The following is a 288358-nucleotide window of genomic DNA, read 5'->3' on the forward strand; positions in this document are numbered from 1 at the left end:
ACCCATAGAGAGAAGATAAAATATGATCACTAACACATCCAGTCCAAATCTCTTGGAGCTCTGTGGAAAGGCTGCCACTGATTTTGATGGGATTTGGATGTAATTCTGTCATTCAACACAGGTGCTTTCATTCAGGACATTTTGGTTCTCTCAGTGTCAGAAAAAAATGCAGCCCACATTATCATCAGGAGAAACCAGAAAAGCATGGTACTTGTCAAAATTAAGCTAGAAAATCTTTTAGAAAGAGTTGTGTTACCGCCAAATGAGTCCTTCTTTGCTGGTGGTGAACACTAGTTCAAGTGCTAGTTTAAATTGGAAAAGGGTTTTCAGCACAGCTGGAAAAAGCATGGGGAGATTTTGTGAAGCTGGAGGTTTCTACTTTTGTCCTTCCATGAGTGGCACTTTGTTTAACATATGAATTCTGGGGCACTCATTGATGACAATCATCACTAACCAGTGGTTCCACTTCCTAAAGTGTAGGGAATAAAAATACATAATTGCATTTTGCAATGGTCAGTGCATTAACAAAAGAGGTCCCTATTTCAGTGATTTCTATAACTACCAATAAAATGACCCAAATTGCTCTTTCTCAGACACACCAGCTATAAAACTGAATTCACTTCACAATGCTGAGATCCATGGGCTAAGTTCTTCTTGATGCATGACAAACAGGGCCATAAAAATTTTAAATCATATTTCTGATTGTTAGAGACTTGGAAAAGACATAAAGAAAAATATCACTTTCCATTACTTGAAGTATTTGAATTTCACCTTCTGACTGGAACAGAAGCTGGGGAGGGAGGTTGTAGAACCTTTGAGGCAAGGCTAGAAGCAGCTGTTTAAATCAGATAGTCATACCAATCCACTCTGACCATAATGACATTGGACAGTAGATCAATGGTTGAGCATAACTTTGCCACTCTATATAGAGCCTGTTGATAATATTTTGTTTCACAAAGTTTGTGTCACAAAAGAGTCTGAAAATGAAAGCAAAATTCCTTGTGGAGAAAAGTCAATATCAATGATTCTTTCCACTAAGCAGAAGGAAGGACCCCACAGACTCTTGTCGGACAGGATTCAGCTGGAATATTTGTGGTTTTCAAGGGCTTGTCCTCAGCCCCCAGCAGGACAGATCCTTGTACCCCAGCCATCAGTCCCCACAGTCCATTGGGGCCTTACAGCCTGGGGAATAAAGGGGGAATAAAGGGGATCCCTGGAGGAGCAGCTCTGGTGTCAGGGCTCACCTGGGCCACCCAGGACAGTCTGTCAGCCCAGTGCAATGCCAGCTCCTGTGGCACTGACACTGCCCGTTCCCTCCTCCTCCCCCTTTCCAGCTGCGTGCCAGACACTCCCTGACTCCGGCTGGCCACTGAGCCATTCTTTCTCTGGGAGTTCAGGTTGGCTGAGTGAAACCCAATCTCCTGTCCTCAGGATAAACACTGAAAAATTATGGAGCCTTGCAATTTTGCCAGTTACTCTGAAACTGCCCCTAGGAAAGGGTAGCAAAAGCCAAAAGCAAATCTGTATAGCCAGTTCAAGGAGAGCAGCTCTGCTGTCTGTGGAAACAGTTGGACAGAAATGAAGGAAACGAAGCGTGCCTCACACGTGACCGCTCCGTTGGCACGGGCCAGCTGAGGAGGGGCCAGCCACTGTCAGCCCTTCTGTTGAGGACACTTTCATCCAACCTGGTGTCCTCCATTTGTACTCCTAGAAAAGGGTGGGGTTGGAGGGCATCCTAGTTTCTTTCACAACCCAGCTCCACACCTGAGCATAGTCAAATTCTGAACTCTCCCTGCTTTTTTGTTCATTAACTCGAACAGAAACATCTCTACCTCCCTCACATAAAGTCTTTGCCTGTTACACCTACTTTGCACAGGCAATTCCACTCTCAACTGGTCACTGCTGACCAGAAACAACCATGCCCAGAATAAACCTTAGCAGAGTATTCATAATTACAGAGCTTATCATAATTACTTTTGCAGGGATGTTATGCAAGGGTAGGAATAAACTTTTTCACATGTAAAATTTTAGTTCTGCATTTACATCCACCTTGTTAATCATGTTTAATAGGATGTCACAACGGGACAGATACATGCAGTGTATTACCATCGGTCAGTTTAGATAGAATGGTAACCAGGTCTGAGAAGGGAATGAATTTGGGATCCTCACATCATCCTTTCTCCTACAAGCTTGACTTTAAAGGTTCACTTGGAAGATAATCAGCTGGATAGCAGGATGGCAGTTAAATTTTCTGGACTCTGAAAGCAGACACTCACAGGCTGGGTTTCCCTGGAAGCACCTGTCAGACCACACATGGCTGCAAGAGATGCAGCTGACTCAAGGCACACAAGGCAGCAAATCTGCAGCCAACCTGTCTGAAGCAGTTGAGGGAAGAAAAACTTTCAGTCATCCAGGCTGGAAAATTACAGTGTTTGGTTTTCACAAGGTACAGTAACACCTACATTGTTTGCCACTGAAAAATTATATTTACGGTCTGTTGAGATGAAATAATGTACTTTAATCCATGAAATTCAGAAAAGCTGAAATGTTACTTTTTAAATAGCATTCTCTGTTGCCTGAAAGTTTTTACTGCAGACTGTAAGACACAGCAGTAAATGCAGTCCCTCTTCGGAGCCTGAAAGCTGAAGTGGCAGTGCTGACATATGAAATAGTGAATAATACAATTAAAGAAGTCTGCTTTCCTTCTAATATGAGCTGGGAGATGTCAGTGCTAGTACTCTTCAGAGTAATAACATTGTGCATTATTAAAGACAAGATCTCAACAGCTGTTTAATGTTAATATAAGACACCTAAACACATTCTGAGAGGCTCCATGTCAGTCCAATATAGGCACTGCAATTTTAACTTACTAACTTATCTTGCATTCTAAAAGTTTATTTCCTGTTTTGTCAGAAATCATTAATCTTTAAAAAAAAATCTGAATGTTCAGAAAAGAACTCCTAAAATCTACCCACAGTTCTCCATATCCCTATTTGAAGAAAGTTACTCCAGAGTCAGCCAAACCTCTGCCCCCTCCTAGGGCCTTGGTATTCATGCCTCGTCTCCATTTTGCCTTGAGTAGAATTCCACTGCTCCTCTTTTCCAAGACCGAGCAATACTGGCAGCAGCTGTGGTTCCTAAAGAGCCTCATGCAGGATCTGAGTTTAAATTCTAGCTGTTCACACACTGTGTGCTAGCATATGCTATAAGCAACTATAAATTGTGTACAGATGTGTTCCAGAGTTCCAGTGAAGCCAAGCTAACAACACTGAATAACAGCTCGTGTGCTTTGTAATTATACATAATGCATTTGCTGTCATATAACAGAGTCCATCTCTGTGTCAGGATTTATCCACTAGCTTAGGAAGCAAGGATTAAGAATTATAGTGTAATTTTTTAAGCAAGATTTTTAATGCAAGATATGCAAACCAAAGAGAGATGACCAATTTCTGGGGAACATTTCATGTAAGAGATTCTGATTAAATGAGCACAAAAGCCAGGGCTTAAAGTAAAATGTTTAGAACACTCTTGAGGGTCTAAAGACAAAAACCATTTACATATAAGTGAAAACAAAAAGGACGCAAACATTGGCCCAGCTGGAAAAGCAAAGTGACAAAAAGCAGGAAACAGAGGGAAGCACAGTAAAGGAATGGTGTGGGGCAGGGGAAGGAGGAGGGCAGGCTGCTGTCAGAAGATGACTCTAATGACCAGGAAGAGCAGGGCTGAAGGGAGATGAGCATCCTTAAAGCACCCTGTACATATCCTCTGCTGTACTCTCATGCAAAACTGACTCTTTTCTTAGAGAGAAGATTTTTCTCTGTAAATTAGAGTTTGAGCAATAAATGTTGGGAATATTGACCATCTTTGTTGCATGGAAAGGGAAGCCCATCATTGCTCACATACCAGATGTGCCCTTTCCATGAGTCCAAAAGCAGCACTGCTTTTCTTCTCTTCTGACCAGTGGCAAACACCAAAAAAATACACAAACCTGACTAGAATAATCCTTTTCTTTAAGCTGTGTATTCAAATCAGTAGAGGGAAAAGAAAGGTCTGAACATGGTATCAAAATGTGAGCATAGGTTAGCTAGCAGCTGGCAGAAGATCAGACTTTTGTGGCCTGCCCCAGTTAGAGCCCTCGGGAAAAGCATCTCAGTATGTGTTTTAAGCTAATCTAGATCAAGCTCTGGTCCTACTGTCCTGCCCATTTCCAGCTTTTTATGCCCTTCCCTGTGACTTTAGCACAAGCACTTATTGGAGTACATAGTGAGGTGGTTCACAGGGCTGGAAAAACTGAAAGCTTATGAAATGTAATAATTAGCTTTCAGCAGGGTAAGTTCCCTGGATGGGATCCACATGAAATCAGAGATGCCAGGGCTAATGCAAGAGTGGGGATAGAGGTGTGCAGCTTTGGTCCACAGGGAATGTGAAGGTTACAGTTACCCAGTCCTAGATTGCCTTGAGCTGCTGAGGCAGCACACCCTGATGCCTCTCGAAAATATCACCAGCTTCTTTGCAACCCCATAGATAAAATTCTGCCTCTTTGGCTAATAGAGAGACACACCTTCTCTTACAAACTAAGATGTTTTGTGGTTCCTCTACCCCAGGTTGCTTTCCTGATTGAAAGAGGGCTTGTAGGTTTAATGAGAGTACTCTCCAATAGACAGTAGCAGCAATCATTAGTGAACAGCATCAGGTCCGACAGAGGCACAGCTTTCAAGATTCATCCTGTGTTTGAAGGTGATTTGCTACATCAAAGCTGAGAAACTATATTAATAAGGCAAAGGGAAAAAACTCTGGAACTTTGATTATATCTTGCTTTTTTGTTATTGAGCTTACCTTTCGGTATAGCTCTTTCTTCTTGTATTACACATTCCAGTGCATTTCTCCATATGCAGAGTATTTGCATCATTTGGCAAAGAACATGAAAACCTAAATGATGATCAGACTGTGCTGGAAAGGGTCTGTTAACAGAAAACACAGGCAGTTAAATCACATCATATTAAATCAACAACATTCTTATCCCTGAAGCATGGCATCTTATTATTTATGGACTATTTATTCTTGACTCCTTGGTCTCCTTATATCTCATGAGCCTGATTAGCTGCGTATTTGATGGTTTCATTTCCTCCTTTCTGAAATTCCTTGGATTAATCCATGGCAGGTCATTTTGCTAACCTACTTTGTCCACACTTGTGATACTGCTTGGTACCCTCAGAGTCTACCTTACAACGTTGATATAGCTTAACAATGGCTGGTCTCCAGCCCTTCTCTGCCACAAACAAAAAGATGAATACTCCTGTCCCTTATCTGGGAGGGACAGAGGCAGCTCTACTTCCTAGCTCAATTTTAACTGCATATTTCTGAAAGACTAAGTGCTATATACAAATTCAAAGTGAATCTTTTGAAAACATATCTATGGAAAACATGTAAAAGCACAGAACTGACACTAGAAAGGACTGCGGCTCAAACAATCTCAGCTAACATTAGATTGTCTGCCTACAGACAATCAATCACCAACATAGATTTCTGCTGTTTTATTGTCTTACTGTCTTTTATTGTGCTAGATGCTATATTATTTCTTTGAGTCTTCTCTTAAGGCAGACTATATTTGACCACTTCATACAGCAATGGTTGCTGATTTTCTGGAAGAGCTGGTCTGAATTACATACATTATGTCACACATTGATGATGGTAGGAGGCAGCAAACCCTGATACCACTTTCTAGCCAGGATAAACTGCAATAGAAAACTTGGTGACAAGTTACACTGGAGGAATTTTTGCAAGGGATGACATTTCATCTGAGTCCTGAACTTACCTTAAGCATGTCCCATGTTGGGCAGTGGAGCTCAGTGGAAATGGTGCAGGACTTCACAAAGGGCCTGCCACCAGCTGTCAGACCAGAGTCATTGTGGCAGACCTGGTGTCAAGTACACAGCATCCAGGGTGACTTGGTAAGAAAGAAAAATATAATAAGAAATAAAATATGAAGGTAGTGTTTTGTGCATGTAGATTAACCCTGGTCTCAACAACAACTAAACAGGCCTTGTTACTGGCTCTAGGTGCTTTAATACTTTTTGTAGAATAGCAGCACAAGAGGAGTTGTTCCATCCCAAAGGGTGTTTGTTGCTACATCAAAGAGCAGCTAACTACATTGTTAGGACTTCAGCTGTTTAGACTTAGCATGCTCCACTGCATTCCCAGCCCAGCATTCCCTACTTAACAGATAAGGAATTAGTTTGATGATTAAATTATTTCCATCAAATGCTCCCCCTTTCAGCTATGTTAGTTGTCCTTTGTTGCTTTATTGACCCCGTTTTCCAGGCCATTGAATTTCCAAACAGCAGTCCTCAGAATTATCCCATTGGGGAAACAGTTTTCAGATTTTAATTTATCTGGGGCCTTACTGGTATCTGGTTGCATTTCTTCACCTGTTAGCTTGCTTCAGGAGGTTTTACATGCCTTTGCTGCAGTTTTAATTGATTGCTTTGGTTTATTAGGAGAAGCCCAGATGCAAAGAGCAGTGCCCAAGTACTCACCCACATTGTGCTGCCACACAATGTAGCAGCTCCAGAGCTCCCAGACTTCAGAGGCAGGGAGAGAACTGCTTGGAAATTTTGCTATAGGGGATAATTTTGTTGCCTAATGACAAGTGAGTTCAAACTGGAGAAGGTGAAATAAGTGCCATAGCTGAACTTTCAGAGGTCAGTCTTGTCTCAAGACATGGTCTCCCCACTGGAGCAGGAAAACAGAGTTGTCTTGTGCAAAAAAGGAGGCAGGAGCATAACTCTGCTTTTCTCCTTCATGATATCACAGGCCAATATCTGTCCTTGTAACAAAGAAACTATAGACACTTTAACTGAGATTCATCCCTACACGATGCATCTGCTCATTTTGTCTCCTTCCATTTCAATATTGAACCAAGCTGCAGAGACGAATTCTGGCCCCATGGTATTACTCAAGGTGAACAGCTGAAGCATTCAGATAGTCATCTTCTGAATTAGCTTGCAGAGGCTAAGTAGCTAGATTAAAAGAACACAGGTGGGAGAGCGATAAATCCCGTGATCAGAGGCATTTACAACGAGCTATGAGACTCTGCTTTGTGCTGTTTGTTGCTTTAGGCTGGGGTTTTTAAATCCCAGTCTTTGTTGTTTTCCCAGCTTTGTTTGCTCAAGGCAAAGTGATTGTTGAATACCTCACACAGAGACCCCTGGTTCTGACTGGGACAGCCTGTAATATAAAACTTTAATGAGACACAGTACCAGGATGGAGAGATATGTCATTCCAGCCTCACTGCTGCTGGTATTTCACTAATTTTACCATATGGTCCATGTCTGCAGTATGCTATTTTCCTATAGATTCAGCCTATATACCAAAGTATACCAAGACTTACACTAAAGGTCACATTTTGCTAGATTTTTTCCCCTGAAGATGCGTCCTGTCGGATCTGACCAGCCCCCCAAAAAGCCACAGAAACCAGACACATGATTTTCCTGGCTCCAAAGGCAGCATCATGGCCGGTTAAGCAAATTCCTTTTGACTGGCCTGACTGAAGGGAAGCGAGTAATTTCTGAAGCGTGGCTTGTAATGCAGCTATCCCTGTCTGGCACAAGCTCCTGGACCACGGCTGCTTTTGCAATTGCCGTGTTCTAGCTGGAGATGTGATTGCTGAAGCCCGCTGCCGTGTCTCACAAAGAAAGGGTTACTGCTGCGGAGCCGAGCGCGGCTCAGGCGCTGCAATTGTAGGATTGATGCGCCCTCCCGTGTACCAGCGCTGAAGTGTTTGCTCAGCCACAGCCTTCGGACATCAAGGAAACCCTCTGGAGATTTGGGGTTGTTTGGTTTTTGGTTTTTTGGGGGTTTTTTTTGGGTTTTTTTTTGGTTTTTTTTGGTTTTTTTTATTTCATCAAATAGCAACTCTGCAATACCTGTCATTCAATCTGCCAGATCTTATTGATAAAAAATTAATTTCGAAAAAACAGAGAAGCTTTGACTTGCTAAACAGCAATAATAATAGGGCTAAGTCCTTCCCCACATAGCTTTTTTTTTGTTTATGCAGAGAACCCAAGTCAGAAAAATCAAGAATACATCCACCAAGAAATTTTGCTACTCCCAAAGAGGATCTAATAAGACTTCACATATCCACCTTTCATAAAATCAGTAAGATTTCTGTCAAATAGAGAAGGGTAAAGAAAGAAGTATTTCAAGGTGACAGTCCCTTTGCATGAACTTCTTTGAAGGAGTGTAGCACCAGCTGTACATTTTAATTTCAGGGAACCACAGCAGAGCTTAGGTAGAACCACTGAGAAATCTTTAAGGTTTTACTTACTTTGATTTTGACACCATCATTGCTCCACTGATTCACCACAAAATATCAGATGAAAATAGCAGCCATCAATATCCATGGACAACTATGGAAATTATTGTGTTTTTCAAGAGTCTGTGTTTCTTCCTAAAGTATGAGAGCATATTATTAAATTGTAAGGTATCCACATTACAAAACTGTAATACAAGAATCCCCAACCTGCCCAAGAAATGTTCTTCATTAGCAAGGAAAAGGTCCTGAAGATAAATCTGTTTCAAGTAGCAGAAGAGTTATGTCAGATATTCTTTGTCACAGCATATATTGCAGTTGAGATGGCCACAATACACAGAGTACCACCATACCATTTCAGAAAGCTTCAACCCATGCAGAGCAACACCATATCACTTCAGAAGGCTGCAAGCATCTGCCCTTCTTGCTCTTTAGCCCAACATTTATTCCCCTCATGTTGATGCACTGCCCTGTGTGCCCTCTGCTCCCTTTGGTGTTGGTCAGTGCCCTGGGCACTCCCTGGCTCATTGCTGTCAGTGCTGCTCACAGCTGTGCCCGCTGGGGATGGGCTCAGCCACAGCCCCATCCCAATCACCACCAACTGCGTGCCTACAATTCTTTGTATTTTCCCTCAGCAGTGGCATGGAGCAGGAAAGGGAGGCATTGCTATTGCCCATTTTCATGTAGCTGACTGATGCATCTCAGTTCTTGGCACATGGCCTCAGTGACTGGGGGCAGGACAGAGGTTGGAGGCTGTCTCCCTGTCTTTGTCTCTTTGTGGTCCCTGGAAGCAACTTAAAGGGATCCTCTGAGCAATGTAGGGCAGTAAATTGGCGTTTAAAGGTGGTACTGTGAATAATACCTGTTGGGTGACAACATAGCTGCTTCAAAAATATGCTTTGCCTTTCTTCTTTCTTTATCCTGCTGTCCAAGACAATCAAATGGTCAGCATCTTTATTTGGTTAGAGATGTATTGGACTGCTTTCCTTTCAACAGGTTATCCAGTCCGATTAAATCTTGTCTATTTTTTTTCCTTTTTTCTTCTACAGAAAATAGTGGTATTTCTGTCCTTGGATCTTTTTCAGGCTATTTCTTTTCATCTCCTATTGTAGTTAGGGAAATTCCAGATGCATTTTTCTTCTATTGATCTATTTTGCCCAGTCACCATAAATTTCAATGTTCTTCCTCTGCTGCATTTGTTCCATCAGTTGTCTTAACTGGCAGTTTCTTTAATAGTCCTTGTTCACATATGAGATTTTCATAGCTTTGAGCTACTTCATTTCTCTAGAGAGAAAATTAATTTGCACTTTAAACATAAGCAACACTTCGTCCCCATTCAGGCTGCTCTTACACTGTGGGCTGCCTCAGATCTATCAGGTTTGTTGTTGGTTTTTTGCCTGAATTTGTTTCTTTCCTTTAATAAAAAAGAATGTTGTAACTGGAACCTGGTTTCAGGTCCTGAAATGACACTCAGGCCAACCAAGAAAAGAAACCTACCAATTATTTCTGATGCTTAAATCACTTCCTTTCCAATAATCCAGAAGTTGATGCTGTATCATTTTCTCCTTCTGTAACTCCTGTTAGTGTGCCTTAAAAGACAGTTGGGGAAAAAAAAAAGCTTGTAATGATTATAAAAAAGTGGAGATTGATGTTTGTGCCATTACTAAATTCTAAAATACATTTGATGCATACAATATAAAGTTACCACATAATATGACAGATTAGGAAGATTTTTCTACAGTTCTAACACCTAGGGCCCAAAACTGGATTTGACAAAAAACTCAACAGTACACACAAATGTTTTGCAGAGTTGAAACTCTGTTGAACTGAGTTTAAAACCTAGCTGGTAGTGTTTACTAGTCTCCAAGAGGTTGTCCAAAATACATGCTGGCCCTCAGGACCCCCAAAACTATCCTATATTGGTTTGAAACCAATTTCTACTTGTTGGGGCTGTATCAATCCATAGATATAATTTACAGGTAGCTTGCATGAGTTCCATGATATGTTACCAATTATGGCATCCATGCCCTCTAACCACCATTTTCCTCCAACCATTTCTGATATCTCTGAAGTTAGAGGAAAGTTGCTTTGTCCTGCCAGTTAGAAAGAAGTCTAACAAAATCTACATCAAGGGCCCAGAGCAGTTTAGGGAACTGAAGCAATAATTCAGAATGAAAAGAGACATCTTCACAATGTTCCTGCTCAATAAAACTTGATGTATTTTTCCCTAGCTCTGCTTGATAATTTGAAATTAGGAGAGTACCTGTGCTGTCTTACAGAAAATTTCAACATCAATACTTTACAGGAGCATCGTATAAAATACAATCAGTGTATGCAAGTACCAAGACAAAAGATTGATGCTATTAATTTAGTTGTGGAACAACAACTTAAAGGGGACTGGTTGGGCTCTGATACAGAGATGGGTTTCTAAACTAAGGAGGGGACTACATGGAAACCTGACATTTCTGAAGCCCTCTGTATCAAAGCTTTCCTTTTTTCCTGGCATAGTTAAAAAACCCTACCCCACTCATGAAACTGAATGCAAGGTTTAAAAGAGCTCTGAGAACTAGCCTAATCTCTAATATGCAGACACTGTATGTCACCTCCCATCACATGCAGGTACTTCTCAGATTGCTGTTTGATTTATTCTAAACTTCAGCAACAGCCTCCAATTTTCCATTGCTAATACTGTTGCTTGATATCAGTGTACTTCAGCAATGGTTTCACAACACTGAAGTTACTTTGTTTATCCCACGGGTTGATAACATGCTACAGGTGGGGAGGTTGTTAATTTTTGTTTTAATAAAGAACACAGGACACAATCAGGCCATTTTATCGCTAACATACTGTGTTCCCAAGAAACATGCAGGTATATGAAGCGAATGCATTGCACACTAATTTGTGGTTTGGAAATCTGGTCAGCTAAGCAGGGCCTCCTCTGGACACTTGTCAAGTCCTTGGTCCCTGTCAGATATCACCATTCCAGCCAATGCTCCCTGTAGTGCTCCACACACTCCGTTCTCTGAGGTAGGATCTTTATCTTCCTTACTGTCTGGAAAACAGACTATACAGTTTGGATGCTACTTAAATGGGAAGAGTAAACCCGACCATTACTATTACTTTTGGTTAGACAGAATGGGAATTTGTGTCCTATACATTTTAGTTAGCAGCCTATAACATTTATTTACATAACAGGCGGTAGGAGGAAGATCACAGTGCAAAGATTCCATTTTAAAATGAAGTAATTTGTCAACATTTGTTTTTCCACTCATTTCAATTTGCATGCAAGGATACTAAGTTTTATCTCTGGCGGTGCTACAGGGCTATAGTTTATTCACAGCAGGAGAGAGAGCAAATATAAACAGCAAACTAATGGGCTGAGCCACCATCTAGCTGGAGCTGAAGCTTACCTTCAGTTGATGTCACAGTACAGTAGCTGCAGCAAACAAGTCAATGTGAGCTGCAGATTATAACTTATTTGAGAATATAAGTTATGAGAATGAATATAAGATTTGAAATTCAAGTGTGCATTTTAAGAATGTATCTGAGGCAGCTGGTGATTCTTTCTAATTTATGTACAGCAATGCTATTTCAAACTGCAATTGTAGCAGCCACTTCAAAATACCAAAGTGGCAATTATTGACATCTATCTATAGATGTCCATTATTTGTCCTCTGAGCTCCTTTAGAGCCAGTGGAGACAGAAATCTTTTTGGGTGTCACTCATTTAGAATCACAGAATCACAGAATGGTTTGGGATGGAAGGGACCTTCAAGATCATCTAGTTCCAAGCTCTCTGCCATGGGCAGGGACACCTTCCACTAGACTGGGTTGTTCAGTGCCCCATTCCACCCAGCCTCGAGCACTTCCAAGGAGGAAACCTCCAGAGCTTCTCTGACCAAACTGTTCCAGTGCCTCACCAGCCTCACAGTGAAGAACTTCTTCCATATATCTAACCCAAATTTCCCCTTTCAGTTTGAACCCATTACTCCTGGTCCTGTCACACAGTTCCTGATGGAGAGTCCCTCTCCATTTTCCCCCTTCAGATACTGGAAGGTTGCTGTGAGGTCTCCACACAACCTTCTCCATGCTGAACAGCCCCAGCTCTCTTAGTCTGTCTTCATAGTGGAGGTGCTCTAGTCCCCCTATAAATTTCATGTTCCTGCTCTGGATTTGCTCCACAAGTTCCATGTTCTTCATCTGCTGATGTTCTTCATCTTCATCAGTTCTTCCCAGGCAGGGCTGCACTCACAGGCAGGGGTGGTGGCACCTTGAAGGGCCCGAGCTCAGCTCAGCTGGGGCCTGGTGCAAATAACACCAAGGCTGGGGGGTCAGTCCTGAACAGGTAATTCATGTTAAGAGCAGGACTTCAAGAGCCTTGTGGGTCCCTTCCAAGTCAGAACATTCTGTGGTTTGGAAATAAAGACCTGATTCTCTCTCCTGGCTATGAAAGGAATGTGACTGAACTCAAATGTAGATGTCTCTCCATTTCTGACATACCGGGGAGAGAGTAACTTCCATAAATAAGCAAAGTTACTACTTATCCAACACTAAATCTTTTGTCCATTGACATACCCCTGTCAAGACAAATATTTTGTGATTACTTCATTTGGTGGGGAATGCTTCTTGGATTTGGGAATCCTTTGCTGGCTACAAGTATCAATTTAACTTAAATTGCTATGAAAATTGAATAATATTATATATGCATATTGTATATAAAACATATTGTTTTCAGAGCATTTACATAATGAATACAACTTTCCAAAACTGAAGAGGTGTCCTTGGATGAAGAAAGATGGACTTTTCCTTATTCCTTTCATAGATAACAGAGACATCATTATCCAGTGTGATTTGAATTATCTGGATTAGCTATTATAGCCCAGAGGATGACTGCACATGCAACAGACTGGCCCTTACTATCAAAACATTCACATAAAGATTCTTTACTGAGAATGTGATGGCTGCTTCACCTGAATGTGAAGAAGTCTGATGCCCTGTATTTGATGACAGTGATGGAGAGAAAAGTACTCCTTTTTAAAATTTATAAAGAATTTTTCACTGATGCAATAATAGTAAAATATCTGGGGAAAAAAATATAACACTGAAAATTTTCTTTACTGATATGCCAACTTTATTCATTTCTGCATGCAAAGGCTGAATTATTTATTTGCATGAGGCAATTCATTCTATACAGTTGCAGCAAATACTTGCTGATGTCTTAGGAAAAGTTTTTACTTGATCACATAAGTATAGGACTAAATTTCTTTTTCCAGATATATAGTTTATTGTTAGCTACAGTCTGAAAGTGCTTCTACAAACACAGCTTTGAGCGGGAGCTACAGACTTCTTTTTTGATGACATGAGATGAAAAATTACCAAGTCTCTTTGCTGTTTGAATGGGATTTTATGAGTGAGATAGCCATCTAACTATTGATAAGCCTGGGTATCTCATTGCCTCCTGTGAGCTGTCATGACAGATACATATTTTGTATTTCTGCTGCTGCTAAAAGAGTGAACAGAACTGATGAAATGGGCTGGTAGCAGGAACTGTTCACTGGAAATCTCAGATCTTTCTGGAGGAAGATGGAAATATATATGAAAATACATAAGCTGAATTTCAAAAAAAGCTCTATGTGAGAGATTGCATCCTTAATTTAAGGATGAAGTGGCCTAAATACCCCAAGAGGCACAATTTCTCCTTTCTGGAAATCAGAAATTATTGGGAATAAAACTCCTCTATTCTCCCTGAAGGTTTTGTTGTTTTTTTCTTCTACTGCTGTAAATTTCAGAATGCTCTTCCCATGAGGAGGATTTCTGAGAAGGCACAAGTAAGCTATGGTTGGATAAGAAATTTCTGAAAAAAGTTCTGGAGTAAAGTATCCCCAAATCCAGATCTCACAGAAATGAAATCTTAGTTCTGAAGGATACATAACAGGATAATTAGAGAAGTATACTAAATCTTGATTTATTTGATAACAAAAACTGAGCACTTCTGTCCATATTGGTTGCAATTTCAGACTTTAATTTTCTTTAATGTGGAAGTTTGATTACAAGAACAAACATGGGAGCCCAGTTCAACCATTTACTATGCACATTAATTCTCCTTTGGAGAAGTTTTGGAAGCTTGTAGGAAATTGTAGGAAATTCTTGTGGCCAGAAAAAGCCCAATTTTCAGAGCACCTGTCTCTGAGAGACTTTCTCTAGCATCACATCTCTCAGCCTCTCATTTCTGGCACAGGCATTGACTGTCCTGTGGGCTCCACACAGAAGAATTTGAAGCATTAAAAGAGTCTCTGACACAGTGCCACAGCAATTTAATTATTTTCTCTCATGCTGCCTCAGCTACACTAAGCTTAAGGAATTAGATGGGATGCAAGATTTTAGCTTTAACTTATAAAAATGCAAATGATCTGGAATTAAATTGCTCAGGAACTTGACTCCCTATCACACAGTGATAAGAAGCACTCGAGCTGCAGTTCTTTCCCATGGCACAGAATTCTGCCTGAGTGATTGCTGGACTGGGAGCCTTTCCACCTCACATCCTCCTCCAATCTCCAAAGAATTTAATGTGCTACAAAGTACTTATCTCCACTCTGTTTTCAAGGAGGAACTGACCTGAAGTACAGATCAGATTTACAGAAAGTCCCTTCTGTTGTACTTCACATTTATATCCATGGAAAGTCCTCCATCTGCCCAGACACTTTTCCATGACTCCTTTTGCACAAGAAAAATCAACAAACAAATACCAGCACATACTTGTGACCCTCTGGGCCTTTACTCCACCTTCTTGATCTCTTCTGCTTTTGAAAAAGCAATTTGAAAGACCTCCCATTGCTGATTTTATGCAGGATCTTTAGAGGATTATAGCAGATAAAGAAACACAAATTTACTGAAGGTGAGAAACCAGCATAATTACAATTCATTGTCATTCAGGCACCTAACAGACAGACTGCCTCTGCATCCCTGTCTCCACACCCATGAATCTGGTGGGGAGTTTGAAAGACAGAAGTTACTGTCCTTGCCTTCTCTGTATATTTTCTCACCAGATACACAGGATTATTGGAAGTCTCCCAGTAACTTTCCTGACATAAGGGACTTGAGCTACATATATGATATCTCTCCTTGATGGTTAATCTGCCTAAATCATCTTAATTTCCAGATCTTATTGACTCTATCAGGTGTTTATTGTTTCCTCACTATGAGCTGAAGTTTCCCCTTCTCCTTTACTCCCAGAGCCATACAGAATTCTGTGCTTCCTCTGTGTGCCTTGCCCTGATTGGCTTCACCTTCAGTTTGATTCTGCTGTGGTGTCAAATCCATCTTCCAGAAAATGCTCCATACCCTCTATGTACATGATCTATGCACAGGCACACCCTTGGAACTTGCCTGTATGACCAACTTGCAGAACCTACAAGGTACCTGGGCAGAGAGTGGCAGAAATGTAACTGGGAACTGAGGTTCTGTTAACCCATCTCCTCTTGTGATAAAGGCTTTTGAGGCTGTAAAACAGAAACACACCGAATCCATGCTCTGGCGTAGGGTGCAATGTGTTCAAAGAAAAAAAATAAACATAAGCTTTCCACTCTATGTAGCACTTCATAAATATGTGTTTATTTCCTCATCTTTCACCAGTTTTACAGTTTTAACCAGTGCCTCAGGGGTAATGTTCGTCAGAAGCATACAATGGAACTTCAGATAGTTCTACTCTGTAGTTAAGAAATGAAAAAAATTAACTGGCCTTTCCATACGGAACTGCGCCAAATAATAATGAAACTAAACTTTTATAGCATATTACAGAGTTACCTAAGATTTCAACTTACATTTCTATCTTACTCATGTACTGTATTTACACAGTTAACTAATTTATTATTTACATTTTTCAAATTCTGTAGTCATAAATCTTTTTTATATTGTACATTCTAGTTTAAACTTTTATTACAGAAATTATTTAACACACATTTCAGACACTGCAATTTAAATATTTCACATGAGTTCTAGGAAATGACTGCCTGGTTTCACTAGTGACATGTCAAGATGCCTCCTTCATAAGAAAATACATATTACAAAGGAATTTTATCATATTCAGAATCTTGAAATTTGAGAAAACTAAGTACATGGGATGTAACCATGATAATGCTATTTCCTTTTCTATGCAATATTTTTTTTTGGAATGACATTTTACCTGAGATGTAAAATTGTTAAATGTGTGGGCTTTTGATAAAAATTTGAAATTTTACATAAATGTTGGCCTTCTATTTACTGAGAACTACTCCTATCTGCATAGATATATAAATGCTATTTATATATCTATATCGTATTTTCCAAAAAATTCTATATCTACATAAATAAACATTGGTATTATATTAGGAAACTTCCCACTATCCTTAAAAAGCAATGTGCTCAAGTACAATATTCAACTTCTGACACAGACACAATAGTAAATGTGACCTCTAATGGTAATACTTCCTTTCAAGGGAAGTGAGAGGTACCTGTTGAATTTGGAAGACATGACAGACAACTAATGTGGACCCAATGAAGGGAATTTTATATATCCAGTCCCAAAAATGTTGTGCAGGAGCATCTGACACAGCAGACAACTTTGGGTCACTTTTCCATGTTACATGTAACTACCTAAATAATGTCTTAATAGAAAAAAGTTAATTATAGAAAATCTTACACCAGTTAATGCTGTGTTGTCTTCTCTCGTTACAATAATATGCATTTTTATTACCAAATGATTGCAGATACCAAGTTTAAAGCAAATGGTCATGGATTTCATGTTTCTTTTATTCTGTTATTGGTAGACACTGTTAGGCACAATATGACATTCCTTGTAAACATAAATTCTGATACATTAGACCACAAACTGAGGTTACAGAAAGCAGTACACAGACATGTGAGAAGCACAGATCCACTACACATTCCAGGCACAAATGCAGCCACCTGGGAGGCCTGACCCTGTATCCATCACAACTCAAACACCCAGCTGACACCAGTGGAAAACAAATGCATCCCAGTTGCCAAACCAGGTTTTTGAAATAATTCTCTTTTTATCTTCTACCAAAGATTTCATATACTTTTAAAATATAGATGGTCTCATAATAACGTGGTGGTAAAAATGTATTTTACTTTATTTACCCTGAAACACCTAATTATTATGAAGTCTGTGTAAAGAACTAAGGCCCCTAAAGCAAGTAATGTAACTAATACATTTAGAAAGCTCTCTTCAAAATATGTATCTACATATTTTTAAGAAGTTGAAAATAATCTTTCAATAACAAGTCATAAGAGAAAAATCTCTTGAAGGTTTTTTATTTCCCAAACTTAAAAGTGCACTACACTTCCTGTGCAACACTGTGCCACTCAAGAACCAAACTGAGGAATAGGAAGTCTGAACTTTTAAGTGTATTGCTTATTGCAACTCCCACCCTTCATAACCTGCATGTGTATGGTAGGCACAAATTAATATGAGTTATGGGTTATTTACATCCAACAGAGCAAACTTAGAATTCTTAGCAGAAAATATTTCTTGAAAGAAAACAGTGCACTTGAATTATGTAAGTTTTAAGAAATTATTCAGTATTCCATGGTTATATGAAGAAACATTAATTTTAGTCTATAAACTCATAGAGCATTTTTGTTCTGCTAATGACCCATGAGCAATCTGAGTATACAGTTACTGCTATTGTTATTGGGAGCTAGCTCTCTTCCTCTGAATAATCAGGAAAAGGGTATTAAATTATTTAACAAAAAAGCTTTGGAAAGATATATTAATTTTCCTTTTCTAATCGCTAGAAATGGAGAATAAGGCAACAACTGAGATAAAAATATATCTTGCTTAGTAAACCAAGCTTCTTAATACATTTCTTAAAAGTGAAATTTCATGCTGAAAAATTGCAAGGCCTTAAAAGAGAAACTTTAATTACTTTGACAAGACCATGCCTTCTGTTTAATTCACTATTTTAAAGCACTCCAGAATATATTGAGAGGGACTTATTTCAGTGTAATAGATGAGTTTTCAGCTTTAAGTAACTCCTTTTTATGGCTAAAAAGCTTCTATAGCATCCTTCAAGACTGAATAATGTTTAGAAAAACGCCACCAATTTCCATTACGACCTTCTATATTCTTATATTATAGAAGTAATCTAACCTAATTCCATGGGAAAACAACAGATGGTGTGCTAATATCAGTGTCTTTTGAGCTATAACCAGACCCCAAAACACAGGCCTTGCTGTCTCATGTGGTCTGTATGATCACAGAGAAGTTCTTTTTCGCCACTCAAAGTAGATTTCACCAACCAAATCTGGCTGATAAATTCATGGCAGGTGACACTGAAGTAATGACAAAATAATTCCGTAAGTAGTTTTAAGTCTAAAGTACAATTGAAAAATTGCTCCACATAAATAAGAGAGACAACTATTCTATTTAGACAAGGGGAAAAAAGAAGAAAATAACAAGACTTCTGAAATCATTTTTCATGCTGAGCAAAAAAATTCACTTTTAAGTTCATTCGGTGCTCGATATCCTGCTTTGTCCACTTCTTTGGTATTCTGTTCTCATTCTGCAAATTCCAACAGAATTTTAATGGTCATCTTACTTCAAACGAAAGAGCAAGGAGCTGAAAGCATAACCAGAACAACAGATGCCATAATACTGCAGAACACGTTGCTTCTAATGATTTCTGTCTCTTTATATTCACTTCTTGTAATGATTGGGGGCGTCCGCAAATGCAAACTTCAGTCTGTAGGCCTCTGCTAGGAGCACACTGATGTCTTCATTTCCCCAATGTACTGTGGGCAAATTCTGTAAAAATATCAGTAACTCCTAATTGAAAAGGAAAAAAAAAAAAAAAAAGAAGTAAGTATATTTTTTCAAATAGCAGGGTAATAACTACATATTACTTATACAATGACCATTTATAAACGACCACTCATGTACCACCTCTGCATCCTAAACAAATCTGAGATCAAATTAGGTTTAGGGATTTTTACATAGATACTTGCTATTCAACCTTTCAGTTCAGAAACTTGCTATTAATTGTAGCTGAAATATGGTCATTTGATAGATAATTTTTTTTTTGAGAAAAACAATCTCTGTTGCTGCCTACCCAGATTATTTTTTGTGCTCCAGGGCATGAAGTTATACAACTGGATAAATTTTCAAAATTATGGATAATTGCTAAGCCTGGGAGTCTCTCACACCAATGCAAAGATAAACTACTTCACTACTTATACATGAAGAATTATGAAATAAATTATTACTTCAGTCAGTTGCAGTCAATTCCCACCTCGATTCTTAGCCCAGGTTTCCCACTCCCTGCTCGTTTCTGATCCCAAAACATTTTCCTGTGGGTAGCTTTACCTCTCTCTCATTTTAGGTTTAGGTGAAATTCACTTCCAAGAAGTCTAAGCCCAGGAACAGAGGTAACAAGAAGCTCACTGGCACACAGTGCCTCCCTGTTCAGTTCTGATGAAAATGCATCAAAATCCACCATGATCCTCAGCAGCACAAAGCCTCAAATCCTCCTCTGTAGGCTGAGACCTGCCAGCTCTGAGAGGACTCTTTGGAGGATCAGCTACCACAAATTGTCTCCTGACAATTCACGCGAATGACAATTTTTATAAGGCTCCTAATTTGACTAAACTCTGGAAGTTAGTTTGCTCTTTAAAGAAAAAAACCTGGTGACCCCTAAGGTCAGAAACCCTCAAATGTGATGCAAAAGCCACCCTAGGCCAAATTTTAAGTTCATGTTTGAAAATTTTCATAGAGCAGATCACCTGTCTGTTTTAATTGTGTTGATAAACTGGGGCAAAACAGCAAAAGAGAAGTTTTGTATGAGTCACAACAAAATAAACACGGACTTTTACGATGGGAGGTATAAGGTAATCTTAGGAATAAGCGAAGTTGTTAAGCCTGCTTGTATCTTCTAGGTGCTCTATTTTTGCAGAAAAAATGCAGACAATTTGTGCACATTTGTATACATGCATATGTATTTGTGAGGATGTGTATAAGTATATTTTTATGTGAGTACATCTGTTCAGGTTTATTCTGAAGATCAGGAATAAGTGAACTGGAATGCAATTAAAACCACAGCCATTATCTTGTTATAAATCAGAATCCTGCAGTAGCATGTATAAGTACCCAGGGAAATTATTCTTCTTCATAAGAATCATATTTTCCTTGCTCCCCCTGCTCCCTTTTAAGCACCTTCTTTCATAGAAGATGGCTGTAGAAGCCCTTAACAAGGATTCACTGATTTTAAGAAAAGTCAGGAGCAGAATTAACATTAAATTATTTCTTTGTGTTTGTGAGAAAATTATTTTGACTTCATCTATTTCACAGTCTTGCTATACTGGTTCTTGTAATATGAAAAGAGAAAGGATAGAAGTTGAGCAGTACTGTATATTTAATTATGAATACTAAGCAGTAATACAACAGAGTTAGCATGAGAATGTCTCTATTACACTTGAGAGAACACATTTTTAATAAAGTATTGTACAATTGTCAAAATCCCACTCTTCTAAAAAATTTCAATGTACTTATTTGACAGTTATATTGATAATTGTAATTAATTAATTAGCAGTAGAGTGTAGGAAGGTTGTGTGGAGGGATCATAAATGCCTTGTTCCATGAAAGTTCTTTTCTCCTTTTAGAAAACTTTCAAGCAGCCCTAAGACACAGCAATTAATTCAGTGAGTTTTGTGAAATTACCTCTTTTACTCTTTGCAATCTCAAGACTTTTCTCGGTCAGACTACTGGTGCAAATGATTCACATTGCTGGAGCAGAGTTTTGGTTTTCTTTGGGCTTTGGTTTTCTTTGGGCTTTGGAACATCCAAAGACTATATCAATATATATATACCACAACATCCATGCTATATGAAATTTAACATATAGCTCAAATCTGAAATAGGCCTTTGGAACATCCAAAGACTATAGCTTCAACATCCATGCTATATGAAATCTAACCTATAGCTCAAATCTGAAATAGGACTGTTAGTGATGAACTAGTTTAATACTTCAACCAATAATTTCAAATTTGATAATAGTTTTCATCTTAATTAAATGGCAGATTAATGCATTAACTGTCTCCAAGTCCACTTCTGTTTGAGTGGGGATTTTGCCACTGTTACCAGGGGAGAAACCAAAGTCTAAGACTGATACTGACTAGTGAATATGTGTTACAAATCCATGTAAAATAACTGGCCAAAGACATACTACTTGTATGACCATCTAAAGATAAAGCTTATCTTCCTGTGATCTATGACAGAGCTTCAAAACTTGCTCAGATAGAAATAAAGCTTACATCTTTTTAAAAATAAAGTTGGCAAAAGCCTCACTAAAAAAAAATGTTATTTTATTTAAATTGGAAAATTTTATTTTTCTTTGACTGCTAAAGAAAATCATGCTGCCTTTATTGCTGCATATGGAGAATTCTTTGGAAATAAGGAAACTGCTATAAAGAAACTATCAAAACCCCCCAAACAAAGTCTTTGGATGTGAAGAACTGTACAAATACACTGCTTAATATTTAAAAGATCACAATGACAAGTTGGTCTAAAACTGCTCAATTCAGCATTTTACAGTTAAAAAAACAGAAAAAAGAGCAAGAATTACTACAAGTGACTCAAGCTTAATAATTTATTTTTAATTATCATTATTTTTTTTGCCAACAGATAAACAGCTAAGCAGCATGTACAAATAAGGCATGCATACTAACTTCTTAGATTCATTTTCTTATCCACATAAAACTACAAGGCACTCTTTGAAATATGACGACTCATAATGTGAATTAACATTTACCATTAAAAACTTGTAGATGATAAATTGCCTGGTCTATTTCGGATGAAAACTGAGTCTAAAAATCAATCTTTGTAAAATATTCCTGGAAGAGTTTTGTTTTCTGCTTAATTTAAATGGTATTGTGATGACACCTGGCTGAAGAATCAGGGCAGCCTGATCATCATCATCAGAGCTGGGGTTTCTAAAATCCCAGGCCAATGTTTGTTTATATTTTGGCTTTACCAACAAAAAATATGCTCAAAATTATGTCCTTTGAATTTGGCAAATAGATTGCCCTGTTTTCCTGGACTCTTACTGAGAGGGGGAGCTGTATTAATGCCTTGAACTGGGGGCCCATCTGCAAGGCCCAGCCTGCCAGTACAGCTTCAGCTCCGTCTGTGGTGTCTGCCCTCTCAAACCACACCAGGGAAAGGCATCTCCATCCTCCCTCCCTCCCTCCTTGCCAGCCAAGCAGAGGAGGATATCAAGGTACCACTTGCATTTGCTCCTGCCCCTCATCAAGCACAAAAAGGGAAGAGATTTTAGGCACAGTGTTACTCTTATATTTAGGGGCTGCAGCTGATGTTACCCAGGGCAGTGTGAGGAAAATGGCATTTGTTAGCAGGGAGAAGAGAAGGCTAAGGCAGCAACTAAGAGCAGCTCCACACAGAGGGGGCTGGAAAGAAAAGAGGTGCCAAGAGGCAATAGGAACGAGCTGAAGCTAGCTTGTCACACCAAAACAATCCTTTGCAATGAGGGTGCTTGAGCAGCTTGCCAGGGAAACTGCAAATCTGTCCGCTGGGATTTTCACAGCTCTCCTGGCACACCCTGAGCAGGCTGCTCAAGCTCCAATGCTAGCCTGGCTTGCAGCAACAACACGCACTAAGGAGCTCCCTTCCACAGTGAAATTTGCCAGTGTTTTATTTTGTAAAGGACTTGGGCTTAAATAGAAAAGAAATCCCAAAGTTAAAAAAAAAAAAAAAAAAAAAAAAAAAAAAAAAAAAAAGCTGACAAGTAGAAGCTTGTATTTTTCATTTGTAATTAAAGGATATAGGGGGCTGGTGCAGCAGAGTTGCTGGGTCAGACTATGAATAAATTAAAAACCTATAAATCAAACTGACTTTTAAGTATGGCAAAAGATCTGAATGTAAACTATATACTAGCCTTTGTAAGGGATTTCTGGTTTACAGTGGCTTATTTAACCCACAATTCTGAAATAATTCTTCAGTACATTTGAAATTCAATATTTTTGTTACCAAACAAAAACCTTATTTTTTATAGAATTCCACTCATCATATTTCCACAATTTTAACTACATTTGGATTTACATGATACATTACAGATGTGCATTTGTAAAATATGCTACATGTAAAATAGCATGCTACTATATATAAAGTATTTTTAAACACTTAGAAGTTGATATATAGAGTGCAGTTTTAAAGTAAATGCACTTTTAAAATCTAATTTTTCTAAGATAATTACATTTTTCTAAGATAATTACATGTATTCTAGAACTACTGTCTTCACCTTTTAGTCAAGACAAGACAGTGATAAATGTGCTGGAAGTGCTGTGGTATAAAAACCCCTCTGGATGTATGAAGAGTAAAAGTATGAGGTCTGTGTTTTACACACCACAACAGCAAGAGCAATACTCTTACTGTTAAGCAATGGCTGTTGTCAGACACAAAATTATTCTTGAGGGAAAAAAATGTTATCCCAGAAGATCCAGTACACATATCTAAAATAAAATACCAGACTACCAGACAGACAGCTCAAAAAAGGTGATTTCCAAAGCTTCTATTCCTCAGTTTCCTCTAAAATCAAAAAGGTCAAGGTCTCCTCCTTGTAGACTAGATCAAAACTGAATATTAATAAAACTTCACAAAATACATTTATAATAATTATTACAAAGTTATCAGCCTCTTTGTCCTCATTGAGATTTTAACCCAATGAAAACTCAGCATATTAAAACAATTTTTAAAAATCCCAAACCCAGAGCAAAGAAAGTAAATTTTATCGTGTTTTGGAATCTGGTTCATTACCAACTCTCCTTACAGTATGACGTCTGCTGTAATCCTGTTAGAAATAAAATTTTTAGCATAAGATTGGCCAATAATACTGTTTTTTTTTGGCAATGGCTATCTGTAGTTGTTACGCTATTTACTATCACCCCTACTCTGACTCCGTATGAGGATCTTGAAGGAAGGAACATAAAAAGCAGTTCCAGGAAACATGTTGATAGTTTATAAAACATAAAAATGTTATTCTAATGAGTAGAACACTAAGGTATCTTCTGTGCTAATCAAAGCAGTATATTTAATTTGAAAATACAGAGGTTTTGTCTGTGTGAATTATTGACAAAGTTCAATTGCAAGGTTGTTTTGTTTGCTTGTTTGTTTGTTTTAAGAAACTTAACAGGACATAAAAACCAGCAATAGTGTTTTCATTTTAGATAATATAAAATGGCAGTAACTAAGGTTAAAATCAAACTTGAACATACTGAGGACATTACAGAGTTAGCTTTTAGTGTCAAAACTGAGAACGCATCTATTAATTTAACAAATAAAGGCACACCTAAAATGCAGTACTTTTCTATGAGAGTTGTTAATCCTTCCTGCTGTTAACTGCAATGCAATTACAGCCTGAGCACTCCTGGTCTGCCACACCTCTATTTTATACTCATAGGCAGAACCTACAGTCTTGCTATACTTTGTGATCATAAACTTTACAATATTCTGCTTTAGGTTTGTATATAAGTAACATAGAGGTAAATTAAATTTATATATAATCTTCAATGATTTGATAAAAAAATGTTAACAACTATAATTTTAATAAGAGCTGTATGTTTTACACATTATGAACACATATAAAACACTGCAAAATTTATGATGGCAATTTGATTAAATGGCCCCTTCATTTGTACATTCCAAAGCTGTACTTGAAATCCCAGAATATGGCACCTACTTTTAAAGAACTAATGAAGTAAAATTCTACTAAAAATTTATTTAGAGTAATTATTGACACAACCTAAGGAGGAAACCAATTATTGCCAGTGAAAAAAAAAAGGCTCATTTATCTTTTTAGATAATTGTCACAGACATATTTTATGAAAAATTCTTTTCTTAGGATTTTTTCTCCTGAGAAGCTGAGAGGCCTCAAGAACAAAATGTAAACAATGGTTATCTGCTGCTGTGGAATGCAACAGGTGCATCTGTGATTGGCCCATCTTGGTTGTTTCTGATTAATGGCCAGTCACAGTGAGTGGGCTCAGACAGAGAGTCCAAGCCACAAGCCTTTGTTATCATTCCTTTTTTTTCTATTCTTAGCTAGCCTTTTTTCTTCTATTCTTTCAGTATAGTTTTAATGTAATATATATAATAAAATAATAAATCAAGCCTTCTGAAACATGGAGTCAGATCGTCGTCTCTTCCCTCATCCTAAGACCCGTGTGAACACAGTCACAGCTAATAGAAAAGAGAAATAAACCTTATGCATGTATTAAAAGAAATCTAAATTTTTTTTATGGTTTTAATGGAAATTGCATAATGTTGGACTAGAGATAGAGCTGGATGATTCATACATGTGTTTGCAACCAGATGTAACCACTAAACAGGCAAAAAATTTCCTTAATATAGGGATTATTTAACTCCTGTTTCCTTTACAACATTCTTTTCCACTTGATTGCATTTGGGATTGCCAATTGTGAAAGGAAAGGATGGCTAGTGCCAAGTGGGCATCCCCTGTGTGGGATCCCCTCAGCCCCCTTCCCTGCACTGGGAGCAGACAGACAGATGTGCCTCACACCCTGCAAGAGCTGCAGGAGCCAGGCTGGCACCGTGCTGTGCCATGTTAACCTCTAATCCTCTTCCCAGACATTTAGGATGAGGGATACCTGCTGCTTTGGGACTCAGCCAGGCTCAGTACAAATCCTCCCCTGCCAGCCTGCTATCAAAGCAGTGACTGCAGTGCCCAGTGACATGCAAGCACAGGTCCAGCACACTCTGCAGAGCCTGGGTGACCTTGTTCAGCTGCCTCAGTGCCACTTTCCCTTCTCTCTGCCCCTTGCTGTTGATATGATAGTGCACCAAATGAATTCAGCTCTAGCTCTGAGACAAGTTCTCTTTTCTTTCTTGAGTGCTGTTTCTTGCAATATGCTCAGCAATATTCCCTATGCTGCTGCCACTTCTACCTTCTCCAGATGTCCTAACCTGCTACACAGAGTTGCAAATAATGAGCTCTATTTCTGGAGTGCTGTGCTTCTTATTAATTACCTGTGTCTTGGACTCAGAGAAAACATTTCTTTCCTTTTGGGCCCAGCTGGAATTGAGAATGCTAAGATTTCAAAATCTAATATTAAAGAGATAGCAGGAATAGGTCACCTACTGCAGCTTTAGAAATATTTGCTGCAGATATGGGTTAAGAGGCATAAGCGGACCTGGATTGTCACAGACATCTTTTCATGAAAATCCTTTCCTTAGGATTTTTTCCTGCTGAGAAGCTGAGGCTTCAGGAACAAAATGTAAACAATGGTTATCTGCTGCTGTGGAGTGCAACAGGTGCATCTGTGATTGGCCCATCTTGGATGTTTGTAATTAATGGTCTGAGGCAGCTGCCTTTGTTATCATTCTTTTTTTTCTATTCTTAGCCAGCCTTCTGAGGAGAACTTTTCCTTCTATTCTTTTAGTGCCGTTTTAATGTAATATATATATATCATAAAATAATAAATCAAGCCTTCTGAACATGGAGTCAACATTCTCGTCTCTCCTTTCACCTGAAACCCCTGTGACCACCATCACACCAGATCCTCCAGTGGTACAGCTGAGTGCCTGTGCTGCTCCCTAAGCATGGAAAGCACACAGCAGCAATGGCTCAGGTAGCACAGAACAGTCCCTTTTGGATCCTGGAGCCAAAAATGCCTTCCTGGTTCCTTCAAATACTATGGATGAACCAAAACTTTGATAAGAACAAGGTGGGGCAACACTGGTTTATCTATGCTAAGTGGTAGGAGCATTGAAGTCTGCACTTGACACAGTCTGAAAGATTTAAGAGACATATTCTTGGCCAGTCATAAACCAGTCTCACTCAAAAACTTTCACCTGAAATATGACAATTTAGAGAAAAGAAACAAGAGTTAAAAAACCCCAACTCAAACATTTGTTGAAATACTGTAACATTGACCTTCCTAAATTCAATGCTAAATTTGATCTTTTCTTGTACATTCCTTTATTGTGCATTAGTTACATTATGCTCCAAGAATTCCTTGAAATTAATATTAATTCTTTCAATCAGTCTTATACATCTTAATTGTGACCTTTTTTCACACACCATGACATGCCAATCAACAGACTATGGCACACAGAACTCAAAACAGTAGGAATAATTTTTTCTCTACAAAAATTATATTCAGAATTCCAACCAGACTTGTTGCATCTTAAAATGAATATTTTTTAAAAACCTAAAAATGTTAAAGGTTAATTTCTTCTGCTATCAGCTTACATTCAGGATCTCAAGGACAGTGGCTCTCAACAAGGATACATTTTTTTAATCCTTTGATTCAAATACAGTATAAATATATATAGATAAATATATATATTCTTTGGTTCAAATATACATTTTAATTCTTCATTTCAACTGATCAATCTGCCATTATCTTATTAAAACATAAAGAAGTATGCTATTCTCATAATTAATTTCATATTCCTAATAAGAATTTCACAGAAACACACCTTAACATGCTGAAAATGAAAGCTTATGAAAAGTTGATGGTTTTATCATTTCCTTTTCATCTTTTCCTTTTCATGACTACTGAAAAAGATTCCAGGACTCAGCACACTAAACTAGCAATTAAAGTCCTGTTTCATCTGGTATGGATCTCTTACACAAGTCATTAGCAACCTTAATCACTAATCATGAAATATGTGGTTCTAAAGGACTCTGTCAGAGAAGCTGTGCTTAGCTTCAGCTCACTTAGCTGAAGAGATTTACATCTTCATTTCCAAGAGTATTGGTTTAAAAGTACATTAAAGGACCACATCTCAGCTGGTATTATAGGTAGTCTTATAAAATAAAAACCAAACCCACAAGTAATCTCCATCCCTAAGACAAGAATAAAATTTGAATGCTAGACCTTTTTCTCAATTGAACTTACTATCCACACATTATCATCTCAAGTTTGTAAGACAAGGTTAAGGAGTTAGAATCAAAGCAGGCATTGGCACAGAACCTAAGGGATTTAAGGTCCCTTCCATCCCAAAACCTTCTATGATTCTATGATACTCGAAGACTGATTTAAATTCAAACTTAAATTGGGCAGTCAAACAAAACCAGTCCTGGTTTCTTTCTCACATTTAAACTAGAGAAAACAGAACTTCTATTTTACATATCTCAAATGGAAACTGAGTATCTCAGGAAGCTTCACACTTGTCTCCAGGAAATAGAGCTGACAGTTCCAATTGCTAGAGCTCAGAACAGAACAGTCCTGAACCACTCTGATTATATTTTTTGCCATATTGTTTCAGAAAATACTGTTATATTGATGGTATTTGGAGATATGTGTACTTCTTATGTACCAAAATACAAATCATAACAAATAAATAATAACAAGCCCAAGTATGTCATTTACCACTAGTTCCATCCAAAACACAACAAATAAAGGAGAACAGATGCAAATACCCAGAATATAAAAAGTCATGATGACCAGTGGTCATTCTATAAAAAGAACATCCAAAGAAAATCCCTCCAAACACAGAATGTACTGTACCAATTAAGGCTGCAGCAATTATGGCAGAATTTAATTTCTGAAATGACTTACCAATAAGTTACTACTCTCTATTTTTTTCTGTAGTCAAGATCAAAATATTTCTATAGCAGATCCCAAGAGAAAATTTACAATTCTATCTTTCCATAAAGTCCATATGCTAACCACTCTTCTTGGTTTGGTTTTCCTGACCATAATTTGGCAATGAATTTTAAGTAGAACAATTCTACAGCTACAAATTCACACATATTTCATTTCCTTCTCTACAATGACTTAGATTTTAACACTGTAGTATGTATAGCTAAAAGCTCAGCCAAAAATAAAGAAAATCATAAAATACCAAGTGAAGCACAGGAGAAAAGTGCATTAAAATTGTATGTGTTTCTAACCAAAAGTAATGTTTATGTTTTGACAAAATGCTGTAAATGGTTCTGAGTAAAATCTCATCTAGTTTTAGAGAAAACATATATTAAGGATGACTGATGCAAAATTACCTGTTTTATATAACTTCAGTAGTATTGCCTGAGATATGTAACTTTTACACCCAATAAATATGTCACAGTGCAGAGCCTACTTAAACCAGTGTAATTTTAGAAGTAAAACAAGTAGTCCTAAACACAGCTCAAATGGAATATTGTCAGTATCCATGGGGATATAGGGCTGAAAGGCCAGTTCCATTTCATTGCTCAATCACTACCAAATGAAGCCACATTTTGGTCTTTTGTTCTGAATAACAATCATTCCCCACTTGCCATGACAAAGCCCATAAAGCATTTGTGCACCTCTAAGACAGCAGTACAGAGAACCAATGACTTGCCAGTGGAAGAGACCTTCATGAAGATATCACTGTTCGAGGAAACAACCTGCCCCATCTGATAACTGAAAATTTCCCAGTTAACTTGAGAAGCCTCACAAAAATCAATAAGAAGTAATCTGAAAATCCCTTCATCTCTGAGGAAAATGCCACTGTTCAAATTAAGAAATCAATTAAGCTTCCTTGGAGAGCATAGCACGCAGGCACAAGAACACAACACAGGGGATCACTCAAGCTGCACAGGTTTTCCCAATGTACAAAAAACAACAACATCTCCTCAAATTTCTATATATTCCTTGATGCCTTAAGAAAAAAAAATGAATGCTTCAATCAGAGAGAAATTCCAAAAGTGCATCCATAGACAACAGACTGAAGCATCAATTCAAATTCACACAATGTAATACAATTGTACACTATAAGCTAAAGAACTAAAATATACTAAACCAATAAATACCACATGAGAAACACAATTAATAACTGAGATTGTGTTCAAGACACCTTCAGTTTTTTTGGGGACAAGAAAAATCCCAAACCAGGATGAATCTTCCTGTACCACACAATAACATAAATTTATCAAGCTTCGTTAGAAAATATATGCTGCTGTTTATGCCCTGATATTTCACAGAGCAGATGCTTCACTTTATCTAATAGTTTGTAAATCAAAGTGAAATAATTTATATACTTTTGATCTTTCAGCAAAGTTACATTATGACTTAAATCTTCATCCCTTATATAAAGCAATCTAAAGGCATTCTAGAAGATGATCATATTCTCTATCAAGGTTTGCTTCACAAGGTTAAACAAGCAACATTCTTCTAATACTCTCTGCTAAGGTCAGTTCTTCATTTCCCAGTCTACTGTTGTTTAACATAACTCTAAAGAAATTACATGAAACCCAAATAAATAATTCTCATGCAAGTGCCAGAGAAATGAAAATTTTAAAAACAATTAATATATTACTGGAACCACGGAAAAATAATAACTCTAAATGGAGTACTTGGAAGCCCTAAGGTACATACAAATATCCTAAGGCCCTGGACTTCTAAGACAATTAAAATACCATCACACTTTCTTTATATAATATTTAATTGCCTTTCTTACACATCACTATACTGATAAAAACAGATATCTACAACTCAAATTCAGCTAGCCAGAATTTGAGATTAAATTTCTTTATAAGATTACAAATGCCTCAAGTTTCATGAAAAATATGTGTTCGTAAATCTAAAGCTGAATGAAGGGCTCCAATGCAAAAGCAGTACATTTCTTTATTTATCTACAAAAGAACAGCCTCCAGACAAACATGAGAGAGCTGAATGTCTTTTCAGTACAGTGGGTGACAATGGGCTGGGTTAATCTTTTCAGACTGCTCATTTTTAAGATTTCCAAGATGAAAGTCATAAAAACTCTGAGGCCATGACTACCTCTTGGTAATCCTGGTCCACACATATAAGGAAATAAACAAGTTTACACTCAAACTTTAAAGGAATCTGCACACTGAAAGCAGTGGCCTATGTCATGGTATCAATACCCAAAGAGCAATTTGGCCAAGGAACTCTGAAAACCATCAGTTGCACAGCAGCTCCAGAATGGTCATCAAAGATCAAACAGGTCGAAGTCCTTAATTTCCCACTATGTAAGGAGAAATATTACTAAAGTCAGAGAGAATCAAAATGGAGAGAAAACCACTGTTTTCATAACAATTATTTGAGCATGTGACAACTAGTATTACATAAACTGAATATGAGTAATACTTTGCTGTATTTCTCCCAGGTGCTAGGTTCTTATACCCACTTGGTTTTATAAAAATTCCAATTACATTAAGAAGAACGTTGTGGCCTTCAAAGATTCAAAGAAAAGCCTCCAGAAAAATCTATCTGAAATGGTTATCCAAAGAATCAAAACCACACATAAACCAAATAAGTTTTAAGGGCAGCATTATACCTAAATTCATTCTCTTTGGATAACTGGATTTGTGACAACATTATTTCTTTTACAAAACCATACCGTGTGAATAAAATGTCATTTTGTTTAAATAAATAAACATGACCAAGAAGTGTTTCAGGGTCTGGCAAATAACCATTCTAACAGCTCTAATGGATAAACATTTCAGTGATGCATTGTGTAGTATAACATGTTTGATGGGCTGGTCACCGACAGTAACGCATCTCTCATCTGTCTCTGCTTCTTTAGCAGGCAGATGAGAGGAGCAATTCCTGTATTTATCACAATAATCTCCTAGAAAGGACACTATAGCACAGCTTGGAAGATGTGACCTTTTCTCACAGAAGAGAATAAAGGCATCAACTACATGAAATACAACTTTCAGAGGTGCATTGCTGCTGGCAATTTCGGGCTGCTTTAATGGGCTTGCCCGCGAGCTGGCACTGCCACAGCAGTTCTGTGCCATGCTCTGTCCTCTTTTCTCAGGGGTGGCAATATTTAAGAAAGGATGTGGTAGAGAACAACAGCTATTAAGGAATTCAGATGCCCCTTTTTAACCTGCTGACCTATGGGGATCAGCGCCTGAAACTAAGCAAGATGTGTGAGAATTGCAAGGAAAAAAAATTAACACAAAGCCTTAGTGAACTAGCTCCCGAGGACTGGATGGAGCCACTGCTATTCATTCAGCTAACAGTAAGCAAATGCTACTGTGAAGAAAACAAATTAAGATGGGATAAATGAGAGCTCTTCATATATTTGTAAAGGGATGTCTAATGCAAAAAACACTACAGAGAGCAAAGAAGTTGTGCAAAGATTTTACTCTTTAAGGCAGCTGAAAGATCTAACCAGGAGGCTACAATAGTAAAAGTAAATCTGCCATAATGACATTTCTGGAAAAAATCTAATTCTGATTTGTTTACAAGGATGAAAAAACAATACGCATTTCAATTCTTGTTATTTTTACTGTCTTGCAGTTGTGAAGAGACAATTTTGTTGTAAGACAGCAAAATCTACATGCACAAGCATTAAGGAAACCATAGGAGAGAACAGAAAATTGAAAGAAAGAAAATTAATCCTCCTGCATCTTCTTGTCTCAAAGAAAAGCATATGTGACTTCATCCTATTACTAAGCTCATACTCCAAAAGCTTCTGGTTTCTCTTTGTTCTCTTATCAGTAGTTTTGATTGAGTTTGGTTGTCAAGTGTACAGGCTCCTGTGATTTTAGTCTTCTCCAGGGTTACACACTGATAAGGCCAATAATTGACATTGTTATGCAGCAGGTTCTGCTGAACAAATAAACATGGAAAGAAAACAGTTTTCTTTGTAGAGAGATGTCTCCAGTGACAGCTGTGAATTACTAACTAAATGGAAGTCCTGCCAGTGCATTTAGTTTAGCAGGTCACTTAAATTGCTCAGGATGAACAGGAGTTCTTCCTTTGTTCAAGAAAAATCCTTTTTATATTGAAATGGGGAAAATGCAGACATCCCTTTGTGGTATTTACTGAAAATAAATTTTAAAAAATTGGTTGGTGAGAGAAATATAGGATACAGGAATCAGAAATTGCTTTTTCTTGAAACTTACAGGACAGTAAAATCAGATTTTCATTCTGTGGAAGATTTGATTTAAAACTTGGACAGTAACAGCAGCACTCTGAAGTAGAAGCCATAAAGCAGGTTTACTGGAAATCCCTTCAGATTACACACACCCAGCATCACATCTTTCCTTTCCTGCAGCAGGAATCAGACCAAACACAACTCTTGCCAACACGTGCAGATGAAGGGGACCCCAGTTCTGCATCCCAGCCTCCAAACCACATTGCTCAGTCCCTAAGGAGTTTAGTCCCAGCATCCTTAGAGGCACAGAGGTCTGAACAGAAAATATGCATCTATTTCTTTTTTCTTCATGTTGCCTTCCAGGACAAGGAAGGACATAACTTAGAGGCAGAACAAAATCAACTTACTTCTAGAGTTAAATAACGTTATTGGATACGATGACAAAAAATAAAAACAATAAGGAAAAAACAGTGATTACTCAACAATTATTGAACCTTTTTTAACCAAAATAGTGCTTTTCCTCTGCAACTAGGTTTTATGGAGAATCTCAGTTTTAGACATATTCACCCCTGCAATATGGTTCTAACACTATTTGTTCTCAGTTGGTAATGATAACTAAAAATTACTAGAGTCCAAAATGTTTAAAGGTATTTGTAGACAAAAACATTATACATGTTTTAGACTGACAATTCAAAATTATCTTCTAAGGCCAGTTCATTATCTAACTGTTTCAACAACTGTGAGAGCTTCAGAAGCTTTTTTGTACCTACACATGCTAGCAACCATGTATGTCAGTGGGAGTATTACTTGACAGGTATAGAGCAAGCATAAATTTGGGGCTGGTTTCTAGAGTCATAGATGAGATCATTACTTATCCTGGTCTGACCTCCTGTGTGGATAACAGGAACTAAACCTAAACATATGGTTAGTGGTTGTTTTTTTTTTAATTTCAGGAAAAGAGTTATAGAAATTCATTATTAGTTAATGTCTTGGATTTTTTTTCTATATCAAATTTCTCATATATGAATCAATTCACCTCTTGGTTTTCTTTTTGACAAATTAAGTATGTCAAATACTTCAGTTATGCTCTCTGAGCCCTCTCTATGAGAACTGGATGCAATATTGACAAAGACAGAAAACCACCAAAAGGCAAAACAAGCTCTTAGGTTCATTAATTCAAGGATCCAGTCACTCCCATGTGCCACAGCATCATTCTGGGAGCTCATTAGGAGAGATGGTGGCATCGCCCACCCGTCTGAAGCCACATGTCACAGGGTACAGTCTCACACTCAGGAGGTATGACCTATTCTAATTTACTTTATTTGCAGATTTTTTTCATTTGACTGTATCAAAATGCAGCTCACCTGAAGAGTTCAACTGAACAAGTGATTCAGGATTCGTTTATGTAACTGCTCTGTGCTCCCCACTTTGTCAGAATGGTGAACCTGTGTCATCTGCAGATTTCTATTATCAGCTATTTTGTTAATGGAAATGCTGAATAGCCTGACTCCCACTAAAGAAGCCTCCACTGGAAGATGATTAACAAAAAAAATTATTTAGGACATTGTATTATATTTTTGTTGATTCTGTTAAATGCTATTTAAGTGTACAGAATAAAGCAGACCACAGAATAAAGTAGACCAAATTATTATGTTGCACTTTTGCATCATCAATGTAGATTCACTTTTCAGAATTAAAGATAGAAATAAAGCTGTTAAGAATGACCCGGGGGAAAAAAATGTTTCATTTGTTCTTCTTAACTGATAGTAAGAAAACTGGCTAAGTAAATATGAACAAATAATAATTATTAGAGATAATAAGTAAAGATGATAGAATACTTGTAATCAAAACTATATCTTTATTATTTTCCTGATCACAGTATTTTCTTCCCACTGTGCCTTCTGAGATAGATAAAAATTGCTGCACATAAAGGAAGCACTTACATGTTACAAGATTTCCATTAAAATCCATACAGAAAAATTGACTTCTAGCTCTTTTTGCAGACAATATTAGTAACTCATTACTATTGTTAGCTGGACACACTGTGGTCACTAGAAAACCACTCATTACAATATTATCCTCTGATATGTTGGAGTTTCACTATTTAAAGTCTTCCTGAAAATTAGGAAAAGCTTTGGTTAGCCTACTGTAAAATGAACAAGCCCATCAACTGGAAGAGCTCTGATACCTGTGTAGATATATTAACAAAAACTGCTGAGTATTCAAAATCTACATGAAGGCAAAAATAAATATCCAAAACTATCCAAACAGCTAAAAATATCCAAAATAATTGTAATTTCTTTCTAAAAAGTAAATGTAAATAAAGGTAATAAAATGGCAAATTATTTCATTGCAGTTCCACATTCATGACCTAGAGTGTATTGCTTATTGGTGAGTGATCATGTTGCCACAAGGGAAATGATAACACACTCAGCAAGACTGAAACAGGACTGAAGTATGAAATAGCATCCTTGCAGCCCCAGCAAAGCACAAAGTCAGACTACTTATGGTGACTGGAACCATTCCAAGCCTAAAGCTACCCCATTTATTTTCTAACACTGTGTTGAGAGAGCAAAATTGCAGTACGGATTTGGAAAGCCCCAACAGTCCACTGCTGACTCATGCAGTTGAATCATGCTGTTCCTACATCACACTTGTGCTGTTATCACACCACTTCCTGATGGGAGACTTCACTGTGGCCAGAGCCAGAGCAGATGATGAACTACATGTCAAGAGGAAACATCAGCTCCTTACCTGTATTAAAATACACAATCTGAATACCAGGTGGAATTAATTCCAGTGATTAAGAACCATTCCCAGTTAAAGACACAGTCACACAGAACCCCACTTCAATGATTATACAAACAGCCGTGTCTTGCCAAATGAAAGATTTAGCTGTTTAATTACATGAGAACAGCTTATTTACACTGAGGCTTTAACAAGAGTTTTTGTTTTTCTTTGATCCAAAGAGTCCTTCTTTAGCTCTGTGTGTTCTTTGTATCTTCAGCAATAGTGTGGTTTGGATTTTTCTAAGGTTTCTTACAGGGCGTCTTCACCAACTATAACAAATAACCTGAACAAAATTCCTGAGAACCCAAACAGCAAGAAAATGCCCTGGCTTACTGACAAGATTTTATCTGAAAAGTCAGATTTGGAAAGTGCTATAGAAATACTGTCTATTGACCACCTGCAACCTCCAATCAAAAATTCACCTTTTAATTTTTAATTTCTTTGATCAAATCTTCAAATAAGCTCAATCATTCCTCTGGAGTATAATTTTGGGTACTGAGTTTCTTTTGCTGAATACCTGAACTTCAGCTGCTCTGAATTTTCCATTTTTTTTTTAATTTTATGATATTCAATTAATTACTTAAAATACTTTTAGATATTTTCATCTTTCTGTAAGTAAAATCTAAATTTATTCTGTTTCTAATTCTCTCCCCACTATGATTGTAGAAATGGGCATTATATAAAACAAATGTTAATCCACCTTCCAATTTTATGTTTCCAGCATAAATCATTTTGTTTTGGTCAACTTTCTGAATTCTGTTAATCTTCACCACAGCAATTTTAGCTGAATTAGCTTCAGTATAATTTGTTGACACACTTGACAGTCTGGCATTGCTTTTCTACAGCAAATATCCACTATTATGTAGCTATTTTTATCCTAAGGCTCAAATTGTTAAGACAGGCAACTTTACTGAAGTTAAAATATGATAATTCTGCAATTAAGACTAACCTAATGTTTTGTATGAGAAAGAATAAGTAATTATGATTAAACCATTCAAGATACAGCATGACTAATGTAGCAAAAATGAAATCTGGACTGACAAGAACAACCAATATAATTTAGAAGAAATTTAGAAAAAAAGATCCCCTCCAGTACCCAGAAGTGTGCTATTCTATCAGGTGAAAATTCAAACATCATGGAAAGTTACACATTATGTGCTGTCCCAATGCACAAATCATAGCTGGAATGTATATAAATGAGCCCATGAAAAAGCTCAAACAGTTGGTTTTTTACCAGGTAGCACAGACAGATTCTTCTGGTTTGGATGGCTTTGGCTGGGCTTGTGGGGGCCTCTTTCCTCATTTGCTTGTTTTTTTTAACATAAAGGGACATCCAATATCTTTGATGCTTTGCCAGACTGAGAACTTCTGGTGATAATTTTATTTTCTATTGGTAGAATGCCTTCTCTGGTTTTGGTACCAAGACTGGCTAAGAAGAGCATGTCCAGAACAAAACAGCACTTTTTAAAAACACCAGAATATGGATGCAAAAGCCTCAGCTCAGCTTTTCCATATGATTTTCTGTCAGGATTTTATGCAGTATTAACAATGATACATGTAAGTCATAAATATAAAACAGAAAGACTAAAACCTTTGCATCTTGGTAAAATGCTCTGCAAATTATATTTGAATTGCTCTGCATATTTGCAAAACACTTTTTGTTTTGAAGCCTATTTACTGAACTTATATTCTATTGATTCTCAGTGTGCCCCAGTGAATATGCTTTGAAAAGAGGTATGATTGTATTTATGTAGCAGCAACGTGCCTCTGGATCCCTGAGAGCCCACTCAAAATATTCAAAATCCTATGCCTTTTTTTTTAGCTCTGTGATCAATTTAACTCTTCAACAGCAGCATTTACTAAAAATGGTGAATTCAATTTGTCAAATAACTCAACTGAAGCCAAAATCAAATTATTATTCTGGTTCACTTAAAGCCATCCAAAGACCTAGAGGGTTATCAAGAAACTACTTTATGGAGAAGAGAACAAAAATCAATCTGTATTCTTGCATCCTTCCCAAAGGGTTATTAGCCCAGCAATATTCATTGCCCATTCATTCTGTGTGAATACTTGTAACAATATTCTTTTTTTCTTGAATAAGTAAAATAGAGTCCTGTTTCAATTATGACATGCACAATGTGATTTTTAGATGTAATCACAATCGCTTAACCTAAAGGTTATTAGAAAATTGTGCCAAAGCCATAAAGATTTAGAAAAAGTTATTTATATAAGCTTACTGAAAAAAGGCCAGATCTGTTATAAACTGTCAAGAGTCCTCTGCCCCTAAACAGATATTTTCCCTCTTCATATATAATAGTCTTTTAAAGAGTTGGAGGAGAAAAAAAGTTTCCTTCCAACTTCATTTTAACCTACAGATTTATGAATTCTAGGATAACATTACATTTTCATAAATTTGAATTCACTGTGCTCTTTGCACATTAGAAGAATTAATGATAAGTGTCCTTCTGAACAGCTTTTCAACCTCTATCTTCTGCAGTTAAATATAACAAAACTGTGGTTCCCCTGTATCACAGAAAAAAAAATGGTACTAAGGTTTTGGACAGTTTATTTGTTTGGGTTTTTTCCTAAAAAAACCTATCCTCACCCTGTGCAATACTCTGATAATGTGAAGAAACATAAAAACCATATGGGTGTCATCAGTTGTAAGACTACATTACAGGCCTGTTAAAAAAACAAACAAACAAACAAACAAAAATAAAATTTACAATCCACATTATACACAGCATTGTAAAATCATTTTCTGATCTTGCAATGTCCAAGTACCGTTTAAGTACTTGCACAGTAAAATCCACAGTAGAAAATCCAAACCACACTATTCCTGAAGATACAAAGAACACACAAAGCTAAAGAACTCTTTGGATCAAAGAAAAATAAAAACTCTTGTTAAAGTCTCAATGTAAATAAGCTGTTCTCATGTAATGAACAGCTAAATCTTTCATTTGGAAAAACATGGCTGTATAATTCTATAATCACTGAAATATGGTTCTGCGTGACTATATCTGAAACTTGTAATGGTTCTTAATCACTGGTATTAATTTCATCTGATACTTATTTTCTTCATGTATTTTAATGCAGGCAAGCAAGTGTGAAACTCCAAGTGCTGCTCTTCAGCTCAGGAAAAAGTTGTTATCCATCCTTACATATCTTATGCATGAATGCTTTATGACCTCATCAGAATATCTGAATCCAAACACTGGCTTCTGTAACACTGTTCATAAAAAAACCTCCCTTAAAATAGCAATGATTGCACTACATTCTGTCCAGACCAGTCTCATTCACTCTAAAAGCTGCATTTGCTGTTCATTCTTGTTGCTACATCTGGGCCTTTTTATTAGGTGGCAGTTAATTCTGCAAGGACAACCTTCAAGAAAAACAATCTCATAAGAGACATAAAGCCATATTAACATTATCCTACAATCAAAAACATCATTAACAAAACAATAAAGAAAAAAGCATTTAATCTAGCACAAATTTCACTAAGCAATTTCCATTAAAAATTGAGAATTAATTCCTGAGGAAAACAGGAAAAGCTGACCAATTACATTATAAGGTTAATGGGATCAGTCTAATCACATTCAAAACACGCAATTTTCAGGGAGCAAAATGAAATAAAGATTTTGGTAAACTGCAGAGCTTTGAAGACACTATGTATTCAGCTTCACAAGATTAAAGAACTGAGATCCTAGAGCTTTTATGGTACCCAGAGTCCACGACAGAAATTATTACTATGCCATTGTTACTGCAATGATCTCTGAAGTTCTACATCCAGGAAAATCTCCATGTCTCCTATTTGTTTTAATCCTTTACATTTCCTTCTTCAAGAAACTCTGATTCTGAAGAGACTGGCAGATAGTCAGGGACCAAGTGATATGTTGGTAATATTCTTTTTTAGGTTGCTGTGCAAATCAGTCACTATGCAAAATGGGTAGTAATGGAAAGGTTTAAACCCAATCAATAAAATACATTAAAACAATTATTGGCAAGAATATACAGAAAATATAGTGTGATTTTACAGAATAACTATAAAATAAAGTAAAAATTCATTCTAGAGCTCACTCAGTGACAGTAAAAAGTAGGATCCATTACTAAACAAGAAGTAAAGTTATTTTCCTATTATAATCACAAGAATGCATTTCCCACAAAAAAAGCCCAAATCATATTCAAATCCGTAACACTAAAATCCTTAAATTCAAATAATAAGAATAGAGGTGCACACAAAGGCAAGGGCTCAGGCGTCTCTAAGAGTCAGGTAATTCTGTCTGAAGAAGGAATGCCTGCTAAAGAAACAGATACTTCTTCCATGAAAATATACAGAATGTAAGGGGATCTTCCAAGCAATATGAGTTGTATAAACACTATGTCCTAAGTTTTTCTCCACACAACAGCAAGTTTTAAAGCAATTATGTTCAATAGTCTTTCCCTCTATCGAGCAGTCTCTACTGGATCTTCCATCCCTCTTCTTTACTGGCAACACCTCTGGTAAAAATCAGTACAGAAAATAACATTTGGGCTTGCAAAGAGACATTCACATCCTCAAGCAAATCTTCACAGAGTATTTAATATTCAGACCATTAAATGTAGGATTTGACAGATGAATTCTAATTTCTGTCAATGCCATATTCCTTCATAAATAATACAGTGACATAAATATTTGCACAGGATAGGGTGAGATCAGAAGTGACTAACTGATACATGTCTTTCCACAGACTACAAATGTAATTTAAAAGTGACTTTACTTCTAATTTAGATCTGAGTTAGAGGATTCACTTTATTTCACTAAACCTTAAGCCAAAGTACATTTTGTAACACATTTTCAATCTAACTGGTCTCTGAAACACGAATCATATCTTCATATAATATTTGTACTGAACTATGCAGCTGGTTAGCATCTTTGTTACTTAACAAATTAATATTTGAAAAATAAGGAAGACATTACCTAATATCACACATAATTGATTTATAAAATAGAAATAACTGCTGACTTTGTCATATAGTTGCTTAGAGTTTTTTTGAAGAACACAGACAAACACTAGAGTAAGAACTCATACTAATATACGATATAATGAACTGAGCTCTCAAATACACTACATCTGTTGTTAAAGATTTTGCTCTGTATGAAAGAAGGGTTAAAAGTTAATGAATTGCAGTATGTCACACACGAAATCCAAGCACAAATCTGCACTTTCAGTGCTTACATCTGAACTTTTTAATTTGATGCATTATCTAAAATTGCATCCCCTGACTATCAGAAAAGCAAACTATTCAAATAACAACTTAATTTGAAACTAAGTGTAGAACAAAACCTGATGAAATGCAATTTTTCAAATGGCGTGAACCTTTACATAGAAGAAAATACAGACTATTCAGGACTATAAATTATTATATCCCTTTTGGTTTGGTTTTTTTTTTTTTTTTTAATAGTCGGCAAATGTGAAAGTATTACAAACTGACACTTGCGTGCAATGAGTCAAAATATATCTCCAAACTGCTCTGGCAAGAGACATACATTCTTAAGACCTTGGCTCTTTAAGCATGCTCCCCATCTACTTTCAAGAAAAAGTAGCTGGCCATCACTTCAAAACAATTCTCTGTACTCTTCTTACATCTTACACATTTCCTCTAGAAAGAGCCACTGCAGCTTTCACAGTGAGGTACCTCATTCCCTTTCAGATGCTCTCAACTGGTGGGCTAGAGAAGGAAGCAGTTGCTATCTCCCAGTACCTTGATTTTCAGATTTTTTTAAACTCCTGAGAAATAAGTGACTTCATAAAAGCCATGTGCCTTGGAATTACACTTAAAACAGGTGAGGCTAAAAATTAAGTTACTAAATCTCAACCCTTGTTGAGTAATCTCAAAATAAAGATTTAGTAATTTTTGTTACTCTAACTGTAGAAATATTTATAAAGTATTAAGACCTTTAAAAATTTTTAAAATATTATTCTACTTAATATCAAATGCTGAAGATCCTTGTCCTGTTCCTTATAAGCATGGTTTCAGTTTTCCACTATTCATGCTGCATCCCAAATAAAATTTCTACCAACAGAGTCTGCTGGCCCTGTGGAACTGGTCTCCTTCAGCAGGGATTTTGAAAATTTCTTCCTGTTTTGACCAACCTATTTCAGTGGAAAAAAAAAAAAAAAAACCACCAAAAAAACAACTGGACAGATTTCCCAAGATAAGTCATGGCTGCAGGGATTAGGTATTCAAGGACTCCTGTTTTTCCTCAAGAGCTTTGGAGAGCAGGGCTTAGTCTCACTGACTGCTGTGATTTATTAGAATACATCATATCACAGAATAACTTCTGAGTTTCAGTAGCAAACACATATATTTAAGCTACTTGTAATTCAAAATCATTGTACTATAGCTAGTAATTTTACTATGTGCCACTGTTCCAAATATCTTGAGAAGAAAGGAGGACTTCTGGGAGAGAGCTAGATGGAAAAAGGGCAACAGAAACAGGGGCAGATTTCAAATTCAGATATTACAAAATTTACCTGTATTACTGGTAGTATATTAAATATTACTTTTAACATGCCAGGCATGATAATATATTATTCCTATAGGCTCTTGGCCCAGAAACTCAAGCAAAACAAAGAAAAAGAGGTAAATTTAGGAGTGAAAATACATACATTCCTAGGTATATAAGATATAAATCAACACTGGAATTGGTTTGTTTGTTTGTTTTTTAAACTGCTTTGCACATTTGAAGCCAAACTTAGAGGAAAAACAATGTATAACTTAGGAAAAATAGGCCTACATTATAATCAAAAGAAAATGGAAAGCCATATAGCAAAAGATAAGTAAGGTTAAAGTTACTTTTTTTCTTTTTCATGCTTCTTAAGCCATTTTTAGTGTACCATTTAAACTGGTCAGAATTTTCCAGTAGCTTTCCAGACAGAGGGCAAGTTCTCCTCCTAGTACTAGATAAGTATTAAAAGAAGGATGACCTACGGTCTATCTGTTACAGTTCAGTTCAATATTAAAATTTTGCAATAATAATTTCTGTGGGACAAAACCTGTCCTTCTGACTGAATGTTAAAACATCTTTGCACCATTCTGTTTAATTTGCAATACCCTCACATGTGGAGGCCAAGTCAAGATCTCCATGACAATCAAAATATGCAGAAGCTTTTGACAAAGTTGAGTAGGGTCGATAACAGAGCAGTTACACTATTACCACTCACATCATTCTCTGTTCATTAAGCCCTGCGTGCAAAAATGAAGCCAGCAATGTTATTATTGCAAATTGGCTCTTTTGAACATGAATGATCCCAGAGTGTTGAATCCCAGCTGTCTGCCATCAGTAACAGAGATTCAGAAGTGATCTCGCGTTCGGTTGCCAGCTATGGCTTTCGAAGTCTAAAGCAGCAGAGCGTCCAGATTCTTGCAACACAGTACAATATACTGAACGTCTTCCAAAAGTGCTCTCAGCAGGGAATTAAATCACAGCAGTGGTAGTAGTCAGGCTCTTTGCAGTTAGGAAGATTTTCATGTTCACAATTTTTAGTTCTTTACAAGATTTGGAACATCCACCGAAAAGACCCTATTAGCTTTCATACCCAAAAGAATGAGGGCACAAAATCATCTAATCATAGAGCTTAGAGAGAAGGAGGGCAAACATTCCTCTGTTCAAAAAACTAATCCTTTCAGAAATAGAATTTTTTTTTTCTTTAATTGAAAAATATTTCTTTTTACTGCAGGAGCAATGGAAATTAATTTTTTAGCACAATAAATACCAGGAAGCTAAATCAAAATAGATTTATTAGCTACACCTCATATGATATGAAGTAAGCACTCCTATACTTTCAGGCAGAAAAAGTAAAATCTAAAAATTTGCATCATTAACTATGTAAAGATCACAAAAGACTAATGAAGTCTATATTACTGTGGTTAAGTGTAAAAAGATAGTACAAAATTACATTTCTGATATCTGACATGTTTCTAAAGTAGATAATTTCTAGGAAAGATATTAATATAAAACTTTTTAAAATAAAGCCCATTACTTATATAGGCAGCAGACATTAATTTGTCTTGTATGTATCTTGTTATTCAGCATTTATCGAATTTCTAATAAGACATACAATTGTGTGTGCATTCATTTTGAAAAGCAAGTCAATAAAATTTACTTCCTATATCCAAAATAATAATTGAATAATCATTACTTAAAATATGATATAAACAAGAATAAAGCACAGTCACTATTCTGAAGATTTTAAGGCTCAAGCGCAAAGCAAGAAACAGTAAATTCACAGAAAAATAAAAAGAAACAACACAAAACTCATCAATGTGACTCTAAGTGCTACTAACAGACTCAACCCAACCTGTCAAATCTATTCTGGGCATAGCAGAAAACCAGAACTTAGCATGGCTTAGAGCAAAGTAGCTGAATATCTGCATTAGGTGCTCCATTTAAGTAAGGTGGCAAAGTGGGAGACAGCACTGCTCTTTCTGTGAGTGCAGGTGGGTGATGGAGCTGTCATCACGGGCTGATAGACTGCAGTCAGCATCTCACTGCTGAATCTCAGGTGCCATGAAGGTGTCAGTATTAGTCCATTAAAGGCCTCAAAAGAGAAAGTGCCTAAGTTCTCCTCGGTGCTCTAAAAAAGAGGGAGCTAAGGGAGATGCAGAGCAAGAAAGCAAGAAAAAATGATGGACTGAAAAATTATCCTTACAGCTTCTTTGCAGTCTGGGTGAATATAATTGGAGCAAAAATGCATTTGTCAATGACAAAGAAAAGGACAATGCAGTAATAAAGACTGAGTTGGTGACAGCGTGGGTGAAAATGTCAGACAGACAGAAAAGCCTATACCTTAAAATCATGAATAAGAAAAGATCTGCAAGAGAGATTCCTTACTACAACATACTGAATATATTTTTGTAGCTCAGCTATGTCAACAAAGTGATAACTACCTTAAAGTACAAATCTAACAGATAAGCCAGTATGAATTCAACTATTACTAACTTAATTATAATTACCATTAGCTTATATTTAGTTCAACAGTTGAATCTAGTCCCTGAAGCCTAGTTTCTGTAAAAATCTTTCAGATCTCTTGTACATCCCAACTCAGTAGCCATATTTTCTACTAATATTTTAATTCCAAATATGTTCAAAATCATTAATATTTTATCACTTAACAGCATCAGCTATCCACACGTCTCAAGAATTCTGGAGAATTTTGGATTTATGGCTGTAGTTAGGAAAATTAATAACAGCAAGCCAAAGTCTGAGACATGCTGATGAGTAGAAAGGTTTTCATTACTTGCACATTTAGATACTTAAGCTAAATGAATTGCACATTTTTATTCAAAAGTTACAGTGTATCACATTTTTAAAAAGTATTTCTATTTATATTAAGCTTACTGCTTTTTTCTTTTTTTTTTTTTTTTTTGTCTGACACTAGTATGGAACCAGGAAATTAACACAGAATATTCCTATCATGAACAGAAACGTCAGAAACCAAGAATGACCTGTTTGAGTCCATAAAACATCACACTGGTTACAAGGGAAAAGTTAAAGCAGGATTAAAATTTCTGCCATTTACTGCCCAGCCATTGTGTCCTCTGCTCCCCCACATGTGAAGTATAAACTGCTGATCTGAACTATGAACAGAGCAACAGAGCCATCCAAACTTCCCCTCTGTACCTGGGTTTGTGGGGCACCTATCTAGATAAAGGGGACTCTAGAAGTGAGAACCAAGAGAGATAACAAGCTGTAATGAAAACTAAAAGACCTCTTTTCCATAATGTTAAACTTTGTATTATACATGGGCATAAAATATTTAAAACATCTCCCTGAAAACATGTCAGTTTAATTTCACTGGTATCAAAAAGTGACTCTGGGGAATTTAAAAATTGCTGAATGGACTAATTTTTGTCCTCATTACACAGCATTGCATCACACAGCTCGGTACATTAAATAGCAAATTTCAAAATGGGATTGTAGCTTACTAGAAAGATTACTGAATAAGTAGGACAAAATCTAAGTAGCTTTAAACTCCTAGGAAAATAAAACCATCTGATATTTTGTACTTAACCAAATAAATGGCAGTGAGAGCAATGACTTATTCAAATGATTCAAAAGAGGACAACTATCATCATTACTTGACTATCATCTTACAATGAAAAAAAACCAGTTTTATCTGCCTGTGTTCCAAGTCTATACATACACCTGTTTAGGCATATACATGTACATCTACAATCCATACATATAATATATACACAAGAACATTTGAACATATGGAGACCTGAATTGAAACATTTATTTCTTCCACCCTTCTCTTATCAAAACTTACTTCCCTTAATATCTTAATATTTAATTCTACAGATATAAACCAAATACAAAGCAATTTTCAGATTGTATCACTCTATAGTGAGTCTAGCCTAACTTCTTTCATTTCAAAATTATTTCTCTGCTACCTGACAATACACAAAAGAAGTCACCAAAACTACAGTCATACACATTGTGTGTCTATAATGAGGAAATATTAAGTCAAAGTCAATTAATCTGTTCATATTAGAAAGAATAAAAATCATACTTTTACTGATTGCTTGGTTTCAGACATACTTAAAAGAATGAAAACAAGTATCTCAAGAGCAAAGAGTATTTTCTATCATCATCATGTCTGTAATGTTACTGATAATATACTTCACCAAATAATAAGAACAAAAGTATTGCATAACCAATTCCTTTATAATTGGTCTTTCATTCAAAATCTGTTCAGTGTCTCCTCTGATGCACAGTGCCACATCTGATGTTCTTGGAAAATTATTCCAACTTGAAATTCCTGTGAGGTCTGTACTTCTACTGAAAGAGGTCAAGCAGACACGTAAAAGAAGAGCAGGAGTTTTCACAGCCAGTAGCAAAGAACCAGGCCCTCTGGCTGACAGCTAGGAGAAACTTCCCTTACTCCTGTCATATGCAGGAAAACAGACACAGACCACGCTATGTGCAAGAGAAATGACTGAATGCATGTGGTTCTTGATACAGTTTACAGAACAAAAATCTTCTGTACAGAATGTGCTATAGCTGTGACTTCTCAATAATGTGAATTCAATGCACTCAGAGTGCTCCAGACAGCACATACTGAACTCCCCAATTTTCCAATGTAGTTTAAGTGCTTATTACTTTGAAGACTAGGCACTGATCTACAGCTATTATTAACAAAGCAGAAGAATAATGGATATTCTTGCCGGTGGGACAGAAGTATCATTTAGAGAATTGATAACACTTTAGTTCAGCCATTTTAAAAGGTCATGTTGTACAATAAAGAAGGCCAAGGCTTTTAGTGATAACATATGATGGTGATAAAACTAGCATGGATCTACAGACCCTCAAAATTACCAATTGCATTTCCATGTTGTAAGCAATCCAAAGCAGTGTGATAAATGCATTCCAGTGTATTCCTGATTTCTGTACTTTATTTTCTAGTTCACATGGCCTATAAAGAAATTAAACCATACAGAAATGCCTTAGCTATTAAATAAGTAAACAAATCTGAATATGTGTAAGGAGAACAAAACAAGTCTTCATGGTACTATACCATGGCATTATTCACTTGAAGCATAGTTGCAATAGATTTGGTAGAGAGAGGAAAATTATGGCCTTTGGTGTGGGAAATCAACATTAGCAATTTAATAGGGAGGATTAACAGTGAACAATTGTAATCGAGAGGTATGGTTACCAACATTAGAGATGATTTTGACAAAGTACCATAAATTGAGAAAATCTGACAGCATTAGCAGGTAGTAGAAATTAAAGCTGTTATGTTGTGCCCTTAGGGATTTATTCATTTCAAAGACAGGCCACGACAGCTCTGAATAAATCCTTTCATGAAAATAAAATAGATTGAAGTGATACACAAATTTGCACAATGATTCATTTGTAGAGGGCCACAGAGTTCAGTCAGCTGGAGAGAAAATAAGCTGGTAATGGGCCATTTCCCCTGGGTAGGCAATGGTGGGGGCTTTGCAGCACAGGCTATTCACATTCAGCCTTCAAACAAGACTTTAAAGCCTTTTAGGCATTCAATGTGTATCATAGGGTAAAATTCAATATAAATATTTCTATGAAAGTGAACTGTCACCAGTTCACAAAAATAATTGGACTTCTATGGATGTATGCAAATGATCTGCCTATCTACCATATTCACATCTTCTTACAAACAACGTCCTGATATGCTTTTTGCTGAAAAGGTTTTGAAACATAGAGGCCTGAAGTCCTTTTAATTCCTAATGAAAGATAGGCTCCTTTTTTAAAAGACTATTGTCCAGCTTTTTTGAAAAAATGAACATGACCTTGTTAGAGAATGTTATATTATACCGATGAGAAATTACAAATAAATTCTTCAGTGACGTATTTAAGATTAACAAACTTTACCTTTTCAACAATCTCTGTGAAATACCAAGGTTACAACATCCCCAGAAATCATCTTTTCAAAGTCTGCCTCAGTTAAAACACCATTATTTTTCCAGAGTGGACAAAGAAAAGACATCTCCTACTGCTTGTAGTCCATCACTTCAGGTCGAACAGTTTTGATACAACTCTAACAGTAAGATATCGTCAGTCTTGCTGCTCCTGTTTTGTCCTAAATTCATCCCCAGAGTAATGTTAGGAAGGTAAATCTAAGAAATGGCACCCTGTGCTTGAAAAATATCCTTTTCACTTACTTGAAAATCTTTCTCCTCCAGGATCTCTTTCCTCCACCTGACAAGGAAGGCAGCACAGACGTACAAGTGGAAGTGAGAAAAACCCTCTGGTTCAGACTAGAAAAAATAAAAATAGATCATCCTTTCAATACACAAATAATAATACTTTTGATCACCATATGCCCCAAGTGTATTTTATGACATTTACTTCTAACTGCAAATGTCAGCCACATCTGTCTCTCTTTGTATCACAAACATGCTTGCATTTAATCCATGCCAAACCTATTCATTGCTATTATCTGTAACAGGGACAGAGATGAGGCAGCTTCCATTTCTCATATTTAAATCCATTCTTTACTGATGTGTTTTCCATTTCTGGTGTTATCCATTAGCTTATATCTGGTATGAAATACTGTACTGTCCAGCTCAACACTGTGGTGTGAACATGTGTTTCATCTCCATTATTAAGTCAACTCCTCTACTAGCAGTAGCTTTTGAAGTATAAATTTTGATATAGGAAATTATTAAGCATTGTAAAAATAGAAATACCTTGTATTATACTGAACTGAATTAGATGTTTTCACTATAGGAAGAAAACATACTCATGAGATGAAACATGTACAGCCCAGTTTTGTATTCAGATCTGCAGCTTTCTGTTCTGGTGAGAGTCAGCAGATTCCATCCCTTTATAAAACTCCCCTTGGAAATTAGTATTTTATAATTTCACATAAGAGTTGAGAAAATTTTGTGATGAGGGCATTAAAAGACATCACTAAGTTTGCTCATATTATCAAGTTAATCTCAGATTTTATTTTCTATACCACTAAGACTGAAAAAATAATGATATTAAATTATCAATGTTATGACTGTGAAATAATGCTATGTAAAATCTCATTAAAATAAAATCTGAAAATAATAATTATGAAATTCAACTACATAATCTGACAAATGGAGGTGAATTTAATTGCTGATACCTATATAATTTACAAGATCTAATTATAGTGCTTTAAAAATGTAGCAAGTTTTTTCATATTCTTTGCTGGTCATTTCAAAACTGAAGTTTACTCTTCAGAAAAATACAGTGTTCTGCTCAAGTATAGTGAACTGAAACAATTTCTTACATAAAGAATAACATGATAAAATACCTATTTTATTGCTATTTAACCTAAAACAACATGGTATTTAATATTTTTGCAATAAATAAACCTCTAAGCTATAACAAATGACAAAGGAAAAATATTCTCCTACTACTACTTTTGTTTCTCCTCTATCCTTGACTGATAAAAGAGCAGAGTGTGCTACAGGAGGTTTGTAGAACACCTTGTAAACAGCTACAGAAACCACAGACCATCTGGTCCACCAAATCAGTAAGGTTCCAGAAAAGAGACAATGCCAACTACTTAGAGGGAAGCTTTTAAGTTTAAAAGTGCACTTGGAACTGAAAATAAGAATTAGCTACTTTTGAAAATACTTTTAAGGAATTGTAGAAGAATTATCTGGATGTGTATAAAAATCTGTACTTTGTCTTGTGATTTTTCACCAATAAAAGTTTCTTCAAAATGAAGCTCTTTTAAATGAAACAAAATAGGCTTAAAAATGCAATTCATTAGAGAAAAAATGCATATCCCCTACAGATTTAAAAATTCATCATGCTTCAGAGATAAGTCTAGGTACAAAGTATTTCCAATGGATAGTTTTAGACAGTTTTAGAAATTGAGTAAAACAGCTAATGCATAATTGCCTTTTCTAACACCTGATACCTATTACACTTTTCCATTTGCAGCTTTTGAAGTTACAAACAGTTTAATCTCTAAACGTACAGAAATGCAGACTACCAGCTAAAAGCTATTTAAAATCAAGTATAAACAATGACCTTGATTTAAATATTTCAGAAAAAAAAATCTCAAGGCAGATGTACAACCTTCCAGAGGACTTATTCTGAACATATTACAGATGACTCTGAGCACATTATCTAAGAACCATCTGTCATTATCAATAAAAATCATTTAGATTGTTAACATCACAAGTATCTCATTGCCCTGCAAATGCTGGATCTCCTCTGCAGCTGAAAAAAAGGCATTCTTTGGACTGTACTCCCTAAACTTCTTGAATTTGACAACCACCAAAAGAATGCAAATTTTGTTGTATGACTAGACTGATTATTGACTTGACAGTGATTAGTCTAAGCAGCCTTCCACCCTGGATACTTCAACATTTAGGGAGTGTAATACCTCGTGCTATTATATTTGTATTTATATACAAATTTCATTGCATATTTGTATTTATATACAACACAAGATTATTGTTTAAGAACTCAGAATAATTAAAGCTATGAAATTTTGTCAGGGTTAGGTATTAAAACCACATTTCATTACTCAAGTAATAGCTCAGACACAAGGACTTCCAAACACTCAATAATTACACATGAATAAAGCAACCTTAAGCAACTCCATTTCTACCACATTAAAAAGAGCAGATAGTTTAGGTGAAAAAAGATTTAAATAATTTTTGCCAAAATATCCAAGCAGTCTATGGCAGAAAAACAGAAAGAAGCCAACACACGAACATCATGAAAAGTGGAATATGTTGGCTGCTCCTCCAACTTTTACATTTTTGATCAACCAGGAGCCTTGACTTCCTAGGCTCAGACTCAAGTCACTGTCCAAAGAGACTCAGGAGCTCCTGTCTGAGAAGAAACAAGCAGGAGCACACCAGAGAGGCCCATGACAGTAGTGAGCCTCTCACCAGCAATGACCAACAGCAGATGACTGAGTACAGGAGTGCAAGATACAGCAGTACCTCCCCAGAATACTCCAGGTTTCAAAGGTTTCATGTTCAGAGATCTCCTAGGAGAAGATGCAGAATATGTCCATTTTATAGGAGTTAATGGATTTGTCTTAACTTCCGAAATCTTTTTGCCACTGTAAGCTTTTGGTAAATCACCGAGTCCTGGAACAAAGAATTCCAAAACAGGAGCGCATGCTATAAAGCATGTCTGGTTTAAACCTGGTAGTTTCAGTCAAAGTAGTTTAGATATTTGCAGTGAAAGAGTATGAATCACTTCCTGTTCACTTTCCACAATCCGTTCATATTTCTTTCTCTTCTGCAGAGTAGAACTGTTTTGCTTATTCCACTGTTTCTCATGTACCAGTTCCACCTCCTTTGCTCAGCCTTCTTAACCATCCTTTCCTGTAGTTTTCTCATTTTGAAATAGGGTCTGACCTGTGTGCAGCATGTAAATTGCAGAAAGAATATAACTCCCATAGTGTTCATAATGATATTTTGTTGTTCTTACCTTTTCCAGTAATTCTGAACCTTTGGGGGGTTTTTTTATTATTTTTCTATTCTTGACTGCTACTGAGCTTGTATTTTTCTCTGATGTTTGACTGTAGGAAGCTACCTTGAAGCCCATAGTTATACCACTAAAGCTAGGATTGGTCCAAACACACAATATCACTTTATTTCACTTTATTCAGTCCACACCAAATTCCATGTTATTTATGCCAGGCTAACACATTTAACAGAAACATGAAGTCCTGTGACTCTTTGCTGTCCAGCTCTCACCTTTACTACCCTTAGTAGCATGGTGTTGTCAGCAAACTTTGCTGTCTCAGTTGCTTTTCTATCTTTTTTTTATCTCTTCAGGAGAAAGAGCTTAAGCTTCATGACAAATTTCAAAAGAATGACATGTTATTTCCTTTAATTTTGAAACTTGCCTACTTGTTCTTAACATTTGTTTTCTATCTTTCAGGCAGTTATTAATATTCATACAAGGGCATTCCCTTGAATTTCACAGATGTGTCTCTTCTTTAATGACCTTTTGTGAAGAACCCTCTTCACTGTTTTCAATATTCTACATCAGCCTGGTACGTGTTCACTGGCTCTCAAGCTTTGTGAGGTGTGATTTTCCCCTACAAAAATCATGTCAACACTTTCTTAAAATGACATAATTAGTCATGGTGAAAGAATATTACAATCAAGTTTAGAGAACACTGAATTGAAGTCGCCTTAATCTTGGCATTCTAAAAGACACAGGAATACTCTGCAGACTGTAACTATTTTTATTGTACGCAGCAGCCTAGCAGCTCATGTCGGATCATAACCTCTGCACTTGACAGTCTTCCAGTCAGTCATAACATGAAATTTCAATTATTCCAAAAGTGCTAAAAAATTTAATTTTATTCATTATACAGGTTAAAAAGTTTTTTCACAGTTATACGCAAAAATACCTATTAACAACACTTTGCTGAGTTTGCACTTTTTGGATTCCCTTGTATCATTGGTTTTGCTTCACTGTGTCTATTCCCAAGAGGATGATTCTAAAAGCAGTAAGTGACCAAGAGCACTTGTCTAAGCTGAATCCATTTATTTATTACCATAAATGCAGCAACAAAGTTGGATCTTTTATGCTTAAAAAAACCAAAAGAAACAAACCAAACATAACCTCTAGGTAAGGTCTACAAGCAGCTGTTTCTAATGTGAACATCCATCAATTAACATGAAAATTTATGGGCAGGTTTGATCTTTGCATAAAAGAAAATCTGATCCAAACATATTTCATACCATTTCAAAATCTTTAATGGAAAGTAACATTTCCAGGTCATAACATCAAGCTAGAAATATCTGTCACAGCCAAAAAAATATGCAAATACCTCAACCCTTAGAGTTCACTAAATCCCTTATAGAACAGCTATTTTTAAATAAAACGTTACAAGAACTGTGTACACATTCCCTATTTCTGCTAGGCATATTCAAAAAAATTACTTATCATAAAATCTTCCATTAGATTTGGCAAATTTATGCTGAAAACAAGATGAAGATCAGTTTTCACAACAATTTAGTCATTGGCCTCTCTGATCTAGTCACCAACAACATGGCAACAATTCTTAAAATACAACTTCTGATATAAACCTCTGCTGTGAAATCCCAGCCACAAAGAACACAGACCACTGCTGGAACTTTTTTGGATCAATACCTTGCCCTGTTGGAATGCTCCATGTGGCATGCAAAATTCATGCTAAGACTATGAATCAATGTCAAATATAAATGCATGCTAGTGATAATTACTATTTACCTGATTTATGCACTCTTCAACTAATAATTTAGTTTTATGAAGCGTCTTTCATATAAATTTCCACATGACCTTGCATGTTCAGAATGGAGTTTAAATTACTGCCCTCTTCACTTGCTAACATGCTCAATTCAAATAGATTAAAAAAATAACTAACAAAGTGTGTATTTGACTTTTCTGTCCTAGCTTTTCCAGAATACACTGTGGTGGAAAGCAAAAATCAATGTTTCTCATTTGGTTCTTTTAAAGAATTCACCAAGAAGTCTTTAAAGAGTTCAGTCATGACTAGGATGTCAAGTGGATTCTCACTCAATCAAACACTTTCATATCCAACACTGAACTGCCATCTTTTACAGCTATTTTTCCTCCTCTTGGATGGCGGTTTATTACCTTTGCACACAGGAAAGAAATGGAGCTTCTTATGCAGCTCCCTTAAAGCCTTTTCTTGCTGAATTGCATATTGACAGAAGAAAGAGGAGGAAAGCAGTTTTCTTGAAAAATGCCTTGGATACAAATGCAAGAGGATGCTGAACTCTACACAAGGGAAACACTTTGCAACACTCATTTCTAACATTATTTTGAAAAGAACCTAGATAGACACAGAAGCATTAGGGATGGTGAGACTATCAGAAAATACAATTTCTTTTCTCTAATTTCCCATGTTAATAAGCCTCTTGTTATCTGTAGTGAAGAGTGACCATGAGCTGTTCTTTGTACTTGCTGCAGACACTATTACTAATCTGCTGCTTTGAATTTCTACAATTTGAAAAGGCAGACAACTTTCATTTTACCTAGAAGTTATAACTACATAGAACATAGCAAAACAGGGATGTGGCAATGTGAGCATGAATTCTGCCAGCAATAGTTCAACCACTGTGATTTTACATAACAATAGTGAGGGCTGTATATAAAACCCCAATCTAATATATGTATTTTACATTTTGTTCCTTTAGTGGGAACAAAAAATTACTTTCTGCAAGTAATTTGTTTGTCAATGAGAATGGAAGAACCAGCAGCAAGAACTAATGAAGCTCTCTCAGGTTGATTTCAGTGCATTAACAAATAGGAGCCACACAGCATTATAAGCTCACATTAATAACAATAGATAATTTACACTGTTTAGGTTTTAGAGAGCAGTTGATTACTTACAGCTATATTTTCTTTGTTCATATAGCTGATGTGTTAAAAAACAAACTATTTAGGTTAGAGCCATTAATATGGTTCCTAATTATCTTCCCAAACCATGACACAGTGTAATGACTCAAAGTAGCGAATCTCTGCCTCATTAACACCCAACACCACTATGTCATTTACTTCTTCTAACAGCATGAAATACAAGCATACACTAATTCTGTTTCTCATGTATATAAAGGTGAAGCATTTCCCTACACACCTTAGTCCTGAGTCTTTTCCTCAGAAAAGGCTTGGGCAGACAGATCACAGAAACTGTAAGAGCATATGAGAAGGCAACACTACCAACAGCCTTTTCAAAAACTTCCACTGCTTGAAAAGTTTAATTCTCTAGCTATTTCCCAGAAAATTCACTTTGCATCTTTAATTTGCGGAGATTGCCCCGCCCAAATTTAAAATCCCTCATGCAGGTGTGAAGTTATGGAAGCACTGAGTTATGGAAAGTCTGAGGAGCAATAAAATAGGGATAAACCCAGAAGTGACCAACTATCTGCCTCCCCAGCATAGGTGAAGTCACATAAAAAACTTTCGAAAACCTGTGGGATATTTCTTTTTTAATAGGTTACCTGGCAGATTTGACTGAAAATATCCAGACAAAACATTTTCAAAAGCATGCACATCTGGGATACCAAAATTTAGATTTCATCTTTGTTTCACCATTCAATGATAGAAAGAATATGTACCGCAAAAACTTCTTATATTTTAAGCTAGGCCAAAAGCTGGGCTTCATTTATTCAGACATGACTGTCCGGCTGGAAAGAAATTTGTTTTGAAGTTTCCTTCTAATTAAAACCCCATTCGTTCTCTCTGAAATCACTAATTTAATTTGTTCTTAAACATTCAAATTCTGTCTCAAGTTGAGACTTGACAGCAATTAGTCGACCAAAAATGTGGTGGGAAAAAAAAGCAAAGCTATGTCACACTAAAATCAACACTGCTTTTAGTCACAGAATTCCATTTAAAAGTATGATTTAACTTAAAAAGCACAAACTTAATCCAGATCATTAATAAATATGATCAGCTGCAACTGATTTAATTCTGAAGTACTTTGCGGCAAGGCAAAATATCTTTACACAAATGCCAACCTGCTTTAAGCAAACTACTGATTGGATATAGGGACAAGCACAATTGCACAAGCACAATCAAAAAAGAACATGATAACTTTTCCACCTGTGAGAACTTCAGCAGATCACGGGAACCAAAACCACACCACACTTCCTCACCAACCTGCTTTTAAAAGGCAAATGAGCACAAATAAGCAGTATGACTAATATTTACTAAACTAATTCCCTATTTCACCTTTTGAATTTCAGAATTATTTACCTCATGTATCATTTTAATTATTTTTACAGTTCGTTCCCAGAGAACAGCGATACTGGGAAATTAATTAATGGGCACAATAGAAGAACTGTCAGCATTGTTTAAATATAATTTCTGCACTAGCCTCATTTACATGTAGCCCTTTATTCTAAACAGAGGTACTGCTGAATATTTGGTATGAAATTGTTAGTTCATTAAAAAGAGTACAATGACATCCTTTTCTGCAGATATTCATGGGTTATCAAATATACTGAAATACAAAGCTTGAGACAATCATTAGAGCTTTTAGTCCATGGACTTCAAATATCTGAAAAAGCTGAATAATAGTTGTGTCATTGTTTAATTAATTTGCCTTAGCTTTATCATATTATTAGCTTTCATAAAAGTTATCAAATTAATACTTCAAGGCAGACCTATAGAAAGCAGTAAGTGCTAGTCTACCATTTCACAACTGAAAAAAGTAGTGAGAATACCTCTACACATATATATCAGATATTTATACTGAAGGATTAAAGCAAAATCTAAGTATGAAAAATATTAAAAAATAATGGTTGCTTATTCCAACTTCTCAAATAACAAGAAAGTGCTTACTGACACACTGCCAATACGTAATTCAAAGAAATCCTCTCATGAAGTATGTTTTAGGCTACATATGTCACTTCCAGATAGAGAGGGGTTCTCATGTGCCTTTTGGGACAAAGTTGGTGGTCTGATTACAATGAACTCTAAAATTAAATACAATAGGTAATTTGAGAAAAGCATATTAAACCATCCAATAAAGATATTGCTGAATTTTTTTTTCAGTTCATAAAAACTCTACAATCCCCAAATTCCTACTTCTGTAAATTAGGGGATGATTATATCAATATAATGTAAAAGTTTAGTGAAGATTTCTGATTAGATTGAATTTATACCAGAGCCTTGTCTGTTCTAAGAAAAACCTACTTTCTTCTTAATAATAACAACAAATAAATTTTCAAGCAAACTATTTCCAAAACCTTTTCTTTCCCTCAAGGAACACATCATAAGAGCTGAGAATGAACAAATATGTCACATGTTCAGTCACATGTTTTCTAATAGGTGGCCTTGTTGACTAAGATGATAAGTAGAAATACCAAAAATACATTTAGTAATAAGCATGAGATATTACCTTCCTTGTTCTCCAAGCTAACAGGTTTAGGCATGACAGAGTTAAATCATAACACAGAGTCAAGAACATCATCCAACTTTCTAGCACAACCATTATCAAGATACTCAAGACACATCACTGTCTGTTTCCCCTTCTCCCATCATTAAACCACATTAAATCACATTCCACAAAACAAGAAACAAGCAACAAAATGCTTAATTTTTGATCACCATTATTCCTATTAGAGGCTAGGAAATAGCTGGGACTGTTATTTTCTTTCATTTGTTGTCCTGCAAAAATCTTATTCATGAAAACACTTTCATTGCACAGCAACACTATCTGAATCAGTCACTACTCAGGGATGGCAATTTGCCTGAATGTTCAATCTTGCTTTGTGATGATGACTTAATTATACCAAGTTTTTTGTGACCATGTGACTGCTTACAGCACTCTTTGGTCTGCATGCTTCACATTTCATTCAACTTCCATTAAAACAACCTAATAATGCCACTGAAACTAAAGTAGGCAGTTGCTGAATGCAGCAATATCTTGTCTGAGTAAAGAAAAGCACAACATCTGAAAACAATACTCAACAGCTCTTCAGCTCCATCCAGCACAGAGGCTCTATAGTCATGATGGTGCTAAACTGCAGGTTTATAAAGGGGTTTATATCAAAAGCAACTGAAAAGTCAACACCATTAATCATTCCAAGTATCTGAAAATTGCTAGTCACTCAATATCACAGCTGGAAATGTTAATAATGCACGAATTTTAATTAAATACATTAAATACTTGATAGCTATCACCAGGAGTTTGATCTTGTTGGGATGAATAAGACTAGCTGCTTCTTTTGTTAATACAAAAGACTCACCAAGCTAATCCAAAAACACTCTTCAGACCACTTCTATTCACATCCACCAACTGCTTAGCACACAAAGAATTAATAGTGATGATCAGGTGCAGCTTTGGTGAACTCTGATCAGAATGAGAGACTACATCTACTACATCTACATCTACTAAACATGACTGCCTTCATTGCATTTAGTAGCAAAAATATTTCCTGTGAGTAACACTACGGTTCTGAGAATGCTAAATGACTCCATAGATGCCACAGCCTGTTCAGAACTTAAGTATCTTTCAGGACACTGAATCAAGGCAAGATCTTTGACATAAATCTCCTTAAGATGCTGACAATCAACTGCAGATCAAGACAAAGTCTGCTTTAATAAAAAGTCTTCACACCAGACCACTGACTGAAGACAGCAGCATAAAGCAAAAGACTCACTGGGAATGGCAACACCTGTAGAGTTGCTGCAATCTGCTTTATCAAGGTTCTCTGGAGGTTACCTGATGCTGCTATTCTTACCTCTGAAAAACAAAATATTTATGTTGACCCTAAAGAGCCTTGAGCAATTATGAGATATTACAACAGTAACATTTTTATACTTTTCTCCATCTCAGGCGTACCAGACACTAACCATCAAGGATTTCCTAGCAGTCACTTCCTTAGAAAGGCTCCTACAAGAATATCCAGTAGCAATGCAAATGAAGCAAAAATGGCAGAAAGTAAGGCAAATTTTAAGGTATTACCACCTACATGCAACTTTATTAATTCTAATATTACCAATAATGCATTGGGGGTTTTTCTAGAAAACCTTACTCCATCACAAATACAGCACAAGGGCTTAAAAAGCTCTTGCTCTTCAGCAGCTTTGCCCATCCCGAAAGCCTGATGCAACCTGCACAGCTTCGTGTTTTTCCTGTGTGACATGACATCACCAGACAGAAGTTTGAGCTGCTCAAATCTCTTACTGCTGTCAATAAACATGACTTGCTGTTTTCCTTCCAGCTTTTGTGAGCAACGCTGCAGTGATCCATGCTGACACTGGAAGGACTGAGTCTGCAGTACCAGGAGCTTGAGACATTTCCAACAGAAGACAAAGCAAACAAGAGTGCCCTCATCACTACCCCTACCCTTAAGCAGATCAAAATAGGAGGACAGCTTTGATCCAAAGAAAAGCTTTCCACCTGTTTTTTTTTGACTGAACCCAAAATCTTCAACTGAAATTCGCAGTATAATATCTAGTATAGTATTTCTGCAAATTCCTTTATCAAAAATATTGAACAAACTCATTGAAAGGACAGTGGGACTAGTCTCACTGAAACAGCATGGACACTGCATTAGATTCCCAAGCATCTCTCCAAATTTTCAGAAGCATTTTACTCATTTATTTTATTCAAGACTTTAAAAGAGTACATAGTGACGTTATAAATGGCACTTTCTGGATTCATTTTTTACTATTATAAAAAAAAAATATTACATACAATTTTCTTTAAATCTCTCTTATTAAGTTGTAACAGGCAACAAAAAAGCAATCATAAACAAATTATGCTGCCAAGCTTCAAGATGAATTTTATCAACAAAATGAATGTGAAAAAAACAAACAAATATGCTCCACAGTAACAACTCAGCCTCTAGAAAATTAAAACAGAAAGCAAACAAAGTATTATCTACCCAAGGTGTGAACTAAAATATTTACTTAGTAAAGGATGTAGCATCAAAATGTAATTGCTAACGGTACCTGTCCTTCAGCTTTGTAATATTTTTCTCACATGATTTTGCTTAGAGCAATGAAGGCTTTGAATTTTTAGACTTTAAAATCTAACCAACATATCCCAAAATGCTGGAAAGAAGGATGTAAAGCTGTATGTTCATCAAGCATAAGTTTAAGTTAATGTCAATGTTTAATCTCACAAATAATTTAAACTGCAAATATAACTTATTTTGCTACATAGATACAAGATTTTTAATACTGTTTACTCTGTTACTTTGTGTACATAGTGATTTCTTGATTCCAAAACACTCTAAATCAATATCAAAATAGCAAAGGATATTAAAAAAAATTAAATAAAAAATAAACTATATTTAATGCAATTACATACTTCGCAAAAAAAAAAAACCCAGAAATTTTATGATAATCAATACCAATTACCAAATACCATTTTGGAAAACTGTTTTCTGTACACCTTATTTTTCAGGGTAGCATTAAAAACTTACTGGTATAAAATCTCTGCCATCACAGAATGGCTCTATGGAAGGATGAAGCTCACCACACACTGACAACATCTGTAGCTCATTCCAGCCAAAACAAAAGCAGCACAGTGTGCATAGCTGGAAGAAACATGTTTGAAACAAGCAATGTGCAAAATGAGCTGCAAAACAAAGCATCAGCTCACGCAAAGTTATACTGAGAATTTATACACTGAAGAGACTCCCAGAGCCAGGCACAGTGGCAGAAACAGAGGTGGCAAACTACTGACTGATTCCAGAAGATCTACAATTTATAGGACTAGTGATGAGCCACTGAAGATGGGTCCTGGCCACCTTTCAAGAATCTGCATTTGCCACATGACTTTCAGACAGCGAGGATTGTGTTAGGAACATTCCAAGGGCTGTTAATTTTCCATGTTATCCCATTAAAGCTTGGCCAGCCTTTGAAGGCTGTGAAAATTCACTGCATCCCTGGGCACCTAAACAATAAACCAAATTAATAATCACTTCTCTAAAACAACAAGGTGCTGCAACTATGGAAACAGGTGGGAAGCAAAGGTTGTGAGCACTGCTCAGTGGGAGCCTACAGAGAACCAAGCAGCAGAGTTCTGTTTCTGTAACACGTACCGAACCCGAGAGAAAGAGAATTTAAAACAAAAAGAAAAATGAGAAAAAAAGAAATCATAGCCCAGACAGAATAAAAGCCATGAAGAGTGCATGTGTACTGAAATGGGACTCAATACCAATGAGGAAGAGAAACTACAAGTCAGAAAACCAAAAGTATCTTTACCATAGACCTAATTTACATAGTAGATATTCAGAGATTATATTAATAATCACACTTGAAAAAAAATACACTGCAATCATACAAATATTTAGTCTGAATTTAAATATTTAACTGCAAAAGTCATACAGTATCATGAAACAAAATGTTTCAAATTGTATCTTACAGAAAACTGAACACAATTGGTATTTTTAACTATGAAAATGCTTGACTAAAAAGCAGGTGTTGGCTTGTTTCAAGACAAACCAAAAGCACATAATCGCCAGAAAAAGATTTTTTTTCTGAAATATTAAAATAAAGTTATAAAATACTTAAGAGACAACTTTTCTCTGTCTGCAACCTAAGGTTTAAAAAAGTATCACCAATGAAAGTTGTTTACACTTCTCAGAAAGGACAGATTGATTTGCTCTCCCATTAAGACACTGATTTTCCAGTCTTGATAAATTACTACTAACAAGGAAAGAATCCCATTAGAAAGAAAACCTGTTTATTAACAAACAGGAAGATCATTAGAATTTAAAGGCTCAATCCTGAAAATCCTACTATTAGTTTTGTGCACTGTTTTGAGCACAAATGTGTAAGACTTTTTTCAGCAACAAGAGAATCTATTAAAGGATAATCAGAAGATACAGTTTTTGTTGAGCTGATTGGTATTTAATAATTTATATAAAACTTCCACAAAGTCTGTTCTTTTACAGAAAGGAGACAGTAGGTGATGTTATCTGGAAATTTTCATCCATAACTTATTGCAAGAAAGAAAGAAAAACTGACTGTATTTAAATGAAAAAGCAAGAAAGCATAGATGTTTCAACTGTAATCTCTATTGTCCTATCTGCTAGACCATGTTTCCTGTCCAAAATGTTAATTTCTGCCTAGAATGCAAAAAACCTGCTGTATGCCTATTTGTATCTATTTAGCTTATTCAAGGTATTATTATATTTCCTAAGTCACCACATAAAACTTGCATTTTCAATACTATTTACTGTGTTTCATAAAAGTTTCATTAGAAACAAATTCAGAGCAAATAGAAGTTGGAGGCATAATTTCCATTTATTACTTTTCATAATTTGTTTCATTAGAAACAAATTCAGAGCAAATAGAAGTTGGAGGCATAATTTCCATTTATTACTTTTCATAATATCTTTTCTATTCAGACATATCAACACAATCTAAGGAATTTCTGCCATTGTTCTCAAAGATGACAAAAAATAATCTCAACATGCAATTGTTCTAATCTACCAAAACCAATGGAAAATGTATTAAAGGTTATGTGATCCAAAGTACAGCAATCCCATGGATATTTACCATGACTCAACTGAAGAGATTAAAAAAGATTTTTATTTGCTTTCAGTTTGTGGGAGCTGTATTCATTTTCAGAAACAGACACAGGAGGTCAGGATGATGTCTCCAGAGGAAAAGTGAGATCCCTTAGGAGCTTCCCTTCAGACAAACTGAAAATTCCAGGGATCACAGTGAACACCTGGAGAAAAATTACAGCAAAGAACACCAGCCAGAGCCAGAAAGACTGATGGGAGGATCAGGAGGTAAACAGAGTTTGATGAAAAGAATCTTGTAGAGGCCAGAGAAGGCCCTGAGGAGTTTTCTAGGATTCAGAAAGTAATTTCTGAATGGCACAGCTACTGTGGTTTGGTTTGGATTGCAGACATCCTTTTGAAACACATTCTCACATATAGTCATGTACTGAACCACGGCCAAGGCCAACCTGAGGTTTCATGGAGCATCCAGGGTCTTCACAGAGCTAGTATATGTAGTTATGTAGTTATTACATGAACTATTCTCTTGCACATGAAAGTCTTCTTGCAAAGTTTTATTTATCTCCTATTCCTTCATTACTTAAAAACATAACAGAAAAAATAAGTCAGGCTGGGAATTTCATGTAATGTTTTCCAATACACTCCCTCTCTGCAGGAAAAAACTATCAGATACAAACTATATTAGTTTCAAAAACACTCAGCCAAACTAAACCACAGAAGAGCCTTTGATTTTATCTCCGTCACCTGTTTCATTTATAAGCAAAGACTGCTCCATATACTGCAATAAATTCAAAGTCTTCAATCCGTCTCTTGTCATAAGAAAAATGAGAACGTTGCAGTGTGAAAGATGGGGAAAACTATGCATTTCCATTAATGCCTGAAGTGGCCAAACACCTTTTGACTCCAGACTAAAGCAGAATATCATGCCCAATTTCCTTAATTCTGGTGTTCAAAAATAGAGAACTAACAGCCACAGCTCCCATTACCACTTAAAAATGAAGATTTCTCAGAGCTTGGTAAACATTTATGACACAGTTCTTAGTACTCTTAAGTCAAATGGACACCCCTATCTCCCCTCAAGGCAAGGACAGCACAGATAATTCAGAATTATTACCACATGCTCTCTTTCATTATTTGATCTCTAAGAAAGCATGGACATGCACAATTGCCAGTCCAACCTCCAGCAGTAATGGTATTCATCAGCAATCTTCTTGTGAGCCTTTACAATGGCTCTACTACTTGACTTCAATCAGCTGTAAAGCTCTTTTATTCTGTTATCACATCAGTGCGAGGGAATGAATGCCAAGGATTGAATGCCCTCCTAAAGGAGCGCAGTCATGCTCCTGGAATAGCAATGAGCTCCATCTGACACTGCTCAACACCTCCTTTCACACTCCCTCACTCTCGCAGAGAAACACAGGCATGACAAAAATAAATGTCTGGTGAGTGGGAATGCTAGGAAACAAATCTACAGAATCATATACTAAATAGAGCATATCACAGTTTAATAGAAAGAGTTGGAAGTTGATAAAAAGGATGCAATTAAAAGACAACTGGCAGCAGTTGGGTTCCATTTGTCAGACAAAAAGGATGACTGGAATAATTATGCTAGTAGTGGAATAATTATGCTACTAGTGAGAAAAACTCAGAATTTTGTACAGAGAATGTCTCATCTATTAATACTCAGCTCTTCTTAAGCACATTTTATTTTTGCTGATGTAAGAACTTAAGCACAAACTTGTTCTTAATAATTTTAATAAAGTGACAAAAACTAGAGGTCAGATCAAAAAATGTATGACAGTTGATATTCTAAGTAGAATCTTTTGGTAGCTCAGCCTGTCTCCTCCCTGCACTGTTTGGGGCTGTGTACATGGCTTTAGCCAAAAGGAGCAGATAAGCCTGATATGAAACCTCTGCAAATATGCCCCCAGAATCTAGACTGCCATATTGATAAAGCTATCAGACAACGCAGGAAAGCAAATAAATTGCCATTTATAACTTAATATTGCTTTTTGAACAAAATCAGTGGTTTTTTATTTTTATATTTGTAATTTGAAATACATCATCAAAACTCCATCATGAAAGTAAGCTATGCTTTTTTGGTCAGGAAAAATAAAAAGTGCGGTAAAAATAAAAAGTGCATTTTTCTAGCTCACGTACATCAGTGATATTCAGTAATAAATACATTATAAAGCGCTTTTCAAAAATTTATATCTGAACAGCTAATTATGATAAATTCCACTTTCTGACCAGCTATAAAGCAGTGTCTTTCCCCAAGAAAGCTTATTTCTACTAAATATTTTTTAAATATATAAATCGAAATTTGTTTTCACAATGATAGGGAAAAATCTAGGCAGTCTGTAAGATGGAATGGCTGAAAGGAGGAAAGACATCAGAAAGTTGGCGAGAAAACAAATCAACTAAGCTAAGAAAACTTAATTCTTTTTGTAGGACATTCTCTTTTAAATCAACACTAAGTTGCAAGTCCATTAATTCTCTAAAACTTACACTTCATAATCACAAACTCAATAGGTTTATGCTCCTACTTCCTGACATCCATTAAGATATTCTGACTTTCTCCCTTCATTTAAAATGTTTATACCAAAAAGAAATAATCTTCCTTGCATGAGAGCTTATTTAAATTCCAGTGCTGCTCCATAAAGGATGAAGGATGGAGCTGTAGACTGTGAAATGCCTTTGTGTTTCACCAGAAGCAGATTATTTCAATAGTGCACCACGCTCTGCAGTCCATTTTAGAGTGAACAGGAACACAGTGAAATCTCTCTGCTGTGAAGTGTGCCAGCATCAACTCCAGCTTGGAGAACCAGAGAATGACTTTTGTGCCTCTTCTCAGGAATAAGGCATTGATGTGGCAAGAGAATGAGGCTTCTGAACACTGTTTTCAGAACACAAACTGACATCTCAGCACACCAGAGATGCAATAAAACTTAATGAGTGACTCAACTGATCACATTTCCTTGAGAAACTACACTGCTCCAGTGACATAAACAGCAACTTTTCCAGTAGGAATGTGTTAAATAGTTTCCTGCACCTCTCAATCATGCTTGTAAAAAGATCAAAACTCAGGATGAAGCTCTACAAAACACCTGCCCCAGTGAAAGTATATAGCCAAAATTGTATCTGCAATGGTGCTAGAATTTAGTATATAGTATTTTGGTGGCAACCTTTCCTAGCAATGTAAGGAAGAGAAGTCATCAACAGAAATCAGTAAAGGATAGATATTTTTCTCTTTTTTAGTGTAGGTGAGCAACAAAAATTTATAATAACGTAGTCAGGCAGTTGGACTAGATGATCACTGTAGGTCCCTTTCAAATGAACTATTCTATCCAATTTTACTAATTACATCACTAATTACATCATGCCAAACAGTTATTAGCACATGCAGTCAGTAAAACTGACTCACATCTCATGTAGGAATGGGCCAGAAATGACTGCTTCTAACATGGTCAGCCATCCCCTGCCTCCTCTCACAAAAGCATGATACAGAACTGCTCAGATTGTTATAGCACAAGTATGCTTGATTCCTCATGTGCTCATCTTCACACTTCCAAGAACTCCTTCTAAATATGAAGAGTTTTCTGATTCAGGATTTATTTGCACTTCTACAAGCAATGAAGCAGAATAAGGGCAAGAGGAAAACAAAACAAACTGCCTTGGTGAGTAAACACATTTAATGAAGATTTAACTCTACAAAGTCTACTTTTCTATTGATACTAGCAGAATTTTTGGAAATGACACTAGGGAAAAATATTTATAGCAACAAGCTGATTAATCTGAAAAAAAGCTAAGGGGATAAAATGCACAGAGTAACAAATCATAAATTCAAATGCACCTAAAAGAAAACAGATAGTCATTACATTTAAATACCAAAATGAATAATTGTTAAATTCTCCATTAAAAAGTACTTTACAAGACTTATTTACTACAATAAAACTACCTGCAACATTACTCTCACTTTGCATAATTTTCTGTTAATTACTTAGGCTTAGCAATATGATTAGGAAAACCTAATAATGTTTAGTACTTCTATAAAGGGACAACCTGGAAGAGAACCAAATTCCAAATGATTTTAAATTACTGAAAGGATGAAAGAAAGTTTTATCTTCCCTTCAGTTTCCAAGGGAAGATAAAAACTTGGAAACTTATTTGAGGGATCAAAGCAGGTTAACACAACTGCTTTATTTAGAAATATTAAAAACAAGATGACTCATCTCTCCCACACTTTGTTCTCCCCACTTCATCCCTACTCCCCTGCTGAAAGAAAAACATTAGGTTTTGTTAGTGCTGTTAAAAAATATAAATGTCTTATCTGTAGAGGCAAACTATCATGATTAAAATTAAGAAATATTTATTTCCAAATGTATTTGCTTCTGACATTTAAACACATATAAAAGCAAAATGCTTCTGACATGAATAATGTGGTACTAAGTAAGATACAAATTATTTAAAAAGGGATTACTGGAAACAGTGAAGGTCAAAATGGAAGTTTGCTTGAGAACAGGAAAAGGAAGCAGTAAAGAGAGGACACGAACAAAAAACAGGTCTTAACTCTATGAGCAATATTAACACCTAAAGGAAACCACTTTGCCATTTGAGTAAGTTTATTAACACAAAAAGGTCAACCTATCATAATCCTATTAAAAGTAAGAACTTTGATGGATAATTATTTAAAGGCTTTCTTAATTAGAAGCAAAGACACAATTTTCCTATACTATAAATAATATTTTATGTAAAATATTTGTATCCATGTTTTTCTTGACACTTTCTTCTGCTTATTTATTTGTCAGCAAATCAAGCAACCTGCTGACCTGGACTGAGTGAAGAAGCCAGCTCTCCTCACAGCTCTCTTCATATATTTGAAACAAACAAGGAAGTTAAATTTTACTACTGTGTTATATTGCCAAGTGCTCAAATAAAATATATGTGGAAGGAAGAGCAGAAAATATATTTGAAAAGTAAAAGAGGACACATTTAAGAATATTGCTTTTCAACAAAACAAATTTATATAGAAAATATAGATTTCAATATTTTGCAAAGCAAAATGTTGCATTTTTCTATTTAAATATTTAAATTAGTAGAAAAATTCAATATCAATATTGTAAGCTAAAAAATACTGTAGACAAAGAAATGCTGCCTAATTTTGCATATCAACTTTGCATTCCTCAGACCCTAGAGATAACACAAAACATTCCAACCATTATGTGGTTATGAAAAAACACAGTGCCTTGTGGAAGAAAAAAGAGTCTTGAATCACATGGAGTTTGTAAAAAAATTGTAAAAAAATAGCATCTTCTTCAACCTTTCTAACCTGAAGATGTTTTTTTTTTATGTGGAATATATGCACAGAGTTTCAAATATCAACAGGGTTTCAGAATATATCAACAGTTTCAGAGTCCAGTATGGCTACTCTAAAAGAATCTAGGTTGAGCACCTTGTCTTTGAGTAAGGGAAAATCCAAACAAGTGCAAGTTTTAGGTAACTCCTTCCCATCCACCAGCATCATAGCACAGAGGTATCTTGATCCAGATATTGGAATCTACTTCAATTCCTAATGATAGATTTTTCTCTCACAAGTTTTCTCAGTCCCTTTTTGAATCCACATAGCATTCAGGACCCACAGAGTGTTGTGGTAAAGAGTTCAACAATTGAACTGTTGTGTTCAGAACTATCTTTGGCTTGGACCTGGCACCAGTTTTTAAATGTGACTAAACTTTCCCCTTTATCACATGTACTTTGTAACCTGTTCTACATTCTCCTCTCAATCATTTCTTCCCCCCCAGGCTCAAGAATCTTGAAGGTGCAATTCTTCACTTTGACTTATTCTTGACTTGCTCCAACCTGTTCCATAGGAACACTGTAGATTTATATAATGGCAAAATTTGGGTCTCTTTCATTTTTAGTTCTATCATTTTCCTAAAAGTATTCTGACCTCCAGTTCTTGTTCCTGATTGGCAACACACAGTTCATGGCCAAAACTATGTACCAGAACATAATTTCCTTTTTCAACTCAAATCTTTCCATGTCCCTTTACACTTACCTGAGTGGGAATTTTAAGGGCCATTGTATTTTTGTCACTCTGTCTCAGACAGTCTTTCTGCTTTTTTAGGTTTGTAAGTTCAGTTCTATGCTTATTCAGAATGAGTTTTTACCAGCTGCAGGCTTTCCTAGTCTGCTACTCACTTTTCTTTTCTGATGACTTGTGATGATACTGCATAACACATGTACAACGAGCACACATATGAAAAATACAGACATCTGCAGTACTTTCTGTTCATCAACTTAAAAATGTATTTTCATCTGAAAACTTTCAACTTGTTATGCTACCAGATACTATTCTTTTGTTCAGATATGAAATAACTGAATATCTGTTTTGTTTCAACTTCATCTACTGAGCATTTCAAAGTAATTGAAATTGGCCTTTTTTTTTAATTTCTAATCAACAAAGTTCCCTCACAGTGAATAAAGGAGAAATAGTGATACATCAAAATACCTTTCCAGTAGTACTTCCCAGAGACTCACAGTGTCTTCTCTGAATTTATAACTACTCAGCAACTTTATTATGTTTAAACTGATGACAAGAAAAGGCTCACCAATGATACTTTAATTTCAAATTGTCTTGAAACGTGTTTAGTGGGGTTTTTTTATCTGTTCCCCAACAGTAGCATTTCTGTGCACCTTTTCTCCAATTTGACATTTTTATAATAAATCAACACAGCTATTAATATTTCCTCTGTGTTCAGTCTCTGAAACAATGTAATACAAAAGAAAGCAATAACAGAGTTAAAATAATTAAGTATATCCAAAGTACACTAGGATAAAATGACATGTAGACATGTCTTCTTAATCAGTAGGAAAAAAACATCACATCAAATTTAGAAATAAATCTCTTATAATGAATCTCTGTTTTAAAATATGACAAACTGCAGGTTGAAAAATTATCACACAGGAAGATAATGTGAGTTTTGTATGAATCACTACTAATCAGCTTTCCTCAAAAAGGAAAGTATCTTTGATTGAAATGCTATATTAAAAAGTATAGAAAATATGTACCTTAGTTCTTTTCAAAGTATCAGCTGTAAGTTTACAAACCATATTTTAATTACTGTTGATGAGCATGACATAGGTTTTCTTGTTCATTACTCACAGTTGCATACCAGCTTGCCAGTTAAATCTTTGTTAATATTCTCATTTCTAAATGCTTTGAGTATGATCACTGCTTACTTTCTGCTAGGAAAAAGGCATAAAACACAAGCTCAGATGCTTACTGGGTTTATGAAGAAGAATATTGTCAGAAGGATTGCTTTGACAGTTTGATTAGATTAACACAATCCATCAGCTTGCACAACATACGTTGCTCTTCAAAATGCAGGTATTGCAACTTCCTTAGTGGATGCTAATGCATTTAAATTGAAAAGCACTGATATCACATCTTTCCAATGCAAATTTCCATGGAAAATAAATTGAAATACACTGAATGGCATCTGATAATGGTATTTCCAAACACAGTCTTCTCACAAAAGAGTAAGCTAAAAAGAAATGAAGCACAACTACCTGTACGTTTTCTCATGAAGATGCAACTATATTTTAAAAATTTACATGGAATTTGTAACTATTTTACATATATGGAAAACTACATGACAATTTCTGGAATTGTTGAGCTGTATAGGTAAAAAATACTAGAGCAGTAATTGAAAAATTTGCAAGATAGTCAGCATGGGTTTATGAAAAGCAGGTCCTGCTTGACTAGCCAGAGCTCTTTCTATGACAAGGTGACCTGCTCTGCTAGGTTCTGATTTATGGTTGCAAAAATAAATTATTAATTTTTATCACGCAATCATGATACAGCAATGTCATCAAATCTAAATATATGTGAATTTTTGTTAACCAAGCACAAGTCCTCTGAAATGACTACTGTAAAATGTGCACAGCTTTTCAATTTTTTTCAGCAGATGTTGAAGATGCACTGAGTAACATTAGATACTGACTAAGAGCCATTTAATAGACTGCACTGACTTCCATATAATAACAAAATGCACCACTGGCCTTGACATAATATCTAATTAACCCAGGATTATGTAACATGGATTGAATAGGGTTATCTCAAAGCTGATGTCAGCATCCACATTAGCAAGTAACTGAAGGCAACAGATGACAGGAAGATGAGAGCAGCCTGGGTGGAGGTTCCTACAGGATATTGCCTATAAACATCTACAAGTACAAAACTCAGAATAAGCAACATGGATATTGGCACCACACTGTTCAAAAACCAGGAAATTTTCATTTCCATGACTGTAAAAAATACATCTTTAAAACAATAACTTAGAAATACTGGAGAGAGAAAACATTTTTAATTTCAAAAACTGAAGGAAAATACAAAAGCTGCAATTGAAGGACTTGGAAACAAAGGCAGAAAGGTTGGTGAATTGTCAGTGCTGCTTAAAACAGTGGAGAAATAAAAGCTAGCCTGTGTGAAATTAAAGCATTGTGAACCCCTGCAAATTAAAGCATTGTGAACCCTGCAAATGGAATGAACAGAAATCAGAGTAATCAACTAAATACAACTGTGCTTTATTGTCCTGATAAAGTGGGATGAAGTATTCTTAGTGTAATAATATTCAACATTTCAAAATAATAGTGGCTAAATTCAGTATATAACCCACTATAAACATTAGAGAACTTAACAAATTGCCAGAGGCACTTTAAAAAAGAGAGTATTGCTTTTTAAATTCATTTCATAAGTTACCTTCAAATGAAGTTTCCAAATCAATTTTTTGCAACTTCTGTCAGCACACACGATTGAGAAACTTGTGCCATTTGCTACATACAATTCAACTCCTATGTGATTGCATGAATTCGGTATTTCTCAAACATCAGGGTCAATACAAACTGAGAAAGCCATATAAAGTACACTGTTCCTTCTTACAATTAACTTCTTCATTAAACAAAAATCAAGTCCTATTTTTCCCTCCCTACTGTGGAAAAATACAGTTCCAGAATTTAATCCACATATCTCCAGCTTGAATCAAAACTTATTTTTCTTCAATTACCACCAGTCACAAATTTCAAAAACTACAACAGCTGATGTGGAGTCACCATCTCTGAAAGATGTTTCCCACAATAGCTTTTTTCACTTTGTAAACTCTTTCTTTCATTCTTTACAAAGTCATGACAGTACTGCAACACAGCAATGATGGTGAAGGTGTGGTTCAGACATTATACTTAGTCTTGAGTGACTGTTTTAAGGACATGAATTTTAGCCTCATTGAAAGATATCATTACTCTATGGAACATTATTGAAGACAACTGAGTTGTGTGAAATGAATCTTCCCCACCAAATCCCATGTACAAGTTTGTTTATGGTTCATTGTACACACAGTGAAAATGGATTAGGGTGTAGCCAAAAAGGTTGAACAGAGAAATAAATGAATGTTCATTCATAGATATATGTTTTCAAGAAGGTAAATAGACTAGGCAAAATTTAAAACAAAACAGAAGATGGCAGCGTCAAATTAATTCACTAATTTTAAATATGCAGTAATTATTAGTAATAAATTATTTTGTATGGTTAATAACCAGTATATTAGCTACATATTTCACCCTTTGTACTTTCACAGTATATACTCTGTTCAGAGATCTGAATAATCAGGACAACTTTATTTCTGAACTAGTGCTCAACTGAAAATTTCCATGTTGAAGTTTTTTGTTGTGTAGAAATGTATCTTTACAGATAAAGGTGGCAAAGACTTAGTGGAATAATGCTTACTAAAGACAGCCCAGAGGAGTGCTAAAATCAGATTTCACTTGAAAACCATTTCTGATGCCATATTAGGCATCACTTTAGAACTTCTTCATATTCACTTACAGACTCCAGCATTATTAGCATTATTTCTGTTTCATACTACAAAAAAAATTAATTCCAACTAAGCACAGAACAGCCAAACTCATCAGATTTATATACACTTTGAAATAGTAGGAGTTTTTTGAACAGTAGGTTCTGACCTACCACCTGGAGAACAGAATCTAAATTGGGATAACCATACAAATACTTACAGAGAAAAATGTCAAGAAAATGAAGGAACTGAATGATGGAACATCTGAGTAATGACAGAAGAAGAAAATTACATATTCTATCTGATTCAAAGAGATTAATATTATTCGTATTAGATGAAAATTTTTAAAAAAAGAATAGGAATTGGGCTTTTGGAAATTCTGTGAGAGAAAAGTACAGCACAGATTGTCTGGAAAATGTAAGAGAAAAATATGCTGGAAAAAAAAATCCTATGCAGAATCTACTAGAAAAAGTTATGAAATGAGAGAAGCAAGAGCTCTATTGAGGAAAAGAGGAATTCTTGATATCAGTAACTGTTGCCAGCTATCCCAGGAGAACTGTCATGCAGATGCTCTGAAATGTGTGTCTTAACTAAGGAAGATAGGTCAGGAAAAAAAAGCAGATATGCAAATCATCAGCATAAGCTGACAGTGAAGTTGTAAGAAAGCCTCAGATCACCCATGAGCAGGATGGAGAAGGAAGAGTGAAAAAGAACCAAGAACCCCTGTGAGACAGGAAGAAAGGGCAGAATAGCTCTCAAAACAGACAGCCAAGGACAATGCAAGTGGCAGAGCAAAGCACAAGACTGTCACGTATCAGGAATACAACAAAGGCCAGAATTTTAAAGTAGTGATCACTACTAGGAGCCAAAGGACTGGAGAGACAAAAGAAGATAAGATTTTTATTATTTCATGTAGTTCTAATGAGGTTGTGCATTCCAGAAACAAACAGCAATTATACCAATTTCATAAGCCCTTCACAAGGATCTATGCTGCTATAAAGAAGTTATTTTTACTGAATTTTACTGGATTTGTCAAATATTAGTTTGTCCTTTCTTCCCCCCCCCCCCCCCAAGTTGTGTTTGAATCTAGGTATTATGTCTTACACAGTGGAAAATAGTTAAAATGATCTTTAATATCTAATAGATTTTCTGTGCAGGCTGTGTTAGCTATGGATGTCTTAATAAATTTGAAACAAGGAACCAGAGAACTGTACAACATGTTAGGACCTTTGAACATTTGTTTTTAACAAATGCTTTAACAAACAGGTTTTAACAACAACAAAACATCAGAACAGAAAAGGGAAAGTCAAATGGCAGTAATGGTTTAGTTGCTAGTGCTCACTTCTACGAACAATAATAACTAACACAACTAACTGGAGCTTCAGAAAAGAAAACTAAGTAGATTTAAAATATTAAAGTAAACAGCTTGAAATTGTAGTGTAATCTTAAATGTAATGTAGTCCTAAAACATCAGTGAAGCTCAGTGAGGAGAGGCTCTGTGGGAGGAAGGAGCATAACATTAAAGAGCACATGGATGTAAGAAAGGAAATTTTGCTTTTTGTCTTCTTGTACAGCAACACAATTTTCTTCCAGACTTTGGGCTTTGAGAACAATATTAATTTTAATAAAGCCTTCTTCTAGAAACATTGGCTACTTCAAAGTAGCCAAGGAGCAAAACAAACTGTTTTCAAGACTGTATCTAACATTCTACAAGTATTCTATACTCATTCATCAAGATCCTGATCAATAAAGCACTTGAGACTACATGCTTAAATAAAACAATTCATGAGTCATTCTATTGAAGTCAATGGGATTATTCACATTCTTCAAGCTAAACTAAGCTAAGCATAAGAAAAGTACTTTCTCTCTGCATTCACAATCAACTTTCATTTAACCACAGAAAAATTAACATCTATTTCAACAGTACTGGAAGCTGCCTAAAGAACTTGAACTTAGAAAAACCTACAGGCTTCCTATACATATCACTGAGTTTTGATTTGCTGGTTTTTTTAATGTCTAAATATTTTCCTCATAAAAAAGCATGGGTTCTTATCTTTTTCCTTCTTTTCCTTCCCACACTGAATCTTCCCTGATGTCGATGAATGCCTCCAAAGAAAAATGGACAAAAATTAGCAATACACAAGCATATTTCTAATTCACACTTACTGACATTAAAACAGTGGTCAAGAATTTGACATCATTAGTCCTTTTAAATATTATGAAAAGAATTTTAAGTCCCTTTTTGCAAAAAATGCAGAGAACTTCCATTTTGAGATGAAGATTTTTAAATTTGTGTGGCTACCAGCATGCTGTGTACTTATGCTACAAAGCTAATGAAGATGGAGTCAATATGTTCAATGGAGCCTAAAAAGGCATTCAGCTGATAAGCCACTTTAAACCATACATCTCATCAATCACTCTAAATCCCTCTCTAGGCTCCTGAGTTTATTTACTGGGTGAAGTTTAGAAACACAGCAATGAACACAAACTTACAGAAAGACACCCCTCTTCTTGCATTTATTTCTCAAACTGAGCCCCACCTCTGCTGCTCACAGTGAGCCCACTGGTAGGAAGGACTGACCAGGAACTTCAGAGTTCTAGATCTGACAGACCTCTAAACATAGAAATTCCCATGAATTGGCAAGAAATAGGCAAACCCATTCAAAGGCATGCATTTGTGCCAGTTAACAACTTCAGCTGTCGCGGAGAGTCACACACAGAGGCTGCCACGGTCAGTTTTATACCTGCCAGTGCCAGTGAAACTGCAGATCACAGCTGGGAAGCTGAATGTGCACACTGCTCTGTGCTAGAATGCGGTCCTCCAGAAAATCAGGACCCACTTAGTCTGCTTTCACTGAGAATTTGGGAACCCTGTCTCTCCACAAGAAACCACAAAATAAATAGGAAAAAGTAACAAACTAGACTTGGATGATCAACAAAAGATACACATACACCATTATAATTCTACAAATACCATCCAGCTTTTTTCTATTATAGGAGAAAACCTGTGAGCTATATTTGTATATAAAACACTGTCATATATGAATGAGAGTATTCTAAATTCATACTGAAAAGCTAAATTATTGTTCAAGAAATTTGTTTTTTCTCTCTTGTGCACATAATCCTTAGGCACGTCAAAGACTGTCCATAATGTTGTATATATATATGGTTAAAGCAGTGTGGCTCTTTTTTTTAACTAACACTCTTACCTTCTTTTCTTTGAGTTTTCCATTATTTCAGATTGCACTTAACACAAGACAAACAATAAGAGGTTAGTGACTTCAGTAGTGCTGTACCTACTGAAATATAATTGCCTGCCACAATAAATTCCTAATGAGCACAACTCTTACCAGTGGAAGGTTGCCCTGGCAACAAAATTATTCCAGAAGGTAACTACTCATTTGTTAGAAGGCAATGACACTCAGTTGTCTGACGAAGATTTGAAAACTATAAAAACTTTTTAACTGCTTAAGTTCAACAGAAACTTGCTGTACCACGACTCTCTTGACACAAGAAAATACTGAATACAAAGGGATTGAGAAACTTCCAAATGAATGCAGAGTCAAAACAAGGGCATTATGTTAAAACAGGTAAACGTTTGGATTGCCAGTCTTACAATAAAAAGTTCTTCTCTCACTTGTTCATGTCTTCCTATAGTTCCAAATAACTAAGTATTATTTAAACCACACTTTTACATTTACTTTTAAAGAGTGAAATGTGAAAATGTTTTCCTGAATTATAATGGAAGTTGGCAAGATCAAGGCTGGGCTCAGTAGACAGTAGGATGGTGAATTTCATCTCTGAGGTAGGGAGCTAAAAAGATTCCCAAGAGAAACCAAGAAATGGCAGAATCAAAAGTAGAGGCATGACCTGAGTACAGCCTCCTGAGGACACTGATGCTCTTTAACCCAGGAGCTGTTTTCTCTTACAGTCTAGGGCAGATAGTAACAAGAAGAGTCACTACCAAGACACACAGTATTTTTTACCTTTATTTCCTAAGAAAATTAAACTTTCATGCTCACATTTTACATCTGGCATGAAAAGTTATATCGCACTATGTCTGTCTCCCCTACTCCAGAACATTTAAACTTACTAGCCAGTTTCAAATTGACAAATGCTTAAAAATTTGAAAGACGATCCTACCCACATGTTAGTAATTGGGTATTAAATATTCATATGTCCAGACACTTCTTACAAGGTAACTAAGTCAGATTCTAAAATTAGGTTATTGTCAAATGAGAAAGTGTTCATAAATTAAAAGGAAAAAAAGAATAGAATCTGTGTTGTTCAATAAAATACTAAGGGGTCTTGAAAAATATTAGCTTGGTAGAAATGCAAAATTATTCTGAATAGCTTTTACTGGTAAAAAATAAAGTTGGCTTCAAAAAGTTTCAGAAAGCTATTGTGCCACTGAATAATAAAATGACAAATGAAATGCAGACTGGATATATAAACACAGAGGTAAAAACACTGCAAAGCAGAAACATCTGATGTCTTCCATGACATCAACCACTGAGACAGTCAAGTTGGACTAACCATGAACAAATACCTGATGTACTCACCTTTGAGAGGGGAAATGGATTCTCAGCACTTCTGTAAAATTGTACACATATTATTTCTTAAAACTTAACATTAGATGCCTACTTTTAAACAAAATCCTCTTAATCAAAATCTAGTAATGAGTTACATAAATGATATCAAGAAATAAATGGGAAACAAATATGTCTGTTACCATATTGGTCAATAAAGCATGAAGTCCATTATGAGACAGTGTTCATTTTTATTTTCATGTAAGTCAAAGAAATGAAAAGTACACTTCAGCCTTCCTTGAAGAAGGGAAGATATAAATAGTAGTCAATACATTTACATTTTCCAGAAAAAAATAGTGTTTATTTTGGGCAAAGAAAGCATTGGTCTCCTCAATTACGAAAAAAGAATAAAATTCAAGAAGGAAAAAAATGTATTTTTCTAGACTCACTGGCAGGATTTCAGGAAGAAAGATAAAGCTGGCAGACTCCACCAGGAACAGGTGCTCCCTATTGAAGTTTGTCTAAGGGATGCAACCTGAGAAATGTACTATCTACCAAGAAAGAAAATGCACTTTGGAAAGATGGCAAATAAGGACAAGCAATCATTCTGATCTAACACTAGGGCTGAAATCACAGCTCTTCTCTCTCATCCTCTCTCCCTTGCACCGGCTGTGGTTCTCATCAGCCTCCTCACTTCCCCAGTGTGAAGAAAACTAATAGATACTGTCAAGGAGCTGAGGGGAACAGAAACTAGAAGAAAAACTTATTTTAGCAGTGAGACAATAAATCAACTCACCAGTACTGTCAAATTCAGTCGGTGTTATTATTTGCCTTTTTCTGTGTCTTTTGGTAATCTTTGTTACTGTTTTGCATTTTAAATGGTCGGATTTTATAAGTTCTTTCATTTGTGCCTAATTTTACACAGTAAGCTTTAAGTACCTTGGTAACAGTTAAGTTTTCCTCACATAAGAACAGGGCAATGCTGCTAAGTAGGACAGCAGGGCACTGTAAACAGTACCTACCCCACCTCCATGGTTTTGCGTTTCCAATGAGTCTGAGTGCATTATTCATGTCAACTGCATCAGCTACTTACTGGGGAGCTGGCAATACAGCAGTCAGCTAAATAATATGAAACAAAAAAATGCCTCCTGGCAGGTGAAAATATTAGGCTGTGCACTTCAACTCTAAACATTCACACAGCATATGACAGCATGTATTTAGAACTGAAAACTAACATACATTGCTGCTACTTTATTTTCCTTTTCCCTTTTCCTTTTCTGAGCAAGTTTTTAGCTATGAAACTTGTTTTGGTGTCTCTTCTGTGAATTATGTACTACTGCTATGGTGAGTTAGAGTAATCACAACACAAAAGAGAGCACAAAAAGGTAATTTACGTGAGAACATCCGATCAGAAGGTAAACACTTTAATGAAAAATACACCCACTCCATTCTACATGAAAAATAAATTAAGTACTTTTATGTCTATGAAAATGCCTATCCTATTTAAAACACCAGTCAGTATAACACCTTGTTATCTTGCATCCAGATAATTCAATGGCATTGTTAGAGAGTTCCTTCCAGCTGCAAACTGCCTGCAAGTCAAATGCAGTTTGAAATCCATATTAAGCAGTTAAATATACTGATTCTCAAAACTAAACACTGTTCTGCTCTGAGTATTGGTATGCAAGCACTGACATTCAAGTCCTGTATTGCCATTTCTAGTCAGGGATGAAGAACCGGGAATGGCTGCCATCACTGAAATGGCATCGCTTCCTACCCCAACACAGGAGCACACAGCTACATAACCACAGAGTATCTTACAGGTGCCTGAACAACAACACACATTTTAAGAATTTAAATAAATGAAAATAAAAACTTCAATGGAAACTGACATCAAATGTCTTAGTCTGAAGAAAGGGTACTTTCTGAGATTTTATGGTAAGCATACAAAATACTTATCTAGAGTAAGACAGCACAGATGCTGAGCATTGAGGCATCTCTACATTTTCTAATACAGTATGTTAAATCTTGAGTTAAACTTAGAAGCCCACAGAAGTCACTTTCAAATAGCAAAGAAATCTTTAAAATAGTGTCAAAGCATCCTTCTGTCAAGGACCAAATATAAAACTAATTTGTTTTTTGTAAGTCCATGGAAATGCGTTAAACACTTATATAGACTGAATAATTCAGCCATCACACCACTTTGTTTTACCAATCCTTTGTGCCAAAAAAGATGATAACATATAAGATAAAAAGGCAAGATATAATAAAAGATAAAACTCAGGTCTTATGTTACACTATTTTGGTTTGTGGACATGAACATTCATATTTATCAGTTTCAGTTCTATGGATTTAAATTTTAAATGTCTTGGGTATAACTTAACAAGCAATTGGTATTTTGAAAAAATTTGCAAGATATTTACTGTATTAAAAAAAAAAAAAAAAAAACACCACCAAGGCCTGAAACAAGTGAAGAAGTAGGATAATTCACTCATCAAAATGCAAGTCAGGTTAAAGAATAAATCAAACTAAATACTTACAGCTAAAAAGCTTTCTCAACGTATCTTTTGTAAGCAAAATTCATAATGTCTTTACTTTTTCTACTTTACACAGTTCTTCAGAAGACAGTGATGTATTTCAGTGGATTTCATAGATCCAGCTACAGAATAACAGAGCATTTACTGATGTGAGGATTTGGGAGCCTTTCCAAATTTCTCTTCCCCTCTACTCTAACTAGCTCAAGTACAGGTATTTTGGATATGTTCAACGATTTACTCCACAGACCCTAACAACTGACTGATGAATCCTAAATTGAACTAGACAGAGAATATGACTCCAGCCAGAGGACTCTTACTACCATACATTCCACCACAGAGGTGGGCATCATTAAAGTGTCCAATTCTATTCTCACAAAAGTCACTGGAAGAACAGTAACAAATACCGAGAGACAGAACGCAGTTCCAACACCTCCAGCCAACAGCAGTTATCTCTCACACTAGGAAATACACAACAGCAGACGATTTAAGCGTGTTGTTATTCCCCTGAAAACCCTCTGCTGCAGTTCATGAGAAACTGGGGCCTGCTGTGAGAATCACCAATCTAGAATTTAAGCTGGAAACAGCACAGTATTTATTTTTTCCACTGAAACAGATGAAAACAGGCAGCTTGGCGAAACAAGGCATGGTTTCAGCTTTAATGGGGAAAGAGGAAGACAAAAGAGAGAAAAATGTTATTTTCCATGAAAGCAGCAGCAGACCCTCTCTTTTAAAAGGTGCCACTGGTCTCTTCTCATGGATTTCTGCAGGAAACAGAGCCAGAATGCACTCGGGGTGCAGACATGAAGGGATCTGAAAATTCCACCTGCCTTCCTGTTCCTTCCACATGACTGTCCCACCCCTCCTGAACCCCTCATCTGACACTGCTTCTATGCCATTCCCACATCATGACACACACTGGGACTAGAGATGTCTATAAACAGGGCCTTCAAAATGCCCCATCCCTTCCCAAGAGCCACAAGGCAGGTAGATCTGAACAAAAGCCTGACATAAACAGTGGAGGGATGAATGCCTGTAGTCCCTGCTGATGTTCCATAACAACATGATCAGGTCACCTTTCTGAACTTAAAGCGCAGGTAAAGCTAATTCTGTTTACAGTAGTTCAAGATTATCAGGGGGTAAAAGTCAGTACAAGCACATCCTAAGTACTCACAAATAGCAGACAGTAAAACAGTGTAAATCTAAACACAACTCCTATGTGTTCTTAATTTACTGCTTTAGGACACATGAGGTAGCAAAAGCAAGACTGTTGATAGAATCATCAGCCTTTGAGTACAGGAAGAAAAGTAGTTAAACATCTATCCAGCCCTTACAATTATTAGTAGGATTGCTCCTCCCATCTGTATCTGGAAAGCTAATTATATTTCTTGCCTTTACTCATTTTACATGTCTCTTTCAAATCCAACGTCATAGGTCCCTCCATAGCTAAACCCTTGAAGAACTTCTTTAACAATGTATCTCTAAATGAGAGAGATATTTTGGCCTATAGCAGGCTTTACAGTTAAAAATATGACAAATATTCAGTTGGTTTTCTTGTTAAATAAAAATATTTAACAAGAAAACCAACTGAACAAACTCCATCTCTGAAGTGTTTTCCATTCAGAAAGCAGCACTGCTAGTGCACTGCTAGCTGTAAACAATTAATTCAGAAATCCCAGGCAACAGAATGGCTTAATGACAAGTTGGGTAAAAATCTGTAACATTATTGCTTAACACCTTAGCAAAAACTTTGATTGAACTTTACTGGCCCTTGCAGGTTCACTGCATTTATTATCCATAGTATCAAGGTGAAAAGATCCATATTATAGGTTGCTAATCAGTGTAATACAAGCACGACTGAAATCTGATTAGCAACTTGAAGAATTGCTTGAAGTTGTTTCAGAAAAAGGTGTCTAAGAAATCCTTATTGGTTTTAAAAACAATATTAGACAAGACATGCATACAGAGCAGTCTACTAAATAATGAAACCTAGAAAATAGCACAAATCTGCTGTACCTGCTGAGTCAAAACACAGAATTACTCCTTAAGCTTGTTTAATACACAAAAATAGTCCCCACTCTGCATATAAGTATTCCATTTAGGTATTTGGATAAAAATACATTGAAGAAACCTTGATTTAAAAGATACCCTTGGAAATCTCATGCAAAGACTTAAGTATTAAACTTTTAAATACTACTTTAATTTTTTTAAAATTATAATTAAATAATCAGAATTATTATGGATAAAGATCCCATTGAAGTGCAACTTGAGAGGTGCCTATGGACTAGTAATGAGAAAGGGCTCCTTTCAGCACAGCAATAGTTTGAGAAATTAACCCCAGACTTCCTTTTCAAAGGAAAATTCTCAACATTATCATAAAATCATAGCTCAGAGATGAACTTAAATTGAAATTTTGTCAAAAACATATATTTTTTGGGGCATGTATCAGCAGTTAGCTGGATTAAAGAGGCTAAGATAGATAAGGCTAATTATCACGTAGCAAGAGCAGTGCTAGAGGTAGCATGGTAAAAAACCTTCAGGTGCTGGAAATAATGCAGCAACAGCAACAACAATTATTCAAATGGGGATAAATTAGTTACAATAAAACATTTAAATAGCTCAGTCTTTCAAACTACCAGAAAGTTTTTATAAATAATACATTTTTTACTCTGGAATAAAATGCCAGTTAATAACAGATATCACAATGAGTAATAGATGTTATAATGAAACAAAGGAAGCAAAAGAACCTCAGATGAAACCAGTAGCCATGTTCAATTCAGATATTTGTTGAAGATAAACTCTGCAAGGATACCACCTCTTAGAACAGATTAACAGTAGAACTGATAGATTCCTCATTTCCTAACATGTTCTTATCAGATCTGGATATCATCAGACTTCACTGAAACAACATACTGGACTCATTAAATGAAGAGCAAGCAGTTCTTCACCCTCTGTTACTGGTCTGGATAAATGATCTATTAGACATTCTGACATTAAAGTGTATGAAACCAATAGGACATTTCTACATAATGAGTAGATATAAAGACAATGCTATTTAAAGATATTACATCTCTTTACAAGGCATAAATTTTGAGTTAATCTCTTATTTACTGACTAATACAATTGAAAATTCTTAAGGAATTTAAAATATTGTTACTTTTCCCTCCCCCACCAACTTCAACAAGGAAGTTGTTAGATAAGGATATATAGTTTAAACATATAGTCAAGAATTGCAACCAAAAGCTACTGAAACATCAAGTAATAGAACTAAGAATGCATAAACCACTTTTCTCAAACATCAATTCTTTCTCTTGACAATAAGAAAAGAAATTATTGAGGAAAAATAATTACCACACCAAGAGGTCAGCAACATGGAGCTTTATCCAAACAGACAGATGACATGACAAAGGACAAAGGCTGAGAACTGAAGACTGAAAGCTAATATTGGATTGAGTAGCTAAGCAGATGGACTATAAGAAGCCTGTAACTCAGAATTGATGGAGGGCATTGATTAGGCACAATTCAATGTTTCACTTCTCTGAAGAGACAGAAGGGAGTATTGAGTGAGTGTTCAATTTAATACTACAAACTATCATGACAATCAAATGCTTGGCTTTGAAGGGCAAGAAGACTGAAGACATTACATGTTTCTAAGTAGTGATGATCATTGAAGGATTTTTCTTTTATTATGATGATACTCAGACAACACTAAAGCAAAAGGTTCAAGAAAAACCACTCACAAAGATACTGGCATGTCCAAAACACTTTACTAGAGTTATAGAGGTTTAAAAAAGTACTTACTTGGTATGTGTCCCATAACCTGATGGTACACCGTAAAGGGACTTCTCTCATCAGCAAGTTATTCATCCAGCGGAAAGCAAATTGCAAGTATTTCACCTCATGCTGATCCAAGTGCCTATGAACTTGTTCTGAAGACAAAATAAATAGGTATTTTACTGCAGCTTTTCTGAAATCTTGAAGTATTAAGTTCTCTGTCTAAAACAATCAAATACTCCTCCAATCTCAAGGAAAAAACTTGTGGTGGTGCATGCAAATTCTCACAACCAAATGAGAACACTCAAAATATAAATTAGTTAAACATTACAATGGACTGATTTTTCTGCTACTTCATAGATTAAATAACTGGTCTCAGTTGCACTATCTTATTAAAACATTAAGATCAGAGTTTTAAAATATACCACAAAAATATACAAAGTTCTAATGTGAAATCATTAGGTACATATATCCTCACTAATTTCTTAAGCTACAAATTTTTTGGGACAATACAACAAGAAATATGGTTTCCAAATAACATAAAGGCCTCCAAAAATAAAATTTTGGCAGTCAAAAAAGAAAATTATTAAATTAAGAAGGTAAAGAAATATAAGGAAAGGACGTTTAAAGGTTGCATTCATTTGAGACAAGAAAAAGTGAGATTAATGTGTAGGAAATACAGTGAGAAAACTTAACTAACAGCTTAAATAATTTCTTGGTATTACAAATAAATGCAAATAAAACCAATACAAATCAGTGGTTTCTAAACCAGTACTCTCACACTGTGTTTTTTGTAGAACACATACCATTTGAAAGCTATGATAATCACTTGCATGGATTATTGCTAGAGCTAACAGAACTAATCTACTACATGGCTTGTCTATACTGAGAGAATTTTCTGCAAAAAGGATCACAGACATTCTGTTAACAGGCTTTAGTTAACAGGCTCAAATATGACATCAGCATGGTGTAGATGACAAATACTGCAGAAATGCTCATGTCTTATTTTGAACAAATTTATAGCAAGAAGTCTTTGTTAAAGCCTAAGTAAAATATTCCCACTGTCCTTCTGTATACAAATACATTCTTTGGAGATTTTGCTGCCCAGATTACCCCTTTATCCAAATTCACAGAGGTGTATTACCAGCTAAAACAATGAGTAAATGCTCATCTTCCAAACTTTACAAATTTAAGAAATACTTAAAAAGGTATTAAACCACTAAATTAATTAAAAGAATAATCCCAAGAGTATGGAAGCACTATTATAGGAAACATTACCTAGAGATTAAGGGAACTAAGAAGTTAAGTGATGCTAAATTACGATAAAGACTAAAGCTGCTCAATTTTTTTCCCCTCAGGATGTATTTTTTGGCTATATGAAAGTCTCGGCCAATATAAAACAGTTTTTTCAAAATGGAAGCTGGAAGTACAAACCTTTTAGATTTTAAAAGCAATCAAAAATGAGGGCTTTAAAAAAAACTAAGACATAACAACACATTACTCCAAAGGTTCACTTAACACATCTTGTGTCCAAAGATAACTAAAAACAAATATCAATGAAAATGTATTAAGCCCTGGTATTTCCCCATAGCACTTGTCAGCCTCCATCTATGGCTAAAGCAGTCTTCACCAGACCTGGTATTTATGTTCCTAAAGTCACACCCTTCCACAATATAAATATAAACAAATATAGACAAATTCTTAAATTGTAAGGCCCAGAACTGCACACCATGCTCAAGGTGATGCTACAGCAACACTGAACACGGTGGGATAACAAACAGTGGGATAATCAAGTCTTTTGGGCAGCTGGCAATGCTGTGTTTGGTGCACCCCAGGATGGGATTTGCCCTCCCAGCCAGGACAAACCAGATCCCTTTTTTCAGAGCTGTTCTTGAGCCCATCCTCTCCCAATCTACACCTGTGCTCAGAATTACTTCATCAAGGTGCAGAACTTGTAACTTGTTTTTGTTAATTTTTTAAATCTTAAACAAATCATTGATGATTGCCCAATGCTCCAATCTAGCAAGATCCTTCTCCAAGGCATCTTGCTCCTCAAGAGTCAACAGTGAACCCCAGTATAGCATCATCTGCAGATTTGGTAATGCTGCCTTCAACTCCTGCATCCACATCACTGATAAAAATATTGAAGAGAGCTGGCCTTAGACTTGAACACTTAAGGACATCACTGGTGAATGCTCCCCTGCCAAATGCAGCCTCACTCACTGCAACCCTTTGAGCCCTGCCCTCTGCCAGCTCTCCACCCACTGCACCATTATTACATCATTTAGATCATTAGACTCATGCCAAATGCTGAATTACTATTGTGTGGCTTTGCTTTGAAAAAATTTAGCTTCAAGCTAAATATACTGAAGTGAGATACTGGGTTAAATTTATTATTTGAATGTCACATGTGGATACATACATTACAGCTATGATTTGATAATCTAGTACATCAAGCAGGACACAAAAAAAAAGGCAGTTTTATTTCTAAGCAGAGTTACTAACTCACAAAATTTTTGTTCTTCACATAGCAGAAACAATTTTCATTTGGTAGTTTGTAGCCATTAAAAGTAAGTAATGAAGAACAATAAATTGTGCCAGTTGTGATATTTCAACTATGGTAGTTAATGGGCCTAATGAATTTCTTGAAAGTTGCTTTCTAGTCTAAACAAGTTGAAAAATGGATTACTAAACTCTGTGCTTTATACCTAATTGATGCAAGGCTGGAATAGAAGATGCATTGAGTAAAGAAGCTAATTCTTCCTACTTTGCAAGTAATTGTAAGCAGAAGCTAATTTGCTGATAAAGGTAATTTGGACTGGCATAATCTAAATCTAAATTTTCCATTTCAATGAAAATAAGTATGTATGTGCAATGAACAAGAAGTTATATAATTACTGTCAGCTTTAGGACATGAAGTATTTTATAAAAACTACTTCTACTGCAGTTTCTGATAAAATAATTATTTTACAGTTTAAAAACAACCAATTCTTTTATCAAAATTCAAAAGAAATAAAAATTACATTTAGTAAGCTTCCCAACATTTTCAATAAATCTATATATAAAGTTTGGGTGAAGGAAGTCTTCTGATTATTGACCAAAATACATTACAGTGATGCATTCCAAAGGAGCATACTGTCAAAAATAGGTAACCTGTAGACAAACAGGTTTATTTATAACTATTAATATTTTTATTAATTACACTATTGGTACATTAATTTGATCACATTTAGCCACCTTAAACAGATGCTTCTCAAAGCAGATGGGCCTACACACATAAAATATTTATTCTTCATGTTCAGTGTCAGCATCTCATGCTGTTTCACCAAAGTCAAAATTAAAATCTCTATGATTACAAAATCATGAGCTAAACAGTTAAGGACAGAAACAACATGTCAAAACAACTCAACTGCTCTCCTGACAGGAAGATGGTGTTAGAATTAGTCCCTAGGCAAGCTTACACATAAGCAAAGAAAAACAGCAAAATAATCTAAGATTATGCCTGAACCGCCAAATTACTGTGGCACAGCATGGTGTTACCACATCTATCTGTACAATTCAACATTTCAGAACATTAGCCTTTTGGCACTCACCTTTATTCCAAGATTCCTACAAATCCTATAGTTTCTGATGTTTGACCTAGTTTTGAAATTTTGAGTATTACTTACAGTCTATTTTTCAGTCATATTTCATACTCTGAACACTTTGCTGTTAGCTCTATTGTATCAATATTTTATACATATTCCATTGTAAATATAAAAAGCGCTAAGTGTTAAAAATTATCTGAAATGCATGTAAGCTAACAGTCTCTCATAAAGAGGCATTTTAGTTCAACAAAAGAAAGTGGATATTTCTCATGAAACCCACACAATTTTTCTTAAAAAGTGCAAGAGTAACTGCTCTGATACCAAAGCAAAAGGAAATAATGAGCCAATCTTTGCCACAGGAGCTTATTGGCATTGTCCTTTGCATGCACAATTACTTTTTTGCATTGATCCTTAATGTACGAAAACATGCTATAGAAACACATCAGCACTCCTGTCTTCCATGGAATCATATAATCATTTCGGCTGGAAAAGACCTGTAAGATCCTGATCCTACACCATTAACCTAACACTGCAAAGCCCACCAATAAACCACGTCCCTAAGGGCTCACATCTTTTAAAAACCTGCAGGGACAGTGACCCAAACACTTCCCTGGAAAGCCTGTTTCACTCCTTGATAATCCTTCTGGTGAGGAAATGTTTCCTGATATCCAACCTAAACCTCTCATGCCACAACTTCCTCTTGTCATTTCCTCCTGTCCTGTCACTAGTTATTTGGGAGAACTGACTGACCCCCACCTGGCCACAGCCTCCTTTCAGGCAGCTGTAGACAACAAGGTCTCCGTTAACTCTCTTTTCCAGGCTGAACAGCCCCAGCTCCCCCAGCTGCTCCTCACCAGACTTGTGCTCCAGACCCTCCACCAGCTCCATTGCCCTTCTCTGGACACACTCAGCACCTCAATGTCCTTCTTATTGAGAGGGGGCCCAGAGGATTTGAGGCATGGCCTCACCAGTGTTGAGAAAGGATAATCACTGCCCTGGTCCTGCTGGCCATGCTGTTTCTGATGTGAGCCAGGATTACACGGGCCATCTCGGCCACCTGGGCACACACTGACAGATGTTCATCCAGCTGCTGCCAGCACCCCCAGGCCCTTCTCTGCAGGGCAGCTCTGCCCCAGCCCGTAGTGCTGCAGTGGCTGTTGTGACCCAAGAGCAGGACCTGGCACTTGGCCTTGCTGAACCTCACACAACTGGCCTTAACCCACTGATCCAGCCTGTCCAGATCCCTCTCCAGAATCTTCCTACCCTCCAGCAGATAAACACTCCCACCTGACTTGGTGCAAACTCGCTGAGGGTGCAATCCATCCCTATCTTACAGCTCCCACATACAGAACCTTGCAGTCCAAAACAAAGGACCTTGCCACCAGCCAATGATTCCTTTCTTTTGTAGTGCTCTATTTGTTGAACGCTAATTTTTAATCTAATTTTCTCTCCTAAATAATTTCTACATTGCCTAAAGCCAGGATATTTGTGGGATACAAAGGTAAGAGTTTGGAGTAAAATCTCAACACCAGATGTTACCAGCTGCAGAAGCAGAAAAGGGCTTACAACCCCCAATATAAAATTCTGAGAAAAAGTAATTCTGTCAAGACCACAGCTTAGCAATGAGTTATTAGTAGTTATGTATATTAACTTATATTAATATACATTAATTGCAAAAGGAGCTCCTGATGATTGAAGAAGACATTCTAAAGATCATAAATGTGCACCTCAAGAAAAGACCTCATCACGATACACAGTTCTACTTCAAGTAATAGCAGAGATCCAAGTCAAATATTTACATGCTGATTATATCTTGTTCCACAAGTTTATTTTTTATAACTGGTTAAAACTGTCCACTGTAAAAAATTACAACAAAAGCATTAAAAAATACACTGGAAAGTCCTAAAAATGAAAATATGATTGGCAGAAACACAGAAGTATTGCCAATTACATTCTCCTCATGACCTACAATTTAAAGATAATGGTCTATTTAAATTGAGCTCACTAAACATATAGCTCATAGCTATGACTGAGAAGCATCTTCATCATAACAAAAGATATGGTCCATATGCTAATAGTGAAAAGCACAAGAAACTGATAACAAAGCAAAAGAAGAAAATACTAGAGGAGGGAAGGAGGGAAGGGAAGGCCTGGTTCACTCATGGAATCAAATGAAAGTAACAATTCTGCGGTATGTAACACCAAATGGAGGAAAATATTAGGAAACACACTTAGTAGTAATCCAAAAAGATCTACCCTTCTAGCTAAAAGTTAAGAAAAACTCTCATGTTTGCAGGTGGTCCTCAACATTCCAAGTGCAACAAACAACAGGGAAAAACATGTTTGATGGGACACCTCTGGGTACCATCACTGGACTTCTCTAGCCTCTTCTTCTAAATCATAACTGTATGAATTCATAAAAGTGTTTATGCCTGACACTTTTTAAATCCCCCATCAAGTGAAACATCTCTTTTCTTCCCTTTTTTCTTTATTTTTTAATTTGCCATGAAAATAGTAAGGTTTGGCAATTTAAAAGTTAAAGTACTTACAAGTACTCAGGAACTTACAAATTACTTTACAGTCAGGCTCAACTCTTGGTAAGGTTTCTGAACTCTGTAATAGCATACAAATATAATCTCCACAGTAAAACATAAAAAATATTATTTTAAAGATATATCAATTAATTATAATGCCCCGTGAACAGCACTTACAAGTGGATTAAAGTATAATACTGTAATTACAACCATAAAATCAGATATAAAATAACTACTAGTGAGCTAAATAAAGTAGCTTTATTAAAATGAGAAAGAGCTTTGGAGTGCAAATTAATTAAAACAATTATGAAAAGCTTACAAGATTTTCTATCACTTCAGCACCAAGCTGACATAGAAAGATGGACCAAGAAACAAGGTCCTTATTAATCACTCATTCTCAACAGCAGCAGTAAGGTCTAAATAAATTCTAATAAAATTCTATGTCCATTTCCAATTCAAAATGCTTTCATAAGGCTAAGAATACCCATTTCGCAACTCTTGCAATTAGAGCTCTTTTTTCCAGACACTTCAACACAATCCTAATTCAAAGTTATTGGTGTCTGTAAAATGTTTTACAGTATAATTAAACATGAACATAATTTTGCACATATAATTATGCATTCTTCAACCATCAACCAAAAAATCATTAGCATGATTAAATACCTAACAAAGATAGATCAAATGTCATATATTACCACAGTTTCATTATCAGTTCATTGTATGAACACCCAAGATTCAAATTAAAAACAAAATTAATTAATCTATATCTATCACATATATTGAACAGATAACTTGTTCTGTGAGTTCTGATTAAACAACAGTAAGTGGATTAATAAGAAAAAGTATTAGTCTTGGTTGATATTTTGTCTTTCCGAGAGTCAGATTTTCCAAAAGAAAAAGGTAAAACTATTTTCTCTGCAGTTTAACTGAATGTCCTTCAGAAACCGTGGAAGCATTAAAACTACTCATGAGGTATCTCTAAATACTTTCTGCCTTAACTCGTCATATGAAATGAAGTTCTGAGCAGAATTGTGAAATGTTTGTGTTTGGAGCATTGGACAGCTCTATGGGAATAGGCACCTTTATCTCCTGGGACAAGAACCTGCTGAACATCCACACAATACTCAGAGAAGAAACTGCAACAATCCCAAGTGAAGTCTGGACATTTAAAACTTTGGCAGCCCATTAAAGAAACACAGCTCTTAAATAAATTCAGACCTTTGAAAGGATAATCCTACAAGTACTAATCCTGTTCTAATGAAGGATGTTTTATAGACTTCTCCAATTAAATAAGAAAACGTATTATATATAATTTTAAGAGCTTTATTAACCAACCTTTTAGACATTTCTACAGTAAATATTTCAAAGCATGAGAAGTACACAGAATGGTACAATAAAATAAGCCTTTCCACTGTGGTTAACAAAAATGCACACAAAAATGAAAAAATTTCAACTGAATACATTTCACTAAGAACTTGATCTGCACATATTTACACACAACACATAACTATTTACAAGAGAGTTATATTTTAAAATTTTATGTGAATAGCAAAATTGTGCAAAATATGAATTTAAGGCCACAACATGAAGGTACTTTATTACAAGTCCTTAGTTCTGGCATCATCTACAGAACTTAAGATAATGGGCCAACCAAGACATTTTTAACCTACGAGAGAAATAAGTAAAGAAAGTATGATGAGTGAAGTCAAGATTTATTTGCTCAGAACATTAGGACAAGAGGCATTATCTAATTTATCTGTCATTTCGTATGAATGAAAACACATATAAAACATGGCAGCAAAAAGAAAAATAGGACTTGTAAAATTTTTTAAAAGGTGAGATAGCAATTTAACTGCACTGAGGAATAACTAACAATATTTCTCCAAGTAATACTATTCACTATTTATTAAAAGTCATTCTTTTAAGCAATCCAAATATAATAACCTGAACTTCGCACTAAAACACCTCTTTAAAAATTTTTAACTTTTTTTATAACAATAAAATGCAAATAAACTAGAAATTGTCCCAATGAAAACATCCTATATAGGAATAGCTGTGGTAACTCTCCAAAACAGATGATCAGAAGATGCATTCACAGTGGAAACAGCAGAAATTCTGAAATTTTATTGAACCTTTGAAAAATGCAGCTGAATTCCAGAGAAATCGAAGTCTTCCTTATAAGCAAGTTAAAATGCAGCACTCTTTTTATGTTCCTAGGTATTTTTCCATTACCTCAATTTTGAAGAGAAGGGGGAAAGTATATACAGCAGCTGTAAGCTTTTCAACTATTATTTTCAATAATTTTCTCCATTTTTCCATCTCTTGTTACTAAAATTCAAGGGAAAGTTCTACAAAATGATTGGTAATTTTTGGTGAAAGAATGTGAAACAGTAATAACAGAGACTTCATCTATAAAAAAAAAACATCTGTGCAGAACACAAATGCAAAACCTGGGTTGAGTTGTTCTAGAAAAGATGCAGAAAAAAGTCTTTTCAAACATATCCCCACATAAGGCACAGAATATTTTTTTCTGAGTTGTCTATACTGGCTTAATAATTTTCAGTAATACCAATAAGAAGCCAACATATATTACAAATACATTTAACATAGGCTATGTTTTTTTCCTAGAACTGCCTTATTGTTAATTTGGAGAGAATGCTACATGACTCTATCACTTTTTATCAATGTTTATGGAATCCCCAGACTACTTTTATCTACAAATGCTCAGACTTCTCCAAATGGCTACCTCAAACTCTCACATAATTACCAGCTGTCATAATTACAGTAAATTGAAGAAGCTGAGACTCTTCCAGCCAAGTGCTAAGCACCTGTAAATTCTGGAAACACAAATCCTGAGTAAGTTTGGGCATTCCTATACTGTGTCTGTTTGATTTCAACCCTAAATGAAGTAAAAGTGGAAGATAGTATGACCTTTTGCATGAGTATAACCTTTTACAAACCATGAGAAATGGTTCATCATTTAGAGCAGAGAAGCTCTGCTGGCATTACAGGAAACAGAAAAGATAATAGGAAACAGAAAAGATAATAAGAAATTCCTTGTATTATTGAGCTATCTATTGATTCTCCCTCTCAATTTTTTCGTATAATTCTGAGAAAAATCTGAATGATGATGACAAGTAGACTAATGAGATTGAATAATGTTTTATCTTCAAACTCCATCTCATCTATAACAACATTCCATTAGCAGACCAAAAAATTCCATTAAACACAATTTATCAAAATTATTTTCTGGAGTTTAAGCAGAGAGATTATGATTCAATTAAGAGAGTATTTTGGCTGTTTGAAGTCCTCTGCAATATTCTGGAGTGTACACACAAGGACAGTTACTTTGAGGGGAGTTGTGATCCATAAGGCTGGGTTAATGAAGGTTGCTTGAATCACTGACATAATGCATTAGCACTCTCCAAAGCACAAGCATCACCTTTCATATACTGGTAATCCATTACTATTAGCAAAAAGGCAGTACAGGCTTCATCCACTCACACAGCTACTTACTACATCAAGATTTGCTTCACTGTGCAGTTACCCAGCATCAAGAAATAATGTGACACAGTACCAACAGGAATATTATTTTCTTGCACAGTAACCTTAATAAGCACTTAGAGTAAGTACAGCAAATACAGATCATGAGGAGCTTTTCTAAAACGCAAAGTCACTGAATTTATATCAGCCATAAATTTCCCTTTAACTGAAGTACAGCAAACCCAGAATAAAAAGACAAAAGCAAAAAGCAAATGAAGAGTAAACCACATAATCAATCAAACTATGTCACAATTCCACCAAAAACCCAATAAATGCAGGATCCCTTAGCTGAGGCATCCAAAAGGTTATGACTGCAATACACAACCACCATTGCCTAATTAACAACCAAAACGTTATTTTAATCTTAGACATACTTTGGCGTGCTTTCCTTGAGAAAGAAAGTAATTGAGTGGACAGTCTTCAATACAAAAAGAAACAGCCCAAAGAATAATGAAAAATGTGTATCTTTACGACACAAAACTTTTAACTGGACCCTTGTATTAAAAGGTTGTGATCAGCAATACAAAGTCCAGCTGAGAACAAATTACTAATGATATCCCTCCAGAGTCAGCACTAGGGCCAGTATCTTTGTTAAAAACTAATGATAGCATAGAATACACTCTGTGTTTGCAAATGATATGAGATTGGGAAGGGTGCTTGACACACTGACAAAGAGGGCTACCATTTAAGGAACATTGGCAAGCTAAAGGAATGGCCGAGAGGAATCTCAGAGATCCAGGAGAGGCAAGTGTCCTCTGTTTGGGATGGAAGTCTCATTCAACAAGCACTGACTGGGCACAGCTTGATGGAAAGCAGCTCTGCCAAGAGGGATGTGGGGTTCCTGATGGACAACAGGCTGTACCCAAGTCAGGAATGCCCTTGCAGCAAGAAAGGCCACGCATTTGTTGGGCTTTCTAAGCAAGAAAGACAACAACAGGTCAGGGGAAGGGATTCTTCCTCTGCATCTACCACTTGGGAAACCATGTCTGCAGCATTCTCCCCATGCTGTGACACTGGCACACATGAGCAAGCCCAGTGGGAGGCAGAGGAAGCTGGAGCACTTCACACATGAAAGGAGGCTGACAGAACTGGGTTGATCCAGCCTTAAAAAGAAGTCTATGAAAAGCTGCAACTACCTAAAGGGAGCATGCAGAGAATGTGAAACCAAATTCTTCTCAGAGGTACACTGAGATAAAATAAAAGGTAATGGACATAAGCTCCATTTTTAAAAACAATTATTTATATAAAAAATAAAATGACAGTGGAAGTAGTCAAACTTCTCAAACAGTTCTACCCAAAGAAGCTGCAGAATCTCCATCCCTGGAATCACTCAAAACTCAACAGGGCAAGACTCCACAGAGCCTGCTCTAAATTGGTCCTGTCCCATTAGACAGAGTCATCCAGGCAAGGAAAAAGGCTTGGAACACTGACTTCCAGAGGCCCCATGTAACCTAAGCAGTTGTAAATGTCCATCAATATTTACTAGCAAACACTCATGATATCTACTAAAAACTACAAAAAAATTATAAAGACCTCACAGCTTTATTTCAAATTAGATAAGAAAAACAGGAACTCACACTTTACTTTCAGTTGCAAAGGATAATCAAAGAACAGGATAAGATGACACAGCTATTTGTTACAACTGACTTATTTTTTTAAAGTGTGAAGCTTTAGAAACAATGCTTCCTAAGCCTAATAATTGAGAGAAATTATTTAACTATATCCCTAAAGCACTGAAGGTATAAATAAGACTTCAGCATTTCTTTTTTCCTTAAACTAAAAAATAATATATTGTATTATACTTAATATTGTTATTCAATTGAACAACAAAGCTGACTATCAGAATGCTATTTCTAATTTTAAAAACTTGGTTAAACAAGTTGTTTATATAAATGTTCATTGACCAAGTTAAGGAAGTCTATTTATAGGAATTTGAATTATATACTTCATTTAATGTATAATAATTTGCTTCTGAAATGAAAACATTAATTGATGCAAGACTAAAACTACATATAAAAATCACATCACAAGAAGTTAGAATATTTTTTAAGTAACAAAATACACTGATTTAACTATATTTTAATATAAATATTTAGCTACCCAATATACAGAAATATGCCCTTACATTTTTCATATTTACTGGCATTTTAAAAAAATATATCAATAACAAAAATTTTTACATACATTTAAGTTTATAGTGAAATTTTACACAAACCTTTTTCTCCTGCCATTGGTTTGTGATCATTAAAAATACCTTAATATCCTAGAAAGCACAGAGACCATTATAAAATATTAAGGATGTACACACAAGGAGGCAAAATCTCCTATGAGAAGCACGGGCACAAAAAAACCCTTCACTATATGTAACAGAACCAGGGAATTAATGTTTCCAAGAAGATTATCCAATATAAAGCTACACAAGAAATATTTTTTCTAAGTCATCACTGCCATGCTAGTGTTGCAAATATATGCCCGGTTCTGCTTCACAACATTTTGTTAATACTCTGTTCATTAATTTAACAAACTATCAAGAGATTATGTTTAGAATGGGCAAGCATTATCTCTTGCATTTCATTTAATTAAACTCTGTCCTAGCTATATGACAGTCAGCATTTCATGAAAGGAATTACTTTAAGGATGAAGGTAAAATATTTCAAAGCGCGCTGCTTAAACATGAAAGAATAATCTAAAATTACCCCTGCACATACTGTAATTTATCTATAAAATTAAAGATGTTATTTCCAGAGTTCATAATTAATTGGATTCCACAGAGAAATTATGCAGGCATTCCAGATAGCAAAATGATGCACAAAGGCACAAAACATAGTGCCGAAGGACAACCATAAACAACCACTGTGACTTGCTGCATTACAACAACCATTGAGGCTTAATGGGAAATGAATACTGGCTGCCTTTTGTGTGTGGTCATTACTCTGCTGCAAAGAAATTGCCATTGAATTTTGATTATATTGCCTTAATAAAAAGTAATGAAAGAGGCTCATGCTCTAGTGGCTTTCTTTTAAATGATACACGACAGTGATCCGCAAAGGCCAGCGTGCCACAAGCCAGCGATGACACCTCACCTGAGGAAGGTGATGTTACTGCACCACTGCAGGTGACTGCAGTGATGTTGGCTTTTCCTGCAAGCATTTTAACCAAACACTTTCAGTGTAACATCACTTAGAAAGTTGGTTTGCCTTTGAGACTTACCATCAATCCGACTAACAAGTTCTTCCAACATCTTCACTTTCTTTTGGATTCCTGGCTGTGCAAACGTGTAGTTATCCTAAAGAGGAGACCACATACAAGTATTAGCTGCAGAAAAGCAAAAAAGGTTTCTTTTCTTTCAATTACTATTCTTAATCCATGTATTTTTCTCTGTTTTCTAATGATGTTTCTGTTTTGTGACTACATTTCCTAGGTCTGCTTCTACAGTAAAATAGTAAATCATCACACTGTACTGAGTCCCCACCTCTAACAGCATATTCTGTATAGCTATTCCTACATCAACTGTTCTCTACTTGCTAATCTAGTGAAGTTACTTTATTGCAGAAATTCAAATAGATTTAAAAGGCCCTCATCTTACATGCCAAAATGTGCCATGTTAGATATTTTTAAGGTGATTTTTTTTCTCAGAAATTTACAATTCTACAAATAATGTAGGAAATATGAAAATTTACCCTATAATCAGAGGCAGGGAAATAATTTGATCTTTTGAAGTACAGAGTAATAACTTCAAGCAGCATAAGAAATCAAAAGTCTGTTTTAATGTACTTATAACTGTTCTGAACCCAAGATTGCAGTTAATATCATGAATCAAAATCTAACACACAAGCAATGTAGCTAAAAGGGCATTATATTTGCATATATTTCTTTGAATGAATTAACTCTAAATGGATTTTTAATTTGTGGATTGCAGCTCTATAAAATAGACTTGAGTTTGAAATAATGAGAGCAAGAAAGATATCTCCGCTTGAAACCCAAAGTGATCAATCTTTTAAAATAATGACATTATTCAAATATACAGCAGTGTTTCTGAATATTTAATTGGCAATCCCTCCATGCAGCTCTTTTTGTTACAGCTATCTTCCTGTGGTTCTTGAGAGGTTAAAGAAAAGAAAATTATACATACATATTTTAAAAGAAAGTTGCTATGTAGAAGGTTTTTTTGCGTAACCACCACAAGCACAAAAATTAGAGTATTGGGTGTTTTGCCTCAACTGCTATTGTTTGAGTAATTCCTTTATCAACTGGAGGTAAGTAATCCCAAAATATTAATTTTTCTTGACTTCATTTCAACTTTTAACTTGGTCTTAGAGTAGGAGAGATGATTATCTGTTCATATCTTTTATGTGTCAGTTAATTTTTATTTTTTCTAATTAAAACCAAAAAAAGTTCTCATTGACTCTCTTGACTTTATTTACATGGAGGTTTTAAGGTTTTATTTGACTTATGAAAGTAAACCACAATTTAATCTTCAAATTCTGTAAAACTGCTATAAAGTGTGAAGTCTAAAAGTTCACAAGGTAAAATGATACACTAATAATCCTGTAAATTAAAGTAGTTCAGTCTATAAGCAATTTACAGTATCAAAAAGTCTACTGTATGCTCTGATCACTTGTAACTGACCACAGTAACAGTCATTTTAAAAATTATAGCAAATTTTTCTACTAGTTTAGCAGTAGCCCTTTCACAATAATTAATATTAGAACTCAGTGTATAAACTAAAACAGTATGGATAAGGAAGCAAGAATAATTCCCTGAATTTTTCCATTTTTCACAATCACCAAGTAAAATGTGCAACACTTTCAGCTTGTTGACATTATTTCACAAACAGAACGTGAGCATCCTTTTTAACCTTTTTAATGCAATAAAGCGCCAAAATGGAAAGAATGGAAAGACACACAGAATTCAGATCTATTATACTCTCATTTCAGGAAGACAGAAACTATCCCATGCACTAGAACACTGCCTTCTACACAAGTCTGACAGACACCTGTATTAGTCATGGATAATATCCAAGGCACAGAATCTTCAGGAAATAATAATCACTTTCTTTACAGAATGTACTCTAACAACAGAAACTGTATTCACTTTTTTTTTTGTCGCAAAATGTTTGTTTACTGTTCAATTTCTTTATTTAAACAAAGCTAACTGGTATTTCTAGAAGAAGTACTGCACTCAAAGTACAGCAACATGGTATTTAATTATTTCCTCTGTAGAAGAATTCTCCTGTATGTAATACTGAAAGTCGACACAGAGTTAAAACACTGGTGCTTCGATCATTAGTTTCTCCCCAGGTAGTGCAACTCTTGACTGTGATCTATGAATCTGAAACTACTTTATTTCTCAAAGCCTAATTTAATCCATACAAACCTGGAAATGCAACCCAAAACTGCCATCTTGGTTTGAAAACAGGTAAATTTGCTTTTCACTACATTTGATCTTTTGCTTATTTATTTCTCTGTTCATTATTTCAGCTGCAAATGAACACAGCTGGGGGTCACTCTTCTACTTGTGTTAACTCACCTAAACTGGAAAGATCTTTATTGGATTCCCCAGCACTCTCTTCTAATTAAACTGTGTTGTACATATGCCCTCCTATGACACTTGTAGTTGACTTCCTGGAGTTTGTGAAACTGTGAGAAAGACTTTGTAAATTTAAAAGGTATTCTGTTACCCACTATTCTTGCTCCTTTTGTGCTTATCAATGAAGGAAAAATAGTAAAACAGAAAAGAAAAGACATGCTAAAGTCACAAAATCCATTAATTATTACTCAGGGCTGAGTCAAGACAATTATTTTCTCAATTACTTACAACTATTTCAGAGATTGTCTTTTGCTCATTATGGATGGTTTCAAATGAGGAAATATTAAAAAAATCAGGATGAAAACTAGGAGTTCACATAAAATATCTCTTATTTCCAAACACTGTTCTTGACAGTAAGCATTCACATATGACAAAGTATGTATTTACACCAGAACACCTGATAAACATAAAAATTCATGCACTGGTGTGCAATAAATATCTAAATTCCTTGATGTTCTACTCAGATAGGTTCCAACACACTTTCAGTGAACTGTGCTAACCTACTTCACAGCTGAATGGGCATAATATCTAGTTCAGACTGACACATAATTAGTTTCACCTTACAATACAGAAGGTTAGGACTTAATAATGTCACAAGAGATCTAAACTTGCATCAGCTTCAAATCTTTGTGTTAAGTCTGTACTTATTCTGTAGAAACTGGTATAACACCCTACTTCCCTGCAACTACAACTAGGTCTGGATTTCTCAAAAACTGGTTGCTATCATTTAAAATAAAATAATAAAATTATAGGCTTCACAGAATATTTTAATAGCTATTAAGCAATTCCTTACTTTTTTAAGGGTAGAGAAATGTTAAATGGAAGAAACTTGGAAAAATGCTCAAAACAGATTTAACTAGGACTGTCCTCCCAGAGAGGGAAAGGGGGAGAGAGAGAGAGAGACTTCATAGGCACTAGCTGAAGAAAATCCCTCATCTTTTCTAACGTGATGATAGGATCATTTTAGAAGAAGAAGCAGCAAGCTGAAGAGGAATGGAAAACAATCTTTCATGACATCACGAAGAAGAAACAGAGCCAGCCAAAGTAAAAGAAAAAAGCACTGTCAGTAATTTGACATTGTGACTGCAGCCAAGCAGAGGTGCAGGTACAATGCTTCTCATCTTTTCAGGTCATACACCAACAGTTCACCAACAGTGCACTGAAGAAAATATCAGAAACATTTCTAGAACCAAATGGAAAGTTTTGACAGGAGGTGTTCATTTGTTGTTTGCTCATGTTTCATCAATGAGATCAGAGCTTTTAAATATAGAGGATACACTAAGCAATCCATACAAATCATACAGACTTGGATGGCTATTTTCTCTACCAATGCATATTTAAGAATTGCTATGCATCAATTTAGTATGTTCAAGTATAGTATCACATGAACAAATGACAACTGAAAGAAAAAGGTTTTCTTATCCTCATTATGTCACAAAGAGATCTCCTGAATTCTTCTTTTTTACACATTTAAGTACTTCATTCACATATTACTGAATTCTCTAAGCAAACTCCTATTAAAAATCTTGGTTCATCTTGCTCAGAAAGTTATGCAAAGAGATAGGGGCAGGAGGGAGGGAAACATGACACCAGATAATGATAGCCACGATGTATATTTACACTATCCATGGAACCACACTTCACCCAAAATGTTTCTAAAAGATTGAGATTATAATGTAAATTCAGTCCTGAATCCAGCTCAGGAGAGAGTGTGCACACACAAGAACAAACACACAAGTGTGCTGAACTATGCTGTTAGCACAGTCCATAGCATGTTCCATTATTACTCCAAGACACCGTCTTTAGAAGAAAGGGTCTGTCAACTGAGGCGTTCTCATTCTCTGAAAAAAATCCCTTCACCCAGGATTTTTCTCCTGGGAAGCTGAGAAGTCTCAGAGAAAAAGAAAACAATTCTTATCTCATTTTCTTCTCCTGTGTTTTGCTTGTCTGGAATGTGTTTGGCAAATTTTTACCCACAGGTGGTTGTTTCATTGGATTTTGGTGTGAGTTTTTTTGACTCTCTAGCCAATCAGGGCCAAGCTGTGTTGATACTCTAGAAAGAATCATGAGTTTTCATTATCAGCTTTTTAGCACTAAGTATCCTTTCTGCATTCTTTAGTATAATATAGTATTCTTTAATATAATGTAGTATTATAAAGTAATAAATTAGCCTTCTGAGAGCATGGAGTCAGATTCATCATTCCTGCCTTCATTGGGACACTCCCAGCAAATACAATCATCAACCATTACAACTATTAAGCCTGACTTTTCAAAATGCAACATTTCCTAAGTAGTAGGAAAAATATTTACAAAGCATCACAACCCAAAATTCTGCATAAGTATGCAAAACAGTATCTTACTTATTCCTACATAACGGGACAAAAAAAACAACAGTTTATTAAAATGTAGGCACTGTTTCTCCTGTTGGAGTAGCATCCACAGAGTCAGAACAAATGATCCAACCTTCTACAGGTCTGTGTAGTCAAACCTCAGTTTTACTCAACTGGATTTATTATAAATTACAGAAACTGTTAAAGTGGCAATGACAAAAGTGCTCAGAGTACATTTTTGGATTACAGCATAGGCCAGGCAACAGTTCAAATCTGGATAAGAGCTAGAAATCATAAATACAAACTTGTACAATTCCAAAAGCTGATGCTGCAAATTTTAGGTAGAGGATAAAATATTTTTATGCTGAAGTATACTGATAGTGCAGTATATTTCATCTACTGATTACAAATAGATTTGTTGTCTTCCTGAAAATTTTACTCACAGTGACAGGCCAGAAAACTGCACTATTATGCAGAAACTTGTGCAGGAGTTCAATCAAAAGGTACAAAGAAAGCTATATTTGACCTATTCTTCCTTTCAAATAAACCAGGAAGGTCCTATGAAGAATTTTTAGAAGTCTTACTTCTGCACATTCTTCTCAACAATCGAAATGCATGTTCATGTTATTTATTTGATCCAGCTTTCCAAGCACCATTCCTTCCATCCATCCATGCATATATAAGTAACAACTTTCCATAACCCAGGAGTGAGAAAGAACTCTGCAGGATTCCCCTTAAAGGTCATAAATCTTGCCATTTTATCAGACATAGAAATAGCTAATATGTACCTCAGCACACTCTAGTCCCTGGATATGAATTATCTCACTTTTGTTCTAAAAATTACCAGGCCCTGATAAATGACTATGTTAATATTTTAGTGTTATTTTTAATACATCTGGTTAGATCATTATGCATTGCATGTATTTCCCCTTTGGTTATTTTATTACCAGTATACTCGAACTTAAAATGAAAAGTTATACTCTATTTTATACATGAACATTACATTTTCAGGTGGCACAGATCAATGTGAACTTTTTACTGGAATGTTAATGAGACACTATTGAAGAAAGTGTTATAAAGGAAAATTTAGTAATAAAAAAAAGAACTTAATAATCTGGATATATGGGAATGTCTACTTAATTACATGAGAAAAATACTCATGGGATAATTCTTGTTTTCCCATATGAACAGCCACAGATGAAAATACAAGAATGTTCATGCATCATCTACAGTTTAGAAGTGTTGCAAAGACAACCAGCTTTATCACACACGTGGAAGATATATTTTGCATATGGCCACACACAGCCTCAGAACCAGGTTTTCATAAATCAGCATAAATCAGCACATCTTGCAAGAATACAGGCTGGAGACGAGTTCTGTGCCAAAGGACCTGAAATCTCAGCAGACAGAGAGCTCAGACTGAGTCACTGGTGAGCCCTAACAAAGCCAGCCAGCAGACTGCTGGCCCATGGAGGGAAGTGCTTTGCTGCCCGAAGCCAAATCACCTGGAGCAAGCTGCTCAAGGCCATGTGGACCCTGGGTTTGAACTTCCAGAATGAGGATTCTACAACCTCTCTGACCAAACAGTTCCACAGTTCAATGTTTACTGTGCAGATTTTCCTTCCAATGTTTAAAAATAATTTCTTGTATTTCAAGACCGTATCAAAAATACCATGTCCAGTTTTAAGGATCGTGATACAAGAAAAAGGTAATAAGTTTCAGAACAAAATGAAGCAAGAGCAAAAGGTCACCAAGATGCTAAGAGATATGGAGCACATGCTCTTTGTGGGCCTGGGGAAACTGGGCTTGCTCAGCCTGAAGTAAAGACAGCTCCAGAAGCACCTAATCACAGCCTAATAAAACCCAAGTTATCAAGACAACAAATCTCCATTTTCCATAGTGGTGCCCAGTGGGAAGATAAGAGACAAACAGCATAAACAAAAAATATTCCATCTGCCCACTGGGGAGAAACTTCAATACAAGGATGAGGAAGCACTGAAATAGGTTCAACCCCAGAGACTGTGAAGTCTCTGTCTTTGGAGGGTTCAAGACCCAGCTGGAAAAAGCCCTGAGAAACGCAGTCTGACCTCAGAGCTGGTCCTATATTGCACAGAATTATCCTATTTTCTTATGATTTCAGAAGATCTCATGTGTACTCCTGAAATAAATAAAAAGCAATTGCAGTGAAGCATAGTCTTTCTGGGACAAAAACTAAAAAAAAATTCAGAGCACAGACTCAGGAAGCACTGAAAAGGAAAACAATTACATACATCATCATTCAAAATTGACTGCTATAAGACAGCTACAGATTTCAAGATTAAATTATATTTATATTTAAATACTCCTAGTATTTGTTGGATCAATTTTTAAAACTTTAATCAAACTGTGATATGACACATGTGCATTCAAACTTAGAGACAACCAACAAAGAAGATGCAAAGTAATCTAAGAACAAAAAATAGATTAAATTATCATGCAAGATTAAACATTAACTGTTGGGAAAGTTCTGCAAATTCTCTAGCTGGAGCCAAAAACATACTTGCATAGGAACCTCCAGATGACAAAAAAACCAGCACAGAGGAATCTGCTAAAGCGACAGATTATTTGAACAAGGTTTTATTTATTCTCTCAGCTGAGAACTGTATGCATGTCAGGAAGTGACTGTCCTGCTGCCAACCCCTGTTCTTGGGTCTTGTTCTATTGCACAGGTCTCTGTGGTTCAAAGATGCTTTCTTATATTAAAAATACACAGTCCATTAGATACGTAAGTGAGGGAGGTAGATGAGTGAGGAATGAAGAAATAATAGATACTATATGTGGTAAAACTCCAGCAAGAAATGCATATGTCTTAATAACACCTTTGACAACTCTAGAATCAAGAAAATGAGACCATCTGGATGGTTTGGAAAAATAAATGAGTTTTGTGTTAAGAATAATAAAGGAGTACAAATACAATCATACAATCATTCTTCCATTACACCTTTCTGCAGTGAAAAGAAAAAACAGACCAAAAAATGTATCTAGTTCATATTAGCCAAAAATTTCACAAGATGACCATATGAGTTATCAAAGTGCACTCTTTAAACTTATCCAATACTGGTAGGGCAACATGAAATGGAAATTTATATTGACAAATAAATTAATGGAAACACTCTGCAGAGATTCTTTGATTGTAGTTACATGTCACATATCCCTGTACAGTTTATTCAGACATCTCAGGCAAAATCATCACATCCATCACACAGGAGTCTTCTATGCCATATTTTCAGAGAGAAATGATTGTGCATCCAGAATGCAAGTCATCCAGAACTATAGCATCACACAATGAATCCACTGGGAATCTTTAAAGTTCATCTAGTCCAAACCTCCTGCTGTGGGCAGGGACAGCTTCAGCTCGATCACTCTGTTTAAAGCCACATCAGTCCTGACCTTGAACACTTCCAGGAAGAGAACATCCACAACATCTTTGAGCTCCCTCATCATAGAAAATGCACTCCTAATGCCCAATTTAAGTCTCTTCTGTTTGAAATGTTGCCCCTTGTCCTATTACTACAGACCCTGGCAAAAAGTCTCTCTCCAGCTTTATTAAAAGTCCCCTTGAAGTACTGAAAGGTTACAGTAACATCTCCCCAGAGCCTTCTCTTCTCCAGGCTCAAAACCTCAATATTCTCAGCCTTTCCCTCGTGGGAGAGAAGCTCCAGCCCTCTGATCACCTTCATGGCCCTTCTCTGGACCCACTCCAGCAGGTCCACGTGTGCCCCGTGCTGGGATCCCTGAAATGGCTGCAGCACTCCAGGTGGGCACTCACAATGCAGGGTAGAGGGGCAAATCCCCTCCCTCACCTTGCTGCCCACCTGCCTTGCACACACCCCAGGACACAGCTGGCTTGCTGGGCTGCAAGTGCACATTGCCAGTCACATCCACCAGCATCCAAGTCCTTCTAACAGGGTAACTTCTTCCAACCAACCCTACCTTCAACTACAGGACTGTTTTATCTGCTATGTGGTATCATCACAGAAAGGAAACAAAGCAGGAGAATGGGAAAAGGAAAACAAGAAACCCTTTTATTTCAGCAGCACTGCAGTTGCACTGAATTAACTGTAACATCATTAGTCACACCACTAGCATAATCTTTCAAGCCTTCTTTTGATGGATGAGTGCATCCTTTAATACATCCAACACTATTCCATTTATATAACAGCTTAAATTTTCACTGATGCAGTTTAATTCCATTGGAATTAGTTTCCATATTTTGCTTCTTAGTACTTGATAGTTTTGTATGAAAACAGAATTTTAGGAGAAATTGACTAATCTGTGAACTTCCTTTCCAAGAAAAAAAGTAAAGCAACAGGCTACTGACAATAATGTCCAGGTAAAACAGTTGGTAAACAGCAGGTAAAACAGTTGGAAGAGAGCTTTCATTTCCTCACCTGGCTTTCTTCCTTCCCAGTAGATTTCAAGCTCTCACTTTTTTCTTTATAACTTTTCACATAATTTTGCTATGTGGTCAAATAGTTTAAAATTTAGGAGGTCTGAGACATTGAAATAAGCAAACCAGCATTTGTTACAGGAACTGATGTGGGAAAATGACTGAGCATTTCAAAAATGCTACAGAAACACTGAGCTTTAACCAGGAAAAATAAACTTAAAACACCTTCAAAAAAGTTAAAGCCTTTTGTTGCTGATTCAATCCTAGAACCATTTTGTCAAAAATGAATTCTGTTACAAGGTTCAATTCACAATGTGCCTTAGCCAATGAAACATTCATATTAAAATAAGTCATAGGAAAGAATGTTGTAGATACTTGTAATCTTTATAAACTTTTAAGCCCATGAATATTTACACAAAAATCTACCATTATTAGATTCCAACTTGCTGCCTGTAACAGAAAAATTGTGCCTTCATTTATAGCATTTCCACATAGAAAAAAATCAAACTCTCAGTGAAGCAGCGTAAGTACCAAGTTTTAAATGGGTATTTTAAAAATAAGAAGATAATTTCAGGAACTATTAAGACAGCAATCACTTATAGGTTGCTATAGTAACAACTGAAAAATTAATAAATAAGCCAGGTTTTTACCACCTCAGTGAAATTCTGAGCAACTATTCCTCATGCTTGGTAACAGATTTGTAAAACATGCATATAGAACTGGAAGTTTCTGTTGTGCTCTAGAACATCACACACAATGGAACATGCAGACATTTTCATTAAGAGAAGTTGAACGGGTTTGTTTTTTCCTTTCCCTTCTTTCTTTTCTATGCCAAACTCAGAGCGGATTTCTCCAGTGGGAAATTCAGAAAACCCCTGTTTTTCATAGATGTACTCTTTTTCAGCCTTAAAGTAGTTGAAAGCCATGACATTAATCAGTTAACTCCACTACTCACAGAGAGGAAAAATCAATTTACCTGAATGCCATCAAGCAACTTGCTCATGCACCAGTAACTGTCAGCTTCTATGTTCTGCAGCACTTCCTCAGGCAGACTGGAAACATCAAAATTTTCCACTTCTTCTTCTTCTGTTTCAGGAAAAGAAAGAGAAAGACAAGTCAACGAAGTGCACAGAATAAATAAAGCAAGAATGAAGAAAATAATTGAAAACAAAGACAGCCACCACTTAACTTTGAGTCAGAAACAAATGCACATTTACTTTAACAGGGCCTAAATGAATCATTTATTGCTTAACTGTGTCATCTAATGGCTTTAAATGTTAATGAATACTTAATTTCTTGCAGACTGTGAAAATCTCAAATCATGCCTGGTTAACCAGAATTAATATATAATAAATCACTTTATTCTAAACATTTCACACCTGAAGGAGGATCAGAAGCACTTTGAGAGCCCTCAATCTATATATGAACAATCCCTGAAGAAGATGACTATGTTTGCACCATGCACGGAATGTGCAAATATGTTGCCAGTATTCACAGAACAAAAAGCCCTGAAAAATACTTCTCAGAAAAGCACTGAACTTTATGTAAAAAAGCAGACTACAGCTTGAATTTAGAAAATAAAAACCTTTCCAAATAGAAAAGAAAATTAATGATGTATCCACTACAGCAGGGAACAAAACTTTGGCATATCTAACACATATTAACTCACAAAAAAGTATTGCAGTTATACAGTTTATTATATTTTCATAAATCAGTGCCCCACTGTAAAAAAAAAAAAATCTAGTTAATATTTACAACTTTCAGTTTAATATTTCAAATGACAAAAAAAGAAGCAACCCATTCTCACTCTGCCTCACTATGTCTACAGAAAAAAACAGTAAATGTACAGAGTTCCTTGTATTGATATAAAACACAAACATATATGAAGTGCCTTCCCTTTGAATGAAGTCTTCAGGCCCTCCTCCACCCAACATTTGCTGAAAGAATGAGATTACAACTACTTTGACCATATGCTCCTTTGCAAATTTTCTGCCTTGGAGCACCTTTTCTTTACATGACACGGTATCACATTTCTGAAAGAAAAGGCAGCTATAAACCATGGCACAACACACGTGGGTATGAAAAGATAACAAATGAAAAAGACTTGTTATGTTCTCTTTCTCATCTTTCTTATCTTACCTCATTTTTGTCTCTTTCTTTCAAAATCTACCATTTTGCACTATATTCTCACATCAGGTTTTAAACCAACAAAAAAGCTGAAGATCCATATAAACATGAGAGGTGGGCATCTTCACCTCCCTTCACAGCCAACAAAGAACACCAAGAAGTGACAGAGTACTACCTGACTTGTTCTAAACTAAAAAGCTAAATCAGATGAATCACATTTTTAAAAAATCTTGCTTCTCAGTATTAGGTATAATTTGCTTTCAAAAGAATTGCCTCAGAATGCAGACCTTTAAACTGTGGAATTGTAAACTAAGCTGAATAAAAGCTTTAAACACCCACCAAATGATCTGCTGTCCTGTGACTGAACTACCTGCAAGTGGTAGGAAAACCAGGGCAGTTTGTAGGTAGGCTAAATGATGCAACCTGGACAGCAACAACAATTCAGCAGTAATATTTTGGAAAAACTAGATTCTTATTGTTCTAATAAAGATGGATTGTGAAATTAGAATGACCAATTTTTATTCCCTCCAGAAAACACACTACAGCTTTTAAGAAATATCTTTCAATGGCTCCAATTACTGTTCATCAGAGGTATGTCCCTCAAGAACAAAGAGGAAGTCAGGCCAGGCCTTTCTGAAAAGAACACAGGTCTTACACAAATTTACTACTCTGAGTAAAATTCTCATTATTCCACAGGGAACAACAACCTAGAAAAGGATATAGATAAGATATAGAATAGCTTTTAGGAATCTTTCTTCACTGAAAGAATTGGCAGTCTCCAGTTATAATGTCACAGAACCACATGCTCTGCCATTACTGACATTAAAAAAGCAGTTTTATGAAGTACTTGTCCAGCTGTTTTGTCTCCCCTCTGAAGAGCTATCCAAGAACATTTTGCTTTTCTGTGGCTTAAAGAGCCTGATCTTCAGCATTTCCATAAGCCTCTTAAACACAAAATAATTATTCAGTATCTTTTATATGGTCTTTAAATATATAAGCTACTTCTAGACCAATTTTCAATCCCATTGTGCTTCCAATTCATCACACTAAGTCATCTCTTCTAAAGTCAGATAATAAAGTTTTGAAATTAAAAAAAAATCTAATTAAGTGTTTCAGAATACTCAGTTGTATTTCTATTGTACCCTAGCAGTATTTCCCCTGTGTAAAGCAACTGTGTCAAACTTTGGCTTACAATTCTGCAACCAAGTATTTCAATAAATAAACCTAATTACTTGGACCTATAATACAATACAGTTTCATTAAATCAGCTAAGATGTATATTTTTGGATATGTTACATTAACTGGTACTTTTTGATTCAGATGTGGACTATGATGAACAAGGAGAAGCACTGAGGATGCACCCAAGAACTCTTCTAATAAAGATGGCACAGCATCCCAAAAGTGAAGTCTCAAACAAGCAAGTGCTCAGTGATGTCAATGGTTTCTGCTGCACCAATCCACCCTACCTTGGTACACTTCACTGAGGAAGTTCAAAACTGACACTGAATATCCAAAGGACCCTTTCCCAAATTACAAAGGAAATTAAAAAAAGGCCATCCCTTTTGACAAGCTCCAGAATTACAGAACATTTGATTCGCAGAATGCTATGCAAAATCATAATTTACATATTTAGCATTTAATCATTTATTTGGGTATGCACATAGTGCAAAATGCTTCATTTTCCCTGCAGTTTTAAGGAGAAAAGCAGTCAAGCTCCATGTTGCTCTCTCTCTCTCTCTCATTTGTTTTTCTTATTTGGATGAAGAAATAAACACACTAGAAAAGTTTTGAAAGCAAGACCACAAGGGATTTCAGAAATAACAGAAGCAAAAATAACAAAATAACCATCCCAAAAGTACCTAAGATACTATTTGTGCTTGAAAACATAATTGCAATTTCTGGTTTTAAATTACTTTAAATTTATTTTCAATGAGTGAAATCTGAATGGACAGTAACATAAAGACTGAATAAAAGAATGCGGACAGAAACAGCAGGCCAGCATGTGCAATATCTGGGGGAGAAAAGATCACTGCCTAAAACTTCCCAATGACAAAGTCCTACAGTTTCCTGTGGAGATCATTATCAAATTATCTATACAAGCGTAAAAGACAGGAAAATGCCTGGTTGCCTGGAGGAGAACTGCTGTAGCATGGAGTCTGTGACATGCTGATCTGAATACATGCATTGCTGTAAGCATGGGATTAGCTCTTCTTTACTCCCTCCCAGGGTATGCTTCTAAAACTTCCCACCCTGCAGAAAGACTAACTTTTTCTAAACAGTTCTAACTGGATCCACTCACAAAAGCAGAGACATAAGGATAAAATCAAAATTTTAAAAAATACTGCTTACAGCTACTTACAGATTTAGTTTCCCAATGACAACAGAAAGTAAACATGCTAAACAGCTTGCCTCCATTAAAAGCAGGTTTTAATTCAAGATTAAGCCTAATGGATGATTTTGATTGAAGTTGTACAGAATGTTAAAATTAAGTTCACAATCTTAAGATCTTTGTCTTTTAGCTGTAACAGACTTCTTCTAGAGAGTGCTGGAATTTTACCTTTTCAGTACAGATCAGGGGTAAAAACACATGCAACCAACACAAAGGTCGTTTGCATTCAGAACTTCTCTAAACCTGCTACTGACACCAAAACTCAATCTTTATAAAGTGTGAACAAAATTATTGTAACTTGATAGTTTTCATACTTCATTACACCAAGCAAGTTCCTACAAAAGATACCTCCTTTAAATAAAGCACATGTTCTCTCAAAGGATTTTTGTAAATGAAACAAACATTTAATTGTGTTACTAATGTTTTAACTGTAGCTTTTTATCTTGAAAATGTTTCTCAACACAGAATCAGCAAATCTCAGATGAATTCACTGGGGTGCGAGGTAGGGGATAAAATGGATGGCAGGGTAAAAAAGACTTAGGGCTGAAGCCCAAAACAGACTGCAATATCCCCAATAAATTATGATTGCTCATTACATACACTCAATATACAAAATAATACATAAAGACATTAGATCAATTAATGAGCTGAACAATTTAAAATTGGGGATTTTTTAGCACTATTTTTGCAAATGTAGACAAGGCATTACCATATACCTGAAGTCCAAATTACATATCCCTCGCAGCAATGCAAGGAAATCATTCTGACCACAGAATGCACAGGTATTTCTCTGTATAAAGCTTACTGTGCTGCAATCTATTTCAGATGTTACATCTTCAGGCAGATCTAACATAAAGGTTACCACCCAAGTATGCAAGTACAAAAAAATCACACACACATGATTGCATGCAGAGGTGCACAGCAATATTTTCACAGCTAGATCTTACATACTCCACTCCAAACTCAGTTTTCCAAAAGCCTTATGAAACACCTATTCAATCACTGCTGCACTAAGGCAATGTTTTTCTAAGATCAGGACATAATAGAGCATTTAAATGTAAATTCTTTCAGTAACAATTACCTAATTTAATATGTATATTACCATATCAATATCTCCGATTGAAAAAGTCCTAGTTACACATTAATCTTGATAGAAATAGCTCTTGAGCTGTTAAGGATGAATCACCAAAGTAAAACTTTCCCTTTTCTTTGTGGTACTGCAGTCACAAAGGTAAAATTTTTAAAAAACCTTAATCATCTCATCAGTCCAAGCTTATGTAAATATGACCTTACTGTATTTCAAATATCTCCCTATAAACAGTCATGTTCTCACATACATGATATATTGACAACTCGTCTATTTTAATACTGTTAATAATCTTACATTGTTTTCAACTGATCTTCCACAATATCCTTCAAATGCAATAGGAAGCAAGATGAATATCTTTATGCATCCGTGTAAGAATAGTTTTTCAAACATTAATCATTATATTCTATTCATATGAATTCTCTAATTTGCTGCACATGGCAACTGTTACAATCTTGTGTGACCTGGCAAGGTAAATCATCCTGTCCAAAAACACTGGAAACTTGATCACATGCACTGAACTTCTATGCTCATCAAAATTAATGTATGACCCTGCAAGTACTCTCAATTTGTTCTGTCACATGAGTGTAGATACTTCATATACTTTTCCTCTAATTCCAGGTTCTGTATGAAAGTAATCAGTAAATCCTTCAGAGACTTCCTTTAGTGGGTCTACATTGCTTGCCAGTAAGATCTTTTCTACCCAGGTTTTTTCTAGGTTAGATTTTAATTATCTTTTTTTCATCCACACTAAATAATCCAGAATTTGCCTTTATTTAATATTCATACCCCACTGCACATATATACACAAAAACAGACCTGTTTTTAAGGATGCTAAATTTATTTGAAAAATGGAAACTCTCAGGTCACGTTGCAAATTAAACAAAAGAGATCAGTTCCTCATAGGCTGCAGACTGAGATTACTGCTTCATGTGTCAGACAAGAGGAAGATTAAAAGTTCTATGACCAAAACAGGGTATAAAGGAGAATTAAGTAAAACTGCTGGCACCAACATATCTTTGACTCACAGAACTTGCATAATGCCAAATACAGGACTGAGAACCTCTTCCACACAGGTGAGAAATCAGCCAGTAAGTGCAGTTTGAAATTAGAAGAGTGTAAGCTACATCCTTGGGCATGACATCATTATGAAATAGAAGCCTTCAAGGCTTTTAAGATGGCAGCTCTTCTTAAAAATGGATTTCAGCAACAATGAACACAATGATCAGAACAAATTCTTCTCACAGTACTCACTTCAAAAGGTTTGCTATTGTCAACCAAAACAGCCTGCCAGGGAGAAGCTGTGCATGTGACACCAAATTAAGGGACTCATAATTAGCAACCAGTATGGCTGGTGAGCACAGGATGCTGATGAATATTTTCTTAGAATGCCACATAAGGGAATTCCCCAAGAAGTCCAAAAGGTGCTCGGAGAATAGGAAATGAAAGATTAAAGGTTGAACATGTCTCCCACATTGCATTTTTAATTAACTAGTTTGTGCTTTATCATTTAATTTTTTAAAGCATCAACACACATATCCACAAACACACAGGAGACAAAACACCAAGTGTGAGACAAGAGCAGACTGTAGTGTGGTCAAAAAAGTTTAAAGCAAACCTCAAGACCACAGGTGTTCCCTGTGTTCAGGTATGGGACTGATTAGAGACTTAGTTCAGAACTATCACCCTAGGACTGGAAAAGCCTTCAAAGAGAATCCATAAATTAATGTAGTTTTGAAAAAGAACTATTTATTGGAAATGGAAAATAAAAACTGTACTAAAAGCTACAATGCATCTAAAAGATAAAGAAACCAGTACATATATCTGCACATGCAAGGGTGAACTTTACTGAAAATTAATACTTCTTTATTGAAAATATTTTAAAAAAAAGTCAAAAAAAAAATTGGATTGCATGTAATTACTTAATAATAGAAGGCTGGCAAAGAGAACTCAGTTGAACAATTTCATAAACAGCAATATGTTTAACACATCTCCTGGATAACTTAAAAAACTCAAAGGTTCAAATCTAACTTGGGTAAATATAAAAACAGTACAAATTATCCAAGAACTTATACGTGAATATAAAAACTCAGAAATGTAATTTTTTGTGCGACTGAAGACTGAAAAAATTGCCACTGTCACATAAGCTCACCAACCATTTCCCTATGACCATAACTCTCTTTAAGTATAACTTCACTCACCCATGAGTGAAGTTATTTTAACCTATTAATGTAATTTGAACGGCATAACAAAATAAGTTCTCAAAGAAAAATGGATGGCAGAGGAAACAACTGTCCTTCAGTGACAACATGCCCACATGCCTCTGACTGTGGCAGTTTCCTGCAACCCACATTGTGCAATATCCAATTTTCAATTGGATATATATCAATTTTCTTAACCAAAATTACATGCTTCTGTGTTTTGTAATCTCCCATATGATTCACAGCTAATAAGAAATCCACCTAATAGATTTCTTGCCTTATTTACAACAGAAATTAAGTGACATCCATTATTTCTGCTTTTTAGCAAAAACTGCAGATACTGAATTTGAAGAGAATGCACTCTGCAGGAAAAACTACTTCTTCTATTGTTTAATTGCTGAATGCATTCCTTAACTACCTTAATCTGCTGTGAGTTACACTTTCCTAATGAAACTGCTACATATGCTTCTGAAGCAAAAAAGCCACAAGGCTTGCTCTTTTCATAAATTTCAAACATATTCTTACTGATTGTACAGGTATTTATTGTCAAGATAAAGAAATAATCAAACCTCTAGGAAAAAAAAAAAACCTGCTCTGTCTGTTCAAAAATAATAGTATGATCTCTAATTTTGTTCAACAATGTTATTGCAAGAAAGGTAGTTCTTCTTAAATTTCAGTCATACCACAGTAAATTTCTGTCATAATTAATTAAAGATGGAACACAAAATGAATTCACAAATGTTTTTGATGAGAACACAATTGATAAGCCAATTTTTTTTAAGTACTGGGATTTGTCAAAGTGAATGTCCCATAAAAGTACAAAGTATTTTCTGCTTCTATGAAATAATGCAATGAAAGCCTAAAGAAGAAAAACTGTTTTGCAAGAATTTTTTCTCCCTTTTTTTCATTATTGTGCTCAAGTACATAATTTTTCACTTCTTCTTTAAAAAACTTTTTCCACAGCTTAAAGTAAAAATTTAAAATATCATATTTCTCAAATAAGAAACCAGCAAAATATTCCCATGCTAATGAAAAACCCCAATGACTTCAATTACTATTATTAAAAAAGGTTTGCATTTAAATTACAAGCAAAGTCAACTCAAATTGAAGTTTCAGCACACAAACTTATCTGTATTGGTTTGACATCTATAAATTATTAACTAACCATGTATCCCATTGAAAACAAGAAAAAAAATTTGCTTACAGTTCTTTTTAAAGCACTGATCCACCAAATTTGAAAATCTTTTCTTAGATCTTCAGCTCCTACTGATCTGTGCAACAGGATTGGAATGTTACACTTCTGGCATTTATAATGCATGTTGTCATTGCTTAAGCATTGCTCTTTCTCTTTTAGCTTTTTTTCCCACAAGTTACTTCATAATAAACACACAAAGCTGTGATATTTGGATGTCAAGAGCCACTTTTAATGGCATAAAAGCCATTAATTTCCCAGTCTGTTGGAAAGCATTCTTGAGAAGTCTTAGATCTGGAAGTATAAGCACTTCTGTGCCGCTTCAGTAAAAAGAGATGATCACTAATTATAACTGTATGGAGACCATGGGGAGAGGAGAAATAGGAATGCAGAAGCCAAAACTAAAATATGCTGCTCCCTTTAGAATACATGTCTCTCCCATAGCTATATTTATTGTAATTAACTTCCTTCTTCGCAATTCTTCCATTTTTATACCTGAAGAAATTTTTTGGCTTCTCTTCAATTTTAGATTACTGCTTCTACCAGTATTCAAGATTTTTTTCTATGTATTCCCATGACCCAACATTTCCAGTCTGTAGTTTCAAACAGAACACCCTTCACTAATGTCTCATTACTTTCTCATAGTATGAGTCTATTAGTTTAATTGACTTCAAAAATGAGACAATATAAACCACAAAATGTATTTCAAACCTGAAAAATGCACTGTTTTTACATTAGTATTCAAATTATAAAATAATTTCATTTTTAAAATACTGAGAGTGTGCATTAAGCACCACAAAATAGCACATCTTTAGACAGATATATCTGAAAATTTAGAATTACACATATAGATGCAAAACAAACTTTAAAAGCAGGTCATTTGAACTCACATCATCCTATGCAGTAAAAGAGGACTTTCACTGACAGATTTGATTTAATATATACATGGGGAGCTAAAAATCTTTTTTCTCAAGTTCTTTTTAGTATACATCAGAGAAGAAAAAAAAGCAAACTTGAATGAGACAAAAAGTGATTTAAAAGACAAATTTGAGTTAGCTGAAAATATCAAACACTTCAAATCAATAGTTAGTCTAGACCTGACTTATTTATTCTGATTACTTACAGCAGAAGTTTGAGTAGTCCCTTTTGACCTAAGAATTTTTTTTTATTAATTCAGATTTCTTCTATACATCTCTTGTAGCAAAGACTGAAATGAACACCTCTTATTTTGCCCATAAAACAGGATTTGGAAAGTTTCCTCACATGAAATATCTAAGCAAAAAATCCACACAATCTCCTGCTATGAGGTGGTGTTTTATAGGTTCCATCAGAACTCTTTCAGATTTTTTGCCTCTTTGATAGACTTCTAGACACTGATATGATTGAAGAAAATTTTATTAGTAACTTTCAAGTTCCTACTTAGCTTTTCCTCTGAAGTGTAAAAACTATGAAAGTCATCTCAAAGATGGGCTTTACAAAGGCTTGAACTCCCCAGTTACTTTTCAAAAAAGTATTCCCTTTAAATCACAGCTTTACCACAAAAAATAAATGGAGGGTGGGCCATACACTGCAGTATGCTGATCAGTATTCCCAAGACACACTTTGCTATGACATGGAAGCACGCAATAAATATTTAAAACAAACAAACAAATTAAAATAAAGGCTAACCCAAAACACTGAATTCCACCTGCAGATGCCTCCACTCACAGGAATGGGGAGAGCAGTACAACAAATAACAAGAAGCTATACGTTTAAGGAACTATAATCCAATCATTTTTGCTTTAACATTAATAAGAAAACTTTGTAATGTTAAGAAGAGTAGGAAGATGATTGTAATCTCACACCTACAGATGTAGTCAAAAACATTTTTATGAAATGGCAATTGCCAATTTTTCCATTCCCAAGTTATGCCACCAAAGATTAAAAATTTTCATTTAATTCCCTACTTCACAGGACAGCCAGTCATATACATTTTTAAGAAAAGAATATTTAATTTAAACTGTGGTACACTGAAGCTATTAGTACCAGCCATCAAAAATCATTAGGTCTGAAAAATCCTCTGTCCAACACTGATTTTAATCTTTGAGAAAGTAAGGGTTTGCTGCTCTTTAAGCTGTGCTCCACAGCCAACCTTTCTTAATCAATTTAGAAACATTTTTTAAAGCTTGTAAGTCATAACACAAATCAAAAATGCACCAACTGTTGCTACACTTTCAATGAAAATAGGATAATTAGGTATGAGTCTCTTTTGAAACATTTATTTATGTAGGGTAAAGTGACAGGTTTCAGACTTGGAGCAGAGCAACTTCATATGCAGATGCTATTCTGAAAAAAAGTTATATAGATTATCCTTTTTTGAAGATCACTTAAAAAAATTTAAAAATTTGGAAGACTAATAGACCTTAAAATTTCAGGTGTTAAGGGAGGTTGGGGTTTTTTTTCTTCCTTGTTTTAAACAGACACTCATAAAAGACTATGAGCAATTAATATCATTACTCAAAATACTGATTTTCCCTCACATAGAAAGCTAAAAATAACAGGCAATTAAGCAGTTGGATATACTTGAGATAATCCTAATGTCTCTTTTTCACTTCTGACAGCTATTATTAACAACAGCCAGAGAATTCTAACTTTAATTAGGCTTACTCCACTGCAAATAGATAGAAGCCTTTTTTAAAATTACCCACAAAAACAATTTTAGTTGAATTACATTAATTTTTTCCTGAAAGACAGTGAAGTTCAGGTACATCCTACTTTGTCAACTAATATATCCTGATGATTTAAGTATACAGGACTACTACTACTCTAATCTGTAATCAAACTGAAGAAGATATTTTATCACAGCCCATACTTTATTCAAGCTAGAATATGTGCCACTTCATAAGAACAAGAATTTTCATTTTACAGTTTGTTTGGTTAACTGAAGAAATTTTCAAGGAATTAATTTTGTTTCAGTGGAGGTAATGAAGATTTACTACAATGGAGTTACTTCCTCCATTGCATCAATATGATATGACTTTAAACACTTTGATTACTAAGAACTACAAATGTACTTAAAAAAAAAAAAAGGCAAAATTATAGAAAATGTGACAAAAAGTCTACATATGAAAAGCAAAGGAAGGGGATAAAGCCCAAGTCTACTGGGTGGAACAACGCATCCAACATTTCAGATGAACTATTCTAATTAGCTCAGAAATCTAACAGTATATTAGAGAAAATAACTGATTTTGTAAAACTGCACTGTCTATAGTAAATCAAGGTCATTCAAGACAGTACTAGGAAGCAAAATAATAGAAAAGCATGTTGCCATATCCCATATCTGTCTATGATCCCTGCTAAGCAAAAAGTAAGTGTAATTCACAAATCCTTATGATGAGCATGTGTTACTAGACAGCTAAAGCAGTCTCAGTGCTACCTGGCACTAAACAGACCTTTGCTTCTCCCTTCTTCCCTGATCTGCTCTTATCCCCCACATCAGCACTCATATTCTTCTCTCATTCTCAAGATGAGTGCAGAAAGTTAAATAACTCAGTTTATCATGGGTGTAGTTTCCAGCCAGTTTAACTGTGCCCAAGGAAAGCCAATGTGGACCAAAAAGAGAAGGCAGGAATGTACAGTTTGGGTTGGAAAAGAAAAAGCAAAGGCACTTATTTTGACAGCAGAAAGCCCTGCTTCAGCTGTGCCATGTAAGTACACAGCAAGCAAACCCTTTTCTAACCAACTAAAACTAATCTGGAAATACTCAAATATGTGACTCCAGTGTGAAGTTTAAGGAACAATGAGAAATGAAGCTACAACAGGCAGGGTACACTGATCTCTTGAAAGAACAAAAGGGAGCTGGAAGATTCTACAGCACATAAGAACCCATCCACACTGTCCCAAGCCCTCACAGGGAATCAAATACATTAATGAGTAAAACATATGCAGCAATATACTACTACCCAACTACACTACACAGTTACTTGTAGATCTACATTCAGCTGCTCATTGTTGACACCTTCTCTCAAGGTTACTATGTTCTAAAATATGCCAAAATTAAGTTGGTGTAATTAGTCAAAATTCCACTAACTAAAGAAGTAAATCACCTCATTGTATCAAAGCCAATAGAGAGCACTTAGGCCAACAGATCCACTCATACAGTTGATACTAAATGCCACCACAAACTTCCAGTAGGTTAAGTAACCAGAGAAAAACAGCAGGGAATAAACTCTACCACTTGCAAGTCACACACAAACTGTGTATCTGAGTAAAGCTTAACTATGTTCATTAGGACTTGTATACTATTGTAACTATATTGAAACATATTCCTTAAATTTAATTGTTTTATAACTCTAAGCCAGAACAAAATGCCCACTACAGAATGAATCCACTGCAGCTAAAAAAGTAATATTACAAGAAGTCATGCTAAACGATAAAGATTAGTTTTTCCAGGTAAATAACTAAAATAAAGATTCAAACACAAAAGGATCAAAAGATAAATAGGAATTTATCATTTACTGGTTCCTATCAATCAATTCTCACCATGATACAAGTTCTGCCAACATATTTGCCCTTCTTCATGCTCCCTTATTACCTAACCCCTCACAAACTAAGCATGAGATGTTCTCTTAATAGTGTCCCTGTTTTCCTTAGTTCTGTTTGGAAAGCCTCCAAACACCTTGCTTTATGAACCAGCCCTAGACAGAACAGTTTATCATGGCAAGCACTGCTAGCTGGCAAACAATGCAAAGAATTCAGTCCTAGTTATTTTCACATGGATTCTCCTACTTGTTTAAAGTGAATAAAAGGATGTAAAATAGTAAGGTTTCTTTACCCAATTAGGCCTGAAAAACAACATTATATATTAATAAAGACAATTGCTCAGAGATTGTGAATAATTCATTTGTGCTTAAGTGAGACATACATAAAAACAAATTAACAATTTAAAAGTATAATCTGTCCAAGTGCTTCAAAAGCATGTTTTTTAAAGCACTAAAATTCAGGTCTATATTTTTATAGTCTTTGTTTCCAGGTAATTCACCTGAAGGAACTTAGAATTTTTTTCAAAAACTACAACTCAAAAAAATTTAAATTAATGGAAAAAATTTCTAACTGCTTTCCCACTGCAGTCAAAATCAGTCCTGCTTCACAGCACAGAAGTAACCAAGTCCTGTGTGTGTGGGCTCAAGAAAGGTTTGTGCTTACTTCTGAACCTTTCCCATGGTGCAAACCAGGAGTCATCAATTTGTAAAACCAAACTCAAGTACTGCCTACCTTACTCATTACAGGTCTCTCTCTCTCTTCAGCTACCCTGCAGCAAGTGCAAAATACTTTCACTGACAACAGATTGGCCGAGCAGTAGGGGGCGAGCGGGGCAACATATTCCTAGAAATTGGAAAGGTGAACAGTGGATATCTCAAAGCCAGCTAAGACAATGCTGAACAACTTCTATACCATGTTACAGCTATAAATATGTATGTACACACATACATGTAATCCAGGTGTACATATACTAAGTGTTCAATAATATATGAAAGCAAAGAGTGCAGCAAAGAAAACTGATGGAAAGGAAAAAGATTCGGGTCACTGAGTGGCTTGTGTGTATTGCAGCTTTTTCAGAGGAATGCTTCTGATGTTTTCTGGACTTACATAGAAGATGTAATTGGCATTTCAGTACTTTCAAGTCTTGAATTCAACAGTTCTATGTAAAACTTCTTCATTGTTTGCTCACCAAAATCCCACAGATAACAATACACCATTTAATTACCAAAGAATGTTCCATGGAATATTGCTCATGTTTAGGATAACTTGAGTAAACTTTCCTGATGTCATTAGTATTACTATAAAATTATGGAAAGATTAAGAAAGAGCACTGAAACGTACTTTTGTATATGGAAACTACATTACTAGCAATTTGTATTAAGGAGAAAAAAAATCAATGTGATTAAATGGAACTTGTGCTATGGAATTTTCATTTGACAGAAAAGTGATTTTAATTATTTTGAATAGTTTTTCATAAAATTTTACAAGGGTTTAAAAAAACCCTTATTTTCTTAATACTTTCACAACTTGCAGGAAAACATTAAAATATAAATTATACTTCATGTCCATGCTCTTATGCAAATTCATTTTGTGTTTCATAAATCATTTCAGGAAATGTGTAAATAAAAACATTTTAACACAATATTGTGCAAAACCTTTTATTTATTTAAGCAAAGAAAAGCCTGAAAACAGTAGAAGTTTATTACAAAGTTTAATGACAAAATTAAAAGAGAAGTTGAAGAGCCTACTACAATTGCAAGTAAAACCTTTGCAACTCTCTCAAACTGAAGAAATCTCTTATATTCCTGAACCTCAGTCCTGGGAAGTCTTCCAGAATTTCTCTCCTGATAAATCAGAAGATGGAGAAACTTGAAGGCCCTGGGAGAAGAAGCATCCAGTTAATCCAGTTATAACTCCTTATTCTAATTTATAAAAACAATTTGTCATCCTTCATTTTCAGTCAGTCTCTTCTAAATAACTACCAATATGTTACATCTTTTCTGCCTTCTTTCCTCAAAACTTCAATGTACAAGTCCTATTCATAATTCTGCAAGGACTGAATAATAAAGGTCTAAATATTTAGACAGCAGGATAAATTATCTCAAATTAATTTATACACTGTAGCAATCAAGGCTTCAGCTTGGTCTTGTAAAGCAAACAATGCATGTTTAACAAAATTTTACCTTATAACCCTGTAAGTATGAAGAAAAGCAGTTCCCTAAATTCACTGGGTTAATATCCTCTGCTCTCTGGCTTGCTTTCTCATCATTCAGAAATTCAGTTTTATGTACATTCCAAACAGATCTATTCATTCTGCAAAAATTACAACTCTCCTGAAAAAAAAAATTCTGCTTAACTAACAAATTTACATATTTTATAAACAAACACTGAGGAGTTACCTCAGATGCAGCCATGATAAAATGCTCCAAAACTGTACTCCAATTATACAATGAAAATACCCATTTTTGATACATTATTCAAACTTTGGGGGGAAAAAACCCTAAATTAATAGTTTTAAATACAATTATTCACTGTTGAAAAGGGCAAACCGAAGACAAAAGTGAAACTGCATACCAGTTATAAGAGTAGGAAGACTTCCTGTAACATATGAGAGGGAATGGAAAAAGCAGTAAACAAGGGAGTTATAGACAGATGAAGGCATTTTCAGGATCAAAGAACATTTCTTCACTCAAAGGAAAAGTAGTCTGGGAATAAATTCTATCCCATTTCTAGGATTTGGGCCTAGATTAATTATCCCATAAAGTCATAGCAGTATCAATTCAAAAAACACTAGGTAACAGAAGTTTCATTTAATGCCATCTACAAAAGGATTTAAGATGACAAGAAAAAATACTTACCAAGGGTAAGATCTCTCTTCTTGAAGTTTTCAGTTCATGAGTTCTTGTAAGCATCATCAACTTGTCTTGAGCTCCTCTATTTCAAGAAGATTGCAGACAATATCTCAATCGCCATTCCAGTCTTCAGCAGCCTCATTTTTCTTGTCATTCTTTATTTGGCATAAAATGACCAAGTGCTACAATAGTGTTCACTTCCTGCCTTGACTTCCTACTGACTGCTAATTTTCCCTTGAGCCAGTACTCCTAGGCATCTTAAAATTATTTCATACAGCTATTCCACTCAGCAACAATCTGACATACATCCTTATCATGGTGGTACTTCTCTGAAACTTTCATCTCTCTGGATGGTGAATAAATCCAGGTCCTCTTTGGGGTTTTAGATACACACACAAGCCCAGAGAACAATGATGGACTGCAATGTCAGATAAAGTGAAGTGTAGGTGAGCCAGAGACCACAAGTAATTGCACAGCACAACTTAACACTAGGAAACAATGTAGCTCTACAGGAACCCAGGGCAAGAGGAAGGTGTACAAAGAGCACATCTGTGGCAAATTGGAATAAATAGCACTTGCAATCCAGTGCAAAATCTCCTTGTCCACATTAAGTCTACAAACAGTGAGCAGTCACATGGTATATCTTATCTCATTAACAAAAACCCCTCTGGTGCATCTGCAGGGATGAGATTCATTTTGACACAAACTAATATGCTATAAACACAGAGGGCTTTCAGGAAAACTGCCCTGACAGTAATTAGCATTTGTTCTGACAGCACATATTACAACACTACTATGTCATGCAGGAGGTTAGAAGTAAGCCCAGAATACTTTTCTTGCAACTCCACTGTTTGTATTTCTAAAGAGGCTGTTATAGTAAGACAAAATAAGATTAAATACCTTCAGCATTTTTCATGAGGATGAAAATATTTTTTTAAATGTCCAGAATAACACACACACGGCCATCTGGTATAAGAAACCTAAGGTTTAAAATCATCCCCCTCCTAATTTTGACCAGAAAATCAAACCTGAAACTACTGTATTCCAGTAGGGGCCAGTATCTACCCCATCTGAAATTTTCTTTAATTATGGTTTTCCCTCTCCTGGCTTCATTTGACAATTACGTTTCATCTTGCTGAAAATGTTACAGCATTATAGTTTTATTGCAAACTGGAAACTAATGAGACATCACCAGATTACACCTTCATCATACTGGTGGAAAGTTTGAAAGAATGTCCTGAACATTTAGCACACCCAATTCCTATATTCAATAACTCAATATAATCTGGATGTGTGAATCCATGTGCTAAAACTAGGTACCTCAATCTGTACTATACCATCAAAACATCTATGACTTCAGCACTTGTATACACACCCAAAAATCTACTTTATGGCGTTTGGATTTCAATGAGAAGTAAATTAGCATTTTCACCTGTGTCATTTTCATCTTCAGAAGTTCCTTAACAACACTTTTCCAGTTTGCTGATGTCTTTAGCAAAGCAAAAAGACTCCCATCACTAGGATAGCTATGTCACACACTCATTATGCAAGATTAAGGATTAATTAAGGGCTCTCTCAGTTGTCCTAAAGCTCAAATAAACGTCATGGCTTTCCTCCCACCAAAATATCTGACAAAACTGCAAATGTTTTGTCAATTACCAGGATGTACCATCAGATGACCTACTCAGCACAGATTTATTATTAATGGCATTCTCAATCATAATAATTTATTATTAATATTCAATAATTCTTTAGGACTTTTTTAACTACAGAAAGAAAATAAAAGTATTCTTACTTTCAACTGTATAAATTAGGATCCAAGTGACTTAGAATTGCAGCAAAAAAGTTTCAGTTAAATTAAGAAAATACAAAAATCCATAGTGAAAAGATTGCAATAAATAAAGCTGCTTAATGTACAAACCAATATTAGAAAGTTTCAAATCAAAAAGCTATTTAAAGAAAAATCTTTGAGAGTTTTTGTATGACTCTGGGGAAATAACTGCTGTTAGCACTTAGCCATGACCACCATTATACTGAAAGAAAAACAAACCTTGATTTTGCTTTTTTTCTTATGATATAGATACTAGTTTTTAAATGAGCTTTCAGAATACAGTTTTCTGAGCTTCATACATTTCCCCCAACTATCTTTTAAGGTTGAACATTTTCACATTTTGTCTTTCTTCACCAAACACTCACAGGAACAGCTATGCTCTCCAATATGACAATCCTGACAAAGTGGCAAATACATTAACAATCATGAGTCTCCAAATGTAGGTTGGTGGTAAAGACAAACTTATTTACCATATTAATTAAATGGCCTATTTAACATGGAATATCAATTCTCTAATCACATCTCATTTGAACTTCTTATTTCAATTAGCAACCCTAAAGTCTGTTAGAGACCCTACTGTTCTAGGATCATTAAGAACATTTTCATGATCTGTCAAATGAGAGAGTAAAAGGCAGAAACTGCAAATACTCTCAGGAGTAGGCCTCTACCCTGCTTAGGAGATGATTAGGGAGAAAGCAGCAGTAGTTCTCATTAGTTGCTTAGCAATGAAACATCCTCCTATGAAACAAGAAATGAACAAAGCAACAGAGGTGTTGCCATGCAAATGAGTAAATGGATAGTCTATCATCCACTCAAGGATAAACTGTCCTTCATTAAAACTAATCAATCTGGATTAATACACCTATGGATAGCTGGCACAGGCAAGGTAGGAAGAATCCACTGCAGGTAGCCCCACTGAAGTAGCCAGACAATACATTGCTCAAGTTTACATATACCACACTTAAATTCTCACTGTATGTGTGTATGATAAACACAAGTACAAGGAAAACAATTTCAATTCAAAGCAGATTAACATTATCATTTTTACTGTTAAACCTTACCTTTTATACCATAGTTATACCCAAGTTACTAATGACTTATTGTTAGTAGTCCATCATTCTCATAATGCTTATAACAACTTAAACATAAACCTGTAAATTAAAGATTTAACTCATGTCTAAGTTGTTTATTTTTTCAAAAGTATATTCACACATAAAGCAAAAGTCTCAGCACAAATGGAGTTGTTGACACTACCATTGTTACCAATGCTGTAAGTCTCAGAAGAGCAGAGTTCTTAACCAGAGAAATTTGATTACTGTCGTCTTACTTTTCAGACCTTAATTCCAGGATGCCATTATTTCAGTCACAGATGCAGTTTAATAGGTTCCCTTGATTTCAATTTCCCCACAACTGATTTTAAAATATCCATGTTTCATGTGTTACTTTTTTTGCTTTAGTGTGTTTTTTTTTCCTGCAGGGTAGGCGTTTTTTGTTTTGTTGCTGTTGTACGGTTCACATATAGAATATAAAGTTTTCAAAAAAAGCATGATTGAGAAGAGAAAATAAAACAGTGAAGACTTCTTGAGCAGAAATCAAGATGGCTCCTGAACATCACTGACTACTCTCAAAATCTGGTTGCTTCTCAGTATATATTTAAAGCAATACAGATTTATAATTACAAACATTTATGATAAAATTCATGTATCAAATTATGCTTTGATTAGCTCATCCAAACCGTTAGATTAAAACAAAAATGATGCTTCAAAACCGATACTAATTCGTAATTCAGTATTAAGACAAATCTTACCTATGTATTCACAAACGAAGACTACAAAAAAAGGAGTAACAAGGTCATTTATGCCCTGAACATATCCACTGGCTGGATGACGTATTGCCCAGATAAACAAAATTCTTTCAAAGATCTGAAAAAGAGTTAAAGAAGCCAGCAATTTAATTTAACAAGTGATAAGCACATTTTAAACATAACACTTGTAAATTATCATAACATCACAGAATTACAGAATATCCTGAGTTGAAAAGGACCCATCATGACCACCAAGTCCAACTCCTGGCCCTGTACAGGACACCCCAGGAATCACCCCATGTGCCTGAGAGCACTGGCAAATACTTTTTGAACTCTGTCAGGCTGGTGCTGTGACCATTTCCCTGGGGAGCCTGCTCCAGGGTTCAACCACTCTTGGAGTGAAAAGCCTGTTCCTGATATCCAACCTAAACCTCCCCAACTCAGCTTTGTGCCATTTCTTTGAGTCTTGTCACTGGTCCTGGGAGTGAAGAGATTGGTACCTGCCCATCTGCCTCCCCTCATGAGGATGTTGAAAATATCCTTGCAGATAAACTTTGTATCATGGAGTTAAGTAGCATAAAAAAATAAAAACCATGCATACAAAAGCATAAATGAACACTGGTATTCATAACCAACTCCCAATGCTATGTAAGTTTCTCAGTTCTTCAAAAGGAAGCATTTTCAAGGTATTAGCACATGTTAAAACCAGCCTAGTGTATAATTCAGTTAGAGTAGTTAATACAAAGTGGCTCTTATTCACTGGAGCTTTTCCAGTAATACAAAATTCCTCTTTTCTCAAGGGAAAGAAATATGAAATTATCTTCCCATAATTTTTCATCTCTTTGAAAAAAGTATTCTACTAAATATTCTATTTATCCGTAAGTAACAGAAAGAAGGACTTGATATAGTTTAGATTTTTTTAACAACATGCCCATGAAAAGAGATTCCATGAAAGTTAAGCTTGCCTAATACTCCAGTGTGAAGTTCTACATTCCAGGCATCTGCATACTAGTCAATAAAAAACCTGAAACAATCAGGAAATGTTTCTACAGGCAACTGCCTGCTGTATCACAGAACTTCACCCTGTCAACTCCATAAACTGAAGCTTAGGTATCTGTAACAGAAGTTTAGGATCTGCAAAAGCTCATGAGGCCAAATTATATCTCAGTGTGAGAAGAGAAGAGAGGACAGAAATCAGAGAACTTTTTTCTGACTCCATTTAGGTCTGTAACAGGCTGTATCTTGGCTCAGTTATTTGCTTCTGAAGATATTATGTGCCTTTGAAAGACTGCAAATAAGCAGCAGAGTGAAAGCTGCTACATGCTTTGTCCTAACTACAGCCATGCAATCAGGGATACATAATCTTCTGCAACAAAAGAATATTTGCTCATTCATGAGAGCACAAACTATACTGCTCTTCAGATCTGGCCTCAATAATAAAAGGAGGAGACATTTTGGAAGGAACCAAAGGATTCTGTGGTTTGCCTCATCTCCAGAAGTCAATGAACGCTCAGGCTTCAAGAAAGCCAGTGAAGGACCTGCCCTGAAAGGATGTAATACGTGGAAGTAGTTTATTTGTGAAGTCAGGATTATTCATATTCAATCTCACTTTAAGGTTTTTTTTAGATTAATAAGCTGACTGTTTTAATTCAATTTTAAATAAAGACTCATTATTTAGTTTAAAAATCCTCTTGGAGTTGTTTTTAAGTAAGGAAAGGTCTTAGCATAAAGGACTCACATCCTGGTGCTTGAAATTCCCATCACAGGCTTCCACATAAGTTACCTGAAGCTGAAAAATATTTGCATCTTTTGCTTTGAAAACAAGTCTCAATATCAACATCTATCCTTCTCCTACAGGCTTTCTTTCAGGAGTCAACTGTTCTCCAGGTTTTGTGTTTCCCTGGCTGACAATTCACAGAACAGGGGAGACAGTCAACAACAGTAAATACAAAGTTTTGGTGGGCACTGAAAAACAAATCTTAAGACAGCTCACATCTGATCCATTACAACCCCAATTGAGAGTCAGTTTTTGTGCAGTGTGATTTTAGAGATAAGGCAAAAAGGGAAGTATTCATTAGCAAATCCTCTATAGAAGCCTCTTGTTTCCATTAGCCAAGATGCTCTTTCCTTTAGCTACAAATTCTTGGTACTAGTTCTGTCACCACATGCATTTTAACAACAGCTGCATATTAAACCAAAAAAAACCCAAACACCAACCTCTGCCCCTTAGGCAAAAGCCAGTGGTGTTTCACTGTCTGTCAATAACTGTATAAAGATTTTACACTCAGTCATTTACAACATGCTTTTACATTTCATGTAATCATACCCTGATGAAATTAAAGCTGTTTATGTAATATTTTTAGTATTACTGGAAAGCTGCCAATCTAGCAAAGTTAGTTAGCTCACAGCTACTCTGCTGCCTCTGTCCATTGCCACTTCTACTTTCAGCAACAGTAGTTTCTCAGTATTATGAGAGTTATCATTCTGTGTTTCACTTCTGAAAAAGGACATGTTTAACATACTGCAAATTCAAACAACTTTCTAAATGAGCTGACTAGAGAAACCTATTAAAGTAGCAACTGCAGAATGCAGAACAGGGTTATGCACTAGGCTAAATAAAAAACTCATGGTGTGATGGGGCTACAAAATATGCACAGTCAACAACCAACCAAACTCAGTAAGAACAATCCATCAAAATACCCACTGCAGAAACTATAAACATGGTGTTTTTTCATGAAGGCATGTCTGAAGTCAAACAATTCACAAATTTGTACCACCAACCTTTCACTTCCTCAGAACCTGACAAGATGCAGTTTGCACTGCAAATTCAGAAGCCTATGCATTTTAAAATGTTTTTAAAATCCAGGTATGAGGGGGTGGTATTTGCCTTTGTTTGGGGTGGGGGGGGGGGCAGGGGAGGTGTTATATTTTTGAACAGGAAGCACCATTTTGTGAAGGCACATCAGCTTTAATATCCCTAAATACTTCCAATCAGAAATGCTGAAATACACACTGAATAGCATTTTCAGTTTCCTATCCATTTTCATAAAGTTTCATTTACTGTTTTGAATCAATAAAAATGAACACTGAAAACCTGAACAGCAGGCTGGTTTAAGTTTCTATACAACACTCATGACTGTATTCAAATAGGACTCATTAAAAAGGTCACTTTCCCAAAAGGATCCCTTCTTAATTTCCAAACCAGCAACAAAAACTGGAATTATTTTTCTACTATGAGACACTACATCTCATGAGATGTCATTACCAATCTATTATTCTCTTTTGAATTTGATTCTCATTCATAATTACAGCAAGAATTATATTCATATACATAAAGAAAAGAATCCATCAGCTTAAATGAAGGTTTGAATTACTTGTGGGTTTTCCCAGCTCAGAGGAACTTTAAAACCTCCAAAGCCTTAATTCAAAAGCTTTTGAAAATTTGCTTTTTGTTTTCTAAGTAGAGGAGGGAAAGGAAAAAAAAAAAAAGAGAGGGAGGACAAAATTTAAACTATTTTAAATTGTGCAGTTTTCTTGAAACTATTATGTATAATATGCAAGCATAGATGGGAAGTACACAGCCATGTGCTTTCCATTTCAACAAAATACAGTTAAAGTAAGAAAAGATAATAAATTAGACCAGTCTATTAGCTACTTATTATTTAGCTGTAACAAAATTGATTAGTCTTTAAAATAACTTGAGTGCACTATATGAAAGATCACCTCCCACTCTTTAATTCTCCTTTTCCAGGAACACTACTAAGTCATTTTTAGTCCTTTAAATCCTTGCTCCAACACTGCCTTCTCCTCACCCAGGACCCATTCAACTCTCATAAAAAAGGAACACTTTAAACTGATTTTAAAAGAAACACATAATAACTAGTTATTTCAGCACATCAGATTCAAAATATCTTTTTCTAAACTGCAACATTTTATTACAGAAACCAAACTCTGAGATCAGATAAGAAATTAAAACAGCCTTATTAACTCTAATTAAAAGCTCTTTGGCAAAAGAGACTGATAGCACCAAGAAGAACAAAAATCTTGGAATAGCAGCATTTGAAAATTTAAGTCAGGAGATTGTGAGGTTTATAGATGTGCTGAGTTTCTGAAGCTTTAAAAAGGTGGGAGTAACTGTTGCTCACCAGAGACCAACATCATCTTCTCTCTCTCTAGTAAAATCAGCTCTGGGAACAACACATCCTTTCTGCAAGAGCCCTTGGGAGGAAGAAAGGATCCCTGTGGGGCCTGAGGGATTTCATGGTGCTATGGTAGGTCTCCAGAAACTCAGGAAGCAAGAGAAAGAAACACTGGAGAAATTGGGTGGTATGACCCTTTTTTACAATGGCATTAAGTAAGTAGAGTTTGGTTAAGATCACAGAGAGAGTAAAAGACAGATGCAAGCCCATTCTCTCAGTAGCCCTGATCTAATTAATTTATTTAATAATTTCTTGCCAGTATTGCTTTGTTACTGTCCCTTGATTGTATTTATACTACTCCTTGATCCATCCTTAGAACAGCCCAGGTAAAACACACTGTGCAGAAAGCAGGGGGACAGCCCTATATTTATAGGCTTTTCTTTTGAAACACTGTACTAGGCTATTTCTTCAAACCAATTTTCCAAAGTGTGGAAGAGCACTGCCATTAAACAAATAATTGTTTAAACAATGGAAAACCAAATGAAAGCTAGTTCTGCATTTAAGTTCTCATAATGAACAACCAGATTATGTTCTATTTGGATCTGTAATTGTATGAACAGAAGCTTCATGGCAATACATTTGAAGGTCTAACTAGAAACATTAGAAAAGACAGTAAGTTGGAGAGTTAAATTAAATAATTGAAAAAGGTTAATCCACACCATCAATGCTATTTATGATCTATATACCTCAAAATGAAAAGTCCCTATGAGATTCAATTCCCCAACAATATAGGCCAATTTGATTAATACATTTACCATTAATCACATTATTATATATTTACATTAATTTTATAGTTATAATATTAGTAAAACAATTTAAATTGTGTACTCAACATACAAAACTTACAAGGATGCAAAATCAGATAAGGCACTCAAACCAGCCCTGCTACAAATTCAAAAAGGAGAACTTCCCAAGTGGAACACTCTAAGAACTTCAGACCTTAAATGATTTTGACAAATACATGGAACCAAAGGACTGTGCTCTGGATTACTTAAGAAACACAGTATTAACAAAATACATAAAAAGGAAAAAAAGGGGGAAAAACCCTCAAGGGCACAAGACCACAATAAAAACTGACAGATTCAATACAGGAAATTAATGAGCTGCCTTTGCTTTTATTACTCATACTTGCACTGCTATTCTTAACCTCTACTTATACGTCCTTTTTTTTTTTTACGTCTTTAAGCATGTTCTGAAGTCAAAATAGCAAGTGTAATGAAATCAATTAATAATCAAACTGTGATATCAGATTCATTAAAAAAATGCTTCCTCTAAAAAAAAGAAAATATCATTCTTACCTCTGTTACTTTGGGCTGAAGTCTTAAAACTTCAGGACTCATGCGTGGTATATCTATGTGGATCTAATTAGACAAAGAAGAATACTGTAAAAGGAACCAACAGCACACTTTCTAAGCAACATGATACTTAAAACAATTCCATTGGTTTACACTATTAGTTGTAATTCCATTGTTTCATTACATTTGGGATAACATGGATTTTTACTGTATTTCAAAATGTACAGCCAAATCTTTACATTAATCTTTCAATGAAGCAAAATTTAAAAACACATATATTTGTATTCACATTCTAGGATCCTTACATCACATTTTAATTATTTGCAAATTATTATCACATTGGCAATACTCATGACCTTAGGGTAATTATGAGTAAAAAAATATTACTACTTCTCCGAAGTCATATTCAACTGCCACTATTATAGAATCATTAATAATGGAAAAGGCCTGTAATATCATCAAGTCCAAATGTCCAAAGGTGAAAGAAGGGTTTAGACCTCTTTAACATACTTGACAATCAAGAAGAGAGCACAAAAATACCAGTATTCCTAAAGTTTTTTTCCAAACTTCACAAAGGACTTTTATGCAACAAAGCGCTCAAGTAATGATTTTTTCTTCTACTCACAAGACTTGTATTAGTGATGCTACATACTTCTTGTTAGTAAAGATTAGTCTTGAAGCTGAAAGAAACATCGTAGCTTCTTCTGTCCCAAGGAAGGCTAAAGTATCATTGCTCAGTGTTACAAAATACTCATTTCAATAAAAAACTTGAAGAAAAGTTATCTGCTTATCTGGGTGATTGTGAAAGTTTGACACCCTATGTTTATTTATGTTGCACATCATATCCAGTCTCAACTTCTTATGCAGAAGTTTGGAGCCAGTAAGAAACAGTCACCATTGTACCTTCCCTGTCCATCTTCACTTATTTGAAAGAGGGTTTGAGCAGGAGATCAAAGATTTGAAAATGCAACTATTTTTAAACAGAAAACCATGGCAACACTAATGCTAACATTAAAAGAAATCCACTATTTTGAATTTCAGATGAAAACTACTTCATATTTTTCTTTTAAAATTTAGGAAAACTATTAGAGGGCTGTCTATCTGATAAGATTAAAGAAACAGAGAAAAACAACACCAAAGTTCAAAAAGAATCTAAGTCCTTTAGAAGATGTTCTGTAGATAAAGGTAAATTCAATCAGGTGTTCTACCTGTCTGTAGGTATCTTGGTGGTTTTCATCATTTCTGGAATCATAGTATTGTTCAACAAATGCAAAATACTCTTTGCGTTTTCTTTGTAAAGTGCTTTCTCTTCGGTCCACGTTTGCAGGAAGATAGCCCTGAGAAAACAGTGAAATTATAAAGACATTATTCTTTGCCTTACAAAAAGCACTGCTGGCATTTGATTACATGTGATAAGAGTTCTAACAAACTGATGCAGTGCCAAGTACTCCCACACAAATCTAAATAATCCTTTACTAAACTATTTTTTCTAATCCCTCCAACTCCTATAAAGTTCAAATACAAACATCTCATAAAAACAGCTGCTTTTTTTTTTTTTTTTTTTCCTGCAAAATGCAATTTCTCATCAAAAATACTAAAATGGTATTGATTTTGGAGGAGAAAAGCTTAAATAAATAAGTTTAGGTAACTTTATTAACATGAAAGTTCCTTAACTTCTATGTGGCCAGTACTGGAGCAATTTTATTAAATTTTTAAACACTGTGTATTAACTCAATTGCCTTTAAGTAGGCATTATATACATTAGCAAGGGAGGCCTAGATTCAATATTAGGAAAAACTTCTTCATGGAAAGGATTATCAAGCACTGGAACAGGCTGCCCAAGGAAGTGGCTGAGTCCCCATCCCTGGAGGCAGTAAAAGACACACAGATTGGCCCTAGGGACATGCTTTAGTGGTGGACTTGGCAGGGCTGAGCTTATGGTTGGACTACACAGCCTTACAGGTCCTTCCCAACCTATACAATTCTATTACACTATATTAAAAGTATTAAAAATGTTATTCCTGTACACTTTAATTACTTCATTTATAATGACAGGAGAATAAGTATACAAGCCATATTACATTTCAAATACCTTAAGAGGTACTTTCTTTGGCAAAATGAATTTCTTTAAGATATACAGACTTGTGTTTGACTCCAAGTACTTTAAACCTCACCAGCTTCACTTTTTCCTAAAGACTTTGTCTGACATTTAATATCCTATCCCAGTGTTTTGTGTTAAATATTGAATTTATTCAATAATTTTACTGAATAAAATTTATTTCTTCTCAACAGTAGTGTTCCCATTTATTCTCAACAGTAGTGGTTTCTTCCCTGTAGGATATCTTATTTGGTTGCTTTAGAAAATAATTCATTTTTTAAATCAAATGTGACTGTTTGAAGCACACCGATACTTTCTCAGCAAGTCTTTTTGCCATTATTCAATTTCAAAGACTGAACTAATCTTTCAATTCCACATGTCATGTTTCCTGTTCACTTTACAAATTAGGTTTTATTTTTAAAAGTTGGGAAGGCTTGCAACGTATCAGCAGAGAATAAATTGGTGGAGAGTTTAATCCGTTTACTCATTAATTTCCTCCAAAGGCTTTTGTAAACATATCTTTGGTTTTGTTGTTCAAAAGAGAAGAGAGCCTCTACAGTTCTTGCTGTTTAGGTACAGTGTGCTTAACACTTTAGCTATATATTAAAAATAAATCATGCCTTTTTTTACTATATGTTGCTACCAGTAGACATGCATAACATCAACAGAGTATTATAGTGAAAAACTGTCTTCATCAAACACTTGTTAACATTATTACCATCCTGACTATGTAACAAATAACTGATCCATTTCTTAAATTATATTTTTAGAATTCCAATTTCTATGCTGGTTTTTCAAACAAAACAATCATCATCTGCCTCAGTTAGCACCAAGTATACTCTGTTACCTGAGAAAAAATTAAGTCTGGGCTTTTTAAATAAGACTTTTAATAACTGCAAAACAAACATAAAACCATAACATGCTTTGGTTTCTTCAGTTGTCTGGTTGTTTTTTTAGTATTGCAACAAATCTTTAACCAAAATGTCACTTGATTTTTATGAACACTTATTTCCCCAGGAGCTCCTGGTGACTGTATAGAATCATAAAATGGTTTGTGTTGGAAAGGACCTTAAAGATCACCTAGCTCCAACCCCCCTCCCACTAGACCAGGTTGCTCCGAGCTCCACTCAGCCTGGCTTTAAACACTCCCTGGGATTATCCTTATTAGTCCCCCTTACCTGGGACATTAACAGTAGGTCACTATTAGGTTACCACCAGAAAAGCATGGTGGAGCTTATGGCCAAAAAACTGAAAGCACTTTTCTTTCCCACTCAGGAAAGAAGATGAAAGAAAATGCTGCCTTACAGTATAGAAAAGTAATGATTACTAAAAGACTTGTCTTTGAGTTTCCAAAACGTACTAAATGAGGGCTACATAATAGATAAGAAATCACAGCAGGACTTACTTACCTAAGAAAAGCTAAGAATTTTCAAAATATTGCCATTTGGAGGCAGAAAAAAACAAACAAACAAAATAAAAAAGCCAGTTTCATAAAACCCTTACTCAAAAAAAAAAAATCCAATTAATTGACAAAGTACAAAAAATGTAATCTGAAAGCAGGTTTTTGCAGAGATAAGATAAGGCAAGATGAATTTAGAAACTGAACTGAAACAGATTCTGGAATTGTTAAGGCAACAGAACAAGAGAACTCTACACTTAGGCATTATCTGGACCAGGAATACTAAATTAAAATCAACTTCTGGATTTAAGTTAAAGCACAAGGAAAGCCTATGCTCTTACAAGAAAGCAAGAGGAGTCAGCTCATTTTATATTTTTATAATTTGCATAACTCCAACTCTCTAAACCCTACTGTCAGTCTTCTGATTCAGAACTTAAAATGCTTATGCTTTAGCTTACTACATTTCAGAGTCAACTTTGAGTTAGTCATAATTTTTCTTACTTTTTAAAATTTTAAAACAGACATCCTAAACTTCAAGAGAAAAAAAAATGCCTTTTTTACAAGCAAAATCACATATAGCTTTGGAAACAGAACTAAAATAAATTGTAAGCTTCATGTTTAATTTCAATTACAGCAGGATATTTGAATATCCACCATTAAACTGCATCTGCATTTAGCATTAGAAGGAACTAAGCTGCAAATTTAGTAGAACTCATCAACAAGAAAGACTCTTTCAGTCACTGGAAATCAGTGTCAATCTGAAGTAAATACTTTGCATTCCCTACAGAATTATTCTATAAAAAGCAAAGCTATTTAAGTCTACTCTCTGAGAAATTCGATAGTGCTAAACTGGTGTGTGTGTATAATTCAGAATTTTAAACAGTTCTTAAATGCACAAAGATTTGTTGAGAAAGAGTCTTTCACAGCCTCTGGAGAGCAGACATCATGAGAATTCTGCTTCTTTTTTATACAAACATCCTCATAAACTTTCTCCCAACCACAGGCAGACAAATAACAGCCAAAATGCTTAACTAGTTGTCATCACAAGCATTATAGCTGAAAAGATAGACATGAAAAATACCTTTACGAAGAACTGCATTTTTGCAGAAGAACCTTTTTAAACATAGTGCAAACACCAAGAAGAAAACAATCCTATTGTGTAACACCAAACCCAGTGAATCACATATTTCCACAAGCTTCTCCCACATGCCCAACTGAAACACCTCCATGGCACTTCAGCCAACCTACTCCCAAGCTACAGCCATTGCAATACCCTCTGGCCATAGGGAAGGAGAAGAGTGCTCAGCCAGCCAAAAACTCACACCACAAACAAGGGATTAGCTTTTTATTGAGGTTGTCTCTGAACTGCCTCACAGGGCTGACATCAGGAGAGCCAATGCCACAACACAATTGACACAGTGGTTCAGAATTGTTCATCATAAAGCACTACAGAAGAATCAGCCAAAAACACCCATAGATGCTATCACTGCTTTTCCTCACTACAGTGTTAATCCTTTCTTGCAGTTACTTTAATGTGAAGTCAGAATGAAGCCCTTCGTAGGACGCTGATAGTCTTTGCTTTCCCTACTGTGTGTCTGTTTTCCAGAAAACTGTCAAGAATGCACTTGTCTTTGAACTCTCCACCATTCCATCAAAACTGGTTGAAAGAAGCCACTGTTATCACGAGCCCTTCTTTCACAGACAGCCAGGCTGAAAAATAAAGATATACAGCTGGCACGATTTACTACTACTTCTCATCCCTCTCCTTTCAATTTGATAGATTAATCCTGAAACCGAGTAAAAGAACATAACTTCCATTACAATTCAGCACAAGACACATTTCCAGCCATCACTGATGGATTACAATTCATACAAAATCATTTGCAATGCTTGAAAAAACTATTAGTACTAAATGCAGAGGAAGAATAAAATAAAAAAAACCCACAACTTACTGAAAGAAGCTTCCATGCAATTGGACGAACCCGTTTGGGAATGCCAGACCAACTCAATTTTCTCAATTCATCTATTAAAACACAATGGTTTCATGAGAAGCAAGGAAATTACTACCAATTTACATACACAGATACATTCAAATTAGCATAAAGGTGTTCACAACAATGGTCTTCTTAGAAAATCCAGTGATTACAGAAATATAGGGCAATCCTAATGAATTAATAAAATACTGGATAATTGCTATCCATAGGGACACCTATGGTAGTAGGTACTGAGTGTGATAAGGTAACTCTCTGGAGTATTTCTCAGCATTACTGTTTAGTATACATGCCTTGTATAGTCACAGTTGGCAACCTACTATATAAATGTATTATTCTTCCAAATATTTTTGAGATACATGTGAAAGGAATACAGTGTATCAAAGCAGGTAAAACAGTTGTAATATTATTAAAGTCTGCACAAAATAAGGGGCAGCAGTATATGCTTTCAAAAAACATTAAGAAGTTCACAGTACTTCTGCACACTAAATATGCATGGATGGAGGAAGCATGAAAGCATGCTTATACACATAACTGCAAGAAATTTCACAGTGCACAATAAATTTCCCCCTTATCCTTCCTCTCAAGGAGTTGAGTGGCATTGGAAGAATAAAAAAAATTACGTAAGGATCAGTAACATTATAAAAATATGACACTACTAGAGTCCAGTGTGAACCAAAGTTGCAAAAAAAAAAAAAAAAAGAAAGTAGAACTTGTCAGACAAAACAGACAGATTAAGAGATAAATTCAAGAAGTCACAGGCTGGCACAACAAATACACTTTGTTATGAGTATGCCATCACTGCAAACACAAGGATTCAATGAGAAAAGGTGCAATAAGCAACTGAAAGAAGTTTAATTTATTGTCATACTCCAGCTGTGATCATCACACACAAGCTGCCCAACACGAACCCCAGACAGCAGCTGGTCACATCCCTTAACCCTGTTTCCCATTTTTTGATCTTCTTTTTCCAGCACGCTTCTACTTCCTTTTCTCTGCCCCATTTAACAAATCACTCCAATTATTTCTTCCCTTCCTGGTCCCAGTTTTGCTACTGCTATACCTAAATATGGAATTTCTGAAATGATTATCAGGCACCATTGGACTTGTAACACTGCACTTCCCTAAGTGACCTCTCAGTGCTTCTCTCCATACAATGGCACTGTTTGGGCACCTCTCACACAATTCCTCCTTGTGAAATTCCTACTTGTGAAATCCAGGCATACCATAGGGTGCCATCTACAGCTTGTGTCAGCTTCTCACACTGTGGTTTGTTACATACAGCAATTTCTCACATCATCTACAGTAGCTCTGCACAGCCCAGGGAGTTTGCCCAGCCTCCAAGCAGCTTTAGCATTGGCATGCAGCCCCTACCACTTCTGCAATTCCACCCATGATCTGATTCCAAGTAAATCCACACCATACCAAGCACTACAGCATAAGTCACAGTACCACTGGTTATATTCCTCTAAAAGCCAGAAAGGCAGGAACTGGTCAGAATAAACATATAATATGAACAAGAGTAGAAAACCAGTATTCCATATAGTTTATGAACAAAAACAACAAAAAAAAGATATCTACCTTAACGAAACAATCTACAAATTATATATATATGTATTTCCCTTCCACCCCAAAGCATGACAGTTAGCTCCAGTTGTTTTAATACCAATGAAAGCCTCAAGTCTTCAAAAGCAAAACCTCCAGCTGTGCATATTCCTGCTCTACTCGTCCTTGTGCAGTATTTATGAACAAATATGCTTTACTGGGTCTAATCTATTTGTGTCCAGGCTGAATGAAAACTTATCTTGTGCATTAGTTTATTATTTCCCTACACAATCATTTTGCTCAAGTTTCAAGTTTTGGCTACCTTTATGCACAATCATACCATTTATAAACTATGTAGTCAGTATATGAAGAAAATAGAAAATAAATTGTAACTCAGCAACCACTTTTATTATTTACTAGTAACACAGTTGTCAATTCTCAACTCTATACCCACCGAACCCACTCTAATCTTTCACCTTTCCATATTTTTGCTCCACCCTTAACTCACCTGAATAGAAATCCATGCACAAACACAGATCCCAACCTCTGAAAACAGCACATGTAAAGTAAGTATAAAAAAGGAAAACATGCAGATCTACTGTCACAATCAGAAATGTGAAGCATATGATTGAGTGGCAGATCATCCCAAATCACCCAGTATAAAAATTCCACTTACTTTTAAGTAACTCATTTAAGACCAAAGATAGAAAATACAAAAACAAATTGGAACACAGCTGATTTTCCCTCCCTCCCCTCCTGATGCTATTCTGCAATGAACATACACTTCCTTTGATTAGGGATAGCTTGGGCTATCATGTAATTTCAAACAGAAACACACATGATGGGAGTGGGTTCAAAGGACTGCTCTTTCTGGAAGGAAATCTCAGCACTGGTCATGGAAATGAAAACCAGGGACAAATGATGTGGTTTTTTACAACATAACACTTATTTGAAACAGATTCTCTATTTATCCATCATGTAAGATTCTTCCGTGCTGAACACAATTATTTACATTGCTTTGCCACTGCCTTATCCTCTCTGGGAGCTCTTTTTACACCTAGATTGTCTGCTGGGCCCACAAAATCTTCAGCAATGCTCCTTCTCCCAACATATCTGAGAAAAACATTTAAAGCTAGTTTTTATATGCTTCCAAGTTGCTTCTCAAACTCTCATTTAGAAATGCTTCCATTCATTTGGCCTGACAGGATTTATATGCTGCTCTGCTCTCCCTATTTGACACAGAACTTTACCTTTTGGATTGTATTTAATAACCTTCTATTGCATTTAATAACCTCCTCTGCTCTGTTGTCATGCCATCCTTCTGAACTTTCTCAAGGCTTTTGTTTCTGGTTTTGCTTTCATAAGTGGTACAGAAATTGCTTTCAGGACAGAGGACTGTAAGACAGATGATTGCACAACTGAGAGTTAAGTCAATTCCATCACAAACCATTAGCCCTGGGTATGTGATAGTTCCATTTCTTCACACTGACTGCTGTCCTATATCATAGCCTTCTGAATTTCCAGGATCCCAGACTAATCCAAAAAACACAGAGAATTCCAGCCTAACTTCTCACTATAGTGACCTCAACTACTATTTTGCCAGTGATAAAGAGCACACAGTAAAACTCAAAGGGGCCAGAATTCTTATCAGGTGTAGTGGCAAACCCCAAAAGCACACAGTCTGACCCCTGCATGACACTACTGCTAAAGCATCAAATCACATTCTGCTTTCCTCTGATGGTTCATCACCAAAACAAGAGGAAAGAAAACAAAGGACCCTGCCCTATCCAACAGCAATTACAACAGCAGGACCAAAGTTATTCCTGGAAGGTTTAGACTAAGGTTAATATAACATAAAATAAAAATGCTTCTGGTGAAGAGGAAAAAAAATTAAAGCATATACACAGGAGTACCATTTTAGACATACATAAAAGACTTACAGTGAAGCTAAATTCTAATACTGCTGTTAAAATACATTAATTACATGTGCATTTTATTAGACATACATAACTAAATTTTACAGCGTCTCTATTACAGTCTTTAAGATGGGCTTTATTCTTAAAAATTACTCAACAGGTGAGTTCCTAAATATCAAATAACCACATATAATTGAAATACTCACATTCCAGTTCTCAGGTTACCTTAGAGACTTAATTTTTTTAAAAAAGAGGACCCTGGAAACTACTGATTGGTCAGCCTCACTTTTGTGCCTGGGAAGATTATGGAACAGACCTTCCTAGAAGCTCTGTGAAGGCAGGACAGTGATGTGATTTGAGACAGCCAGCACAGCTGACCAGAACAAGTCCTGCCTGAGCAGCACTTTGGCCTTCTACAATGGAGTGACTAATCAGTGGACAAGGAAAGGCTTTACAGGTGTCATCTATTTAGACTTCTGTAAAGCCTTTGACATGGTCCTCCACAAAATCCTTCTCTATATTGGAGACAGAAGTGGATTTGATGGATGGACTCTTTGGTGAATGAAGAATTGCTTGAATGAGCACATCCAGGGAGCAATGGTCGAGCTGGAGATCAAGGATGAGTGGTGCCCCTCAGGAGTCCAGACTGAGCCCAGCATCATTCTGTGTTGGTGACACATACTGTGGGATCAAGTGCACCCTCAGCAAATTTACAGTGACCCTGAGCTGAGTGGTGTGGTTGATAAAGCTGAGAGCTGGGATGCCACTCAGAGGGACTTGGACAAGTTGAAGTGGGATCATGGGAATGTCATCAGGTTTAACAAGAACAACTGAAAGGTCCTGCATGTGGGCTGGGGCAACCAACCAGTATCACTACAGGCCAGGGGATAGAGGGATTAGGGCAATACACATGGGAGAAGGACTGGTGGGTACTGTTGGACAGTAGAGAGGCTGGACAGGTGAAAAAGCCAAACCTGTCCTCAAAAAGCAGCATGGCCAGCAGGTCAAGGGTGGTAATTGTGCTCCCTCTACTACTCTTTGGTGAGACCTCCAGGTGGGCATGGAGTGCTGCATCCAGCTCTACAGTCCTCAGTAAGAGAAAGACATGGACCTTTTAGAGCGAGTCCAGAGGGCCATGAAGATGATCAGGGGCTGTAATGCTAAAGAGATTTTTGGGTTTTTTATATTTTCCATATAGTTGTAGCTCTGTAGACTACTACTATATAGTTATATAGCTCCTCAACTAACTATAGTTACTTTTCCTACCCCATTAACTAAATTTTGGAACAATAAGCTAACCTTCCTGGAATCTTATTTAGTCTTCCCTCTATAGTGTGAACCACTACTTTGTCACTATGTATTATATCCATAATAATGGGGGGTTATAAGCTAGAGGCAGCTTCAGTGGGGGGCAGAAACAAAAGGGAGATTACTTAATTAACTGTTCTTCTAATTGGATGATTTCTCTTAAGTATGCTAATTTGTTAGACTAATAAAATTGTCACCCTGTATTATGTGTGTATCTAGCTGTATTTGCACCATGAAGAACTTTCATTAAAGGAAACTGTTTAGCTTGTGGCATCAGCTGGATCACCTCTCCTATAAAGACAGGCTGAGAGAGTTGGAGTTGTTCAGCCTGGAAAAGAAAAGGCTCTGGGCAGCATTGTTGTGGCCTTTCAATACTTAAAGGGAGCTTATAAGAAAAATGGGGACAGACTTTTGTCAGCATCTGTTTTGATGCGACAAGGGGTAATGGTTTTAATCTGAAAGACAGTAGCTTCAGACTAGGTGTAAGGAAGAAATTTTTTTACAGTGAAGATGGTGAAACACAGGCACAGGTTGCCCAGAGGAGTTGTGAATATCCCATGTTTGGGTGAGGGTCTCAGAGCAACCTGATCTAGTTGAATTTGTCCCTGCTAATTGCATGGGTATTGAACTAGATGTCTTAAGGGTCCCTTCCAACACAAACTATTTTATGAACTTTGTAACATTTCAGCCAATGACAAATAGTTTAATAATTAATTAAATTACTTTCTACCTAGTCAAAGCATAACATCAATGAATTGTCATTAGAGCAACTCCTTCCCCTGGTAGATTTCCCAAGGAATTAGACATCCTAATTTTGAGTCCCTGAGCATGTTCCCAAGCACAGACCTTCTACAAAAGAGTATTAATAGCACCTACAAATCAGACACACATTTTCAATCAAGAGAGTACTGCAAAAAATATTCTTGTTTCAATACAAATAATGTTTTCCTAAACTTCCAGAACAATTATTTTGAAAATGAGCACTTGTAAACATTCTAATTACAGACACAATCACTTTTAAAAAGAATGAGCAAAGAACCAGCTGAAATAAGCCAGATCCAAAAACAGTACCTGTAAAACCCTGTCTGTGAACTCTTTCCCAAACTAAAAGGATACTTTCTGAAAAACAGTTTAAACCCCAATTGTTAGTCTGTTTTTCAGCTGCCTCATTACTTGACATAATTCTGTAACCAATTCTGTGACCAATGTATGAAAGAATTTATAAATCCCCATAGATTTTAGACAAAAAGTATCTCAATTTGCTCCTACTAGCCAACTATCACTTCTGCTTAGGAGACAGCAGTTACTCTTCACAGAAACATTGCTTTAGGATATTTTATTATGAAGGTATAATGTGGTATGAAAATGCTTCAAATTAATATGATTAATTTAATTTAGGAAAAAATTTGATCTGGCTTACTACAGTAAATTTCCAGATACATTTCCTCTTTCTGAGAAAGAAAAAGTTTAAAGCAATTGTTCTAACAAATCTTAGGACTATCCTTTAACTGCATTTAGATTTAAAGACTTCTTATATTCCATAAATATTTCATGGAGAATTTTACAAAGAAAACATGCCATTAGTTTGCCAGCTTTTAACTGTACAAGCAATTACTGGAGTTATTACCCACTACACCTAAAACACGAGGCCAAACAACCAAGTCGACAAGTATTTTTCTTGAAACTACAAGCTAATCATTCTACCCATTACAAATATATAAGAAATAGGAAATATTAAAGGAGTTCAAAATGTCTCTGTATGTATTATTCATTTTTGATACAGCTGTTATTTCATTGATATTACTATACATGGCTACATGAAGTCATGGCCTGCATGAGCAACTCCATGATAGATATGATAAACTAGATTTACAAGTTTTATGTTCCTGCAACATAAATTCATTGGATATTTTAACTATAAAAAGCTGGAAAATTCTTTCAAAAACAGATGCACAGAACTGCAGCTCCCCCAACAGCACGTTATAATACAGGCAGTACATATAGAAAATAACTTTAATACAGAGCTTGTTATTACTATGGCAACCACAGCAACTGACTTTCAAAATGAATAATAGCTCTGTTAGGCACTTCATTAATTTTTTTTTTTTTTTAATCAAACACTGCCCTTAATCTTCTCAATGGAACAAAGAATTATTCTGAATGCTGCAGAAACAGGAAATAAAGTCCAATCCACCTTTGTAAATACAGGGTAAGATCCTTTTCAGAGCCTTTGCTAGAAAAGAGTAGGAAAGTACATCCTGTCTGCTACTTTACATAAGAAGTCAGAAACAGAAGCAGATGAGGTTGGTTTTACAAGGTACAAGAAAGCAAGTGATTAGGAAAACTAAGGCAAAAAGAAGAATATTGAAATTGCCAAGACCTGCAACATATGAAGCCAGTGATCCAGTGATGTAAATGAAAAGTAATGGAGAACAACTGTGGCAGCAGCAGATGTTGTTTTTCATAGTTCTCCCAAAACATCCAAACTCTGTGCAATATCAACTGTTTTTATTTTTACACTAATGCCATTGAAACAGTTTCTAACTTTTCATGTACAACTAAGGGAAAACTTTTTATACCCTATTCTGAATGTTAAAAAAAAAAGCAGCTCTTAAAGATTTAATTATGAGTCTTCACTTCAGTGTTGTACTGGAAGTATTATTTAGTTTAGCTTTACTATAGGTTCTATTATATCAAATTCCTGTATAAGGCTAGCCCTTAACCTCTAATCCATGTAAGTTTTTCTCAGTTAACTGCAAATATACATCACATCCAGAGTAATTGTCCATTGTGGCTAAAACACACATGAGGGCAAACCTAACCAATAATCTGCAACAGGGAGGCAGCACAGCAGACATACACAGTGAAACTTGCTCCACTGTGTTTACCATCCCAGACAAGTTTTATGTACTTCTTCCAGTTCTGGGCATGCTGCTAATGAAGTAACAATGACTTATGTTCCAACATTATTAATAGTGAAAGAGATGTTGGCAAGAAAACCTAAAGGATTAATTATACTTCCTTGAGCCTTTGTAAACTGATTTACCAGCTGTGCCACTCATTACAACATGCACATTGCTGATCTTGATGCTCAAAAGCTTCAGGACACACAGCATGTTCACAGTTCTCAGCAGTCTTGTTGGTGACATTCCTGCTAAGTCCCACCCATGCCACCAAGTCTGCAAAACATCATGGGAAGAGGCAAAGCTGCTCCCTCAGTCTATGACTTCAAGAGGGAACACTGACCTTCTCACCCATGTATTTTACTGGATAACACAGGTTTCACAAAGTGTTAAGTTCAGCTTTCATGATGCTCTCAGGTAAGGAAGGGAGATGGCACACCAAAAACAAACCAATAAACAGCCATACAAACACAAAAACTACAAGAACACTTCATCATGTAATACTTCTCTTCCTCCCAGTTCATCCAGACTAAAATACCCCTCTTCACAGTATTGTTCACCACATGGCTAAGACTCACAGACTGTTTTTGAACACCTGATCAAAAATCAGTGCAATGATCTCCTAAAAATTCTGCTAAAACTTTAACAGACACAAAAAAACCCTTTTAATTAACCAATCTTGTAATCAGGAGTAGAATGCTAAGTCTTTTCTTTTATGATGATCAGTTAGTTGTAACTACCACGGCAATTTTTCTATGTACACAGAAATTTGAATGAGAATTTAGTGTTTGGTTTTTTTTAACAGTAATCCCTTCACATCAGCTGAACTTAGGGGTCCCACTGTAATTCTTTACATCCAAATCCACTTGGGAAAAGACACAGTACCGAACTCCACTCTTCATTAATGGAGCCATGAGTATAACATAGGAGTTTTAAGGACTGTGCTAAGAGCACACTTCTTTTTGAACAGATCAATAGTTTTAACCTGAAATGTTCCCTGTGGACATCCATACAAAAAGAAACAGCTTAGCCTCTAAGCTATTCTGATACTAACAAAAATCCCATAGATCTTCTATTTATAGACAAGAAGTCCAGAACCTCAGAACTAGGCTCATCTGTGTAGTTCACAATGCCTCTTACCCATTTATTAATTTGAGTCATACTTGAATACCAAAACTCTTGACAAAAAAAAAAAAAAAAAAAGGTAAATCTTTAGGTGACAGGCTCCTTTTCCAGAACTGAGAAAAGGGAAGGATTATCTTGCTTGTTAACAGGAGCTGCAGCTGGTTCAGTCTTACTCTCTTTTTTTCCCCTCAATAAAAACTTAAATCAATGATAGGTGGTGTTTGGAACACATAAGAGTAAGGAGTCTTCCCTCAAGTCAAAATTAACAAATCCTTGTTAAAAAACAATATTAATCTAAAACTAAACTACAGTTCTTCTGCAAGCCTTTGATACAATCCCCACAACATCCTTGCCACTAAAACTGGAGATATTTGTTGTCAGTTCCTTATCCAAAGAGTTGCTCCAAGAGGAAGGCAGCTCCAAGTGGAAGCCAGTAACAAGTGGTGTCCCACAAAGGCCCACAGTGGGGCCAATACCATTTAGGGTCTTCCTCGATGACACTGACAGAGGGGCTGAGTGCACACTCAGCAAGCTGGCAGATGACACCAAGCTGTGACACAGCGGATTTGCTGGAAGGAGCACATCCCATCCAGGGAGACTTGGACAGGCTGGAGAGGAGGGCCAAGGCAAACCCCATGAAGTTCTACAAGGGCAAGTGTAAGGTCCTGCACCCAAACTGGAGCAATCGCCAGAATCAGCACAGGTCTGGAACTACTATGTCAATCTTAACAAAGGAAGAGAAATGCATCCTGAAGAAACAAACTATGCAAAATCTTCTCAAAATTGTTTCAGGAATCTATTATCATCTAGTTACAATGAAAAATCATAAATTAATATCTTTAGATTGAAATATTCCACCAGAGCAGTAATCAGAATAAATGCTTACTATTAAAGGAAAATACAAGTTATGAGACCAACCCACAGAAAACAGGAAGACAAAATACTAATCCTGCAACAAGTAACTAAAAAGGGAATAAATAATGGATATTTAACATTCATTTCTTTCAGAAGACTCTGAATTTATAAAAAAAGATATTGCAAAATCTATTGGTACAATACCGCCTGGTTAATAATCTTTTTTATTAGCTAAATAGGAAAGCACGTTTTGTAGATAAAAAGCTAACTAGAACAGAACAAGCATTAGAGAGGACACCTTTTGGTGATAATAATTTGAAAAGACAGATATGACTAATAGCACATCACATGAAGCAGCAGTAGGACACATGTTAACTTTATACTATATATCAACAAACTGAAAGAAGAATAGGTGCTCACAGGATCAACTACAAGTAATTCACAGCTGTAGGGGGCATTAAAATTCTAAATTACATGGATGTACCAGGAGCACAGAGATAAATCACTGTGTAGCTTAGTGCAGATAAATTAATGAAGCTGGGAACAAAATTAATCAAGCTCATTTCAATTAATGCATTTTGTAAAGTTATTGAAACTCTTCAATGGCACCAGTTTGGCAAGCGATTTCACAGGACATAACAAACTGGTTACAGAATACTAGATTTATGAGCCATAAGTGAAAGAAAAGGTAATTACTATGTTAGATCAGGTTTAATATAAATCTACAATGGATGTGACCATGAATAGGAAAGTCCTATTTCAAGTTGCTGCAACAATACAGAAGACTGCTGTGATGGGGAAAAGAGATATCTAACATGTTTTCTTTCTGAACTTAATCTCTAGAGAACCACTCTTGAATTCTTTTATTATAGCACAAAGAGACAACCACCTATTGTTACAAAATAATCTGAGATTACAGCATTTTAAATTCTGTAAAATTATGTAATTAGTTTTTGCCACCATTGGATCAATCCAAAGTTCAGCTATTCTTTACAAGTTCTGTAAGACTTCACAACATTATCCACCACTTCCATAGCAAAAGACTAGCTAAAGACAGCACCCAACTCAGCAGCCTCCAGTACTCTCTGAAAAGGTTTCCTTTTTGAGATCTGATCAAAAGGAGGAAGCAAAATAGATGAGTTTTTAAAAAAGTACAATGGAAAGTGCTCTTGAATGTGTACAGCAGCTGGAGTAAAATTAAGATGGGAATACTTCACAATTCTCATGGGCGCTTTTACAGGGCCTTCTATTATTTTTATCAAGGTAGTATGCTAAAACTTCAACATATTTTATTCAGCTTGGGATTTGTCATGACTAAGTAGGAAAAAAAGTGACTCTAACATGCAAAACAATTTTACAACTTTAGAAATTAGTTGGTTTGACTCTGAAATAGTACATGTGTTATGCTGCATAATGGTAGCAATACAATGTTTTGAAGCTTTATTAAATGAAGAGAACAGAGCACACCAGGTTTACCACTGGTTCTTATTTCACTTAAACACATTTCTCAATCCAATTACATACTCATTAGCCATATATGTGTAAAAAACAGAAAAATAGTTCATCTGAAGATTAAAGCACTTCCTTAATGCCTTTATCAGCTAATTTTTTAATTTATATTAGTAACCCATCATACATCAGCTGTGCTGAAGTTGCAAGTATGCAATAACTTGTTTGTTGCTTTGTCAGATTTTATCAACATTGCTTACATTGTGTTTGCACAGTAAACATCTCCCTAAAACATTTTACAAGATTACTAAAAAACACAAGTTTGACAAAAAGAATTAAACTTTAATTGGAAACCTGATAGACACAGCAGTACTGTTCCTCTAATATGTACAAATGGTCTGTGAAGGAAAGAAAAATTTCTTCTCAGAAATACTACCCCCAAACTGCTTTGTTAAACTTCTGTTCCCCCCACCGTTAAAGCAAGCAACTGTTTGCAAAAATTCTGCAAGCCAATCATCACTTAGTAATGCAAGGTCCATTACAAGGAAAGACAAGACCTGAAATTCAGTAAATCTGCAGCAAACTGACTGCAAGTCAAGCATAAACACAGGATGATTGCATAAAACCACCGTGAATTATTCCTGCTGAATAAGCTGGCATGCACTGGCAGGAGTGGGCAGCTATGCAGACAAACAGACCCTACAGCTACCCCACAGCTGTCTCCTGAGCTCAGCCATCCTACCAGCTGCCCCACTCTGCTTCCTGACCTGCACCCACACATCTCACTACCATCTAAATGACAGGGGTCACTCCTCGAGTCCCCATCCAACCAAACTGCTTCTTACAACAGGCTCCTTCTACCAGCCCACATTTCTTGCAGTAACTGCCTATTTCCATGAGCTCAAAGTAGCCAGCCTGTGGACCAAACCCAGCTCCAAAATCTACTAGTGGTTTCCAATTACTAAAATAATCTTCACTTCCAAATTTATGCACATAATTCATCTTATTGAGATTTTTCTTGTGAAAGAACACACTCTTTCACACCTCTAGTTGGCATACACAACTAAAATTGCATTTTACACTATCTTTATAGGATAATAATTATTCAAGTGTGACTCAACGGATTTCAAGGTCATTTGCATTACTTTGCATTCACAGTCAATGTTGATTTCTCTTGTTATGGTAAGAGAATATGTGCATGACGTGGCTACAAGTTCCATAAATTAACTTACTTCTATTTTGTTTTGAAAGGACTTGTTACATAATCTATTTCAACAAAATGTGAAACTATACCAAGAAAACAAGCACAATAGAAATACTTGACTTCAGTTTACTTCTACTTCCAAGCAAAACCAAGCCTAATACTTGCAGAAATTAAGAGAAATATTTACAAAAATGTCTCCATGTCCTACTAATTTAATTCACTGTGACAAACAAAGCCCAACTATTTGTGAGTCTAACACAAAACATACCACATCATCCCCCCCACACACAGACAGAATAAGCCATCTGCACCAGAAAAGCCACCTATCTCTATATTACTCACCACAAATTTTAGCTTGGAGCCTACTGCCTAGCTTCTACCTTAGTACATTTCCAGTATTGTTCTGAAGAAAACAGGGAAAAAAAAAAAAAACAACACAAAATCACTCCAACAAAAAATTAAAAAGTCCACCACACACAACCTGTAACACTTTCCCAGGCTACTGCTGTCATTATAAATCAAGAATACTTTTTAAACATAACCTTCACTGTAGCACAGAGCTAAACCGAACATCTTCCAAAAATGCATACATAAAAATGTATATATACGTGCACCCACCAGATTCTGATGAACTGTGCATACAGCTATAAGCATATGTATATTTGCATATATGTGCACACACACTTTCCCTAACAGATACCTATGGAATTCAGTCCAAGCACTACTGTCATACATGATCTACTCCTGAGAGCCTCATGACCATCAAGAGCTTGCATGTCATGAATAACGAGTCCATCTCTTTCACTAAAACTATAATGTATTACCTGTAGATAGATATATGTGCTATTGGACATATTCCAGATACAAAAGTCAAAATATTTGCATTAAAAAAAAATTAAAACTGGGTATAAAATTCTATTCACACAACTTCAAACTGTACTTATCAGTTTGTACAGCAACAGAAAGAACAAGCTTCCTACATCTACAGATGTAGAAAAGGCATTATTTAGTGGTTTGTACAAGAAATAATATTGTGAGCTTACTAGATATTTTTCACACTTTATTATCAAAGAAGCATATTCATATTTCACTTTCTTACATATATTTCAGGGTGAGATTCATAAAGTTCAATAGCAAAAAAAAAATACATAATTTGTTTTATATTGACTAAGTTCACCACAGACAAATCTGATTTACTGGTAAAGTACTCTAAACTAAATAGATAGCAAAAGTGAAATGGATAGGTTTAAACTGAATTCTGTCTTTCCTCTGATTTTGCAACCTGATATAACCAAGATTTCCACTATCACAACATTCTTAAGCTATGAGTTTCCATGTCAGTCACAATCACAAAGGTCACAACATCTGATAGATCAAAGGGCTAAAAAGCAATATTTGATTACCATTTTCAAGTTTATGTAAAATATGTTTTAACATTTCCCTTTATTCACAGCGGCATTTCATAAGAATGTCCTATAACTCACTGAAATGCTCAGTCTCATGCAGTTATTATAGTTTCCAAAATTGTACTTCCCCAGCATCAATCTGACAATAAGACACAGCATGGGAAAAAAATAAATAAAAGCTACAACTTGGACTGTATTATATTGAAGAAGCCTCATGACAATGACCAGGCAGGAGAGCATCAATTCAAGAACTGTAAACATGCAATTTCTACTTCTTTCTCTAAGCTTCCTGGAATGGTCTACCTTAAAGACATTTTCTTTATTCATTATTTTGCCCTCAACTCCTAATCACCAAGTTCTCCAAATGGAGTGTACTAATCCTGCTTCAGATTCTCACTTGGGATACAAAGCCATTTGATTCTGTGATACCCTCTTGGCACTTGTATTGACTATTCAGCAGCTAAAATCCAGTAAACAAAGGGAACAGTCAAGTTATCTGACAATACATTTGTTTTGCCATTGACTTGTTGTCAGCATTCACAGATGAGACACAGAACCACTGTATCAGCCTGTGAACATGAAGGCTCAGAGCAGACAAGCAGCAATACTTACACGCCTCATCGTTTGTCACTCCTATTTATTTCCAGGCATGAAAATCACACTTCCATACAAAGCTGTTCCATTATCAGGCATTAACAATAGACACAGCTAATTATACTGAGGGGCTTTTTTCTACAGAAATTAGTCTGCTAGGAAGAAATAATGTGAGAAAGAACAAGAACCCATCAAACACCCTATATATATCAGTAGGATGTATGCAAATCACTTATTAAAAGCAGGAGTGCTACAAACTTTCAATTTCATTCTTTCTTTTGTAAGATCAATCTTCAATGTTGAAAGGATGAGATCCTAACCAAACCATATGGCAGGACAGTACATCAAACAGGAAAATTCTACAGTTTAGGAATAGTTTAGATGTAATTCATAGGTCCTATGAGAAACACTCACCAAGATCTGTATTTGGGCCAGCAAGGAGCTGCTTAAATTTGTCCAGCCGAGACGCTTCTCTCTCAGTTAATGCAGGAGTAACTGAGGTGCTGCAGTCTGCCATTCCACTTGCCAAGGGAGGTATGCAAGTTTGTGGAAGTGACTGTGACCTCTGCATGGAAGAATTTTCACTAGCATTATCTGAAGGGAAAAAGAAGTATGGCAGTTAGCCTTGGCTAGTGAGAAGATTACTATTCAGTTAAATTTAATTTGTAAATTTAAAACAGAATTATGTTTTTGAAAAATGCAAACTCAAGTACAGCAGATGTTTGGACTTCAAATTACTTGGATTTAGCAGAAAGAGCATTTCTCTTTGAAGCAGTATTCCACAATTAAAATACATTAGAGATCATATTAATAGGAAGGTGTATGGATTTCTAAAATCTGTGTTACAAAAAGCTGTTTTCATTCTCCCTTACATTCTTAAAAAAAATAAAAAATAAAAAAACAACCACTGAGGAACTTCGAAATTATTGCAATTGAAAGCATATATAAAACCATGGAAAAGAGGGTGAATATCCCAGTCCACCTGCATGATTTTCTCCTGCTTTTCAATATATTTTAATTACAATTTAATTATAATTTTTCACAACAGTGAAAAACAAAATCAAATAGTGAAAACAAAAAAAGTTTTGTTATTCTTCCCTCACACACATGCATTACAATTTCATAAGGCATGCAGTCTTCCTCTCAAATAAATCACTAGTGATAAACAGTATTTTCCTGCAATATTAATAAAGGGTTGGGAAGGGTTTACTGTCTTACAGGGGCAAACATGGTAGCTCTCATCCTTTAACTCCAAAGATCTTTTTCACTTCTCAACATACCTAATGAACTTGATGTATGGCCTTCACTGACTGATTTAACAAGCCTATTATCACCACATGCAACTGGAGTCAGCTGTGCAAATTCCTCTTGTTTTTCTTCCTGTAGATGCTCTTCCTGAAATTTATGCTGTTCTTGTAGCTTGCTGTGATTCTGAATTACTTTGTGAGCTGTTTCCATGACCACTTCTGTATTTAAGTTTTCAGCAGCTATTGCTAAGAGTTCATCATCATCATCTCCAAGATCCCAAGCATCACTTGTGTTACTTTCAAATTCTTGGAAGGTGCTGACTTTCTTCAATTTCACTGGAGTTGTAGGTGGCTTTGAACCTGGTTTTATCAAGCTGTTCAAAAACAAACACTATTCAGAAAACTAGTAAAGAAGCAAAACACTCTGGGTAGGACCACACCCTGAAAGTTCATAGCTGATACTACATAGGTAACAAACATTTATCTCTCTCCATGCATGTTGCCACTACATCCACCCACAGTGACATACAGCTAAAGAAATCTGGAAAAAGGGGCTGTAAAAACTGACACTTTGTTGCTTTGAATAGAAGCAAAACAAATCTTTCCTTCCCTTTTCTTAACAAAACAAAACCCAAATAAAAAAAAAAGACTATCCCCAAAATCACATGAAAGGATTACTACTAGAATAGCTTATAAATAGGGCACACTGCACTGCTCTTGCTTCATCCATGTCTGCAGATTTCAGCCCTTGCAATGCAATTGCTGCATAACAGCACAGGAACTGAAATCAAGCCACGGCCTACTCCTAAGTCATCATAAGCAATCATGCAATACAATCACTGTCATAAACAAACCAAGTCTCACCTTAAAACTCATTAAATCTATCATTCCTTTTCATCTCGGCATGCCAGCATGGATTTCCTTCAGAACTTTGCTCTTCTCAGAGGAAAGATATTTCTTCCAGTTACTGGTCTAAGTGGACCCTGATCAGCTCCCAACCTTTTGCCCCTCTGTCAACAGGCAGTGTGAGATATGAACCAAGTACCCCTCCCTAGCCTGGAACTTGCTCTCACTTACAGTAATGCAGAGCAATCACATCTCCATTCAGAAGTGAGCTAAATAAGGTATAAAGATGAGAGGGTTTCTTAGTCTGTTCTCAAGAAATAAAGAAGTTACCGCCTTTAATTTAATTGTGCTTTGACAGAATGGGTAAGATGGGAAGGGATCACAGAGGGTCATCGGGCCCAAACTCCCTGCTTAAGCAGGGTCATCTGGCACAGATCATTCTTGGGTTTGTTTCTGACCTCCCCCTCTGTCCACCTGGGCTAGTTTTTCTTTTTTCTGTTAAGACAAAGCAGGCAGAACTGCAAACCAGAAAAAGTTCTTACCCAGTTTTCAAGGAGTATCAGTTATAATGTTGCTGTTATGTCCTACAGCGAGTATCTTCCCTAACAGGTGCTACAACACACTTTCACCTGACTTGTCATCACTGTCTAGAACAGCAAGGTCTTTCTCTAGTTCTGTCACTTCAAGCTATAAACTTCCAGTTTTTGTTACTGTGTCTCTATACCTCCATACTTTGAGCCAATTAATCTCATTTCTTTTAATTTCACCCTCAGGATCACACATTTTAACTGCCTCAACTCTGTATCATATGAAAATTAACCAGAATGTTTACTTCTTGTACTATCTGAAACCAGCCCTTGAAAAAATTTAGTAGAAGTATGATGTCCTTCCAACCAAATACTTGTCTTTGTAACACTATTTTTTTTTACTTAACCACAATTTCCTATGTATAAAGAATTAAACATAAGTAATAACAGTTGGCAATCTATGTTAGTTAAGATCTGAAAGAGCTGATTTGTTCCTGCAAACATGGTAACCATCAGGAAGTCACAAAGGAGAAGTTAAAACAGGGAAGTCAAGATTATGACAAAAATTGAAAAAGGAAGATTAACAGTAAACTTTACAGCCATCAGGAAAAAAAAAAAAAAGAGAAGACAAATGAGACACAAAACACTTGGAATATTTAAATATTAGGTTAACTCACGTTCCATGCAATAATGGGTCGAAAGGTGGATGCTGAGCTCCATACACATGTTGGATACTAAAGGAAAACAAAGAGAGTTACCACAAAAATAATATTGTAAAAGTTTCTGTGTATTAAATAGTCAATAATAAATAGAACAGAAATGTTCCAACAGTTGTCTGTTTCAAAAACTAAAAATAATCAACCTGCAATTGATGTGCATACTAAGAAGTAATTTAATAAAAATCATAGATTTGCTAAACAGGAACTCTGTGAGATCTAAGCTAAGGCTATTTTATTTTTCTAACCAGGAATTAAAATAATAAATAAGTTAGACTCTGCAGTAAGAATCTACAAAAATTCTCTACTCAGATTTATCATTTCTTCATCTTTTGCAAAAAGTTAAAAATTCTCAAAGCAATATCTATAGAGATTTAATCTTCTACGTACCCTTGTCACCCAAAATCCAACCAGACATTAATCATTATTAAAGTACAAGGATGACAAAGCTACAGAAAAATGCAGAAGGTGACAGCTCAGAGAATAAAGCCATAGGAGTACTGAAAGAATGCTTTGAAACAAGCTTCCAAGGACAGATTTACTCACTAGCCTCTAACACTACAAAATAGCATGTTATTGGGTGGAAACCAAAACTATCTACAAACTACAAGTTCATTACCTCCCAGTTATTGGTTATAAAACTATTCTGTAAATAAAAAAAAAAATGTCACAGAAGACACATCAAGACTTACATGTGGCTTCATATCAGAAATTATTACAACAGAACTGTCTAATTGTAAGAGAAATCAATCATATTTCATTATGATTATAAATCTTATGCAACATTAACAACTACCCAAACCTGTAATAAAAATCACATAGAACAAACATGCCCTCCTGACACACCAAAAACTATTTCCAGACCATAAGGAAAATTCCAACCTTACTAAACCTGATCCACCTGATTTATCTGATATAGAACCAAGCCAAAATGACCACAGTCAAAACAGATTTTATGAGAGGCTTAGATTTTCACAAGAGCTGCAGCATTAACACCAGTGAAATTAGCCCTAGGAGTGACTGAAAATGGTGGTTTACCAAAACTCTTAATGATTTTTATGTGATTCCATGGAAATCAATTCCCCACCAGCCTTTCCACAGAACCACATGCCATCCTCTCCACAGGCACATCCCTGCTCTAGGCCCACATGAGGGTCAGGTGTCACTGCCCATTTCCATACACATCCCCTTTGCCTTTTCCTTACATCACTCTGAATACCTGCAATGCAAATCCACTCAAACAGAAAACAACAATCCTCTCCATATCATGAAAAAAATGAATTGAAATCAAAAGCACATTCTCCACAGTGCCCTTGTTTCTCCACAAGCCGGCAGTTGCCTGCAAATTAACTGCAACCATTTATAGATCCCGTGCAAGTGAGGAAGGCCAGAAGTGTTTCACCCTCAAGAGATTCAGCAAAGTTACAAAGAAAACATAGAAGAAGGACAACAGGTGGACTGCAAAGTTAGTTTGTAACCAAAGAAACAAAACCACTCCCAGTTAGTGCTTATGGGTAACTGAAAATATACAAAGGTAAATGATGAGCAAGACCACGTTGCTGAATTCACATAAAGGCTACAAAATACAGAGTTACTGTCCTCTGAGAGCCACAAGTACACATCATTCTTACAAAAAGAATACAGAAAACTGTGAGAACAATTTAAGGATAAAACCAGAGAATACTGTACTGTGAGAACAATTTAAGGATAAAACCAGAGAATGTTATTGTTAAATAATAATCTGAACATGTATTTCCATGCTGATGTAACAGTCAAAAGAGTTAACACGACTTTGGGGATCTATTCCCTGGAAAATCTTGAATGGGACAATGTGCTCGTAGCTCTTTACGCTACAACAACGACGGCTCTGCTGCTCACACTTCAGATGAAAGCTGAGAAATTGACAATGTTTTGAAATACACAGCAGAAACCAAAACACGTCTCTATGCCTAGAAAATACAGCTTCCTACAAAGCATTTCAAAAATCCCACAACTTGTATCAAGTTTCAAAACATCCTAACTCGGCCCTGCTGAGAGCTACATTCTCCCACTCAGCATTTCCTGGCGAACACGTTCTCACCATCACGTTAACTCCTTTAACCGCGGTGTCAGCCTGGGAGCGCACATTCGGACGATTACTGAACCTTTCTGACACAGCCAGAACCAACACATTCGGACAATTACCAAACAACCTTTCTGACACAGCCAGAACCAACACATTCGGACAATTACCGAACAACCTTTCTGACACAGCCAGAACCAACACATTCGGACAATTACCGAACAACCTTTCTGACACAGCCAGAACCAACACATTCGGACAATTACCGAACAACCTTTCTGACACAAATTACAACCAGCGCTGACCACCACCCATCTCCAGCACACAACTGGAGGCGCCCAGCGCCGGAGGGCTCCGAGCGCTGAGCCAACAAGGGACCCGCGGCCGAGCAGCGACAGACCGGACCCGGTCCCTGAGGGGAGACTCAAGGGCCCGCGGGGTCCGGCGGGGCAGGAACGCGGTGTTGGGGTCACAGTGGAGCGGGACGGGCACGGACGCCTCCCCGGCCCGGCACCATACAGGGGCCGGCCACGCCGACTTTCCGCGGCTCCTCTCACCTGCCCGGCACCTTCGCGCCGCTCCGCTTCCAGAACTGCTTTCGGCCCCCGTCGCTCGCCATAACGGCGTCACCTCATCCCCCTCCGCTCTCCCGGCCCGCTTCCTCAGGCTTCACTCCCCGCCATTCCCTTCCACAGAAGCACCACTGAGCGCCGCCATCTTGGGACGGGAAAACAACCCCGCGCCTTATTGGCCCCCCGAAGGAGCCCGGAAGTTTGAGCCAACCAGAAGTGAGATTGCTGCCGGGTGGGCCCGCTCGGGCCAATCGCAGCGAGGGGATGCTGCGGGCGGGCGGGGGAGCCCCGGCCCGGTGCCCCGTCAGGGCTGTGCCCGGGGTGTGCCCGGGGTGTTCCCCGGGCAAAGCTTTCCTGTAAATCCGGAATTGCTTCTCGGCTCTCCGAGTGGGACGTTTTCAGACTTTAGTCCTCTCTGGCTGAGCCGTACAGAGCAATTCCTCAGACTACTCCTCAGAATGCAAAACTTGCCTTGTAAATGGATGGTGGTACTAACTGAAGATCGGTGGGCATCGGTTTATAACAAAATCCATCACATTTTTTCTACTTTTATATTTTTACATTTATATCCAGTTATTAACACAGTGAGGACGAGGGGAGCAGGGGGCCTTGAAGCTTCCTCTGTTTGAAAGTCTTCCCATCATTGTACCCATTTCATTTAAGGCTTTGGGATGATACAACACTGAGGGGTTTTACACGTATCTACCTGTACATTTCCCAGCAATACATCACTTCATAAGGATACATCACTTCTGCCAAGAAAATAAGTCTGGTTTATGTTATTCTTTCAACCATGGCTTCTGAGAAACAAGTGCTGAATTACAGGATTTTTTGCTGTCTCTCAATGCAATTTAGCATCTAATTTAACATGTAAACAACTGTTCAGGGAACATCCAGCCACAATTAAGCCAAAAGACCTGATCTGCAGTGCAACCTTTGTTCTTTAGTATGTAATTCATGTGTAAGTCATTTCTTAAGAATTGAAAAAAAAAAAGTTTCCTTCTGCTTTGGGATTTACTTTAGCAGTTGCCTTCTAAAAACTGACAAAAATGAAATGTTTCACAGATCTTGCAAGATCACTGTCCACAGGTGAAAGCTGTAATTTCAATGCCTTTTATAGATATGTATGCTGTAGAAGTATCACCTTCTCCATTTGTGTCCTTTAAGCAGAATTCATCTTAAACATTCTGGACTTTGAGTATCATTAATGGAAAACATAAGAAAAGCAATATGATTTAGTCTGCTAGCTAAAGGGAGATGAAACCTGCAAAGTCATGACTGAAACTTTGTTTCATCGTAGCTAGATACATTTCAATTATACTTGTTGCTGCTAGAATACAAACATGAAGTGCTTTTCTCTTGTGACAGTCAAAAAAGTGATAAATCCATAAAACATACATTCCATTGTTACCATTAAGATGGATGTTAAAACTGTGTTTCAGTTCTTTTTATTTGTTCATTGTTGATATTTATCAAAGAGAAACACAGATTCAACCTAGCTAGCCCAAGCCATCTGTGATCCTTATGACAGTAGACCTGAGTCCTGAAGTGACACCGTTTAATTTTTGTGTCAGTCTGATGCAGCCATGTGGAACTTCTGGTTGATTTTAGCAGTGGAGGTTTTGCTGAGATAATCAAGTCAGCACAAGGGTAACTGTATTATTAATATTTTGTTATATTAAGTATATGTTACCTTGTGCCTAGGTTTTTAATTTTTCAGAACTTTGTGCTGGAAAAATTGGCTGTTGCACGGATTGTTCCCTGAATAAATCTGACTTGCAAATGGGACTACATTTGTATCAAGAACTGCAAGTGCCCTCCTCTGCTACTGTGAAGGGCTGCTGCAAGTTTGAGACCTGTGGGCTGAAGTCCTACAGAGCTGGCTGCTGTTGACTTTCAAGAAGGCAAGGGTACTGTTTGTATTCCCTTCCCATCCATTTTTATATTTTCTCCTTAACCCGAGTCTCGTTTTATCCCTGGAACAAACCTGTGTTGCCAAGGTTCTGGAGATGCAAGGGATTTGGAAGAAGGAACCTTTCAAGACCTCACCAGGTAAGTTAGGTGCAATTCTCCATGCCCACCACTCGAGCTGATCTGGCCACAAAGAGTGTGTCCTTGAAGAGAACTTATCACATGGTAATAACTGAGTGTCATGAGAAGGTCAGTTCACAGCTATGGAAGGAGGATTTGGTCTGAGCATGTGTTTCAGCAGTGTCACTGCTTAGCTTTACAGAAATGTGACATGGGCAGCTGAGGGTGTGCATGGGTTCCACTGCCAGTCTCTTTGTGTTTGAGGAGAACTGCCAGTGTCCAGGTGCTGACATTCAAAGAGTGCAGCAACACTGCAGTCACTGCTGGGACTCACTGCTGGTCAGCACAGTCCTAAAGAGCATCCCAACAGCCAAACCAGCTATTTCAGTCCTCAAGAGCATCCCAACAGCCAAACCAGCTATTTCAGTCCTCAAGAGCATCCCAACATCCAAAACAGCTATTTCAAATCTGCACATCTGTATTAACTAGGCTTTGCCTCATGTATTACTCAATACAGGAATATTTCAGTACCATTTCTATAGGAATTTCTGTTGTTTCAGAATAATAAAAAATATTAAAATATCTACTGGAGTATTTGTTTTGTTTCATGAAAAGTTGTATGTAAGAATTTATAGTTAGGAAATGGTCTGTTACCAGTATGGTCAAATAATGTATTGAGCTACAGGGTGTTTGGTAGACTTCTTCTTTTCCTTTTCTCCCTTTTTTTCCCCTTTGAATTTTTTTTCCTGATTTTTATTCCTCTGAACTTGAGCATTTTTCAGAATCAGGTAACTGCATACAGTAAGTGACTGTTACTGAGGCTGCTCAGGAAGTTTCTGTACATTCTAGAATCTACATGTGTAGCCATTCTCTTGGCTGACCAAAATTAGGAATGTTGTAGCTTGCACCAGCAGTGTTTTGAACAAAGTAGTCACTGAGATGTTTATTTAGTGTGTAGCTCCTGAGCTGTGCATCCAGGTGGACATTCAGGTTAGGTTTTAGAAGTTTTCCAGAACTCATGTTCTGGAAAGCTTCTGCTGTGCTGGTGTGGTTACACAGCTTTCTCTGTGGAGGGGCAGTGGTGTCTTGGGAAAATTAAGTTTTTCTGACAACAGATGTATAGTATAGATTGGTGCTAAACATAGTTAGCTAAGCTGACAACAGCACTCCTCTGCTAACTTAGCTGCACTCAGAGCAGGAGGATTTGCAGATAAAGTTGCATAAGCTGGGGAGTGCTTTCTCACGCTGATCCTTACGCTGCTGTGTCAGCAACAAGCTGCAACTGCGAGGTGTGGCCTAAACGCACTCTGCAAGCTGACAAAGCCATGTGTCTCTACGTGTGGTGTTTTCTGTTTGCTTTAGTCAATAAGGACTTAAGTTGACTAAGTCAACAAAAATTAATGAAAAGTGAATTCAAATGAGACACTTCCATGCTGAAGCATTATTTTATGCACTTTTTTACTGTTCCAACAAACTAGTGGAAGTTCATCTGAAGCACATAAGGCTTTTTATGGTTGCTGGTCGCTCTTTTGTCTGGTCCGTGGGCTTGCCTTTCTACCAAGACATTGTCGGCATGTACTTTATTGTGAATATCATGGAAGAAACAGTTGTTGAAAGTAAAATTGAGCAAGTGGAGTGAAGTTACCAAGCAAAATCAGAATTCAGGTAGAATCAGAGAGAGGAAGACAGCAGTTATTCTTGGGTAGAAAATAATCCCAGAGAGTATAGTATTTGGTACTTGATACAAAAATATATGAGGCAAAGTAAGATAAAAGGAACAAGCAATCATGCAGAAACAAGGAAGAAAGAAAACAGGGATGTTAAAAAAGAGGGATAAGCATAGCTGCATTCACAGAGGTTGGACGTGGTCCAGCAAATCACACAGGCACAAGACCTCTGTCAGGGCAGTGCAATTTTTCTCCAGAAAACAGGAGAGGAAAAGAGAGAAGGAATCAACATGGGAGAGTAATGGCCAGAACGAGTTCATCATTGAAGACAAGCCATCACTGTAGTATTTTGTAACTTTTACACTGCAAGTGCCTTTCCTATTACACATTAATTGAAAAAGATTTTGAAAATAATAGCAAATTTGTGAAAATACGTTTACATTGGTAATGCAGATGTATGGAATCATGAACACTCACACTCTATATCAGTGAAAGAAGATTGTGAGACAGAAAAATAAATAAATAAATAAATATGTGCTGGTTTGGGGTAAATGTCTTTGTCTTGTTTCTCCATCTAGAAGAGTGATTGATGTGGGTAGTTTTCAAAAGTTGTCATTCACTAAAATATTAGTGGCAATGCTCATGTTGACATGTCATGCATTTTAGGTGAAGGTTTTTTGCTTTATTTTTGTTTGTGTCCACACATCAACTGACACAGCCTGCTGGGTGTAGCCTGGCACTGCACTCTGTGCCCAAGGACTGCTGCTCATGGGCAGCCCAGTGGATGGAAATTCTCTTTCCTGAAGTCTCACACAATATGTAGTTAAGACTTAAACGACTCAGAGAAAGAAGGACACTTTGTAAGTGGATGTTCTGGGTAGAAGACAGACAAGTTTGCAAAAAACAAAAGATCCTCTTTCAAATGTATTTCTAGTTCCTTGAAATTCCACCTAATTTTGCCTCCTCTACATACAGGGGGTGTTTAAACATAACATTACAGCATGACAGAACTTTGCACCCAGAGTAATAAATCAATGTATATTTGTCTCTGAGCCATGATAATTGTCTTACATTCATTGTTGAGAGAAACTTATTTTCTTTAAAGTGTTTGGTTCACATCAGTTTCTGAATTTCATGTTCAACTTACTATCAGAACAAGGTGAAAAGCAAAATCGTTGGAGTATTAGTTTATGTTTCTTGAAGTTAAAAGGTCTCAAGCTATTGGGAGAGCTTTAGAAATGGCAGGTGACCTGCTTAGTACTGTGGTTTGTGAGGAGATAGTTAATACCGTTTCTCTAAGATCAGTAGGAGAAGGCAGCTCCTTGGAACAGACACAGAAGCTCTTTTGTTTTTGCTTTTTTTTTAATGCCCAATCATAACAAATATCAAAGCTATTGCTTTAGGCTAAAACTGGGCACGTATGAGAACAATGTAAAAGATGTGTGTCTGGAGCTTTTCTGAATCTAAAAATTGATTTGGTTTTTTTCATTAAGAATCATCCATAATGTACTTGAGTGCAAAACTAGATTTGGGCATGGAATATGAGAGTGAGCAAGGCTGTCAGACCCCTTGGGTTTCTGTTTTAAACAGCCATACTCATCTTACTTACTATGTGCCTCACTTTTTTCTTCTTTTTGTATTATAGAAGTTTGTATTATAGAACTTTTTTGAGAAAGTACCTGAAAAAAAGTGTCTTGTAACTTTAAGAAGAAATTCAACAACAAGCTTAGGTGCTTTGGTTCAACCACTGTATTTTGGTTGTTTTTCTTCTAATGGACAACTTAATCTCAAATTTCAGGAAAAACACTGGACATAGACAAAAGTATTTATCAGCATTATTTACTTTTTTGTTATTTCAGTTCATTCTCTGGACAGTCTGTCTTTCTTTTTGTATTTGGTCCATCATTCCCAGATGTATTTAGCATGGAGGCATTGCATTTGGCATGCCAGTAGCATCAATCATGTCCTTGGTCCCTTCCTTGTTTTGGTCAAGAAAAGCTCTTTAGAAGTAAATCTTTAACTCCTCACACATATCTAAGAGTGGAGACATGATGATACACAGAAATTTCAATGGATTATCTACAGCAGATGTTTTCAGATGTTAGAGTGCATTAAACTGTGTGTTAATTGACATCTACCATTTATCCTGAGAGCACACATTTGTTATCTCACAATATTTATGACTGACAGCAGCAGGATCTGGGGTTTGGAGATTTTTTTCGCTTGTCTTGTCTTTGACTATCCAGCTTCCTCACCAGTGCTTTTATGGCTTTTTCTTGGATCTCTCCATCTAAGTCTACCACTGACATGTCTTTTCATGTCTCAAAGCCCCTGTTAGTGCATTTTTCATATCATTTGTGTCTATGGGAGGGATTAATTTTTGTTGGTGTTTCTTGAAGATAGCAAAGCCTTTACCATGCTATATGACCCTATTTATCTCTCAATTAATTTCTCATTGATCAAAATGTGCATTAGAAGGTAATTAAGTTTCACAGTTTGCTTTTTAATCCCATTTCAGGGTTTCTCTGCCTAGCAGTTGAAATGTACACTTGAACTGAAAAGAGTCTTATTCCTGTCTTTCTTAGTGTTCCACACATTTTCAGCATTAAAATCCTATTAATGCAATTTCTGTAAAAAAAGGATTAGTGGTAGAGTAAGTTCAGGTAGTGTAAGGTGAATGAAAAATCCAAGATAAAATTTTAAAAAATACAGCTGGCCTTACAGTGTATTGCATAGATATTTCCCAGAAGTATCTTCAGTGTAATACATTGTAGTTGTTATTCAATTCAAGTAAGTTGCATCAAAGCCATGTTTTTTTCTTCTGAAAGAGGAATGGACTTTGCTACTTAAGAGATAAGTCTGTATCAGGTCTCATGAACTGATTGTTATTGAATATTTATTGTTGGTTTTTTGGCTTGTGTATGCTTTTGTTGGAGAGCAAATATAAACATGAGCAATGAGTGCAATGAAGATAATGCAGCTGGAGTCCCAGGAACAGAGTCTTTCCAGCGTGACTTTCAGCAGAAAACAGTTACTGAGTGCTCCTGGGGTAATGCTGTTGGCCGAGCTGCCCATTTTACTGGTGAGAGTGTTGGCAAGGCTTAGGATTTAGTAGCAGAGAGGTTGAGAGCTTGGTGGAAGAGACCAAAATAAGCAAAATTGTAATGCAAAGAAAATGGGGGTAGCTACAGATTTTTGGGTGAAAATATATGATAAATGTAACAAAGTATTTTATACATTTTCTTTTAGATGTGCTGCTCCTTATCCAAGAGGTATGTCCTGTTAGTGAGTTGGATTTGCAAAGCAGTCTTTAGCTGAAGATGATAAATGCTCTCCCATATTTAATACTGTTGGGGGAAAAAATCAAAACTTGCAATTTTTTTCTTTTTAGATATTGTTACTTTTGAGAAGTGGATAGGAATAGTAGACATTTTTCAGCTAAGTGAAAAAAAGAAAACTCAAGACTAAAACGCAAGATTTAAGCATTTTTCTATTCTTATCACTTTCTGGTATAACACAGGATGTAGCATCATGTTGTAAAAGTAATAAAAGAGAACAGCTTAGCTTCTAAACCTTGAAATGAAAATTTGCAATTTTGCTTGAATGGTCTTGACAGTTGTGTCAGGACTGGCGATCTTAGTGCAAGAAATGAACTGAAAATACTGATGTAAAACCACCAGAGAGTCCCTAAGTTTGGAAGAGAAATTGATAAGGTAATCACAGAAAGCTCTCAGAAGTTAAAGCCATTTTAAATTGAAAGAGCTCAAAGGTTTAATCTCTTCTACTGAAATCTTGAAGTATAGTGGTAGTTAATTCTAGTACAGGCATAGTCATTAAAATAAGATTTCTCAAGTAACCAGAGCAAATAAATACATTAAATGTAATTTTTCAAAGATCTTTCCAACACTGAAACTCAGCCACAGCCCATGGAACAGAAAAAATATTGAAATACTAATGAAGTCTGAAAGCTTCTGTGTTTTTTCCTTCTTGGTTTTGTTTTGTGAGAAGAAAGACTTGCTTAAGGAGATTGTGTCTTACGCTGTACTAGTTAATGCAGCCAAGGGAAGAACAAAGAGATTTCTACCAGACAAAACTTTGTCTATTCTTTTACAAACCTTAAAAAAAAAAAAAAAAAAGCTCATGTCATACTATATTTTTGTTCCCCTATTAATAACGCTGCAATTATTATGACTGTCTGAACCCATGCCACCTTTGTTGTCTATGACTTACATAAATCTCTATGTGATGCTCTTCTGTTTGTACCAGTTCTCAGTCAATGCTAGCCAACATTTTTACTAATGCTCTAAAAATTCAAAATCACTTGTGGCAAAAATTAAAAGTTTCAGGTAATGATAATGGCAATCACTACTCCAGAATGTAGCAGAGCCATAACATCAATTAGTTGTTGGGAAGTAATTCTGGAGAAAGTGTTATTAGTTTTAGATATATTGCTGAAAACTTTGCTATGGTTTAGCTATAATTCATTGGCCCTGACTGAGGTTTTTACTGTGTGAAAAATCAATGTTCTTTGTGCAGAATATCAGAGAAGATGATCATAACCATCCCTTGGGCTGCAGAACCTATGAATTGCCCTCTAAGCTATTCTGTTTTTAATTTCTTGGTATTATTCAACTCTTTTTGGCTGAATTATACTCTCAACAGTATTATATTGTTTTAGATATGGCATATCTAAAACAATATATGAATATATATGAATGCATTTGAGATACAGATGCTTGCTTTTATTTAGAAATCAAATTAAAATGTGGTTTTGTTAGAATATCACCAAGAATAATGGACTTTTCATCTTTTTGGCAGAAGGAAATTTAATGGAACAAACTTATTGAAATTATTGTGTCTAAAGTCTCAAAATGAACTTTCCTGTGTTTGTGTACTGAAGAAAGGAGTCTACGTGGTGTTGCATAGGTTTTAATCCAACTAAAATTTAAACACCTGTCTGGAAATTTGCTCTGTCTCTCCTCACTGAGAAGTCAGGAGAGTTGGCACCTTCTCTAATACAGCTTATGGGAGGGGGGTCTGTCTTGGAACCTTTTCCTTTGGAAACAGTAACAGGCAATTTTTTCGTAGTTCTTAAATAATTACCCAGTTGAAGTGTGAATATATGGGAACTGCAAAGGAATAAATCACCCCAGCAGCAGCTATATGCATTTTTTATAGTATCCCAATTTTCTCTCTTTCACACTGCACAATAGAAGAAAATGTCCACTTTATTTCATTGCTAATAGTTTCAGTATGCTGAAAACTAGTAAAGTGAATGAGAAAATTATTATGGCAGAGAAATACCGGTCAGTTTTCATCTAGTTTTTGGAAATTATGGATCTAGGATAAAACTGCTATTAGTAGGCTTTGAATTTGGTCATTTTCCCTAACACCCTTGCTGTTCTGTAACCTTTCAGTATCTAACTTAGCTTTGGAAATTTTCTTTTATATTTATGAAGTTGAAGCTTTTGTTTTTACTTTTGTTTTCACCCATGTCAAAATGGGAAACAAACATATATGTTAATAAATCCTTGTTTGCATTCAAGTTCTCCTTTCTTGAAGGCAAAGAGCTATTCATCACTGCATCTCTGATGGTGATGCAATCTGAGCAATGAGATGCATCACTGCATCTCATTTCTCTTTTCAGTGCACTCAGGCATCTCTGTAGAGGGGCTGAGGTGCCCTTGGCTCTACTGGAAACATTATGTCATCATCCAAACAAGATGTTGTTATGCCAGGAAAGGATCAGTACTTTGATGAGTAGTTGCTGGCTCAAAACTGCATTGTTATTTTATAAAGGACCACTTGGAATACATTCCAAAGCATTTCTCGTGGTATGAAGCTCTAGGGATTTGATTTGTCTCTCTGCCCAGGAAAATGAGTTGATTCATCTGTAAATACATGTCTGCCAACCTCAGATAATAAGAAAACATGCATCTTGTGCCCACATCAGGCTTCAGCCTTTCAGCCATTTAAATAGTTTACTCTCTTTGGGAAGGAAGTACTTCACATACCAAGAATTAATTCAGTGGGGAAGAGAGGAAAAGCTTTTAGCCTTTTTCCTGCTGCTGAGACCAGGTGAGCATAGCCTTGGGTCTGTGTGAGCACACAGCCCTGGCAGTGCTTCCCTGGTGGGGTGCAAGGGCTGGCAGCCCCCAGAGGCTTCACTTGGAAAGGGTGCAGTGCTGCAGTCCTGGAGAGGGTGCAGTGCTGCAGGCCTGGAGAGGGTGCAGTGCTGCAATCCCTGAGAGGGTGCAGGGCTGCAATCCCTGAGAGGGTGCAGTGCTGCAGTCCTGGAGAAGGTGCAGTGCTGCAGTCCTGGAGAAGGTGCAGTGCTGCAGTCCTAGAGAAGGTGCAGTGCTGCAGTCCTGGAGAGGGTGCAGTGCTGCAGTCATGGAGAGGGTGCAGTGCTGCAGTCCTGGAGAAGGTGCAGTGCTGCAGTCCTGGAGAGGGTGCAGTGCTGCAGTCCTGGAGAAGGTGCAGTGCTGTAATCCCTGAGAGGATGCAGTGCTGCAATCCCTGAGAGGGTGCAGTGCTGCAGGCCTGGAGAGGGTGCAGTGCTGCAGTCCTGGAGAAGGTGCAGTGCTGCAGTCCTGGAGAGGGTGCAGTGCTGCAGTCCTAGAGAAGGTGCAGTGCTGCAGTCCTAGAGAAGGTGCAGTGCTGCAGTCCTGGAGAAGGTGCAGTGCTGCAGTCCTGGAGAGGGTGCAGTGCTGCAGTCCTGGAGAAGGTGCAGTGCTGCAGTCCTGGAGAGGGTGCAGTGCTGCAGTCCTGGAGAAGGTGCAGTGCTGCAGTCCTAGAGAAGGTGCAGTGCTGTAATCCCTGAGAGGGTGCAGTGCTGTAATCCCTGAGAGGATGCAGTGCTGCAGTCCTGAGGAGGGTGCAGTGCTGCAGGCCTGGAGAGGGTGCAGTGCTGCAGACCTTCCCCCTGCCCCCTCAGCCGGCTCCCCAGCCAGGCTGCAGTGCCTGTGCTGGCATCTGTGTCTGCCTGGGGACCTGCAGCTGAGACAAAACAGAGCCACAAGCCTCTGGCCAGTGTGTTGGGAAAGGCAGGACAGACACACCTGAAGGGCTCTCTGCTGCAACAAGCTCAGCTCTCTGCTGAGAAACAAGTCTTGGAAGAGATTAGTGTTGTTCAGAGTACTAAACTAGCATTGCTTTGGATAGTATCACAAGTATGCAACAACCAAGGATTATATAACTGGTTAGCAAAATGGTTGAAAAACTTTTGGGGGTCTTCTTGTATCCTTTTCATGCAGTTGGCAGTGGCTTTAGCAAAAAGGCTTATGGAAGTCCTATAGCTCCTTATGAACAGCTGATATCTGAGGGGAAAACATGACCTTGCTAGATATCAAAGCATCATTTGACCCTCCCATGGACTCCTTTAATTCTTTTGTTGGCTCAAGTAATCCAATTTGAGGATTTAAATGTATAAAGACATGGAATTATTTTTCCTTTTTCCTTTTATACTGATGAGGAAAAAAAGGAGAGTTCAAAATCTTTCCATGATATGTGAATTTTCCTTATTATTTTTAGATTAATTGTCTGTTTATACTAAGCTTGATAGAGACTCAGTTCCTAGTACAGTTTTGAATGAATTTGACTTGTCTAATAGAGAGAAGTTGGTCATTGTTTTTACCAGAGTAAACAGATATATTTACCTTGACAGAAGGCATTCTTACCTCACCTCTATTAGGTTCAGACCTAATTTGTCAAAAATGCTCCTAGGTTCTACTTCATGTTCTGGGGTGCTGAAAATATTGAAGAATTCCTTTTCATTCTAGCTCAATTTAACTATTACAACCCACCATCAAAACACTGATTATAACATTAGGCTTGTAAGAGCATCTGAATTATTGACAAAAATGATGGTTATTTTCTGGAAACATAACCAATGCAGAACCTGTTTTTCATACAGAAACAATGTGATTCACTGCATCTGGAGGACAAGGTCAGCCTGAATACTTATTTTGCCTTAAAAGAATTCCTCAGTGTTTGTTTGCTGTTTTGTTTCTTTCAACAGCAAAGCCATATGATATTTCAGCTGAAGAAACATCCAAGGAATTTTATCAGTGCTCTTGTGAAAAGCCTTTCATAGCATCCATCAGCTCCTGAAAACTTCAGTGGGATTGTTCATCTCTTTGATACCAAGGAGATAGGATCAATATCTGAGAGATCTATTGTAAGTTTAGGAGTCCTGAAGAAATCAGCCAGCAATAGGCATCTGTGGTTCTTTGAATGTTTATTCTTTCATGCAGTCTTTTCTTTTGCCACCTGCACATCTAACCTGCATTGTTACTGATTTTTATCTGGCAGACAGGCCTCAATATACACATATACGATGTCTGGGAGAAACTGAACCTAGGTGGGAAGGTTTCACACTGCCCTGAGAAGCACTGATTTTTCTAAAAAGCTCAGATACGGATATTATGAATTCTAAGAACAGTAACCTTGAACAATGACTTTTTTTCCTAGAAAATATCTGAGAACTTTTTAACAGACACAAGAAAGAAGAGCCTTGTGTGCTTTTGAGAGGACTGAGCTTTTTGCCCCTTCTGTTAGAATTAGTCCACTTCATTTGTTCTGTATTATGCAACAAACTGAAAGCATCACTGTATAAGTAGCTCTCACAATCCCTTCACACAGTGTTTTTTTTCTCATTTAAGCAGGCAAAAATAAAAATTTGTCTTATTATTCCTCCTATAAAAGTATCATCAAAGCCCATTGTCTTAGTTTCAGTTCTCTGTTGACCAAGTATTGGACTTTTAATGTTCAATTTTTCTTATTGAAAGAAGGACATAGCTCAGGAGCATCTTCCCCCTTGCAGAGGAGGAGCTGGGGAACACCTTCCTTGCCACCAGCATTTCCATCCTGTACTCTGCTGTAAATGGAGTTTCACATTTACTGATGATTCCTCCCTGAGAAATAGCAAGCAGTTTTCTCTGAGGTTGCTATTAATACCTCATTATGAGATTATGATAAGAGATCTCCCTGGAGTCTGCCAGCAAAACAGCTGTTGGAGTAGATGTGTCAATACTGCTCAGGGCTGTAATGTTTTGGTAATCTCAGACTTGAAGGTAAAGTCAGGCATCATTTGCAGCATGTCCAGGTGTCAGTCAGCTGCAGACCAAGGAGCTCTGGAATGGTGTTTGAACCTGGCCTTTCTCATGCCAGCATGACCACAGGGCCATTAATCTGCATTTTTGGAACCTACCTACTTTGATAATTAGTGTATTAGGAAACAAAGTGTCTTTCTTAGAGTAACTACAACGTTGAAAACATTGTGATGGAAATATGTTTATACAGGAAAGGAGAACAAGAGTCATTCCTGAATTTCGAAGAGCACATCTACTTTATCCCACACTTGGAAGTGTTGTCCTTCTATACAGAAGAATGATTGGAGGGTGATTTCTGCTTGAGATGAGTAAAAATTCCTTCATGTTTCTTGATCTATTTTTAAGGTGGGTTTTCAGTCAATTCATACTTTCCCTCTACAAACTTCCACAAGATCTGGCAAAAAATTATTGACTTAGAAAAGAATTCTTCTTAATCCCAGTGCTATGATAGCTGTGCAAACTCATACAAAAGCTGCTTGAGCAGCAGTAGTAAAAACAGTGCCAAATACATTCAGCTGTTTACTTTCAAGCTAGGAAGTGCTGCAGGGATCTTGGCATATGGCCCCCACTATTTGAAATCTGAGGAAATTCCCACTGGGTCTGAGACCAAACACTTTCTTGCAGCCATTTGGTGGGCTTTTACTACTGTGGTGTTTTAAAAGCTGTGATGGTTAGCAGCCTCTCACTGCTCAGGAACCCAGCTGAGCTGCCCCACAGAGTGCTGTTCAGCTTGCCATGGTTGCAAGCACAATTCAGCCACTCCCAGCTGTGTTCTGCCTACTTACAGCAATGATTAATTTCTTCCCAAGACTTCAATATAAAAGTCATCTGAACTGAGTGATGTGCAGGGCTTAATTCTTCTTTGCTATGTTTTTTAATATCAAAGCTGTGAATTATTGTTTTTTCACATTAGAATTTTCAGAAAAAACATCCCTTACAGTCCTGTTTTTATTCTAGTGGACCTACATAAGCAGGCTGAAAACAAATCAGTAACTGAAAATCGGGGTGGTTTTTTCTGTAAGAGGCAGGATTAAATCTCTTTAAACAGTACTTACTATTTATTGATTAATGTAGAATTCATGCATATTAATAAAAATAGTGTTGGTAAAATCTGAGGCAAACCCTCTTTCCTTTCTCATCATTCATTTTTCACCAGTTTGTTGTTTCTGTTTGTTTGTTCTGTTTGTTCTGTTCTGGATTTTTTGTGTTTTATGCTGAGCAGGAATCAGGACGTTATGGGGGTTAACTTATGATAATGACAGTAAAGTGTAGAAAGTTGATTGTAGAGTGCAGGTTAGTAGGCCCAACATTTCCCACATTTGATCAAAGTAATTCTGGTTCCAAAGCATCCCCATGGCTTCTTGTCACAGCTTCACTGCTGCAATTCAGACTGGTGCCCAGCTATGGCAGGTCAGCTGCACTGCAGCCTGAGAAAAGGAGGGTAACCATTAAAATCAACTTGTGTTGATTGTCCTAGAACATTGTAATAAAGTTTTTGTAATGGAAATAGTTTCCAACAAGCCTTGAAACTATTCTTAAAATTGCCTCATTTTGCATCAAAGAGAAAAATGTTATAATTTGTTGAACAACCACTGATTTGATGAAAGTTTTTGCCCACTCAGAAATGAATTTTAAAGCACAATGGAAGAACCTGACTGTCTGAGAGAGCTTCCCATGGGCATTGCAAAAGTCAACCAAATTCCAAGCCAACCATTTCCCCCAAACAAATGTTACCAAGAGGTTGCATCTTAGGGACGGCAATGCTGATGTTATTTTGTGCATTTGTGCTATGACCTTCCCTCAAATGATGAAGAACATTTACTCCTGAGCTATTCCATACTACAAAATCTCATTCAGGATTTGATCATTCACTAGCAGCTTGCTGTAAAAAAGATCATTAGCTTATAGGCTGATTTTCTGCTTCTACTATGAATTTTCAAATATTGGTGTCTCCAAGGAAAACAAAAGATTGTTTACTAAAGAGGAAAATGCATTATGCCTTCCAAATTAATTGGTAGGAATAAACTTGAAACTTGAATGCTTGTGTGGTTTAGTTATTGCATCAGCTTGAAGTAGCTTCTTCACCAAATTAAAGAGACACAGCCCTTCTGTGCTCACCATGCTCCTGTATGAGTCAGAGATTTCCATAGAAAACGCATCCACCTGTGGATTTCTGATCTATGGAGTGTTCTGTGTACCTGTTCTTAAGAAAATTATACTATGCCTTTTTGGGTTTAGCTGGATTGATTGGATTTTTGAGTCATTTATAAAAAGTCCCAGCAGCACTGGGTAATATATGGGGTTTGGGTAGACTTTATGAAAAGTAACAAAGTTAATTCTATACAGTCAGCTGGAATACATGAAAAGGAGGATGGATGGTGTGATAATACCCCAAAGATACTCCAGAAGCAGGTTTGACTGAGCATACCCTGCCAGCTGTTGCTTCTGGACTCCTAAACCAAAACCAGGAGTCTTCTACAAGGGGTTAGACGTAGCTACAAATGTGTTAGCACTTGCACCCTTACAGCAACAGCATCTTTGAGATGATGATAATGATGAACATGGTTGTGAGTTCACAGAGTTGCCATTTCACTAGCTGTCCATTACATCTTTCAATAAAAATAGATATTAAAGGACACAGACATTCTATACTATTTATTTAAGGTGTGATAGATCACTTGTAGCAGCAGACAATGTGTTGTATTATTGGTAGATTGGAGAAGAGGAGATAATCAGCCAAATACTGATTTTGTAGAGGGTGTCTCTTTAGATTCAGTTCCAGATGGGTGAATAAAAGATTCATTTGAGCCTGATGATAACTTCACCCTTACAAAACTGTTTAAAACCAGGCTATTTTAGTCTGGTGGTTGCCAAAATATTTCTACATTAGCAGCTGTCTCTTGAAGTAACTGAGATATCAGCTTGATCAACCATCACTTTCCTTGAAATCTGTTTGGCTTTTTGAGTACTTGAACTATAGCTGGACTTTGAAATGCATGAAACTATGGAAGATCAGGTAGTGGCCATCAACTCTGAGTTGTACTAACTCATTTTTTGCCAGGTGCCCATGACAATTTGGAGCCTTGGGTGACATGCAAAGGCCAGTAAAGGCAAGAGAGGTGCATTTAAAAAAAAAGATTCTGTTTTCTAAACCATGGAAATTACTACCAAAAAATGAAGCTGATAAAACCATATAAAAGGTCTGGTCTTGTGGCCCTGGGATCAATCTAAGTTTTGAATGAACATTGTAACCATACCCAGCTTAGCAATATGGTTCAGAGCAATAATGCAGTTTTGAAGCACTATTGGTAGAAGCAGATACCTTGGTAACCTTCATTTACTGTCTGTTCATTAAGTTCTAAGGACAGTTGTGGTACCCATGAAAGATTCTGTTTGGAAGAAAACCAAATCAGGTGCTGCAATGCTTTTCAGTAACATTCCTGATTTGGTTGTGGAATATGCCACCAAAAGGTGCTCCAGTTTGTGCCTATCATTTTTACTTGAGCATTGGATGTAATGGAGATATTGTAACTGGGAAATCAGCTCACATCTAAACAAGGTGGAGCCTCCCAACACTCCTATAATGGATATGTAAGGAGTCTTAGCATGACATACTTTCATCTGACTGCACTTCTAGTAGAGGACAAAATTAGTATATTTAGAAGTTCCTTTGGCTAAGACACTAATCCTGGGATTTAGGAGATAAAACTCGTGATGTCTCCCTGATAGGGAGTGTCATCAGCCATGAGGCACAATATTCTGCTGCTCAAACCTAGGCATTTAGTGCTGTTCTAGACGTTGAGTAGCTCTGGGGTACCCCCCACCACTGGCTACTGCTACAGAGCATGTGGTTGTGACGGTGTTCACAGGGGTTTCAGGTTGAGGGAAGAGACGAGGATCTGACTCCATGCTTCAGAAGGCTCGATTTATTATTTTATTATATATACTACATTAAAACTATACTAAAAGAATAGAAGAAAAGATTTCATCAGAAGGCTAGCTAAGAATAGAATAGGAAAGAATGATAACAAAGTTTTGTGGCTCAGCTCTCTGTCCGAGCCAGCTGTGATTGGCCATTAATTACAAACATCCAACATGGGCCAATCACAGATGCACCTGTTGCATTCCACAGCAGCAGATAATCAATGTTTACATTTTGTTCCTGAGGCCTCTCAGCTTCTCAGGAGGAAAAATCCAAAGGAAATGATTTTTCATAAAAGATATCTGCGACATGTGGGTCTTTTTTGAGACCCTGCGTCATACTCTGCCTGTTCCAGACAGGCATCTTGGCTATCCAGAGCCTCTCAATTAGCATTGGGCACTTTGCTTTAGGCAAGCTGGATCACAGTTGGGTTTAGCTCCCAAGTACGTACTAAACAAAACCAAAAAATCTGAAAAAAAAATTGAAGTTGTGAACAATGTCTGAAGAGACTAGCAATCCAAAGGCTTCCGTGGCTTGTGTCCAAACTCAGAGTTTTGATGTCTGTCCAGGAAGTGGAAGAGAGATAGGAAGTGAGGTTGAGGACTTGCATTTTAAGTCTGCTTTATCCACATATGTTTATGCCTTTCCATAATTCAAACCTTCAAATGTAATTTAGGAGGCAGCACTCTAACACTCATTAGGCTGTATCTCACTTTCTGGAAAGAAAGCATGATTTATTCTCATATATCACACTCTGAACAGCTAAGTAGATTACCAGAGAGTTGAACACAGAAAGGAGAAACTTTTAGGATTTTCAGAATTAGCAAATTAAATTTCAGAGATAAAGAAGTCTAGATGCATTATATTTTCATCACTCTGAAGTGTTAAATAGTGGGTGAGGTGTTAACATCATTAGCATCCAGTGAATTTGAAAGTTCAGATAAATGTTTTTCCAACTGGCTGTACATGCACACCTGCACCCATACCCACCCACATGTTTTGCAGCATCTTCAGAGAGTGGAAGGAATTAACATCTTTCTTCAGTTTTGTCATTACTCGTGTTGCTTTTTATCTGATAGTTTTTAGAGAGCCACGTTGTCATTGATTCAAATAAGTAGGAGCAGTTTGTCTGTTTCAACCCAACCTCATGCTGTGCTGCTGTCGACACTGCTATGCATGTTTCCCTAATCAGCCACATGAAACATTCATGGTTTGTCTTCTGAAACACTGAGTACAGGGGTTTGTGCTGCTTACAAAGGGAAGATGTGGGGGTTTATCTCCTTCTGCTTGTCCTGTTTGTTGTTGGGTACCACCAGCTTCTGGTAAGTCTAGAGCTGCATGTCTGGTTTCTGCTGAGGCAATCTGTAGGACACGTCTCCATTTCTCTCTCCCCACTTCATGTTCTGTCCCACAGTGTCCATGGCACTTCCATGCATGACCAGGATGGTTTGTGATGTTGAGATTATTAACCATGTGATACAGGCAGTAAGTCACACATGCTTTCTCAGCAGACGGTGATTGCTGGCTGTGAAAGATACATAAAAAAAAAAAAAAAAAAAAAAAAAGAAAAGCAAGAGGAATGAAATGTTGTACAAGTTTAATTATTTATTATTGAATATTTATTTTATTCAATATATTGAATATTTATTTTAACTCAATACTACTTCCCTGGTTTCTATTATAGTTGCTGTTCTGTCCCTTTATGGGTTCATGCCCATCCTACTGTGACAGAAGAGGAAGTTTTTTTGCAGCTAAATCCAGTACAAATGTTTTATTAGTTCAAGTCTCATTATTGCATTTTCTTTTCTAATCAAGACAAATAATATTCCATTAAGAATATAATCTTTTTTCCCACTTATAGCTACAACCATAAAAGCAATTGGTTTGAATTGTTTCTTTGCACTCAAGGTTCTTTTTTGAAACATTGATTACTCCTAATTGCCATTTCTCATCCATAATGATTTAAAATTGTGTCTTTCAGAGTCATGATTTTTGCAAAACAGTTCACATTACAGTGTCTGGACATAGTTTTGAGATGATTTATTTTTCAAAGCATTGCACTGAAATCTGATTCATCGTTCTGACTAAATTAGCTGATTGACTAAAACCCAGTGCAATATTTTAAAAACATAAAACTTTCATCAAAAGCTACAATTTGTATAAATTTTATTTCAAATTATATGTAGACTAATCAGCTCTAAATATGTTTCCCATAAAATGGGGTGCTCCAAATTAGTTAGCCATTGCCACCTGGTAAGACAAACAGCTTACAAATGTGTATTACATTACTGTTCAGTCTTTGAATTTTCTTTTCAGTATACTCATAACTATCCCCAAAATTACAGTCATCCCTTTGAACAACTATGAAGTTGGGTACAGCAAAGTTCCTTAAATATATTTGTTTACTAGAAAGAAATTTTTAACTTCAGTTATCAGCTGAACCTCTTTCCTCACCATTGCCCTCTTTTTTACTGTGCCTCTGTTTTACTGTGCCTTCTGTTCTTAGCTTTCCATTTAAATATAATACCAGAAAATCAAAAAGAGTATGTCATTTCAAGTCAACATGCATGCTGAGATGTCAAAAGGCATATGCATAAATAACTCTGCTTTGGGGATTTTATGCAAAGTATTGGCATGTATTTGCATTCTAGTACCACTGATTCAGACAACTTCATACCAGCTGTCATCATCTCTACTACAGTAGCGATCTGACAAACAATCAAAGTGAAAATTACTCTATTCAGACAAACTGCTGCAATCCATCTTTGATCTTACCATTCAGAACCTTGGTCTGAAAAAAAATTTCACCTACATTTCTAAGCATTTACTTTAGGTTTGTATTCTATTTTTGAAATATTGGACTAACCACAGAAAGCAATGTTGTTAATTAAATCACATTAATTAACTAAACTTGTGCCTAGGAGAAAATTCACTCTTATTCAAAGAAAAAAACCTTTCCCTCATTTACCTTAAATCTGAAAATGCAACTCTGAAAGAATCTACAAACAGGATCTGTATCTTTACAAAGGTAGGTAGTTATGAAAAAATAAATTTATGCACCTGTGAACTTTCCAGTTATATAATGAATCAATAACACAACTGATGAAACTGTGTCCCAAAACTAATAAGATGGAGAAAAGAAATAATACTTTTTATTTCTTACATTCCTATCTTTTAGGAATGACTTTATTCTGCTAAAGGTATTGTGTAGGTTCACTTTTTTTCTGATGAAATCAAAATGGTGGAATAATTTAAATGAAAATATGAAAATAGAAATCTTGGTTACAAATAATTAATTTTTCAAAGTGGACTTTCAGCAAAGTTAACTCTGTGCTATTCAATTTAAAAATTACAGTACTCATAAGAAAGAGTTAAATCCATCAAATAATTTTATTTTAGGCAAATAATACCTTTGCCCTTCTGAGCATCCTTCCTCCTCATATAGTAACTCTGCTGTCTTGTAAATAGTGACTGTGTCTTTGAACCTCTTTTGCTCCTGTAAGAAGATGGAATTCAAGATCCATCTTTAACCAATTATTCACAGTCATGTAGATGTAATGAATGACACACGAGCCTGTGAATATCAGTCAAAATGTCTTCCAAGAAGGCTGGTGTGGATATTTGTGTTTCATAGTATATTTGATAGGTGATAAGTTCAAAAGGAGAAAAGCTGATGAAAGTGTTGAAGAACCTTCCGAATGTCAAATAGGAAGTAGGAGGATTTTTTGGTAACTGGTCATTAGGGGTTTCACTAGCTCCTGAATGAGCTCAATCTACCTATGTTCACAGGAATGATTACAGCTTTAGTCAGAAATGATACATCAGTGTCATTTCCTGGGTGATGAGGAAAAAAAGGAAAATTTTTTAACATAATAATATGATTAGGTTTATGTTTCATCTGATTCAGTCTGTATCAGGTTGATTTGTAATCTTGGCAGCTATACAGAATCAAGAACATTTTTAAGAATGTAGATTCTTTGCATAAATATACTGATGTCTTTGTTGCTTATGTTTTTTTGATTTATTAACATTGGGTGGCTACAGATATTTCCACTGATATTTGGAAATGAATAATTGATTTGACTGCCATGGATGACATTGCTGTTTATATGGTTTTTATAAATTTTATTTTTATTTTATTTTATTTTATTTATTTTATTATAGTAAGATGATCATGGGCATTTATATAGTATTTATATATTATTATAGTAAGACCATGGGTGGTGCCTACAGAGATGCTTCTGTGGTTGCCTAAGTACTAGATACTTTATCTGGTTTTATCTGCTAGACTGATTAGTCCAACTAAGTATATCTTAGGTAATATTTGGTCTGAAGTGTCACAATAAATAATAGGGAAGTGCTTATTTGCTAGTGTTGATAATCTGATTATCTGTATTTCTATTTAGTACCTGTGTTGTTAATGAGGCTATCCAGAACTGAAGGAAGTAAATAATATTTTTCATTGTGAGATTGTTTTATTTTAAAAATATTTCACTAGTAGGTTATTTTAAATCTTATAAATATACTCCCCATATTTTTATTTTCTGCTTCAGAGAAACAGAAACTGGTTTGGTTTATATCCTCCTTGGAAAGGGGCTGTTTCTACTGCCTCCACAGTCTGTGTGATTTTTTTTTTCTCCCCTGTGCTTTCCTATTATTTTACTTGCAGTGCTGATTAGTAGTTTTACAGTGTGTTCTTCTAAAAGCAGCATAAAAATAAGTCGTCTCCCCATCTTAAGTGTAAGAATAATTTTCCTTCATTTTTTAGTTTATGGAGGCCATGCTGCCTGGTGCAAGTTGGAAGAGCCCTGATATGGATTAGTGCCCTGCCTGCTGAAGCAAAGCAATTAGCGAAGTACTCTGGGAACAAAAGATCCAGTTAATATGGCTCCACTTAGAGGTCTAAAAATGAGTTGGGAGAAAAATTATTGCTTTGGTGATGTTGGGAATATTTATGTTAACAATACTTTCATCCTGAAGTTATTTTATTGCATAGATTGGAGCCTGCACTTGAAATTTGTCAATCGTATCATGCTGGTAGCACTCACATGTCTTGCAATAGTGTAAAAAACCCTTTAGGCAGTTACAAACCATAAAAAAACCCTACTGTTGTTATACTCAGAATGTATGTACTAACAAAAGTTAGTACATACAAGGGAGGTTGCTATTGAACATGATACATAGTTTGATAATACTTCAATATTATAACTATAAAAATTTATCTTCCTGCCCAGAGTTACAGCTTCTTAGAGCTCTCCTCAAGAACTGGTCCCTACACGTGGTTCTGTAAAAAAGCACCTGGACATGTTCCAGGCAAGGTCTGCGTGGGCCTGGTTTTGAGGGGCTGGAAGTATCAGCAAAGCGCACCTCACAGAGAAAAATAGACTCTTATCATAGAGCTGAGGGCTGGACAGAAGACAGAAACTTTCTGATGTCACCAGCACTTTCTTCATGGACTGGCAGAACCATAGAGTAATTTGGGTTAGAAGGGACCTCAAATGTCTCATTCCACCCCCCCTGCCTTGGGCAGGGACACCTTTCACTAGACCAGGTTGCTCAGGGCCCCATCCAACCTGGCCTTGCACACTTCCAGGGAAGGGACATTCACAGCTCCTCTGGGCAACCCATGCCAGTGCCTCACCACCCTCACGGCAGGGAATTTCTTCCCAGTATCCAATCTAAACCTACCACTTTTCATTTTAAAACCATTCCCCATTGCCATATCACTCCATGCCGCTGTAATAGTCCCTACCCAGCCTTCTTGTAGGACTCCTGCAGGTACTGGAAGGTTGGTCTGGCACTGCCAAAGAACAGAATCATTCTGGCAGACAGGGACCTTTAGATTTCATTGTTTTCAAAAGGATGCACTTAGTTGAGAGGGAGGCAGGGGTCTTAGATCTCCTCTGGGACTTTGGTTGAGACTAATAATTAAAATAGAAATAAAGGACTTAACAAAGAATAACAAATCAATATTTCTGTGTACATCTGTAGGTGGGAGCTACAGCTACAGCAGCTTGAAACAAATAATTAGTATTTTTCACAGATAGGCAGTTTTTGCAGAGAATATACAGGGAGGTTGGAGCTTTGGAAGAAAGGAAGGATTCTGTAAATTTCCATGGTTCAGGAACAGCATGTAACATTTCCCTTCATAAGAAAACAAAGTACCTTCTGGATCTCTTCCCACATCCTGCTGTATATCAACAACTTTCTCTCAATTACCTTTTGGCTCAAGCGAATAAAGGGCTGCAATCATCCTTTTTAACAAGCCTTTAAAATTACTCTTTTCTTTTTTTTTTTTTTTCCAGATCCTCTCCAACAATAAAAGCAATTTAAACTTTTATGATAAAAGTGTGGAAGAGCTTTAAAATAGCTCAGGTATTTTTCTAGAGAAGGTGATGTCATTCTTTCCATCAGCAGAAATGCAGAACTCATGCTTTAGTCTTTGTTTGCTGATAAGTAGAAAAGGAATTAGAATATTAGTCAGGATTTCGATATTTAAAATGATTTATTTTCCTCTGTTATATTATCTTTGTCAGCTAGTTTTCATTTTCCAAGAGTATTTCAATTGCCAAACTTGACCTCTTGGTGTGTTTACACTGTTCTAATGTGACTTATGTGTATAACTGAGAACAGAATTTGATTTATGTGTAAGTACTTCAAGTTGCCTGACAGGAACTGAGATAAAAAATTTTTATGACTCCCAAGCAGCCTTTTAAAAACTTTCTTGGGGTATTTTTCTTTGGAAGAAAAGAAATATTTCATAGTTACTTGTGGACAGTAAAAAAAAAAAAAAAAAAAAAGAAAAAGACAAAAAAAAAAGAAAAAGAAAGAAAAAGTAAAACCCTTACTGATTTTGGTTCCAGTTTTAAATTCTTGAGCAATGAGATTAAAGTTTCACTTCTGCACTAGTTGTCATTTGGACAAGACCACAGCTGACTCTCACATAGATATTCAAGGAACAATATTAGGAACAACTTCACTGATGTTGAACTCCCTCAGCAGGACTGAGCATAGTTGCAGACATTCCTTGGGGCATGGAGGAGTCCTTGAGCCTCTACCCTGGAAGCACTGGGCATAGCAGCTGAGGGCTCCCTTACATGTCTGTCACCAGCTGTGGTTTTCAGAATTCCTGCTACAAATCTGTGGTTCCCCCTAGAATTCCAGCACATAACGGAGTAGAGTGGCCAGCTATGGTGGAATATGATTGTTCTTTGTTCTTCAGCATATTTATGTGAGCATTATCCAGCTTACCCTGTAGCTAAGATCTTTTTCACTCTAGACTCACACTCAGATAAGACTGGAGACACAGTATTTTCTACCTCTGCCAAAATAATACAAGGGCATGCTTGATTTTTCACTATGGAAAATAAATTAGTTGCGGGATCCTAATGAAGAAGTACACATGCAAGAGATTTGGAAGAGTGATTGCTGGACTTTATAATTATTTAAATCAATACGTTGGTAATGCAGGTCATGCTGAAGAATGTCTCTGCTGCTGTTGATTACATAGATGTACCTGCTTAGAAGAGTTCCTTAATTGACTGCCTGCATTATCATGTAATGATCCTGTTCAGTATAACAGAGTTGCTGAAGTTAAGTACTTTTTATAGAGATCTCAGAGTCATAGAATGATTTCCTGCTATGGGAGGGACACTTTCCACCACACCAGGCTGCTCAAAGCCCATCCAACCTGGCCTCAAACATTTCTAGGGATGGGGCATCTCAGGTTGGTCTCCGAGCAACCTGTTCCAGTGTCTCACCACTCCAGGTGGGTCTCACAGGAGCAGAGTAAAGGGGGAGAAATGTCTCCCAGGGTGAGGCAGGCTGGCCACACCTCTTTTGATTCAGCCCAGGATACAATTGGCATTCTGGGCTGCAAGAACACATTGCCAGGTCATGTTCAATTTTTCATCCACCAGCACCTCCAAATCCTTCTCCTTAGGGCTGCTTCCAATGCCTTCATCCCTTATCCTGTACTGATACTGGTGATTACCCTCACCCAGGTGTGGGACCTTGCACCTTCCCATGTTGAACTTGCTGAGGTTTGCAAGGGCCCACTCTGCAAGGCTATCAAGATCCCTCTGGATGGCATCCCTTCCCTCAGGAGTAACAGCTGCACCACTTAACTTGGTGTCATTTAAGATGAATGACCTACTCTAAACTCAGACACTGAGGAGAGAAATTTGGCTTTAAACACTGTGTTGTTTTTTAGATAGGTAGTAAATGGATCATAGCAATAAACTTTGTAAGTTGTGTTACCTTCCTGCATTCTTCCCATTTGACATTGTGAATTGTACTCGTTACATAATGTGTTATTGTTCCCAAGTTAACTACAATTGCAACCTTTCCTGTGGCCTCTCTAGACCTGTGAATAAAGTGAGGTGTTTTTACAACTATGCCATTTCTCAGGATGTAGCCCTGTGATGGGACATCTTTACCACCAAGGCAATAAATCCTGCAATTTACTGGCATCACTGCATCCACAGTAATGTCCCCTCAGTGGTAATTACAGGCTTAGGTAATAAGTAGTAAAACAATAATTGATGTGTGTGCTTTAGTCCACTAAATCAGTCGTCCTTTAGAAATTATTTCTCTGTTACAACCAGGGAAGAAAAACATAAAGTAGTAAAACTGACTGAAAATAAAAATATGTTGGCTCAAATTTGACCTTTACTTTTTAGAGACAGATGCACCTGTTGATATTCAGGGATCTACCAAAGAGTACCAGAGAAGACCCAACAAAGCAAAGGTAAGAATTCCTGCAAGACATTCCTGTAGCAGCATGGAGTACCCCAAATCTTGGGCTCCTCAACACAAGACAGACATGTTGCTCCTGGAGCAGGCCAAGTGGAGGGCAACAAAGATGATGAAGGGCCTGGAGAATCTCTCTTATGAGGAAAGGCTGAAGAAGAGGGGCCTTTTCAGTCTTGAGAAGACAAGAATAAGAGCATACCTCATCGATGTATATAAATATCTGAAGGGTGGGTGTCAAGAAGATGGAGGCAGGCTCTGCTCAGTAATGCCAAGCAATGGGACAAGAGGCAACAGGCAGAAACTGATGCAGAGGAAGTTCCACCTGAACATGAGGAAGAACTTCTTTACTGTCAAGCTGACCATGGACTGGAACAGGCTGCCCAGAGAGGTTGTGGAGCTTCCTTCACCAGAGATTTTCAAGAACCATCTTGATGCAATTCTACGCAGTGTGCTCTAGGATGTCCCTGACTCAATAGGAAGGTTGAACTCGATGACCACCGTCATCCCTTCCAATCTTAACCATTCTGTGATTCTGTGAACAAAACACTAAAACAGTTTGCAAGGAAGAAAGAAGTGGCTTTTTCTTATCTAAACAAGTAAGAAATGTGGATGCTATTCCTGGTAGTGGTGCTGGTACACTTTAGTAGGCATCTAACAAACCAGAGAATCAGTTCTGTATTTTACAGTTCAAGACTTCAGCCTTAAGTAAGGAAAAGGATTTTTTTAAATTAATAAGAACAAAAGGAAACCATCATAGGCAGGAATGGTAAAAGGAATGAACTTTTTACTTCTTCAGCTAACATGGATCACAGTTCAAGAATATTGATTTTGGTGACTGTAGGCTATAAAAGATTAGATCTACTTTGCCCATTGGAGAAATGATAAATAAGTACCCCTGTGTAATATCTTTAAGATAACAGCTTTGTATTAGTGATCCATTCAGTCTTGGACCAGGTCTGAAGGGTTCAACAGGAAAAGCTTTCTGTGGTAGGGAGCCTATGTTGGAGGAGGGGAAAGACTCTCCCTGCAGTGGCAGAAGCAATGTGTGATGGACTGAGTTACCCCATGCCCCATTTCCCTGCCTCTGCAGGGGAAGGAGGTAAAACTGGGAAGGAGGGAGGGGTGGAGGAAGGTGTTTTTAAGGTCTTACTTTATTTCACATTATCCTGCTCTAATTTTCTTAGTAATAAATTCAATTATTATCTCTAATTTGAGTGTGTTTTGCCTGTGACAGTATTTGGCGAGTGATCTCTCTCTGTCCTTGTCTCAATCATGAACACTTTGTTACATTTTCTCTCCCTTTCCAGCTACAGAGGGGAGCAATAGGCTTTGGTGGATGCCTGGCATCCAAATAGGGTCAACCCACTATGCCACCCAAGAGCAAGATGGATGATAAGAGATGACGCAGGTGGCAAAATACAAGGAACCAGTGAGATATTAATGACTGCTCAGAACTGCACTTGGCAGACTATTGTTCACAATGGACTTTTGCAACAAACTTTAACTCTTAGTATAAAGAGCTCTACAGGTGTTTGTGGAGGGACAGATTAAAATATGTAAAGAACAAATCAGCTGACAAAGTATTCCTCGAAATTGTGGAAGTGAGGCAATTTAGGTTTGTTCACCAATAAAGGTAATATCATGTCTTTTAAGGCCAGAGGAAAGACTATTGGAATGGCTGTGATAGATGACAGCTAGTATTTGTTGTACAGGAAGACTATCTTCAACATAAATTGGATGACAGTGCCTAGCTCATTTGTTTTCAGAAAATGAAATCACAGAATCACAGAATGGAATAGATTGGATGGGACATTAAAGATCACCTATTTCCAACCCCCCTGCCAATGGGCAGGGACACCTTCCACAAGATGGGCTTATTCAGAGCCCCATCCAACATGGCCTTGAACACTTCCAGGAATGGGGCATCCACAGCTTCTCTGGGCAACCTGTTTCAATGTCTCACCACCTCCTCAGTAAAGAATTTCTTCCTAATATCTAATCTAAACCTACCCTCTTTCAATTCAAAGTTATTCCCCCTTGCTCTTTTCCCCCTTGCAAATGTGTAAGTCCTTCCCTCTTGTAAAATGTGAGTGAAATATGCATATATATACGGTTCAGAGTAGAGCTGAAGTGCAGAAGCTTTTTCAGCCTGAACAAAGGAAGCTGGAGTGCTAGCCCTGGGCTGGACCCAGGTGAGAACAGACCAGAGATGTTTTCTACTAAACTCTGTAGGAAGCACTCAGATTTGGAGGAAGGCTGGAGGCCAGTACTGCTGCTCACTCTGGTCTGTATTTTGTTATGATGCTGATGGTTTTATGCTTCAGCAACACCAAGGAGGAAAGGCAGCAAAGACTTAAGAACTCAATTATAGTGAGTTACTCTCCCTATATTTAAGGCAAACCCAAAACGTTTTTATGTAAAGGGAGTTGAAGTTAGATGGAGAGATTTGCATCACCAGACATTTGTATGCACTCATTGCACTTTAACTGTCTAAAGGGAAAGAGGGAAGAGTCCACCCTCACTGACACAGGTGCTTCGCCGCCCCGCAAAAAAACCCACGAAAGCAATCCAAGCCCGTACACCGGGGTGTCAGCCCCGGTGTCTCTGCCCGGAGCTGGGGGCTTGGCGTGGGCCGTAGGGCACGTGTCTCTCCAGCGGGCCGAGAAGACAAGGCGGACCCGCTGCCCCGGCCCCGGCCCCGATCCGGGAGCCGCCGCCGCCCCGGAGCCGCGGCCCCGCCCCGCGGCGCTGGCGTAGCGCTGACGCCGGGCCCGCCCCGCCCGGGCCAGCCGGGGTAGCGGCGGGCCGGGGGCGCCGTTAGCAGCTGCTGGGCTCGCCCCGCGGCGCCCGCCCGCTCTGCCGGGCCATGCGGTAGCGGCTGCGGCGGGCCGGGCTCTCGGCGGCCATGGAGCGGCTCCCCGGCGGCCGCCGGCCCCGGCTCGTGTCCTCGCTGGGGCTGGGGCGGCGCTCCTGGGAGGTCACCTTAGACGAGGAGCGGGGGCGGCTGGCCTGGCGCGACCCCCGCCCGCCGCGCCGCGCTGGCGGTGAGTGGGGCGGGCGGGGGCCGGGGCGCACCTGCCGCGGCCTGGGGCGGGCCGGGGCCCCCGGGAGGCGCCTGCCCTCGGCGGCGGGGGAAGGAAGGGCGTCCGCCGCGTCCCCGGTGCCGCGGCGCGGGTGCCGGCGGGGGCGGCCTGCGGCCGGCGCTGCCCCGGCGCCCGCGGCGGAGTCTCCGCGCCCGGGGCTCGCTGAGCGTCCGGAGAGCTCTGCCGGCGTGAGCGCTTCCTGCCCTCGGGCGCCTGTGCGGCGCCTCCGGGTTCGGAATCCGACCGAGGGCGGAGGGTGGCCCGGTCCCACACGGGGCCGGGCAGGGCGCTCGGAGCGGGGAGATGCAGGCGGGACCGTGCTCGGCAGGGCGCAGACAGACCGCCGGCTGTGCTGGGCGCTGATCGGGCTGTGCCTTCCCAGACAAAGCCGAGAGCTGCTCTCGCTGAGCCGCAGCCCCTGTGGGAGAGCGCAGCCCGTGTCGCGGAGCAGCCCGGCCGAGCATCCGTGCCCAGCGTGCCGCCGGTGGCACCGGGAACGCACCTGTCCGGGCACAACACACATCTGTTCGGCTGAAACACGTTGTTTCTTGGCGCCGCGAGTACGGAGAAGCATATAGTTTGTAATGTATTTAAAGTAGCCCTAGAAGTACATAAGAGACTTAAAAAACCTTAAAAGCAATTTTGGTTTTTTTTAGTTACAACAAGGCTTGTGGTTAAAAACACTTTCATACTGGGTCAGTGTCTCGGGCAATGACTACTTTTGTTATTTGGGTTGGGGTTGTTTTGAGCTTTTTTGAAAACTCTTAGCTTTCCCAGGGGTTTAGTGGAAATTTTACAAAGCAAGTTAAACTTTTGAGATTTACTGGTTTGGAAATATTTAATACAGGCTACTAGTTTGCAGTGTGGTAACAAGGATTTCTATAGTTCCCCTTTTGTGCAGTTAGCATAGTGTGAATGAACAAAACTGCCAGTCTGAGAGGTCACTGATGAAAATACCTGAAAAAAATCAGATTAACTTGTGAGGATGTTTGCATATCAGACTTTCTACTGTACTTTTGACAGGTATTTTTTCAGGGTCTTTGACTTCAGTGGTTTTATATAGTAATTATTCCCATTGTTAATGTAGCCATATTAAAAAGGCCTGGGAACATTTGAAAATGTGTAGTGTCGTTTTTTTCACAGCAGCTGCTCTAGAGTTGAAAACTGCTGTCATCCCCACTTTAGAGGTTGCAGGATCTGAGACAGACACTAATAATAGAAGGGCTGACTAGAAGCTTTATATAGATGTTTGAATATAGATGTTTCTAATCCCTGGCAAGTCCCCAAACTTAAATAGTTAAATGGTACTTCCATTCTTACCATGTAGCTTCGTTAAATATTTTTCAGATTTTATCATAATATCCTATTGGCCTGAGGCTTTTTTCAGGAAGGTGAGGGAAAAAGGAGAAAGAGAACTCAAGAATTTTAAGAATTTGGTGCGACAATTTACATAACTGAGATTTGTTTATGTTTTAAGTACAACCGTTCTTATTCATAATACAAAAATAGAGTTTGTTATCCTTCCCTTGCTATTGTGCAAGTAGTTTGACATAATCTAATGTTCATCAATAATACTGATGAAAAAAGTAATCAAAAATTCCTAAACTTTTCTCAGTTAAAGGAACTTTAGACTTTAAGGACAAATTGATTCTTTGATTCTGCTGAACTTAAAACATTGTTGTGAAAAATAGGCCGTATACTTTTCAAAATGATATAAAATTAGTCTAGATAAAGGTACCTGGATCTTAAATTTAAAATAGAAAGTTTCAAGGCCTTTTGGGATAATTGCTCCCACTAGGTAACCTAGCCCTTACTTTGGGGATAATTTGGTAGAATTGTGTGCAATCCTTCTAAAAATGCCTTTGCAAAGTCACTAGGAGACTGATGTGTTGGCTAGAGCAAGTTCAAGGGCAGTGCCATTCTCCTGTCTGATGAATTCCTGTAGACCAAGCACGAGTGCCACAGATTCACACCAGCTCTCTCATGAGCACTCTAAAGTTTACAGCTGCTTGCAGTTGTGAATTCTTACTACTTTTTTAAGTTGTAAGTTTTCTTGACTTGCTCCTGGTAGACCAAACAGTGTATGCAGCTGCTCTGAAGCATGTTCCCAATGTCAGAATTCTGGGAGTGGTGGAAGGACAGTGGGACACAGTAAATTAGAGTTAAATATGAGTTAGAGATGAGGCAGTTTCTGGAGCAGTACCCAGCTGGAGATGCTGTAAGAGGCAAGTGTGGTTAGAGTGCAGCCTCTGTCTTGTAGCACAGCTATTCACAATATTTTGGAAAACATCATGTGAAATGACAAGAGAAAAGAGAAGAAAAAGAAATGCCTAGGTGTTCTGGAGGCACAGGTATAATTTATGTGGGGCTCAATGCAATAGATAATGTACCTTCTCTTCTTTACACACTCATTAATTCATGTGTTCCCTGCATTTGAGCTTTAATTTCCTCATATTTCTGTATTATTGCCCTGTTGTCTCCAAGCTCTTTTTAAGACCAATGATGATTCATTGTGCTCTCTACAATTATTTTGGAAATATGAGCAGCATACATGACAATATATAAATAAACTTAATAATATGGAAGGTGGTTAGTTAGAAGCCTATAATTTCGGAAGAGTTGCTTGACCAAGATTGGTATCTTTCTACCATTTAGCCTTTGACTACATGACTACATTGTGTCTAAATCCAGACTAAATTATGGAGTATAAAAGTGCTATATTTCTTGTTTAGTAGGTAGCTATTACAGTGAACCAGTTGTCTTTAAACTGTAAAAACTCAGCCTGCTTATTTTCAGAGCATTTATTACTGTCTTGAATTTTGGTATATAAATGAAAATTGTTTCGTATATGTTTTTTCAAGGTTTTCAGACCCTGACATGTACAGAACTAGAACCGTAGCTAGGTGTAGAGGTGTTAAAATGTTCACCTTTCCCTGTTGCATCCAAAATCAGGAACAGATAGGAAACAACACACACTTTGTCCTGTTTTCCAGGAAAATACATGTAGTTTTAGAGACTATGGGGAGATTCTTCTATTTTCTCATCTCTGTACAGTGATATTTATATGCATACATGTATATGTATATATATATGTGTGTGTGTGTATTTAAATCCTATTCTGTCAAAATGCAGAAGTATTAATTCAGGACAATTCTTTTTAATGCCGTTATTTGGAAGATACCAACAACAACAAAAACATCAAATGTTTGTTCAACTCATGGTGTATTTTTAAATTCTGAAATAAAATTTCCTACTGTTAGACTTTATTTAACAGCATCATAGTTTAAAGTTCTCTCTTCAGCGTAATCAGGTTCCTGTTTCCTGTTCTTTGATGGTTAGACATGTTTGAACTTACATGGAAAACCTTGACCTGTAAATTTTCATGTGTTTCTCTGTTACTTTCAGCTGTGCATCTTTTTTTCCTAGGGATGCCTTCATCTTTAATTTTTTTGGATGAGCTATATTTTTCAACCTTGTTGCATTTTTCCACAAGATTCAGTCATGAATCATAAATAGCATATGCAAAGTTGGTCAGCTAAATTGTTTTATTATTTCCCTCATGTTGATGGCTGAGTCAGGTTTTTCTCAAATAACACATGATAAAACTTTTTGTACCAAATTCATAGCAGAGTGTATATTGTACATATATACTTAGAGGTATTTCAGAAGCATTGGCTAAAGTTTTATTGTGCCTGGTACTAAAAGCATTGCAAAAGCAGAATGAGATTCTCCTATCATTTTTCTAGGATTTTTTTTTTTTTTTGCTTAAGTACAAACATGAAGGGGCTGACCAAACTAGACCCTCAGCTCTATGCATTCACTTACAGTGTGTGCTTTCTTTTAGCCTTTGTATTTCAGAATTCTCTTCCATGTGTCCTTCCCAAAACAACCGCCTGAGGAAACCTCAGTACTGGTGTTCACAGCACTGCTGTCATTCTGGTGGATTCTAAAGAAAGCTCAGTTTGATAAACAGGATACTTAGCAGAGGGTGGGCCAGCTTGGCAGCAAGGTCTGTCCAGCACCTGGTGCCTGCAGAGTGTTGGCACATCCGTGGTCAAGGTCATTTGTCATCAGTCGTTCCCAGCTGGCAGCGGGCGTGTGCAGAAATGTGAACCACGTTTCTCTGTAGGCAATGCCACAACTGCATCACACAGGGAGGATGTGGGGAGCAGTTGCTGCAGCTGGCATTGCCTCTTTGGAATGTGTTGTTTTCTGGGAGATACATTATTCAAATACACTCCATTAAACAATACATGTTCTTTAGCATACACCTTTCTGCTGGGTTGTACCCCCTCCTTAAGGTGAATAAGTGCATCTTACTCCCTGCTTTATAATTGAAATATTCGTAGTTGAGCAGGAAAGATTTTATTTGGAAATGCGGAAGAAACAGTGGGAAGACATTCAATAGTATGATGTAAATATTCAAGTTGACCCAAGCTCAAATTGCTGTGCTTTGATTCAGATTTATGTGATGTGAAGTAGCTGTGTGATCATAGTAGAAACTGGTCTGTTGGTTTACAAAGTACTTGAAGATTTACTTTAAAATAAAATAGGGAAATTTCCTTGTACATGGCTGTACATGGTGAAATCATGGTCTTTGGATGTTTGTGACTCCTCCACAGGATTTAAATCAATTGTGATACCTTTTTTCTTCCCCCTCCTTTAGGATGTGAATTGTCAGTAATTCTGCTCAATATCCTACCTTCTCTTACTCTGTGTTTATTAAACACAGCTTTCTATAGTGCATGATTGGTATAATACCATGTACCTTCTGATAGAAAGTATTCCTGTTCTCTTGCTTTTAGGTGAAGGCAAATCTTAAATCTGAAATCTTAAAGCTTGACCCTTCATGTGGGCTCTAACAGCAAGTTAGTTTTCAAAGTGACTGAAACTACACTTTTTCTTTAAACCTATATCCCAGCTTTTTCATTGTTGATATGTTTAAGTCATGAGAATATGCTAATAGTTTAAATTCATTCTAAATGCTGCTGCATCTTTGGGCCTCAGCTGAGTTTTAAGAATTAACCAAATGCTGTGATCAGCAACATTTTTGTGCTTGTGCGTGGGTCTAGGTTGCCTTGAGCTGACACATTTGTGAGGGGGAAGTTTGGTCTGTAGGATATGTAGCTGGCAATGATGAATGAACAAGTCTTGACTGGAGTTGTGAGTGAGTGCTCATAGACTCAGAAAGTGTTCTGTGGGAGTGGCAGACAGCCATGACACACCAAAAATCTTTTCTTAACGCAGAAAAACACACTTCCCAACTGCTGGCTGCATTTTGCACAAAGAAAGCCCACTGTTAATGTGCTTACCTTGGTTTTGTTTCTGTGAGGTGTTTTTTTCCCCCTCTCCCACTTGCTTAATGTGGGAAAAGTAGTGTGCGTCTAATCCAGCATTCCGCTGATTTATCAGTTTGCTTTTAGGAAGAATGTTAAGATTAAGAGCACTGTGACCCAGATTGAGTAATGACTGGCCCAGCCAGAGTGCTGAGAAGACTGTCACCTGTTTACTGTGTATTTTGTTTGGCTTTTTAACTTTTTACTCCTTTCTTTGCCATACCCTTTTGTCCACCTTCTGTGGATGGTCAGCTCTCTGTCTCTAATATGCTAACCATTGACAATGGTGAAAATTTTGTCTAGAAGCTGTTCTGTGCTGCTTGGTTGAATAGATTGGACTGAGCCAAGTAAAGTTCTTCATTTGATATTGTCTGAGCCCATATTTCAACCTTTTTTCATTAATGTTGATCTTGTAGTACTGGAGTAAGTAACTTTTTGTGTGTGTGTGTGTTTTGTTAATGTGGCAATAAGGTTTTCCATGTTTTGGGAGAAGCACATCAAGGTGAAGACCTTTGAGTGAACACCTTTATGCTATGTCAGTGAAATAAATGTCTCATTCTACTTGATAATAGGGGTAAATGCTCCAAAAGTAGCTGTGGGAAAGGACTATAATTAGTGAAGCTGTGTAATATGTGAAGCTTCAAGAGAGGCTGGGTTAGTACTATATTTTGTGGGGCAGGTTTTGGTGACTAAATGGCAGATGAGGGCATTGTGTTCCTGGGAACTGGACTGTTGTGCTCGTACTGAAGGTCTCTGCTTCACATTGAAAGCTTCCTCCTTTCAGGGAAAAGGGGATGGGCTGGGACTAAGTAGTTGGTTTGCAATGTGATGAAACAATATTCTGTGTAGCACTAAGTCAAACAGTGATAGAGATATTTGGACTGATGGAAATTCTTGAGTTCTATTCAAGCACGTTAGAATTTGTTGTTACAAGCAGTAGGGAATGTTCTGAATACACATGTTATTTGAGACAACTCTGCATCTTTCTGGCCATCTGCAATTACTGGGTTCAGTAGTGTGTGATTTCTGACTGCTCAAGATTGCAGCGTGCTGTCAGGACAGTGGAGTTGCTTGGTGCTTTTATGGTGCTGTGTAGTACTGAGGGGTATAATCGACAGAGCTGGTATACTCAGAACAGAAACTCCCCAGACTTTCACCAAAGCCAAAGGTTTACAGATGGAGAGTGGGATCTGTTCTTCACTTTTGTTCCTTTGGTTTTTTCCCCTTCTGTTTTTCAGGAATCTGTTTTTCAGATTTGTAACTCCGGTGCCATAAGATTAAAAAAATACATATAAATTAAGAATATTTACTTTTTGCTTTTTTTTGCCATGTCTCTGAAGAGATTTGCTGGAAAATAAATACAGTCATGCAGCTATCAGAGGGGGAACACCAAATTAGGAGAGCTTATAAGTAGTTTCAAGGTTAATATAAGCTGTGTAATGTGTGCTGAGGTATACACTCCAAAGAAATGCTTTCAGTGATACAGATTTGGAAGTACTTTAAAATCGATTAGCTATCTGTTCAGTTGGACATCTTTATTATATAAAAATGCCTAATAAGATAATTACTTCACTTGCTGCTCCCAGCATACATACTAATAAGTATGCACCATGTACAGCTATTTCCAAAAATGTTAGTTAGAGCACTGTCATTTAAATTGTGATCTATATATAGTTTCTAAGTTTTATAGCATATCTTTGAGGAGTAACAAAACAAATTACCATTTGAATGCAATCTTCATAGATGCAACAAGCTTTTTTTCATATTTTGACATATGGATCAGTGGCAGAGCCAGTAGAAAAATAAGTAGAAGCAGTTTTGGAAAAGGAAGATTAAAGAATGTACTTCCTTTCCTTTATTGTTCCATCTCTGTTCTGTATTTCTTTTCTTTGGATAAATGTGTAGGTTAATCATATTAGCAGATCTTGTATCTGATAGGAAGATGAAATAACTGTCACTGTCCAGTACTAGATATAGTCTTAGTATGTGCTTACTGTATATACTGTGTATATACAGTAAGTACATACAGAATCATACATCTCAGAGTTTATCTCAGCTCTTGGATCTTTATAACAACATTATGTGACTGCTGCACTTCCCTGTTGTGCCTTGAGTACAGTAAATATAATTATTATAAGCTGTGAAATACAGCCAGATTCCTAAATGACCTCAGAGTAAAGTTTGAAGGCTACATTTCTTTTGAATCATGGTAAAAAATTCAGGGAAGATAAAATTACGAAATGGGTATAAATCATGTCAAATACCAAAACCCCTTAAGTGAGTAGTCACAAATTGTAAGTACATGTGATGATATGTAAAGACTCTTTTGACTAAACCAATTAAATAGGATGGGAAAAAATAATCAAAGTGAATTAGTGGCAAATGAATTGCAGTCATGACTGTGAAGAGGTCAGGGAAACTTTTCACTCATTTTACATTCCTCACCACTTCCACTGTACTGCTGCAAGACAGTGAGGAAAATGAAATGTAGAATAAACCCTGGTAACAATGGTATCATTGTCTGTATTTTATGTGTCAAATATCTTGATATCACTCCCTTTGTACGTGAGAGAAGCAAGTATATTATAATTCCTATTATATAAGAGATTATTTACATAAGACTATATTATTATAATAATATAAATCTTTTATACAGGTGTATGCATATGGAGGGTACTTGCTTGTACATAAATACAAAGCATACATTATAAGTTTCACTTTTTTGAGATGAAGTAACAACAGAACTGTGTTGAAATCAGTAATGAAAATGAGACAAAAGTGTTCAATTTGAGAGGAGTTAAGAAGTCTGAGATGATGTTTAGGAACTATAGGAGAAAAGAGAATGAGGTTGGAGGAAATTATTTCATAGTCTGAGAACAAGAGGCCTTTAATTCTGAAAAACAGTAGGTTTGAAATTGATGCGAGGAAAATATTTCACAGCACATAAACATAACATCTGGAATTCTCTTCTTAAGAGATACTAAACTTTAAAAGCTTAGTGGGATTTAAAATCTTAAGAATTCATATGAATGCCCTTCTTTCATAAGCCAGATACTTACTTGACAATAACAAATAGCCTTTGTAGTCTGTGCTCTAGATTTAGTTGCACATTCTTTGAAATAGCTTGTGCTGTTCCCTGTCAAGTATCTGGACTAGACCTCACAGACGGGGCAGTTTAATTACTCTGAAATCAATGTTGCTGGATTTTGGCTTCATGCAGAAATATTTTTATACATGAAATACCTTATTTTCTGAGAAGTCGTAGGCATTTAAAATACTGTTTTGGGTAGTTGGTAGGTGGTAATGGATTATGTGCTTTGACTAAAGACAATTCAGAAAATTTCTAGTTATGCTCTTGGTTGTGCTTATTGAACAAGTGCTCTAATCATATGTCTGTATCATATTAGGTATACAAATAATCATTCAGGTGATGTTTGAAGATTCTAACATGTAAGATCTTGTGTTCATACAGAAAACTGTGTTGTACCCATCTCTGAGATCATTGCTGTAGAGGAAACTGAGTTTAACAAGAAACAACGTAACATTGGCAGATGGCAAAAAATGGCAAAGCTACATGCTTTCACAGGTAAGGCAAATAAGTCTCTGGATGCTTGTGCTTGCCATTCTGTGAAGATAGTTTAAGGCAGACTCAAAAGGAATTGTCAAAGTTTTGGAGGTTTTTTAACAGAAATGGTGTGTTGAAAAAAACTCCATATCCAAAAAACCAAAAAAAAAGCCAAAGAAAACAAAAACAACACCTGAAAAAACCACCATAAAAGACCCCCACCCCCCCCCCCCCAAAAAAAATTTTTACAAAAATCCCCAGGAAAATCCCAAACTGAAATAAACCAAAGCAAAAGTCCCACAAAAAACAAACAAAAGAAACCCCACCAAAAATCTGTTGGTTTATATTTAAAGATCCTTATTTGGAAAGATCATTTAAGATCACATGTGATCATTTAAGATCACATGCTGTGTTTAGCTATTTTTTAGTGAATTTAAAACTAATGTCTGAATGTTCACCCTGGAGTCTTTTTGCTGCTGAATGACTGCTTCAGGACGCCTGCTTTCTACTTCTTGACCAGAAAATCGAGAGAGGGTGAAAGAATGAGTCCTAAATGTTTTTAAATTACCCCTAACCATCAGGATGTGTGCATGAAAGTTACTTTGTATTATTGACTGCATTCTTAAAACAAAGTGCCAGGAATATGTGTCTGATTTAGGAAAAGAGTGATGACTTCTATGCTAAAAAGATGTCATGCCAGAATTTTATGCTGTACTTTCCTCACCTTTAGTTATCTAGTAAGAGTGATTTGAGATACTGTATATGAAGTGTAAGTATAAGGTCTTAATCCATAAGAAAACAAAATATTTTTTTCTCAAATTTCAGCTTTATAGAATAAATTCACCCTGTTGGTTACATGAGAATTGATGTCAGCATGGCTTATCTTCTTAAGCTTGTGGCTTTTTATGTAGATATTGCAGACTTTAATACAGATAATATGTAAGCTCAGTGAACTTCTGAACAAGTATGTCTATAATAAGTTGATGAGATGTGGCTTCTTTAAAAAGAAGTCTTTGTTTGGGTGTCTGCTTGTTAGCGAGTGTTTTCATTTATGTTTTCATTTGGACTCGACAAATATGCTGGTCATACTCTGAATGCTTCTGTCATTTGTAGAAGTGTGTAGTGGAGGTTAATTACAGGTCAGTATTTTGGAGATCTTTCTGAAATGCAGTTTTCGTTTCACAGAACCATCTCATTATGTTGGGTTTTTTTTGTTTGTTTGCTGTTTTTTTGAATTTAAATAGTGCATTTTGTGAAGAAAGCCCGAAATCACCGCTGGCGGTGCAGTGCTGCGATGTTCTGGTGTGGTGATGAGCACTTATGTAATCAGTGGACACAGGCACTGAAGGAACTACTTGAAATGCAGAGTAAGTTGGAATAAACTATGAACATTTGCACCATCATTTTGGAGGCTTGTACATCAATCAATGTTATTTTGAAATATCTGCTTTTTTTAACTCTTAAGAGCAGCTTATGCTCAAAAATTGAGGAAGCCAAGAGTTGAAGTGTTTCCTTATCACTACTTTATCTTATGTGTTCACTAAGTTTTACTGAGTGCTTTAATCAGTCAAGACTGTTTGTGTCATACAATTTTGCCCAGATATAAATTGTTTTCACAAAATAAAGTCACATTGGAAGCTTAGCATAGGCTTGAAATTATTGTAGCTTTGGAAAAAGTAACGGGCAGATGTGAGCTCAGGGATTTAAGGTACTCTAGAGATTTGAGGTCAAGGACTGTAGCAATTGGAAGATTTATGGGTGTGTTTCACCTTTCTAGACTCTGTCATCAAGAAAATGTGTTCTATGTAAGAAGAGTTCCCATTAGTAATTTCTGAGACTCTTGGACATCTACTTCATGGGAGGTTAAAAGCAATTTTGAAGGCATTAACCTTGAAAGATGTCAAGAAGCAGCAGGAGCAGAGTAACTGACAGAAAGGAGGTCAAGGGTGATCACAGCAGAGGCAGTGCCTTGCTGACCAGGGTCCCACTGTATCTGAGCAGGGATAGGGATGGATACAGGTCCAATTTACAGGTGAGATACAGTAATTGCATCCATGCAGGGAGGCTGGAGTGGAACAGCTGGAGCTGGGATTAGGGATGAGCTCCCTACAGGGTAGGTCTGAGGCCCATCTGAGATACAGAGCTGGAGAATGGGTTGCATACAAGTACACCTACACTGGGACTTGAGCAAATACTTAAAGCTTACAGAATAAAAATGAGTATTTTAGAAAAACTGTTCTGAACGGGCAATGGAAGCATTCTTAAAGTTTTTGTTTTGTATACATTACACAAAGTACATCTGTTTCTTTCAAAAAATGGCGTTTGTGCACCCATTCAGTACGCCTGTGAGAAATGTGGCCTGAGCAGTCAATTCATTTGAATGCAGTCGTTCATTTTATTGGTAACAAATTCTTTCAGGAAAGGGAGTATTTTCTCAGATGGGCAGAAGAGTGCTTTGAGTGTACAGCAGATTTAAACCACTCAGTCTATCTAGCTTGGGTGAATTTGTTGTAAAAGTATGCTGATGTAATAATCTGATATTTTTTCCTTTTAAACTAATAATCTAGAATGCCATTTGAGGAAATATGTTAATGTTTTTGTCTGCTCTATGAAAAAGGAAGTCTCTCAGGTGCACCAAGCATTACTGTTTTGTATCTCTGTTAATACAGAGGTGTAATAGTTGTTTTAATTTTTATAGTGTAAATCCATAACTGTTTGGACAAATTTGAGATAGTAATATCAAAGGTGCTTTTGGAGGGGGGAAGGGGTAACACTTTACGGCAACTGACACTGTAGGACAAGCACTTACTGTGCAGCGTGTAGTTTTGTGAGGCATTCTTAGTGTGACTTGATCACTGAAAGGAAATGGATTTTAACCATGTTATTAAAAAAAAAAAAAGAATTTAAATTTATGTAAAAGTATTTTTATGTATGCTTCACTTACAAGTGGCTTTGTTGTTGCTGCCCTTTTTGTCTTCTGTGCCCATAATACTCATGTAATTAAAGTAACTTGTGTAGTGGGAAAGTACTGCAAGAATGGCAAGTAACAATGTGAGATAGGAAGTAGAAATGATTCTGAATTTCATCTGCTGTCTTACTAACAATTTGTTCAATACTGTTGATACCAGTATAATAAAGAGAGCAGATGAAGCAGGTTTTTATAGCTCTTTGTTAAAGAGTTACAGGTCTATTAGGCTGTGTTTGCTCTGTTAATAGGTTGGGTTTGTATGGCTTGATGAATTTTTCGGTTTGTGTACAAAAGCAGTGCACTATGGTTTTCCTTACTGCAGAGTCTAGACCAAAGCAGCTGCTTGTGTATATTAATCCCTTTGGAGGAAAAAGACAAGGCAAGAGGATTTATGAACAGAAAGTTGCTCCACTCTTCAGTCTGGCTTCTATATCCACTGATGTTGTTGGTGAGTAATGAGTACTTTAATTTCTTAATAAGCACAGCATGAACTCAAAAACAATCCTGAGTAGCTGAAGTTCTTTTTGTTAGTTACCTTTTCTCATTAAGGAAATGAAAGAAAATGGTAGAGAATGCCATTTATCTGGCTACCTATGCTTTACTTAGAAAACAACCTTCTATCAGGTTCCTGCTTACTAAAATAAAACTTCTTGTGGTCTTGAGCTATTTGAGCTCTAAATAAAAGATTCTGCCTTTCTTCTCTTTTTCAGTTTCACTGTTAAAACTAATAGATCATTTGCACAGTTTTTACTGAAATATTTTTTCCATATGCACTATGTATGTCTCCTTAATTTTTTCCCTGGCAAAAATCTTTTGAGACACATCTTATGGACAGGCTGTTTTATAGTCACATTGGTAATACAATCATGGTTATTAATGAATTTATTTTTATAATTCTATATTATATATACCTTTATAGTAGTTTTTAATAATAAATTTTCATGTGCTTATTTCTTCACAGTAACTGAACATGCTAACCATGCTAAGGACAACTTATTTGAAGTTAATATTTATAAATATGATGGGTAAGTAAATTTGCTTGCCTTTTTTTTATTATTTTTGAGCCAATAATTATGTAATTGGTCTGTTCCTGTCTCTAATTTAAAAGGGTAGCCTTCATTACTAATACATTTATTGCAACAGCTGAAAGTCCTGGGGCATGTTCCTTTTTGTAGGAGATCCACATTTAGGAGTATAAAAAGAAAAGTAAACTGTTTCAGTAAACTTGTTCAACACAATATATTCAAGCATAGGGTAACAATGTTTGCATGAGATTTGTGTTCAAAAGATGAATGTTAGATTAATTCTGCTCAGTTGAGCATTCTGTTATAGCTCAAGAGCTACCCAGAAATGTTTAGTGGTCTTGACATACATGAGTTCAGAACACTGCACCAGTAGCATTCAGCCTGTGTGTGAAAACATGGCCTGTTCAGAAATGTTTCAGGTGGTTCCTCTTGCTGTATATGACTGTTCAATAGTGCCTACAGTGTGGCTACATTTATTTGCATTTCTTCTGTTTCAAAGTTATTGCTTTAAAAGAAGATCTGACTGAATGGTGATCTTACATTCCATTATTGAGTCTGCTGTAGAAGCAGAATATTTTAATAAAAATGCCATGGTAATTTCAGTTTCCAATCCATGACATGAAAGTTACATGTCTGAAAAAACATGAAAATGTATGCAGATAAGCTCTCATAACAACAGTATTTTAGAATTCTTTTTTGTGCCTGTTGACAGGTACATTTAAACTAGTAAGTTGCAAAAAGAAAACACATTGAGTCTTTTCAGAGTACTTTTGCTGTGGTACTTTGCTATATACATTGTGTCTGTTAGGAAAGAGTGTTAGTATGAAATGACATTCATAGGCTGAGTTCCCAGAACTTCACCTGCTTTAAAATGACTTGCCTTCAAATAAACAGTTTTGTCTATAACTCTGATTTTTCTTAGTTTTTCAGAAGTTCAAGGAAGGGAAGCATTGATCCTAGATAAACCTAGTTAGTTGTTATTCTTCCTTTTCATTTGATCTGTGATTTGAAATAACTGTATGGTTGGTGAAATTTCAATACAGAGCAGAAAGGGAGGCAAATGAGCCCATGTCCACTCCTAGCAAATTGTTTTTTACAGGAAGTGGCAGTGGCCAGTTGTGGTAGTGTCTGAAGTGGTTTTGACAGATTCAGTCTCATGTTGTAGAATTTTTTTTCCTTTGGGTTTTTTGTTTGTTTGTTTTGGGGGTTTTTTGGGTGTTTTCTTTTTTTTTTTTTTTTTTTGTCTCTCTAACATTCCAAGATGCTCAATAGGCCAGAACACTGCATCTTTTTAGACTCTTAGGATTCTTCTATTCCTGGGTTAGGCCTGAGTGGCAGTTTGCTTGGGATCTGCAGCCTGTCTTTCCAAGCCTAACTTTTGTCCATCTTATACAACTCTTTTTCTGTGGTCAACAGTGATGTTAGGAAGGACTTCCTGAATTAAAACTACTTTTTAAATAGCTGATTAAGTGGTTATCTTGAAAATTTAAAAAATGGTTGAACCACATAAATATGTGTTTCTTCAGGTTTGACTTTCCTCGCACAGAGTAAAAGGTTCTTTGGATTCCTGCATCTAACTGATGTTCAGCTGTCCTGTAGACTGGTTCTGATGTGTGGCTTTTCCTTCATTTGGTGATGAATTTCTTCATTTCATCTCCAGATTCCCTATTTGGCAAAGCCATACATAGAATTCTGCAAGTAGATACAGGAATCTTAATGATAATTGCTTTGCTTCTTTTCAAATGTTTCACTTTAGACAGCTGATTTAAATATCTTATGTGTGTTCCCCCTTTTTTCTTCCTATTTTACTTTATAGGAATAAGGTATTCATATTTTGCCTTATAGGAATTTTTTACAGTGAATGTAGTCACCTAATAGCTCAATGACAGAACAGCTTTTCTATAAGGAGTTACTTAAAGTTCTCATTTGGTTACAACATAGCAGGGTTTTGTGCATCACTGTACAGAACAATTAGAACATGCTGTAATATCATGCAGGTAATAGCCATGTTTGGAAGCTGTGACACATAGCCCTGTGCTTTCTTATGCATATATTTGTTCCACAGGCCTTTGTAAAATTGTTTCTGGTTGGGGTTTTTTCCCTACTTTTTGAGTTAGTTCATAGAATGGCTGAGATAAGAAGGGACTGTAGTTCTTAAAAACTCAATTTACTTGTGGGTTACCTTCTGAAGTCCTCTAGCAGATGTGGTTTGCTGTTGTCATCTATCTAAAAAGTGAAATGCTCTCCCTCTAGTAAAATAAAGCCAACAAGAAACAATCACTCTAAGATGCTTCTTTCAGACATTCTTCACCAGGGGCCTTCACATGTGCAGTATATGTCTGACTTGTACATTGGTCTTCTGATATTTCCTGTGAATTTGGTTGTGCTGTTACTGCATATGTGAAGTTTTTATCAAATTTACCTTTGATAGATACAGACATTGATATAACTGTCCCCTCTGAGTCTGGATATAGTGTTTGTTATAGATGACCAAAGGGCTGGAGCACCTCTCCTATGAAGACAGGCTGGGAGAGCTGAGCTTGTTGAGCCTGAAGAAGGGAATGCTCCAGGGAGGCTTTAGAGCACATTTCAGTACCTCAAGGGGACTTCAAAGGGGGCTGGAGAGGGACATTTTACAAGGGCATATAACAACAGGACAAGAGGGAAGTTTAAAAAACTAAATGAGGGAAGGTTTAGATTAGGTTTAAGTAAGAAACTCCTTGCTGTGAGAGTGGAGAGGCACTGGAACAGACTGCCCAGAGAAGTCATGGATTCCCCATCCCTGGAAGTGTTAAAGGCCAGGCTGGATGGAGCTTTGAGCTAACTACTACTGAGGCAACACTGACCTTGAACTGACATGGAAATTTTTGTTTCTTTAGCCCATTTTTTTGAGTCTGCGGAGCAAGATAAGGCTAAAATTCAGGAATAGTATAGTTAAACTATTCAAAGAGAAAAAAATTAGAAAAATTGAAAACAGGTATCCTTTTATTCCTTCTCTCTCAGTCTCCTAGGTCTTAACTTAGAGTTGGAGAGTTCACATTTTTAAGACTGTACTCACTGTTAATGGAAAAAAATTACTGGTTTTGTTTCTATTGTTTAATGGAAAAAAATGACAGCTTTCCATCTGCTGAAAATGCAATAATAACTAGCATTAAAGTCAACTATACTTAAAAATTAGATTAATTTGTCTTGCTCATTCTGCAATATCTGTTGCAGATGATGTGAAAGAGTATTATTTTATGAGTTGGAAATGATTGCTATATAGATAACAATACACATTCCTAGACTTGTGTGCTAGGAACTACATATGTAACTCTGGATTTCTCATGTGTTCCTTTAAAGTGTATTTGAATTAGTTTGTTTAGTTAAAGAATGTTTATGCTTGCTGGATGCATTTGATTGTTGTTCATAAAATGTATACTGCTGTAAAAGAGTCTTTTTACTTCCTAGTTTTTGCTTGGCTGTGGGCTCTCTGCTGAGCTTTAACATATTCAGGATCTGTGCAGCTGCTGTACCAGCTCTGACTTGAATTAAACTTGTGAAACAAAGTTTTGCCTCTGGTAACATTTAGAACTCTGTCTCCTTATGAATGGTTATGTAGATATAAATGACTTCTGTCAATTTGATGGGATCTGAACATGTTCAAAAGAAGATGCAGGCATTCACTTTTCTGGATTTTCGCTTTCATCTAATGTATATTCCTATTAAATAGTGTAAACTACACTTCTGCCTGAGGTGGTAAACATTAACTTTTCCCTTTTAGTAAAGGTACCCTATTTCCATTCTGTGTACTTCAAAAGCTGTATGTACAGTCCTGTTCAGTGTTTTACTTGTATAGTGAATTTCCACTAATATTTGTTTGTCTGCACACAGTAGTAGAGGATAAAGATTTTTGCAGGTTGCATTTCAACATTTTTTCCTAATGTTACAGATATATCTAGGTGCATTTGCAGTTTTGTAGCTTGAATTTTTTTTCTTGCTTTTTCTTAATTGCCTAGTTGACTGAGGGCTACTATATCCTGTACAAATGAAGGAAGATAATAGAACAACTATTTTTGGTGTGCCCAGTGCATGCCCTAAGTAGAACACTTGCCGTGTTGTTTATTGACTGTTAGTGTGCATTCTAATTTGTGTTTCCTGGCAGTGTTGTTTGTGTTGGTGGGGACGGCATGTTCAGTGAAGTGATGCATGGTCTCATTGGAAGAATGCAGAAGGACTCTGGCATAGACCAAAATAATCCCAAAGCATCGTTAGTCCAGTGCAATATAAGGATTGGCATAATTCCTGCTGGTAAGAAAGGGCTAACTTTCAGTTTAATTTATTCATTCATTCTTGAAATTTTTTCCTTAGTCATAGCTTGATGAATTTAGGCCTAAGTGTAAGATCTGAGCAATGATATTCTATCAAGACATTAACTAAAGCTGTTTGTATCCATATAACATTTTTGATCACATGCAATTTTTTTTAGGAAGAATATTTTGTAAAGGAAATCAAATCTTAATGTAACTTCAGAATTTAATAACTATCTTTTTTAGTGTCTTACTGTGTGTTAATATGAGATAAGATGTTGACAGTAATACCCTTCTAAACACATTAAGGAGTAGAATTTACTAAACAGAAATTTACCTGATAAATATTTTTCCAGCTCCAAATCCACTAATTTAGTTAGAATTATAATGAGAACTTTCTGCTGGTCTGGCAAACTCCAAACAAATGCTAAGATTCTTGGACTCTCTTTTCTTCCATTTGTTCTCACAACAAGTACAGGGCATCTACAAATGAGGAACAGTTCTCATTTTCCAGACCAAGTTGCAGTTTCTGCTCCTTGTTAGAGGTGCTACACATTCACAGTTGTCAGTTTTAGCTACTTTTTCAGGCAGTCTTGACTGCTGTCATTTGAGAGAATTCATTCTTCAAACTGAGGTCTTTCTTGATATGATTATTGTTATTATTATTTACCATAAAGGCATTCTTTGGATCAGTCTTACTGTTTTCAATCTGGTGTCCCAGCTGTTACCTCATCCTTTCCCTTTGGTCCTCAAAGATTCCTTCAACAGCAGATTAACATATTTGCTTTCTCTTACAGGACTGAATTAACTGTTTTAACTCTTTAACAGGGGACAGTCCAGTATCTTTACTATGCTGTTCACTTTTCTTGTCTGATGCTTGAGCTTTGAATTAAAAAGCTGGGTGTGAAATAAACATTGTAAGCTTCTGGTTAGAATTAAAATAAAGGCTTCTGAGAAAATTTAGTTCAGGTTATAAAACTATACCAAGTGAAGTACAACATTTGTACTCTCAAGCTATGGGTGACTAATTTTATGTTCCTTTCATCTTTGAGGAAAATGTATCCAGACCCAAACGTTCTGAATTGTTACTTGCAAGAAGCTTAACCTTTTCTGCCTGCAGTATAATAAATGTTTGGTATCTAAAAGTTACAATGTGAATATCCCCTTATGGTTTTTCACCCTCCTATTATATTTAAGTATATTCTGATTTTATTTGTTACAGCTTTGTATTAAAGTTGGTATGTATAATGAACTCCGCAAGAAAAGAATTCAAAGTGGTGTTCTTCTCATCCTTTTTCTTACTTGAGCAAATTTCTTGAACTAAAGGTATTTTGCTTACATGACTGGTTTTAGGAGATTTTGCCTACTGGAGATATGTGACCGTAAGAAGATACAATTGAAAAACCAGAACCTCAATATTAAGAGCTATTTCTTTGTCCTCAGGAAAGATTAATCTTGCTTTTTCAACATTATCTTAAAGCATTTTTGCATTGGGTGCAGTACTTTTGCACCCAAAAAGTATGAACTTCATTGACATTTTAATTCTGTTAGCATGTATCAAGTCACTTCTCTTACATTTTTTAATGTTTTGTTTTGTCCACTGTATCCTTTTGCTATTTGAATGTGTACTTTATGTTCTATTCCTAGAACTGACATGAGGCCTTGTAATCAATGCTATAGTTCAAATATTTTCTCCAAGTTATTATTCAAATCCCTCAGAAGTTTTTATAGTGATGTGTAAGGAAGTTGACCTTAAAGTTCTATTAATAAAGTGTTTGGAAATAGAGAGGATAATATATAAATACCATACAATAAACAAACAGATCAAGATATATATGATATTTCAAATGATCCATTTCTGTGTATATGGGAAAGTGCTTATTTATTGAAAAAGGTTGTCAAGTCACTGAACAAATCTTGACACATCTAGTCATTATAGTGACTTTAAATTGAATATGAGACAGCATAACCCTCCCTCAAGGCAGCAAGGTTTGGGGGTTTTTTTCTGGTTTGTATTTTTCCAGCCCATGGTGAAGCTGTTCTGTATTCATCTTTGCTTGATACAGTGGAGTTCTGACCATGTATTGACCCCAAAAGATTCTCTAGCTCTATCACTAGTGCAAGAAGTCTGTTCCAAAAATAAGTGAAATTCTTAAGAAGACCTTTTTTGTTTTTTTTTAAAAACGAAACCAATAGTCCTGAAATACTAGTCAAAAGTAATAATTAAATACTAATAATGCATCTAATAAAACTTCATCCATTGTGTTCTACTTCTTTATAACCAACCTTTTTAAAATATCCTAGGAACTCATTAATAGATATTGAAAACAAAGACTACCCATAGTTTAAAGGTGAGGATCTAAAGCTCTGTTTGTCTTCTGATACATAGAGGTGGTTTACTCAGTGATGACAGGAGCCTGGGGTAAGGAGACAGTGGATCAGTGTTTTCACCTTTTTTATCACTTAGTTCCTGATATCATTGTGCTAAGAGAAACATGGCAGGTTGTGGTTTGTGGTTGTGATTAAACAGTTTCTGTATTCAAACAAAACTAAATTCAGCAGATGGTCTTTGCTCAGAGACTGACAATTTAATTGTCCAGAGGTTTGAAATTACAAGTGAAAGAGATTTAATGCTAAAACACTCATCTAAATGACTGGGTTTCAGTGATAAGCTTTATTTCATAGCAGAATTCCATCGTGCAGGCTCTTTTTTTTTTTTTTTTTTTTGAATGTTGAATAGTATGTGTGTATCATGATTCTAACTTTCTGCAGCAAATCCCTGCTTGGCTCTTTTTTTTTTTTTTTTCTTGAACAGTTATGTCAGTTTCCCAACAGCCTCTTTCTTTAGTATATCTTATTGTTGAAAAATATAATTTATTCTTATGCATTATGGAACATTTCTATAAAATAACTTGTGGTGTTGTTGACCTGGATAAAAGACTTCTACTCAAATGGCAGTTTTAACATCTGAATTTCTCTTAGTTGCAACCATTCTTCAAATCTGTCAGTGGAAATTGATTGTTTGCCATTGTAAGTGGACTTACTGTTAAGAGTACTTAGAAGCTGTAGTGTATCTCTGAAAACTTCTGTTTAGTTTTTTTTTCCTCTAGGCCTTAAAAGCTAGTTATTTCTTACTAGCCTTAAAAGCAAGCCTTTCAACCATGTGCTCTCACTGCATTCAGACTAATAATATGTGTCCATAGAACTTCAGTGCAGAGAATGATTCCTGATACAGCCTGGACACTGATGTTTCATCCACATGTTTTAGTATTAAAATTGCACCCTCTGGAGTAAGCCAAAGTAATTTGCTGTTCTTATTACATAGAATATAATGCTGTTCTTGGCACAGAATAGAAGGACAAAGCTGACAACTGCTGTTCTTTTTTTTTTAGTTTAAAAGAATTTACTAGATTAAATATTTTTCATAATCTTAGCAGATAGGAAAAAACAAACCCACTTCACTCTGTTGTTATACTCTGTTGTTTCTGCATTCATTGCAATAATCAAGTCTGCAACCCACTGTGGGGGAAAATCTAAGCCCTTGGGAATACTGAGTAAAGTATAGACACAAAGTTAATAGCTATAGTGATTTTAGGCTTCTAGTGTATCCAGATTGGGTTCTGGTGGTCAGCTCTGTACTGTCTAGATTGAAGGATGCAGTATGATTATAATCAGAATGTTGATGTGTCACTGTAGAAGTTAAGAATGTCAAAGGCAGTACATGCTTCCTGTATGAACGTAATACAGGAAAAAGATGGAGGATTCATTCACAAGCTTAAAAAATAGATTCAAGTCAAGTTGTGAAGTGTGACTGGACTCATACTGCTGTCGTTTAGAATGTAAAATTATCTTTAAAATGTGTTAAAGCATAGCAATAAAAGCTATCTTTCTTGTTTAATTACTCCAAGTGGTCTGTTCTCAGCCTTCTCAGCTACAAAGCTTGTAATATTTAATGATCTTTGCCATTTAGTTTCAAAGCTCACTATATCCACTTTGAAATCTGAAGTGCATGTTTTATGCTTCTCCTTCAGTACTTTAAATCCAGTAAACTTCTTGAAATGACAGTCTTAGGGCTAAATACTGCACTTACTATAGTGGGCCTGTCATGGAGACAAGTAAGTCAATATTAGTTACTCCTATAATTTTAATTTCATCTCTAAAATCTGCCATTATTAGACTAAACAATTTTTGTTGTCTTGTGTTACTCAGCTACGCTGAAGTAATTATCTACCAAAAAAATCCTACACCAAAGTCTTTCTGGACTGTTTCTCTTTAAGCCAGTCTGTTGTTATGCAGATGAAACTTGACTTCTTGGTTTCTGTATGTGTAAAGGAAGACATACAAAACTTTGAGTAGGTACATGGGTGTAAGCCCAGAGCCTTCATCTCTCCCTGTAGCAGTAGCTTCTCCCCTTATTTTGAACGTGCCAGCTCCTTCTCATTTAAGAAGTACTTCTCAGAAAAGTAGTTTTGTAGAGTTTTTCAAGATATTAAATGCTGCTTGATCCAAAATCGTGCAGTTACACTGTCATTAGGGCAGCTTACCTTAGGGCAGACATTTCATCTGTATGATGACTGCATGGATTATGGATTCACAAAAACTCTGCACAAATATGAGACCCCCACTGAAATTGCTATTCTACCTTTTTGTCACTACAAATATTGTTCTTATACTAATTTGTCTGAGGATTCTCTAGGTGCCATGGGAGCATCTGTTTCTATCAAGAGTATTTCACATAGAGCAATGCTCATAAGCTCTAAAAGTATTTCTATTTCTTTTTTAAATTCATGGTTTTCCATAGGATCAGCATCTAGCTGACTTGCTTCTGTCACCTGCTTATTTTCGTACTTCAATAGTTTGTAATTTTTGTTTTCCATCAATAAAAGCACAAAAATAAATACATGTACCTCACACTATGTATGTGTTTTGGTTTAAGAAACCTTAGTTGTAAGTTATTAGTCTAATCATGATTCAGATTATTAAGTCTAGCACTTTGTCTGTCGTTGGTCCACCAATCAATGGCATGAACTCTTCCATACAACCAGCAAATTATCTGATTTTTGCTTTACTACTTTGGTAGTTCTATTATCAATTTAAACTTGTGACGTGGTGTCTGAGTGTACCTGTCTGCATGACTTGTCTGCTCACAAATATCTAGCAATGTTCACAAGCAAAGGGGAAGTCAGTGATTTGGCTGTAGTTCATTCTGTGTAATGCAGTCCCTCACTTTGCTTTCTTTTATATTGCTTTGACAAAATTTATGCAGAGTGCGTGCTCATTCATACTTCAATAAATATCTTGATTGTTCTTCCTTGTGATTGATTAACTAAAAGGAAGGATTTCCTGAATTTTTATATCATTAAATGTATTTATATAAACTATTTCATTTTTCATACTTGTGGAGGAAAAAACCACAGAACTTGCCTGTGTAACAACCATGTGGCTGTATGAGACCTCCTAATAAAAAACAACTTAAAGGAAAATGAGTGATGTGTGGTAAAGATTCAAAGTAATTATACCTACCTTATCAAACACAAAATGTTGTGCCTTCTACATATTTCATGTTCTCAGTGAGTTCTTAACATCAAAGTCTCTGGGATGAAAGCTTTCTTTAGCTGGGAGAATTCAGGCATTCAGCATCTGCCTATGGTATGGTGGTGTGGTGCCACCATTGTTGAAATGTACTGGCCCTATGCAAGATGATTGTAGTGCTAGAGTAGGAGTTGGAGGACAAGCAGAATAATCTGCAGCACTGGTGGTTGGTGGCATTTTAGGTAAAGGAATTAATATCCTTAAGGTAAGTTTCAGTTTGAAACTGGCACTCAAATTTTCATGCTTACATTTGGTGTCTGCATTGAGATGGGCATCTAAATTGATAGCAGAGAGCATCTGGTCCATAGGAATAGCAGAGCCTGTTCATCTTCTGTAGCATCTGTTTGTCACATGCAGATGTCTTGCTTCCCAAGGCCCTCCCCTGAGGCCTGTGCGTGAGTACCTTGACTCAAGCTGAAGCTGCCATCAGCTATTCCTGGCATTATGTCCTTGACCAGGGCTGAAGCTTTGGCATATTGTCTGCAGTGTAACGTGCACACATACAGCTGTGTGTGTCTTAAGCTGAAACTTAATCATTGCTTTGCATGCTGATTTTCTTCTCTACTAATAAACCAATGCAATAATTAGTTTCTATACTGAATGGGTTTGTCTTTTTTTAAAGTGAATTAGGACCCAGTTAGCAAGTAGTCCAACTACTTCCTTCACATTTCCATGTAGTTCTCTGCAATCCATAAAAACCTCTTTTATGTTCCTTCACTCAGGCTGTTGCCCTTAAAAATCCCCAAAGAAAATCTGGCAGAGTATGTACATAATTTTTCTGTTGGTTTAGTCAGAGTGCACAATACCGACCACTTAACATTAGTCATGCTCTATGGGAAGCTTCTTGCCTGAACTGAGTGCTCTGGCAATCCCAAGATATTAATCATGGGATATTATTCAAGATATATTTACATTCTAATCCTCCTTTTCATATCAGGTGTATACTGATGAAATAACCCAGATTTTGGTGGGTTTGTGTGTCCATCTGTTCAAAATGATGTGGCAGCAGTTGTAGATTCTGCATCAAGTGAAGATTCCCCCTAAAGATCTAGAAGTCTTGTTTAGTTAGGTATTCAAAAGAATTCAAACCCTTAGTCATCATGAACATTTTTGTGACCTTTAAACAAGTACTGTTTAATGTTAGGTTCATGCTTGGTGTGGTGTTATGGCAAGTTACATTCTCTTTTCATGTGTCTGGAATGCTATAGTAGTTACATCCATTGTAAATAGGTCACTGGTTTTGTTGCTCCATACTACCAGCTCCAAGAGGAAAAAACCAACAGTATTTTACTGTTGATATGTCTCCCATTTTAGAATCTCAGAATTAATTTCAGACTTCAGTTTTAATTTTAGACCTTCCTTACTAGTTAATGAATAGAAATGTAAATAAGTTCTGTGTAATTGCCAAACAGATGAATCAGCTTTTAATTGAATATAGAAGATCACAGGGAGATGGGCCTCTGGTGTTGAAAAGTAGCTTGCACAAATTCCCCTCTTCTCCTCCCATCTGTGTGTAAAACCACTTGGAAGCTCTGTTTGCATCAAGACAAATGTAATTGAGGTAATTGTAGGAGCAGAACGCGCGCAGATGTGGAAGAAATGAGAAATGCTGGATTAAGTGTTAGGCTTGTACATTCAGCAGTAGAAGTTTAGGCCAGATCTCTCAGTGATTGTTTGTTTGTTTTTCTTTTCAAAATAGTCAGAATTTTCTGTTAATGAGCATAGGAGACAATATGAAACTTGGCAGTAAAGTATAGCTTCACCTTCAGAAGTCCACTTAATATTTTCTTTTATAGAACCTTAAATTAACACAAGATCATCATCTGAGTACTCCATCTGTTGTGATATTGAGGGAAATTGGAGTCCTCTGTCCTGCAATGGCATATGCCTGTAATGGTACACTGGCACTGTCTTGTACCTCAGCCTTGTAGTGAGAGGTCTGTTTAGTCACCCTGATTCTCTTGTCCTGTAGTTCTGTTGTATTCTCTTTAACTGGCTCCTGGAGCTGCTGCTTGTTCACTGTGGTAGATTTCTGCATAACATTTACTTGGTGAAAGCTTCTGTCCTGCCATTCACACACAGGGGAAGGGAAGTCTTCTGAAAAGGAAAGGATTTTCTTTGCTCCCATTATTAATTGCTAATGCCCTGGCTATTTCCGAAATGAAAAAGAATTTAAAAGTGGTTTTTAAATAATGGATGCTCATTTCTCCATTTTTAGTTTCTATTTCAATTTGATAAGGCCTCAGAAATCAAGTACACTGTATTTGAGCTGCTCTTCCACCTAATGCATTGGTAGGAAATCTGAGAACATGTGTATGGACAAAGTTTCTCTTTTCAGACATCTACCTTTGACTTGAAAGGAATTCAGTTTCGTGGAAGGGATGGGAGAAACTGTAAGATAAATTCAGAGTTAGGTGCTGCACCAAATACACTTCTGTCTGTCTGGATCTGAGTTCCAAGTTCCTGCTGCAGAGCAGAAACCAGATCCCTATGTTAGGCTCTTGTTTTCTATAGGAAACAGGGAGAGTTGTCCATTTCTGAACAGCATATAGGTGAAACCTAAAGCTTCCCCACTTTCTTCTTGTAGGTATTTTGCATCAAATCTGTAAAGGTATATCTCTGTCCATTTTGTTACCCTATCTAGAAACTAATTCCTGAAAGCAAGTATTTTTACTAATTTTCAAATAATAGAACAGAGCAGAAATTTCTGGTATAAGATGACATCCTGAAATTTAGATCAGTACCACAAAAAACAGCAGACCAGTCAATTTCCCTTCCTTTCATGAGATCTCAATGAGCAAGAAATCCTAAACAGAGGAGAATCAATGTATGCCTGCTTCATTTGATATAAAAGCTATAATGTAATAGTGAAATTTTCCATGTAAATTAACTCCCTTCACAACTGCTACATGTTTATTGCTTATATTGTGAAATTTTTGTACTTTATATGGAGAGCGATAACTTGTATTCATTGAGGGGTGGGATGTTATAGTTTAAATAATAGAAATAATAATACAGTATTCCTGTATTTGCTTTGTTCCATAAAATGGAAAGGAGCAAACCAAAGGAACATAATGCTTTTATTTGGAGGACTGCACAAATAATACTTCTTTTGCAAAGATACAAATTGATGCCTAGTTTTTTATTTTTCAGGATCAACAGATTGCATATGCTATTCAACTGTTGGCATTTCTGATCCAGTAACTTCTGCTCTTCATATTATTGTAGGTGGGTGGTCACAGTTTGCTGTGTTGTTACAAAAACAATGGAAGTAGCCCAAAATACATTTTCATTTAGTTCTTTCTTTATGTCTGTGAAATGTAATTTGAACATAATGGCTGAGTTGAAATACAAAGGTTTTTTTCTGGGATTTAAGTCTCTGATTTGAAATATAGGAGGTTAGAAACTGATTGCTTTCTCTACAGTAATTCATTGTTTTCAAGGGAACATTATTTCAAAAAAGTTGTGCTGAAGTTTTCATGAATTCTGTCATTCTTTTGAAATAAAGTAAATAGCAATAAGCATCAGTTGTTGGACTATCTCTACATATATGTATGTCTATCTTAGAGAAAAATAAAAGCTTTGAGAAATGCATGTACACTTTAATGGTACTATTTTGTGCTAGTTGTCTAATTGTCCTGGGCAATTCAATATTCCCTTGCCAAGTTAGAGTTACAATGCCTTCCAATATCATTACTGAGTAACAGCTGCAGTTTTAGGATCTGGTATTGCCAAGATTTACACCTGTGTTTCTGTTACTAACCTGTGGTTTACTCTGTTCAGCATCTGTGGAGTTAAAGCCTTTGGACTAGGATTGGAAAGATGTGGCTTTACTATATAATAGTATAGTTTTAGCTGTGTTAAGTCCCAGAATCACAGAATGGGCCAGGTTGGAGGGGAACACAGTGGATCATCTGGTCCAACCTCCCTGTGAAATAGAAAAACCCCAAACACCAAAATACCAAACAAAGCAAAAAAACCCACCCCAACTCCCACCATCACTCCAAAGTTTGCATGAGGAGGACATCAGAGAAGTGGTGTATTCATTGTTCTTGGGGATTTCCAGGACTTGACTGGATATGCCCTGAGTAACCTAATGGGACCTCATAGCTGAACCTGGTCTGAGTGGAAGGTTTGATGAGAAACCCCCAAAGGCTCCTTGCAGCTTGAATTATCCTCTGATAGTATGACACAGAGGTTAAAGTAGTACCCAGGAGAAGTACAGGAGATACTGCATCAGTCTGCTTAGGGAAAGGGGCTGTCAAACATTGACACAGGGTGCCAGTACTTAGAAGACAAGATGTGGCACTTAGGGACATGGTTCAGTAGTGATCTTGAGGAGGCTGGGTTAGCATTTGGACTTGATGATCCCAAAGGCCTTTTCCAATCTAAATGGTTCTTCAACTCTACCCCCCACTACTGCTACAGGGTAAAGGACTGTAAATTCTTCATTACCTGCTTTTAGCATACTGAGCCCTTTCTTCTCACTTAGTGTTTAAAGCTTTTGAAGTATGAAATTAAATTAGTATTAAAAATTATATTTCCTTTTCTTTATGTGTAAGAAGTATATGCATTTATTACATATTTATTGACATAAATGCAATATGTATTTTTTATTTTTAATGACTTTGCAGTGTTAAAGTTACTATCACGCTTGCAGCTGCAAAGGAAATAAGGCATGACAAACCCTTGTACTTCTGATCTTCATAGGTGACTGTCAGCCTCTGGATGTCTCTTCTGTACATCACAACAACACATTTTTGAAATACTCTGTGTCGTTGCTGGGTTATGGGTTTTATGGAGATATATTGAAAGATAGTGAGAAGAAGCGGTGGATGGGTCCAATGAGATATGACTACTCAGGTAATTTTTTTAATTACTACATTATTTTGTCAGCATGTAAGCATATTGAAGCAATTGGTTTATTCTCTCCAAACCAACCTTCTTTCAAGCTTGTAAACATCAGAAACATACTGAGTCTGATTTTAAACTCCTTGTAGTACCAAATATATTGAATTACATTATATAAAGCTCTGTAACTTTGGGGTTAACATTGAGAGTGGGCTCAAAAAAATTGTGTTGAATATGTGCCACCTATTGAAAATGGCCTGAAAAGTAATAACTTCTCTGTCTTAATCATTTTGACTTTCTTTCTAGTCACTTAAAGAGAGATAGGTACTCCTCTGTCTTGAACATTCAGTTGATGGAATGAATTGTTAATTTTGCCCTCATAGAGAGAGAGGAGTGATTTAGTCTTGTTACCTAATATTTGGATAAACCCTATGCTAGTGGAAAGCATCTTTTGCCTTGTTTGGTTTATCTTGTGTTAGGGAAAGAAGATGCATGAGGAAAGTTTTAGTGCAGGCAAATTTTAAGATTCAGCAGTGATGTATAAGTAAATATTTTAGTTGGTTTTTAAAGCTGTCAAGTGAAATAATGGCACTTCTGACAAATGTTAAAACATTGGAGCTCTGCTGTGGTATTTTCTTGTTCCTTACAGTCTAAAACATCATAAGAAAAGAACTTCTCAGCTTGAGGAGGGCTACTATTGTTTTGCAGTCCTTAGAGAAGGAAAGAGATGAAAAATCAAGGAATGTATGCAGAGATATTTGCCATGTGGATTTATAATGACTTCATGCTGCATAATGCCTTTTTTTATGTAGGCTTCAAGACTTTTCTTTCTCATCACTATTATGAAGGAACAATTGCTTATCAACCAGCAAAACACACACATGGATCTCCACGAGATAAAGTGAGCTGCAGAACAGGGTAGGCTAATGTTTATCTCTGGATATTTGGTGTGAACTATTTAAAAAGGCCTGTACATAAATAGAGGTTACAGAACTGCTGGTTTTAATATCAAAACACTTACTCTGAAAGAGATAAGCTTGTAAAAACAATTATTGACTCATTAAAAAGAACTCCTCATTTTATCAGATCATTAAACAAAAATCTAATAAAATTTTGTTAGCTGGTTCTCCTCCTCCCTCAATTTTAAGTAAAGCAAAATATAATAGCACAGGACTCAGTTACAAGATGCTGAGGATACTCTGCTGTGTTCCTGCTAAGAAACCAAAAATCTGGATGGGTTGTAGCTTCTAGAAATGGAAATAATAATTCAGAAATTCTCAACTGTTCACATCCTAACTGCATCTAGAAATGTTAGTGGTTGTTTTAGTGCCATAACAGTTGGCATGGCTTGTCCTGAGGACAAGTCCTCTCAGGAATCAGGCTATTTAGCCTGTTTCTTTGTATATTACTATGATGCTGTATGAATTCTTTCTGATATGCTTCACTTGTTTCTTTAGTCAGGGGATCTGCCTTAATCTCCCAGTGCTTCTTCCTTTCTCTTTGCTTTCACCTGCTTGAAATTATGCACTAGTATTAATTATTCCTCTTTATTTAGCTCTGATTTAGCTATCAGACATAAAGTACTTGTCACAGCACCAAACAGCACAGCAGGATACAGAGAAGTCACAAACTTTGTCCAGAAACAATAAGACTGCTGTGCCAGTGCTGTGACACACTGGGGATCAGATGCCAGTATCAGCTGGAGCAGCTATCCTGACCCATCAGGTGCCTTCATGCACCAGAGGGAGGGGAGGATCCAGAGGGAGAGAGCTGTCATCCAGGTTTCCATCCAGGTTTCAGGAATGGAGTAAGGAATGCCTGGTGCCTCACAGGCATTCTTTATCAGTTATCAGCTATCCTTCCTGATAACTGCTGGAAAGGCAGTAGGGCGGGCACAAGAAATTTAGGAGAATCCTGGGATGTGGTAATGAGATTGATCATGCAGGTGATTGACTGGCTGGCTAGAACAACTACTCTGCCAGTCTTGATACAGAAGATAAAAAGTGGGGATGTGATGGTTGAGGTCAGTTTTAGCAGTGGGGACTGTGAGATTATAGAGTTTAAACTTCTGAGAAAAGTAAATGAGACAAAAAGTAGAATTGCAGCCTTGGACTTTGGTTTATTTGCATATCTTGGCAAGATTACATGGGAGACTGTCCTAGAATATAAAGAGGCATAGGAGAGTTAGTTGGTACCTCCTCAGAGTTCAAGAATAATCCATTCTGATACTCAGAAACTTGATAACCAGGATAGAAAAGCAATTTGGATGAGCAAGGACACCTGTGAGATGGAGTGTCTCCAGTATGTCAGTGTTGGAGCAGTCAGATGTTGGAACAAGGTGCCCAGAGGTCTGTGGACTTCACCCTCACAGGTCCTCAAAACCTGACTGAATAAGACACTGAGCATCCTGATCCTGTAAGACCAACTTTGAGCTCTCCTGTGAGACCAGCTTTGATCACATCAGAGATCCCTTCCAGCCTGTGTGGTTTTCTGGCTCTCTGCTGCTGTTACCTCTGACATCCAGTAATCTTTAGAACGGTACTTAAATAACTGCACTGCCTGCAGGGCTATGATCATTCATGCCACATGAGGATTGTCAGTGCATCTTGTGGTGCGGGAAGATCTTGTAATGGCTGGGTAAAAAAAAAAAAAAAAAAAGTTGAAATGAACAATAGTGGAGGTCTTTCAGGAATTGAATGGTATTTTTGTTTTCAGATGTTACATTTGCAAGCAAAGTGAGAAACAGCTGGCAGAACAGAACAAGGAACATGGATTGAAGAATGAAGGTAATTTATCAGAAGAAAGTAAAATGTGATAGTATTACACAAATTATTCCTTTTCAGAAGATAGCAGTTCAAGTGTGCATGTATTTTGTTTTTTTAAACATTGAGTTACTTGGTAATCCCATTTTTTTTTTTCAGTTTCTACAAAACACCTGTAAGTGTCATCGCCCCCCTGTACTCATCACTAGTGAGGCCACACCTTTATTCCTGTGTTCACTTTTGGGCCCCTCATTTTAAGGATGACCTTGAGGTGCTGAAAGATGTCCAGAGAAGGGCAACAGAGCTGGTGAAGGGTCTGGAGCACAAGTCCTGTGAGGAGCAGCTGAGGGAGCTGGGGATGTTTAACCTGGAGAAAAGGAGGCTCAGGGGAGACCTCATCACACTCTACAGCTGCCTGCAGGGAGGCTGTAGGCTTGTGGGGTTCTTGTGACCTCAAATTATGCCAGGGAAGGTTTAGTGTGGATATTAGGAAAAATCTCTTCATGGAAAGGGCTGTCAAGCATTGGCAAAGGCTGACCATGGAAGTGGTGTCTTGGAATTGTCAGATGTAGGAACATCAGTTGGACTCTGATTTTAGAGGTCTTTTCCAAACAAAATGATTCTACGACACCGATTCTAAGTATGTAAAAAACATGTAAGGTGTCTTCTCTACCCAAACCTCAGAAAATTCTGATAAAATTATACTAATTGTATATTTCAGTGTGTTTAGTTTCTTTTCTTTAAGAAAAATAATATTCTGTGAGCTAGGACAATGGGTTTTTGTGAAAAGGACTGAATGGATGAACTGTGAGGTGTCATAGAAGGAAGCAGTTTATTAAGATAACTTTTAGAAAAGATCAGGATTAAAAATTTGTGTTTGTTAGCACAAATGTCATCCTACTATGCGGCTGTGAACTTGGACACCTAGTAACTGATCTAGTGGACTTGAGTATTTCTGTACAACATCCCACCAACACTCACTATAAATGATAAATGAGATTTCTGTCCTCTTTCTGTAGTTATGCTGTCCTTACTCTCTCTTTTATCCCCATTCTAACCCCTGTGCACACTTGTGTAGGGTTTTTTCCTAATGAGTGTCACTTTTCTTTCCTCTTGTTTAAACAAGTGTTAATAAATTCTCTTCAGTCATTCCCCCAGTTGTATCTCTTTATGTCTGACTGCTACATCCTAATGGGAAGAAGTACTGATATTGCTACACCTGGGGCCTTGCTAGAGGAAGATAATGTAGATTCACTTGAGTTTTGCCTTCAGCTTTGGTTCATCATTTTGGATAAGCCCCTCTTAAAGAGCAGGCAGGCTTCCTGTGGGTGCTTCTTTCTGCCTTTATTTTGTTTTTATTTCTTATTATAGAGCCCAGTGCATACAATTATAATTTTCTTGACAAGCATTTGGTGCTTATGACCTATATTACCTTACAATTGCTGGTTTTTTGCACTGTGACTGTGCCAGGTTCTAGGCATTTGTTATCATACTTTGATTATCATACTGTGGAGATTCACTGGTAGCATAAAGATTTCTGTGCAACTTGAATTCCCATTACACTTGTTCAGTGCTTTCATCCTAGCTGATGCTTTTAGATCTTTGATATAGTCAAGAGATGGTCAAATCAGAATATTTCTTGGGTTATTTTAATCTATACCCAGATTCAACTAAAAATTTTTTAGAGTATAAATAATGCATAGAAATAATAATATAAATATGACAATAGGTTCTTTGGTAAGAAAAAAATTTGTCTTTTTGAGAAATGATTATAGTTATAAATTGCCAACCTTTTTTCTTTTGTTTGTCTGGGGGTTTATGTGCATTTTTTAATGTTCCTGTGCATTGTTTGGTTGGTTTGGTTTTTAAATTTGCCTTTTTTGTTCCCTTTCATCTAGCAAAGGAGCTACTAGAAAGCTACAGGTTAGTTAGCAATCAAGACAGTTTTAGCCAACATTGCAGGTGACATTAAGCAGCTGATTATGTAGGATATTGTTTACTTTTTTCCATTCTACTTCTGGTAGCTGGCTTTCTTTGCAGTCTATTCTCGTATCCATGCAGTACTAGTGTGGAAATAATACAATCATCTACTTTTGATTCACTGTAGAAAGGATTTTAAATCTCCACTTCAGAGAAGCTTTTCACTCAGCAGGGTGTCTTGGCTGACTCTTTCATTGTGCCTACCAGGTTTGTGTGTAATTCAGATCAGTTTAGAAGGATGCTTGATTGGCTGTTGCTGAACATATTTCTTTGTATTGTGCAGGAGTCTCTGTGCATGTGCTGAGTAAATGTTGACTGTTAGCACTTTATGCTGATTTCAGCAACTTGCAGTGTGTGTACACAATAGGCCTGATGAGTGTCACTTATGCACTCCCTGCTTATGACTGCCCTACTGTGGGATATTTTGAGCAAATAATTTGTGCTGTTACAGTGATACACACTGCAAAATCATTATAGAAAGAGTTGCTTATTTAAAATGTGATTGATACCCTGACTTCATTCTTACTTTGAACAGTGAAGGTGTTCTTGGGTAACATGCTGAGATTTATACCAGATGAAAACCATCTATTACAGTAACATAAAGAAACATTTTACCTTAAGCATACTTAAAATGTTAATACATATCTAGACACACTGATGACTAAATTACTAGTGCTTCTCAGAGAAACAGCAAAAGAATTTATCAGTGAAGGGAGATGTTTGCATTTTGTTGTTTGTGTATTTTACTAACATCTCAGAAAATGTCTATTGTTTCCAGTTCCAGTAGTTCATGTTCGGTTCAGTTACCTTCATCTCAGAGCAGGGTCTTGTCATTTGCCTGCAGCCTGAACTGTCATTCTATAGTCTGACATTTAGATATGTCTCAGCTCTCTTAAGATGCACATTTTGAATCTGATTTAAATTATTTCTTTTGGTAATGTCATGTTTGAAAGCAACATAAAAAGATCAGCAGTAAAGCAAGCAATACTAAAAAGCACTGTGGCAAATTAAGCAAAAATGTTGAATTTAAAAGCCATGGTTTTTTCTTGCTATTTCTGATTCGTTTCTCAGGATGTAGAGGGGATAGTCTAGATGGAAAAATTATGATAAAGTTTTTTGTTTTCCCTAAGTCTTTTGTCACATGGTTTACATGGTTTTTCCTGGAAAATTGTTTTTCTTGCTCTGTTACTAGAGAGTGGATAGTAAGAAGTTTCAATGAATTCCAGAAAACCATAGAAGTTCAAAGAGTGAACAACTGCAAAATACTTCGGAAACTTTTTTTTTCTTTTTATTTTTCCTGATGCATAGAGCCTGGAACATGTTGATTCAAAATGAATGCATCACAGACTTCAGGTTCAAAATGACCTAGACAATTTTAATAATGATTCTCTAAAGTAAATGTGAAGTTCCTAGAACTGAGACAGTAAGGAATATCAGAATTTCAGGACATACAATATAGGGCATAAACATCATCTGTAATCTCATCAGAAAAGCACCTTGAAAATCACTGTAAGTTAACCAAAATGTGGGGAACTGAATCATGTTAGATGTTGGAGTCTATACCAGTTAACATTCCTCAAAATCTCTACCTTGTATACATAAACAAACGTAAGCATTTTTTGTTCACTCCTTAATTTTACCCCTAATGGCACTCCACTCGTTCCAGTCTTAGAACAGCGTGCATGTCCATAGTCTGTTCTGCACTCATTGCTTCTGTGGAATTGTTCATTTGAAATGAGTCCGCTTATATTGGTAGGAGAAAAACAGTGTCATGACTGCTTTTTGGCTTTTTCTTATTGTGATAAGGAAGACAAATATGCTTAATCTAAAAATAAAAAAGGCATTTTTAATATATTTTATCCATATTCAAGAAAAAACAGTTTTGGCAACAACAACTCTGCATTGCCTGCCAATGCTTCTTTGTTCTAGAAAATTTCTCTGCTTCCTGGTAGTATCAATGCCAGCACACATTCAGTTTTCATGTAGTCTCCAACAGAGTTTCAAGGTATTGAAAAGAGGCTTTGTGTTGTTTTCCAGAAATCTCTGAAGATTTGCACACAGGAACGTTTCACTCTGTTAATAGTTTTCATTTTGGGGCATTTGGAGCTAGAGTGGAAGCAGACTCCTGGTGTGCTGCCTGCTGGTCCTTGCTGCGCCCTGAGTCATCCCTTCCCTTTGACATTTTAAAAATATTAAGTTGCTGCATTGAGGCAGAAGAGGAATATTACTTCAGAAACCAAATACTAAACTACAATCCTTGCATCATTGTTTATTCAAGATTAACAAGTTGAAGAGCAGAAATAGAATTTTAAAAAGTTAATCCCTCTGAACTTTGACACTACAAAAGTTGTCACTTGCCTGTCTTTTCTTTTCTTATGGCTTTGCAGGTTTCCCCAGATAGCACTGGTCCTGAATTTGACATGCATATGCTAGAGCAGGCAAGCAGTTATGGGAGGTAGTCACAGTCAGAAGGGAGAAAACAACTTTCTCTGTTAGTGTATGAAAAACAGATACCTAAAAATATTATTTTTAAATGTAGTTTATTTTAGATATTTATTGACAGTACATGAATATGGCCAGGGAAGAATTTTAAGTTGCCATTGATTGCTTTTTAGTGTTCTTGTGAATAGATCAAATGATTACCTGTCTCCATGTCTTTATTGATGTGTTTCAGAAGGTGAAGAAGAATGGAAGGTTATAAAAGGGAAATTTCTAGCCATCAATGCAGTAAATATGAGCTGTGCCTGTCCACGAAGTCCCAAAGGTCTTTCACCAGCAGCTCATTTGGCAGATGGTTCAGCAGACCTCATCCTAGTTCGGAAATGCTCCAGATTCGATTTTCTGCGGTATCTTGTCAGGCACACAAACCAAGATGATCAGGTGTGTATTCCTTTTGACAGTATCCATCAAAGGTGTAAATATTGGTATTATTATAGGATAGAAATAATATCTATAAAGCAGGTTTTGTTTTTTTTTAATTATGCATTTTGCATGATGCAATCTCAGCATGTGTATCATGGGGAAAAAAAGCAGCTCAAAACATTTTACCGAAGTCAACTCCTTGGCCACAGCATTTTAACAAAATTCCACTTTTGCCATCTGAATTCAGTTTTGTAACATTTTCCATGTATTTGCTGTTTGAACGATATTTAAAGTTATTTTATCACAACAGTGCCCTCATGTAGTTGTCATAAAAACCTGCTCACAGCATGAGAAACTACTCAGAGCATGAATAGTTGAGGTAGATGTGGTGAAGAATCATAAATCACTTTTGAGAACTGTATAAAAATGTGTTTTTGAATTAAGTTACCAGAACTGCAATTTGATTGTAGATTGCAGGCTTTTAGCAGTATTTTACTACATATTAGTGACCAGGATGAGCTTTATGCATTCAGCTTGAAAATTATTTCTTGCATGTGTTGTAGCTGTCAGACAGGAAGATTCATCACTGCTTTGGATTCTAATATCTCTTGAAACCAAGTTATGACTGTGACTACACATATTTAATATTTGTCACAACCTGATTTTATTAACATCTCTGGAAATTACCTGAATAATGTACTAATGTCATATCTAGTGCATAAAAGCAATAAAAAATTGCTTTTATCCCATTTTTCTCTGGGATATGCTGGTTTTGCTGTGGAGATTAAATGCAAGGTTGTACATATGTCCCAGGTTAGTGTCCACCATAAAAACCCTTCTTGGGAAACCCTTCTTGAAAACTTAAGAAAATGTGGAAGAAAAACCAAAAATAAAAGGATGACTATACATTACTACAGATTGGTTTTCACATTTGCTTCCCTGTCATTCCCTTCCTGTAGTCACACACAGACATACTCCATGGCTTTTGCTAAATGACCTGTCTGTATTCCATACAGCTTGCTGAATAGTTAGCTCTGTATCTGTTAAGTTGCTTTTAGGGCTGAGGGAGGCATCCTCTAATGTATTGTTGCTTCAATTGATGATTCCTGTATTAAAGCATTTGTTCAATATTGTAGTGTAAATCTGCAGCCTCGGTTTTAAGAGCAGCCTTCTAAGTGACCTGCTTTTCCTAGCTGAATTAACTAGTTAAAATTATTCCTAGTTTTTTGGAATGTAATGGGAATGGCAGGTGGGAACATCCAGGTGTGTCCCCTGAAGGGGGCAGGTGTGACACTGTAAGACTGTGGATCTGTTGCATCATTTTGCATCATATGCAGGGTCTGGGACCCCTTTGAGGCAGCCTTTGATGGGCCATGACACCCCCTCTGCTGTCCCTCATGTGGATGTCCCTTGGATGTGCCTTTCCAGGATGAAGGCCCCTGGAGCTCCTCTGCACAGCAGAGGATGGGCATTCACTGATTCTGACCAGAGGCTTTTTCAGCACACACCCAGATCCTCTCCCCCTCTCTGCTTTGATGTGGGTCTGGTGAGCCTGGCAAGTGATAGCCCGGGGTTGTGGTCTCCTCCCCAAAGATGCTGGGCATAATCCTCCTGTGCATGTATTCTGCTACCCCAGCCCAGACCTGAGTCTCTTATCGCCATCACCTTGCAGTCCAGGGCCTCAGTCAGGAGGCAAATCCAGGATGGGATGGTCTTCCATGCAGCTTTTCTTACACCATTTTGCTATAAAAGGCATTATACAGTGACTGTTGAGAAGTAAGGTTTCATTTTAGCTTTGTATTTTTTTTGACTTGTGCAGTTTTTCAAAAGCAAGTATCACTTTATACTCAGGTAAGCTTTTGTAGAAAATGGGAGTGGACAGACTTTCCTGGAGTACGAAATGCTGAGTGGCATAATGTATTTAATTATAATTGCCTGATTTGCTTTTTTCTTTTCCTTGTAGTTTGACTTTCCATTTGTAGACGTTTATCGGGTTAAGTGTTTTCAATTTACATCAAAGTTTTCAGAAGACAATGAAAGCAATGTCATGGACATTGGAAAGAAACGTTTTGGCCAGTTCTGCAGAGATCATCCAGCCTGTTGCTGTAATATTGTTAATAGCACCTGGAATTGTGATGGAGAAACTCTGGATAGTTCAGCAATTGAAGTGAGGTGAGCATTGATTTTTCTGTCTATATAGCAGAACACATTGAGCCTTCTCATTGATTTTAAAGATGCTTATAAAGGCATCCCAACAAGATGCCTGTGCATAGCAAGTTTGAGTCTTCTGATAATAAACCTAAATATTTTTGTTACCATTTTGAATCCTTTCCAGAGAATACTGCAGCCATGTATGTTGTAAATGATCGCTCTGAGTGAGATGGGTGGCCCTACCTTTGAAGTCGTACTTACTTCTTAGGAACTGTTATTACGTGTTTAAAGTGCTGAAAGTGAAGATGGTGTTGGAAGGATCCTTTTTAAATGTGTGGAATGCCTCATTGCTCTGAGCAATCGCTTTTCCTATTTGCTTAAGTAAACATCTTTGCCTGACAGAAATACTGTGTCGCATACTTTGTGGTTTTTTTGCACACAGCACAATCTTATCTCCAGTCTTCACATGTGGAGAAAGAATTTTGCAGTTGTGCAAATAATCAAATTAGAAAATAAGTTTGTGAAATTTGAAAGGTTTTTTTGGTTAGTTTTTGTTGTTGTTGTTTTTGTTTGGATTAGTTTTGGTTCCTTGTTTTGTTTGTTGTTTTAGAACAAAGGGAGCCAAACCCATAATATTTACATACAAGTGTTAAAATATAATCCCTTAGCAGTCCAAAGGGGAGTTTTATAAATGCTGTATATTGTACAAGATTTACTCATCTAGAGTAAATAGAACTTCTTGTGTGGACAAGGGAAATAAAAGAGGACGCATGAAAGCATCCAGCCCTCTTAGCAGGGAAAGATTGTAACTAAAATGAGGGCATGGTTTCTGTAGTCAGCAGTAAGAAACTTTGTCCAGCTGTTTGAAATTAATGGACTATTAGAATTAAATTACTATAATTTAAAATGTTGTAGCCATTTATTTCTTACTATTTTCTGTATTTTTCAGGGTTCACTGCCAGTTAATGAAACTGTTTGCAAGGGGAATTGAGGAAGACTGTAAAGATGAAGCTGCCCACAGCCAGAGTAGCATTGAACAATTACTATAGACATTGTTCCTCCAATGAGGAGAAGAAAAAAATAAAAGCTCAAGGAAATTGAGTAAATATGCATTTTAGTCAAATTGACAAGTATTTTAAACCTCTAGATTTTTTTTATGGCTTCATTATAATTTTAGACATCTTACTATATTGTGTCTGTTTTTTAAAAAACATTGTAATCATTAAAATATATATTGGAGCAATGTAATCTGTTATGTTAGAAAAGATGAGATTGGCTTATATCTGTGTATTCATGATGACTGATAAATTCTCTTTGCTTTTCTAGAGAGCTAATTTAGTAGTTGTGTTGCAATAATATCTAAATGTTATGAAACATTGGACTTCCCACTGGCACCAAGACAAGACATTTTCAGTGTCTGAGAAGATGTTTTCTGCTGGGAATGTTGTGTAATTTGTGTGGTTTAAATGCTGGACAACATTGTTGTCATTTGCTTTTTTTTTTAGTTAAAATATTTCATTTTGTAAGTCTGACAATACCTTGCAACTTATCAATGCAATTCAAACATACATTCCTGGCTTTAAGTAATAACAATAGTAGTATACAGATATTTGAAAAATAAAAGCACAACTATATACAGGTCACACCTCATCCTATATATTCTGTCTTTGAAGGTTTCCTTGCATCATGCTTTTTGGGATTATAAAAGGTTTTATGACTGTTTGGATGATACCAAATACCACACAGTACAACTGAAAAGTCTTGCAAGCAAATTGCAGGAGTACTTCTATAATATCAGGAAGGCACAGGAAAGGAAAATAGAAGTAAGTTCTCAAACACCAGCAAGTTTTAGGTTTTAATAATATCTGATATTAACATATTAAAAGCTTCCCTCTTCACAATTCTCTGGACATTCTACTCCATGTGTTAAAATGTCTTTGCAAAATAAGATGGTAAAGTGTTAAGTTTAGAAATATGATTTGATGATTGAAAATCCTTAAAATAATTTAACTAAATGTGAAACTAAATAATCTGCTTTGTGAAGCCAAGGGAAGAAACTGGCATCTGACAAATCATGAATTCACTGTGCTGATTTGTTTTTATAACAAAAAACATGAGACTGTCATATAGAGCTATGGAGTGATTATTTAAGTTGTATATAGTTTTGTGTACTGTGGCACATATATGTTTTGTGTCCAGGGTTGGGGCTAAATTTTGCTCTTCTTGTACAGGCTTATTTCTGTGTGAGGTCAGAAGTCAGCCCCTGTTCTATTTTATCTTTTTAAAAGTGTTTCTTTAAGTTTAAAGTTCTCTTTAAAACTGACTTCATCTGAATTTTTTTTGCATCCAAACAGCTGATGATTCTGTATTCATATATATTTATTGGTACTTCTGTCATCCAGTTTGTGTTAGTTTCATGTCTCTCATATATGTGATTAATGTAAGCCATGGTGATTGGTCATTTCATTACTGAAGCACTTGAATATTATTATAAATGGCAGGTTATTTTTTTCCTATTGAAGTTATTTACATTCCAGTTTTGTGTATTGTCACAATTGTGTTCTGTATTTTGCTACAAAGTATTATTCATATTGCTTTATATGAAAAAAGCACTTGCAAATTATATTTGCCTCAAGTACAATCATACAAAGTTTAGGATCTTTATTTTGTTATATAGTATTTCAGGAAAATACTTGAATACTTTTCCCCAACTACTGCTCTTTGCTTTCATTATTACTGCAGTGAGTTGAAATGTTGATCCATCCAATGTTTTTCTGACACTTCTAACACAGCTGTTACATATACTGTATTTTTAGAGCCATGTTTAATAAGCGAAATAGTACTTTTGAACTAACATCCCACTGAAAATGAAATTATGCAGTTCTACAAATGTGAATATTTTTTGAAAGTGTCATTTGTTAAAAAATGTCTATGGTTATTGTGGATAATCCATTAATATTGTGAGAGTACCCAGACTTTGAAGTTACAGTAATTCTTGTTCAGGAGGTAATGGTGCACACTCAGCTTACCAACAGTGAGGGAGCTGGAGGCATTGCAGCTATCCAGAGCATATTCTCATCAATGAGAACTGGAATAAATACTAACCAGCTTTTTCCATTAGTTTACTAGCAAGTCATGAGACCCCTACTTGAAAAATGGAGACTTAATCTCATAGTGAATGTCTATTGAAATGCTTTGAATATTTGAGTATCTGCAACAGAGTGCTTGGTGTTTCCAAAGAAAGCCACAGTGAAGGTCTCCTTTCTGAGAAAAAGCCACCAGAGAAGAATGAAAGATCATTGTGTAGTATGGTAAGGAAGTATGAAGTAAATAATAAAGGTATTGCAACATAATAAAATTTAAAGGCCATAGGTAATAGAAAAGCTGCATAGTTGCATTTAAATAATTGTATTTGTAGCATATTAAAGTAGCAAAGCACCATATGTGAGTTGTATGACATGTCCGGTTTATTTTTAAGAGAGTTGTGTAAGTAATTTTCTTACATTTTAATTCTAGGGATTTTTTTTCTCCGAATGTAATCTTAGTATGGAAATTATATATAGGAAAACCAGCTTTGATTTTTCTTTTTTCCCAATCTTGCTGGCTTCAAGATTAGAAAATGTGTTCTGTTTTATGACACTAGGGCATTTCATTAAAGAAATAAAACTGTGTTGTACGACAGCACATTGGTGTTCTTCTTTTCACAACTTAATTTGAAAAAAAATCTCACTTTGACAGAAATCTGGCAGTAGCATGCTTAATGTAACCACTGTGAGCAGATCAAACAAAGTGAAGATCAGACAGAGGGAAGCAATTCATAACCTTCCAGTTGGGTTGATGACAGTTTTGTGGCAAGTGTGAGTGAACAAACACTGAGAATGGAGGAAAGCAACTAGTGAAGCTGGACTGAGGCTAATACTAAGCAACTCTACAAGGGCAAACTGAATATGAAACTTACTATAATGCAGGTATTTAGAGTTGTAATTGTTATAGAAATAAAAGAAACTGGTGTTCTAAGATGCATAAATATGTATTATACTATAAATAGTTGATAAATAGAGGGGGGATCTAGAGTTTTGTTGCCATAATTGCTACACATGAAGTATGTTTTCCAAGTAAAATATGTTCATTGTAGATAAACAGTAGACACAGAAGGAGAACATGCTTTTCAGCACTGCAGACACTTCTGCTTTTGAAATGTAGTGTTTTTGTGTGGCAAGGCTTTGGGGGATGCAGGGGGAACTTATGGCTGAAGGCAGCAGAAGATGTCCCCATGTCAGACAATCATTTCTCCAGCCAGCTCCAGGATGGACCTGCCACTGGCCAAAGCTGAGCTCATGGGATGGCATTGCTAAGAACTTCTGTGATAAATGAGAAAGGGTAAAAAGTGCTGCTTAACAGCTGTGAAAGGAGTGAATGGAAAATAAACATCCTGCAGACATTTAAGGTCAGTGAAGAAGGGGAAGGAGGTGCTCCAGGCACCAGATGAGATTGCCCTGCAGCCTGTGGAGCACCTCACACTGGAGCAGGTGGATGTGCCCCCAGGAAAGCTGCAACCTATGGAGAGCCTATGCTGGAGCAAGTTTCCTGGCAGGGGCTGCAGCCATGGAGAGGAGCACATACGTGAGCAGGTATTTTTCACATGAACTGTGGACCGTGGGGGGGTGCTTTCCCCCTCAGAAAGGAGAAAGAAGTAAAGTCTTGAACTCACTAAAACCCCCACTTCTCCATCTCCCTGCACTGCTCAAGGCAGAGGGATGAGGTAGACGAGTCAAATGTAAAGTTGAGCATAGGAATGAAGCAGAGAGGGAGGAGAGGAGGTGTTGCATTTAGGTTTGGGTATATTTGTCTTACTCCAGTATTAATTGGCAGTAAATTATATTAATTTTCCCCAAGATGAGTTTGTTTTGCCCCGACTGTAATTGCTGAGGGGCCTCCCTGTCCTTAGCTTGACCCCTAAGCTATTCAATCATTCTTTACCCTGTCCTGAGGAGGATGATCTAGACTCAGAAATTTCTCTTGCAAGAAACACGTTTTGCAATTCCAGTATTAGAATAATAGGACCTTAGAACCTTTTAGGTTGGAAAAGACCTTTAATATCTTAAAGCCCAATCCTTAAACCAGCGCTGCCAAGTCCACCATTAAACCATGTCCCTAAGGGCCACATCTATGTGTCTTTAAATTACCTCCAGGGATGCTGTCTCAGCCACTTCCCTGGACAGCCTTTTCCAATTCTTGATAAACCTTTCCATGAAAAAGTTTTTCCTAATACTGAGTCTAAACCTCCTCTGACACAACTTCATAGGAACTTGGATTGGAAGAGACTTCAAAGATCAACTTGACTCTACAGCTCATACTGGTCTCAACTTGAGGCCATTTCCTCTATTTCCTCTTGTTCTATTGCTTTTTTACAAAAAAGGAGACTGACCCCCACCTGGCTACAAGCTCTTTTCCAGTAGTTGTAGAGTGTAATAAGGTCTCCCCTGAGCCTCCTTTTCTCCAGAATAAACACTCCGAGCTCCCTCAGCAGCTCCTCACCAGACTTGCACTCCAGACATGTCCCCCAGCTCTCTGGACATGATCCAGCACCTCTTCTAATGATGGGCCCAGAACTCAACACAAATTCCTTTCCCTAGAATTCCTGCCTCAATCTCTGTGAAGTAAATGAGTAATAGGAGTTCATTTTTATTCTCATTAGTGACTTTGTTCTTATTTCAACTTTTCAACAGGAGAGTGAAGTAATTTAATAGATTCTAACTGGTGTTTAAGTTGCAGTAAATGAGTTCTGTCCATAATGAAGGAGCAGTCTTCCCAGGCTTTTCTTACCCACGTGATCTACATCTCACAAAGGCTTATGCATGTTCTTAATTAATACATGACTAGTCCAATTAATTAGAAGGGGGTGGGATATTCATTCTTCAGTCATGCCTTTCAAACAGTCTGCAATGAGAGGATTAACTATTTTTTTAGTCAATTTCCTGCTGTTAAGAAATGATTCCTAATATGTACCTACCAAAATTACCAATGAGGTTGTCTACAAAAAAATGTTAGCTCCTTTATTACTCTTGCATGTCTGAAAGATTGTTTGCTCTTGTTGGTAGCTATTTTGTCTAAGGTGCAATCTTCTGGCTTATCTTATAAAAATCCTCCAACAACAAATAAAATTAACAGGTTTTTATGTTGTCATCTTATTGCAAAAGCCCCATACGTTCTTGGTGATTTCTCATGGGCATCTCCTTACAGCACTGACTCCTTCTTCTTCACAGTACAGCCAACAAACTCTCTCTAGCCCACTCTTTTGTAGCACTCATCCTCATTGGACACAGCTGTGGCCTGTTAAGGGCAGGCCCGTTCCTAATCTTTGGTAATTAATACAGCTGCAACTCCTCAGGTGTGAGACTACCTTCTGCACTATTTTCTTACATTCTATCCTTCCACATTTTTAATCTTTTTTTTTTCAATATTTCAATAGTATAGGACAGGAAAAATAAAAGTGGAAAAATAGTTATTCATAAAGGAAAAACACTGAACAAATAACAGAAGTGATGCAAATTTAAAAATCCATGACAACTGAATTCTGGAAAGGATGAAAGAGATCAACTGCAAAATAAATATTTAAAAAAAAAGAAAAATAAAAGAAAAAATAAAACAAAATACAAATCTTTATCCCATTTTTTTCTGCTGGAAAGCTTTGCCTGGGTACATGTATCGTAACTGCACAGTAAAGCTAGCTCTAAAGGTTTGAGTAGATTGCTAGAAGTTTGACTATTTACAACTGGTAGAGAGAATAAAAGCTTCATCACTGTTATGAAGACATATTTCTAAAAAAATGTTGTGTCACCCTCTGTATTTCCACTCACAAACTTTACCATAACAGCAGCACAGCTAGAAGAGCTGCTAAAGGAGAACTGTAAAAACAGCTTCATAGTTTCCTGAAGCAATGTGAAACATTCTGAAATAACCGTTCAATTTAATCTCCCAAATATTGTTTTTCATGTTAATATTTAGCAGCTGTATTTTAGGAAAGGGGAGTTTGGACAAGAAGAAATGCTAGGTTAGTGTTTCACTGCTGCTGAGGTCAAGGTGGTGGGATAGCAACTCACCCCAGCCAAGGATCTGTCCCATAGGTCTTGTAACATTAGGGGAAGTCCCCACAGAAAATTCTTCCCTATGAAATACCTGTACAGTTCCTAGAACATGTTTGTGTAATCTGTTCTTCTGAGCTTTCATTGGTGGATATTCAGCAAACCCAATTAGCTTATCAAAAGAGATTTCTTAAAGACTGTGAGTTAGAAATTCTTGGTCACTCACTTAGCTGAGTCTCCCTTGCTGTATTTACACGTGGGCACAGAGAGCAACTTGTTGCCTTTGGGAAATTCACTCCCTGGGCTATTCTGTTGGCTCTCAGTCTCCTGTTCTTTGCCTAGACAGTATTACTATTCAGACAGAAGGAAAAACCCTACAATATCCAACTACTTATTGATAAGAAAAACCACTTGAAGCTGATTTTTGTTTACCACCAAAGCAGGGGCTCTGTAAAAGAGAGGTGGTACTGACAGGGCTGCTCTAGAATGAGCAGCTGCATAAAGTCTTCAATCAAATCAATTTCTGTTTAGTACCTAGATACCATGCTTTCACAGAAGCTGTTTAAAGCTCTGATGGATGCATTTAAGGTAGGCATTTCGCCTCAGCAATGCCTATCAGATCAACAACTGCTCTGAGGATTACTCTGCTGGTAGATGCTGCCCAGACCCCAGACCAAAGAGCAATCCAGTAGGTAGCTCTCAGATAGTTGGAGCCTCTCATTTCTGTTGTGTCTCACAGTGTTTGAATTTTCTATGGAAAACAGGCAAAACCTGAACACCTGGATGTTGCTGTGGTTGTAATTTTCTAGTAAGGACTTTCAGAAAATCCTCAACACGTTGGTAGTAGGGTTGGGAAAGAGTAAACATGGGTGTATTCTTTCACCAGAGCACCAGATAATATTATTTGTTCTCCTCTGTTTTCAGGCAAAGCTTTGAGCCAACAGAATTTCTATTTTTTGCTGCATTAAATACTTTACAGACTTAGTGGAAGAAAGTGAGGCGAGGAAGAAGCACAAGGTTGCTGCTTCCTGTGCTCAGGGAGTCCATCCTGAAGCTTTTGTGGTAGGAACACCAGGCACTAATGCATGGACCAGTGCAGAAGAGGGATGCAGAGAGCAGGAATATCCAAAGATCACTGGCTATGCAGACTTGCCAGTCCAAACTCACCCACACAGTCAATAAAGCATTGCACTGTACCTGTGTCAGTTGCTCAGGTTTGGGACTGAAGGCCATTGCTGTCTGCCCTGCCTTCATTTGTTGGAGGAAATGTCACTGGTTTGGGATAAATCTATCCTGTAACACTGCTACAAGAAAGCACAGCAGGAATTCATTAGCAAAAGTGACTCAGTTCAGTGTTTTCACTGGAGCTGAAATGGAGGGAAAAGGAGGCCAAGAAAGAGTTGTTGATTCACACTGCCCTTACTGAAGTAACCCAACACAATGCACGTCACATTGCACATGCAAGGGGAGTGGGAGACTGTGGCTGCTTGCATTGGTTTCTACCAGGAGTTGTGGTTTCTACCTTCCAACAAAGCTACTGAGATACCAGAATTCTGTTCTCCATTGGCATGGGCAGTGGTAAAGGGAGTGAATGTTATTCCGATTTAAAGGCACAAATTCTCTTTCTGAATTTGAATTCTCTTCAGTTCCAGGACACTGCATACATCCTGCAGTAGTGACAGCCAGAGCTTCCTGTGGAGTGGAAAATGCCTTCCTATACTGTTAATGCAAGGTATCAGTGGAAAGTTACTGTGATTTTTGTGTTTTTCATGAAAAAATGATGCATTTTTCATGATGCATGCCCACTCAGGTGGGGATGCATCTCTGCTGTATTCAGAAAGATTGAGCAACTCACATTGGGCCATAATGACCCCTGCTGTGCCCTTCTTTCTGACATCCACTGATGCCTTAGACAATACCAACAGGCTGTAGGCCATGTGAACGTGTAATCAGCTGACATCTATCAGGAAATGAGGTGGGTATTACCTTTGAGTTGGGGCCTCAGACATTTTAGCAGAAGAGTTCATATTGTTGATGACTATGCAGCTGTTATCTTTCATGCACATTGAAATGTGTGCTGGGAACCCAGGAGGAAGAGGTGGGTCTCTCCATGGGTGGGCAGCTACTGTGGGTGAGCAGGGGTGACCTGTGGCCCTCAGGAGCACCAACGTGGATCATTGATGGCAAAGGAGCTCGTGCTAGGATGTGCACAGCTTTGGTGGCTCTGACACAAGCCATGCTCTGCCTCTACAAAGTGGATGTGACACTGGGAGAAACAACCAACAGGGACAGACAGAACAGATCCTAGAAAACAAAATAGAGGGCAGAGATGGTGTTAATGGATTGGTGACTGTGCACTGGAGTGCAACAGAGACATTGCAGTGTCTGTCATGGACTGGTGACTGTGCACTGCAGAGCAACAGAGACATTACAGGGTCTGTAATGGACTGGTGGCTGTGCACTGCAGTGCAGCAGAGCTGCAGGGGCTGAGCACAGCCAGCTCACTGAAAGCAGTGAGGCCTAGAAGCCAGTGCACTGGCAAGTAAGGACTTGATCTACAAATAAAGCATTTGTAGGTGGGTATGTTGTACTAGAAAGGCTGAAAGGTCCTGAAGCAAGTCCTAGATCACATAGTAAGCCTGATCTCGTGAGTGGTGGCCTCCAGCAAGTTACTGATGCTCCATTGTTTAGGTAATGGCTTGGGCAGCATGGCTTCTGAGAAGATCTGGGGCACAGCATGGAGGCTTATTTACTTACCCACAGCCCTCTCCAAGCTCCTGTTTGCTAATTTGCCCTTCTCTTCTCACAGCCAGCTAGGCCTTGAGGAGAAGCCACATGAGGAGTGGCTGAGGTCACTTGGTCTGTCCAGCCTGGAGGAGAACTGCAGTTACAACTCCCTCATGAGGGGAAGAGGAGGGACAGACCCTGATCTCTGCTCTGTGGTGACAGTGACACTGAGGGAATGGCCTGAAGTTGTGCTGGGGGAGGTTTGGGTTGAATATTAGAAAGAGGTTCTTCACCCAGAGGTTATTTGGGCACTGGAACAGGCTCCCAGGGCAGTGGTCACAGCACCAGCCTGACAGAGCTCAATGCTCTTGGGGACATGGGGTGACATGCAGGGATGGTGCTGTGCAGGGCCAGGAGTTGGACTTGATGATCCTTGTGAGTCCCTTCCAATCCAGCATATTCTGTGATTCTGTGAGTACCAGCCTGTTAAAACCTCCCAATGAGCAGGAAGAATACTGACACTGAAATGTTGTTGCATCATGACCTTTTTCACAGGGCAGCAGGGCCTATGGGGTGCATAAGAATTCAGGTGGAAGAGCATAGCCTTGTCATTTGTGTTTGTGTCGCATGCCAGGTGACATGGATGTATCATGGAGAGGACTGGTACAGTGAATTGAGTGACTGAAGAGCAGCCCCACTGCTGCCACTCCTGTGGTACAGCATATTTTTGACTGTGAATATTTGGGAGCAATTTGACATGCTGAAATAATTGTGACAAAGTGTATTTATTTTTGAGGCCTCTTCATGCCAGTCCACTGGAAGACATGCCTGCATTCTTGGATGTAGTCTGAGGCTTGTAAATAATATCAAATATTTTGCTGTAACCTCATTTTTCTCTGTTCAAGGACCTGTCAAGATCTTGTTTTTCCATCCTGGCTGACACTGCCGACAGAGTGGTGTCAGCACAGAGAAGGCTCTTGCCAGCCTGAGCAATGCTAAACATCTGTGAACAGCACAGAGCTCAGATGTCACTGCCTGGCCTGCCTTGGTACAGACGTGTCAGGGGAAAAAGGCTCAGTGCGTGCGGAGGCTAAAGGATAACCCTTGGTAATGACACAGCCTCAGAAAACTGCACACACTCGAGTTTTGCCTATGGGTAGGAGCAGATTATTTTGCATGCAAATATGAGCGGATGGAGACAGCACAGAGAACTCTGCCTATGGCTCTCCCATGTGCACTGATTGAATCTCTGAATGTGCAGTCTGCAGTCACCATATCAGAAATATTGCCACTATCTTTCAATAAGGGAAGAAATATAGCTTTGTTTTGCTTTTGGAGTCTTTGTATTACAAATCAGTGCCTATAATCCAGGAAAACAGAAGATTGTTTTTCAGTAAAGCATCGAACAATGCCATTACATGCAGTTATATACATCACTTGTTTTTCCACACCCTAAGATGCAGTGAGAGTTCTAAAGTTTAAATAATTTTATGATAAGAAGCCTTCTGGTACTGTTTAATAATTCTGCATGTTAGCATAAATACTTTTAAATCTACCTTGCTGCAGTGACTGCTATTCAGAGTTTTAAGTCTGACCTTATCCTGCAGCTCCCTCTACTGAAAATTAGTTCTCTTAAAAATAACTCCACATTTCAAAATACAGCACTCATTTTTAAGGTCGTCTGGCAACTCCATTTCCTATGGCTCCCTACAGATGAGATTTGCAGTAACGTTATTTCAGTTCAAATTGCATGTCACTTCACACCAGTGATTTCGGCTTTTAATTTTCTTTACAGGATTCAATGTGATCAAACAATGATAGATGCTATGTAGTTGCTTTTCTTCTCAAAGAACTGAACAATTTGAACTATGTATTTCTTAATAAGGGACAGAAACACCTCAAGCAGGGGAAAGGTACAATCATAAATTTTAGCATCTGGGACCCTTGTTCATATAGCAACTTTCTCAGCTGAATTTGCCTGTGTTGCAAGTGTCTTGGGCACACTATTAAAGATGGCTTAAATATTTGTTTCCACCAGGTCCCAGGTAGTTCTAGTTCTCATTTTGCTCTGCCCTAAGCAAGTGTCATAAATAGAGAAAATCGGGAGCAATATCTGCTAGGCAGAGAGCCTGCAAGGACAGACCAGATATTGTCATTTCCCATCAGCACCATGTGGTGTATGGGAGGTGGGAACAAACCTGACTGGATCTGTTGTGGTTTTTCTTTTCTTGCCAGTTCCTGACTCAGCTCTGTTTGCTCCTTTTACGGCCATAGCAGTATTTCTGAGCACTCCTGGTCTCCTCCAGCTTTTCCATTTCCTCATTGCTGTCCTGACTTTTCACCATTCCCATTTCTTTGTTTCACTTTATGGAGTTCAAGTATGGTACCTGTATTACTGGCCTGATAATCCTACTCTCTGTTCCTTTGGTCTCCTTTTCTCCATCTTTGCACTCCCTCAGTCTGACTGCCTGCTACTCCAGCTCACAGGCAATCAAGCTCTTCTCTATGTTGTTTCTTTTCTAGAACTCTTCTGTTTGATTCTGTGATGCAGACATGTATCTGAAATGAGGGACTAATTTACTTGTACATCTCTGAGAAAAGATGTTTGACATCTGGGCATGTCTTTGGGCACCCGAGGGTTTTCCACGTTATGATATATCCAAGCCACACTGATCAGCTTTGGGTTTGTGGCTTTGTGAGTGTTTTTCTGTCTGAGCATTTGAAAATTCTCCAAAACTCCTTTTATCAAGGGGAAATGCTGATGTATAATAAATGAGTAGCAATAGCAAATTATTATTTGTTATGTATAGTTCAATTGCAAATAAGTGCATGTTCCCCAAGGGAGCATTTAAAACGAAGTACCGCTGATATGAGGCTACATAACGTCACCACTGGGGTAAGGCACTGTCATGTTCACACTTCTTTTCTGTCTAAAACACTAGGTAAAAGGAGCACATTGCTGTGAACCGTGAGCTTTTCTTATTTATTTCTACATTAAAACATATCTCCAAGGAAACAGAACTGCTGTGAGGCACTGCTAAGGTGTTTGTTCCCTCTCTTAACTTTTCAACGACCATCTTTATTGAAAGCCTTAAAAAAAATAATGATTTCTTTAGCATGTACAAGTATGAACAGTATGAATGTCAATATTTATGCTCTACATATTTTCTCCTCTATAGCAGAGCAATGATATATGTGTAAGAGCAATTTTGCAGAAAATAAGGTGGAGTGATTTCAGGGCAAATGTTCCTTGCATTTCTTACTATGAGCTGGCTTGTTTACAGTGGGATCCATAATCTACACAGCACTGGATTGGAGTGCATCCATCCTAATGCTTGTAACTGGCTTTCATCAGAAGCCATAAGCTGGAAAATGGCTGTTCCCATGGCTGAAAAGGCTGTGTAGTCTGTCTGTGTTCCTGTGGGCACCTTTTAATTCAGGAGCATTAAGATCTCTGGGGCCTGTAGTGGAAAATGATAAAACAGAACACAAATCTACTGAAAAGGTAGCAGGAGAAGTACCAATCCCTGGAGGGGGCAGAGGAGGAATACAGAGCAGAGCAAACTACAAGCTGAAGCCAGACCTCTGCCAGTTGAGGTATCCCAGGTCAGGTTACTGGCTGGGCCCAAGTCTCAGCCAGTGGCATGCTGATTACAAAATGCAAACTGACTGGGCTTTGGAGCCTTTGGCATGTGGCCATTCCTCCTCAACAGCCCTACAGAAATGTTTTGAAATCAGCTGTCCCTCAACAGAGCCTTTGGCTGTCAATACCTTGCTGAATGCCAGAGGGTTTCCTCCTCTTCTGAAGGGCAAAGGGACAAGACATGAATGGCAGGTCAGCAATGTCCTCAGCTGATGGAAATCATCTCCTTTGACCTTTAACAGAGCCACATCAGTTTACCACAGATGAAAACTTGCTGTTCTGCCTAGCTGATATGTATGTTAAACCCAAGCACATAGCAGGAAGTATTGCACTGAAAATCTGAACAGACTTTGCACCCAAGGGATGACCTCTGAAATTGTGCTCTGTCAGCTCTAGTAATGAAGTAACTTTTTATTCTAATTCAATGTACTCTGAACCAGAGGAACTAGACTAATAGGAGTGTTAGGTTTATTTCCAGCTGAGTTTTGAGTAAGGCAAATTTGCATTTTCTATTGGATACACAAGGCCATCTAAACAGAGGAGAGGAGAAGACAGTCTATTGACATTATGTAAAGGCGGCATATCAGTTTAAAGGGTTCTGTTTGCCTAGAAGAGTGTGAAGGAGACTTTTTAATTACCTGTCTAGGGTTGACAAAGATAAACACCCTGTTATTATTCTATGTATTTGCTTGTAACTCAATTAAGGATGTGTACTTAATTGTATCACCAATATAAAGAAATAAGTGTTAAGGTGTTTGAAAGCTAGAGGAAATGAGATGTCCCTCAAGAAACATGAAAGGTCAGGGAGTAGAGAAGGCAAGGAAGCATAAAATTATGGCATTGGTATTCAGCTAAGATCAGAAGTGAAGGGCTGTGTTATCTGAATTCCCAATTGTAAGGTTGAATTGTGGAGTTAGCAGAAAAAGCAGAACAACACGGCACAGCAGAATGAACTAAATCAAACACGTCTAGCTATTCTGACAGTGGAAAGGAGAGCTTATGTTCTCAAGTTATTTCAGTAACATTGAATCATCCCTGACATATCTACAATATTTGCTGTCTTCTGTGTACAACACTCTTGAATGATAACATTTAACACATGGCTCTGAGTGATCAGCTTGTTTCATTTTTCTGTTTCCCCATATTAATTTTCCCATTAAAAATACAGAAATAACCAAGGAGATGAGTTTAGGTGGTTTTTTTTCTCAAATTTAAGATTAATTTAAGATTTTCTCAAATTTAAGATTAAGACACAGAGCTGTCTAATCATTTTCATATGTGTCCCTTCTAACATGCTTACCCTTTAGCATGGATTACGACAGCATATACCACATAAACAAAACTGGTTCAGCCCCACCTTCACCTGATGACTTTATCATTTTGCACAGCGAGCAGAGAGGAGCAGGATGAATTTCCCCATAGAGGTGCATTGTCTGGAATTGTGGCTCTCAGGAATATGCTGTTCCTGCCAGCCCCAGCACAGAGGGGTGGTTCTGGCCAGCCATGACCAAGGCAGTGAGAGGAGGGCTGATGCAACACCACAGCAAAGCACAGCCACAGGCTGGCCCTGTTGTGTGGCCCCCAGCAGGACAGGCAGTGCCAGACCAGGACCCATCACTGCACCCCAAGCTGTTGTTTTAGGAGCAGGCTCAGAAGAGTAAGTCATTGGGTGGCTTCTCACTGTTCCTGACTCTCTCTGTGGAGTCAAGTGTTCTCATTGGTACCAGTCTGAGAAGGGCAGGCAGCAGTCAGGGGACATCATTTGGCCGTGTTGGGTGGGATATGGCCCTTCTGGGATGCTCCAACAGCAGAGAACTGAGAGAAACAACTTTCCCTTCTTCTCCCCTGTCAGTAAAATATCTCTGTCTAATCTTCCTTGTGACACACCTGACAATATAAACACGTTCTTTGTAACCCCAGGAGGCTTTTCCAGCTGCAATTTATCATTGAAATAGTTTGATTAAACTAATTGTGCTCTTTACAATTTTTTTTTCCCAAATTACCTCAGCACTTTCAGAGGAAAATGTGTGGGTTTTTAATCAATCTGACAGCTGATTGTTTTGAGGTTTTTTTTACAGCATCTGACACAGCTGACACCACTGTTTTTATCATAAATATCTGCCACATTAGTTTAAAATGGTGATTAAAGCTGCTCCACATGCTGCTGGCAAGGCAGCTGGACCTGCACGAATTACAATAATAACCACAGAAGCTCCTTCCTGAGAAGAGTGCTGTTTCTGTAGTCGTGTCAGACAAGTGCTGCCTTTTAAGAATGATTGCTCTGCACTAAATGACATTTTTGGCTTTCTCTTAGAAAAGTAAGTTATTTATTTTCCTGTGATTTTAACTAAAGAACACTATCATCCCTAGAGAACAATTTTGTTTTTCAGCACTGGAGCAATTACTTTCAGCTGTATCAAGTGCCTGAAGTATAAAAGTCTGTGGTTTCATGGGTTTGAAAAATGCCTGCTCTTAAGGACTCCTAAGCTGGATTCTCCACGGCCCTTCCCAGACCCACAGTCTCAGGGGAAGAGAGCTGCTTACCACGTGGCCAGTGCTCCCCTACGACTTGCCATTTGTGAGGAAGCACATTCATAACTGGGACATGGTTTTACTCAGAGCTGGAACAGGAGAAGGATGTACAGGCTTTATGATGCCATCATTAAGATAGCAGAACTCTGACTGGAAAAACTGTTTTCATACAGGGCGATAAGCACAGAATCATAGAACTGCCCAGGTTTACAGGGACTTCAAAAGATCATCTGGTTCACCTTTTGTGGGAGAATGAGCCTGGATGACATGACCTGGCATCCTACCCAACTGCATCTTGAAAACCTCTGACAGCAGGGACTTCACCACATCTTTGGGGTTTTTTTTCCAGTGAATGAATGTTCTCACTGTAAAAATTTCTTTCTTATGTTGAGATAAAAGCTCTCCAGCTCTCCTGGCGCAGCTTGTACCTGTTACCTCTGGTCTACTCCACGAGCTGCCTTGTAAAGAGAAGGGGACATCCGTCCTCTTTGCAGCCACCCTTTTAGTACTGGAATGCTTAATGAGGTCCACACTGAGCCTTCTTTTCCCTGGGGATTAAAAACATTATTCCTTCAGTCATTCCCCAAAGGGCAGGTTCTCCAGTTCTTTGCTCATCTTCAGAGCCTTGCTTGGGACCCTCTTTCTGTGTCTCTCTTGAATTATTGGGACAGAAGTGAACATGGTACTTCAGGCATGGCTGACACGCGCTTATGGCATTCACAGACATGACAGGAAAGCAGCACATGGGGAAATTACCAACTCAGAAGGAGCTGGAGAGCTTCTGCTGTGTACAGGGGTGAGACACCACTGACTGCCAGCAGCTTGCATCTCCCAGAGACCACATCTCCCATCTCCCCCCTCTGCCAAATTTCCACCAGCCAGCTTCCCATGCACTTGGGTAGGCTCCACCTGTAACAATGCTGGCAGGACTCCCAGCAGCTGTCATGGAGCACGAGCTACAGTGCTGCCCTGCCCAGAGCAAGGAGGTCAGTAAGGTCAGTAAGGTCAGTAACTCTGGTGACCAATTATGTACAGCCATGGCCACTGCCAAGCTATCACGTATGTGTATATATATATATATATATATATATATATATAATGACTATAGTCCCTGATGTTGGAGCGTTGGAGCAAGGAGAACAGAACCACAGAGCTGAAGGGTGTACTCCTGTGCTGATAGCTGATTGCTGGCATGAATCAGGATCATATTGATGCATGATTCACTGAGGGAAAGTCTTAAAAATGCAACTCATAAGAGCAAAACATGTATAAACATAGATCAATCTATAGTTCGGGATTACCAGAGGCATTTTTACATTCAATGCTTGCCCTGTTAAATAATTAATATGTTCTTTGTGCTAGAATCCAGAAAATTGTATTAAATGCATAAGACCATGCTATTGCCATCTACTCATGCCAGCATCTGCAGGGGGGAGGGGGGGGAAGCAACAACTCCCAAATCCAGTAAACAATAACAAAACAAAAAATGATACTTGTAGTAATCTGGGTCTTTCTTCAGTTCTTACAGGTTTAAGACAAAACACATGGTCACCAGCTAGTGTCAACATTCAAGGCTTGTGTTCTGCTAAAAATCCACTTGTTGTTGTGTCATCCCATCCTTTAATGGTATCACTCTCCAGCATGAGCCTCCCAGTGTCACAGAGCCCACTCAGACCCTGATGAGAGCAACAGCACTGGGGATCACAGCTTCTTGCAGAGCAGCTGCTTTGTTTGAGTCTTGTACTCAGCTAAAATCTCAGTCAGCATTGTCTCAGTTTGTTTATGTCACCTGGGTTAGAAAGTATTTGAGATAAAAATAACAGCAAATATTTTTGATAAATAAAATAAATTGGATTGGTGTAAATAAGCAGATTGGCTGTGCTGCCAGGGATCCATTGCACTGGGGACAGCACTGTGGCTGTGGGGCAGGATGATGCTTTATGGGCTGGTGGGGCTGGCCAGGAAAGGGTGGAGACCTGGGCTGGGGAGCAGCAGAGATTGTACCTGGAGACACACAGAGCCAGAGCCAGAAGACAGGTCCTGAATGCAAGCTACCATGCTTGGCCTGGTGCATTCACCACTAGTTCCTGCTCAGAGGACCTAGAGGAGCAGACTTGGCCATGGCAGGAGGCTCTTTGGTTGTTAAATCCTGTGACTTTCATCTACAATCTAGTTTTCAGGTCTCATGGACAAGGTCTGCATCAAAAATCGTAGGTCAAGCAAGGCATGTGCATTATGCAGCGCCTTTGCAATGGCCTTTAGACAGGCTGTCAGCAGAATTGCTGTCACCACCTCTCCTGAGATGTCTGTGAAACCTACTGGAGCTATTCTGGCCTCTGGCTCTTTTCTGTGCCTGCCCAGGCTGATGACTAGTACTGGTTAGTGCGTGCTCTCTGAGGGAATTTGTGAACGTGCCCTGCAAGAACATCAAGAAACTAATTTGTTAGCACACCCTCTAGTATAAGACCAAAATTAGACCTTGAGTTCCTGCCCATCCCATTAACCCGAGGCTGAGGGGTGAAAAGGATTGGTGAGCCAGCCCGTGGTGCTGTTTCCACATTTGGACACTGTGACAGCATTGGCCAGCTGCAGTGGCTGGTGGTAGGGCACCCACACCCCAAATTTCTGCTCATGGCTCCTGTCCTGGGGCAGTCACAGCCCACTGTCACTAATTCAGTCTGAGTGACAGCTGTGACTGCTTCTCCTCCATCAGCCCCCTCCACATAAACCCTCTCTGTCCTTGGCTCCTCACCTCCTCCAAACTCTCTGCATGGCTCTCGCTGCTTGTCTGACAAGACAAGCCAGCCATCTCCCAGCTTCTGTCCTGGAGGGATCCCCTGTCTGCGTGGGTGGCTTGTTTGTGTGTCTTGGAAGGTGAATGCATGGGGACTTCTGCCAAATGGGGAAAAGGCCCAGTGTGGTCTGTAATGGCAGAACATTTCATGATATAGCATAGTGGGGGAAGGCTTGTGAGTCATGCATGTGGGTTGGGTTATGAAGCTCCTGTGTGACTCTGATACATCTGAGGATGCTTCCAAGGAGGATTTCTGCCTCTCTGGGCTCTTCTGTGGTGAGTATGTGTGAGGAGTGGGAAGCTGAGTATGGGAAACTCTTTATTTCCTTCATCATCACCAAATATCCTCCATATTTTTCTCCTTGTCTTCTCCCTAAGAGATTTAAAGGGACAGTTCTTCCCTTATACCTCTCCTTATTCTAGGAGAGTTAAATTTCACAGTGCACACATGTCCTCATCAAAAAATATGGGAAGCCTGAAAACATGGAAATGATAGCATGGATAATGGACAGGATGCCAGTAACCCAGCCTGGGTTGTGCACTAGGGACTGCTCATCTCTCCAGAGACCTGTGCTGGGGCAGCGCTTGTGGCTGGGGAAGGCAGCTTGTGGCTGGGGAAGGCTGGGAAGTCAGGCAGCCCCATCCCTTGATCAGGCTTTCCAAGAGATGGATAGCTGTGACGCAGCTCTCAGGTGTGTGCCCAGCCCCATCCCTTGTCAGGCAGCCCCATCCCTTGACCAGGCTTTCCAGGAGATGGAAAGCTGTGACACAGCTCTCAGGTGTGTGCCCAGCCCCATCCCTTGACCAGGCTTTCCAGGAGATGGAAAGCTGTGACGCAGCTCTCAGGTGTGTGCCCAGCCCCTGTCCCCCCTGAGCTGGGCACCTTCAGTGCCCTTGCAGCATCAGGAGCAGGGCTGTGCATCCCTCTGGGAAAGGCAGGGGGTGGGAGTGCTGCTGATGGATGGCACATCTTGCAGTCACCTCCCGGGCATGAGGGTGTGAGCCAGCAAATGAACCTAAATGGGGCTGAGTGGCTCCAAATAGTGTCTGGACATCTGTGGTCTTATTAGCAATCCAGGGGAATTAGATCTGCTGTCTGGGGCAATTGCATCATTACTCAGTGTAAGTTCATACCCAGAGGGGGAAGTTCACCCTTTGAGAGCCCTAACTAGGGCAAATGAAACTCAGTCGCTGGGCTTATGGATAATTAATAATGCTCTCAATACATTTAGGCCATTTTTCTCTTTGTCTTTTATTCCAGAAGAGACAACCTTTATTATTTTATTAATTTGCTTGTATTACTTAAAAAGTAATTCACGTACAGAGTAGATTGCTTGTGATATTTCTTCACTGCCAATATACTTGACAAAATGGCTGTGAAAGCTTGCCCACAGCTCAGAGAGCAGGAGCCTGGACAATGGTGCTGCCAGCCCAGCCGTGCCATAGGGAGATGCCAGCATCCACCTGGCTTTTACCTAGCCTGGGGACAAATCTGCCCTTTGAAATATATTCTCTCAAAAATATTATAATTGTCATGGGCTTTCATTGATTCTGTGAGTCTGTATAAATTGGGCAAATAATTCTATTTCCTGCCCACTCTACCATGTCTTGAGGGACTGTGCCATTTGAAGGTAAAAGGGTCAGGACTTTACTCCTTGGTTTTGGGTATATTATGTTATTTTAGCTCATCAATTTTCATGACTTTGTTTCTGTTCTTGGAAAAACATTTCATGTGGATGTTTTGACCTCACAAACCAGCAGTCAGTATTGCTCCCTGAAGTGTCTTGAGAGGGGTGGAGGGCAGCTGCTCTCTGTGATTTTTATGGCAGTTTATTACTTGACTACAGTTCATGTCTGGCTAATACATATTTTCTCCACCCTCATCACTTTCAAACCATCTTTTTCATTTGTTCCCCTTCCTTAAAGCCTGTGCTCCGAGGTTTCTATTTATGCTTTCCATTTCCCACTGGCTGTATAGGATAATTCCCAAAATAAGGTCAAACTCCTAACTGGACATAGACTGCACTGGTCATACAGGTGTCCAGCTGTGGGCTGTTTTGTGCAAGAACCATAATTTAAATTAGCCAAGAAAACACAAAAATGCATCATCATTTCTTAAAAATTTCTAAATACTTTCTGGTGACAGGAACAAAGCAATTATATAATGGCACACTATTATAATAACAAACTAACAAATATTTATGATTAATTAAAAGTACGGAAGGAAGGATTAGAATCTAAAACAAGAGCTGAGATGCTGTTTGCAGCAGCTGGATGATGTTCACTGCTCCTCTCCCAGCATGAGGCCCTCAGCATGTGCTGGGGTGTGGATCGCAAGTGCCCCTCTGTGCTGCACTCCAGGAGGAGGAAATTAAATATGTTGTCAGACACAATTAAAAATGACAAATGCTTATCCTTCTTAATTAGGCTGTAGAACCCTTATCACCAACCTCCCCAAAGCTCACTGTTGAAAGAAAATTATTTTGAGAGCATTTTTAATTTTACATTTTACAACTTGCTGAAATCTTTACTTCTCCTTTAGTAAGGCTGGTGTCTTGAGACTGACCAGTCGAGCTCAGCCATGGAAGAAGGCTCACACAGAATTTAAACTAGACAACTAGCAAAAGCATTTCAAAGAGAGCAATGGCCTTGGCTTCAATCTACACATTCCTTCTTGGTGACTGGGAACTTCCTCCATTGTGGGAGTGAGCATATTAAAGAGAATGGTAATGGGAAATCACATTCAAACTGTGACTGAACTGTTGCTGTATTCTGATAAATGTAATTTACATTATGTTTTAAGTATATATCACTCTGCTAAATCAGAAATCCTATGTAAAATCTTCAAATGGGTGATTTTGGCATTAAGCCTCTCACCCTTCACCCATGGCATATCCAAAAGAAGCTGCTCAGAGAGTATTGAACTCCAGCATGACAGTTTAATAATAAGACCATTTTGGTACTGTGTTGTTCCTAAGTTTATGTGGGTTTGAGTTTTGTCAGATAGTTTCTCATCAGAGAAACTTATTTAAGTAAGCGCTAGCAGCAATGACAACTGGCAGCTCTAATTACACTTGACAGAGTACAAGACAATCTTTTCTCTTCCTACCAGATGTTTCCACTGCTGTTTGCTCCCTCATCTACTAATTCCTGCCCCCGGTAGAACTTATTAAGACATGCACCTGTCATTTGGCATATCACAAATATCTGGCAAGACATGCAGAGTGCAGCAATGTGCAGCAGGAGTGCCAGTGCAAACAGCCTCCCTCTGTCACAGAAGACTGCCTCCAGAAGTGAGGAATGACGTGGGATAGATGCTTGTCACCAAGGCAAGGTGATGGATCTGCAGCGGAGGCAGCCAAGGGTTTGCATCCCAAAAAAGGTATCAGGGCGTATCCCTGCCCACACTGTTGGGCTGATGTGCTGCTGTGATCCCCACACAGTCGTGTCTGCGCCGTCACCACTCGAGTGCTCTCTCAGACTCGTGCTTGATTAAGTAGTGGAGGCAGACAGGATGATCTGATGACTGCTGTGGTATGACACCACAAGGTAAACTGGCTTGATGTTTCTGTTCCAGATAAATCACAGCAAAAATATTCTGTCGGCGTGCACAGATATTTTCTCCCATTTTTCTTCATCTGTGTATGAATTTTTGTTTAGTATCACATTAGTTTGCCTTCAATGTATAGAATGCAGTGACCTAATTTTTGGTGCCAGGCACAAGGAAGGCAGAGCAATAAAGGTGTTCTGTGGGGGAAGGAAACATATCATATTTCAAAGATCCTGGAACAGCATTCCTGAAGTGGAGCAAGGCGATAAGAACAAGAAATGGCTGCACACTGATAAGGAGGTTGGTAGTGAAACCTTGCCAAGTCGAAATGTCACGTCATTGGGAAAATGCCCAAGCAATGCCTCATCAGCTAATTGTGAAATATTTTCCACTCGTCCCAGCTGCTACCTACTGGAAATGCTTACTAATGAATTCTGGGAAGCATTGAGATATGCAGATCTATAGATCACATTTGCCCAGTTTTGTATGAATACAAATACACCGTGTTCTGTCTGGGCAAGAGACATGTGCTGGTACTGATGGAGAGGTAAAATTCCCTTGCCTTCTTCCTTCTTCCTGATAAGCCTACCTCAAACCATATTCAAAATACAAACATTTGAATTGGAGTTTGAAGCATTATGGGCTGTTGTTTGTTCTGCTTTATACAGAATAAGAATTTGGGAAATCTAGTGGAGCTATTTTGTGCCTTCTGGGGAAGGAACAAAATGTCCTCTTATTTATGTGCGGCAGATAAAAATCAGGATGCTCCTGATAGTTGTGAGAATTAACCCAGTCCATGAGCTTGTTACAGAGAAACAACCAATCAACCAGAAAACAAAATTAAAACAACCAAGGAGAAATCTTGGTAGTCTAGAAGGTATATTTTTCATATCTTCCAATCTCAAGAGCCAAGAGCTTTTATGATTACTAGTCCAGATATTTTGAGCCAAGAATTAACTGTAACATTTCAAAAATGGGTTTTATATGCTAGAAAATAATTCATACTTTAAGGGTCAGATTTTTTAAGTCTTCTAGAATTGAGAGACTGGGAATTTTTCCTTTCAGTTGGCATAAAGGTTTCTATTTCTAGCCATATACAATGTAGTATATATGGGACATTAAAGCTCTGACATTCCTAGGCAAAGAAAATTTGTCACTGTTGTAGCACTGATTCTTACCTTTCTAATAGCTCACACAGGTACCATTTCATGAGAAACTTTGTGTTTGAAATAAAAAAAGAAGAAATATTAGCTATATGAAGTTGTTCCTATTTGGGGGCTGTTGAAGTAAAAGCTAGGTGGTCAGGTTTGAGAAGCAGATAAAGTGGTTGAAGGTGTATGACAAATTCAAATATAAGGTATGTCTGTAGGTCAACTCCCTATCTCAGAATGTGCCATTATAAATCATCTGTGAGATCTGTGTGTGAGCTCTGGTGATTGAGTATTGAGGGACTGAGAGGCAGCAAACACAAAACTCAACAGAGGCCAATTGGTCTAGTGCAGGTGGGTGGTAGGTCCAGCTTCCCTGTGTCCATGTCCCCACCCTGGAAAGGAGCCCATGGCACCAGCAAGGGGCCCATGGCCCTAGGCCTCACTCCATGATACTGAGCTCTGGGGGTCAGGTCAGTGCTTTGCCTGTCCCACCAGCACATCAGTCTCTGGAAACTCAGCGAAGAACCAAGCTGGAGTTCCACAAGATCCATGTTCTTCCTGCAGCCCCTTTGCTAATTTTTACTAATAGCCTCATCAGTCAGGAAGGGTTTGAGGAACCATTAAGAGCTGTGCCAAAAGGGTCTCTCTGGGTCAGGACTGTGTGAGACTGTACAACACAATCTCTGCCCCAAATCACACCCAAGAGAGCTCAGCTGCTGTATTGATTAGCTGTTTACCCTGTTACTACAGCTTCCTCTGGGGAGGGGGAGGCAGAAAATGCATATGGGCTTTCTTAGCATCAGCTGATGCAGGTTCCCAGTGATAGAGTGAAATGGTAGAAATTTATTTTGTTGTGCTAGCTTTTGAGGGCTAAATGCATACAGAATGCACCTAAGTTTTTAACTTTGGATAATTAGATTATTAAGTTGCTATGATATCAGGAAAGTAAGCATATAATACTTAAATAGTCATGTCTCCAGACTTTTTGCACATATAAATACAGCCCAGCCCCCCCAGCCTTTACTTTATCTGCATGAACATACTGCTTTTGAGGATAATGTACTCCCTAGTTTGTTCTTCCACTGGTTTACATTTCCTGTAGCTAATTTTTCAAACATATAACAGCACTGTAGTGCTTAGGCAATTATTTCCAGTGTCTGGGCATATTTATCAAGTGGAATCAAGTATTGATCATCTGTAGAGAAGGTCTCAGCATTCCTTCATATTTTCCAGCTGGCCAGCTGGAGGGGAAGTTCATTTTTATCAGTGAATTGAAAGCTGGGTTTGTGTTCCTTTTTTTAGACAAAATTCATCAGGCTCTGTGGTTGCAGGTTTGTAACAAAACTCAGTCATACTGCCTGCTTTTCACAACGGCTGCCATTGATTTGTTTGGCTCTTCTGTTTGAAATTTGGCACATAATGTTTTCATCATACTTAGATCAAAAGAGTTAATGTGAAAGGAGATAACTGCTTTGTATGACAAAGATTATTTTAAGATTCTAAGACTAAGTACTTAATACATTTTCTGTTCTTTTCTTTTTTAGCTGCATGTCAGCTAATTCAGTCAGAACAAATTTCTGTCACCTAAACATCCCTTGCCAAGAGAATCTTGCTGCTTTCAGGAATGAAGGTTTCCTTCCCAGCATGATTCACAGGCCCAGCATCACACCAGTACTACTGACCAACGCTGCCTCTGCTCTTCAGTCTCTGCTGCTGAGGTCCTTATTGCCAGAGGCTTTTACAGAATTTTGAATTCTAAAGAATTGTGACTTGTGTCACTCTAATATAACAAATATCTGTTACTATCTCTGCTTTATCGATGAAAAACAAAAAATTGGAGGGAAATGGGGAATTTACCTTACTGGTTAACCTGTGTGGAAGCCATAAGTCTGTCCCATGGTCTCCTTTCTCTGTGTCTTAATCCTAGGTCCATCATTACCATTTCATACTGCTGCTAATACCACTGTTTCTGCAAATGCCATGTTGAACTGATAGAGGAAAACATTCAATCTCCAATTTTTCTCCTTCTGTCCTCTATATTGCAGTGCAGAGGACTTTTTGGATGAAAAAGCTATCTGAGAACAGGTGTAACAAACTCCTCAGGCCTTTCACAAGGACAAACCTGCATTTCTATAGCATGCATTCCATGCGATAATCCATATCGTATATTTTCACTGAGAAACCTCTTGTGCAGCAGATTTTTGCATAAATGAAGCATAAAATACATTAACACAGAGAATTCACAGAAAACTGAGATTTTTATACTGATTTCCTCACATTTGTTGTTTGTTTTGTGCATATGTAATGCCACATTAAGAGCTGGGGGAGTTCATAAGAAACCAGAAGCCACAACAGGGTAGCTCACAGCTGGGAGATGTCTCTCAGCCCCAGAGTGAGTGGTGAACCAGGTCCTCAGCACCTCTTGGGCACTGCTCCTTGTGGAAGTGCAAGGGCTGTGCTGCCACCACTCAGCCTTGGCCAAGGCACACAGATTCCCCTTGCAGACCACTCACCATATGCACTCAATTATCTCATATTTAAGCAACAGAGTCATCCTTTTTGACCATTAAATATCTGTCTGTGTGTTCCTTTCCCAGCTGGAGGGGCAGGGCTGCACAGGAGCAGGGGTGAGCAGCAGCAAGGAGGGCAGTCACATTGGTCACAGCCAGACTGGCCATTGCCTAAACCAAAAGTTGGAAATACACTGTGAGCTGCTCCTCTATTCTCCATCCATTACCTTACCACGTGATGTGTCCAGTCTGCTTTTAAATCATTTCAGAGATGTGACTTCTAACACTTTTTCTAGGGAAGCTATTTCACAGTCGATTACACTTCCTTGTTAAAATTTTGGCTGGATAGTCAACTCAAATCTCCCTTTGCTCACTTTCTTACCTTTATATGCAATTATACCCCCGAGAAGTGCTCTAAACAATCTCCTAATGCCTCCTTGTTTGTATCTCAAGCACATGTAAACACTTATAGCAGTTTTGGATACCATGTGAGGCATCTTAAAATCTGTAGCTCGTAGGTGCTTTCTCCATGGATCATCCCCTCTAGCCCTTATGTTAGGCATTTTATCCTTCTAAAGTTCTTTATAATTAGTCATCATCTTCCTAGAAAGGCTGGTGCCCAGGCCTGAACGTGAGCTGTAATTTGTGCAACAAAGATTTCATATTCATAATGCTTCTAGGCTGCACATAGTTTTAAATTATACTCAGTGTCCTACTTTCATCAGTAATTGTATCTCCTTTTCCCTAACCTTATACAGAAAGAGAAGTGAGCAGCTTTTCAGTTTAATTAGTTTGGTTTCTGACAGCCTAAATGGGCAGTGCTGTAAAGAGCTGCAAGGTTAAAAGATTTTCCTGGGATGTATATAACTGCAAAGAAAAACACACACACTTTGCTTATAAAATAGAAGCAATGGTATAAGGGATAATGAAATATTTTCTTCCCCTTAAAGCACACAGCCACTTTAGGAACATGTGTTTGTCATCCTCACTCCTAAAATAAACTATACATAAACATATTCCTAGTACCATCCAGACATTTTTCATGACTGTGTGACAGTCAGAAGTGACAGACAAGACGTTCTCTGTTGGGACTCAGAACATTCGGTGTCGCTGCCTGGTAGGAGCTCTCTCTGCATAAAAAAAATGAGTAAGGTCTCCATAGAAGCTACTTGTAATGTTTTGACAGAAAAATTCTTTCTGGCAATCAATAAAAGCCACTTTTTAGCAGGAAAAAAAAAAGTGCATGAATTTATACCAACATCTGATTTCAGTTTCTTAATAGGTCTACGTGAGAAACTGCATGAAAACTGGACATTGTGGTAAAAGTGAGCACACCAATAGCCTATGGTATGGTATACCATACCCTTCAGTATGGTTTAGAGCAGTCAGGATGAAAATAACCTGGGATGATTCTGTGTAATTTTTAATTAGAACAGCTTTCATGAATATGTAGAATATTACTATTATTACAAATAATAATAATTTGAACTAAATTATGCAAAAACTCAAATTAGGACCTGAGTTCTAAAAAAATACAAGATCATTCTCATATACCTATCACAGGATCACCTGGACTCTCCAATTGTTCTCAAGAAAGGAGAGTTGTTTTTTCCCTTCAGGTGAGCAGCCTTTTTGAAGTAATCTAAGCACAGCTGGTATCATATCCATCTTCTTGCCTCATTCAGTACAGTGAGATAAAAAATATGAACAAGCATGTGAGGAAAAAATATATGAAAACCAAAGATAATATCTTTTCATGAATAGCATGGTAGAATCCAACTTTTGAAAGACATCACTTTATTAACTTTTCCTACCATACTTTCACTTGTTGATATTTCCACCTCAGACCTTTTCAGTAAAATTTTACTTTCCTCAGTGTTTATTTCCTGGTTTCCATCTAGCTGCTGATTGACACCCCAAAACATAAAACACTGCTTGCAAACTCCAGCTCACTCAGAACTGCTGGTGTGTGTTAGCAATCTTCCCTTTCCACCCTGGCCCTTCTCCACCAGAGTGCCCAGGGTGAGGGCTGGAGCAGGGCTGAGCTTCCCCAGCAGTGCCTGGGATCAGCCGTGTGCTGCTCAATGGGAGCTGCAAGCAGGGCACACTGTGGCCTGAGCTGCTTCTGTGAGACAGTGAGTGGGGACTGCAATTTCAGGAGATGGTCTGATTAAAGCACACAAGCCTTTAATCTATTTTTGAATCCTTGTTCTAAGATTACAGTGCACCAGGCTGCTCTGGAAAGCATCTGGACAACACAGAACCAAGCATCTCTAAGGGAGGAGATAAAGATGAGTTTAAAGAGGAAAATAAGACTTCCATTTTTTTATTCTCTCAAATGGATAAAAATAAGCCTTAATTTTTATTTTATTTTACTTTTTTTTTTTTTTTTAAGAAGGTGGGGAAAATATTGACACGGGACCATAACTCATAAGACAAAGTGGCCATGTCTTCAATATTTGATACTAAAAAAACCCAGGGACAGCTCTGCTCTTTGCATGACTGTCCCACATGGGTCATACCTGCTCACAAACTGCCAGAACCTGAACATGAGAAGACAAACCCTGAATGGGCCTCTTGTGAATGGGGTTTACCAGGAAGCCTTTTTCTGGGTGTTTGAGTACTTTTGAATGTCAAAATAAATTCATTAATGGGAACCATGTCGCAGACATCTTTTTGTGAAAATCCTTTTCTTGGGATTTTTTCTTCTTCAGAAGCTGAGAGGCTTCAAGAACAAAATGTAAACAACGGTTATCTGCTGCTATGGAATGCAACAGGTGCATCTGTGATTAGTCTCATCTACTTGTTTGTAATTAATGGCCAATCACAGCAGAACTGACTCAGCCAGAGAGTCTGAGGCAGCTGCCTTTGTTATCATTCTTTCCTACTTTATTCTTAGCTTAGCTAACCTTCTGAGATGAAACTTTTCCTTCTATTCTTTTTAGTATAGTTTTAATGTAATATATATAATAAAATAATAAATCAAGACTTCTGAACATAGAATCAACATTCTCTTCTCTTCCCTCACCTGAAAAATCCCTGTGAACACCATCACAGATTCACCCTCAATATGTAACAACCAGAGACAGAAAACTGCAGACAACTGCTGATGCAGTGCTGGCAGCAACAGCAATGCAACCCCACCATTTTTCCTAAGAGATGTGGTGTGAGGCTGGATTCTGGCAAGGTCTGGTGTTCCTCAATACTTGGGCTGGCTAATTTGAATTGGATAAAAATTCAACCATTTCTACAGATCAAAGATATTGGAGTGGTTTTTTCTTTATGTCATATTTGAGTGAATTTACTTTGGCAAAATTCCCTCTTCCTTGTGCTTTCTGTTAACTTCCCAGTTATTAAATCTGGTGGAGGTGTTCAGAGTGGGTTCATTTCAATGCCAGTTTTGTTCTATATCAGGTCTTATATCTTACTTCACAGTATCAAACTCAAAAGCTTTCTTTCTCAGAGTGCATGAAGTAATCTGATGACAGTGTCTCTGTCACATTTGCTGTGTCCGGGGATAGGTGTCTGCAGTGCAGCAAGTGATGCTGCTGCTCACACAACACATCCCCACCACTGATGGGTGTGCTGTGGGAGACAACTGTTGGGCAGGGCATTGGGAGGAACCCATTGGGAGGAAGAGTCCTTCTGTCAGCACCTCAGCTCCTCATTCCCACTGAATCTTAGGTGGATTACCAGCTGACAGAAACATTTTCATAAACAGATTTACACGCTAGATGGGTCAGAAAGAGCATTGTGGTCATCAGTGAACAAATACTTCAAGATAGTTCATCAATTACAACTCAAAACTGCCTAAAATTAACATTGAAAATGTTCAAATACTTGAAACAGAAGGAAATGTCCTCCTCTGAAAAGTCTGTGAGTGTTTGACTGCTTGCATTTTGTGCAAGGTTGGAATGAAAAAAACATGGATATTGCCTTAAGTTGGGAAAAAGGTGAATGTACAGGTGAGAACTAAGATGGAACTGCTCTGTTGTGAAGATCTTGTCTAATATGCAATTTGTATTCTTTCCAGTACTGGTTACTTCCTAATCTTTACCATACAAAAATTAGCAGTAGAGAAAAGCCTCATAATCTGCTGAGATGGATACTGAAAATAATAAACATTAATTTAGAAAACGAATAAATCCGTAATTCATCATAACTTCTCAAATTTAGATTAAGTTTAGATTAATTTAAAAGAACTCTATACTCTCAGTCTCTCTCTTCTCCCCTCCCTTTTTTCTTTCTCTTCTTTGTTTTCATTAAAGTCACTTCTATTTCCCTTTTAAAACTTCAGGTTGTGTTTAGCAGGGAGAATGTTTTGTTCATAGGGCTGCTCATGTAACCTGGAACCACCAGGAGCTTTCCTGTAATTAGCTCTGCTAGTCTGACTGTGCATTTTAATTTGAATGCTTGACTGATCTTCCTTTAATTCTGAGATGTGGCCTTCATTCACACTTATTGCAGATATGGAGACAAAAAAGATTTAATTTCTTAACAGTGTTTTCTCTTTAATTTAGTTGGGGTTTTTTTTTTGGGTTTTTTTTTTGTTTTGTTTTTTTTGTGTTCTTTTTTGTTTTGTTTTGTTTTTTGTTTTTTTTTTTTGTTTTTTTGTTTTTTTTAGTTAAAACCTGGCTACCAGGCTTCTAAGACTCTTCAAAATATTCTGTGTTTGATTTTCAGTGTTCAACACTGCCATAAGGCCAAGGAATGAATACACCAGGGAGCAAACAAGTCCTCTTTGAGCCAGTTTTCCCAGTATAGATCAGTTTTCCATACTATATGAAGGGACCATGCTGGTGACATCCATTAACACACACTCACACACAGAGCCACTGGTGTTTTGGGCTAACAGGTGTGCACTGCTCCACCAGCAAGCACAGCACTGATAACCCTGAGGCTGCCCTGCTTCCCACTACACTCCATGGGAGTCTGGAGCTGCTAGCAAGGAGCAAGGTCCAGGTCTCATCAAATGCACCATATGTTGCTGAGAGATCTCAGCATCAATGGGTGAGAAATCAGCATCAATACCATACATTTTAATGTAAATTTACATTACACAACTCTTTCACTGAGTTGTGGCAGTGATCAAGAAAGGTGGGATGGAGCTAGATTGTGAGTAACCTTTCTCATCCCAGCACCTAACACGAAGCTATCACACATTTACACAGCTCCTCCTTCTGGAGCTGCAGTTGCTTGGGGAGATAGGTGCAAAAATGCTCAACAGATATTACTGTCAACACTGGCAAGAGCTGCCCTGAGCAGAGAGCAAAGTGCTGGAGTCAGTAGTCCCTGTTGAAGTCATGGGATACAGCCTGGATAGTCCAAGCTGTGCTTTCCTGGTAGCTTAACATTTCAAAAGGTGACCTCTTTGTGCTGCAGAAAGGCAGCTGCTGTGGGTTAAAGCCCTGCCAGGCCCTGCAGAAGGGGTGGTGGTGTCCCCCACGCAGTGAGATGGGCACACAGTGAGTGTGGAGCAGCCCGTGCCACTGACCCAGCAGTGGACAGCAGCACAGGACAACACCTCACAAGGCTTTGCCAAGCATCCTCCTCCCAATCCACCAGCCTGTGTCTAGCCCTTGTTTGGCCTTAAGAATGTGACAGCCACTTGGTGTCAGAGGGAGGGCAAGAAGCTGGTGTGGCTTTGGCCATCCTCTGAGAAACCAGACCTCTACATATGAAGTGTAAAATCTTCCTTCCTTGCCCAGCTGCTGACTGGCTACAGAGCATCACAGGGGTGGGGACCAGGTGTAAGATAGCTAAGTGTCTAGTCCAGCAGCCTTTGGGCCCTCTTCAGTACAGAGTACAGAGTACAGAGTACAGAGTCTGTCCCTGCTGTGGAGCTCTTGTCCTGAAGCCTTTTGTCTCTGTTAACCCTGCCGTGCCATGTGCCCCCACGTGCTTGGCAGCAGTGTGCAGTGACTCCAGCTGAACTCTGCCCTGCAGGGGAACTGGTGTGATTTGGAAAACTGAGATTCTTCTGCTGGGTCTGACATGTGGCAGAGCAATAAAGTACTTCTCATTATTGACACCCGTGGGGTTGTCTCACAGGTCCAGCCTAGTGCCTAATATCTGTCTTTAAGTGTATGCAGACACAAACACCAGGAAAATAGCTTTCAGGTCAGCCTGGATCCTCTCCCCAGGAATGTGATAATCCTGATTAGCTGATACTGTGGACAGACTTCACTTCCTTCCCAAACAAGCTCTGCTACTTAATGAAATTAACAAATCCACTTCCAACCTCAAAAGGGATTTTAGCTTCCTGTTTCTTTAAATTGAGCCTGCATTGCCTCAAACTTTTACTGAAATTTCAGCAGGTACATTCCAAAAATTACATCTGTAGAAACAACTGTCTTCCCCTCCTGCTATTCTCTGTTCATTCATGTGGAATGTAATTGTAAAAAAATAAAGTTATCTGTTAATAATAGTGATCAAATCTCTACTCTGAGATCTGACAACCTGTGGGGCTGGGTCTAGCAGCCTGGGTGAAGTGATTACCACTCAGTGATGTACCAAAACAGGGGCAGATCCACACTTTGCCCAGCTATTTTGCTCCAGACTACTCATCAAATCAAATTTTCATGCTGTGGTACTGGTCCATTGTGTAGCAAAAAAATGCTATATATTTTTTCATAGCTCTGTGAAAATTAGTTGCATAATGTGCTGCATATCTCAAGCCGGTTTTTATTTGAAGGTTCATGTCCACTTTCCAGTTTTTCCTATGCTCACAACAACTGAATAATAAATACAGCAAACATCAGCTTTGGTCAGCAACTAAGCCCTGCACAGCCACCCTCTCTCTGCCCCTCCAGCAGGAAGGGGAGAGAATGGAAAGAGTTAAAGTGAGAAAACTTGTGGATTGGGATAAAGATGGTTTAATGGGATAGAAAAAAAAAAAAGAAAAAAAAGAAGAATTGAAATATTGAAATATACAAAACAAGTGATGCTTAAGGCAATTGCTCATCGCTTGCCAACTGGTGCCCAGCCAGTTCCTCAGCGTGACGCCACATGGTATAGAACATCCCTTGGGTCACTTGGGGTCAGCTGTCCCAGCTGTGTCACTTCACAACTCCTTGTGCCCCTCCAGTCTTCTCACTGGCAGGGCATGAGAAGGTGAAAAGTCCTTGACTTGTATGAACACCACTCAGCAACAACTGATCAGTGGGTTATCAATATTAATTTAATGCTAAAACCAAAACACAGCCCTATACCAGCTACTAGCAAGAAAATGAGCTCTATCCCAGCCAAAAGCAAGACAGCATCTTTCAGCCAGACCACTCAGCTTGGAATGTGTTTCACCCCAATTAAATGTCACTTCACGTGGTTGCTGCAGGAGACATCACTCAGAACTCAGCACTGCTCTGTCTCTCTTCTTGGGGAGATTGCCATGCAGCTTTGAGATTATGTTAGAAATCTCTCAATAAAAACAAAAATTCCTCATCATGTTTGTTAAACAAGGAAATGGGGTGATGAGGACACAGATGTGGGAAGGTGTGGTGCATCCTTGCAGCCCCCCAGCCTGGTGCTGGCTCTCCCAGCCGCCCAAGATGCTGTGTCAGCACCCAGAGCCATCCACTGGCAGGGTCCCTGAGCACCAGGACCATGGTTACTTCCTCAGGGGGCTGGAGTGGCAAAACCCTTTTCTGGAAACAGCGCCAAGCTGCTCTGTCCTGCACCACTGCTAGAACAGGGATGAGAAACTCATTTTTTAAGAGGTCAGATCTCCTTTTTAGTTTTGGGGATTTTCTTTTCCACCAAATAGAAACTACATCTCCACTCAAAATGAAATGAAAACCCAGTGAACAGCTTTTTCTTGAATAAGTATAAATCTAGGTGCAATTTTTTTGTGTTTAGAGATTTCTGCACTGAAGTGTTTTCCAGCTGTATGCACATTTTGGGTCATAAATTTATTTTGTTTCTATTAAATTCTGCAATTATTTAGTAAGACAATTAAAAAGCTTTTGGGAATTACGTCTATTTATGTGTTTCTACTATTCATCTACTATCTGAGATTACTTGAAAAATCCATAAAAATTGCTTGGATGTTGTGCTTTCATTAAATGCAGATTTTTTCTTCATTGATTTGTGTTCATCACATTTGGGATAAGAAAGATAATGGAGTTTTTTGCTGATTTGTGTGATTCAAAATTTTAAATTCAAACCACACATACAAACCCCTTCTTAAATATAAATTTTAATCAAAATCAGGCAATATAGAGATCATCTGAATAGGGACTGAATATATTAAAGTTATATCCATAGAAGCCATTATTATCCTCCCAGAGTTTAGGTACTATGTTGTGCTCATCCTTCTGTCACAGAATCACGGAGTGGTTGAGGTTGGAAGGGACCTTCTGATCAAGCTCCAACAAGGTCACCTAGGGCTGGTTGTCCAGGCACATGGCCAGAGGGCTCTTGAAAATGTCCAAGAATTGAGACATTTTCAAATGTCTCAAGAATGGAACTTCCCTGGGCAGCCTGCACCAGTGCTTGGCCATTTGCACAGTGAAAAGATTTTTCCTGATGATCAGTGAGAACCTCCTGAGTTTCAGTTTGTGCCCACTGCCTCTGATCCTGTTGCTGGGCATGGCTGAGAAGAGTCTGACTTCTTCCTCTCTGCACCTTCAGATATTTATATACATGGATGAGATCCCCTGAGCCTTCTTTTCTCCATGCTGAACAGACACAACTCATCCTTTCCTCATAGCGGAGATGCTCCAGCCACTCCATCATCTTCAAACTTTCTTTTACTGGGGGACCATAGCTAGACATAGCACTCCAGATGTGGCCTCAATGGTGCTGAATAAAGCAGAAGAATTCCCTCCTTCAATCTGCTGGCAGTACTTTGCCAAATGCAGCCCAGGATACCATTAGTCTCCTTTGCAGTGAGGGCATCTTGCTGATTCATGCTGAGCCTGGTGTTCACCAAGACCCACAGGTCCTTTTCTGCCAAGCTGCTTTCCAGCTGGATGGTCCCAGAATGAACTGGTGCCTGGGGTTGTTCCTCCTCAGGGCCAGGACTTTGAGCCTTCTTGCTGAGTTTATGTGCTTCATACCAGCCCATTTCTCCAGCCTGTGGAGGCCTCTCTGGGTGGCAGTACATCCCTCTGGTATATCAGACACCTCTCTCAGTTTTGTGTCATCAGCAAACCTGCTGAGGATGCGCTTTGTCCCACCATCCAAGTCACCAATGAAATTGTGAACAGGATGCACAACTGCTTCTGGGGTACCCCACAAGTGACTGACCTCCAGCTTCACTTTGTGCCACTGACCACTGCTCCCTGGGGATTGCCATGCAGCTGGAATGGGAATCAGCTGGTTTTCAACCATCTCACTGTCTGCTCATCGAGCCCTTACCTCATCAGGCACCCTTCTTGAGGACAATCTTGCAGCAGTGGTCAGTGACTCGCTGAATTCCAGGCAGACATTATCACTGTTATCCCATCATCTACCAGGACAAACATTTCATCACAGAAGTTGGCCAAGCATGATTTCCCCTTGAAGAATCCAAGCTGACTGCTCCTGCTGTCATTGGAGATGTTTGTCTCACGTTTTCTCCTGTGGGACTATGAATCTGGCAATTTCATCTTTGCATATAGTCTCATTTGCAACAGTACATAGCACTGACATGAATTTTTTTACAAGTCTTGTACTACTGATGATATTGTGCATTTCTTCTCATTTTCTTTATGTGGTCTTCATTTGTGGTGGCCTTTGCACTTGCTAAGCATAATTTCTCGTACCTGTTTTATGTCCCCAGCTCCTCCAGAAAGAACACTGTTTATATTCAGCATATTTAAGGCACTGCAGCAATGTATGCTGCAATAAAGACTAATCCAATTAATGAAATGGATCTTAGGTTGAATTACAACTGCCCCAGTATTAATGAGTTTGTTGTACTGATACACAACAGGATGGGTACAGGTCTCCTCTCCAACTGCCTGCTTATGGGACTGACATTTACAGCCAATGACAACTGCAGTTTATAAACCCATAACCAACACCCGGGGTCTTATATTTCACTACTGCTTTCCATGAATGTAACTTGTGCACTTCTGTATTTTGCTTTCATTGTTCCCTGCCCACTCTTTTTTCCTGACTGAATCTCATTTTATTGCCAACTTATACCTTTAAATTCTGCAGGTCTCTTTTTAATATTTTGCCATCTATCCTGGGCTTTGCAACACCTTACAATTTAGTATGATCTGTAAATTTAATTACTGTCATGTTTGCAAAAGACCATAAAGAGCCAAGTCAATTATATGGTCAAAAAAGAAAAAAGGAAACCTTAATTATGCAATAAATGCTCTGCTAAAAGTCCACTCAAAAAAAAGTACTATACATTTCTTGGAATTCACAGATGTAATTGCAAAGGGATCTAGATGATTTGCCTCCATCATTTGTGTCATTTTAAAAAAAATTGAAATGTATTATTAGCAAAAGTAAATATTAAAGAGATTAAAAATGGGACTTAATTCCTTTCTATGCAGATAAAATATATGGGACAGGATAAGACAAGCATTCATATCCCACACTTTCCTATGACAAATAAATTAAACCTACCACAATGTTACTGAAGCAGAATTGCCTCAAACTGGTTCACACATTAAGGGCAAATGCAAGACACCAATTAATAGTTAATTTTATTTAATGCCTATTTTTTTTTATTTTTCTTTTTTAACATTTCCAACATGTGTTATGTGTATAGTACAATTGTGTAACGCTTCAGTCCAATCTGACAGCATTTGAGCAAAGTCTATAATTCTCTGTCATTATTATCTCTCAGCTATTATGAAACTGGTAGGAATTAGAGCAGAGTAACCTTCATCATTCGACCAGGAACTACAGCAATTACAATTTGGTCTCTGACTGAGGTTAGAATAGATAAATTGAGCTAGATAATGATTACAATCGTTCAAATTCATCATTAGCTCTAACTGCATTTCTAATGGAGAAGACCAGATTATTGGGCCTGACCATGGCTGCTGCTCCTGGTTTTCACTACAGCAACATCACTAAGCTCGCTCCTCTTTAATCAGACCTCTTGTTCTTAAAGAGCACAACCTGAGATACACTAATAGGCATTAATTTTACAAAGCAATTCAAGACTTTGAAAACCTGTTTTCAATGTTCAGCCTGAGTACTCGATTTTCAGGCAGAGCTGTTCTCCATTGGCAAAGAAAAGAAAATCCTCCTTTCAAATAAAACATATGCTGAAAGTCCTCTGGTTATGAAAGTACATAAACTAAGATGAACAATTTAGCAAGTTACAAATGTGCCTGAGTCCCACTGACATCCACATCTTGCCCATAAATTCAGAGTGCATGCAAATTTCTCCATGGAAAAGCTGATTTTATATAATTGGTTTATCTATAATTAGGATTTATTTCCTCATCTGATTTTACCTGTAACTCTGTTACTGGTGTCTTATTGACAGAGGGATGCACAGTGAGAAATGCAAGAGAAGGCCAGCCAAGTGCTGTGGGCTGAGTGTGGCCAGGGCACTGGCCAGATGTCCTGGAAGCCTGTAGATGTCAGATGTCCTGAGCCCCTGTATCTGCTCACGTCAATGTCTGTCCATCCTGCAGGGACTCCCAGACAAGATGTAAGGAAAACTGCCCCCATATTACTTAGCGTGTAAAAGATAAGATTTTAATGCCTTGATTCTGTTTCCCAAACACAGATAGTCAGTGCCATGTACAAAACCCAAGGGTTTGGGAGTCATTCACCCAAGGGCCCATGGGGATGACAGAAGATCCCCTTTCCCTCACAGATTTTGCTGACCTGTGGAAGCAGATAGGTGGTCTGATGAGGACACCCAAAGCACCACAAAGGGGGTTTGATGGCTGCATGTAGAGCTTTCAGAGTGCTCCAGACATCACAATGGCTGCCAAGCTTTAGAGCACTCAGGCACATTAATTTTATACATTTGGTAAATGTTTTTATCCTATTTTTTAGAAAGACATAACCGACACAGACATAGAATTATCAAATTGTCCTGATAGATATAAAGCGCCTACTATCAGCTTAAAAACCACTAGGTGTTAATTATGAGACACCACAAACACATCACTCAGGCAGCTCCTCAGCAGAAACTCTGTGCTCCACTCAGCTCCCAGCCCACGCTCCCCCCTTGCCTCCCTCAATCTTACCTCTCAGTCAGTAACAATTGCTTTTGTGAGACATTTATCATTTCACAGTTTCAAGTCTCTCACTTGAAGCTCTGCCCTTCAAACTCTCAGATGTAGTGATGGCTAAATCTGCTCTCACCCACCAGGGCAGTGTAAATGGTGTTTCTTACTACAAAAGTATTTGGAGAGATTTCTGCTGGACTTTGACTTGTGTATGTTTATTAGCCCTCTATGGAAGGCAGTGCAGATGCTGAGGACTGGGTAATGAGAGGTTACCTGGGATGTGTGAGAGGGAAACTGTATAGAAAACTAGAGCACAGTGGCCTCCAGGAGATATTTTGCAGGAAATATAAAGTGAAATGGTAGAGATGAAAGGGAGGGGGAGACAGTGAAACCCATGAAAGACACAGTGTCATCATCACACACTGTCTTTCTGCCATGGTAATAAACATGATGGTCAAGGTAGGTCACAGAAAACTGCAAACCAAACCCAGTCTTTCTGCTGGTGCAATCTGCTGTGGTGCATTCAGAGGCTTGCGGGGAACCCAGGGATAGGTGATGGCCAGAGGCTGGGTGAGACCTAGCACTCGTTTCTATCCTTCATAAACAGGCACAAGGCACGAGAGAGACAATAGAATATTTGGTGTGTTGCAGAGTGGTCTGTTGAAAACGTGACAGATGTCACTCAAATGTCTCCTCTCTGCTCAGAGACCCTCTTGCTGTGGCCAGAGGTTGTGTTCAGCCACTGCCAGGTGTGAGGGGGTCACAGGCAAAGTTCAGCATAAGCTGAATTCAACGTGTTTTCAGAAACAGGCATCTAGGTGTAGCGCCAGCAGAATCACAGAAATGTTCTGTGGCTTGCTCTGGTCTTCAACTCTGACATGAAGAAATTAGATTAGATCCTGAAAGCCTCAGCCCTCTCTGTCACCCACTGAGGAAAAAAGAAGATTTATGCATTGAGAGAGATGGCTTGTTTGGTTTTATAGATAACAATATTTTAGCTATTACAAATCAAATCAGCAATTAGGCAGCTGGACCAGATCAGTGTTGGAGTACAAACACCTATTTATGTGTTTCCACCTGTTCTTCACTGGAATTATTATCAAATACGTTGCATAAACACCTTAACAGGCATTTCAGGATTGCCACCATTTTGTTTCTCACTTCTGAAGAGAGAGCACTGTACTCTGGAGCTGCCTAGAGAAATAAAGTGGGTGCCAGTGCGATGATTGCACTTAAGAATTCCCACTCTTTTATTCTTTTGTGTAGTCACTTTTCACACCTGAGGGAAACGTTACATGAAGAGGAGACAGAGGCAGCAGATAATGAAACAACAGTTTTATTCAAATGGGTGAAGGCACTTCATTCATTCCTAAATGAGAGGATGCCAAAAGTCTGCTGTAAATCTGAACGTCAAAATTGCTCAGAGCTCAGTCTACCTCCATAGCAGCAGCAAGCTTTATATACAGCTCTGACACTTACAATGCCATTCACAAATATTTCTAAGCAAAGGTTGCAGTCAGCTATTATTCTGTTTATTCCAGAAGTGTTCAGGGGCTGGCTGAAAGCAGAGCCCTGTTATGCCAGGCTTTGTACAAACAAAGCCATGGAGACAGCCGCTGCTGCACTGGCTTTGCCTGACTATTGTTTTGCTGAAGTGCAATTTAAAATGTGATGCAATTCTCCTGGCTATTAACAAGAGAAGAAAATATTGTGTCTTGATTTGTGTCAGGTTGTTAGATAGATAGCGCAAGGAAACAAAAAAGAACCTACATATTTTTACATATTGAGGATAAATGTTTAGTTAAAACCAGTAACTGATGTGAGACTCTCAATTCATTTGAGGCTGGAAGCATTTATTTAGAGAGCTCCAACTGGAGAGCGGATAGGGTTGGTGGGGAAGTGTTGTCATTTAAACCCAGTTTGAAATTACATCCCATGCAGTCGTTCCCTCTGCCCACTGCCTCCCGTGAAGGGAGCCAAAGGCAGAGATTCTGAGATAAGAACCATTTACTCCAAACAGCAATAAGATAAGAAAACTAACAATAACAGCAACAATACTAACAACAAAGAGTGTATAAAAGAGATTACATGTAAAATGCTCATGAAGCCTGACCTGACCCACTGCCATGCCAACAAGACAATGAATGGCCCCAGGTGCCTCCCTGCAAAGGATTTTCTTCCCAACCCCACACTTCTCCTGTGAGAAAAGGCTGAGAGAATTGGGTTTGTTCAGCCATAAGGGTGACCTAATTGTGGCCTTCCTGAAGGGAAGGACCTGAAGGGAGCCAACAAGAAGGAGAGAGACTTTTTACAAGAGGATGTAGTGACAAGACAAAGGGAAATGGCTTAAACTGAAAAGGTAGTTTAAGATTAGATATTAGGAAAAAATAGTGACAATGATGAGGTATTATAACAGGTGGGCCTGAAAAACTGTGGTTGCCCCATCCCTGGAAGTGTTCAAGGCAAGGCTGGATAGAGCTCTGACAAATCTAGTCTAGTGGAGGCTGTCCCTGCCCATGGGACACCTGTCCCAACTCAGGGGTGTTGGAATGAGATGATCCTTAAGATCCCTTCCAACCCAAACCATTCTATGATTCTGTGATCTGCCTCACACTATTTTTAGAACAAATTTTGCATCAGTGGCAAAGAAGATGGGATAAAGGCACATGGGTAGATCAACCTTTCCAAGATTCACACTGTAAGTGCCCTTGAACTGACTGTCACTGGGAGACCTGGGCTCAGAGGAGACCCTCCTGTGCCACCAACAAGCTCCTTCCTCAAAGGAAACCAGGATCCCATAGCTGACAAACTCTGCTGGCAGTGTGGGGCTGGCAGAGGCCATCAGGAGCTCAGCTGAACACTGTCCTGACCTCAGAGACACATTTTAAGGAGGAATCCTTCTCCAAGGTTGGCTGTTTTATTGAGGCAGAAATTGCTGGGATAGAGATGCTGTGAAGGATGCTATTTTCCACATTGTTTTTTATTCCACTATTTATATGTAAAGACATTTCCTGCTCTCTGACTACACAGCATTTAAAATAAGAACATTCCGTTCACTGAGTGTAAAACTGGGGAAGATGTCCAAAGGGTCTTTTTGCTATACAGTTTCAGGCATGAGTGGGTGAGGGAGGTTCCAATGTCTCACTGCCTGAATGTTGCATTTCTTTAATTTGCTGGAGAAAGGACCCAAACCTCCAGTCTCCAGATATCTCTTCCATTTTCAAGTAACTTTCTTGCCAGGTTTCTTTTACTCATCGTAGCCCATCATTTTTCATACTTGCCTTTCTGTTCACATGGAGGGGTGCCTGGCCCTAATCCTACACATAACCCAAACCCTCTGCCAGCAGAGAAGCTGCAGCTGCAGGAATCAGCCCTGAGGATGTGGATATGACAGTCACACCAGATGTGAGATCTGGTCACTGGCTGTGAGCTTTTCTCTTGGGAAAGGTGCAAAGCATCCCTCCTTAAGCAATGTGGTGCTTCAAGATTTCATGACAGGCCATCTCAGCATCTGGGACTGCTTTGCTTTCAGCAAAATTGCTAGGGCAGACTGGCAGTGCTATGTCATATGCATGGAAAACAGAACTAAACTACTTGAAAACTGCTACTTAAAACTACCTGATGGTTAATAGACATCTAAACATATTTGACCGAGGCACTCAAATGTCTGTCAAAATATAGGAAGAGAAACTAAAATAGTCTAATCATCAGGGGTCATGGGTATTTACAAGGTTGTGAGACAGTGAATGGCCATAATTTCTAAATAGCTGGAGCCACTTCCCATTGGGACCTTCTGGCTAAAACAATGCAAGGCACTAATTGTGGTGCCAGTGCCAAGAATGGAAGTGTCTCTTAGTCTGAAGGGCAGGACACCAGAGTGAGTGGTCCAGAGTGAATGGTGTGTCTGTGCTGGCTCAGCCATAGCTGTTCCAAGCCGTGGAGAAATCATTACTCCTCTCTGTGCCATAAGCAAGAACGAGGCTTGAGATGACTGAATATTGGCCAGGACACTCCAGAAGAGGCAATTTTTAGGATGACAAAACTCATTCAAATTATCACTGTTAATTGCTTCTTAAAATACCTGCCAATGACATGATATTGTGATGCAGCATCTTAAAATCTCCATCATGCAATTTCTGGCACAATGGTGACCCTGGCAAGTTTCTCAGACAGGAGGATTTTGTTCAATATCTCTCTGCTGTGTATCAGTTTGTCATGAAACGTTGAGCATGTGTTGTTTAATGTCATGCAGAAGCACAGCTTGGCTACTGCTTATGCTCCTTTACCATTTCCCTTCTCATCTTATCTTGCTCATTTCCTGAGCAAGTGTTCATTTCATTTGTGTGCTTGCAGTAAACACCAAGCAAAATCTACCCATTCTAACAGAACCTCTCGGGAAAAACCAACAAAATTATAATTTTATGACTGATGAGTTTAAAAATACCCCAGGAGATGTTACTGGCAACGTCAAAAGCAAAACTGTGATGAATGATGACTTTCTGTTTACCTGCCTTTACAAAGAGTGTTGGGATACATCCTCTAGCAGAAGTATCATCTCCTTTGGGATTATGTGCTAAACACTCACTTCAGATTTAATAGAGATGGAAGCTTTTCCCAAGTAGTGAGTGCTATATATACATATAGTACTTGTCTGTAGCCACCAGAAGCGATGACTTCCAGACTTGTGATTTCTGTACAATTTAATTTGTTCAGAATAAAGGAAAGTGAAAATGTTTGGACTTTGCAAGATCCAGGAATAGAGGCATCTGTGACACTGGTGAAATATGAGTTCTAAATATAATTCTCTCAGAACTAGAGACAGATAATCATGACAACCAAAGATTTTTGTTTTCTAATAGCAAAAGGCAGCTGGATTAAGACATCAGGTCACCCATGCCCAGAACACTTATTTAAGTCTTTAATTTTCTAAAGTTCAGCTGGCAGCAAGGTCCTCTGTTTGAATTATTTTGATGTCTTTGGTATTAATCCTTGTGGCACGTAGCAAATATTCTTTTTGAAAATGCAGTTCAAAGTATCCATCCACCAAAAAATATTCAAATGACAGTTCTGAAAGTCTGCAAATATTTAAATTGACTTGGAGTCATTTGACAAATTATCTTCCAAAAACATCTGTGCTTAAATTCCCTGCTAAGGTAACACACACTGCTTCCTATCAACAACTTCTGCAAATTGCTTTCTTGCACAAAGAAACCAAACCAACAGAAATGCCAATTATCCTAAATCTAAAAGACATAGTAAAAACACATTCTGCAAATTTACAACTAGGTAGTAGAGTTTTATTTATAATGGTGAAATAAATATCAGTTAACCAACACCAAATTTCTATCCTCCATTTAGGTGAAATTTCAGTTGCCTAACTCATTATCAGCTTGCAGCAATGCCTGCTAATCTGTTGCAGTCACATTAGACTAAAATACAATTCATCTGATATGGCAGTAATTAAATCATACTCTGGGGAAAAGATAGCGGTGAATTATAAGATATCTTAAGAAATTATAATAATTACTCCACAGGGGTTCTATTCTACTAGGGCTTAAATACTTCTAAGACTTTGTAGAAAATACTTAATTTGAAAAAAAGCTGCCACAGATAAAAGTAAACAAAAACTAAATGCTGGAAATCTTATCAATCACTCACATTTCTGGCACTATTGCAGCTCTTTTGCTTTAACTTTATCCCCAGAGTGATTTAGCTTGTCTGTGGAAGCCAGTAGATTATTCAAGCGAGTGCACAACTCTAATTGATTGTGGCTTGGTAGCTCTGGTGTGGGTGGGAAGGCTGGCCAAGAACAGTGAGCCAAAGGGAGAGGCTCCACACGGGAGGGGAGTGAGGAGTTCAGTATCTAGAAATGGCATCTAAAGTACAGAGAACAATAAGGAGCTGGGAAAATCTAGAGTTTGGGAGAAGGAAGCAGAGGCCAAATCTAACATTTCCTAATAAAATTGAAGTTATTGTAATCTGCAAAAATAATGAGACTTGTCCTGAGTCCCAGCTTTGTTGAACAGCACTGGACCTCTAAGTTCTATTTCCTCTTGGCTTCTCTCAAAGCAACACTAAGTACTTAAAGAAATCTGAAAATTAGATAAGACATTCCTACTCATGGAATATTTGCAGTGTTTTAATAAAAAGCAAATTCACCAGGTTCATATTAATATTTGGTATTTCATATAATGTGTAAAGTGAATGTGAAAGAAAAAAAAGATGTGTCTTCTGTCAGTGTTTATTGGAATGAATTTGAGGAGCTCAGATCTTTCTATGCCTCATTTGGTCTTTTTCATAGAGTCCTTTTCTGGCAAGGAAATCAGACTTGGCTGTTTCTAAGACTTAGAGCCCTGAATGTGTTTCCCATCTTTTCTTTCTCTGGTACAATGGGCAATTTGTGACAACTACCACATGGAAAAGCACTTTGTGACCCTGGTGAATCACTACTACTAACTCTGTCAGTTTAGTTTAAAATCACTTCAATTAGCATTTCAATGTGAGATGATTCCTCTTCCTGGTAAAGTCTGAGGCAAATATCCATTTTGCTCTTCTGCTGTGTCATCACTTCCCCAGAATGAATGTCCTTTTACATTTCGATTATCCATCAGACCCTCTAATGCTTGGGTTGTTCAAAGGTAAAAAAAAGTCAAAGCAAGTTAACACAGAGAGTCCAAAAACATGTAAGTGTTTCTCCAATTGTTTGCTTTCCAGCTTTATGAACTAAAGTGTTTGTCTGGGACTCTTCTGTGGGACTCTTCTCACATAATTTATGTGCATTTTCAACCTATAAAGAGCTGTTAGAACTCAAAACTATACCATTTCCTTATGAAGAATTGAACTTTTCTAACCCTCTTTTATGGCAAATACAAATAGAGAGAAACTTAAAATGAAAGAAAATATAGTACAGTTCAAACAGAGTTGAGTATTGGATATCAAATTAATAAAAATTCCATGCCACGATTTTTTTTTAAGGATATGAAAGAAATACAGCACACTTTCTTCTCAGGCTCTCCTCAGGAGCCGAACGCTTTGCAAATCACATTCCCCTGATGACACAGGAGCATTTCACACTGCCAGCAGCTAGGCTGGATCTGCCTTATTAATATGGCATGATAATAGGTGAGGTCTAAAACAAGCACACCATTGCCTAGGTGAAACTCTGCAATTTATCAGTGCCTATAGTGTCTGTGAGACAGCACTGACTATGCCAAAGCACTGCCTCGCTAGCCAAATAATGGACATCCAACACAGCCAGGCAGATAAGAAACAGATACAGGGCAAAGTGGGGACAGCCCCTGTCCCAGCTGATGTGTCAGACAAATGCTGTGCTGCTTCCAGTGCCAGCATTTTGATGCTGACCATGGATCCGCGTGCATTAGCAGTGCCAGCACTGGGCTTCTTCTTAATTCCACAGCTCCACCAGGTACTCTTCTGAAAACTCCCAGGAGAGACACATGTCTAACACTGCCAGGAATACACTTGTGCTGGGTGCTGTGGACTCTCCAGGCATGTACTCCTCTCAGAGGATCTCCCCATGCCATCTAAAAACAGATTTCTTTTTTTTTTTTTTTTTAATTAATGGCGCTGTTCTCTAGGCTTATACATGATTCCAAGCTGCTATAACTGTGCTGCGTGGCAGGCCACCAACACATATTTTCACACAGAGAGATGGTTATTGGTTGGCCTGCACAATGAATAATGTAGTATTTTAGATTCTGAGGAGGTGATGAAAAAATTTTTTCATGCCTTAAATCCACACATGGGAAAAACCAGGGAAGGATGGGCATAGCAAACAGGGAACAGCTCATACACAGTATGCACAGATGCTGAGGTTTGCTCCTGACATTTCTTGGGCCTACTCATTTAATGACTGTTTAGAACCACAAGTATCAAAATGCAGAGAGAAATCATATGCTCCAATATTTTTGACTCGGGAAACTTCAAAAGAAACCCTGATCAAAGCAGCACGGATAAATGTCTGTAATATTACCCTGACTGATCTCCTTCTGAATTGCTAACACACACATTACGTGCTGAGTGCACCCTTCTACCTTGAGGAGATCTAATATATATTCATACATACTTTCAGATTGTCAAAGCTGATTTTTTCCCTAGTCTTTTTCCCCCAGCTGCTACTGAGTTGCATTCACTGTTCTAGAAAGGCCCCCAGATCATCAGGGCTGGTGACTGAAAGGAGTGCTGACTGCATTACTCAGAGCAGACCACATGTGCCCTGGTGCCAAACTGCACACCCTAGAGGATTGAGTTCACCGTTCAACCATTTAATAACCTCCGAGCTTGACTTGCTATTCAGGATCTTTATATTTTTAGGAGGTTGTGGATGACACGTGCAATTACGCATTTATCTTTCTTTGGATATAAGCCATCAGGTAGCAACACTGACGTGAGCTGGATAAGATTTTTCACTTGCAAATGAAGTCTCTGACATTTGTTGCCAGTGACTTCATACTACTGAGTCATGTTTTCCCTATTTTAAAATATTCTTTTAATTTTTAAATGGCAGTCCAGCTCAATTCTCAGTATCAGTTCTGTACATCTGACTTGCCTGTAAGCCACTGACCATCATTGAGTCCTAGAAGCCAGTTCTCTATTTTACACTTCTTCCTTTTTTTCATTTCTGTCTTGGTTGGAAAAGACAGGCGTCTGCTAAGGAAGGCAGAAGTCTCCCTTGAAATGGAAAACATAAATTCCCTCCCTCCAAATTATTATAATTTTGAAATTAAGGGGTTGTCAGGCAAAGATATGGGAATAGAAATAACCATTCTTTACTAGGAAAATTAAAATACAAATGCAATGGTATTAAAACAAAACAAAACAAAACAAAGCAAAAACAACCAAAGCCAAAAAACACTGACAGAGTCAGAATACAACTTGACACCCAGTTGGCAGCAGTCCTATGAAATGGCGGCTGCAGTCCTCCTGGAGAGACAGATGGGGTTCTGTTGAAGCAGTGATCCTGTAGAAGAGTGCAGTTTTCCTTTGAAGGTCCAGTGGTTCTGTAGATAGGCCTGGTCTTCCTCTGGGAATCCAGTGGAAAAAGGCTGCCTGAGGCGTTTGAAATCTCAGATTATATCCGGGTAGGAATGCTTGGCTCCTCCCCCTGGGTGGAGCATTTCACAATGGGATGAGGTAATTTTATCACTCATGCTTTGAGACTCAATGGGCCATTAACAGAAGATAACTCCTGGAGGGAGGGTGGGAGAGATAAAGAACACTGCCCCACCTGGTTTTAACAGGTAGCCCAATTAACAGAAAATAACTGCCCCACCTCCAACAGATGGCAACCCCTGGCCACATCTTGCATTTGCAACCTCAGACAATTTTGTATCAACTCTGGTAGCAGCTGTGGTTTAAAGCTGTGGTCGCTATGCAGCCTGGATGGGTGCTGGAGTGATAGACCCCAGCTCCGGCCCATAACTCAGTGGGCAGCACAAGCTGCTTCACTTCTTCATCCCTCTCAATGCTCTAATAAATAAACTTGGGCTTCCAAATGGGAAGCGCTGTGTGATATTGAGGGGCAGAAGAAAACTGAGCCTGGCCATAAGCATGAATCACATCTGCTCTCATCCCAGTGATGGGCAACAGGCTGCAGACTGCCAGGATGCACTCAGCAGGTTTAGCACACAGGGGGAAGCTCAGGTTTCTCCTTCACAAACAGGGTCAGTCTTGGCTTTCCATCCCCTTCTCCAGAGTGCATGGAACTGGCATCTATTCCCTCTCCTCTCCACAGCAAGGTGCCAAAATCTATCTCTTTGAATCCTAGAATACCCTGTCACCAGGCAAGCTGTGCAAGCAAGTGTTGCTATTAGGGCTGCCTTGTGCCTGGGCAGCTTCCCAAACAGGGTTTCTCCAGCATGCCTGCGGCTTTGGTGTGCCCTTGAATCACTCTTTGAAAAGGGTCAGAAATTTCATTTGAGCCTTTGTTCTGCTGGAGACTCAAGCTTCATCCTCCACACTTCTTCCTCTACCCATATCCCTTCATCAAAAAGCAAAATGAGCATCATGGAAAATGCTCTTGTGTTCAGGTGGCCATACTAGCTGGTTCTGGGATGCATGGATTGTCAAAGGATAATGAGGCTTGTTGGTGAAAACCTCTGGGCTAACTTTTCTGTTGCATGGCTGCAGCCCAGCCTGATTTGGCACTGGGTTCTGCTCTTGCCTGTTCAGCTTGGGGGATCAAGGACTTCCTGCACCTTTCTGCCAAGGCTGTGCCCCTGCCATCCCCATCTCCAGAGGGGAGCTCTGCCTCTCAGGGAGCTCAGAGATTTCAAGTGCAGTCCTCAGCTGACCTCAGGGGTGTGCTGGACTATTCTTGCCAGCAGCAGCCTTGTTTTAATTAGAAGCTGAACATTAGACAAAAAGAAAACCCGAACACCCTATCTTCAAAGTCTCACCATTTACCTTAGGCTTAAATTTTGTGGTTTAATTGACTCCTGGTGAGAAACTGAAATGTTAATGGTTAATGACTCAAAACAATTGCCCATTTGTGGGAGGGCAGAGTGCTTTGCTGTGGCAGAGCTTGCACACCCCAAGGGGAGGAGATGAGATTTGGGTGGGCGGTGGCAGAATCTCTGACCCATGTAAGGCAGATCACAAGGCAGTGGGGTGAACACCTACCACCAGAGATTATGAGATGTTCAAAGATAAGAGGTAGATCCTGAGCGGTGGGATTGTGGTTTTCATCATACCAATTGTCTTCCCCACCTCTCCCCCACTCCCAGGAGAGGTCATACTCACACGGGACATTCACATTCGCACATAAGGCTACATTGACACAAGAGGCAGCTTTAATGTCTTAGAAGGTGTCATAAACCCTGAAGTGTCCCCAGACTCATTTCTGAGACCATAGTTCTGACAGCTCCCCCCTTTAGGAAGGTACCTGGGCATTCCCACCTAGACTGGAAGTATGTTAAGCTATAGAAATCTGTTTCATGGCCTCTCCCCACTCCTGACAGATCGAGACTGTGACCATCACTATAACAAGACACTGAACATCACTTTGCACAATCAAGTCTTGTCACAGGATCTATGGCTGGTGATATCTTTTCCTTCCTTCCTTCCTTCCTTCCTTCCTTCCTTCCTTCCTTCCTTCCTTCCTTCCTTCCTTCCTTCCTTCCTTCCTTCCTTCCTTCCTTCCTTCCTTCCTTCCTTCCTTCCTTCCTTCCTTCCTTCCTTCCTTCCTTCCTTCCTTCCTTCCTTCCTTCCTTCCTTCCTTCCTTCCGACACTTCCTTCCGACACTTCCTTCCGACACTTCCTTCCGACACTTCCTTCCGACACTTCCTTCCTTCCTTCCTTCCTTCCTTCCTTCCTTCCTTCCTTCCTTCCTTCCTTCCTTCCTTCCTTCCTTCCTTCCTTCCTTCCTTCCTTCCTTCCTTCCTTCCTTCCTTCCTTCCTTCCTTCCTTCCTTCCTTCCTTCCTTCCTTCCTTCCTTCCTTCTTTCCTTCCTTCCTTCCTTCCTTCCTTCCTTCCTTCCTTCCTTCCTTCCTTCCTTCCTTCCTTCCTTCCTTCCTTCCTTCCTTCCTTCCTTCCTTCCTTCCTTCCTTCCTTCCTTCCTTCCTTCCGACACTTCCTTCCTTCCTTCCTTCCTTCCTTCCTTCCTTCCTTCCTTCCTTCCTTCCTTCCTTCCGACACTTCCTTCCTTCCTTCCTTCCTTCCTTCCTTCCTTCCTTCCTTCCTTCCTTCCTTCCTTCCTTCCTTCCTTCCTTCCTTCCTTCCTTCCTTCCTTCCTTCCTTCCTTCCTTCCTTCCTTCCTTCCTTCCGACACTTCCTTCCGACACTTCCTTCCGACACTTCCTTCCGACACTTCCTTCCGACACTTCCTTCCTTCCTTCCTTCCTTCCTTCCTTCCTTCCTTCCTTCCTTCCTTCCTTCCTTCCTTCCTTCCTTCCTTCCTTCCTTCCTTCCTTCCTTCCTTCCTTCCGACACTTCCTTCCTTCCTTCCTTCCTTCCTTCCTTCCGACACTTCCTTCCTTCCTTCCTTCCTTCCTTCCTTCCTTCCTTCCTTCCTTCCTTCCGACACTTCCTTCCGACACTTCCTTCCGACACTTCCTTCCGACACTTCCTTCCGACACTTCCTTCCGACACTTCCTTCCTTCCTTCCGACACTTCCTTCCTTCCTTCCGACACTTCCTTCCTTCCTTCCTTCCTTCCTTCCTTCCTTCCTTCCTTCCTTCCTTCCTTCCTTCCTTCCTTCCTTCCTTCCTTCCTTCCTTCCTTCCTTCCTTCCTTCCTTCCTTCCTTCCTTCCTTCCTTCCTTCCTTCCTTCCTTCCTTCCTTCCTTCCTTCCTTCCTTCCTTCCTTCCGACACTTCCTTCCGACACTTCCTTCCGACACTTCCTTCCGACACTTCCTTCCGACACTTCCTTCCGACACTTCCTTCCTTCCTTCCTTCCTTCCTTCCTTCCTTCCTTCCTTCCTTCCTTCCTTCCTTCCTTCCTTCCTTCCTTCCGACACTTCCTTCCGACACTTCCTTCCGACACTTCCTTCCGACACTTCCTTCCGACACTTCCTTCCTTCCTTCCTTCCTTCCTTCCTTCCTTCCGACACTTCCTTCCGACACTTCCTTCCTTCCTTCCTTCCTTCCTTCCTTCCTTCCTTCCTTCCTTCCTTCCTTCCTTCCTTCCTTCCTTCCTTCCTTCCTTCCTTCCTTCCTTCCTTCCTTCCTTCCTTCCTTCCTTCCTTCCTTCCTTCCTTCCTTCCGACACTTCCTTCCGACACTTCCTTCCGACACTTCCTTCCGACACTTCCTTCCTTCCTTCCTTCCTTCCTTCCTTCCTTCCTTCCTTCCTTCCTTCCTTCCTTCCTTCCTTCCTTCCTTCCTTCCTTCCTTCCTTCCTTCCTTCCGACACTTCCTTCCGACACTTCCTTCCGACACTTCCTTCCGACACTTCCTTCCTTCCTTCCTTCCTTCCTTCCTTCCTTCCTTCCTTCCTTCCTTCCTTCCTTCCTTCCTTCCTTCCTTCCGACACTTCCTTCCTTCCTTCCTTCCTTCCTTCCTTCCTTCCTTCCTTCCTTCCTTCCTTCCTTCCTTCCTTCCTTCCTTCCTTCCTTCCTTCCTTCCTTCCTTCCTTCCTTCCTTCCTTCCTTCCTTCCTTCCTTCCTTCCTTCCTTCCTTCCTTCCTTCCTTCCTTCCTTCCTTCCTTCCTTCCTTCCTTCCTTCCTTCCGACACTTCCTTCCTTCCTTCCTTCCTTCCTTCCTTCCTTCCTTCCTTCCGACACTTCCTTCCGACACTTCCTTCCGACACTTCCTTCCTTCCTTCCTTCCTTCCTTCCTTCCTTCCTTCCTTCCTTCCTTCCTTCCGACACTTCCTTCCGACACTTCCTTCCTTCCTTCCTTCCTTCCTTCCTTCCTTCCTTCCTTCCTTCCTTCCTTCCTTCCTTCCTTCCTTCCTTCCTTCCTTCCTTCCTTCCTTCCTTCCTTCCTTCCTTCCTTCCTTCCTTCCTTCCTTCCGACACTTCCTTCCGACACTTCCTTCCGACACTTCCTTCCTTCCTTCCTTCCTTCCTTCCTTCCTTCCTTCCTTCCTTCCTTCCTTCCTTCCTTCCTTCCTTCCTTCCTTCCTTCCTTCCTTCCTTCCTTCCTTCCTTCCTTCCGACACTTCCTTCCGACACTTCCTTCCGACACTTCCTTCCGACACTTCCTTCCGACACTTCCTTCCTTCCTTCCTTCCTTCCTTCCTTCCTTCCTTCCTTCCTTCCTTCCTTCCTTCCTTCCTTCCTTCCTTCCTTCCTTCCTTCCTTCCTTCCTTCCTTCCTTCCTTCCTTCCTTCCTTCCTTCCTTCCTTCCTTCCTTCCTTCCTTCCTCCCGACACTTCCTTCCGACACTTCCTTCCGACACTTCCTTCCTTCCTTCCGACACTTCCTTCCTTCCGACACTTCCTTCCTTCTGACACTTCCTTCCGACACTTCCTCCCTTCCGACACTTCCTTCCTTCCTTCCCTCCCCTCATACATTTCTGAGTGATATTTTAATGCTGTTATATTGCTATATTTCTATAGATAGTAGTAACTAAAACAGCTCCCTAGCTGCTTTCCATTGCAACCAAATTGTTCCAAAATAAACCTACATATATGTATTCACAAACACTGATTGTTAAGTGTTGTCTCACTCTAATCCACCCCAAAGGAGCCTGGGCTACCTTTGCCTTCAGAGATGTGGCAGCATTCCCACACAGGATAGTTTAATCCCAGCAGAAGCAGGAACTTTATTTCTGTTGCAGGGCTGCTGGAGCACTTGCAGGAGGTGGGAATTGACAGTCAGGGCTTGCCCCTGTGCATGGGCAGGCCGCAGGTTGCTGTGGGACCTGTGTGAAAGAGGAGCACAGCCCCATGGCTGAGGCCAGGACAAACCTGCACCAAACCTGCCCAGCCTGAGGCCTGCGTGTGACCCTGGGGATCTTTATCTTGCTCTTCTGTGAGGGAGGTTCCCCAGCCATAAAATGAGGATAAATGACATTTTTGCAGATGTCCAGCTGCACATGCATAAGCAGCAGTCAGCACTCAGCTCTCCCCTGCCCTCCATTAACACGGATTTTAATGGCTGCTTTAACCCTTGTTCACTGCCTCACTCCCACTCTCCAACGCCTCCGTGGACCATCTTCAGGACAACATTTCTCAAATCACCTCTCCTCAAGAAAACTCCCTGCACAGGGGAAGGTGTGGAAGGCTCGTGGGTTGCTGCAGTCACTCCCATCCCCACATCCCCATTCTCCAAGCTGCCAGCAGCTTGTTTGTGTGGGGCCATACTGAGTGCGTTTGTTCAAATCTACGCTGCCAACGAGGGCTATTTATCAAGCCTACAAGATTCAAAATTGCAAGACCCTGACTTTCATAGTCATTTGCAGCGTCAGAAGCTGCTAATGGCCCATAAAATTTAGCAACTTCTCCATAAGCTGCTGGTTAATGAAAAATCGGTTAAATTGTTCACAGATCAGCTGGCACAGTGCCCTCTGATTCACAGGATGCTTTCCCTGGCAAAGGTTACATTAACTGTGCTGGGGAAGCAGGGAAAGGAGTTGGGGCATTTTGCTGCAGGCTGTGATTTTTCCTTGGTGGGATAAGGGCAGAGAATCCCCACACCAGGCATGCAGGATGGGATCCTCTCAGGGGTGCTGAGAGCACTCTCAGGCACTGCCCCAGTACAGGTGCCCAAGCTGCTGCTGTCAGGTTTAAAGTCAGGCTTTGTGACAGGAGAGGAGCTCAATCCAGACAGGCAGTTTTGTAGTGATGGATGCACATTCACTGAGTCCCTGCTCTGATTCTGAGCTGAAAGCACAAAGCTGACTTTCCCCTTTCTGGGACAGCTGCATGCTGAGCAATGAAGAGTCCCTGCCTGCACATTCCTGCAGCTCTTTGGGTTATGGAGGCTGAGCAAAAGGACATCACAGCCCTTAGCCAGCCTCCTGCAGAGCCTATTTTGCCTTGTGCTGTCCCTACTGCTGCTGTTGCCTCTCACAGCAACTGCTTGCTGTACCAGTCTCATCACACACACACTGACCTGCGTTTGGGTGCAGGACTCTGGCTGCAGCAGAGAGCAAGGATCTGGCATCCATACTGAGGGAGCAGTCAGATGTCAGAACAAATTAATGCTGCTCACCATACTGACATTGCAAGGCCTCAGCTGTCAGTGCTGGCATTTATGATGCTGTGTATTTTAACTAATTAGGCACTCACAGCCCAGCCGGTGCAACTCATCCATCTTGCAAATGCTGGATGTTTTTGCACTGGCATATGCTACAATAATGAGAATCAATGTTGCTAATGACATTGCACAGCCCATTTTTCAGTCACCTTTGCAAATCCACATGATGCTGGGTTTGCACAGAGCAGGAAACACTGGCCCTAAAATGTGAGGAATGTGTTTCTGCAGGACAAACCCCAGACCTCTGCTGCCCTGGTATGGCCAGAGCACTGTGGCGGAGGAGCTGCTCTCACCAAAGCAGATATGAAACTCTGAGAAAGCAATTCCTATTGCAGGCACTTGAACAGATGAGATTTCTGAGGTTAGAGCCTTTAGACATGTGTCACTGAATTTTCAGTCAGTCTTTCTTTACCTTGGGCAAGATTTCATGTTTTCTCTGTTGCTGAGTAGTGGCCTCTTTTTCTCATTCCAATCTGCAAGTTAAATCTTTCTCTTTTCCCTGGTGGGTGAGCAGACAAGGGGTCTGCCCATCAGGCAGTGAGGATGCTGGCTACCTTTCAGCATTAGGGGCTTGGAAAAGCAGGAGCTGCCTGAAGCACTCAAGAGAAGAGAATTCCTTCCATCACCTTCAAAAGTGCCATACCCTCCTCAAGAGGTTTACCAGATGTTCTGATTAAGGCAGTTCAATTGCAGTGTTTAAAAGCCTTTTCCACCTGCTCCCCGCAAGCTCCTCTCTGTGGGCAAGAGTAGCTCTAATTAAATATTCCCTCCTGCTGCAAGGACTCCTCCCTTACCTTTCCAGAAACCAGCATTGTACAGACACCCCCTGGGACTGCTCTGCAGAGGCTGACTCCTCTCCCTTTTGTTTTTTCTCCCCTGCAGCGGAAATCAAAATTCAGGGGACTTGAAGCCTGGGCAGTGCAGACAGGACAGCACCTTCCCAAAATCCTCCCTCCAGCACTGACCACATCCAGAAGCCCCTGCCTGGCCTTGGCTAGCACCTGTTCTAGGTCTTTTCAGCAGTCACCACCCCCAGAAAGGCTCTCAGTGTGTGGGGAGAAGCCTGGAGCCCCACAGCCCTTCCCCACCCCGAGTGCAGCGTGACTGGCCAGGGTGGGGACACGGCAGCCCCAGTTCACAGCAAAGCCCCATGGTCAGGTCAGGAGGGTCTGCAGATCCCAGGGTCTCACTTCAGCTCTCTCCTTAGGGGCTCATTCTGAGGGGAGGGACTGGGCTGTGTGGAAGGCACCAAAATCTGAGCAAGAGAGGCAGACAACCCAGATGCAAAATTTGCTGGTACAAAAGTTGGACTAATCTTGCACTTGTAGGGACTTCCTTGCTCTGGCATTGCCAAGAAGAAAAGCTCTAGCACTTCCCTTCTGGGGAGCCCCACAGCTCTGATTAGCAGATAATCAGATAAAGCCCTACCCTCTTACTGAAATAAATGGATATTTACTCTGAGTCCGAGCATGCAGGAAGACCACCCCATAAAGGCTTCCATGCCCATCACTCCCTTTTCTCTCATATTCCTACAAAACTCAGGCATGAGTTTGCTTTAGTGTGCCCTAAACATTCTGGCTGTTTGCCTCTGAGGGTCCCCCTAGCACAGAGGGGTGTCTGGCAGGATCAATGAAATGCCATCCCTGGCCTTGAGCCCCACTGCTGGCCCAAGCCACAGCCAGGCAGCCCCTCAGCTCCATGCTTGTGCCTTCTCACTGTCTGACTCTCCATTCTTACTTCTCTTGATGGGCAGACTTCCCTGAGCTGCCCACCAGCTGCTGGAGCAGCTTCACCCCTCCTTGAAAAGGCCAAGATAGAAAATCTTCTTAAGCAAATCCTCTGCTGATAAGTGCTATTCAGATGATGGGATTAATATTTTCCCTATTTTGGAGGCACTCAAGCGTGCAGGTGAATATATGCCCATTTAGCATGTTTTCGAGCAGTAAATATGCTTTCCCCCTCCAAGGGCTCTCTGCCTTTTAACCCTCCCTGGAAGACCAGATGCAAGCCTGGGATTTTCTGTCACAGAACTCAGCAGAGCCAATCCCCATAGTAACGGGGCATCCACGCATGAATGCAGGGCTGCAGCAAGTCCCCGTGCTGCAGTGTGCAGTCTGGGCACACGCTCAGCACCAGGGTGCACACGTGTGTAAGTGTGCATCAAACTAATCTGTGCTTTCCCAGCCAGAACAGTGTGTGCACAAGGCAGGTAAATGCTGGTGAGAACGTGACCTCCTTGATGTACAGAGCTTGTGCACATGATGCATCCAGAAACTGTAAAAATGGCTAAAGAATTGGGCACTGCTCCATCAAAAGTGCCTATCACAGCCTTAAAATGATCAGAGGATGATTTCCCAAGCTGTGTTGTTCAAACAGTTTATATTTGCATATTTTCCTCAAAAAACATACTCCTCTAAAATGGGACCTGCTGTAGCCTTACCATTAATTTTCCTGGAAGGGCTACAAAACTGTGCAAACAGCACCACCAGCTGGCAAAGCAACAGACATAAAACAATTTCAGTTTGCAAGCTTCCTGCGCAGAAATGCTGAACACAAATCCTACTGATAGTGTTTGAATAAAATAAACAAATATAAGACATGATGTCTCCTTCTCCACACTGAAAAAGAAGAAAAAAAAAAAACAACAAAGGAGAGGAGACTGAAATTCCTCTTTAAAACAACTACTAAACAGCTTTGAGTAATTACAGTCCTTGCAATAGGGAGTTATAAATTTTGACTCAATACATTATATCTCTGCATGCAGATACTTTCAGAGTACATCTACCTTCAGTCCTACCTCCACAGCAATAGACAAAAGTCAATGGCCAGTTTGGAAGCACAGGAGGTGGGCCGGCATCTTTTATTTTGGTACTTCAAAGGGGTGCTGTGTGTCATACAGATGCATATCTGTATTTCATATATTTGTGTCTGTGTTTGTGTTTATCTGCCAGAGACATGGATGGGCAACTGTGTCCATCATTTTTAAAACTTCCCTTTTTTAAAGAACAAAATATTCTATTTTTAAAACTCCAATGAAATTAACCCCATTTTGAGACATTCTCCTCCCCTGAGCTCTTCCTCATGATTGATAAGCTGATGAGTGGCTTCACTGTCCCACTTGTGGGGCAGCTGCCTTCAAAACTATTCATGTTCCTTTTATTGTGGCCGCCAGTTTCTCCTTCTTAACAGAGGACCTTTACAGCCATGCTCCAAGCTGTCTGCTCCTTCAGTACCTGTGATTTATTTGGGAAACAAAGCATCAGTTCAGAGGCACTGCAGTGACTTCAACACAAAGGTCCCTTTACAGCACTTTGCTGCATGTCTGGCTTTGTTTTACAAACCCCTTTTCTTTGACCCCATGCTGTCTGAAAAACATGGTAATAGAAAGCAAAAAAAGTTCAAGGCTCTGGAAAGCTTTTGCTTATGACAGAAGGTACCTGCATTCTGTAATCTTTTAGGAAGAAGCTGTACACTTTTTGTTGTAGACCAACATCCATAAAGGTGGTCCAGAGTCACCTGCTCTGCAGCCTGGCTGGACCCCTTCACCCCAGTTGTGGCCACCCCACAGGGCATAGTCATTGTGCAGTGACATTATTTTTGTTCTCTAACAGGAATGTGCTTTTTGGTGCCTGATCCGAAATGAATATGAAAAAGTCACATTTTAGAGTGTTGTCATTTAGAAGGATCATCTTGAAAAAGAAGATTCATTAATTAGTTACGCTGGCAGTCTCTTTAATTAGGCGTTGCTGAGTATCTTCAGTCTTTGTGATCTTTAGCATTCCTAGCTTGTTATACTTTATTTACATATTTTTTGGACACATACGTAATTCCTAATTAACACCGTAGACCCTACTCCAGTTATTTCAAGATGTCACGTACTGTAGATCCTCAGACATGCTTTCTGGGTATCTGCTGAATATAAATTACTCCTCTAATCAGACCACAAAACCTGCCTCCTGCATCCTTTTATTCGGGTACAAGAACACCCACCAGAGACAGCCAGGGGAAGGTAATCCAGTTTCCAGGTTTCAGTATGGGAGCAAATGAAAGGCACTTACAAAATGAAACCTTTCAAAAGACATTTCTGTCAGGAATTTTAAAAAGAGAATTTGCCTGCAGGGAGATCCTCTGACAGCAGGCTGTCAAAGGCACATCCCACCAGGGTGGTCTGCGGGAGCGAGCCGAACAGCACAGATCGTGTTGGGATTTCAGAGGCTCAGGCAAGCACAGGGCTTCCTGAAGCAGGTGGAAGACAGAAGATAGAAGAGCAGACATTCGTGTATCAGACATAAGCCACAGCCCTCCAACAATAAATCTTAGCAGAGCGATATGTGAGGAAATACAGGATGCTTCTCTACTTTTTAGGTACACCCCTCTATTGGACCAAGAAGCAATTTAAAGAAAAAATCTTCTTTGCTTCAAGCTGTGACCTTCTTTTGCACGAGTTTGCCCAAATACATTTTTGTTAATGCCTTGACCCTGATATCCAGCTTCCATCTACTCATTTTCTATTCTTAGAGACAGCAGAGAGGATATTTTGCAGTGGACAATACTACAGAGGACAGAGAACTTGTAGAGATGACAAGAGTATTATGTCTCCTCTCTGACTAGCTTAGCTGATCCTACCAAAATTCTGTTTTATCCTTGCTAGATTGCTCTGATCTTTTGGCCCCAGTGTTATCCATCAGTGTAGTACCCTCTGATCTGTACACTTATTGGTAATGGTGATCAATATGCAATAATCCCAGCACCTTCCTAAAAAGTCTGTGCTCTATTTCTCAAGACTTGCTCCCACTGCTTTCTACAGATTTAACTTCTTTAATAGGTATTCATCTCCCCCTGAGATAAGCCTTGAGCTAATACCTTAGAGTGGCTGGCTACTGCCCTTACACTAACAGATGAACATATAAATTAAATGGGTGCAAATTTCTGTGCCACCTCCACAGCTCACACCAGCCCAGTTCATAAGTGCATTGTGAAGCCTGATGAATATCCCAGCAAAAGGACTCCTTCTTATCCTCAGAACTAGTTTCAGGAAAGAGAATGTGATTTAGGCATGCAATAGACAAATCCTGCCCAGACATTCCTGCAGAACAGCCCTGGAGGGTCTGAATTTGGTGATCTTCTCATTGCTGAAAGAAAAGAGGTCCTGGTTAGCACAGGGAGCTCAAACAGACTGTGACACCCCCCCCTCAGGTTACTGGGATCAGTCAGCACCATGGGGGCTGCTGTACTCCACAATCAATTGTGCTGAGGCTGTTCTCCCTCTGACTTCTTAGCCACCAAGTAGAGCTCTTTACTGCAGCAAATCTTTCAAGTTGTATTTAAAAAATAAGCTCAGGCTTCTCTCACAGACACAGATCTGCACCTGGCAGTTGCTTGGCAGAAGAGAAAACAGTGGCTTAGTAATGAGAGCTGTAGGGAAGGGGCCATTCTGTTATCTTTGTCTTTCTGTAGTGTCCTGCATTGGGGAGCCTGGTCTGTGAGTGCAATGATAACACAAATATGTAAATAATGGTGACAGGAGCAATAAGGATAATTCTTTTCTCTGGTGCATGGAGACATGAGGTTTTGGCAGCTGACACTGCTGCCTGCAGTGGAAACTGCTTCTCCAGTTTGGTTTGGCACTGTGAAACCAAAGCCAGGTCTTGTTTGAATCAGATACATCTCTGCTCAGAAACTGCAAAATCCGGGCTGACAAAAACCGAGTGTTTCAGTTAGTGCTTGTGCTCGGCAATCGCCTGTCTCTAGGAGGAGAGAGGTGCTGGTCTTGGCTTAAACTCCTTCACTAAGGAGGTGAAAAGTTTTCACATCCTTAAATCCCTGTGGTTAAACAGGGTGCAAATTTGTCCCTCTGCACGTCCTTCCCAACAGAGAAGGGAGTTCCACACTTTCTGTACTTTCTGGAGGCACACGTGGTGTCCTGTTAGAGACTTCATCTGACCAAAGACAAAGGCAGGAGGAGGAGGAAGGGCAGGTCACTGATGGCTGCCCTGATTGCCCCTGTGCTGCAGTATGGGAGCACAGCCTGTGCTGGTCTCAGCAGAGCTCTCAACACTGCACCACAGAGGGTAACTTTGTGGCCAGGTAAGAAGGATATAGACCAGACAGATGGACAAGATTGAACATAAAAATTGACCTGTTGAACTTAGAGGACAGTGGCTTCTGTTTCCCTGCCTACCCAGGTACCAGTGACAGGCGGTGCTCCTTGGCGATCGGTGCTGGGGCTGGCATTTCACAGTGACCTGGCTGCTAAGGATGAACTCTCAGCAAAGGAACACTGAATTAGGGGGCAGGTGGGTGTGCAGAAGGACAGGGAGGATGTTCAGAGCAGCCCCAACAGGGGGGAAGAATATAAGTATGGACTAACTGGAGGAAGTGCAGTTGAGGTGGTTAAGGGTCAGGAGCACACGATGTGTGAGAGAAGTCTGAAGAAACAGACTTAGTTTAGCCTTGAGAAAAGTGGACTAAGGGGGAGTGCACTGCTGTTCAACCCTGTTTGAAGTTCTAACTTCCAGTACCACAGAGAAAACAAATCCAGGCTCTTTACAGTGATACACAGACAACTAGGAAACATTGCAGCACGGGGAATGACAGATTGTCACAAGGAAAGAAGTATTTACAGTGAGAATAGTTACACACCAGAAAAGGATGTCCAAATTGGTTTGGAGTCTCCATTTGTAGATATTTCCAACCTAAATCATTATGTGAGTCTACGTTTTTTATGAACAGATTTTCCCTTCCCATTAGAAATATGTATTTAATCAAATTATAGGACCACCCCGTTGCATCTCAATATTGGATGTACTATTCAGGGCAAAACCAGACTAAAGGAGTGCAGTGGTTGTGCAGCCAACATTTCACACAACTTCATCTCATGCTAAAGAGAATCACTCTATCTTAGTCACCTGTAAGTGCCTCTAAACATAAACCTACATAAAAATAATATATGGCAGTGAATCTCAGAAGGCAGCTTCTCCCTGTAAAATCTACACATGACACATTGTCACAAGGTTATATATGAAGATGATAGTAAACCTTTTCTCAGACTGATATACTACACCAGTAGTCCTGAAGAGCTGGAGTATTCTTCAGTTGATTATCAGCATCCTTCTGTCTTGGGAAAACTCAGCTGATACGAAACATGTCATACTGCAATATATAACGCCCAGCTCCCTATCTTGTCTTTACACTGCTCATAATTGTGAATGAAGGAGAAGACCACTGGAAAAATTAACTGGCTGTATCAAGATGAGACCCATTATTTTAAGAGAGTTTCATCTTTTAGAACACACTCTCTGTAGCAGAGAACTGCTCAGTGAAAAGGCTTTTCTGATCTCAGGAGCCCAGGCTTCAGCAAGCAGTGTGGCTGCTCAGGTCTGCACTAGTGACACTGGTCAGTGACACAGCACTGCCTATTGGCTTTCCTTGAGGAAAATTAAGACAAATTCCTTCAAGTGAAGATGTGGTTGAACTACATCTGTCTCCAGGAATCCCATTTCTCTGACATTTATTTTCTTAGAAGGGTTTCCCTAGATTACTTGTTCATCTGTAGTGAAAGATGTCCCTAGAAAGATGTAGGTTCTCCAGGGGGAGTGGGTTTTCTCCCCTCAAATATTGGTGGAGAGCAAATTTTTCATAGCTCCAGAGACACCCATTTAAGGGTATTGCTCTGCAGAAAGAGACACAGTCCATCTTCCTCAAAGGGCAAGAGCCACTCTCACAGAGATTTGTTTAAGCTACCTGTAAAATAAACATGACTTTAAACTGTCAGCACCATAGGTGCTAAATCAGGAAAGAGGACAGCCGTTGCTAGGAAAAGAGGTTTTACAGTCCATGAAAATATTGCCTGTAGCAGGGAGCAGAATGTGTTGCTTAATTGCTGTGCTCTCGGCTCCCTGCTCGTCCCACGGCCAGCTGCTCACAGCCCAGTGCCCTGTCCCTGCCCTGACCCAGGGCTCCTCCAGCACGGCCTCAAACATCACCACCCTCTCCAAACAGGGTGCAGGATGGCAGTGTACTTGGTCTTGTTCAAATCTTCCAGGATGCCTGCTGTGTGTGGCAGGAGGGAGGGTGAGCACAAGTGCAGCTGTTGCCACAGGGGCACAGTGATGAATTCCTGCACTGCTACAAACAGCTCGGGCACCAGGGGCAGCTGGGACAGGTGGCTGCAAGGGGAGGAATGCATTTACTGTCTGAAATGCACTATGAAGCAATATGGTCAAGAAGCTAGGGGGCTAATCACATTAGTGTGCGCTAGAGCTGCTGGGGACTTATTTAAAATGACTTGAGATTGCAGCTGAGAAAAATAGCTCTGGCGGAGTAGCCTGGGGAAGAGACTGTGTGTCATGGCTGTCAACCTTCTTCTCTTATACCAGGTGAAAAAATAGAAAAAAGCACCCTGAAATAAGCCCAGCTGCCAGGAGCAGGTCTCTGCAGGACAAATGTGACCTGGGTGCCACCAGCCGTGTGGTGACCGGCCACCTTCACCCTCCGCTGTGCTGCTGGGACCGCAGGGCTGTGGGAGCCAGAGATTGGCAGGAGCTGCTGACAGCTGGAAAGCCCCAGCCTCCAGAGCCTGGTGCCTGAACAATGTGGATGCAGAAGGGACATGTCCCTAGGGAACATTTTATCACATCTTGGAAAAGGACCAGGTTTTCCAGGTCCCAGTCTAACATACCTGTGACCCAGAGCAGACTGTCAGAGGTTCCTCTGGGCCCTGGCTGCTCTGTCACCAGTAGAGGTGACAGCACTTTTGATATATGATGCTAAACTTCTATGTGAATGTAACAGCTTGGAGATATTCAGATGGGAGGGGAAAGAAATATATTATTTTCCTAGACTTCAATTCCACTGTAAATGCCTTAAAAACAGGATAGTAAAACCAAGAATATTTGCTTTCTAGATCTTACCTTGCAGAGCAATTTTGCTTCCTACCAGTGCTGACACCTGTGAATGTGCACTAGCCAAGGATGGTCATCTGGGAATGCCCTAAACTGGTCAGGAAATTTGGATTGCTCCTGTTTGTTCTCTTGAGCATCTGAAGGCATATGCAATCCTGTATTTTTTATTGGGACATGATGGAATTGTTAAATCATGTGCAAATTATTTAGCTCTTGTTGTTTACTAGTAAAATTTCAAAGCTCCACACACATACACAAAAGGGGGTGTAGCACCACCTCAGGTTGCTGTCTAGTGCATAAATAACAACATGCAACTTAACAGAAGATTAAAACAACCCTTACCATCTACAATTTAAAAAGACTATACAATACTATACAAAAAATATGTATATTAGCTTTCATGCTGCTATGAAAGGGAGGATATCATGATGTTGCCCACCTGAGTGAGCAGGAGGCCCTGGGTTGTGCCAGCATAATGTGGTATTTCTGGTAGAACACATTTGTCTACTTTACAACCCTCTTAGTGCATAGCTTACTTATTTCAGGCTCTGTAAATCCCTGATGGTTGTGAAAACAGAGGAGAGATTGGAATTATTTATACACAGAGACATTATTAGGACCAAAAATAATGAGAACAATACTACGGGTAGGAAAGATGAGACTGAAGGAGTACTTCCTGCCATGGGGACCTGATTTCACTGCTCCTCTTACAGAGTGGCTCTCTCAATGTGTGCACTGGCAATTTCATCCCTCAAAACAATGAAAACTAAACCAGGCAGTGAGAAATCATGAAAAATCAGACTGAAAAATGCCAGTTGGCTGCTTCCTAAGAAAATTGTATTCCCCATAGGATCCCCAGTAGTCATAGGACCCTCTCGAGATTGAGGGGGGTTATTTCAATTCCAGTGTGATATTTAGGGCTACAGAAAAGCTGGATGAAGTAGCGCATAAAGTGCATTTTTCCATGTAACTCAGTAATAATGATGAACTAATTCAAGGTCTGGAGAATCCCAAAGTAAAGGCAACATATGGAAAGCCTTACCACTGCATTTCAGGGAAGTTCACACCAGGCTCCTGCACTGGGTGCTGCTCCTTGCTGGGCAGGGCTGTGGTGCCCTGCAGGGGACAGAAGTGTCACCTTGGCACTGATGTGACATGCAGACCCTTTCGTTTCTGAGCAGCACCATGTGCACACCATCGTTTGCACTTTTAGAAGATGTCATCAAATACTGGGAAGCACTTCTGCAGCTGGGTAATTGGATTCAGAGCAACCCATTCCTGAATGGAAAATTAATAGCTTGGCAACTTCAGACTTTACTTTTATTAACTCTTTCCCAAACACTCAAGAAACAATCCTCTTAAATTTTATGAAATAGAGAAACTTCTTAGGACCTCTTAGAAAATAATTCTTCTCTTAAAAGAATTATGTTACTTGTGCATCTTCCCAGTTCATGTGCATATCACACTCACACCTATATTTCTACCTACAGAAATTTCTACCTATCTGTATTTCATACTCAGCATGTTTGTTCTAGATATGTCCTAAAACACCTGCCTTTAATACAACCAATACCACTCACATGAGCACTGTTTGCAGAAAGCACAGGCACCATCCAACCTGGATGATTTCAACACAGGCTGACCATATAGAAGTTCACACACACAAAAAAATTGTGAATTGTGTTGCATTAATGTGTGAAGTGGGTAAATATGCCTGGGTTGGCATTAGCAGGATAACTTTCTTGCCATTGCTCTCATTAATGCAGTAGTAGAGAAGTTGCTCTCCATTACAACGTCTCTTTCAACATCTCAGATGAGCCATGTGTGTGAAAAAAAAAGCCAAAACCCTCACAGCTCTTACCTCAGAAGAAATTTCATGGAAACTTTCAAAGTTTTCTACTGGGAAAGTTGTTTAAAGCTCTTTTCTCAGCATTCAGATAGGTCATACAGTCTTGCAAAGCATCATTATTTTTGTCTACTCTGTACAACTAGAGCTGGGTAGTAAAGGTACATGGCAAATAAGTAGAAATATGTATAAGGGTAGTAAAAAAATAAATTGCTTGATTCACTCTCTTGGAATTTATTCCCAACATTTACAGCAAACTGAATAATCAAGTGAGTAAAGCTGTACTTCAGACTTAGTATAAATTCAGCACTAATCTGATTACAGAAATAATTCTTTTTCAGGGGGAGGTAATATGTTGACTGAGATATAAACCCTGAATATATTGGGAAACAGAAACCTAGCACAAGAAAGCATATATCTGTACTGCAGATTAATTACAGGGGAAGCACAAAACAAACAAAAAACCACTTTCACTTTCTGAAAAAAGAAAAGAAAACCCAAACATGCAAACTGAGCATGAAATGGGAGTAATCCTGTTTGCTGAGAAGTGTCACAGCAGGGACTCCAGCCAGGGATGCCTGGCAGTGCCCTGTGCACATCAGCCCACTGTAGCAAGATTGCCCTTATGGCTTCAGCAGTGGTAAAGGAGAACTGGTCAACAGCTTTTGTTTCTAGGATTTCATCTGCTTTAGAGCTGCTATTTTTGATAGAATATTTTTTTTACTGCTGTTTTGAGAAATCTCAGACCTTATGCAAAATGCCTTCAGGGACATTGGTTTGGGGTGAAAATGCCACAGGGCAGCAGTCAGATAGGGGAGAAGTGTCACTCCTCCCAGCTGGGCAGCTTCTGTCCTGGTGTGAGTGGTGCCCTTTGGCTTCAGGCACAGAGTCAGGCTCTGCTGCTGCCCCTCACCAGAGGGCACGAAGCCAGACCCTGTTGGATGCCTTTTCTGCTGATCCCACCCTGCCTGGTGGGCAAACAGGTCACCTGCTTTGGATGACGCCATGCCTTGAGCTGCACACCCATCCCTCCCAGATCTTCTAACTTGGGTTTTTGTTCATTGCCTTGCACTCTGAACAGTTTTGGGCAGCAGCAGCACCCTCACAGTTTGAACTGCCATTGGCACAGACTGGGCAGTGAAAGAGGGAAACAGGAAAAGCTTTGAAAATGCCAGCATGGGTGCACTATACCTTTTGGTCTGGTGAGCAGCAGAATGAGCCAGCTTCCTGGGACTCTTTATTCAATGTTTTCTTCAATTTTGTACTTACTGGATTTTCTATCAATTTCAGCATATATGTATAAATACTCTGCTTACCTTTAATCTCAGTTATTTTCAGTCCCTCTGGTGTTGTGGATCAAAAAGCTCTGTTTGTGGGCTAGAAATTGCTACAGTGGTGTGGGGATGTATAACAAAAGTGCCGTCCAGGTTACTCAGCAAGGCCTCATAAGGCTCATATTCCTGACTCAAG

At 38.0% G+C, this 288358-nt stretch overlaps 2 protein-coding genes across 2 annotated transcripts; one reads left to right on the forward strand and one right to left on the reverse strand.

Annotated features, from left to right (window-relative positions):
* Window positions 1–15901: 15901 nt before the first annotated feature.
* TBC1D22A (TBC1 domain family member 22A) lies at window positions 15902–156533 on the reverse strand. Its single transcript, XM_058022344.1, has 13 exons — window positions 156384–156533; window positions 153726–153782; window positions 151709–152049; window positions 150843–151022; window positions 136085–136155; window positions 131844–131972; window positions 130639–130701; window positions 125145–125259; window positions 106114–106223; window positions 96000–96075; window positions 83153–83280; window positions 48638–48733; window positions 15902–19135 (listed from the first exon to the last, which is right to left on the reverse strand). Exons 1-13 carry the CDS (start codon window positions 156443–156445, stop codon window positions 19007–19009), a joined length of 1557 nt encoding a protein of 518 aa, XP_057878327.1. The 5' UTR covers window positions 156446–156533; the 3' UTR covers window positions 15902–19006.
* A 28257-nt stretch (window positions 156534–184790) lies between these two features.
* CERK (ceramide kinase) lies at window positions 184791–225232 on the forward strand. The gene is made up of 13 exons (XM_058023589.1): window positions 184791–184929; window positions 193777–193890; window positions 195114–195236; window positions 197160–197285; window positions 197799–197862; window positions 202007–202152; window positions 210897–210971; window positions 212454–212606; window positions 213407–213512; window positions 215310–215380; window positions 220011–220216; window positions 222162–222370; window positions 223299–225232. Exons 1-13 carry the CDS (start codon window positions 184791–184793, stop codon window positions 223396–223398), a joined length of 1632 nt encoding a protein of 543 aa, XP_057879572.1. The 3' UTR covers window positions 223399–225232.
* The last annotated feature ends 63126 nt before the right edge of the window (window positions 225233–288358 follow it).

This window comes from Melospiza georgiana, chromosome 4 (genome assembly GCF_028018845.1).
Source record: "Melospiza georgiana isolate bMelGeo1 chromosome 4, bMelGeo1.pri, whole genome shotgun sequence".
Lineage (NCBI taxonomy): Eukaryota > Metazoa > Chordata > Aves > Passeriformes > Passerellidae > Melospiza > Melospiza georgiana.

Coding starts and splice junctions, on each gene's coding strand:
- TBC1D22A (XM_058022344.1), bottom strand. CDS start 156,445: ATGGCGAGCGACGGGGGCCGAAAGCAGTTCTGGAAGCGGAGCGGCGCG. Junction 151,023..151,708: donor CCATACATCAAGTTCATTAG/GTATGTTGAGAA, acceptor TTTTCCCTTCAG/ATAATGCTAGTGAAAATTCT. Junction 131,973..136,084: donor TTGCATGGAAGCTTCTTTCA/GTAAGTTGTGGG, acceptor CTGTTTTCTCAG/GGCTATCTTCCTGCAAACGT.
- CERK (XM_058023589.1), top strand. CDS start 184,791: ATGGAGCGGCTCCCCGGCGGCCGCCGGCCCCGGCTCGTGTCCTCGCTG. Junction 184,930..193,776: donor CCCGCCGCGCCGCGCTGGCG/GTGAGTGGGGCG, acceptor GTGTTCATACAG/AAAACTGTGTTGTACCCATC. Junction 212,607..213,406: donor AATGAGATATGACTACTCAG/GTAATTTTTTTA, acceptor TTTTTTATGTAG/GCTTCAAGACTTTTCTTTCT.